Source organism: Eulemur rufifrons, chromosome 9, assembly GCF_041146395.1.
Source record: "Eulemur rufifrons isolate Redbay chromosome 9, OSU_ERuf_1, whole genome shotgun sequence".
In the NCBI taxonomy this organism is placed as follows: domain Eukaryota; kingdom Metazoa; phylum Chordata; class Mammalia; order Primates; family Lemuridae; genus Eulemur; species Eulemur rufifrons.
This window is the reverse complement of record NC_090991.1, coordinates 23,375,346-23,627,922: the sequence shown is the minus strand read 5'-3', so window position 1 is coordinate 23,627,922 and position 252,577 is coordinate 23,375,346. Positions and strand designations below refer to the sequence as shown.

Genomic DNA, 252,577 nt, shown 5'->3' with positions numbered 1-252,577 from the left:
TTCACCATAGCTATCCTAACAGGTGTGAGGTGATATTTCATCATGGTTTTAACTTGCATTTCCTTAATGATTAGTGATACTGGGCATTTTTTAAATGAATCTGTTGACTTTTTTTTTTTTTTTTGGACACAGAGTCTCGCTCTGTCTCCCTGGGCAGAGAGCAGTGGCGTCACCATAGCTCACTGCAACCTCAAACTCCTGGGCTCAAGCAATCCTCTTGCCTCAGCCTCCCGAGTAGCTGGGACTACAGGTGTGCACCACCATGGCCAGCTAATTTTTCTACTTTTAGTAGAGATGTCTTGCTCTTACTCAGGCTGGTCTTGAACTAACCTCAAGCAATCCTCCTGTCTCAGCCTCCCAGAGTGGTAGGATTACAGATGTGAGCCACCACGCATGGCCTGTATGTCTTCTTTTGAGAAATATCTTTTCAGGTCCTCTGCCCATTTTTTAAATGGGTTATTTGTTTTCTTGTTATTGAATTGTTTGAGTTTCTTACACGGATGAATGGATAAAAGAAAATGTGGTGGGTGGGTGTATTTATACAATAAAATATTACACAGCCTTGAAAAAGAAGGAAATTCTGTTTCTTGCAACTCTGTGGTTGAACCTGGTAGACATTACACTAACTGAAATAAGCCAGACATAGAAGGACAAATATCACATGATCCTAATTATATGTGGAATCTAAAAAAGACAAATGCATAGAAGTAAGGAGAGTAGAATGGTGGTTACCTGGGGGTGGCTGAAGGGCATGGGGAAATGTTGGTCAAAGGGTACAAAGTTTCAGTTAGGAGGAGTGGGTTTTGAGATCTGTTCTATAGCAAGGTGACTATAGTCAATGATAATGTATTTTTCAAAACAACTTAGTAAATTTCAAATCTTTCACCACAAAAAAATGATAAATGAGGTGATGGTTATGTTTGATTTAATCATTTCCACATTATATGTGTTTATCAAAACATAACATTGTACTGCATGAAATGTATACAATTATTATTTGTTGATTTAAAATAATATTAATTTTTTAAAACTTCACAGAAGGAATAATTACAGGGCAGGATGCTGCTTTCTGAGTGGATAATGTTTAGTGCTTTGTCATGCTCTGAGGAACAGGGCGTCCCCAAACCTGTGAGCTGTGCTGTGCCCAGGAGACTTTGTAACTTGGAGGTATTTGCCTAGTTGTCATTAAAAACAGACTATAAAGTTTCTTCCAGAGTCTCTTCCATTCTCACCCTTCCTAAATCACCTTATTGAGATTAGCTCTGGTGTAAATCTAGCAGGAGGAGATGATTCACTTGTTTTTCATCCAAAGGTCAAAAGCTGGAAATTAAATCCTCATAAGGGGGATTTACTGTCTTGCTGTGGTCAATATGCAATGAAGGTTATCTCGTGTAAGTAACGTGTGCGTGTGAGCCCACCAGCACGCAGGACTGACCGCCTCTTAGGTCCTTCGGCCAAATCTTTATGTGGAGCTGTGGAATTTGAAAGGAAATGTGGAATCCAGGCAACTGAGTACAGTTGTGAATAACTAGTCACTGTTTTTAAAGTCGTATTTTGTTATTAGTTTAAAATGCCCAAAGCGAATGATAGATTATTGTGCCCAGGAGTCTGCATATTCCTGCCTGGGGGTCTGGGGACCCCCAAAGGCTGGATTCCCGTAAGCGAGTCCTGACGTAATCATCGTGGTGTGGTTTTCACATAGACGCGTCTGCTGAACTCGGAGGAGGGTTTTTCCATCTCATATTAATTGGACCTCAGGATGTGGCGATTTGTTTTTCCTGTCTCAGCACTTACCTCTTGGGCTCGACTGTCAGGGAAATGTTTAATTTCAGTGTGTCCCCAGTTACCCAAAAGATCAATTCACCACATTCACCCCGTTCAAAATGATCACTTTTTAAAACACAGAACATCCAGTGCAGTCCACCTCGCCTGAGGGTTCTGGAAAATGCACAGTAGATCAGCAAGGAAGCGACCTCTTCATATGGCGCTTTCCGTGAGCCTGACGACGACACCAGCCCACGTCTCCTCAACAGATAGGACCTTTGTCATCGTCACGCTATGTGATGAAAAAGATTTAAACAGGTACTTCAAAATATCTGGAGTCCAGCAAGTTTAATTAAAATGAGTTAAAAACAAGAGAGAGGAGAAAGAAGGAACTGACAGAATTTTCACTAAAGGGAGGCTTGCGTTTTAACATTCAGAAGACCACCCTCCTTCCAGCCAAGAATAAATTGGAAACTATTTTAATTGACACGGATACTGCAATTCAACTGTTACTAGAAAGACAGATTAGTTGATTGATTTGCATTTTAATAAAACTAATACTTTACATTTTGGTAGCTAATGCTGATTTTTAAATGAGTTGAGAGCAGTTATCAAGAGTTGCAATCCAGAGCCCTTTTTCAGTGTTGACTGAAGCATTCCTCTCTTTTGTGTGGAGTTTGCTTATTTTATTTTTGCCCAGCTGACTGCTTCACACGTGACGCTCATGAACCGTGGACCTTGAAGGTCTCACCAGGACAGTGAGGCAGGAGCTGGCCACGAGGAAACGTGGCCAGAGATGGGCCTCTCCCTCCAGGGGAGAGAACGTGGTGAGGCTGGCCTTTTGTCTTATTTTTACTGTAAAAGTTATTCACAGAAAAGTAGAAGGAACAAGTAAAAACAAGACAGCCGTGTCCCATCACCGTGGATGGGTGCCGTCCTGCTGGACAGCCCCAGTGCTTCTCGACAGGACAGGGCCAGGGAACGGCGGGGAGACTCGCTTTCTACTTTTGCACTGCTGGAAATGTTTTACTTACCCTTCTAAAAACAATAAAAACAAAGTCCCCATGCAGCCTTGCCTACCACCCGAGCCACCCCCACCCACGACACACATACACTAGCAGTCAGGGACCACAGGACACAGCAGTCTGCATTTTCACACTAACAGTACAGAGACTATGTCCATGTTTTTACAGACATATTCTGGTTGCCAACTAATAATTCCAGGTCTCATCAATACTCAACCAGATCCCCTGTTGTTGGACGTTTACATTGTGTCCAGGTTTTTGCTCTTAGGAATAATGTTACAGGAAAATATTTGTGCAGTAAGCTTGTTTATTGTGTTTTTTGAAGCTTTTGGTTTTCTTGGCATATATTTTCAGGAGCAAAGTGAACCAAGTAGAAGAGTCTATGATCTAGGGTGATGGGAGCTGCCAAAAAAAAAAAAAAGTCTAAATATTTTAAGACCCTTGGTACATGTTACCGAGGCTTGTTTTAGAGCCTTCATCACCTCCCACTTGCCCAGGCGGGGCGTCTGTAACAAAGGGTGCGGAGCAGGGCGGAGATTGGCCCTGGAGTTTCATCCTGGGGTTTATTTCTTCCTCCCCGGGGACCCCTTCAAATCAGCATCCTCCTCTGGGAGGATTAAAGAGCTGCTGTGCTTCATGTGCTTTTGAGATGCTCCAAGGAAAGATGGTGGCTAAATAGAAAGTGACACCGCGTCTCCCTCCCTGGCCCTCGTTTCTTTCCTGGCTGCTGCTCACATGGAATTTGCTCCCCACCCTCCTCCCCTCTAGTTTTCATGCTCTTGCCACTTCCAGCGCCTTTGTCCTGGGCTCTCCCTGGCAGGTTTTCCTTGTGCGGGTTTGAGTTCCTCCCAGCTGCCCTGTACCTGGTTTCTCTCCAGGGCCACTACCCGAGACTCCTTACTGAGCGTCATTCGGAAACCCAGAGGGTCAGAAGACGACGCTGAGGCAAGCCAGCTCCGACCACTGCAGTAACAGCCTCTGCATCTCCAGCTTAGGAAAAGATTCCTTTTATTATTTTATTTTTATTTATCTTTTTTTTTTTTTTTCTAATCAGCTGGATTTAAGATGCAAGGAAAAGTTTCCTGCGAGAGGTTGGTATCCCTGGTCTCCACATGCGTTGCTAAAACCTGTCTGAGAGTACTGCCTCTCTACCTCTGATCCAAAGGGAGCCCAGTTTGAGGCTTAGAATTAATCCAAATGTGACATTCATTATAAACCTTGGTACCAGTCCCCAGGACGAAGCAGTCACTGTGTATATGGAATGTGTTAATGCCAAGATCCATGTCTCCCCTGGGCCACACTCAAATGAGGCAGCCACACGCCACAGCAGGACTGTGCGACCATCAGAGGTAAAGGACGTCGGGAGGGAGCCCCAGGCTGCAGGTGTTTCATGCCAGGGCGACTGCCTGCCCCTCTGGTGACACCGTGACAGCGCCACTCTGTGTACTTGCTGTTCTGCTGCTCTATGTCTAATAAAGACAAATAGAACAGTGAATCTTGTCTCAAACGAATAAACTGTTTTCTGTATCTTAGTTTGTGTTTTTACTTTTTAAATTTATGTACGTGTTTGTTTCTATGTGCTAGGAGTTCAATTGCACTTGTCTTCACGAACAGAACCTTTTTTTTTTTTTTTTTTGAGACAGAGTCTCACTCTGTTGCCTGGGCTAGAGTGCCGTGGTGTCAGCCTAGCTCACAGCAACCTCAAACTGCTGGGCTCAAGCGATCCTCCTGCCTCAGCCTCCCGAGTAGCTGGGACTACAGGCATGCACCACCATGCCCGGCTAATTTTTTCTATATATATATTTTTTAGCTGTCCATATAATTGCTTTCTATTTTTAATAGAGACAGGGTCTCACCCTTGCTCAGGCTGGTCTCGAACTCCTGAGCTCAAACGATCCGCCCACCTTGGCCTCCCAGAGTGCTAGGATTACAGGCGTGAGCCACCGTGCCCGGCCGAGAACCATTTTTTTTTTTTTTTTTTAATGAAGCTTATCTATCTCATTTTCTTTGTCTTTTCTTTCTCTTTCTTCGTAACATTTCAAAAATAATTGCCAGTAATTTGGTAAGTTCATTAACTAACTCTCTTCCAAGTCCAGGGGTCCATATCACTGCTGGTTTGCATATGTGTTAATGAGCTCCTCATTACTTGCTGCGTGTCTGTAGAGAGGACTGTTGTAAGTGCGGGGCGAGTGCGTATCCAACTTCTGTTTTTCTTGTGTGTCTGTAGATTTCCTTTTACGGGGCCTTTCCTGCCCATCGTGTGGCGTCTGCCAATAGGGTCGCTGCCTCCGCAGCATTTACATTCCCGAGAAGTTTGCTTGGTTTATTTCCCCTGGTTCAGGGCTCTCAGAGTTCATTTGTTGAGGTCAAGGATGCTGAATTCTCAGGAAAGAAAATTTAAAAGAATGTGTCGGGGCGGGGGAGACCACCAAACCAGTCCCACATCACAGATAGGGTAGAAAAAGAATATAGGGCCCCCAGTAGACACTCTGACAGTGGAGCTTCCTCCCCTCCCCCTCCCGCACCATCTTCCCAGGACTGGACGGAAGGAGCCCGTCTGCGCTGGGCGGCAGGCGCACTGTCACGTGGTGCCCTGCCCATGTCACCAGGTTCTAGTAGGGACTTGGGAACACAGTCCTGGAATGGGCTTATGGGATGTGCTGAGTAGAGGACAGATGGGAGTGAAAAGTGGAGTCGTGGAGAGAATCCTGGACTAGAAATCAAACTTGCTGGGGTGTGACCTTGAAGAAATCATTTAACCTCGGGGTCCTCATTAGTAGTACAAGCTGGTCGGGAAGGATGGGCCCGTCCTGAAGCAGCTGTTTCTAAGTAAAAGAAGCGTCAGAGACTTGGGCTAGCACAGGTGCAAGAATGTTGTTCGAGCTCATTCAGGTATTTTATTGCCCTGCTATGTGACCGGCACTGGTTGAGGTTTAGCAAAGAGCTCTTTCGGCAGGTGACTCGGTGTCTAGGTTGGTTTCTGTGGCCCTCCTCTTCTGCACAGTTCTGCATACTCTCACTTGGTTCTGCTCGAAGCCCGCTGTGCCCACTGGACTTGCCTCTATTAATCCCAGCTGGTACTCCCGGAAGCCCAGGCTCTGAACCGATTTTCCGGCTTGACATCGCTTCCCCAGGGTTCCCGTTCTCCGAGGGGAGAGCTCAGCCCGGCAGGAGGGCAGAAGCCCCAGTGCTCGCGAGCACGTGCCTCCCGGGGCTTTAAAGCCTGGCTCTGGGAGACCAGCCTCCAGCAATGCCAGGTGCATTAGTATGCAGGTGTCGCTGGTTCTGAGCACAAAGCAATTAGCCTGCTGCTCTGCAATTTCTGCCTTTCCACAGTGAGTGCAGCTCCAAGCTTTGGTTCCTTTGCCCGCATGGGCAGCCGCCTTCCTGGCCTACGGGGATCCCTGGGGAGCCCAGGAGATGTGTCTTCCAACCCCAGGAGTGGTCCTGAGCAACTAGACCAGAGCTGCCCGGTAGAGCTCTGTCCCGGGCTGAGGGGTCAGAGTCTTCACACACTTGTGCTCCTCCCGCCGGCGGGGCAGGAGCCTGGCACCGTGACTGCCTCCACCGATTTCTTGGCCCTAAGACGTGGGGTAAGTGGAGGGGACGGGGAAGCGAGTGGTTTCCTGCCCGGGCGCCCAGAGTGGCCCAGAGTGGCCCACAGCGAGGCCAGAGGCTGACTCAGCACCCGAGGGATTAGGCCGGGAACTGACTCCCTGATGCCATAAAAATCACTTTCCAGTTTGACTCTTGTGTCCTTTAAAGTTGTAGCACACTGTTCTTGGTTTGAAGAGCTAAATGTAAGGCTAATACGGAACACTTTAAACGTGATAACTCCGAGTTCATATTGTTGGAGGAGATAAGCAGAACGGAGCAGGCGCTTTTGAATTCACTTATCAGCGTTCTCGCAGGCTCCCGTTGCGCCCCTCCTAGGTGCTGTGATGTTCCAGGAGGATCTTGGACGGGGAGGCTCCCCAGACTGTGGGGCCACCGTTTCATCTGCTCACCTTGCCCGTGAGGTCGGGGCTTTGTGCCGGGAGCGCTGGGGCCCCAGGCGTGTGCAGGAGGCTCCTGCCGGCAGGGCAAGGAAAGGGGGCCGAAGCCCCCCATGCCCGGGCGCCTCAAGCCTCTGGAGCCCTGGGGAGAGTGTGCATTTTAAGGTCACATCCCCATCTTCCAGAAGGAGGATGAGAGGGGACAGATGTAAGCCCTAGTTCTCAGGTATATAATTAAACCGAGAATTTCCTTCCTGAAGTTACAAAAAGAGGCCAAGGACGGCCTAATTGGAACCTCTAGATGGCTTCTCCGAGAGTGGTCTGAGCAAGCGGGCCGAGGTGGGTCTCCGACTCTGGCTAGTGGGACGGCCCGGGCCAGCAGGGCCCTGGTGTGGCCGCTGGGCGCCATCCACGGCGGGAGGAGCTGACTGGCAGGGCAGGGTCTCGCTGCTCCGTCGCAGGGCGGGCCTGGGGTTCTGGCCCAAACGGAGAGGCCCACAGGGAGCTGGCGACAGCGACACGGCCTCGTCCCTGTCATTGACCCTCCCCAGAACAGCGGTCCACAACGACTGGTCTCAAGTGCCACTAAAAGTGTGCGCCTCTTTATGTGCGAGACCGTCAGCCAGGCTGGCTCTCCTGAAGTGGCTCATTACCAGAGAGGAGACGGTGAAACGGTGATGCTTTATTAATTGCGGATATGGCTGCTAATTAGAACCCAGGTGTGTGTGCTTCATACCTGTTTATACACTTGCGCCAGAGTGGAAGGACCTTCTCATCTCTCCTCGCCTCTCCCCCACCCCCAGAAGAGAATTTCAACTTTAAGACAAACAACTTCATTTACAAGTGTGTCTCTAATTAGCTGCAGAATTAGGAAAGCTGAGTTTTCCCCCATAGATCGGCTAAACCCTCGAGGGAGACTGGTGGAATAGAGAGAATCGCATTTCCAATTATTTTGTTGAATTGCTAATTTAGTTATTGTGCCTGGTGTAATTGTGATGGGTATTGGGTGTGCAATTCAATTTGTTTTAAATATTTGTGGGAAGGCTGATCAGTAATGGAGCTGACCTATTTTGTGGCCCAAATTGAGAAAAAAAAGACTAAAACACAACAGCCACAAAGATATAGTTTGTTTCCATGTTTATTTTGATCTCTCTCATCCCTCCTAAGACCATTGATGCAACAAAAGGATTAAATTAAAAGATGACAGCACTTTGATCTTCTCCCTTTGAAATCTTAACTGTCCTTGGTAGTTTAATATGCAGATATTTTAGGGTAGAGTTTAGATGCATTGCTAGAGTTGTAGTTTCTGCCTCCCCACATTGCATTTCTGTGTGTGTCTAGAAGTGGTTTGGGTTTTGTTTTTGTTTTTGAGACAAGATCTCACTAGGTCACCCAGGCTGGAGTGCAGAGGTGTCATCATAGCTCACTGCAGCCTCCAACTGCTGCAGTGGAACGATCCTTCCATTCCCTAGTAGCTGGGACTACAGGTGCACTCCACCACACCCGGGGTCTTGCTGTGTTGCCCAGGCGGGTCTTGAACTCCTGGCTTCAAACAATCCTCTTGCCTTGGCCTCCCAAAGTGCTGGGATTACAGGTGTAACCTTTGAATAGTGTAAAGTAGTGGGGGGTGTATCTGCAATACAAATGGTGCAAAGTCATTATAGCCACAAGTTCATGACTTCTACTGGGCAGAAGTCCATTGCAGAGTGCAGAGCCCGGGAACCTTCCCTCCAGGCAGTGCCAGGTGCTGGGGTTGGTGACTAGAAGCCCCACCCCAGGTGGCATTTGCATGATGCTCTGCCCATGGCAGGCCCTGCTCCTGGCTGAGCCTGTGCAGTTGTGAGGAGGGTTAGGTGGGTGGTTCCCTCACTGCTGGTGGTGACTCTACCTGGAGATCCCTGTGGGCCAAGCTCCAATTTCCCTCTTCAGCCACTGTCTGGACCTGAGGGAGGATCTGGGACGTAATGCTGCGAGCTGAGTAGTCCCGCCTGGGCCTGGGGCAGGGCTGTGGCCTCCAGCGAGGAGCAGTGCGAGTACCAGGCGTTCCTACAGTCAAGGTCGTCTGCAGGTGACAGGAGCCCCCCACCCTCAGCGGCGTCCGGCCAGTGGGGCTTTCTCAGACACAGGCCGGGGCTTGGCTGGGCTAGGTCAGAGGGCGGCAGACCAGGGCAGATTTGGAGGAAAAGCTAATAATAAAATGGGTCATAGAAGCAGCTGTTGTGAAGAATTTGATCCTAAAGGATTCGTTCTGTAACTCCCTTAGTTAGAAAGGCGTCAGTTTCCATGCTGTGGAGCAGAAGTTTAAACCTGGTGATTCCTGCGGAGCCCGGGGCCCAGGTCCTCCTCTGTTCCCAGGCCTTTCAGGAGGAACTGGGCGGGAACAGCGAACAGCCACGCTCCTGGCGCCGAGGAGGGGCTGGGCCCTCGGGAGGACAGGCAGGAGGACAGTTGTCATACGTGCAGTGCCATGAGCTAAAAAGCCACCAGCCCGCAGGGAGAGCAGCTGGGTTGGGAGGCTGGGGAGGGCCGGGGGTCAGTGCAGCTGACCCCTGCTGGCCGTTATTTTTCACAGCGTTGTTTTTGAGGTATCATTTCCATACCACACAGTCACCCACGGCAAATGCACAGTTCAGTGGTTGTTAGCAAATCTGGAGCCGTGCTACCGTCAACACATTCCGCTTTCAGAGCATTTTCATGGCCCCAATGCCTGTTTGCAGTAAATCCCCGCTCCCAGCCCCAGGAAATAACTTACCTGCTTTCTGTAGCTATAAACGTGCCTTTTCCCAACTTTTCATATCAAAGGAATCCTACAGTGTGTAGTCTTTGTGTCTGGCTTCTTTCACTTGGTATAAGGTTCGTCTGTATTACAGCGCATGTCAGCAGTTCACTCCTTTGCACTGTGTGGGTACACACGTTTTGTTTATCCATTCACCTGTTGATAAGTCTGAGTTGTTTCCAGACATTGGCTATAAAGCTGATAGGAAAAATCACAAGTCTTTGTGGAACACATTTGCATTTTCCTTGGATAGGTACATAGGCATGGAATTGCTGAGTATGTATGTTTCACTTATTAAGAAGTTGCTAAAGTGTTTCCCAAAGTATCACTTTATTCTCACCAGAAATGTGTGAGGGTTCCGGTTTCTCCACACCCCTGCTAATACTTGCGATCATCTGATTTCAGATGATAGACATTCTAGTAAGTAGTGGACTCTGATTGCAGTTTAATTTACATTTTCCTAATGAGTAATGATGTTGAACATCTTTTCTTGTGTTTATTAGTTGTTCATGTGTCTATCTTTGGTGAAACATCATTGAATGTTTTTTGCTAATTATTTCACATCTTTTGCTCATTTTTAATTGTTGTCTTACTGCATTGAGAGAATTCTTTATATATCCTGGACTTAAGTTATAAGACATATGGTTTGCAAATATTTTTTTGCCAGTCCGTGGCTTGTCTTAATTTTCTTAATGGTGTCTTTTGAAGCACAAAAGTTTTTAATTTGGATGAAATCTAATTTATTGATTTATTTTCATGTTTTGTGTCATATCTAAGAAATCTTTGCCCAATCCAAGCTCACAAAATTTTTCTGCTGTTGTCTTTCCAAAAAGTTTATAATTTTAGCTTACACTTAAGTCCGTAATACATTTTGAGTAAATTTTTGTGCATGATGTGAGAGTCATAAAATATGATTTTGTGTATAAATAGCCAAGTCTCAGCACCATTTGTTGAAAAGACTGTCCTTTCTGCCATTGAATTGTCTTGAGTCCTTTGTTGAAAATCAATTGACCGTAAATATAAGGATTTATTTCTAGACTCTCAGTTACGTTCCATTGAATCTGCTTGTTTTTATACCTCTGAACACTTTGAAATTAGGTCATTTAAGTCCTCCAACTTTTTACCAAAATTGTTTTGGCAATTCTGGGTCCCTTGCATAGCCATATAAATTTTAGGATAAATTTGTTAATTTATATAAACATGCTGGGATTTTAGTAGGGATTACATTGAATCTATAGATCAGTTGGGGAGAATTACAATCTTAACAACATTCTTCTGATCCACGAACATGGAATGTCTCTTGTTTATATTTAATTTCTCTCAGTGGTGTTTTATAATTTCAGTGTACAAGTCTTTATACTCCTTTTGTGAAATTATTCCTAATCATTTTATTGTTTTTGATGCTATTGTCAATAAAATTTTCTTAATTTCATTTTTTGATTTCTCTTTGCTAGTGTAGAGATACAATTGAGTTTATTTTGTGTGTGTCTATCTTGTAGACTATGACTTTCCTGAATACATTTATTCTAGTTTTTTATAATGGATTCTCACGGCCAGGTGTGGTGGCTCACACCTGTAATCCTAGCACTCTGGGAGGCCAAGGCAGGAGGATTGCTTGAGGGCAGGAGTTAGAGACCAGCCTGAGCAAGAGTGAAACCCCGTCTCTACTCAAAGTAGAAAAAATTAGCTGGCCAGGGTGGCAAGAGCCTGTAGTCCCAGCTACTGGGAAGGCTGAGGCAGTAGGATCGCTTGAGCCCAGGAGTTTGAGGTTGCTGTGAGCTAGGCTGACGCCACGGCACTCTAGCCTAGGCATCAGAGTGAGACTCTGTCTCAATAAATAAATAAATAAATAATAAAATAGATTCCTCATATAAGATCATGCTATTTGTGAATAAAGACAGTTTTAATCCTTTCTTTCAAATCTAGAAGCCTTTAGTTTTTACTTAGCCTATCGTACTGTTCAGAACCTCCGGTTCAATGCTGAAAAATAGCAAGAACAGGCATTTTTGCTTTGTTCCAGCTTAGGGGGAAAAGCATTCAGTCTTTTACCATTAAGCATGAGGTTATTTGAGGTTTTTCCATAGATGCCCTTTATCAAGTTGAAGAAATTTCTATTCCTAGTTTGTTGAAAGTTTTTATCTGGAATGGGTGTTGGATTTACAAATGTTTTCTATGCATCTACTGAGATGATCATGTGGTTTTTGTCCTTTATTAAGATGGTATATTACATTAACTGATTTTTGGATGTTTAACTTTGCACTCTTGGGACAAATCCCACCTGGTTATAGGGTATACTTTTTTAGTTGTTAATATATGTTGCTAGATTTAGTTTGCTAATTTTTTTTTTTTTTTTTTTTAAGAGACAAAGTACCACTATGTTGCCCAGGCGAGAGAGTGCATGCCGTGGCTGTTCACAGGCACGATGATAGTGCACTACATCCTTGAACTCCGGGGCTCAAACGATCCTCCTGCCTCAGCCTCCTAAGTAGCTGGGACTATAGGCATGTGCCACTGTGCCTAGCTCAGTTTGCTAATATTTGCTAAGGATTTTTGCTTCTATAGTCATAAGGGCTATTGGTTTGTAGTTTTCTTGTGATGCCTTTGTTTGGCTTTGGTATTAGGATAATACTGGTCTCATAGAATGAATTGGAAAGTGTTGTCCTGTATTCTGAAAGAGTTGGTGAAGGATTGGTATTACTACTACTTTAAATATTTGAGAGAACATTCACCATTGAAGCTTTCTGGGACTGGGCTTTTCTTTGTGGGAAGATTTTTTTAATGACTATTTTAATTTCTGTACTTGTTATAGGTCTATTTGGATTTTCTCTTTCTTCTCAAGTCAGTTTTGATAAATTTGTGTCTTCCTAGGAATTTGTTCATTTTACCTAAGGTATCTAATTTGTTGGCATAAAATTGCTCAAAACATTACTTTATAATTCTGTTGCTTTTGATAATGTCAGTAGCAATGTCCCCTCTTTCACTCTTGATTTTGGAAATTTGTGACTTCTCCTTTTCTTGTTTGTCAATTTTGTTGATCTTTTCAAACAGCTAACTTTTGGTTTTATTGACTTTTTTCTATTGTTTACTGTTTTCTCTTTCATTAGTTTTCACTGTAACCTTTATTTTTTCCTTTATTCTTTTTGTTTTGGGTTTAGTTCTCTTTTTTTTTTTTTTTTCCTCCTTCTTCTTTTTTAGGGTTTCTTAGGGCGGAAGTGTAAATTATTGGTCTAGATCCAGACCTGTTATTGTTGAATTGTCTGTTTCTCCTTTCTATTCTGTCAATTTTTGCTTTATGTATTTTGGGGCTCTGTTGTTATGTATACATTTATAATTATTATATCTTCCTGACAAATTCATGCTCTTATCATTATAAATGTTCCTCTTTGTCTCTAGTGGTATTTCTTATCTTAATGTATATTCTTTTTTTTTTTTTTTTTTTGAGACAGAGTCTCACTCTGTTGCCCGGGCTAGAGTGAGTGCCGTGGTGTCAGTCTAGCTCACAGCAACCCCAAACTCCTGGACTCAAGCAATCCACCTGCCTCAGCCTCCCGAGTAGCTGAGACTACAGGCATGCACCACCATGCCCGGCTAATTTTTCTATATATATTTTTTTAGTTGTCCATATATATATAGACAGACCCCGTAGAGACGGGGTCTGGCTCTTGCTCAGGCTGGTCTCGAACTCCTGAGCTCAAACAATCCACCCGCCTCGGCCTCTCAGAGTGCTAGGATTATAGGTGTGAGCCACCGCGCCCGGCCTTATTCTCTTTCAATCTTAATATAGCTGCTCCAATTCTTTTGTAGTTATGTTATATGGTGTTTTATACTTTTAAGCTATTTGTGTTTTTGACTGTAACATATTTTTCTTATAGACATGTAGTTGGATTTTGGTTTTTTACCTAGTCTCACAGTCTTCATCTTTTGATTGGAAGATTTGGTCCTTTCATATTTAACATAATTATTGATGAGCGTTTTGTTCATTTGTTTCTTCTTTACTCTCCTTTTTGTGTTAAATAGTATATCATTTTAATTGTTTTTTAGATAGATTGACTTTTTTAAAATTGTGGTTTAAGAAACCACATAAGAACCTGGTGCAGTGGTTTGCACTTGTAGTCCCAGCTACTTGGGAGGCTGAGGTGGGAGGACTGTTTGAGCCCAGGAGTTGGAGGCTAGCCTGAGCAATATAGCAAGACCCTATCTCTTAGGAAAAAAACACATAAACTTTACCATCTTAACCACTTTTTTCTTTCCAGGGTATACTGAAACTTAACCATCTTCAAATGTACAATTCAATAGCGTTAAGTATATTTATATAGTTGTGCAACACATCTCCAGAACCTTTGCGTCTCATAAAACCGAAACTCTATACCTATTAAACTACTCCCCACTTCCCCCTCTCTCTAGCCCCTGGAAACCGCTATTCTACTTTCTGTTTCTATGAATTTGACTACTCTGAATACCTCACATAAGCGAAATCATACAGTGTTTGTCTTTTTGTGACTGGCTTGTTTCACTTAGCATAATGCCTCAAGGTTCATTCATGTTGTAGCATATGTCAGCATTTCCACCCTTTTAAGGCTCTATAATATTCCATTGTATGTATATACCAAATTTTGTTTATCCATTTATCTGCTGATGGACATTGAGTTGCTATCACCTCTTGGCTATTGTGAATAATGCCGCTATGAACATGGGGATGCAAATGTCTCGTTGAGGTCCCGCTTTCAATTCTTTTAGATACGTACCCTGAAGTGGGATTGCTTGATCATACGTAGTGCTATTTGTAATTTTTTGAGGAACCGTTTTCCATAGCAGCTGCCCCATTTTACATTCCTGCTAACAGCGTACAAGGATTTCAATTTCTCTACATCCTCACTAAAATATATTTTCTGTTTTGTTTTGCATTTTTATGTATTTATTTATAGATAGGGTCTTGCTATGTTGCCCAGGCTGGACTGCAGAGGCTATTCACAGGCATGATCATAGTGCACTGCATCCTTGAACTCCTGGCCTCAAATAGTTCTCCTGCCTCGGCCTCCTAAGTAGCAGGGACTATAGGTATGTGCCCCTGTGTCCAGCTTTGTTTTGTCAATAGTAGCCATCCTAATGAGTGTGAGGTGACATCTCTTTGTAGTTTTGATTAGCATTTCCCTAATGATAGTGGTGTTGAACATCTTATGTGTTTGTTGGCCAGTTATATCATCTTTGGAGAAATGTCTAAGTTCTTTGCCCATTTTTTAATAGTTACTTGGTTTTGTTGTTGTTGAGTTGCAGGAGTTCTTTATTATTCTGGATATTAACCCTTATCAGACACAGGATTTGCATTTACTATATGTATTTAAGTCATTTTTATAGTGGCTGTTCTAAGGATTACATCACAATCTATTTGAAATTAATACTAACTTAATTCTGGCAATGTATAGAAACTTGGTTGTAATATAACTCTGTGTTTCTTCCCCCTTATTTGTGTGATTGTCTTATCCTGTAAACCCCAAAATACAGCAGTATAATTTTTTTATGCAATCTTATGTCTTAACGATGTTAAAGCTAAAAGAACACTGGCACGGTTTTTATATTTACCCACGTGTTTACCTTTTTCAAGCACCTTTTCATTTCTTTATGTAGACATGAATTACCACCTGGAGTAGTTTCTCCTGTGTGGACGTGTGGAGAACTGATCAAGACTCCCCTGTGGCTGTCTCAATTGCCATTTCTGTTAAATTTATGGCTAGGCCGCTGGACTATTGCTTGAACCAACCAGGAGCACAACCTCAGGCTACCTGAGCCATTGGTCTTCCTTGCATGTCTGTTACTGAGGTTGCTACTGTTGCTGACAATTCCGCTGGGCATGGAATGTTTTTATCCCACAATCCTAGATTAGAATCTTTCTGGAGCTGGCAGAGATCTTAAGGATCTTCTCATTCTCATTCTTTTCACATTTCAGGGAAAGCAAGACTCCAGGAAGCCCTGGAGCTACAAGGCCCCACCGTGAGGGCAGCCAGAGACCGGCCTGCTGACGGGCTGCACTGCTCCTTGTGGCCCTTGCGCTTACCGTGCATGCAGCTTGTGCCTAGGGACGGTCCTTAGACCCGCCCTCACCAGGGCGATGGTCCTTCAACAATGCCCTGTGAGGAAGGAGCCTCCCGAGTGATGACAGGTCCCTAATCTTGTGAGCGCAGGAAGGCACAGGGCGTGGAGAAACCGGACACGTATTGGGAATTTGCTACTAATGCTCAGCACTTGATTCATGTTAAATAACTTAATGTAATTTTTCAAAAAGCCCCATTGAGGTCCCTATTATTATCCACATCTCACAGATGAGGAGTCAGGAACTTGCCCACGGGCAGGAGGGAGGGACGGGACAGTAGAGATCAGCTCAGGCTTATTCCAAAGTCTGTGCTCTGTAAGCGGCTAGGAAAGGACCTGTTAGCTCGGGCAAGAATGATCTCTTAGTTTTTTCCTAATTCCAAGCTTGGACTTTCATAGTGTCCCTCCTCACCTCCATCCTTCCTGTTTACCCCAGAAGGCCAGTCATCAAATCGGGACGTTTGGGATCAGACCCATCAACCAGCCCCTCTTCTGTCCATCTCCTCATGGTTCCTTACGGGCTGAGCCCGCTGTGTGGCGCCAGGTCCTCTAAGGGACGAGGCTCCCTTATCCTGCCTCTCCACCAACCACAGGGAATCCTGTGTTTTGGCAGATTTTGCTTGCTAAAATACTGCATTTATGAAGATGTCCTATTGCCATCACTTACTACCAACTGCCCATTAGAGCTTCCACCAGCACAATGCAGGCAGTGCTGCAATCCCTGGGTTAGGAAAACTCCAGTCAACACAAAGACAACAGCACAGTGTCTCTACTCCCGTCTCTACTAAAAATAGAAAGAAATTATTTGGACAACTAAAAATACAGATAGAAAAAATTAGCCGGGCATGGTGGCGCATGCCTGTAGTCCCAGCTACTCGGGAGGCTGAGGCAGTAGGATCGTTTAAGCCCAGGAGTTTGAGGTTGCTGTGAGCTAGGCTGACGCCACGGCACTCTAGCCCGGGCAACAGAGCCAGACTCTGTCTCAAAAAAAAAAAAAAAAAAAAGAAAATCGCCTATAGTCACCCACTGTTATTTCTGTGCCTCCTACGGCTGTCCTGGGCCTCCTGTCCTGGGTGGCCCCTCCAGCTCGGAGATGCCACACACGATGGAGCTGAGCTTGGACCCAGATTTCTTGGCACCCAAGACCATGCTGTTTCCATTCAATCAGGCTAAACCTTATGCCCATAAACCATCAGATGTATCTACTCTTCAGGACAAAGCCTTGCTCCTTGGCCCAGCATGAAAGGATCTTGCTTTTTCAGATCTCATTGTCCATCACTCCCCCAGTGTCAGCTCTGCTCCCCCTCAACATTCCCAGCGTCCCTTGAATAACTGCAGATGTCAATGCCCTGGCCTAGAACACCCTCCATCTCCCTCTGCCCGCGTCTGTCTGTACCACCACTTTGGCCCTTGCCCTCTGCCCCACGGCGTGGGTCAGGGCAGGCCCAGGGGTTATCCTCCTTGTGCCCAGGCCCGCGGAGCCAGCCGTTTGGATGAAGGTTCAGCCCCAGCTCGGCGCCTGTCTAGCTTCTCCCCGCAGCCTGGCACTGAGCCTCGCGCGGCGGCAGCGCGGCAAAGAGCCTGCCTGCGTGGTCGTTAGGCATCTGCATTCAGCACTGTGTTCTTATTTTTCAGTTGGGGAAAGTGGGCCTAGGACTGGATCACAGAACCCTCACTCTTCAGTCTGTTCCTCATTACCCTAAAGTAACGTCAATGAGGGTTTAAAATTTCCTTTTACTAAAAAGACTGGTGAAGAAGGTTTCACTCCCCAGCAGAAGAAAACGCTGTATCAGCCGGGTTCCACGGCAGAAGCAGAATCTTTTCCTATCAACCTTGCCGACTTTTCCCGGAACCGCCGACAGGTGCTGGCTCAGAGCAGGGGAGCCGTTCTCACCTGCCTGCTTGGCGGAGGAAGGAAGAGTGCCAAGGCCTCTCTGCCCAGAGGGCTGCAGCTGGAGGCAGGGTAGCAGTTTTCCCACTGGATCCTGATCTCCCTCCTTGCTCCCCTTTCTAGAACATCTCGCTTAGAGTGATTCGAATTGCTATTTTCTTAATATTTTATTTCAAGTAGAAAAAGCCGCCCTTTGCTTTGCAACATATCCCAGAGAGGCAGACACAGAACTGAGTCCAGTATCGGCAAAGGCCAGTGGGTCCCCTCCCCGCTCTCCTGTGGCCTGTACCTTCCTTTACAGGTAGGTGCGCAGGCTGTGGTGCTGTTCCTGTCTCAATCACAGGGGTTCACAGATAGCTTCTGCAGACAGGGAAACCGAGGCAGAGGGTTGCGGGCACACAGTCATGCATTTCCTGCCCCTGGTGCCTTTTAGTGTCTAGAGTTAAAGATTAATTCATTTACTAAATCATTAAGAAAACCTAAAACCTCTCCCTAAAATCTTGAACAGTTATGTGGCCCCAGTGTTTACCCTGAGTGTGTCAGAACAGTCTCAACTTCCTGTGTGCTGGGAAGGGGACTCTGAGGACAGTGAACTCACGGCTTCAAAGGCTCTGGAGCTGTTATCCTCATGAATCAGTTCCTTCTTCCTTGTGGCCTTTCTTGTCCCTGCCCTAAACCCATTCTCTTGCTGGGGGGACACCCCCCACCAGCACCCCATTCGCTCTCAGCAGGTAGAATTTTCCCCCATTCTGAAAAACACAACCAGAAACTAAGGAACTAACTCTCAGCCGTGGGGCCCCAGAGTGTTGATGGCCTTGCAGAATTTGTCTCGATGCAGCCAGTAAGACAGCGCTGGCCAAGGCCAGCTTCTTCCTGCCGGCCGGGTCCATCCTGACGCTAGGCCGGGGGACAAGGGGTGCTGGGTGCTGCAGGGCCGGGAGGGGCTCACCCCCCTGCTCCCTTGCTGAAAATGGAACAAGAGATGAGGTGTCCAGGCAGGGATTGAAATGACAAACTGTGACTCTTCTACAAATGTGGAGGTTTATTTCAACAAAATGTGAAAAGAGTACATTTGAAGCTCCGTCCTCATCAGGGTGTGTGTCCATCAAATTCTCACTGGGACAAGCGAAGGCTGCTCTGTGAGCAAAGTGAACAGATAATACGGCCGTCCCGGCTCAAGCAGGTCTCGGTCAATACACCGTTTATACTCCTGCCTCAGTAACCTTGCGTGTGGAGTGGGCCGTGGGGGAATCGGATCGCTCACGTTCTGTGGCTCTTCCCGATTTCTCCATAGGAAAAATCCCTGTCCAGGGTGAGACCTACAGTGAGAGCTCTGGGGCTGGGGGAGTGGGCATGACAGGGTTGTAGAGAGGAAATGTACTCGCTTGTGTCATAATTTGGCGGGGAGAGGGGAGGTACACGAGTGTAACCCACCCGGCGTCTGAAGGAATGCCGGGCCGGGCCTCGCGGGGAGTGCAGGGCTTTGTACCACCTGTAGGTGTGTGGGATTTGGCTATTGCAGAGAAGTACAGAGGAATATCTGGTCAAAAACGAACCCAATTCTTTCTTACTAGGAAAGCAAATAACCAGCAACCGGGGATGTGTCTTCTTGGACTGAGAACTATCCCCACTTTTTATGCCCTTCTTTGAAGGTGCCAAACACCTGCCCCTCCTGCCAGGGCAGACCGGCTGCGGCCCTGGCTCCTGGGGCCGTCAGCTGTGTGTCCTGGCCACCTCTCTGCACAGATAGTGCCTGCAGAAGGTGGGGGGTGGGGGGCGCGGCGGCTTTCCTGTGTGTGAACTATAGGGTTAAGGCTCAAACTGTAGTGTGTACAAGCGTTTGTGCCACTGCTGCTCCAACGCCTTAGTGATTTCCTCCTTGGTCGTCAGCGACAAATGCAATTAGCTGCGCTGTAGGAACCGGATGCTCCACCAGCCCTGATCACCTGCCACTCTTGCTTTAGGAACACCAGTGGGGGACTCAGTATGCGCTTTTCTTGAATAAACTGGTTGTTGAAAATAAGCTCCCCCCTCCCTCCCCAGGCGGCCCTGCTGCTGGCCGGCAGGGACCAGGGAGCCTGGAAGACAGCAGCACCATGACTGAGTTGGAAAGAACCTTAAGGGCACGTGGATCCTGTGTTTCCTGGAAGCGTCCCCACACTGGGAAGACCAGTTCCTGGTGCTGAGGGCATAGCCATCACCAGTGTCCTTTCAGCAGCTGTGGGGAGACCCGCTGCATCTGTTGCCTGTGTACATTCTGGGGAAGAGACCAGACCCAAGGAGAGTAGGAATGTCAGTTGCAAGGAAGGTCGCCCTGGAAACAGGGCTGAGTGACTCTGTAGGCACTATTTACTTCTTGAAACTATCAAAGCTCCAGGCTTCATAGTGACAACATTCCAAGTCCTAAAAAGAGAGACTATCTGGCCCCCTCTCCATGTGGCAAGAGTGACCAGTTTCCCTCAGTGAAAGAAAGGGCAGCCCCCTCTGGCTCCTCCTCTGCCACGTCAGGCTACAGCACTGCCTGTGGGGCCCCTCACACACCGGCCAGACAGCCAGGCAGGCAGTGCCGAGGAGGCTACAGGTGGGCCAGCCATCTTTCCATTTGTTCTACGAGAATTTAACCCCAGGTTGAGAGACTCTCTAAATCAAGAATAACTTGGGTCTATTTTCTTTCTCTGCTTCTTGGATCTTGGTTTTAGCCCTCATCTTTGAGTTCCCATGGAGCTTGCAGTAGGTTTCATGCTCTAATTTTTCTTCATAAATAGGTACCTCGGTGTGGTTAAACTGGGACTCATTTCTTTCCAGTGCCTAGTGTGTGTCAGGGTAATAAACAACGGGCTTAAGGTTTCCTCTTCTCCCTAGCCCCTGCCCTCCTCTGCTGCCTGTGGCCGCGGCTCATGGGGCCGGGGCTGACAGGGGCTGCTGACAGCCTGTGGCTCCTCACACTGCCCCGCGCTGGGGCCGAGGGGCCGTCGGGACAGGAGCGGCAGCTCTGCTTTTGGGTAGTAAGACCTCATGGTACATGCTTGTACCTTTCATTGTCTTCTCAGTCTTGTGCAGGGAGAGAGGACCGGAGCCACAGCCAGGGTAATAAATACTGGATGGGACAGGTGTGACCGGCGGGCTGGAGGGGCCTTTGTGATCCTGGATCCCAGGATGTCATGCATGACCTGAAACACCTGAGGGGAAGCAATTTGCCACTTTGACTCCAGTGCTGGGTCTCCTGTGCCTTCTTATTACAGTGGTTTCAGTCGTAAAAGGCAGGTCTAGCCCTTGTGTCCAGAGCCAGGGCAGGGATGGGCAGGAAGCTCTTCCTACGTGGACGGGGAATCCATTGTGGAGAGGATCCGTATGACTTCTGCTCGCTGAGTGGGAGAGATGTGCTGGGTCATGTGGACGATGGAATCCATGGCAACCTCTGGATTGGCCTGGACCAAGCTGGGGAGGAAGATTGGGGATGGTGAAGAAAAGAGAGAGGCAAAAGTATCTAGATCAGGGCTGAAGAATTGCGCAATAAACATGCTAAATAGTCCACGGCAGACACTTTAGCCACTGCCTCGCCTGATTGGTTCTCCCACATTACAAGTAGCCCCAGCAGCCAAGGTGTAGTGCAAGATGAACCTGAAATATTTGCTCAGCTGGAAAGGAAGGAATTTTTAAAAGCCCTGAAAACAAAAACAATGGAGGCATGTCCCCAAGACAGCAGAGTCTGCATGAAAGGGGCTCCTGCTGGCTACATCTGGGATAATTTGGGCATCAAATAAGCACAGTAATGAGTTATAAACTACTGAAAAATAGAAATTCATCAGTCTATAGCAATAATGGATATATAAATGAATTGGGACGAGTGAGGACTTGGTGAGTGGTGACGGGTAACGGTGGAGGGTGTGCTGGAGTTGGAAGGTTGTCATTTTGCAACCTCATTGTAAAGGCTGCATCAGGCAGGAATCAATCACCCATGGGTGCTAAATCTTCGGGGAGATGTCGATGAGGAGCAAGATATTGCATGGACTTAAAATGTCTCCCCACAGGCCACTTATTATGTGCAGGAAGGGCTGGGGAGGTGGGAGGGGGTGGCAGATCGGTAATTATACAGTAGAGAAGTTGGGTGACATCTTGACCAGGTGATGGAAATTAACACTGGGAGGGCAGGTGAGCATCATGTGCCACCAAACATGGTCCCCTGTGCTGTCCACACTGTCAGGAATGCAACATGCTGGCCAGAACACAGAGCCTGAATCTCATCATAAGGAAACATCAGGCAAACTCAAAAATAGCATGTTCTACGAATGGCAGATTTCAGATAAAAGTTTTTAAGCAATGTTAAATTTACTGAAGTGGATCATTTTACTATGGGTCTCTAAGAGAATAGCCCTGTTCTTAGCAAATGCACATGGAAGCATTTGGGGGTAAAGGGCCATGATATATGTAATTTAGAAAGAGGAAAAACTGTGCGTACGTGGTGGGGAGAGCAAGCACTCTCACAAGTAGCAGAGCAAGTGGAGTAAAACATAAATGCTAGGGGAACCTGGGACAGATACATAGAGGTGTTCTTTGTACTGCTTTTAGTTTTATAACTTTTCTGTAAGTGAAATATTTCCAGATAAAGCTTTATAAAAACACCCCCGCAGGCTCCAGCACCCATCCTAGGGAGAAGACTGAGGCCTCCAGAAGGATACAGCTGCCCTCGGCTGGGGCAGGGAGGGGACGGCCCCGCAGTAAGCTCTCCTCCCAGAACCGCCCATCTGGTTGGAGTATCAGCACTCAGAGCTAATAGGTGGGCACAATGAACTAAGCCTTCATCTAGCTGAGATTACTAAGATCCCCTGGGGAGCAGTAGCTGAGAAAGAATTGTGCTTCAGGGCTACATTTGTATCTGTGGGTCAACTACAGCAGTCTCCAACAGCGAGAGACCGCAGCGACCGTAAGGCATCATCAGCTCATGATTTGTTCTGAAACTTTTAATTCCAAAGAAATTAGCCCCACTGCTCTAGAGGAGCCCCCACTGCCGGTCTCACCTGCGGATCTGCTTGAGGACGTAGTCTCTGCTGATGCATTTGATGTTCTCCTCTATTACTGAGCGGACACCATCTTCCTCTGTCAGCTGCTTCTCCAGCCATTCCACAAGATCCTTATTATTGTCCCAAACATAGGCCTGCAAACAGAGGACTCTTGGTCAAACACCAGGGGTCAAGCCAGGCCTGGACACCCTGACTGTTCAATCTCTGAAAACCTTTCTCCAAAAGTTCGCTCAACGTAAAAACGGTCACGATTCCCCTTTACTGCTGGCATCGTAGCAGTCGTAGGAAACAGGCCTCAAGACAGGGGCTTCCCTCCTTTTCCCTTCCTTCCATGGACACACACACACATCCAAAGCCTCCACCTGGGCTCTCCTGAGGGCGCCAGTGCTCACACTCGGACTCCAGGTATATCTACCTGTTCCACAAAGGCTAAGAGAATGCAATAACCTGACAGATTGGAGAGAACCAGTTAAAAGCCCACGTTACTCAGTAAAACATGATTGAGAGCAAAAGGTTGTTTCCTTGGTGCTTTGCTTTTGGAGGAACTGAGACAATTCCTCAAGTGGCACTTTCTAGTCCCAGCCAGGCCTGGCAGATAAGGTCCGGGGCTGTGCCTCAGCCCTCGGGTTGTGGAAGTCTCCCACCGTCTTTCAACAGGCGTGGAGGGGGACTGATGTGACAAAGTGCTGTCACTAGGGTAGAGCCACCAGGTCAGAAACCTAACCCCCATTTTGTTATCTATGAGAGTATTCAAAAGGGTCATGACGTCTGTAACCCTGAAAGTCTCAACAAATCACCTCTCCCCCTTTTTTTCAAGATCATTTAGCTGAGTATTTCCTAGGTAGTTGACTACATAATAATTCAGGAGTGTGTTAGAAGCCTAATAGCCTTCTCCTTGCTCTCTTCTCCTCTCATTTTCTTTACAAATCATTTAGGAATCGTTTTGTTAATGGTTTCCGGAAAACCAAGTACCACCATTAGGGCTCATTCATATTTATGTCATTTTGTTTGGGTAATTAAACACAAAGCTCCTCATTTAAAGGTGCGCTATCCTTCTCTGTTATCACTAACGAAGTCAAAGTCAGAATGACAATGAGTTTGGTGCTGTAATTTAATAGGTGGGTGCGTTAGGGACTCTCTGAGGCTTTGAGGCTCGAGATGTGGCTACAGGAAACCGGTACACAAGCACTGGCACAAAAGCCGCAGCTGTTAACGACAGGGCCTACAAAGGCACAGAGGAAATGTTTCCATCATGCCGAGAGACACCAAGCAGTAAGAAACTGAGCACAGGGCTGTTTTCTAACTTCTATTTGATGCCTTTAAAAACAATGTTTTCTTTTCAGACTCTCACTTCCCATCCCTCCCTTAGCTGGCCAGTTAGCTGTGACTGGTTAGTTATTATATGCCGGGTCACTCACTTCCACATTTCTAAACATTCTTAAGGAGTCCTTTACTTTCGAAGGATTAAGGATTCCCAGGATTAAGGATCAGCAATGTGCCTTTTCTAGCTCTCTGTCCATTTCTTTTAAATTCATATGCCATTTAGAGCCCCTCTGCCCAGCTGTTTGTAATCACTGATGAAAAGAGCAGCTCTTCCTTCGGTTAGGTGGTGTGGCCAAGACAGCGCAAACCTGAGCGAGCCTTTCCCACCTCTCTGCGCTGGGCAAGTGTTTTGCTCCTAAAGACAGGTGCTGCCACGTCAATCCCTGTGGAAAAGTGCGGCACTGTTTCCCCACGTGTTTGTCCCAGGTGGCTGCCCACCCACGTGTGGGCGCCCCTGGACTCCCGACCACTGCCACCTCCATTGCCACACTGCCACTTCCATCACTGGGAATTTGTATTTGCACTCCATGGTTTGAGGACTTCTACACATTCCCCTACTTACGAAGATTTGGGGGGGGGGGGGAGGAAAAAAATAAAACAATGACTGCTTCTTCGGTTTCAGAATGAAAAAAAAAAAAAACCACCTAAGATTTTTTGATTTACTCAAGAATCCCAAAGCCTTTAGTTTGGGAGAATATTTAATACTCTTATTAATCATTTTTAATCCGTTTGCTTTTAATTAAGAAACAGCATGATGCTTTCCTATCAACATATGCCAGGGAGCAGATTAATTGTGGCTTAAGATAACTCTCCTTGATTGGTGTAATGTATTAGCTAACGAGACGCCTGCCTCTAACGCTGCTCAGACGCTACGCTGGAAAGCCAGCTACCCTCCAGAGAAAACTCGTCTGCTTTCGCCTCCTGCAGCCACACAGTATCCTAGGTGTTTAAACATTTTGAAAAGTTCCCAGACAGGATTAGAGCAGTACATTCCAAGTTCTACACGTACTTGGGCCCTACGTGTAAATGGTCTGTTTACTCAAAGTACAACAGCTGGATGACGACCACCCTGCCGAAGCCCCAGTAAGGCGCAGCCTGCAGTCCGGAGTACGCAAAGGCAAAGCGTCACAAGTCCTAATCAACTGCCTTTTTAGCAAGACTAAACAAACTTACGTACCCATAGTGCCACTGGTTTTTCTCAGCAGACCTGGGAGGGTTAACATAATTTGCCCCACTGGGTTATAGAGTCCACAGTTTCCTATTTGCTCTTTTAAAACAGAGACCTAAGACTTAGCATTCCAGCCATCCAGAAAGATAGGCCAACCCTCTTCCCTGGGAAAAAAGCCATTATTATTTCCCTCCTTAAAACTATGAAAATGTTGGGCAAGGTAGCTTGCACCTGTAATCCCAGCTACGTGGGAGGCTGAGGCAGGAGGATCACTTGAGGCCAGGAGTTTAAGACCAGCCTGAGCAACACAGTGAGACCCTGTCTCTTTAAAAGAGAAAACAAAGGGGGTTGGGGTGGGGGAATGAAAATGTGGCTGATTATTCCCATTCACAGTATTCCAGTTTGAATTTTAAACAAGTATGACATGCTGGGCTGCTAACCTCATGACAGGCGTGGGACCATATGCCATCTGCTTGACACTCATCCATATCAGAACATTTTAATACCAATAAAATATCAATAATTAAACATCACAATAATGGCCTGCCCTACAATAAATATTCGACAGACACTTTCTCTCTGCATCAGCGGATAAGTATCTCTGGCACTACTCAGCCTTACTAATTGTATGTAGTAATTAGTCTATCTTACAAAATCTAAATGACCTTTTTGAAAGTTTCATTTCTAACATATGGGATGGCTGTTAAGCCCTCCTTAGACAATGGTTCAGCAGGGCCAGGGAGTGACTGGAGGGCATAGGCCGATGAAGGCCGAGCCCTGATTAACATGCCCTAAAATAACTCACCTTGGAAGCTGCTTGGAGACACCTCCAGCTGGGGAGGTTCCCACCAGTTCTGACCGTCTAAGACTTCTAGGAGCCCTGCAGCCTGGTGGGGTGGGACGGCACACACATCCGGAATATATGCAGAGTTGGGAACACATTTTCAATATACCTCTACTCACAAGGCTAACACCTACCTGACAGAAGCCCAGGAAGCAACGTGATTTCTCTCAGGCTTCAGAGTACAACAGCAAAAGGCCACTGGATTCTAGGGATGGCCCACTGGACCCCAATCTCTCGAGAGCCACCCCATCTCAGCTCCAGGCCCACAAAATGGCCTTCCAGGTTCTGCCTTAGCTCCTCCTCCCTAGTCCAAGGTGAGAAGTTGGCACGAGACCTACCCGTAGGCAGCTTGAGGCCAGACTTTGAAGACAGTGGCAATCAACAGTGCTTTTTCCTCCGTCATCCCCACAAGGGCCTCCACTAAGCACTCATTTCATTGGGAAATCCAGAATGAGAACGGTGGGTGGCTATCTGGACAATGAGGATGCATATGGCACCAGGCTGTGGGGGCATCAGAGCGAGCCAGATCAAAGAACATTTACTGAGCATCTACTGCGCTCCGGTGCCAACCCCCTTCCCGACAAGATCATTAAGTTACACATCTTTAACTCTTAGTCTTTGTTATATTTTACCTTTTAACATGCTGTGCTGAGGAGGAGGGGGAAACTAGCGTATTTTCAGTGTCTACTGGGTGCCAGACATTGTGCTCCACACTTACCATGTCATTTACAACTCAATGACCCCTGTGAATGGCACCATCCCCTCTTGACACTTGAAGAAATGGAGGCTTAAATAATATGGCCGAGCCAGTAAATGGCCAAGCTGGGACCCCAAAAGTTTCTGAGACTTTAAAACCTACATTCTCATTGCTCCATGCAGAATCCTAATCTCAATTTCTACTATTAGAGACTGGGGGCAGGGGGAGGGAATCAGCCTGTTGTTTGAAAAATCACACACTTCAAACTGTGGATCTAAGAATCAAGATAGAAAACATGCCCATGACACAAACGTGTGCCATGTTCTTATGACCCAATTTAAACCACAGTTCTTGTTGTGTTTTTTTTTTTTTTTTTTTAGGGAGCTGTAGTGATGCTTTGCTTCTGCCTGCAGTGAAACTATGAACCATAAACTCTACTATTTCCTACAGTATGACTGTCCCAGTGGATTCCAACAGAATCCCATAACTCATAGTAACAGATACCTCTAAGGGAAACAAAAGAATTATATTGCTCAGTTATATAACATTACGGTGTCTTCAATTTTCTGTCCCAGAATCTCTTTGTTCATGATTAAGAAAACAAATTCTCTGGGAAAAAAAGAACACACAGCATGGCTAATAGATGCTTATCAGGAAACGTCTCTTCCCCCCAGTAACCACAGTAAGGATTAGAGGGTCCCTTCTTGGTGCAACATCAGGGTGTAGGCTCAGCCAGTCTTTGCACTTGAGACACAACACAACCTATCACAGTTTGAAGACTCCCCCTGAAAAGGGTGGTTTTAAGCCATTTCCAAACACCAAGTAGATTCTCCGACGGCCCTTCAGAGGCACACAGACAGCTTTTGAACCCTGCAACACTTTCTTCCCTCAAGGGCGCTACAGATTTTACCACCCACCCCACATTAAACTGGGTCCTGCGGAGCCTGCAGAATATGGAAGGAGGTTTCAGAGCCACATGCCCTGACATCATAGGACCACCGTCCTTACTTTCTTTCCCCAGCTGTCCCCTTAGATGCAGAGCTCATGGCAATGCTGCTTTTTGTAGACGGGGGCAAGGGAAACGGCCTCAATTCTTGGGTAGGTTGGTTCCCAGTGGCGCAGGCAGCCTCCTCCTGCACTATGGGGCTGGGGTTGTCTTCTGCACTTGAGTTCCCTGTTCCCTCCATTGATAAGAGATGCCAATGACCTATTTCTTCAGACACACTGTCCCCCTGGGAGCAGGATGCTAAGGAGCAACTGAAGGGCCTATCTACTCACTTCATGCTTGGAGGGAAGCTATTGCTTCTCCTTATCCTTGTGCCTACTGAGGCTGTGCACGTCCATTAGTGACTAATGTGGTAGGGAGAGGCGGTGCAGGCCTCTCCTGGCCACACACACACACTCCATTTACCTAGCCGGCCACTCTTAACTGGAGAACAACCTCTTATTTTACACTTGCGTGACTTTCAATGCCAACTTCCACTAGAAGCTGCCAGTAGCCACTGACAAAATTGTCTCACTCAATTATGATGCCACAGACTGACCTTAACCTGAACCAAATGTCGGAGGAGACTGCTCCCCCACTGCACATCTGAAATATTTATCCAAAGCTGCGTTTCAGTTGAAAAGAAACAGGCAGACTTAACACAAAGGTGAATCTCAGAAGCATCCCAATTCACTGGCTTGAAAACTGACAGCAAATCTTGGCATTCCTCCCTGAGAACGATCCACCAACAATTTCTAGCAAGAGGCTGGGGAGCCCCTTTTTATGGGCCAGGTCCCTTCAAGCCATCAGCAGCCACCCAGCCCTCCATCAGTACTCTAACCCAGAAGTCACCTAATGACGTTTTTTGATCACATAGCTCAGAAAGATAGACAAATATATTTTGAGCACATATTACCAATGTTCCAATAAAATGTGTAAATGATGCATCTGATTTAATCTATATTCTACTAATAAAGGTTAATTTTTCTTAACAAAAATAAATAGAAATAAAAGTTCCAACTTTTTCTTGCCACCCTCCCATGGCTTGCCTTGTGCAGTCCACTATCCCAGGGGCAAATGCTGGTGCCCTGGTACGTCATCCTGGCCTCACACCTGCCCCAACCCTGAGGCAAGGGCACCGGCGACACCATCTTGGCGGGGTCACTGCTGCAAGTCATGTGCCCTCTCCCTAACACCTCCCTGAGAAGACGCTGGGTTCACAGTCCCCTTTCCCTGCATGCAAGGCAGACATTTCCTTCCAGCTCTATCTGAAATGAGACCTGTGGTTGTAGTTGTAGCACCTCCTGCCTACATCACTATCACGTCCTCCCAGGCTTCTGCTCCTGTCCCCTGCAGCTGCATCCTCCACACAGCCCTCAAGTGGTCTTTCTAAAATAGAAATCAGAACATGTCACCCTGCTGCTTAAAATACCTCAGTGGCTTCCCATAGACCTTGACACAGCTTACACGGCCTTGCACGGTCAGGCCCCTGCCCCGTCTTCTTACCTGGCTCCTAATCTCTGAGCCATCCTGAAACATCTGCAGGTGTTCCTTGGATGCACGCTACTCTTGCTATCATGGCGTGGAACGTGCTATTTTTTTTGCCTGGAACCTTCTTCCTACTCCCCAGCCCCCAATCCAACCTCTTCCTCTGGTTCATTCCTATTTAGTTTTTGAGTCTCTGCTGAGACCTCATTTACTCCAGAAGCTTCCCAGACTCTCTCTCCCCCTTCCCTAAGGGTAGGGCAAGCATCCTCTCTGTGCTCACTGACCAGTCTTTTTGCTGTGTTTGGCGTCGGCCTCCCTGTTGTGTAACAGAGTCTGTGGACTTTTAGACAACAAGCCTCACAACCCTTGGGTGTGGGTAAGGAGCACATCATGAAGGCCTCTCTGTGGGCGCCCCACCTACCTTCACTGTTCCTTCTACTTCCACAAACCAGCGCCTTAACATGGCCTGGATCTGGCCATCAGTCAGCTCGGGGTTGGCATTGTGGATTTTCTTCTTGACCAGGTCCTCCAACAGGAGACGCCTTAGCCGCCAGTAGAAGAAGGTACGGGATGTTTTCCAATCCAGGATGTCCTACATGCAGAGGAGAATAAGCTTAGTCACCCCAGTCCTAATCTCTGCTCAGCGTTCAGTTGGAGGGAACCCCACAGACATAAAAACCTACTCTCCAGGCAAGCCCTTCACAGACCCCAGCGCTAGCTGGCTGTGAGCTCCCAGCACCTCCACGTGTTCCCCAGGGCAGAACCACACACGTGCCCTGCCACCTGCAGTGCTGTGCACAGCCACGGCCTGGCCCATGCTGAGCCCACACATGGCTGAGACCTTCTGGGGAAGAGGCTGTGAGTTCCTGGATAACCAGAGAGGGAGGCATTGGTTTCGAGCAGATGGGTCATACAACAACTGCAGATCAAATATGAATTAGCTGCTGCTGAAACCTTGACCCTGTAGTTACCTATAGTCTGATGACCACTGGGCACATGTGACTCAGTTTCCCACCAGTAAAATGCAGCTTTTCCCATGGACCTGAGGAGTCCATGGAAACCTAAATACACATTGTTTTAGGATAAGTGATATAAGGGAAAAGTCTCAAAACAATTTGAAAATGGTTTGATCTGCATAAGCTGTTTTAATCTGGCCCTGACAGCCCCCTGCTTGTGAGCCTATGTGCATGACACACACACTTCTCACTCGCCCGCGAGTCTCTGACAAGTCGGAAGTGGCAGCCGTCATACTTACATTAATAGCACCCTTCTCCTGCATCCGGCCCGGTGTGTCGTGCAAGTCAGCAAACTGCACAGCTACCTGATGGTAAATGGGAATTAGGAATTCCTCCCGCTCCTTCAACTTGTTCTCCAGATCCTTCCGCTCAGCTAGGCTTAGCTCTGGGGTGCCTGCAATTAGATAAACCTGCCCGTCATGATGTGTGGTGACCAGGAGTCTCTCAGCACAGAAGCAGCTACAGTCCCGGGAAGCTCAACACCACCCACCCCCATGGCCTGGCGTCCTTCATCCTCCCGCTCTTTGCTACTCTTGCTGAGTAACAGGATTCTCCGAGACACTAGGCCTGTCCTTCCCTTGCTACAGGGAGCCCATATTCCTCTCTTCCCTATGGAGGTCACAATTGTCAGAGTGGCAGTGGCATCCCTTGTCCCCAGGCCTCTCCCTGAGGAGGTGCAAACAGCCGCCTAGAGGTATGTACCACCTTGCTGACTGCCAGCCTTGCTGACTGGCTCCTCCCTCCCCAGGAGAGGCCAGGGCTGGCAGGCTGACACCATGCCCATCCCTGCTGCCCAGCATGAGAGCAGCCGGACTGTTCCAAGCACGGGCTGTGGTGGGAGAGCCGTCCCTAAGCTCTGAGCACAAGCCAGCAGTTCTTGTTTCCCCAATTACCTGCCAAACTGGGTAAGAACCTGAATAACTCCTAGAGCTGCAAGCTGCGGTACTTCATAGCTGCTAATCTCAGGTTTGGATACTCTTAACCTCAAATTAGTAGAAGCTAATCTAATTAGAGCCAGATCTGTGTGTCTTGTGTCAGCTCAGTGGATTAGCCCCTAGTTTCCTGCCTGGACTGCTATTGCCAGAGCCAACACCTGACCAGAGTGACAAAGACATTCTAGTTCTTGGGATAAAAGAAAAGGAAGAGGAAAAAACAGAAAGTAATCGACAAACCTCATTTGTATCAGTGTACTTATAAGCACAAGGTACCCTCACTCAACAGATAGGAGACTTTGGGATTCCTTATAACAAGGAGGGACCTCCGCCCACCCCCACCCCCAATCGATAGTGTCCCAGTAGAGGTGCTGCTATGTTGTGCTGTTCTTCCTAATTACTCTCAGAATGGGATCTGCAATCAATACTGAAAATTTAGCTGTCTCCCTAGCAAGGAGGAGTAAGTCTAGCTGAAGGAGCAATAATAGGTGACAGCCCCTGGTGTTGGGGACAACCTGAAGTGCTTTGTCACCAAAGCTGACAAATAAATACATGAGCACAGGTGATGGGATTCAGAAGAGGAAGGTCTATTTCAAGCATGCCTGTCTGGGAACAGGCCTTGTTTTTTATACCACTATGAATCATATGCCATAAACAGCCTTGGGCTGTTGAGTGAGCCGTAAGTATTATACATAAACACATGTTAACAGAACAGGGATGTAACTAGTACCTAGTGTGGTTTTTTTTTAATGAGTTTCTTTGGATGCCCTCTTTTTTTTTTTTTTTTTAAGCCCATCACTATTTTAAGATTGTGATGAAGGGTGCCAAAGACTGTCTTTTTCGTGGGCTCTCACATGGAGGGCAATCGCTGATCTGCCACGTGAAGCCCTGGATGTCTCAGGAGCCTTCCTCCTAAAACGGGTAAACCGCACAAGTGCCCGGGGCCCCGTGCTGGGGGTGACGCAAAGGCCCATTCGTTCTAGGGGGGATCTGCCTGGAGAACTGGTGGGAGGAGGGCTGGCTGGTGTCTTTTGAGATGAGCCCTTCTCAGTTAGAGCACCCACGACAGGGAAGCAAATGTTCCTTCTCCACTGAAAGGCACCCAGACTCCCTGGAGAAATAGCCAATTCCAGGGCTGGGGCAGGGAAAATGTAAGATGAGCCTGGGATATATTGTGACAAAAAACTAAGGAAGTACTCCAAAAATGATTGGGACATGTCAGAAGAAAGCAGGAGGCGGTTTGAAGGTGTTCCCACTGGCCAAATCTGGGACAGGCGGCGTCAGAATAAATAATGATATTTGTTATTTTTGTTATCAGAATATTTAGGGAATAAGATAATCTATGAGTCCATCCTGATATAATTAAATAAGAGGAAAGGGAACGCACTCCCTTTCAGGACAGTAACAATTAGAAGGAATGATGGAATTAGAAAATTTCTGTTTTACAGCCGTCATAGTAACTGATTCTGCCAAGAATCATCAATGGGTGCCAAAACTAGTGGGTGAAAGTTTGATGAGGAATAGGATAGTCACATGGTCTCAAATTACTTCCTTACATTCACTTATCATATTACAAAGGGGAAAATGGTAACTTTATAGTGGATTAAGCTAGGGCTTCAGTCCCCAACCCCCAGGCCAGGACTGCACACCAGGAACCTGGTCACACAGCAGCAGGTGAGCGGCAGGCAGGCGAGTGAGCCCCACCCTGCTCCCATAGCCGCTCCCCATCACTCACATCAGCACCAAGCACCGTCCCCATCAGATCAGCAGCTGCATCAGACCATTGCAGGAGCGCAAACCCCACTGCAAACTGCGCATGCGAGGGATCCAGGCTGCGTGCTCCGCATGAGAATCCAACACCTGATCTGAGGTGGCGATGCACTCCCCCCAACCGCCGGTAGAAAAACTGTCTTCCACGAAACCGGTCCTTGGATTGGGGACCACTGACCTAGGGAACACAACCTTAAACAGGTAATCAAAAGTAACATCACCAATAATAGGACAGACTGACACTATATGTCTCCTGATATGATACCCTGAGAAGAACTGAACACTACTTCTGCAATCTTCCTGCCCAAAATGCAGCCTCTGAATCCAACCATGGGGAAATATACGATAAACCTGAGCCGCAGAAATATGCTCCCAAAGTGGCCTGCACTCTTCAAAAATGTGAAGATCGTGAAAGACAAAGAAAGGCTGAAGAATTACTCCAGATTAAAGGAGGCTAAAATACTTGACCATGAATTGCAATGTGTGGTCTGTGATTAGATCTCAGATCTAAAAACCAGGAAAAAAAGCTATAAAGGACATTACTTGGACAACTGGTAAAATTTTAATATGAATCATGGATTAGACAGTGGTATTGTGTCAATGTTTATAGTTCTTGATTTTAATAAATGTATTGTGGTTATGTAAGAAAAAGTCTGTGTTCTTAGAAACACTCAATAAATATTTATGTATAAGGGAGCATGATATCTATAGATTACCCTCAAATGGTTCAAAGAAAACGTGTATGTGTGTGGAACGAGAGAGAGTGAGCACACACATAGGCGTGCAAAAATGACATGGCAATGGCATGAGATATTAACAATAGGTAGATATGGGAAGAAGGTATCAGAAGTTCTTTGTATTATTCTTATAACTATTCTGTGAATTTATATCAAATAAAAAGTTAAAAAACTTGGGCAAGCTGGAAAAGAAGTTTTTCCTGGGTATCCAATGCACACAATCAATAATCAAAGCTAATATTTACAGGGCACTGGGCACCATTCATATAAAGTGCTTTATATCTGTTAACTCATTCAATTTTTACAACCACCTAAGATTAGTGTTTGTAGTATCCCTATATTACAGGTGAGGAAACTGAGGCACTGAGAAGGTCACAAAGCTAGAAAGTGACAGAGCCAGGACTCAAATGCAGCAGTTTGGCTCCCAAAGCTTTTGGACACTATGTTAAACTGTCTCTCATTTGCTTCCTTGGGGCAGAAGACAAGTGCTTCAGTAGTAGTATCCCTTTAAATTCAGAAAAGGCTAAGTGAGGATGACAGAATCCTGGCTGATAACACTGAAGTTCCATCTTAGTCCCATTCCATAACTAAGACCAGGGCAATGTCTCCAGTCATTCCCATTCTGTAGGTCAGATGTGATTTCCTAGGCAGAACTAAAATTTAGCTTCTCTTGTTACTGTGAGAGCAAGAACGAACACTACAGCAGATGAAATCACAGCCCTCCTGGGGCAAAGTCATGGCAGGATCATGGACAGGGCTGAGCAGGGAGTTCTAAACCCTTACAACATTCTCCCTCTGAGTAAGCCACCGACTTTGCACTTGAATGCACATATACATATACGTGGACCACATATAACACACCATTTGCTGAGCACTTACTGTGCGCCAGGCACTGTACTCAAATCTTTCAGGATCATGCAGCTCGGAAGTCACCACACACAGTTCACACCTGTGTCTGTTAACACTGCTGCCAAGTTGAGTGCCTCGATGTTACCGAGAGCTTTCCAAGTCGCTTCACATACGTTACTTCTAATCCTTACAACAACCCAACCTTACAGACAGGGTATGTATTTTACAAACAAGAAAACCAAGCTCTGAAATGTAAAGAGACTTCCCCAGTGGCATCTCGCTCTTAAGGAGCACAGTTAGGATTTACCGTTGTTCTGCCTCTCTGCAAAGCCTGTGTTCTTCCACACTAATGGTACTGAGGGCTGCCAAGCAGGTACCCTGGCAGTGGCCACCAAGGGGAAACTGGTGGGAGAGTTGGTTTGTTTTTGTTAGGGAGGAGTTAAGAGCAAGCTCGGCATTGGCTGCAGAGGAAGGAGGGGCTATGGGCTGAGGAGGAGAGGATTCTGGAAACAAAGCTTTGGCTTTACCAAGTTGGAAGAACAGAGGAGGCTGGCTTTTGGGCTAACAAAGGTCTTGCCCACTGAATCAAGCTATTCTAGAGCTGTGAAAGATTAACAAAATAAACACCTGTAATGCCCTGGCCCTCCTGAGACTACGAAGACCACGGGGCATTCCCACAAAGGCTGCTGTGTTCAATGCCTTCAGTAGTGCCTCTGATCACGGTTCAAGACCCACCTCAAAAAAGCATCAAAGCAAGGAAAAGACTTGAAATAGAGGATATGTGTGTTTTTAAATGTACATGAGAAGGCCAAAGATTTGTGTCCTGTGTTTTAGGGAGGAAAAAAGGTTTTTAAAAATTTATTTCTAAAAATAAAAGGCTGCTCTTAAGCTAGTTATACCGTTGTGTTGCACACCGAGGGCCCCTCTCTCCTTGTACAGCAAAGCAGCCAGCCCCGGTAATGATTTAGGGGAGATTAACAAATATGTCAATGTCTATTTTCTGCTTAATTTAAAAGCGGCGTCTATAAAGATTTTTGACTTCTGAACCCTGTTCTCCTGAAAGAAAGAAGGTAAGAATGAGGAGGGGGATAAAGAGTGATTATCCTATCATTGATCGTTTGTCAGGAGCATTTCTTATTCACTGGACTATTGTAAAAAGCTAAGCTCTCGATCAATCCTGTAAGCTCCCTGTACAATTAAATATCTTGAAATGGTTTTCTTTCTTTTCTAGCCAGATTGCAGGGCCTCAGGGTTTTTAGGAAAGCAAGGTGGTATGTACACGTGTGTGAGTGTGTTTAAGAATATGCTACAGAGAGGAAAGTCATTCTTTTCTGGAATCCTGTTTTAGGAAATCGCTGAAATGGGAGAAGAAAGGTGGGTTGCTCCCATCCCTCTCTACCCAAAATAAAGTCCCCAGGAAATCCTAAAAATGCAGCCTTATAAATAAAACGTTTTAATGTAAAGAGTTTAATATAGAAGAGGTGGCACTAGCCTGATCAAAGAAGAGCTAACATTGAGATGTTACTACGTGCTGGTACTGTTTAAGTGCTTTTCGTCTCATTTGTTTTTTTGTTTGTTTTGTTTTTTGGAGACAGGGTCTTGCTCTGTCACCTGGGCTAAAGTGCAGTGGTGTCATCATAGCTCACTGCAATCTCAAGCTCCTGGGCTCAAGTGATCCTCCTGCCTCAGCCTCTGGAGTAGCTGGGACTACAGGTGAGCACCACCACAGCCAGCTGATTTTTCTGCTTTTTGTAGAGATGGTCTCACTCTCGCTCAGGCTGGTCTCGAATTCCTGGCCTCAAGCGATCTCCCACCTGTGCCTCCCAAAGTGCTGGGATTATAGGTATATAAACCACTGCATCCAGACTTCATTTCATTTAATCCATGCAACAGCCCTAAAAGATCACTATCTTACAAATGAGGAAACTGAAGCACAAAAATGTTAAGTAACTTGCCCAAGGCCACAAGCTAGGAAATGTGGAGCTGCTATGTGGCTTTCTGGATCCTTGAGTGGGGCCTTTTGACGGAATCCAAATTTTACAGAACAAATCTGTGAAGTTTGGATTCAGTCGAGGGGCCGCACTTGGGGATCTGGAGGGCGACATGTGGCCTTGAGGCCGCAGGTTCCACACCCCTGGCTGGTTTAAGACCTCATGCTCCTTAAACAAAACAATTTAAATTGACCCACGGGTACCCACAGCACAGTGGCTTATCAGGTGTTCCCTGGAGCCAGGATACATTCAAAAGCTACATCTCTCCTCCATGGAGACAAAGCTGAAGAGAAACTCCTAGTGGCAACAGCTGGTTTCTGCAGCAGGTGTTTTTCTCCCAGCCCGGACGCTGAAGGAGGGCAGGAGGCGGCCAGCCCTAGGCTGTGTGTGAACAGACTAAATCCCAGAAACAGGATTTGGGGGAGGTGAGACCTTCAAAAGGTGAGCAGGTGGACTAAAAATCCTCTGCTCAGCCAAGAGCACCAGGTGACCTTACAAAAATCTCTTAACATTTTCTGAGCTCAGTTTCTTGTTTATGTAACAATAATCTTAATCTGGCAAATAGGAAAAATGTTTTATAAAAGAATATGACATTAGAGTGGTTTTAAAAACATTCTGAACTTTTTAAAAAGTTATACTAAGAAACCTATGTACATTTAAACCCACTTTTAACTTTTATGGGCCCATCTTCCTGTTCTTAAGAAAGCAATTTGCTTTGATTGGTTCGCTACTTATGATGCTAGAGATAAGAACTAGACCACCCTCCCCAGAAAGCTCCTGAAGATCTCAGATATTAAAACATACACCCCTACCTCAACCTTGAGACTGAAAAATCAGCATAAAAAAGACTGGAATCTTATTAAGATTCAGAAGTAGCTGTTTAAAAGATCTATGTAATCACATTTTCAATGTAGAAAGAAATTTCTCTACAAAGATAGTAAGATAGGGTGAAAAAAAATTCTGCAGAACTATTTCTATATCCATAACAGGTGTGCCTTTCTTTACACAAAAGCATTCTTGAAAAACTGTGTAAATCAGATCCTGTTTTAAATGCCTTAAGGGAGCTATTTTATATGGAACCCTGCAGTGAATCCTTTGGTAAAGCAAATAATCCTTTTGTAATGGGAATAATTTCTCCCAATGTATCTAGTTTTTTTTAAAATCCCATTTTCATATATCTGCTTTCCTTCAAAGGGGGCCATACCTATCTAAGTACAAGTGCATTTGCATATTGATTTTAACAGCAATCCTCTCAGGGGACGTTTAACCCTAGAGTTCCTTGCAATAGTGTTAGGGCTCTGCTATTCATATTTTTAAAAATCATTATTGTAAACCCAGAAATTTCCAAATAGGAATAAAAAAATATATTACTCCCCCTTCAGCCCTGTCCTGTGCTCCCACACAAACATATCCATATAAGAGGAGTCATGAAACAACATACAATTCTCTAACTTCTGATAGAAGGCTCTATAGTCTGTATTTTCCTTTCCTAGTTTACTCCCCCTAAGTCTGGCAGGTCAGGATACAGGGACCTGGGTTAGTTGGGACCAAGGGGGGAAGAGGGTGTCTCAGACATACTCTGATGACAGCTTTCTCTTGGGTTTACTCTAACAAAATGCCCGCCAGGTGCCTCTAGCCTAACAGAACTGTGAATCACTGCTTCCTCAGAGGAGACAAGTCCAGGTGCTTCTATAAATACAATCAGATTAATGGATAAGACTAAAATGACCCCATCTCCTTCCCAGAAAATGTTGTCACTATTGCATAAGTTGCATCAAGCCGAATGGCTTCTGAATCAACGTGAGGAGGTGGGTTTTCAGCTGCTGCTAACTTAAGGGAGAAGGCACAATCCCACATCTACCTTCACGATAGGAAACCTCATGTTGTTTCTCATCAGCCTCCTTACCACAGAGGACACAGTGGCCACAGTGCCAGCGAGGACACTCCATGTACAACAGGTGACAGGGTGAGAGGCCACTTCCTAGGCATGGGTATTGGAACTTCTTTCTTTCCCACTCTCAATTTTCCAGGCAAGGACACCACTTCTGCCTCAAACAGGCAACTCTGGCTCTTTTCAGCTTATATCATCTTGAAGATGGACACAGGAGATGGAAAAACACACACAGCTCAGATACTTTGATCACTTCTGCCAGAAAAGCAGCTTAACACCCTTGAATCCCTTAACCCAAGGAAGAGTCCTTTTCCTGTCACCCTGGCTGACAAGGAGGTGGCTTGGGAGGAAGGCATTCCTGAAGATTTTTACAAATGAATATATCCTCCCCCACCATAATACTCCATCTGCACCTGGGCCACCTGGGGGCAGAAGGCATGTCAGGTGCTGGGCGGGCCTAGAGGGGCCAGGCGAGGGCCAGCAGCGGTGCCCAGGCTGTCAGGGCACGCTGTGTGTGGGCACAGCTGAGGTGCTGCCCGGCTGTCTGGGAACTGAGAAAAGGTTCCCCTAAGTGGCTCCTTTGCCCAGGTCCCTGTTGTATTGAGAGAGGGACAGTGGGGGACTCACAATTGCTTCACACTTGGGCTGGACAGTTCTCTCTCCATCTAAATTGATTTGTTATTTCTCTGTGAACACAAGAGAAGGGTAAGGATCCAGGAGAGGACCTCAGGTCACAACACTCAAGAGGCCAGGCTAGAAAGGCCGTCCCGCTCCGTGGCCACTCTCCCTGCTGCTGGCTCTGGGAGGCAGTAGGAGGATGTCAGAGAGACATACAAAGGCCTGGGAGGGCTGTGGCTCTATTTCCAGAGAAGGAATTTAATTTCCTTACGGCAACCAAAGTTATAGGACGTAATTCTCCCCTCAATGACTCTACCAAGCCTGGGTTCTGAGAATCCAGGGTCAGAACCAGTTCATCAATGCAAAACTCTGGGATCTGGGCTTCATTCATTTTTCATTCTAATGTAATTCTTCCCTTTACCTCTGTCAAGAATCAATGTATACACCATTTTCATACTTTCTGTTATAATCACAGACCTGCAAACTAGTAATTCAGGATGACGGGAAAAGGTAATTCACCACCTTCCTACCCCAGCTAACCATATAGAATGACAAAAGGTCACTTTTTAAAAATAAAAATTCCAGAAGAGATGGAATTAGCTGTTCAGAAATTAAGTACTACTCATTATCCTGAGAGAATGAATAGTAATTTTGTTTTTGAACACAGTCAGTTGTGCACTGGTTTGTCTAGGAGATCTGTGCGTGCACTCCCCGGCTCAGACGCCGATTTGGGAAGAGACTGGGAACACAAGATAACATCCACTCCTACAGGCTTTCTCCTGAATCAGATCTTCTCAGTGGAATTGGCTTTACATTACAAAGGGAAAGAATCCTTGTTTAATTTAGACCAGGCTCACTATTCAGTTGAAGAAATCCTGAGAAAAGTAGAACATAGGGAATGAGAATTCCATTCTGGGCTCTGACGTACATTTATTTATTTATTTTGTATCTTGCATGATTCATTTAACCCTTCTTCTTTCCTTCAATTTCCTAATCTGGAAAATGGGGTCATTTTCACTGACTTCGTGAAAAAGGATTTTGGCAGTCTTTGATTCTAGGCATTGTGAAAGGAGCCAAAATCACTGCGAACCCCAAAGGCACGGGGTTCATAGTATGTCCCGTTATATCCAGGCTGATCTGTTGTGTCACACATATGTCTGGCTATGTATGACCTCCCTGAAAGACTGCAAATGCCTGATAGGTTTCTTCTGTTTTTTTTTTTCCATATTTCCAAATGTGGGCCTGAGCCACAGAGAATGCTTGATAGCAAACATGGCCACCCGCTTTTTCTAATGATTCAGACTGAAAAGAAAAGATGTAAACTTCTGTTTGAAAAATGCTTTGTAGATTCAAAGTAAATGCACATTGATCTGATCCTCACATTAGCTAAGTGGGAGCATTACCTCTACTTTATAGATGAACTGATGATTGGAGAAGTTAAACAATTTACCTGCAAGCAACATATCTAAGACTTGTACATAGTTATTTTTATTCCAAATCCACTGCTCATGTTCCCAAGCTGCCTTGGGCCAGAGCCTGCTTCACATTTAGCAGACTAAGGGTTCTTTCTTGAGTGCCATTTTGGTCAAGGTTAAATAAATATGGTTTTCTTCAATGCAGATAGGAAATTGATAATGAGATGATTTGTAACAAATGATTAAACGACCATCACTTGAGAATCTCCTCCCTCTCCCCTTCATGTGCTTCAAAACTTAAAAGGTGCTGGGTGAAGGTGGGAGCGATATCACTTTCCTTGAAGGAAGCTTCGGCCCCACACCCCTCATCGTCCAGTTGTTCTGCAAACAGACAGAGGATCCTTCTTCCTACCACCCAGTTACTCTGAAGGGATGATAACAGCCATTGGGGGGTTAAAAAGAGGCAGTGAACCCCCAGTTAATGAGTAGGAATTCAGCAGGCAGTGTAAGATAAATGGAGCTCTCTCTGCTTCTGCTAGAGTCAGCATGAACTGCGGCCCTGCGGCTTGTTTGTGGCAAATGGAGTGCGCGAAATATCAAAGGGCAGTGATCCAGAAGAAGACCGACTTTGACAAATTTTAAATTGGCCAGAAAGAAAACCAGCAAAAAAAAAAAGAAAAAGAAAAAAAAGAAAAAAGAAAAGAAAAAGAAAGAAAGGAAAAAAAGAAAGAAAGGAAAAAAAGGAAATTATGCAATTCGCTGTGTCCTGCAATTGCAGTGTTGCTGCCTCTGTGCAAAATTAGTGGTAAAAACAGCAGCAACGATCGCTGGATGCTGGGAGCAATTATGAGCCATCTAAGTGAGATGCTTATCAGTGGCTGAAGCTTTTAGAGCTCTCTCTACGTACAGTTGTAAGTAACTTGCTCTTGAGCTGCAGTTACTTTAATTAAAGTGTATGAGGTTGGTCAGAAGTAATTATCCTGTTTGGAAAAGAAAGAGAAAAAAACCACTTCAACAATACTGGGTGGCAATAGATTTTAGAAACAACTTTGCCAATTTCTTGTATGTGTGCATTTCCCATAAAAGGATCAGGCTGTGGTGGCTTAGTTATCGGTGGCTGCTGCCCAATGGCAAACAATGGGACACAAACAGGGTTTACTGTGACCCAAGTCACTGTGTTTGGCAAGCAACCTGGCTCAGGGCTCCAAATGCCTGGATGTACGGTCTCCACAGTGCAGGCAAACACACAGAAGTTTTTTTTGTCTCTAGATGGTGAGGATATTGAATCCACAAATGGCACTTTATTAATTAAACTACTATTTGGAACATAAAAAAGAGAGCATCTCTCTTTTTTACTCCTTCCGTTCATTGAGTATCACTACCTTTTAAAGACAGTCTCTTTGTTCCTTTAGAAAAACAAAAGCAAAACCAACCAACCAACAAAAGAACCTCAAGCAATTATCTTTACCAACATAGCAAGGGACTCAATGGGAGACCTGGGCAGAAAATCAGTGTTTTAAAAGACTCTGAAACTCATTCAGACTCTGCACTCAACACAGGACTCCCATGGTTTAGTCCTATGTTCAAATCATGAGTGCTTTCCAAAAGCTCTGAAAACAAATGAGCAACAGAGTAATGGCTGGAAGCATCAAGCGCGAATGCTCCCAGGCCTACTGCTGCCGCAGCCACTGTTTGGAAGCACACGGTGCGCAATCTTTACTTCCATTTCTCTGGCTCAGGATAACCCAGAACATTGCCTGGGTAGGGACTCCTGCTTTTCTATCCCAGGACACTGACTCTCACATCCCTTAGAAATGAGGCAGGCTGCCTAAAGACACAAGCAGAAACAGGATACATTTAAGTTCAGCATATTCTCTGCCTGATTAGCCTGCCCCCCAACAGCAACTCTAATCATTCCCTACGAGGACATCTAAAAAGATGGGCTATTTGTACAATAAGGAAATATCAGAAAAAAAAATCAGGTGGCTTTTAATTTTTTAGGGCCCACTGTCCCTCCTATTACACACACTATTTCATTCTACCAGGGTTCTTACCATATAGGGGACAGTAAATAAAGATTATCATGAATTTGATCAAATGCTTCAGTGCCTCCTCCCTTGGCCTATGAATGCACTCATTACAAATCAGCTGAATGGCTCATTGATTTGCCAGGAGGACAAGCAGACATACCCAATCGCTCAGCCAAGTGGATGTAGACTGGGTCCACCCGACGCATGGTTTTCACTAGATCCTTTCTGCGGAATTTGATTTCTACTGTCCCTTCTGGCTCCAGAACTGATCCCCTGGATCAGAAAGAAAGAAAACAAAATTAAAAAAAAACAAAAACAAAAACAGAAATAGAGGCTCCTTAAAGGAAGGAGACAACAGAATGAGGCCAGTTACAATTTGTAGACCAGGAAATAGCTTCATTATGCTTTTGCCCACCCATGGTTCATAGAAGTCACCCCAGGGAGAAAAGCAGGCACCAGAGAAGTGTCTAAGTGAGGTATGAGAAAGGCCTTGTAAAAAGCAATTAAAATAATTCTCATTACCACACCAGTCGACTTCCATCTCAAAGGGAGAAGAATACAGATTCCACCACCTATAGCTGATAAGGGTAACAGGAATCACATTATTTTCCAGGAAAAAAAAAAAAAATACTGTAGGCACAGTGTTAGGGGAACTCAGGCTGTATAATGAGGGGTCAATGCTGATCGTCTATACCACAGCTGTCAGCTTGTGGGTAGGACTCTGATCAGACATAGTAGCTCAGGCCAAGTAGGAGGTAAAACATTCTGCCCACTGCTATGGAAATGAGCAAAGTGAAAGGTCTCCAGGTTATTTCGAGTGTATACTAATGATGTTCTATCACCAGAAACTTTGCCCTAAACACGTTTGGTTTTTTTTTTTTTGTTTTTTCTTTGAGACAGAGTCTTGCTCTGTTGCTCTGGCTAGAGTGCCGTGGCGTCAGCCTAGCTCACAGCAACCTCAAACTCCTGGGCTTACGAAATCCTTCTACCTCAGCCTCCCAAGTAGCTGGGACTACAGGCATGTGCCACCATGCGCGGCTAATTTTTTTCTATATATATTTTTAGCTGTCCAAATCATTTCTTTCTATTTTTAGTAGAGACGGGGTCTCGCTCTTGCTCAGGCTGGTCTCGAACTCCTGACCTTGAGAGATCCTCCCGCCTCGGCCTCCCAGAGTGCTAGGATTACAGGCATGAGCCATCGTGCCTGGCCTAAACACGTTTAAAAAAAAAAAAAAATTTTTTTCTTTAAAAAAAAATTATAGCTAATATTTACTGTGTACATGGCACTGTTCTAAGTGCTTACGTATAAATTCTCACAACAACCTTATACCCAGTCTACATCTACTATGAGGTAAGGTACTATTATCCCCATTTTACAGATGAGAAAACTAAGGCACAGGAAGTTAAGAGACTTGTCTAAATGTAGCAAATAGCAGAGGTGGATTTGAAACCAGACAGTTTGATTCCAATGTCTGAAGTGGAATTGTCTCTGATCTGATATCAGATCCAGGGCCAGCTTAGGACTTAAAAATAATAAACCCCTTAGTATAGAATTCTAGCCTAGTGATTTGACAATTAAAGCTACCACATTCTCCTAAGCATCTTTTTTTATTGTTGTTGTTGAGATAGAGTCTCACTCTGTCACCCTGGGTAGAGTGCAGTGGCATCATCATACTGTAGCCTCCAACTCCTGGGCTCAAGTGATCCTCCTACCTCAGCCTCCTGAGTAGCTGGGACTACGGGTGTGCACCACAATGCCCGGCTGCTTTTTTTTTTTTTCTTTTTGGTAGAGACGGGGTCTCACTCTTGCTCAGGCTGGTTTTGAACTCCTGAGCTCAAGCAATCCTCCTGCCTCAGCCTCCCAGAGTGCTAGGATTATAGGTGTGAGCTACTGTCCCTGGCCTCCTAAGCAGCTTTTGAAGTAGAAGGCTGAATTCTAAGGGGAAAAAGAGAAGCAAATGTTCCAATAAAATGACTGGACCTGAGAACGTGCAATGCAGGTGCTGTGGTGCACCTCAGTGACCAGGCAGTTTATTCCATTGACAAGGAGAAGCAGCCCACAGCCCAGGGAGAGTAAGGACTACTCCAGGTTTCTTGCTAGCCAGTGGCAGAGCTGGGTTAAAACCTTGGACTTTCAGACTGACAATTCAGTCTTTCGACTCCAACTCACTTTAAGCTCCCTCTGCCACACACCTAAGAAAGAAATAGTGAATAGGCATATCTGAACAACAAATAGGAGGAGAGAGTCTCTCTCAGTTTAGGGGTGTCTGGAAGAGAGGACTTCATGGTAAAAGAATCCGGGATCGGGGTTTACACTGAGAAAGACTGACTCTAGCCTGGTTTCCTTCTCATGCAAGCAGACACTTGTTTAGCAAGCTTATTCTTCTGACCTTGGAGTCCTTTGGGAATGGACAGATTCAAATAAAGTTCTCTAGGTTATAATGTTCTCCAGGAGGAAGCCAACAGCTGGAAGGTCCCTAAAGGCAGGGAATGAATACACAGAAGGCACGCTACCTGCTTTCTCGGTCAGCGTACATCTCCATGTGCCGTGGGTTGATGGTGGAGTCAATCACAACCCAGGAGCCACCCCGCAGCTCGGCCTGGGGAGGGATGTAAACCATCACAGGCTGGGAGCACTCCCGCAAGCTGTCCACGATGTAAGCACCAAACTTCAGCACTTGGTCATACATATCTACGGAGAATGAGATAAATTAGAAAACGTAAAACTTATCCTCCCCAAAGCAGTGCTTCCAAACATTGTTCACATCATGGCACACGTAGATAACACCTGTATGGCACACTCTGCTTCCAGGAAGAGGCTGCTCATGGCCAGGGTCCTGTTTGGCCACCATGAAAACTAAAGGGATTAGAATCTCCACCTGTATCCCACTCAGGGTGCCAAAGGATCTTAAAAGCACAAGACAGCAACAGAGAAATGCACTTTCACAAGATACAGTGTATAAGCCTTCTGGATTGCACTTCCATTTTACATCCTTCCTGAACTTCTGTACTTGGGTTTCACCACATTAATTCACACTTGCTCTACAAACACTGAGTATTTTTCATGTCAATATGTGATCTCTCTCACTACATTAAGTTTCTTGAAGGAAGGACCTATTCTAGTTCTTTTCAATTCCTGTCATACTTAGCATAGGATGAGCTCTTAGAATGTGCAGCTAATGGAAATGGATCCTTCAAAAATTTTATCTTAAAAAACTATCTTTCATCTTTGTATCCCCATTGTCCTGCCCAGTGCCTGAACGTAGCTGATGCTCAATAAATGATTGCCAAATGAATAAATGAATGAACATATACACACGTTGAAAAGAATATGAGAAAGAAAAAAATTAATTCTTTATCAGTTGCATTTTTATAGGGTACAATGAGAGATAATTTTACAAAATAAAGGAAATATCATACAAATTCATTCATTGTAATCCCCCCAAGGCCAGGAGCAGCCTGAAGAAAAGGACGCTGGTGCATAAATAAGGAAAGCTGGATCAGTTATTTATTTCCCAAGTTTTTATGGACTTCTTCCTATTTCCCAGCTCACTGAAGTTTAAACATTGCTAAAGTTTTAGGTTTATGAGTCCAGATGTTTAATGAGTACTTCAGTGGAGCCACAATGGATCTTTTCTAAACACCAGATAACAGGTTCAACTGAGTTCAAACTTTCTTATCAAAGAGAGGATCTCAATTTGGAATAAATCAATTCTGGAAATCCATGGCAAAGAAGCATTTTTCAGGAAGTTAAGAGCAAACCAAATAGAAATTGCTTTCATTGTGGTTACTGGCAAATTAAACTGCCACCTTCTCTAAAGTAAAAATGGCTCTCTATACAAACCATCAGTGAGCACAGTTCACGGCAAAGCACAGGCTCCATTGCCCCAACCTAGCTTGTCTGTGAAGACTTCGACATTCCAAGTTGCCCCAGGAAACACTCCCTACTCTGTGTGGAATGTGTATGGTTATACGCTCTGTATATATGATCAGAGCAAAGACATTTATTCCTTTGGGAGGAAAGCAAAGACCAAAAAAATTTACTGCTAATTACACAACTGCTGTATGAAGAGCAGAGAATAAAGGACTTTAAGCGCTTTACGCTAATTCTGTGGTTATGAAAATAATTGCTCAGTTCAAATTATTTTAACTAAATTAATTCTTTAGTGGATATTTCAACCAGTGCTACATAATAAAATAATTGTGTAATTAGCAGTACATTTTTCAGTGCTGCCAAGAGTACAGTCTCAGAACAAGTAACAGAAAGGAGTGGCCCTCAATGGTATCATGCATCGAGAAGAAACGGAAGGCATAGATAAAAGGAGAAAATAAAACAATAAAAGACAGCACAAAAAGTCATTTTACCTGAAAAAGAAAAAAATAAGGTAGAGGTAAGTGCAGACAAAGTTTCCAGCCTTTTTACTCACTTCTTTTTGTTAAAGACATACCTACATCAAAATCTATCTTTGTGCTATTTATGATTAACAGATCCAGCTGCCAAAAAGAAGGGGAGAGACTGTATTTATAATGTATTTTCATCCATTTAATTTTAAAAAGCCCTTGATTTCATGGTATGTGCGAATAGCTTGGAATGAAGATGAGTGTGTGCATTTTTTATTTTTGTGAAATAGGCTTTGGTTCCTCCTTTTCATCATCACGGCTAGCTGTGTACCAGAGAATGTGATTACATATACACACACAGATAAATCATTTAATCATCAGGGCATCATCTTATTCATATATCCAAGTTACAGGTGAGTAAACTGAGGCTTAAATGAGAGTACATAGCAGAGATAAGACTCAAATCCAGATCTTTCTGGCTCTAAAGTCCAAGTTCTATGACCTCATTCTTAACTCATCATTCTTGTTGCTAGGAAAGAGAGCATAAGGCTGAGGTAATCTGCTTTCCACCATCTAATATAATAGCTGAGTAAAATAAAAACCAGAAAAGGGACTTGAATAAATGATTGCATATTACTAAATATTGCCTGGATTTCCTCTATGTTCAGAAATGTCAGAAATTGTACTGATGACACTACTAGCCTATGTGGTTGCCAAATATCTTTAGGCCCCAAGACTGTGAGAAGAAAGGGGGCCTCGGGCTTCATTAAAGGTGACATAATTTGGATCAAAATAATGCTTCCATTTAACCTGGAACACCAGCAGACCCACAACCCAAACAACAAAACACCCAAAAAGTGGGCTATTAAAATGTAAGTGAACACACAAATAAACTTTGCCCTCAACATGTTCATACTGAATTGCAGCTGCCCCAAACCACATATTTTGAAAGGCAGGTTGAGATACTTGGCAACAATCTGACACACAATTGTCTGAAATCCCTTCATATTTAAGAGATGGAGCAAAAGCACAGCCAAGAACAGCAGGGGAGGAGGGATCCCAGAGGGTTTAGGCTAGAGATCAGTCTAGGGAATTTTAAAGCTCTGCATATGCTGACTGTCAATTCTCAGGCCCTGAGAAATGCAACTGGGAATGGAAAATACTGATAGGTTCTTCACTGGAGAGGTGGGAGCTCGGAGTTTTCTAGCGTTCTGGGCAAAGCACATCTGCATGAATGGTGATCACACACAGCCTTTGCAGCATGTTCTCAGCACCCAGGCACCAGCCCTGCCTAAGGCCTTCGTTGTTACACAACATGGATAGACCGTGGCAGCCACGTGTACCAAACAAGGGAGAAGAGTGGCCAAGTGTTTCCACAGTGTCCCCCACGCTCAGAACTGAAATAGATCTTACTGGCTGGGGCAAGATTATCTGGTAGAAGCTGAAGGTAAACATTAGGCATACACAGACTGCATATACGTAATGTCTCTCATGAGTTCATTACGGCCAGCTGACACTGTATTTCAACATCCAAGTAATCACAGACTTTAAAATAGACTTTCATTCCAGTTAAAGTTTTCAATAAATGTTTTTTTTATTGTTATTTATAACCTGTCCCAGGAAAAAATAATAAGTATAACATGAAAAGCCAACTGAGAGTGACCCTGTAGCACCAGCAGTGAGGCAGCTTAATATCACTGGGATTTGCATCCTATCAAGCTATTCATGCTGAGGCTGGGACCCTGGTGCTAATTTCTAGTAAATTTCACGCTTGATGTCTCCCTGTTGTGGGTCATTGCCGGTTCGTCTAAATAAACTGCTTCCAAATGGCTCTTCCATCTAAATATTCAGCCAGTTTTTATAATTTAATTTTGCATTATGCTGAATAGCCTTCCGGCCAGATAGAGCTCATTGGAAAAAAAGCACCAATACCATCTTGACATGCTTTTATTTATTTATTTATATTTTTACTGCTCGAATTAGACCTCCTAGGCCGACTAGTAAAGAGTTTTTTTTTTCCCTCCACTAATGTCAATTTTCAGCATAGCAAGAGCTGTCTCTAATCTTTTCCTACTCATTACACACAATTTTGGAGTCATTTTACCCACAGTGCAGTCGGCTCCTGGCTGTGTGTTTGTGTGCACTGAGGGATGGCATAATTGTTTATTTTCCCTCCCTGCATAATCCCCAGCCAGTATTGAAACCAAAACTGCAAACATCTCCCCAAGGGATGTGGAGAATGACAAGAGGCTCTCGGTTTAGGTCCCTTTACATGAGATAATATGTAGGAAACATCCTGACCTGTATGTAAACGTGAAAGGTGCTGTTCCTCCCCCCTCCTACTTTCACAGGCATCTCTATCTTTCCCAAAGCTTACCTGTCTTATGTGATGTGTAAAAGAATACATCAGCTCCAAAATTTAGAAGACAGAACTGTCCCTCGTCTCTATCAGGCCAATAACTCATTTCTAACTGGGGGTGGCAGGAAGAAGGGAATCGGTAATTATTGTTTAATAGGTACAAAGTTGATGTTGGGGATGATGAAAAAGTTTTACGTATAGATAGTAGTGATAGTTACAGAACACTGTGTAACTAAATTGTACACTTATAATTGATTAAAATGATAAATGTTATGTGTATTTTACCAGAATTGAAAAAAAACTCACTTGAGAGCTCTTGAAATTTCTTTTCACAATAACCAAGGGCATCCCCAAAGTAGAGGGGAAATAGGTACATAATAACTTTTTCAGGAACCTTGACGTTCCATTCTTGGGATATTCTAGTAGATTTCTTTCTGGTTTTAGGCTCTAAAATCAGCCAACTCTGCTACAGGGAGTCAGATCTACCTTCCTCTCCCCAGTCTGTCATTTTTTAGTTGAATGATCACGGGAAATTTACTTAAGCCTTAATTTATGTAAAATGAGGATAACAATATAACCCACCCCTTAGAGGTACTTGTTGTGATGATTATGTAAGATAATACATGTAAAATGGTTAGCACAGTTTCTACTGAAAAGAACTCAACAAATCTTAATTGTTGTTGTTCTTACTGTTACAGGGCTAGCAGCCAATCTGGGCCTGAGCCAAGTTATGTAGCAGGATTGAAGATTTTCCTAGAAGTGGCACTTTGGAAACTTTTGAACACTGAGCTCCAGTTAGGATAAAATAGCCAGGCTGACTCACCCTTAAGTAGTATCAGAAAGAGGGCATTTTAAATCCGCCCCCCAACAGAGAGGTAACTAAGCAGTATAGCATTGCATTCTCTCCCAGGTCTTAATGTAAATATTATGGCAAAGAAGTTGGGATCAAATGAAATCTAATGCTGAATGATCCTCATATGTATAAATGCAGGAGTTTCAGGCCCTCCCACAACTTTGATATAGGTATTGTTCTGTTTTGAACACCCTGGTATTTTGTTTATACATTATGGCTTTTTCAGTCTGCTTAAGACATTTTTCTTCTCTCCTTGAGGCAACGTTTGTTTCTGCCTGTTTTTGTTTCTTCTGAAGTGCCTAGCACAGTTCCTTACACACAGAACTCAATAAAAATGTGTAGGATTGACTTGTTTAACCTATACTCTCAATTTCTCATGATATTTCCACTGATTTATTATCTTAGTAAAAAAAATTTCACCTTGATAGTCTAAAAAAGTATACAAACATTAATTTGGATGTATAGTCCAAGTCTCCCCTGAGAAAAGTGCAAAATATAGTAGTTCTCCAGCAAATATGGGCAAAGTAGAACTTTTCAACTAAGAAAAACACAATCAACCTACTTTACATACAGGGCTCTTCCTAGCCTGGTAAGGGAAAATTGCTCACAAATATTTCAAATACCTCTCCCTGATCATCTATAAAAGAGCAGCTTCCCCAGGCTTTTCCTCCGTCAGTGGTGAGGGATGCTCCTGCCCTAAGCTATTTCTAGGTGCCCTGTGAGAATTCATTGTCCATAGCATTCTCTAATCACTTTATTTACTCCAGCAGTACCAGCTCCTCCCTCCTTCCGTCCCCCTAACTCATTCTACTACTTCAGAATCCTGAGTTCTCCCCAAATGAATGAAGTTTATCCTCCTCAGCGTACATACCTTCCAGGCACGTAGTCTCTGGCCGTTGCAGAGAGCTTCACTACTGTAAGAGGCAGAGTGTGTTTCCCTTGGCTCTCCCTGTACTGTCCACAGTGGCTCTACACCCGAAGGATTCTCAGTAAATGGTGATACTAGCTGCCTAATCACTGAGCAATCCCCATAGCGTGGAACAGAGAATTTATAATAATGGTATCATATGGTAGAGCCACAGGCCCAAGGCTGTTGCTGGATAATAATAAGACATATCACAAACTGCCATAAAGAACAGCCTCTGGTACAGAATTTGCTTATTTTCTTCTAGTAAATGCTAATTTTAGTATCTATCTTGGTCACTGTAGAAAATTAGAGAGTAACATCAACAAAGAGTATGCCCAGAAAAGAGGGACAGAAACAAGCACAATCACATTTCCCCAGGACCACCATAGACGGATGGTCCGACATCCACCTATGAAAACTAAATCCACAAGAGTAGCTCACCTAGATAACACTGGTAGATTACTCTGAAATTCTGTATAGAATTATGAAACCTACTGTATTTTTCCACTCAAGTTGCAACTCAGAAGATATTTCAAAGGGAACGTAATCCCCCCAAAGCCTGGAGTGATGACACCCATGGGTCCTGCCAAATCTAAACCCTCCCTCACTCTGCCGCAAGGTGCCCAGTCATCAGTGATGCCCTCTAGCCCACAGCCACGCCAGTCACCTTTCATCCCACCAGAGAAGCCTCTCCAGTTGGCAAAGACCATCAGAGGCAGCCCTTCACGGTTGAAGTCCCTGATAGCCTGGTAGGTCTTAAACGCAGAGTCTGGGAACCAAACCTGGCCAGCCTGCTGGATTATCTATTGGGGAAAGTCAAAGAAGAAGACACAATTAACGACACAGTCCGAGGGGGAAATCTCTCCAAGGTGAACAAGATTTTTCTGATTAAAAACTAAAAACTCAAAATCAAACCAAACAAACAAAAAGCGGTGTTCATCAAGAAGATCATCTTTGGAGTAAAAAAGAAGGATCCTGGATCTTTGACCTTGTCACATACTCTTCTTTTTAAGTCCTGATTACACCACAACTCCTTAGTCAAAATAGGGAAACCTAACTGCTTCTAATGGAAGAATGCAGTCCTAAGAACCCTCGTTCTAGGCTTCTCAAAGGTGGCTTTAAATGGCTCCATGACACAGCTCTTCAAAGCTGGTCAAGTGTACATAGTCTCCAGGCCCTTTCACTGCTGTGCTTAGCACAGCTTTTTCTGTACTGTGGTTAATCAAAGGCACTTGATGTGACACTGCTGAAGAGCCTCCTCCCTGGCCTCTGGATGGTGTCAGGATGTGAAAATCTAATCCACCCTTTTAGAAAAAAGGGACTGTGGTGTTCATGCTTGGCGTTAGGGCAGACTTCATTATGAATTCTAGGTGTAGCTCTTCCACGTGCGTGCTCAGAGACTCTGGGACCAAGGAGCCCTCAGCATTACCTCGGCTGCCTTTCTATAAGACCACCTCCCCAACAAAAGTAGACTGTTTTCTAGCATCGACAAGACCACTGTAAAGGTCTATTTAATTTTTTGGCAGAATTTAGCTTGTGGTCCACCTAGAGTCATCTTAACATTGAGCACATGGTGGCCCGTAATCATTCAAAGCTGCTGATGCCCTTCCCTCTAAAATTGATGGTTTGCAATGCTCCTGATATAGCCACAGGCACTGAGAAAGGGAAACAAGCTCCAAGCACAGGTGCGCAGTGTACGCGAGGCGACCTACCTTGGCTTCAGAATCCAGGTTTGCAGGATCAGCTGGGATACTTAGCTCTACTGTTCGGGTTTCTACGGCAACGACTCCCACAGGTATTCCTCCTAGCCTGATAAAAAATGAGCCACATAAGAACTCAACGTATGTCAACATTATAGCTAGTCATTTATTTTCCAATACCACATCAGAACATTGGGGGAAAAAACTAGAAACAAACACAGAGAACAGGGAGGAATTTGACTCTTCTTAAAACGCGAGACTCTATGGATTTGGTATTTACTCTGTAAATACGGTGGGAAACCACCCTCAGCATCACTCCTATTATGAAATGCTCCAACACAGGATAAATTTAAACCAAGGGCTGTGCTGGGGGAGCCTGTGCATTTACACTCAACAGCGTAGTGCATACACATACCCATACTTCTGGGGCTGCCAAATGAAATTTCTTAGTCCATTCTATACCATCTCTTTGGTGAAGATAGTGGGAAATGGTCTGAAAGCTAGTAGGAACCTAAAGCTTTCAGTAACTTTTAATGAGTGCTGGCTTTGCTAGAATAGAGGCTGTAGTTTTCTATGAAATATTAATAACATAGTTCCAGATAAGATCTGAGGGTACAGTAGGTCTTACTGTTGGGCATGTGGATGGCGAGTATGTAGGTGTGTTATTAGGAAGATGAAAAATATGTGCCAAAAGTAGGGAAGTGGGTAAACAAGCCCTTAGCTTTCTCCTTCACTGGAGAAGAGCAACGCGAGGGGGATAATTTTCAGTAGTAATCTTGGTGAAATCCATATTGGAAGTATATATTTAATCTCAAAGCTATGTTAATCTAAAAAACTGTTCAGGAGAGCAAAGCCTCTGCATCTATACTCCATGTGGGAAAAATGAGAGAGAGAAAGAAAGAGAGAGATAAAGAAAGAAAGAAAGAAAGGTAGAAAGAAAGAAAGATGCAAGGTATAGAGTGAGTCCTTACTCAGGAAAATGTGATTCAATCTTCAGCCTCTCCAATGCATTCCTTGGGGTTGGGCTGGGATGGGTTATGGTCTCTCATTCCCCACAGCATCTCCATAACAAACTTTTCCATGAAGGATGGCCTTTGGTTGTTAAATTGGCTATGGGAAATGGATTCTTGTCATCACAAGACGCCTGACAGGGGCCTGAGTGGAGACCACCCACCCCCTTGTCACTTGCCTGCACTGAATCAGAATCAAAAGCCCTCTAGACAACCAGACAATGAGCAAGAGGTACACAGGAGGGTTTAGAAATATTTCTGTTCACAATGATTAACAATCCAACTGGAAACTTGTAATTGCAAAAGCCACCCTAAATCGGTAACTTATAACTTATATATTAGGGCCCATGTGACCTAATAAAGAACATCTTTATCCGAGTATTACAGTTATTTATTGAACTTGAAAACAGCTCAGAACAACTTCTGTTTTCTATTATACTTCATATAAATTTTATCAGGCTAGCACATGAAGATGCTACATCTTGTTTTATAGTGTGTCCCTGGACAAGGTGCCATGGAATAATAAAAGACAATTTACAGCCAATAGCACACATATTCCAAACATACATACCAAAGATGAGTTTTGGCAGCACTTACAGTAACAATCCCAGAAGAATACATTTATATTTATTTCTCAAAATGCCATTGCTTTTGAAAGAAGCTAGCTCCATTTGTGTTTTATATACTTGTGAGCATGTGTATGTGTTTGGAGTAAGAAGCCCAGAACTCATCAGATGGAAAGAAAGGAGGAAGTCGGAGAGTGAGTGTTGCAATAAACAATGGCGGAGCTAACCAAAGCCAAGCCTGACTGATCTTGGTCGCAGGGCAATCCCTATTCTTCTAATCATAAGTGTAAAGTATTATTCCCTCATTTCCCTTGGGAGGATCTCAAAAACCTTAACAAAGGTTTGGTTTTGTGAGGCTTAAAATCTGTCATGTTTTTTACAGACAGGAAAACTGAAGCAGAGACAAATTCTCAAAAAAGTTGGTCCTAGTGTGATGTGAGGACTCTATGTAACAAGCTGCTGGGGCCTGGGCAGGAGGGCTCTTGCTCGAGTGCATCCCCCACCTGCACCTCCCCAGTGGGAATTTTACCAGGCACAAAGAATAATTTTCACTGGGACCCAGGAGCCTGGGGTGAGGTAAAAGACCTGAGTCTCGAAAGAAAACAGGCAGCTGGTCTCTTAGAGTTTCAGTCTGAGCTGACTCCAGGCCCGACTCCTATTCAGAGTCACAGTGGAAGACCCTATCTGCGGGATTTGCCATCTGATGGCTCCTTGTCACTGGCAGCACGAGGCCTGCTGACCTGCTGTACAGAGAGAACCACAAAGCCTAGAATTATTTTCAAGGCTAGAATCTAAATCTCAACCCAATGTGGCATGTTTGAGAATCTTGAACAGGTGCCACTTTTCACCAAGATAAAGAAAACTGATTGCCCCCAGAGGAAGGTGAGCTCCACATGCGGGTCCCTCAGCAGCATGTCTCTGAGGTGCAGAACTAGATTAAGATCAGCCTTGGCAGGTGCTCGTTATAGCGAGCGCTACAGATTATTTCGCACAGAGCTTGCTGTTGAGTGAAGCACTTCTTAGAGTGGGTATTAAAATTTAATAGAAACTTCAATTTCCCACTTGAAAAATATAGGTATCCCGGCAACCTATTCCAGCTTATTTCACTCATTCCTGTTTTAGGTAGCCTTTTGGTTTTTTTTTTCCAATACATATCTGATTATAATCCGATATAGTGCATTTGTCACTTAAATAATCTTGGTGCCAGGAAGAACTTCTCTCAGGTTACACAGAGAGGCAGATGAGTCTCTTATTCACTTGTCACCTGCTTCTGAGAGAAAATGCTCTTTAGGGGATGAGAAGTCATTGGTGGGCTATGGCTATTGTAGTTGGGCTTTACAGCTTCTAAAGAGTTTTTCTTGCAGCATTATAAAGGGGAAATGTTGTCAAAATCAGCCTTCAGATTAAATGCATCATTAAGTGACACATGGAATGACCTCTGGGAACCAGCACTCCAGATATGCTGCCTTGGGCATGGCTATAATCCAACATTCTTAGAAAGTTTAGACAAAGAGAGCATTACTGGCAAAAATCTATATAGCCATGGCCCTTACCTTTGTTTTTTTTTTAGTTGAGAGGAAAAAGAGCTTCCAAAACAGAAGTGTTCTTACCTGGCCCTACCAACCACCACGGTCTGTGCCCAGGGCTGCATAATCTCCGAGAAAGAGCCATAGTCAAAAAATCCACTCAACCACTGACCTTTATGGGCTACAAAAGGAAGAGAAGGAAAACAAAGAGAATAAAGACAGTCAATCCATTGATGATGCGCTGGAACTGACGAATCTCAGGTGATCTGGGGGATTTTTTTGGAGAGTTTGTTGTTTTTAACCATATTATAATAGATGTAAGCATTAGGCAGCCGAGTGTTCATCTGCCTTCAGACATCATCTCCTGTTTCATTTGCTAGTCTGCATAAAAAGAATCATTTATCAGCAAAAGCATCATTTATTGTTAAACGATGGGGTTCAGCTAGCAGAGAGAGTTTGCATGCTTTTAAATAAATAACTTGGCTTTTTTCAAGACACCACCAACATTTGTCAAAAGGCAGCCAAGTCATTAAGGATTTTTTCAAAATGTCTCTTTCTATTTTAAAACTTGCCTTACAATTTTGTTTGATTTCACTGATTTTCTTTTAATGGAAAGCTGAAAACAGCCAAATGGTAAGTATTTTAACGATTAGGTGAGGACCCAAATTTGGGGTGGAAGGAGGAAAGTGACTCAGTTTCTCTGCTAGAAAAGCAACAAGATATATCTACTTTACTTACAGCTCACAAAGTATAATCTTTCTATGAGAAAGGCCATGATAGAAAGCAAAAATATAACGGTTGAGATGCACACACTTAATATCATTAACCTCCCTTGCACATGGAATTTCCTTCACTAGTGAGACACAACTTTTAACATATTAGTTTAAGAAAAAAAACTTTTGTTCCACAGGTATGAATGTTTGACCAAGGCCCCATAAAAGCTTCTGCAAATAACTGTTTCTTAGTTTGCCCTCTCAGCTCACGGTTTCTCAGTGATTCTTCTAATTTGAACATGGCCCTCCACCCCTTAAAAACCGAAGTCCAAAACCAATTAAAAGTAGAGATCCAAGCAAGCTAACCTCTGCTGACTTAAACAGGATGGAGAGTGTTTTATCAAGACTAAACTTGTAATTACTGTGTTCTACATTCCTTGCCTCTATGGCCCCAGTGTAAAATGTGATCATCCATTTCAAAATTATCTCTCTATCGTGAGCCCAAAGCCGATAGTTTAGATTCCAGTCTCGTGTTGGGCGTCAGTTTGAAGAATATCACAGCACTATCTCCTCTAATAAATGACTTTAACTTTTCACCTAGAAGATATCTGCTTTAACTTATCACAGGGAATCATCTGCTTTCTTTAACGCTTCCACTAAATTAAAATCTGAAGTCACTCGATTTGGGAGCGAGTGTTAGCTGCACATAGACAGCAGGATGAATTACTAGGGAGTCAATGAAAAAATATTATCCAAAAACCAGAAAACTTAGTTTATCACAAATTTCATTTTGTTCTGTGGATCTCATTAATAACAGCCAGGATGATGCCCACCCACACACACACATGCTTCTATTCACCTCATGTAAGAGGGGCTTCAATTTTGATGAAATTTCTAAGCCAAATTTCTAAGTCCATCAAAATATTTAAATTTTAACTTTATATGCTCAGATCATTTTATGATTCTTACTTAAAAAACAATGACTTGAAACTACAAAATTAATTTCATAATGGAAATGTTTTCTTCTTTAAAAACCTCCTGCCTTACGTATTGATCAGGGGAGTGGAAATCACTGGCTGTTGTCATTGGGCTTCACAGTCCTGAAAGAGCAGATTATATCCAGTTCAGACACAGAACTTAGAAGCCAGCTAAGATGGGTCCTCTTATCTTCCAGAACACTCAGAGTCTTGTTCTGAATCTAGAAGCAAAGAGGCCCACTGCATTCTCCGAAAAGTCCTGGATTTTAAGGCTGATAGGTATCTTAGGCTCATAGTTCTTACCATAATCACAGTATAAAAATAAGAGGTGGGGGGAAGATTATTATGGTGATTTTTCTGGCTATTTAAGAAAAACTACTTAGTTTTATTAAGATTAACAAGAAAAGGCATTAGAGACAACAGGTAAATTATAAATTATAATCAATATTTTTCTGGTGTTTTTTCTACAATATCTAAGCTTTGGCTTCAGATGATGGATGCCCCAGCTCCTAAGGAATAGCTGTGTGACCTTGCACAACTCACTCAACTTCTCTGAGCTTATAAAATGTTTCTCTCTCATTATCTATGAGAGGTAGTACGCTCAAATAAGTTAATGTATGTGGACGTGCTTTACAGTCCCACCTGGCTTACAGGTGGGTACTCATAAAGGTTTATTAAGGCTTCCTTATGAAGACCTCTGTCTCTTCCAGCAAAATCACAATCACTCTTAAATTGAATGAAATATTTTCTGCAATCCATTCTACTTTTATATGTATAGCTTTTCTTTGAAATAATTGCAATAAACATGCAAAAAAGAATGTATACGTCCTCACACAAACTGAAAAAATAGATTAAAAATGTAGCAGGAGGATTTGGGACTCCAAAACAGAACCTTCTGATAAGCAAGGTTTGCTGGAACAGCCAAATGGACTGACAAATGAGAAAAATGAGAACTTACATTTGCCTTACATGGAGTTACCGATTTTGTTTCTGTTATTTTTAAAGTGAGGTAAAATCAACCCAAAGACAAAGGGATACATTAGATAAGCCTGGAGGGAGGGCTTGTTCTCACTCTATATATCTGTATAATTAAAAGACCTGGACAATATCTTTATGAATAAATGATGTTATAAAGTAACCTCACATTAATAACTGAAGCAAGTACCAATACTATGACGTCTATCAAAAGAAAAGAAGGGCACATGCAGGGTGGGTGCTCAGCAATACTTGCTGAGAAGAGTAAACCCACACTCGACATTTGAGGGTCTCAAGGACATTTCCTAAAACTGACTTGATTAATCTCCATATGATTACAGGGACTAGATGACCCAAGATTCTAGTCCTATAGTTCCATGTTTTTCTGTTTTGTCTTTTTTTTTTTTTTTTTTGAGAAAGCATCTCCCTCTGTTGCCTGGGCTACAGTGTAGTGGCATCATCATAGCTCACTGCAGCCTCAAACTCCTGGGCTTAAGCAATCCTCCTGCCTCAGCCTCCCAGAGTGCTAGGATTACAGACGTGAGCCACTGTGCCTGGCTAATATAATTCCATGATTTTATGGCTTACATTGAACTGTCTTAAAGTCTTCAAACTCATTAATAAGTGCTTTAACAACAGAATAAACAAAAGAAATGTCATAGTGACTGCACTGCTTGACTCAATGGCTGATTTGTAAATCTCGTTTCACTTATTTTTCATTTGTTCATGAAGGGTTTTCCCCACCTTTTTCTTCAGAGAGCTGTTTTTCAGATATTTCTCATTTCTAGGTACTTAGCTCTGTTTTCTTAGTCACATACTATTGTGCAGGAATTGGATAGTGATTGAAAGGAAGACTAAAAGCTGAGAGCCAGGATACCACAGGGTCCTCAAACATATACGTACTTGGGTGAGGACGGCCTGCCAGCATCCATCGAGGATCATACGGGGCCTTTGTGGGAACAAACTCGATGATTCTATCTATAGGATCCTTGGAGCTCAGAAGAGGAACTGAGCTGTGCACGCTCTGAAAGGAGATGGGAAGAGAAAGAGCACAGCAGTCAGTGAACAACAGTCCTACACTCCAACTCAGCAACAATAGCTATGGACAGAGACAGCGGGGGTCACATACAGAATTACACCCACTAGTCCCAGTCATCAGCTAGAAGCATCCCAATTACCTGCCAAGCCCTAAGGAACATGTACACGTCTCAAGTCTCATTTAGGAGCCTGGCACAAAGTGGTGCATTTGACTCTTGTTTTCAGTGTGCCCATGCTTTCTGGGCAGGTCCCTAGAGGGATGGACGGCTAATACAAAGGACAAAACCCACAATAAGGAGGAAGCCTTCACATGCTGGTGTCTGAGCCTCGATGGGCCATGAAGACTTCTGTGGCTGGAAAACATTAGAAAGGAGCCTAACTGATGAAATCCAAAGGCATTTTAAAGGTAGAAGAGAAACCAACAGTTTTCAGAGAAATATTTCATAAAGAATTCCTCCACCATAAAGACAAGACCTCAAACACAGAGGCAAGGAGCTATGGTGGAAGTGACAGGTGCTGCAGTCTATGTCAGTGCTGGGTGGCAAGGGCTCACCTTAGGCATGTAGGACAGCCAGTGCAGGACAGTGAAAACCCCTTCAAAGTCATCACAAACGGTGCAGTGGGTCACCCCATTGTTGTGCATGATCTGGATGCCTCCAAGCTGGTTATTGGAGGTGTATACCTCCCGCCCGAGGACCTAGAGAAATGCGCGAGAGAAAAGACATTTGTCTCTACAGAAATAAAGGCATAGCCTGTTTCATAATTCTCAATAAAATGGGTTCTTTGCTCGACAAGACAGAAATCCCAGCCTCTGTGGGTTGTTCTGAAGGATTATCTGAACCTTCTTCCTAAGAAGAAAACTTTAGAAAACAAAAAAGGCTTTTAATAATCACATATACCATTGCAATTTAAAAACCAGCAAGCCTCTCTCTCTCTCTCTATTAGCTGCCACAGATATGCATAGCATACTTCGACTCAGCTGAAATTGCAGTGGTGAGTGAGGCTGGGACCCCGAGGCACAGACTACCTTATCATGTGCAGCTCTTTTTGTGCATCTACACAAAAAAGGTAACATGCCTGACTTGCAACGCTCTTTAGTGACAAGTCTCAGTTAAAGAAACTCTGTTGGGGCTTGGATTTCTCATTTTTAAAAAGGATTATTTTTTCCCCTTGCATTTGATTTTTAAAGCTGGTCCCCACACAAAAGCCCCAAGGCAGGCAAAATCCTGAAGCAACTCATGGTACATACACGAACCCCTGAGTCTCAAGTCTTCTTTGTGTACTGGGTGCAGGGCTGTGATTTATACCCAAGCCCGCTTCCCCTCCTCCTTCCCTTCCAAGCCTGGAGGGATTCAGGGATTCAGGGCCTCAGTCCCCAGCGTATCCCTGGAGTTTAACCCTTGTAAGGTTGAAGGGCACCTGCAATTGGAAACCACAAAGTTTCCTTTCAAGAAGAAAAAAAGAAGAAAAAAATATTCTTGGACTTGGAAATTGTAGGGTTTCTTTTTCCCTTGAAGATTGGTTAATAATTTCTTTCAGGGAGGGAGGTTTTCTGACCCAGCAGATGGAAGCTGGGCAGCCTGATCACTGACTATTGCAAACTGCTGAGTGTGTAGTAATTGCCAGTCATCTATGGTAGCCCTGGAGAGCTCTAAACAGTTGTAGAGCGCTTACTGTATTTTACCTTTTCTTCTTCCTCTCTCCTTTAAAAAATAACGACAACACAACATTTCTTCCTTACTAACTTTTATTAATTTTCACTCTCTGGGGAGAACCTAACAAATTAAGGGCCAGCAAATTCTACCTGTGTATTCCCATTTTGCCTCTTCTTGTTAGGAGCTTTGAGAGTTTCCCCTACATGCTAGGTCAGCCCCTACATCAAGACCTTCCAAAGGCTGGGGAAGTTGGTGACCAAAGCAATAACCTCAGTGTGACCCAGCTGGCCCTGGTTCCATTTAACTTCAGCTAGGAAGGGCGTAAGAGACTTCTCTGAAAGGAATATGGAAAGCAAAATTGCTCTCGGATTACTGTTTTCCTTGATAAGGAAGCACAGAGAACAAGCCTTTACCAGCAACCCCAAGCTGAGCAACATGCTGGCGACTCCTTTGAAGGAGCCCCGTGAACAGGGGAGACCATATCTGACCACTGGGCTCCCATCCTCCTCCCAGTCCGTCTTTAATCTCAGCCCAGGCGCTGCGGCTCTTTTCTCATTCTCCTGCTGTCTCTTTCCATTTGCCCTCTCTCTGACTGATACACTGATCTCTCGGTCACTCGGCTTTCTGCTCCACTGAGTCCATATTACTAATAACACCTCCGCCACGGCCAGTTTACCTCATGAAGGCAGGAGCACATCATTACAAAATAAACTCATAACTTTGACATTCTAGCAAATACACGCCGTTTGTTATTTTTATGGCTTTAGTCTTTCTAACAGGCAGAGGGCATTACATACCTGTTTCATTTATATCTTTAAATGTGTGCACACACGCACATTCACACACGCATCAGGAAACAAAACAGAACAAAAAAATCCAAACCAAAACAAATATCCAAAGCAGTCAGTTGACGGGGGCCCCTGGCGGAGGCAGAAACCCTGTCACTCAGGGAGGCCGTGCTCTGATCTCGCTCTGGTTTTATGGTCGTCATAAACCCGATGGCCCACAACTGGTCCTTCTGGGACAGACTGCCTCTCTGCTAGAAGTCATTCAGTGTGATCAGCAGTATTTTTAATTATTAAAATAAAATTGGAAAGGGGAAAAAGGAATAAAAAAGGAGACAGTGTGCTGACCCTGAATATCTGATATTCACAATCTACGTCAGGAGCCTAGTATTCCTTGGCCGAGAAGAGAGAACTGGGGCCATTTTCTACTCAGAAACACTATTTTCTTTCCTATCTCTAGTACTTGATAATGTCCAACCACTTAGAATCTCACACATCTCGAAAATTAGTAATGGACGGATGAAGGACCAAGCTTGGAAAAAGGGACTGAAGCAGACCAAGAGCTGCTTAGCTGTTTAAACACACCTTCGCCCTCTCATTTCAGAGAGAAGAGCATCCAGAAACAGGCTACTCTCAGAGATTCTCTGCACTTATCCATCCTACCCTACATTTTTACCAAATGATGGGAGACAAACTTGGTAGGAGCAAGAATTCGATAACTTAGCACATCTTCCTTTTACAAGCTAAGATTCAGGTTTTGATTCTTTGGCATTGTTCTAAAAAGGCACAGTATTTCTAAATTTCTTCTCCTCTGGGTTCACAAGAAACCCACCCAGGGCTTAATACAACCAAGAACATTAATTTCTGAGCTAAAGAAATGTTTGTCATGTGAGAAGATTCATTTAATTCAGAAACTAAAGAGAAAAATTACATAATAGGCTAACAGAGTATCCAAATACCCCTCTCTGACCAGCCTTATCTTGGGAGGTGGGGATTGGGGTGGGGATGGGCACAGAAACGAAATCTGCTCCACTAACCACAAACAAACGCTAACAATCATAGCTACCTACCAATCGGTGAAGAGAAAGCATACCCTCCAGTTCATCTTCAATGACCGCGTGTTTGGAGTGTGCACCAGCAGAATGAGGGCACACACAATAGCTCCTGATTTATAGGGGTCGTTGCTGACTCAAGTGGTTTTAATGATTTTAGAATACTTCAAAACAAAAGCTCCAACCAAGGAAGCAGAATCTGGGCTAGGACAAAATCCATTCTGCCTAGCTCTGAAACGATCATGCTGGAACTTACACAAACCCTAACCAGCATCTAGGAAGATGAAAAGAGCCCCCACACACAGAACCATTGTTTTATTCCTCAGTATGTTCCCTACCAACCTTCTGCGGAAAAACTTGGGGTAAGTAACCCTCCCATCAATATATTTTCAGGAAGTAAGTGAGCTTCATTCATCATTCTTTTAAACCTCAACATACGCTTTTCTGTATTAGTCAAGTTGATTGTCATGTTTCAGTTCCCAAATCATTTCTCTCACATTTTCTACTGTATGATACAAACTTTTAATTTATCTGTCCAACAAGCATCAATAACCTTTTAAACACAGGAGCCATTCAAACGGAGGAGACTCTCCTGAGGCCCCACGTTGTTGCCCTCCAGGTCTAAGTGGAGAAGCAATACCATGAAATATTAGGATCTGGCACCATCTTGGGGTCCTCTGCTGAAGAGTGCCACCCTGACAGAATTGAATAACGGCTGAATCTGAGAGGAAAGAGATCTTCACCCATTCTTAATATAAACTTAAGCTTCATCCAGCATTTATTGCAGCTGGAAGACATGAGAACTAAGGGCACCACATAAAAGCTGGTGATTAGCAGAGACACAATTGTTAAAGGCTCCACCAAAGATGCTACGTAGCCTTTAGAAATGTTGAGATACATAAGTACAAATGAATGCAGTCATACATACATGCTAAGGCCTCTGCTGCTGCTGCTGCTTATCTAGAGACACTGCAGACAGCTCAGGTTTACCGCAGCTGACAGGCAATGAAAACAGTCTAATATACCGCCTGCTCTCTCCCTTAAATCCCTTTTTGGAGATCAAGATAAACACGTTCTTCCTTTCCCCAGTGCTCCAGACGTTTGACTGAAGTGGCAGAGCATTGTGAGGTTTTGTGCAAATGAAATCACTATGTAATACTGAATGAGTATAGTATTTACTTGTCAGGATATTTGTCAGCACAGGCATTGAGATTTCCAAGTTTCATAGATGCAACTTAGCTCAATTTTTAAAAAATTGCTTTTGTCCTGATACACAGTGTTGCAGAACCTTAGACTTATAGGCAAATATTTGCAATCATGTGCTGAAGATGTGAAAAATAATGATGCATATTGATGATGGAATAAAAAATGAAATCTGCTGCTGCTTTCCCCCCTTCTTAAACAATCCTCGGTGGGTCAGGGCATCTTCTATTTAAAGAAGCAGGGAGTACAAGATTCCTCTTGCATCTAAAAATTAGGCTATACAAGCTGAGTCCTCACACGATCCTCCTTCTCATTAGGATATTTCCATTCTCAAGAGGATATGAGGAGGGGTTTTGTAAATTTACTGAGCAATTGTCATCACTGGTTTTCATCCATGATTCTAGATATTAAAGTCACTCCGGGATATGCCAGGTTATTGATAAAGGTTTTCCTAAAGCAGAAAGAGAGAACCGATATGAGAAAGAATAGTGAGAGTAGGGAAAAAGTGGTAAAATAGGGACAAAAGGAGGAAGGATGAGAGAGAGGAAAAGGGAAGGAGAAAAGAGGAAAGGGAAGAAAAAAATGCAATAGCTCATCTACTCAGTGCTGCTAACATCCTCCTCCCTGACCTGAGAGGACTACATTTTTAAAAGCTGACAAGTAATTCAATCTCCAATTAACAATTTTAAGTGGCGCAGCACATATTACTGTGTAAATGTTTCTCCAGGAATATATCCAAGGGTGAGTGGAATTAAATCTCTAGAGAGACAGAACCAGTGCCTATGTGACCAAGAATATTTGAGCGTTCCAAAATACAGTTTCTTAACACACAGCCACAGGATTATAACTTCTTTTCCCCACCTTTACTGCCATTGCTGTCACTGACAAACTGGAGTGCTAGTTGGCAGCTGGTAGACTAGGTTTGGGGTGGACAAGGGGCCAGTGACATACTGCTGGCAGAAGGGAAAAGCCTTTCATTCGAGCCACAGTCAGATTCAAGACTATCCACTAGTAAGACCAAAAACCTCTCTATATCCAACAAATTACAAAGTGATCAGGTTTGCTGAAGCAAAAATTGGGGCAAAGGGACAGTGCTACCAATGGTAGGAAAAGATATTTAGCCAAAAAGAGACTGAGATATGGCCAGAAGTAACACTGGAACACTCTTTGCTGAAGTATAGGGCTCAATGGAGAACAGAGGGATGAATTAGATGGCAGAAAGACAGTAAGAGTTTGAAGGTGGAATGGAGAAGGAGAAGAGCCACATGATAGTTTGTCTGTCAAATGGATGAGAAAAAGAGTAGGTTTCTGGAGAGAAAGCTCACTTCCAAAAGAAATCCACCATTATATATATAGAAAAAATTAGCCGGGCATGGTGGCACATGCCTGTAGTCCCAGCTACTCGGGAGGCTGAGACAGGAGGATCCTTTGAGCTCAGGAGTTTGAGGTTGCTGTGAGCTAGGCTGAAGCCACGGCACTCACCCTAGCCTGGGCAACAGAGTGAGACTCTGTCTCAAAAAAAAAAAAAATAAATAAAATAAAACAAACAAAAGAAATCTACCAACTGGTCATTTAGGTAGAGATTTGAGTATACGGACAATGAATTAACTCCAAATTTGAATATTTTTGAAATTTTAAATAAAGTCTAGTTTATTGAGGAATAATTTACATATATTAATAGGAAAACTGTCCATCGTAAGGTATGCAATTCTGTGAATTTTGACAAACACATATCGTCATATAACCACCATCACAATGAAGATACAGAGCATTTTCATCATGCCAAAGTTTCCTCATGCTCCTTTGTAATTAGTCCCCTCCTCCCACCCCTAACAACCACTGATCTGCTTTTTGTCCTGATAGTTTTGCCCTTTCTATTACAGAATGTTATATAAATGAAGTCATATGGTACGTAGCCTTCTGAGTCTAGCTTCTTTCATATTGCATCTGAGATTCACTCATGCTGATGTATCAGTAGTTCCTTTGTATTGCTGAGTAGTATTCCATCTTTTGGAAGTGCCACAACTCGATCATCTGTTTCCTATCAGTGGACATTTGTGTTGTTTACAGTTTTGGGGGATTATGAATAAAGCTGCTATAGACATTTGTATGCAGGTCTTTTTTTGTGTGGATAAGTATTTTCATTTCTATTGGGTAAATATCTAGGACTGGGATTGCTAGGTTGGATAGCTAACTTTACATGTACATATATATTTAAAAAACCCATCCTTTTTCAAAGTGACTATCATTTTGCATTCCCACCAACAGTGTATGAGAGTTTCGGTTGTCCTGTATCAATACTTGGTATTTGTCAGTTAAACATTTAAAAACAAATTTTAGTGGTGTCTAATTGTGGTTTTAGTTTGCATTTCCCTAATGACGGACAATAAGCATCTTTTCACATGCATATTTACCATCCTTATATCTTCTTTAGTGAAGTGTTTGTTCAAATTTCTTGGCCGTTTTTAATTACTGGGGTTGTTTTCTTGTTATTGAATTATTGAGTTCTGATATATATATATTTTTAAAAGACATGGTCTCATTCTGTTTTCCAGGCTGGAGTGCAGTGGCTCATTGTAACCTCAAATTCCTGGGCTCAAGCAATCCTCCTGTTTCAGCCTCCCAAGTAGCTGGGACTACAGAGATGTGCCATCATGCCCAGCTAATTTTTTTCTGTAGAGATGGGGTCTTGCTACTGCCCATGCTGGTCTTGAACTCCTGGGCTCAGGCGATCCTTCCACCTTGGCCTCCCAAAGTGCTGGGATTATAGGTATGAGCCACCATGCGCAGCCTGAATTCAAATTCTTTATACATTCTGCATACTAGTATTTTATCAGCTACATGTTTTCTAAAGATGGAATTTTTTTTTTTTTTTTAAATCCCTGTTTGTCAGTCACCTCCTACTGGTTTTTCTGAATTGGCTGGTGCCGGAGGCAGATGGCCGTATGGTGTGACTGACCACTGTGCCCACCAGTGGCCAGGCTCCAGAGTCCAAGGCTTGCTTGTGCCTGGCTTCTAGGGGATTAGCACTGACTCTCCATCCCTGTGGCCTTTTGGTTTGTGTTTATCATTGACAACTGGTGGGCAGCAATTTTATTTTTCCCTTAGAACACGTGAAAAGTCTATTATTGTCTTTTAGTCTAAACTTTAAGTTCCATGAAAGCAGGAATCATGTTTGTATCTCCACAGCATAAGAACATCTTTATAAATAGGCATGCAATAAATGCCTGTGAACTACCGGAATTCTTAGTGCTTTATTAAAACCCAACTTTGATTCATATCTATATAAATCACATGAAGTTGTGTAAATCACAAATTTACATCTATAAATGAAAGATGTCTTTCATATTAGTGTTACAACGTGTAGCAGCTTTCTTAAGCAAAACGAGTGTTTCAATTGTCCTACCATTTTAGTTTTACCTAGTGTAGACACTGTTTTTTTCCCCCCTTTCAAAATTCTTTACCTGGGCTAAAATTAAACTAGTAACTCTCTATACTACAAAGTCATATTATATTAGGGTTGCTCTACTGAGCTGCGTAAACCTGCTTTATCTGTTCAGAAAAGGCACATTTTACTAATGGGTCAGACAGAAAATGAAGATACTCAAAGTTGATTACATGTTCCAATGGTCTTGACTTCTCATATTTGCATCTTATGCTGTTGGTTAAATTTGGGTGGGTTCTTTTCCTCAATAACACTAATTTCTCAATTTCTCAGATATGCATACAATTTTAAAAGGCTTAAATCACAGACACTGAGACATTATTAAAATTAGGAACCAGTCAAGAATCAACCAGAAAAACTTGAAGCCTGGGCATAGTAATCTGCAGTTCAATCTAAAAAGCTCTTAAAGCTTCTCCTTTCATAATTCAACACTCCTGACTGTGTACATTAGCTGATTAGACTGTGTGATGATGGCCACTCTGAATGAAAGGGGACATAGCTAGATTTGGATCCATGCACAGGGGACATTCCATAGAATGACGAACAGCCAGGAGTCAGGTTTCTAAAGTCTCGTTTCCCACATCTTTATCATATTCACACAGCAGTCTGTGCACAGCTAGGGCTCAGGTCTGTCTTCCTCCTAGAAAAGACTGGAGTCCTTGCATTTCTAATCTACCAACATGTGCAGTTCTTGCACTTTTAATTTATGAGTGTTTTGGGGGGGACCTCTCTGACTTGGGAACATATTGGCTCGGTCTAATGCTTGGAGATTATTAAACTTGGAGCTATGCTCCACTATCAAGTCTACAGATCTTTTATTTAGAAGATATGGTGCTCTAAATGCACAAAGAGCTCCCTGTCACCTTCACATTAAAGCCCCTAGTGCCTGGTAAATGGAATTATATAGCTGTCATCTCCTTTCCCCAAAGTTTTAAGAGTACAATGGGCTCATTTTTTCACACTCCATCCCAGCTTCAGAACTAAGAGACCTACTTTGTATTGATTTAAGGTCTCAGAAATAAATAAACCTGCTTCACCGCTGTGATTCACAACAAATTCATGATACACTATTGCATGATATATTTCAAGCTCTTGCTCTGGCTCTCTTTTTCCTCTGGTGAGTGATGGGGGAGGTGGGAGGTGGTAGGGAGCTGCAGAGCTGACAGCCTGATGGTTATTGGAGATGGCTGCTGACTGCAAATCCAAGAACAGACACTGTTGGAGGAATATGGGATTTTTTTAAACTAGGGGCAGGGGTGAGAAGCTAATTTACTTGGGTTTCAGGCTAGGGTTGGGGGAGAAGAAAGGTTGAAGGGAGGAGAGGGACTGACACAGCAGCAAAGCTTCAGGTGAACACTGATTTGCAAAGACAGAGCTATGAACATGAGTAGAAAGAGAGAAAGGTGAAGAAAATCTAACATATGAAGGTGTAACATATGATCGACCGGAAAATGAAGAAGCGGAAGAAACTGCTCTAAGGAACCATGTGCAGACTACAGTGGACATAAGCTTGAGTTCAAGTGCAATGTTTTATTAGAGGCAGAAGTGCAGAGACCCTATGTGCCACAGAATGTGTGAAATAGAGGCATTTCTTTATTCTAATACTCAGGAAGCATCCGAATCCTGGAGTTTGAAATGGACTCTGGAGATAGGGTAGAGATATAATCAAGGTCCACGTGGATGAAGTGAGCCAGAGACTGCTTACTGTTTGTGTGCCCTTAGGGCTTTGAATATGTCAGTCTACATCATCTTTATTGATTACACCAAACCTTGGACCCAATGAGTTTTAGCTGGTATCTGCAAATACAGCACCCAAAAAGACCCATCCTCCAACCGTGTATCAGGATCCTCACTTCCAACAAGACAGGTGATATGAAAGCAAGCTATAATCGGGCTCCAAAAGTCTTGCATGACACTGTGCAGGAGTCCCCTAAGGTTCCATGGAGTACTTCAAAGTGGAATTAAGTTTTAAGTGTTTCTCTTGTAATTACTATTTATTACTTCATATTTTTAACTGGCAAGGTTATTTATGAATCTAATTTCTTTTCTATCTTGGAATAGCATTTTCATTTTCACTACATTTTTTCTTAAGACAAGACCAAATTCTGAACACAAAAGTACATGCGGAAGATTTTGGTTCCATTCAATTTCCCGTAGGTCATACCATAAAACTGAGAGTTTCTTTGTTAATTTTGAACACTATTTTTAAGAGCAATAAGTTTGTCTGTACAGGGAAACAGATTTTAGCCAAATAAAAGGAAGAACTTCACATAGATGATGGGATTGGCTTCAAAAGTACTGAGCTCCCCTTTAGTTGAATTTTTCAAGCATAACTAAATATTTGGCAATGGCGTCAGAGGAAATTCAAGTAATGGTTTGGAGGTTGAACTTTTGAAGATCTTTCCACTCCCAACATTTATAATGGCCACTTGTGATTGGGAACGACAACAACATATAGCACTTACTTTTCTGGAATCTGGATAAGAAACAAGATTAAAAATTTTTAAATCATCATGCTTTATAATTCATATTCTTAATATCACTGACATATAATTTTACATATCACTAATGTTATCTCACTAATATATAACACCCTAATATGTAATAGCTTTCTGATTCACCTTCCCCAGTCTATGCTCTCCCTGCTCCAGCCTAACACGGTTCTCTGGCTACAGATCAATACACATCTTGATAGCATCACAGAATACTAGAAATTAAAGAGAATTTAAGATTATGAGATCCTCTGGTCTTCTACTTTAAATGGGAAATATGCCTCTCATTTTACAAAGAAGAAATTGAAATCCAAATAGATAAGTCCAGAGTTGCTTACCTAGTAAATGGCAGGGAAGGGATTGATCAGAAGTTTTTTTATTTTTTAAACTAAAGGTCTGTAACTCCAAAGAGTTTGAACACATTTATAATAGGTTGTCAAATACGATAATTCTTGATTCTATATATTCAATGCCCTGAGCAGGGCCTCAGAGCTTTCACTTTATCTAGAAGCTGTGAACTGGTACTTGCTGTAGGTTCTCTGAAGTTCTTGGTCTCTAAGTCACCATAAACATGTGGACTCCCTTAGAGAGTCAGAGACAACTTCTGTAACGGAGCTCTGCATGGCAAATTGCACCCTGCAAGATCTCCAAACCAGAGCACTCAGGATAAGGCTGCTGGCAGGTGACAAAGACTTACTAAGAGTCAAACATAACTTGGTGCAGTTTTCTACCAAACCTGAGAAACATCAAATGAAAAACAAGCAAATAATCCCCCCAAATGGGGCCAGATTTACCCATATTTTGTGTGTGTACATGTGGGGAGGGAGGGCTTAGAAACCAAGGAGATCTGCCTATTGCAATCATTTCTGAGAACTCATTCACAATACTAAAGCAAGGCATATTTGAAAGGAAGCTAAAATGCCCTCTTTAGAAAGGAGAGCGATCCCATCTGGAGCTACCGGAGTATAGGGGACTGTCTATTGTGAAAATAGGTAGTTAGGGACTTTTAAAAATGCAAATTGCTGGACTGATCCTTAGAGTGATTATGGGCTATTGTATCAACAAGTCCTTGGGGACTCTTGCAGACAGATGACTGACATATATACTACCCTATCATGACCGAACATGGTGCCTCTCACGTTAATGGCTTTCCAAAGTGTGTTGATTGTCTTTAGATAACATCTATTGGGAAAGTCAATACATGAATGTACTGCCACAGCGAGGACTGCCACCTACCATTTTCTTGAAGGAATTTTTTCCTTCAGAGAGTCAGAAAGTATAGAGAATATTGTGTTTGTATATTTTTTCCAGAGCCTGAATAATGAATTGCAAGATGAGAGAGAACCCTAAATGCACCTTAGGAAGTGCCAGTGTTTCATCTGTATTAACCCATTCAGTCCTCATAATGACCCTGGTACACAGATACTATTATTATCCCATTTTACAGTTAATAAAGCTGTAACTCAGAGAGGTTAAGTAAATTGCCCGAAGTCACAGTACTAGTAGGTGATAGAGCCAGGAAATTGAACCCAGGCAGTCTGGCTCTAGAGCCCATGCTCTCAATCTCTTTAAATTATGGAAAGTTACAATGCTGCCCACCCCACAGTGACAACTAAATAAGCTCTCTTTTTCTTCTCCGGCCTCCACCACTCTGTTACATTGTATGTCACAGAGATACAGGTGAGCATGGGGACTGTACAGTGCGGCCCCCGGTATGATAGACAAGTCTCGCTCATGGGAGGAATTCTGGTACTGTGACCAATAGAGTCAGCTGTGACAACATCACATTTCATATTGCATAGCTCCATAAAAATACATATATGAAAACTGAGATCCAGAGAGAGATTTGACTTACTTGTATTAAGTCTCAAACGCAACATTAGCAGAATTAGCCCCTTAGAGGGCTAACAGCCCTAGCCACACCCATCATATAGTTTCTTTTTACCTGGCAGATTCAGTGGAAATAGGGGCCTGATCTCACTAAAGGGGATGACAGTGTGGGATTTTTTTTTTTTTTCCCTAAAAGAGAAGCAAAGCTTTAAAATACTTACCACAAGGAAGTCACATATCACCTCCTGAGTGAATCTATCACCTACATATCCCTGCCATTGGCACATGCCTTACCTCTACACAGGCAGTTACTTGTCCAGAGGACAACCATAAACTGTATATTCTAATTTCTCTGTATACAGAGTGGGCTCTCGCCAAGTCTGGGACAATAGACTGAGAGCTTGCAGGCTCTAGTCTGTATCAGTGTTCCCTTACAATGCTAGGTCCTTCCAGCCCATCTGCCACCTAACACTATGTTAAACATACTAAATAGAAACTGAGGGGTTTGTGGTGGGGGAGGGGAAGTAAATACGAACGTTATTGCAAATGTCCCAGGGGTACCCTGATTTGGGAGTTTATGACTCTGCAAATCATCTCAGCTCTTTAAGGGTCTACCTTTAGTTCCCAAGTATACAGGTTACTGCCTTTGCCAGGCCAGCATGACTCCCAGCAGGGTAATCTGCCACATTCATCAGGGCTCCCCTTACCACCCAGCGAGGCCTTGTGAGAAATTTGCCACCCACAGCCTACGGTTCCTACGGTTAGGGTCCTATGGTCTACTGCCGCGAGTGACACGAAACAGCAAGACCTTAGAAGCTTCTCTCATTCATGCCATCATTCTCACAGCATTTGGACAAAAAGGAAAATGACCAGGCCACCTTCTCTTCTTGGGCCTTATGAACGCTAAGCACAGAGACCTGAGGCTTCTTCAATGAAACTTAGGACATAGAAGTTCATGTTCTGACCCTGCTCTAGTCTCTGTCAATGGAACCAAGTCTCTTCTCCTCCTACAATTTCAGCTTTTCCATCTGCAAAATATGGCCCTGATACCACTAGCCCACTACAGAAGACAGCAAGGAACCAGACAGATGTTCTTGACTTTGAGTTTCAAATAGAGCCACTTGGGCTGCTGCTAATCACCAGTCCATTACCTTTAGTTCAAATGTCAAAGGTGTTTCCACAACACTCAAGATAATCCAGATACTGTCTCTCTCCTCAACTTGGTAATATTTTGAATATTTTACAAATGACGTCAGGTAACAAAGCAAGACAGACGTGGAAAGAGAATACACAAGTACTGAGGTCACAAGCGAAGAGGGTTAAAAATACAAATGTGGGAAGCACTTTCTGGTTCTGGAACAAAAGACACAGTAGCAAAGGATGGTGTCCAAGAATAAAACATGTAAGTGTACAGTAAAACCATTGAGAGGAAAAAACCAGAAAACTGCCAGAATATTTGTATTTTATATGCAGGTTACTGCTGTTGGCCACAAAAAGAAATCCTGTAAAAAGAGTCTTTCTCCTGGAGAACATTATGGGATAAAAAAGAAAAAGGAAAAAAAAAAAGAGTCTTTGGAAGCAAAAGGTAAGAAGGTGTAAACTAATTAAAAACAGGCTAACGACTGGCAATATCACCTGTATGCTGAGATGGAGTGTGGCCATAAAAGCCTGACGCACAACTGCAATGTATTAAGTTGGGAATATGTGTCTCTTCAGCTCCATATCTATTAAAGGAACAAACAATTTACATGTTGCTGCATTACGGGAGTATGATATGTGGACTGTCAACCCTTTCTCTTCCAATCGAACCATGTTAAGGCAAATCAATGATGGGGTTTGGGAAGATGGGGAGGGAAGGGGAAAAGCAGGGAGAAAGAAAGTTTGTAAAAAATCTCTGCCTCAGCAAAAGTTTTCATTAAAATTTTAGACAAATGATCCCTGTGTCCTTCTCCCTTGCTGCCTGGGACTCCATGCTATTTCTATGCAAATAACAACCTCGTGGTTTATATCTTATTATTTCCACCGGAGCTGCAGCGACATGACCTGAGACGTGTAAGAGGTGCGGGGGCGGGGGGGGGGGGGCGGTTAGCGGGGAGGAATCGGAGAGGAGAGAGAAACAGAGAAAGAGAGAGGGAGGAAGAGAAAAAGAGAGAGAGAGAGAGAGAGAGAGAGAGAGAGATGGAGTGGGTGTTCACTCAAGTGTGAAAAAATATTGTCAGGAGTGAGCGTCAAGAACAAAAAAAAAAATTGCAGGGATAACGTGTTTATTTCAGTCCCCCACCCCCAACCCCCCCTTGCAAACCAGCACCTTTTAAAATTCATTGGGCATCAGGCGATCATGCACAATCCATCTGCTTTCACTTTATCATTTGCATTTCATGCCTCCTGGCTTTTGATGTGCTGATACTTTGATGCAGTCAGGAGACGCACATTATCATTATTTCAATTTTCAAAGGGGTCAGCGGGATCGGCACTTGCACACACAAGATTTTTTTTTCCTTACAACCTCTGCTCACCCCCTCTTCTTATTCTTCACCCCAATGTTTAACATAAAGGATGAAGGCTCAAAAAGGCGGGGGTCAAATGTTTGCAGTCTAAGACTGTATATAAGCTTATATATACTGCCTGCATTTCCACTTTTACACAGGTACATACTAGGAGCAAGAAAGGAGGCTCTACGGTGTTTCAAACACACAAAGACTTTCTTTGGACATGGACACTCAGGGAGGCACACAGAGAAAGAGAGGGGTCTATAAGGCAGATACAGACACAAAGAGACTCAGAGAGATCAGCACTCACACAGAAAGAGACATGCACTCAGAATGACTTGCACACACCCAGAGTGTGGGAGACAGAGAAAGAGCTACAAAAAGAAAGGCAAACAGAGATGTAGAAAGCCACCAGCACACACAAAGACAACATGCACAAGGAGAGAGTCAGAAGAAGCTGTCTGAGCCTGGTAGCTCCCGGATACTTTCCTTTTTCATACTTGATAAGCAAAGGGGCTGATAGGACATTCTTAATGAATTTGCATGAAATTGGGTGTCGCTCAGCAACACGGCTCTATACTCAAGAGGTGCTGACATGAAGACAGTGAAGCAGGCAGAGCAGGATTAGGTAACTAATCACTCCTTTCAGCTAAAACTGATCATGTCCTTCTGGAAGTGAGCATTGTTTGGTAAGTTAAAGCTATAGCTTTATTTGTCTTCCCCCCTGTAACCAGGCTTTTCCTTTAACAAGTAGCCCTACAGGCTAGGAAGAAGGTGAATATAATGAATTTGATCAGAACAATTCAACCAGATTTTAAGAAAAAAAATCCCTACTATTTTCCCTATGGCACAAACGAAATTTAATGAGCAGGTTTTCAAGCAAAACAAACAAACAAAATACCCCACAATAACCCCAACAATAGTTGCTTTTTGTAATATTCTTTGTGTATAAGAGTTTCTGGGGGGGAAAAGAAACTTGATGTAACAACATACATTTCAGAAATCAGCTCTTTGTCCAGGTATGGTAACACCATGGAAATACAGGTATCTTATAAAAATTCTATCCTCACAGATAATGGTACCTAAAATTCTCTTCAACATTCATCAGTATCTCATCCTAAGAAGGTATTTAAAAAAATTTAAGACGCAGCAGTTTCTCCTGCTGCAATAATAATCTTCAATAGTGGTGTTCACAATCTTTATTTCTAGGCTACTCTCCAAACTAGGAAGAGGACAGCCAAGTTTGCCATTGTTAGCACTACTCTGCCTTTCCTTGGAGAGAAAAGCAAACAAATCCAGAGAAAGTTACAGAGTTCATATGAATGCAGAGAGCAAGCTGATCACATAGAATGATTCCCTAATTTCTGACATCTCCAAAAGTTAACTGGATCAATGGAAGTATCAACTTTTTCTAAATGAGAATGATAGGATAGGATACTTAGTTCTTATCCTTCTATTTGAAAGTCAAGGCTTGATAAAAACTTCCTGCAAGTCTAGTAAACACAATATCCAATACAACTTAGTATGTGTATTAACTCCATAAGCTCAATCACCAAACCATGAGAGAGCAAAGGGGAACTGAAATGTTCATGAAGGCCAACACTTTGTGCCAAGTACTAGGTACTTTTACTTATGCTTTCTCATTTGATTTCTACATTATAATAATAATTACTATTACTATTTTTTTGAGACAGAGTCTCACTCTGTCACCCTGGGTAGATGCAGTGGCATCATCATAGTTCACTGTAACCTCAAACTCCTAGGCTCCAGTGATCCTCCTACCTCAGCCTCCCCAGTAGCTGGGATTACAGGCGTGCACCATCATGCCTGGCTAATTTTTCTGTTTTTTTGTATAGACAGGGTCTTGCTCTTACTCAGGCTGGTCTTGAACTCCTGGCCTCAAGCAATCCTCCTGCCATGGCCTCCCAAAGTGCTAGGATTACAGGCGAAAGGTACTGCTCCAGGTCTTTTTTTTTTTTTTTTTTGTCCACAGAAGTTTGTCCTGTGGAATTTTTTTTTTTGATCTCCACGTTATTTAAAGGTGTACATTACTAACCCTTTTAACAGGTAAGAAAGCTGAGGAGCTGAGAGGTTAGTTATATAAACTGCACAAAGGCAATCAGCCCCAGACTATTCTATTACATATTTCTGGCTCTAGAGAGAAAATAATTTTCCTATGTTTTCAAAGAAGTCAGAAATGCATTGTCCTTTAAATGTTCAGGTATTCTTAGATAGTTTTCACTCTTACAAATAATGATCTCACCATCCATTTTTTTCCATTTAGAAAAGCCCCTGTGAGCTTGGATTAAAAAGGCATAAACCTTTCTTTGGAAGATAAATCTCTATACCATACTTTCCCAGTAATCCATCCACCCATCTTCCTACTCAATATTTACGAAGTACTTTCTCTGTGTACAAGAGTCCACCGTAAGTGCCCTTTTTAAGACATATATTCACAGATTTTGCAAAACATTAAAACTTAATATCCTCACCACCTAGGCCAGTGCCTAATTCATGATGTAGACATGACATGGGAAGCGTACTCTCAGAGACAGCAATCTCTTACTAATAGGAGAAAAAAACTAATTTTTTTGAGAAAAAGGGAAGGGGAGTAGGAGAGAATAGAAGCATTCAATTAATTTTCAGTCTTTCCAGAAAGGCACTAGACTGCAAGCTCTTTGGAGCAGGGTTTTAAATGGTTTGCTCACTAACATCTACACAGAGCTTGGAATAGTGCCTGGCAAATGCAGGTACTCAAAATATCTGTTAAATGAAATTAATGAAAAGGCAAGACAATGGGCAGAAAAGATGGAGGGAGTGGGGAGGAAGGCATGCATTGAATGGCTTCCCTCCAATTAGGATCCTGAATTAAGAATCCACAATAATCTTCAACCAGCTTCACACACTTCTCCCAAACCCTAGAAACTTACTTTGTTGAGAGCCCCGGCTCCTGTTAGAATTATGTGAGAATTCTCAACCTGGATGGTTCTCTGTCCCAGACGGACAAGGTAAGCCCCAATCCCAATGGCTCGGCATGTCACCTTAAAAAAAGAATAAATTTTACATGTCATGTGTTTATGTCCTCTCCCAAGCTATAAGAACTAAGGCATAGACATGTAAAATCCACATTAACAGAAATAAACACTACTTTCTATTAAGTCTGATTAATAACAATACAAAAAACCAATTTCCCGGTCAAAGAAACGAAAAGATAAAATTCATTCAATGATTCTAGTATTAGACACTTAAAGTCTGACAGAATATTTAGAGAAATAAGTTAAACTAAAGGCTAAAATGAGGTGCTAGATTTACTTGGGAAATGTAGTTATTTACATTATCCTATCTTCCCACTATTACGCATGATTAAAATAAAATTGTAGAGATATACTGTTCAAGAAATGCTCTCATTGGGACTGAGTAACAGTGATAGGGGAAAAATTAAACCTAGCCACACAGCCAGCTCTTCAAAAAATTTCACAATCTGGGAAGATTTACCAGGCTGATGGTGATGATCTCATCATAAGCCAATGAGGATTCTCCAGCAATCATTCCAGAACCTCGAAGGTTCTCTGCTCCAAGGCCCTCTTCTTTCCCAATAATATCTGTTATCTTGTACCTATTAGATATAACAATGCCAAATTAGAAAGGACACAGTAACAACAATTTGTTAAAGGAATAATCACCTCCTTTGAGTTGGAGCTGCAAAAAAAGAGAATTTAACAAAAAAACAGTAAAAAAAATAAAAAATAAATAAAAGAATTATCATCATTAAAAGGTTGCTAAAAGCATACTGAAAGCTTATATTTAACACCAGGGCTTTATACTCTTCTGTTTATACACTTCATTCATGTCTTTCCTTCTTAGCTTGGTGCCTATTTCACCTGGAAGCAATGTGATATAATAGAAAGAGCAAAATCTGGAATTAAACAGATAGATTTAAATCCTTGCTCTGATACATCAGCAGTGTGACTCTGGGGGTAATAGTAACTTTTATAAAATGAGGATAATGATATCTACCTCTAAGGATTGACATAAGAGTTAAATTAAAGCAACACATAGATGGCCCTCAGATTTTAGATGCCCTCTCTTATATTCTAGAACAATTTTCTTAAAAGCAGGGTCAATGTATATCTCTATAATAAGCAATAGGCATTAAATCAACAATTTCAGACAATTTTATATAGGAATAAAAAATCCGAACAGAGAGGTAGTGGGAATGCTCAGCGCTGTTTCTCAAGTCAAAAATCCTACAGTGAACTCCCATGCCGGTTCCATCATAAATATCAAGTGTGTTTATGAGGGTCCCTAGATACAGTCCTCTGGAGGGGCAGGCGGAATATATGTAGAAGTGAAATGCTGACCAAGTTGTCTAGAAAGCATCCTGTGGATCTAGTGGGAGTCACTCATCTGTCTTCCCGGCAAGGGATTAAGAGTGATAGCTGATAATGGGAAATGGGAGATGGGGAATGCAACTAATATAAGAAAGGAAAAATACAAAGTTGGAAGTAGAGATGGGCATATGTTATTTATTGTTCCACGTGTACCCAGAAGGCTTGGCACTGGGCACAGTTTTATAAATTGAAATAATAAATAAGTAACCCATAGAGGCTCTTAAACTACTTCCCCCACCCTCATATTTCTCTGTTCCCTTCTTTATTTTCAGCCCTCCATCAATTCCCTCTCTTTGCCCTTGCTGTTGGTCTGTGACTTTGCATCTCTGCTTCCCAGACTCTGCTGCCTTTCTATTTTTGGCCTCTCCCAATAATTCCCCCAATTTTTCCTTTTGTCGTGTATCCAGACTCTAAATTCTAGAGTTATGTTAGAAATGAAGCTAATCTCCCTTAAGGGGTTAATGAACCACATTAATTGTGGGGTAATGTGGTCTTTTTATAAGGTCCACATGCCAAATAGTCACAAATACTCAAGGGCCCACTCAGACTTGCTTTGTAACAAAAGCAATATATAAAATCAATAGCTTTCATAGATACCAGTAATAAAGAGTTAAAAACTATAATGGGGGAAAGAATCCCACTTAGAATAGCAAGAAAAAATGCAAAATATTTAGAAATAAACACAAAGAAGTTGGCACAATCCCACCATACCCACATTGTGTCCCAAGGCGTCCCAAGGAACCAACCACAGTGAACTCCCAGGGGCACTATAGGATATTTAAAATTTCTCAGAGAAGCACTGTGATATGGGATATCTATTAGACCCCATGTGAACTACAAGCTTTAGGTAGTCCACGGTTTAACATTAGAATAGTGCTACATTCCTTTTGATGATGTCCTATCTTTGCAAAGCCAAGTTTTTGCAGTTTCTGTGAAAAAAAGCAAGTTCTGTACAAAAATCAATGAAGAACAAGAAACAAAGGTGGCTCTATTCAAACTGATTCCAAGGTTTGAGATGTTGTGCAGACACAAATTAGTAACTATAATTATTGAAGAATAAAACTGTTTTCAATTTATGTGTCTTATTTTTTCAAATGATTAAATAGTTAGGTCACAAATTCTTATGAAGTTGTTTGGGTTTAACTACTTAACAAGAAGAAACATTAGGTATATCTTTCAGCCTAGGGGTGCTGTGAAAAAATTACTGAGACGCTAAGGGTGCCATAAGCCAAGAAAGTTTGAGAACCTCTAGCATAATCTATATGAAGAAAACAACAAAACTTTTTTAAAAAAATACACTTGAATAAATGGAAAAATACACCATGTTTCTTTTTGGGAAAAGTTAATATTCTGAAGATGTCAGATCTTACTAAATTAATGTATAAACCTAAGGTAATTTGAATCAAACTCATTGAAACTTTTTGGGAATTAAAAAAAAATGAGCCTATATATATATATATATATATATATATATATAGAGGCAAAAATAGCCAATAAGACTTGGAGAAAAGTTAAGAATGTGAGAAAATTTGTCCCACTAGAATAGTTAAAACAGTGTGGCATTAGGCCAAGAATATACAGAACAAAAACCATAAAAGTATGAATTATTCAATAAATAGTATTGGAACAATTAACACTCTGGAAAATACTTGCAGAAAGATTATAAAAATGCTCAACTTCACTGGTAATCAAAAATACAAGTTAAAATAACAATTGCTGTTTTTAGCCTGTTTTATTAATTGACAATAATCAACGTTGGCAAGGGTAAAGAAAAATCAAAGAGGGGAAACAATTCTTATCATACACTGCTGATGGAAATGCAGATCTTGGGAGGGCAATTTGAAATTACTTTTAAAAACCCTTAAAAATTAACTTTTTGGCCAGGCACAGTGGCTCACGTCTGTAATCCCAGAACTTTGGGAGGTTGAGGAGGGAGTATTGCTTAAGACCAGGAGTTTGAGACCAGCCTGGGCAACATAGTAAGACCCCTATCTCTACAGAAAATTAAAAAAAAAAAAAATTAGATGTGGTAGTAAGCACCTATAGTCCCGCTACTTAGAAGGCTGAGGCAGGAACATCACTTGAGCCCAGCAGTTCAAGGGTGTAGCGAGGTATGATTATGCCCCTGTACTCCAGCCTGGGCAACACAGTGAGACCCCCCCATCTCTAATAAAAATAAATAAATAAATAATTTTAAATATTGACTTTTTGACCAGCAATTCCACTTCCAGAAATTAAACCAAATAGAATAATCAGAACTTTTTAATTCCTAAAAGTTTATATAAAAGCATATTCAGCCTAGGGATACAATAGTGAAAAGTTAGAAACAGTCTAAATATTCAAAATGTATTTATTATGATGAAATACTACATAGCTATTAAACATTATATTCCCAAATAATATTTTAAGAATATAAGAAATTTCCCCAAAATAGTTTTTAGCGAAAAGAACAAACCATAAAAGAAACTCTTATCTATTCTTGATTATATAGAAAAAAGTATATGTATTTAGGAAAGACGGTGAAAATATAACCCAAGATTCATAATTCTGGTCTCAAGGTAAGACTATGGGCCGGGTGCGGTGGCTCACGTCTGTAATCCTAGCACTCTGGGAGGCCGAGGCGGGTGGATCGTTTGAGCCCAGGAGTTCCAGATCAGCCTGAGCAAGAGCGAGATCCCCGTCTGTACTAAAAATAGAAAGAAATTATATGGACAGCTAAAAATATATATAGAAAAATTTGCCAGGCATGGTGGTGAATGCCTGTAGTCCCAGCTACTCGGGAGGCTGAGGCAGAAGGATTGCTTGAGCCCAGGATTTTGAGGTTGCTGTGAGCTGGGCTGACGCCACGGCCCTCTAGCCAGGGCCAGGGTAACAGAGCAGGACTCTGCCTCAGAAAAAAAAAAAGGTAAGACTGTGGCTGATTTTTACTTTTTTCTTCCTAATTTTTACATGTTTCAATTTTTCTAAAATGAGTATTATAAATTTTAAAACCTCAATCAAAAACAAGGTCCTTCAGTTAATAAGTAGTAGAGCTATGATACGAACTTAAGGCATCTAGATTATGTAATCCTCAATGTTCTTCAAGGTTATTATCAGCAGTACAGTAAGGAAAAAAATTACCATATTTCCTTTTCTTTAGTCATGGCCAAATTATTCTGATACCCATACACCTACCTGGATTCTCCTTCATCCTCCACGTGTTCACAGTGGACAGAGTTGAGAGCACTGACTCTCTTATAATCTTGAGGGGTCAGATATAAATACTTGTATCCCTGTAAAGCACAAACAGTTTTTAACTCATTATTTGCCACTGTCACCTAACCAGGAAATACAGCAAAGCATGCATAATGAAGCTTGTTGCAAAGCTAGCTTTAAACTGCCACATCACTTCTTAGAGTTAACTATCTAATAGAATGCTAGTATAGACAGGTCTCCTTTGAAAGATGGCAGTGCCCATTTTTTGTCACCAACTATCCTTGCAAGAAGATACCTTGTAGCTGCAATTCCAAATATATTCCATTCATTTCATTTTCAATAGGGTTAAAGGGTCATTTTCTGATCTTTCGTGACACCTCTATTAAAGATAGCAACACGAAATTTAAGAATTGTGTGAGTTACCATTTTTCACTCTCTCAACTCCATAGTACAATGAAAATATATATGAGTAAGGGATAAATGAGAATCACAAATTTAGGGGATTCAATGTTAAAATCAAAAGTCTGTGCACCCAGGATTTGAGGTTGCTGTGAGCTAGGCTGATGCCACGGCACTCACTCTAGTCAGGGCAACAAAGCGACACTCTGTCTCAAAAAAAAAAAAAAAAAAAAAAAAAAAAAGTCTATGCAATGCTAATAGTGAACACTGAACTCGTACCTTTTGCTTTTTTCAATCCTAATTTCCATTTACATTTAAAAAATCATACTAACATTTCATAATTATTTGTATGTATACATACACACTCACAAAATAGTTACATAGTACATGTGTTTAATTTAAATGAATTAGTCACTCAGCCAAAAAAATAAGTAAACAGAGGAAAACATTTTAAATACTATGAGAAATTATGCCCACCAGTCAAGTTGATGAATTTATGTCCCACAGTGAGCACAACACAGAAGAGACATGAATTTGCAATTGGTCTTCCATGACTTGTGATGGCAACACCTTGTAGCACTGACTGTTGTTAGCATGTCAGTGAGCACACATTTATTGAGTGCCTATTATGTGTAGGGCACTGTTCTAGGCATTGGAAAAACAGGAATGAACAAACCAGACAAAAATTCCTGGTCTTATGGAACTTACCTTCTAGTGGAAGAGTCAGAAAATACACAAAATAAATAAGTAAAATGTATAACACTAATGGGAGTAATATTTAATGAAAAAAAACTAAATAGCTAGGGGTGGTGGCACATGCCTGTAGTAGTCCCAGCTACTCTGGAGGCTGAGGCAGGAGGATTGCTTGAGCCTAGGGATTCAAGGCCAGCCTCGATGACATATTAAGACCCCATCTCTTTAAAAAATTTTTTTTTTTTTTTTAAATAAAATAAAATAGAGAAGGAAGACAGGAGAATTGAACTTTTAGAAAGAATAGCCAGGGAAGGCCTCATTGAAAATTGTCATTTGAATAAATACCTGAGGTGCTAAGGAAATGAGACATAAGGATTATCAGGGGGAAAAGCATTCCAGGTAGAAGGAATAGCAACTGCAAGTACACTGAGGCATGGGTGTGTCTAGCAAAGAGGTTGGTAGAGCCAGTGTGTGAGATGGTGGTGGAGGGGGAACGCAGCAAGAAAGAGGGCAGAGTGGTATTGGAAAGCTAACCCATGTAAGACTCGTAGGTAACTATACCATCTTTGGCTTTTACTTGAATGAGTTGAGAAGCCATTAAAGGGTTCTAATCAGAGAAAGCTTTGAGTTGTGATCTGATTTATATTTTAACTGTGTCATTCCACTTTCTGTTGAGAACAGACTTTGGGTGGGGCTGGGGCAGGGCCAGATGCAGGAAGGCCATTGAGAATGCTACTGCAATATGCAGGTAAGAAGAGTTAGACTACCGTGTAGCAGTGGAAGTGGTCAAACGTGGTCAGATTCCGGAAATATTTTGAAGGTAAACATGTAAACACAATTTACTAACAGTGGATGTGGGTTGTGCAAGAAAAAGAAAAGTCAAGGATAACTCTTTTCGTAAACAAATGAAACAACAGAGGTACCATTTGTTGAGACAGAGAAGACTGGGAAGAACAAATTTAAAGAGGATTAGAAGTGACATTTAGGCAGATATAAGTAAAGATGTTGGGTTTGGATATATGAACTTGATGTTCAGGAATAAGATATAAATTTGAAAGCTTATCAGCTTATACATGGAATTTAAGGCTTTAAGACTGGATGTGATCACCAAGGGAAAGTTAACAGAAAAAGAGAAGAAGTCCAGGGACAGAGCTCTTGAAACACTTTTTTTCCTTCTACACCACTTTCTATATTGGCTGTCCTGCCAAACCATCAGGTGAGAGGGCATTGGGTCCTGGTGGGGTTGAGACTGGGCAGTCCAGAACTTCTTGGTACTGCTACAGCTCCCATGGTCCTGACATCTGTCTCCATTCACATTTTTTTGTAATTTAAAAAACTGAGACAAAATCTACGTAACATAAAAATCACTATTTTAAAAGGTATGACTCAGTAGATTTTAGTATATTTGGATGTTATACAACCATTACCACTAATTCCAGAACATTTCCATCACCTCAGAAAGAAACCCTGCACCTGTTAGTGGTCACTCTCAATTTCCAAACACTTTTTAAATGAATTTATTGAAGTATAATTTACATGCCACAAAACTCATCAATTTTAAGTATTATAATTCGATGAGTTCTGACTTGTGTAACCATCACCACAATGAAAATATAGATGGTTTCCATCATCCCCTGAAACACTCTTCCACTGAAAGGAGGAAAGGTTGGCCGGGTACAGTGTCTCACACCTGTAATCCTAGCACTCTGGGAGGCACAGGCGGGAGGATTGCTTGAGCTCAGGAGTTCAAGATCAGCCTGAGCAAGAGTGAGACCTGTCTCTACGAAAAATAGAAAAATTAGCTGGGCATTATGGTGTGCGCCTATAGTCCAAGTTACTCAGGAGGCTGAGACAAGAGGATGGCTTGAGCCCAGGAGTTTGAGGTTGTAGTGAGCTATGATGATGCCATGGTACTTTACCCAAGGTGACAGAGTGAGACTCTGTCTCAAAAAAAATAAATAAATAAAAATAAAAACACCAAAAAGAAAGGCAGTAAAGCAAACTGAGAAAGAGAAGCCAGGCATATAGAAAGATGAAAAGGAGACTCCGGGGTACTGAAGGTCAACAGAAGAAACGATTTCAAGGATGAAGGAGTGACCAACTGCCAAATACTACTGAATCATCAAATAACTAAGATGAGGACTGAGAAATCACCATAGAATTTATCAACATAAAATCATTGGTGACTTTGACAAAACCAGCTACAGTGGAATGGTAAGGGTACAAGCTTAAATAAAGTGGGTTCAAGAGAAAATGGAAGAAGATCATCTGCAGACAACAAGAATAAACAACTCTTTTAAGAAGTTATGCTGTAAAGGGAAGGAGAAAATGAGGTAGAGGTATGACAGGACAGGTGTTTGTCTGCTAAAAAAGCAGATCCAATAGAGAGGGAAAAGTGATGATGCAAGAAAGAGTGGGAAGGCCGGGAGTGGTGGCTCAGGCCTGTAATACTAGCACTTCACAAGGCCGAGGTGGGAGGACACTTGAGTCCAGGAGTTCAAGACCACCTTGAGTAAAAGTGAGACCCTGTTTCTCTAAAAATATAAAAATTAGCTGGGCATGGTGGCATGAGCCTGTAGTCTCAGTAACTCATGAGGCTGAGGCAGGAGGATCCCTTGAGCCTAGGAGTTTGAGGTTGCAGTGAGCTATGATGACGCCACGGCACTCTAGCCCAGGAAACAGAGTGAGACCCTGTCTCAGGGGAAAAAAAAAGGAAAGAAAGAGCAGGAAGAAGCTGGCAAGAAGGGAGAAGATTAAGTGCAGGGATAAGCCTTAGAGCAGGAACTGTTTATCCAAAGTACAGGAAAAAAGGTGGAAAGTAAGGGCACAGATGAAGGTATGTGGGAGTTGTGGAAACTCACTGTTTCTGTTTTCTTGGTGAAATGGGAAGCAAGGTCTGATATGAACTAAAAGTGAGGATTGGGGAATAGGGTCTTAGAGGTTTGAGGAGAGAGATGTAAAACCATCAAACAAAAGGTTGGTAAACTTGAATTTAAAGTAAAATCACTCAACGGAACTGTGCTTTTCTTTAACAATATTCAGCTGTGCAGGGGTAGGCATAGGCATAGAGTTGGATTTAAACAAGGTTTTTGTAAGGCAGAGTAAGCAGAATGAAGAAAAAAGCAAAAAAGTTGAAAGTGAAGGAAAGGTAATGATTACGATGTGATTATAATCACTCACCTATCATTGACCTTGGGATTTAAGCTAAATAGGAATAAAATGAGGGTATAAGGAAGGAGCGAAGAACAGAAGAGAGGTAGCAGGATCAACAGTTGTAGGTCCTGGTGAGTTCAAAGGATTGTTAGACTTGAGGCATTAGATAGAGTGAGCTGGAAAGACAGGATGGAGGGGGTGGCGAAAGAAGTGATGCTTGAAGTTGAGATTATGGGGAATGAGAGGCTGAGCTAGTGTGGAGGATAGGACCATTTGAAGAGGAAGGCCAGGATCCAAGAGGCCAGATCATGGGAAAGATCATCCGTGTGGATACAGCAACCAGCAAGGATTATCACATGACTAGCAGTATTGGAGAGAGTGGCAATGTGCCAGGAACTAAAAGATGCAAAGAATGAGAGGGAGTGACCAAAGGGTTGGGAAACACTACAATAAGGAGAAGTGATGGTATGGCACAGTCTGATGGCATGACATTCAAAGACGGGATTTTTTTCAGGGAGAAGGCAGGGGAAAGGGCCTGGAAGTAACAATGAAGACTAAGGAAGATTGTATTCCCCATCCAGGTTCAGTAGTACAAAAGAAAGACAGAAATCAGTTGGTACTTAAGAGGGCTGTAGGGGAAGCAATGTCTTTAGGGGAGACACAGGTTTCAAGCACAGCAAGTAGGTTGGAGCAGAAGCTGAGGATATGAGGGATTTTGTTGATGACTGACTGATAAGTCCTGGAAGCCACAGCGGAATCATTTAAACATACGTATTTTTGGTTTAGTATGTCTTATGCTAAATGCACACATACTATTTTATCTAGTGTTCAACCAAAGAAATAGTGATCTGTTTTAAAGCTGGAGGAAAAACCAGGTGAACATATTGAGAAACAATTTGCCTTTAATACAGTGTCTTAAGGAATTTTCATAAATAATTTTGTTTATATTTAATTTTTACTGTAAGTGGCAACTTTTGAACTTAAGCCTCTACCTCTCCCCCACTCTCTACACATGTATACACAGACACACATAACCATATGGCATCCTGAAATATTATCTTTTCTTAGTCTGTACCTTATAAGGATCCTCAGGATCTACCCAGGCCACATGAAACATATGACGAATTTCTTCTGCCAGTCCAATTCTTGCTCCACTGTTGGCTGCTACATAAATGCGTGGAATACCCTCTGCCCTGGCAAGTTCCGAAGCTCTGAGAAACAACAAATCCTCTTGAGGTCCAAAGGACCCAATTCGGTATGTGATGTCGTTGCCAATAACAATGATATCTCGGCCTTCTGGATATTCAGGACTTTTCAGGGTCATTTTCCAAGCTACCATGCCAACCTGCAGAGGCATAAACAAACAAATGAATACGGGTTTCTTCCATGCAGACTTTTTTTTCAGGTTCCTTGAGGGTATCAAAGCATACCTAGACAGCCTTGATGTAAAGATATGCATTGCTGAAGAGCCAGAGTCCCTATGGGAGACTAAAACAAACGTTCTAGTACACTGCTCTAGATTATGCTCAGGACAGCTGGTTTACATGTATCTCAAAGCTTTTTCAATTCCTTCTTTAGGCCTGCTCAAAGAAAATAGAAAAACCAAATTCTAAATGCACTCAAGATACCTGTGGAAGAATGCCATGGCAATGGTGATTAAATCCAGAATTTTCATTTTACTGCCCTATATACTAAGACACTATTTACATCTTCTGTTAAGATTTGTTCCAAGAAATCTTCAACACATAAAGGAACAGGGAGAGGATTACTTCTCATGGACTATACACTTTTTGTTATCCAGGGTCCTTTTACTGTCCTCTAGAATTTGACAGGAATAACAGAAACACTCTTTACTGGCTTGCTTTAGGTATCTTCCACTTCTGCAAGAATTTGCTATTGTTCAACATTGCATCCTTGTGACCATCTCTTGCTGCTTTCTTCCAGCACCAGAAAACCAAAGGATGCAAAGAACTAATCTCTCGCTGCACTATGATATATGTAAATCTCTGATCTCTGTTCAACAGCATCTGACCAGCCACACAAATAAATGATATTGACTTAAAAGGCAGAGATGACATGTCTCTTTCCAAACCCTCACAGCCCTGTCCTGTTTTAATTGCCTGCTATATGAAAACTAGTCAATCCTTCCACTTGTTTATTTGCAAGTTCTATTTCTTTTCTATTCTAGTTACAGCTGCAGTTTTTCATGTCTGCCTGTCTGTTTTCCCCATACCTGGAAAAGTAATGTTTTCCATTCTTTTTTCCCCCCCTTTTTTCTGTTTCTCGCCCCTTCCTCACCCCCACCACTTACCCCCAAACACAAAGCCTACTAGATGAGCATTCCTGGTCCTGCCTCATGGACCCCAGCCACATCTGCAGCCTTGGTCCCGCATCCCCAGGCTGCTGCGTATCACCTCATTGGGGAGCTGGCCATCAAGAAGGGCCATTAACAGATGTAAATAGCAGCATCCCTGGAAAGCCACATGCATCACCCAGACTCAATCGGGCCAGTGATCATAAGCTCTGAGTACACATTCCTCAATCCAATTGCACATCCACTGTAATCAGGCTGGTCGAAGTTTTCCACACAGCTATTTGTGATTCTCAGCATTAAGAAATATATATATGAAATACCCACAGATAAATATAAGCTATTTAATGTAGCACATCATTGGCCAAATACAAATAAAAATGAATAAAATACAATCACCTTCTGAGATAAGGTATTACTCTATTTGCTCATTAAAAACAGATAAAGGAAGGAAAAGTATATCATCCAAAAAAATAGCACAGAGAAACTCCCCACATCAGGATAATTTTGGTTGTGGTTTTTAAGAAGCTAGTTAATATCATGCCTATATGTGGAGAAATATTTTAACTGCCTTCTTCTGTTCCCCGCTAACTTCAAATCTCTTTTGTTTTTCAGGAAAGAAAAGCTAGTTTCTGTCTACTTTCCTTTAAATGCATTTGTTGTTAGGAAGATTGGGTTTTACACCAAATTTTACGATATATTAACCTTAGCCACCTAGGCCAGAAGAAGCTTAGATACAATCCCTGAAAAATCTACTTTAGCATTTGTGTACTAATGTAAACATTGTGACAATATGGCACTGGGCAGGCAAATAATACTCTTAACTTTCATTAGTACCTGGGGACTGTAACTGTGTCACTTGGGCAGTCAGTTCAGCAACTGGCCAGGTTATTATGCTTGCAATATTGACTTCTAATTAGGTGTCAACACAGTAGCACCAAGAACATACTACTCTTTATCAATGTCTTTCCAAAGTGTGTTCCTCATCGACTGCCCCGACTCCCGCCTTAAAAAGTACCAATATGGAATGGAGAGTGTTATACCAGTCTCAGTACAGCAAGATTCCTTAATTCAAAGATATTCTGTTCTGAGTTAGCACAATGGATAAACATCTAAGAAAGCATCTGTTGCTCAATTTACAGTAAAATTTAGATTTCATTGCTAGTCAAAGGATAGGGCATATAATGGTGAACATGGCCTGTGGAGTCCAATAAACTTAGATCTAAATCCAGATTTATTAACTTATTAACTGTGTGATCTTGGGAAATTATTTAACTTTATTGAGCTTCAATGTCCCCACATACAAAATTAAGAAAATAATGCCCGTGTGTTTGAGGAACAAACTGTTGGAAGCAGAAATCTATTATATTAACTTCAACATAAAAAGTTTGAACTTTTCTCTCCTCTCAACCTGTCCAAATCTTACCCATTGCAAAAAGTTCATTCAAATTCCATTTCTTCAGTAAAGCTTTCTCCAGACTAAAGTGTTTTCTCCAGACTAAAGTCACCCCTCTCTTTTCTGGTCACCTACTAAGACCTAGGGTAGAGGATTCATTTGAAAATTAATCATATATTGCCTGGGACTGCTTTTAGATTATCATCTTGAACCATTCATTATATCATCTCCTCCAGTGCCTTGCAGGATCCCTACACATAATACGGGAGTAAATCCTTGCTAGTTCATTTTTAAAAATAATAGTTGGAAAAAAGTCAACACCAAGGGCTTAGAACATTGTCCATAACTTATATTTAGGGATCATGGAATAAGACTCCTAAATATCATTAAACTATTTTATTTTTTAAAATAATAGCTACTATTAACTGAACATTTATTACACGCTATACTGTACTAAATAAAAGTTGACAACACTGATAGTGCTCAAGAGCTTAAGCTGTGGAGTCAAATTATCTCGGTTCAAATCTGTTTTATACTAGCTGTTAACTTTAGACACTTAACCTCTTATAGCCTCACTTTTTCCTTTTATAAAATGGGGAAAATAGCACCTTTCTGGAGTAACTATTTTAAGGAACACCATGTTAAACTAATACAGAGCTTGGCATATAAAAGCCCTCAAATAGCTACTATTACTATTAACTCAGAGGTAGCTATTATTATTGCCAGGAGGAAACTGAGGCACAAAAAAATTAAGGAACTTATACTTAACGTGAATTGTTTATTTTCTAAAATAAGGTTCACACAAAAAGAAATTGTATTTCCTTTACTAGAGAAATTGAGGAAGTATGTTCTAGATTAGTTTCACTGCCTTTAGCTGAATATAATATGGGAGATGAACAGACATAAATGTCATTGTAGTATCCTAAATGCTATGTAGTATCCTGGATTGGATCTTGGAACAGAAAAAGGACATTAGTAGAAAAACTGGTGAAATCTAAAAAAAGTCTATAATTGTACCAATGTTGATATCTTAAGTTTTCATAATTATGCCATGGTTATGTAAGATGTTAACATTAGGAAAAGCTGGGTGAAGGGTATACGGAAACTCTCTATATTATCTTTGTATCGTTTCTGAAATCTAAAATTATTTGAAAATAAAAAGTAAAAAAACATGATAGGATCATTTTGGAAGAAAATAAATTGGATAGCAAGGTCATTGTTAGTGTTCTGTGCAATCTTATAAAATAATGGCTATGAAGACTATGAATAGCATTTTAAAGTACCCATGATGTAATACTAAATTAGAACAAGTAGGATACAAAATTGCATGCATACCATAGTAATTGTGAGAAGCAAATCAGTGTAGCAGTTAAGGGCACAGACTCAAGAGTCAGATTCTGAGACTCTGAATCTGGAACTAGAATCTGACAGAACTGAGACTCAGTTTTCTAGCCACATAACCTTAGGTAAATTACCAATCTTTCTGTGCCTCAGTTTCTTCACTAGTAAAATGGGAGTAATAACAACCTACTGCATAAGTTTGTTGCGACGACTAAATACATGTTAAGCCCTAGAATGGTACTCGACACATATTAAGTGCATAATATGTATTATATTACAACTCCATCAATCTAAAAGCATGTTGGGGCTGGGTGCTCACGCCTGTAATCCTAGCACTCCGGGAGGCTAGGGCAGGAGGATTGCTTGAGGTCAGGAGTTTGAGACCAGCCTGAACAAGATAAGACCTTGTCTCTACAAAAAATAGAAAAATTAGCTGGGCATGGTAGCATGTCCCAGATACTTGGGAGGCTGAGGCAGGAGGATCATTTGAGCTCAGGAGTTTGAGGTTGCAGTGAGCTGTGATGATACCACTGCACTCTAGCCGGGGCAACAGAATGACACCTTACCTTTATATATCTCTGTCCCCAAAATATATTTTTTTAAAAAACCCCAAACAAAGAAGAAATGGAGCAAAATGAGATGACAATTACTAGGATGAGACTGTGTATTTTTTCATTTTCCAAATTTTCTTTAACATGTTTATATTGCACTGATAATTTTAAATAAAAGTTAACTGAGAGAAGACGACTACCAAATAAATACCTTTTCACTGGGTGACAGGTACATGGAAGTTTATATTATTTATCCCTACTTTTGTGTATGTTTGAATATTTCCATAATAAAAAAAACAAAAATTAAAGGGGGAAAAATCTCACCAGCCTAATGGATTTCTCATATTTTAGGGGAACTGATTCTAGATTTTAGTCATACAACAAGAGATCTTATTTATATAAAATTAGAGCGATATAAACATATGAAAATTAAAAACCAAGACTCACCTTAAAGGAAAAAGAATATCAAGAACTATCTTAGTTTGTTGGGACTATCATTTCATTTTTTTAAAAAAATGTTCTACAATGATGTGGTAGAATGTAAACATATGCATATATAGGTTTATACAATATTAATATCTCTACCTGAGAAGTAACTGCTTTAGTGTTTTTCTGGTCTGATGGTTAAATACATATTTATACTTTTAAAGTCAATATTTGTACAATAGACAAGAACAGTGCCTATCAGCTAAATACATATTTAGGACTGTACCACATGTATTACAAACATGTACTAAAATCGAAAGCTTATATTTATACAGAGCCTTTCATCTTGAAGGAGACTAAAGAGCTTTACAAACATATGTACATAAAAGGACGTTTGCACTGATAGGCAAGGTATCAATTCACCCACTCCCCTATTTCTTCCAGCAGGCCTGGGTAGGAACACCTGGTGTCAACAGATGCAGGTCTGTAACAGCTGCAAAGATATGTAACAATAATCCTGTTGTGATGCATGGTCACTAAAAGGAGGCTTGCAGCTTGGGCTTGCAACTTGAGAATAGCAACTGCTCTCCTCCAGCGTAGAAGCAACACAGCCATTTCCAGCTCTGTGTTTTTAAATTATTCTCTTCCAAACTCAACTAATCACTTGACAAAATTGAATTTGATACTGGAAATCGTTTCTGAATGCAAAATACTTTCTGTCTGATGATGAAAACTAGGTTGGAAAACGCTTCCCCCTGCCCTTGTTAGATTTAGAAGAGAGAAAAAAAAAAAGGGTCACAACATTCAGGAGAAATGGTTCAAAATATTCTATCTAATAATAGCTTTGTCTCAGAGGATTAGGTCATTACTTCAGAAGACAGTCATATCCCCCCCACACTTAATTAGGACACTGTAAGTTTTTCAGTCAAATTACTTTATATAGATGGGGCTATCTATATTATATACACAATCGAGATTTCTTGTTGAAAATTCTGTAGTCACTGTAACGGTATACGCTAGTGTGACAATGTGATTAGGAATGTGACATTCATTGATTTCGCCTAATATACAAGGCACCTAAGCCCAAGCTGCCTTGTATATTAACTAAGGAATAATAAACAAGGAAAATTCCATCACTGACTCCCCCTTTTTCGTCTTCTCTTTCCCCCTAATGTTTTTATCCAGGTGAAACCTGGTGAAAATGACACTCCAGGACTAAGGCTGAAGGAAGACTGACGGGCTAAGAAAGCAACAAAAGGGCAGCCTGTAGCCGGCCCGTGAGTGGGTGGGTTTATGGTCTATGGGTTTCAGATTCAGACTGGCAGTGCCAGCATCTTCTTCCTTGACCACTGCCTCTCTCAGGTACTGACTAACCAAATGGTCCTGGGTCCTTAGCAAATTATGTTTTCATTAAGTAAGTTTTAAAATATTTAATTTCTGATTATTTTTCAGGACAGAACATTCCAAATGAGCAAGTGTTCTTAGGTTGAGGGTTATCAACCTAAGCTAATTATCTTAAAGTGAAAAAGAAAGGATCAAAAGCGCTACAGTGAATGAGCTAAGGATAAGCAGAAATAAATATTTGCTTCCCTTATACAAGTTCTAAGGAAGAAAATATTTCTTTGGCCACATTCTGATGCTGGAATAAACATGCTCAAGTGAGGGAGGAGGGGATGAGGAGGAGAAAGCAAGCAGAAGAGAACAGTCTTATTTAACTGTTTTTATGTGGGTAAAATGATTTGTGCCACAGTATTTCCATAAGAAGTGGGACCATTATTTTCCTGTAGAAACACATTTGGTTTGAAAAGTATCACTGGACAGGACGTGAAAATCAAACCGAATGAATTATTCACAACCTCCGATCAGAGGTGATCATTATTTCTGATGCTCCAAACAGTGATTAGGATTCTGCCCTGAGATGTCATTTTCTCGCTGAGTAACACCAGCGATACAGAAAGGCATTATCTATCTATCCATATATGTATTTTTTTCTCCTGGGAGGACCTTAGTTTAATATTACTATAACAGATAGTAAAAACATGGTACTATTAACATTTATTCTGATGGTGCCCATAAATGCCATTAGTCTGACACAAAGTGTCAACACTAATCATGACCCAAAATTAACACCAAAATTGACATCAACATTAATTGTACTATCAGTGTGAATAGAATGTGCAAGCGCACATAGGCGCTTTCCAAGGCTGCTGTTACCACAAAATAAAACAACAATATTATGCTCAACAAAGAAATCTGAAGGAAAAGCTAAGGGGCAAAACACGTCAGGATTTGGGTTTTTAAGGGTGTAAGAAGCATCCATCAACTCTAGCTATGCTGTGAGAAAACAGAATGGGCCTATCTTTGTTATGGTTACCTTTCTTATATCTCCCCACTTTTGACTTCAGCTATAACAATATCCTCCTATACAGATTTAAATATAGGTTAGACTGTGGCTGAGATGTTCAAGCTTTATTTGTTATTTTCCATGCTAAAAGTCTAAAACTTAAGTTTTTTGACACAGCCTCCAGTAGCTATTGTTCTAATGCTAGGAAGATGACCACCCAGCAGCATTACACAGGATCCTAGAAATGTCAGAGCTGAAGCAGACCCGGGCATCATTTGCATCATGAAGATGAGAAAACTAAGACCCACAGAGACGGAATCCGAACTTGACTTCCTTTTTAGATACAGAACAAAATGTTAGCTTTTGCCCCCTTTTGTATCTTGCAAGGAATATCAAATCTGTAATTAGATATTATCAAAAAATAATTATTGTAAGTTTAACTCATGTTAGTCTCATAATAAAACATACTTGTTGAAATATCAGAAAATACTGTATAGGTCTTTAAAGATGTATTTTTAAGCCATAAGACAATGCAATATTTGACTTAATTTGTGCCAACTGGAAAAGCCATGCTGAAAAAAATGTCCATGCCTTTCTATATTGTATTATCTGCCAGATATCACGTTCCATTGTCTAGTGTTGTATGATCACATAAAACAGCTCAAAACAATTTTCTTAACAGCTGAAAAACTTTCATGCTTGGATAATTCAAAAATGGCCAAACGAACTTACCTTAACCCCTCTAAAAAGCAATAAAAGGGTAAGAAAAATATAACTTTAGAGCAAAAAATTTCATCCCAGAGGTAATTCTTTGAAAATGTTAGAAATAATATTTTAAGCAGAATTATTTCTCCCTGTAATATTTATATACACAAAACCACAGTAATTTTATATAAGCACACACCGTAATTTAATAAGCATTCAAATTTTTTTTTTTTAACATGCAATGGAGCACATAGCCAGTGGTATTTGAGAAATGGGGCACAGGATTAATTGGTTGATATGGAAATTAAACAAGTTGGCCTACTATAGTTTCAGAAGCCTTGCCCATTAATCATAGGAATGAATGTTGAACTCTGGTGCTCCACGCTACACCTCATCCTCTGGTGTCATCTGTTGCTGTCCTGATGTTCATTATTGCCTCTAGTTGGAGCTGTAAAGTTTCCTGACTTAGGGTATTATGTCACATCCTTTTTCAGTGAAATCTTAAAACTTAAGACATACACAAAAGTGCGTTATTTTGTTTAAAGGCTATCTCTAGACTTACTTTTGAAAGGAACTGAGGGACCCTGCACAACTGAGGAGCCCTCTACAGGTGGGCCAATGGAAGCACTAGGATTTTCAAAGTCAATCAAGCTTGTTTTCCCCCCACCACAGAGTCTCACTCTGTCACCCAGGCTAGAGTGCAGTGGCATCATCATAGCTCACTGCAACTTTAAACTCCTGGGCTCAAGCGATCCTCCTGCTTTAGCCTGCTCAGTTGCTGGGACTACAGGCACATGCCACCATGCCTGGCTAATTTTTTCAATTTTTTCTTTTTGGTGGACATGGAGTCTCACTCAGGCTGCTCTTGAACTCCTGGCCTCAAGCAATCCTCCCATCTCGGCCTCCCACAGTGCTAAGATTATAGGAGTGTGCCACCACTCTCAGTCTCAATCAAGTTTATTGAGCCTTGGTTTGTTACCAAAGGAATGAGTCAAAACTAATCAACCTGATGGGAAACCTCCAACACCAATAACAGTTATTCAGAAGGAATTCCATATGTATCCCCAAAGAGCAGTGTCAGAAATTCATTACCAGTAATTCCATGGTAGGGAGACTTATTTTTCAAAACGAACCTCAATATTTTTCTAATGAGGGATCCAACTTTGGTTTGGAAGATCACTTTAGGCAAAGATATGGAGCCAAATACACTCACTTAGAATGGGAGTAAAAGAAGAAAAGTATATAATTTTTTTAAAAACTATCTTACCACATATTCCATAATACATTTTTCTCTATCAGTCCTATCTTGCTTAAAGGATTCAGAATGGGGTTTCTGAAGCCCTTGAAAAAAAATAAGGCAAGCATAAATTCTGAATGTTTATATATAATTAGTGTTAGGTGACCCTTTTCTTCTGAGGATCTCAAAGCACTTACATTCATTTGCCCATCTTCAGGGATAAGATCAGTGGCAAAGACCTTTAGTCCCTTTTAATAAGTAGAACAATCAGCACATAGACCATGGTCTGTTTTTCAGACCTGCTTTTCTTAGATCTATTTCAGAGTTCACTTTCAGCGTACTATAATCCAAATATGCCTCTTTTCTAATGCATATTTAAAAAGCTGACACTGACTCAATTTCCACATCCAGCATGAAAAGTTAAACTAATTTCAAAAGAAAGAAACAAATGCACAGTAAAATACATCCAAATTAGCTTCACATTCATGGAGCTGTTTTTGAGGTTAAATTGAGCAAAACAATGTACAAAAATCTGATGTTAAACTAGAAAAATATTTGGGTATTGTGTTCATGAGAAATGGTCAACCCTTTCCTTACCACCTAATCCTACAAGCATATACACACTCTCTCCAAGCAGAGTTTTAGAGCATAATGATTTCCACTAGAATCTGAGTCCAGGATAACCCAAGAAATTCCTTTGAGAGTATGGGAAATGTCAACCAAGTGAATTAAGACAGAGAGTTATGGTGGTTTTTCTAAAATAAGAGGTCCTTTGGGTTAAGAGGTCCAGCCTAAGAACTGTCAAAATGGATCTACTAATTAATTTCTTCTAATCTTTTAGGCTTATATTAGCTTACCAACTTCCTATCCCTATCCAACTCCTAAATGTCTTTTTTTTTTTTTTGATACTGAAATTGGAGATTTCAAAGGATTATAGTAACATTTAAGTGAGGTGCATAGTCAAAATGGTAAGATTTGTTTAAGCTGGTCAGTAGATGCAGGGGTATTTGTCATATCACTCTTCATATTTCTCTGGATGTTTAAAATGTTTTATGGTAAAAAATAAAAACTATACAGATGCTGTGTTTTAGTGGTACTGGATGTCAGCCCATTGTCAACAATTAAACACCAATAAAATACGTGTATTGGTAGGGCTGAGCAGTTCCTACTCCCCACTGAACTCCTAATCCTCCCTGTCCTCCCTATTTCACCCCTGAGAACATAAAGTGGAACAGAAACCAAAATAGCAGTCATGAGGGCTGCTAGTCTTTAAACTTTAATTTATACTACTTTATTTCCTCTTCAATCATCCTCTTCCTAAAAAAAATGTATACAGCCATGATGTAAGGTTCGGTAGATCTCTAACCAAAGAGTTAAAATTGTAATTATACATTGTGGGAACACTAGGTAAAGCCTAACATACCTACTGATAAACGGGGAAGGACACCAGTGGACACCTCACCGAATAGGGCAGTTCAAGAGGTTTGTTTGAATGCTAAGATTTTGAGAAGGAAAAACCCTGACACCTAGTGCCCATCTGAAAAAATGAAGCCACCACAATTCTTAAGTGTGGTAGTGTATGTGGAGGTGATGATCAAATTGCATTCAATTTGGAATACACTTTTCTCCCCAAAAATTTTTAAGAAAAATTTTATGCCATGCAAGAATTCCAGTCTTTGATTACCAATCCTTTCTTGGGTATACATCCTGTACCTAATTATTATAACTGCTTCTAAATATGTCTTTTCATCTCAGCTTTTCATTATGACAGGAGTGATGGGAGAGAATGTTAAAAGACCCATGTTCTGAAATGGTAAGGAATACAGGATCCTAATTTCTGCCAGCATTAAAATTACTATAAAAGTTGTCTATCATATCTTTCATCATTGCCCAATTTAGAGATTCTTGATCTAGTTTGCAGAGCTGATAAAGAAATAAAATAATGTTTATAACTTATTTCAGAACAAATAAGAACATAGTCTCACCAGGCATGGTGGCGCACACCTGTAATCCCAGCACTTTGGGAAAGCTAAGGCAGGAGGCTCGCTTGAGGCCAGGAGTTCGAGACCAGCCTGGGTAATATAGCAAGACCTTGTCTTTACAAAAATAAAATAAAGTAAAATAAAATAAAATAAAATAGCCAGGCATGGTGGCATGTACCTGTAGTCCTGGCTACTCAGGAGGATGAGACAGAAGGCTCACTTGAGCCCAGGTGTTCGAGGTTGCAGTGAGCTACGATTGTGCCACTCACTGCACTCCAGGCTGGGCAACAGAGTGAGACCCTGTTGCAAAAACAAAACAAAACAAAACAAAACAAAAAAGAACATAGTCTCAAGAAGGCTAGTGTTTTCTTTGTCCTACCAGGCAAAGTTAAGTTGTTCTCTGTCAAGTCCGTTACAGCCCTTGGCTTGATCTTAGCTTGAGCTTTTTAATAACGGGAGTTAGTGCGAAAAGCAGCTGTACTGGATTGCGAACTGTTACTCAAAATGTTCCCACCTGCAATTACAGCGTCCACGAAATGATCAAAACAGGTTAGCAAACTGGCAGGAAAATGAAAACAATTCCTCCAAAATTGAGAAGTAGTAAAGTAGAACTGTTGGATAGCTGCATTTCTTCTGTATCTGGCTCAACAGCACACATTCATCTAGCTGTGTATTTACATACAGTGCCCATCACTGTAGCTTCATAGCAGCTAGAAATGAAATCAGTTTAGTCTATGTTGCAATCACATTTTCCTCAGTTTTCATCTTTACTTGAAACTATTAAGAAAAATCCTGGACAACTCATCTTTGGAGCTATTTACACGTAACACAGTTCACAGATTTGTCCTATATCTTTTTTATTCCTACTCTACATACATACTAAATGCAATGCCATTCCAATCTGACAATGAGAAAAATGTGTCCTCCTATACCTTTCATCATGCATTAGTTGGCATTCCTTTAGTAACATCTTTCTTTATGGGAAAGGGACAACTAGGAAAATAGAAAGGAGAAAGTAGCTAACATTGCATCAGAAAAGCTCTCTTTCTCTTGCTTTTAACACAGGCACAAATGTTCAAAATGCAGGTCACATCTCTGTTGAAACAGCCAATATTCTTCCTCAAATGGCAAACAAGTTACCTAAAACTAAATGGAACTGAATAGGTCCAAGTCCTGGTCCTATCGCCATTTTACCTATTTGCTATCCCGGAAGAGAAATAGGGAAGAGAGACTGGCTACCCATGTAGCCAATGGTCTGATAAGTGCAGGTTTTCTGCCTTTGATCAAGGAGAAAAGCATCTCAATTCATGGGAAAATTCTGCAGGAATCTCTTGTTTTACCCTTATTCCTTATACCCATGTGCTAAGCTTTCAAACCCAGAAACTCTAATCCTTCATGGTAATGCAATACTACCTACAATGATGACCTGGTAGAGCTGTCACTTTTGGAGAACACCACATTATGATGATTTAATGTCTATGTAGCATCAATGCATTTACATTGAGCCTTGGCTCTCAGAACATTAACAGGTCAATTTTTTATTCCTTTTTTAATAAAACTATTTCTCAAGGCTCTGTTCAGATGCCCATTCTCTTTGGGACAGGACAGATTTGCTCCAAATCTCATCAGCATGAACTCTTTTCATTCCTTTCACATCATTCTTGGGGTAATATGTAGAGTGCCAGGCTCATGACAAACTTGCTCTTTGGCCAAAGAAAATTAAACTGCAATAGCTGAAAGTCAACTTGCCCTGATAAAACTGGGCTCAGCGTGAGGACATATGTCGTACTGACACCTTGTCATCACTTAGGCACAGCTGTCCCTCAGAGTTCTGACTGCTGAAACTCCATCCTTAGATTGGTCAGTCTTTTAGTGGACATGCTCCATTGTATGTTCAAGCTATTGGTAGCAGAGTTTGATACTAATACTGCAACCTCATTCCTGTCGTGCAGTGCCCTATAATCTCGCTAAGGCCACTGACTGACTTTACCAGCCATCCTGAGCATTAGTCACTAACTGCTCACAAAAGAACATCACTCCCATTCCTCCTGAGCTCAAGGGCTCAGAAACAGCAAGCTAACACTCAGCTTCAATCCTAGTCAATCATCTGAAAAAAAAGAGAACAAAGAAAATAGGCAACTAAGGAGGGAAAAGTGTAGAACAAGAACAAAGTGAGAACTAGCAAAAAGTCAAAAATTCTTAAACAAATACTATTAGCTTTCTGTTTTTAAAACTATTAAAGTACTGGGCAAAGGAAAACATGTGTTCCCTATACTAGATCTACTACTCATAGCTATAGTCCTATGCTGCTGCTTAACACATCCCTTTCCACTAAGGTTTGTTAGGTCTTACAAGGGTTAAAAAAAAGCTTTAATTTTTTTAAATTCTTGCACGCGTGTGTGTGTGTGTGTGTGTGTGGTCTTTGGGTACAGAGTCCCCTATAATAAGACTATTTGTATTCATACTGGCAGAGTAAACACTACATGTTCATGCCCAGGCAGCTCTGTGCTTGTAATTTCAGCAAGAACAGAGCTCTGTCCCTCTGGGACTTCACTATTCCCCCAGTCTCCATTCGCTCAAACACAGAATGAGAGCAGAAAGAAAGCAGGAGAGAAAGATCATGGCAAGAGGTTTCACACAGCACTGCAGCTAGCTTTCACGTGGCCAAAAATCTCATTTTGTGTTTTAATTACATTAACTTAAAACCATTTTACTCTCAGCCCCATGTTCACAAGGGTGCCTTCCATTCCTGAAGACTACACTGTTCAATGAATCAGAATTTAAGTCTAGCACAATGAAGCTTTTCTTTGCTGTTGAGGGGCTCACTAAGCAGATGCTACACACAGCAGTAAAAATCTCTGCTTCAACTTTGTGGATTGACAAGTTTATATCTATTCTTCTCAAAATTCTATGCATCCTTCCTTCCTATCCTCTTGCCTTTGATATTTGTTGAGGTGCTAGATTAGAACTCCTACAAGTCTGATACTCTCCATCTGGTCCAATGCTTGCAACCATCTTAATAACAAATCATCTACTCTTGGCATCCATTGGTATATTACCGAAACAGCCATATTCACAACTTGTACGTACAGTAAAATTTTTTGAAAAAGATATTAAATAAAATGGGAATAAACTACATATTGTCTCCAAAGGTCTACCCAGCCTGTTTATGGTGAACAATCAGGTAAAGATCACTCCTGGCCTCGTGAGGTGGCTCACACCTGTAATCCTAGCATTCTGGGAGGCAAGGTGAGAAGATCGCTTGAGGCCAGGAGTTTGAAACCACCCTGAGAGCGAGACTCGGTCTCTACAAAAAATAGAAAAATTAGCCGGGCGTGGTAGTGCACAGCTGTAGTCCCAGCTACTCAGGAGGCTGAGACAGGAGAATCACGCGAGCCCTGGAGTTTGAGGTTGCTGTGAGCTATGATGACGCCAGTATACTCCAGCCTGGACTACAGAGTGAGACTCTGTCTCAAAAAAAAACAAAACAAAACAAGACAAAACAAAAATCACTCCTTCTATGGAATGAGATTTATCTAGGGATTATATCTAAGGTTGAAATAAAAACATCTTTTTTTAGGTTTGTTACTTTGCTATCACTTTTATAACTATATATTAGAAACAGTTAAAATCGGGAAGAATCTCAGTGTATGGAGGTGGGTATAAATAGGGCAGAGGCTCAGGTTGGTGGCTGAAACCTGTGATCCTAGCACTCTGGGAGGCTGAGGCAGGAGGATTGCTTGAGCTCAGGAGTTCCAGAGGAAGAGCGAGACCCCATCTCTATTAAAAATAGAAAAATTAGCTGGGCATGGTGGTGCATGTCTGTAGTCCCAGGTACTCCGAGGCTGAGGCAAGAGGATTGCTCAAACCCAGGAGTTTGAGGCTGCAGTGAACTATGATGACACCACTGCACTCTAGCCAGGGTGACAGGATGAGACTGTATCTTACAAAAAAAAGTATAGGGCAGAAAATGAGTTTATATCATTATTAATAGGTTACTATGTGAGAAGGGATACCAATTCTAGAAAATGCATTCTTGGATAATTACCAAAAAATGGGTTCTCTGTTACTTTCTTTTATGTTTAAACCCCTGGTTCTGATTGAACCCCTTCATGAAAAAACACATTTATCATGCTCACAACAGGAGCAAATCAAATGAGCTGAGCATGGAAAAGATGCTTTTAAAAAAAAATGCATAATTAGTATGCAAGTAAGTATCCAAATAAGGAAAATTGTTAGGTAAAACAATACTTTAAATGTTTTTATTATAGAAAATCTCAATATTTCAAACATATACAAAACTAGAGAAAGTAATCTATTTTCATGTAGCTATCACCTAGCTTCAATTATCAACTCATGACCAATCTTGTTTCATCTGTTAGGCAAACGTGATAATCACTACACCACGGAAACGTTCTTGTTTCATCTGTACTCCCACCTTTACCCCTTTTTATTTTGAAGCAAATCATTGCATCTGTAAATATTTTAGTATGTGTGTATAACAGAAAACAATACTCTTTTTTAAAAAGCAAAATCATAATACCATTATCACACCTTAAAAAATCAATTCCTTGATATCCAGTCAATGTTCTCTTTCTAAAGAACTCTACCAACAAGACTAGTATTCCGCCTATGCCACTTCAGTCTTAATCAGTACTTATTTAATGGCTACCACCATAAAACGCCGGTTACTAGTGGGCAGAGAAATAAGAAAGGGAGATGAGTCTTAATTACTTACCTCATTTCCTCCTGGAAGCCTGTTCATGTGTACCAGCTGACCTTGATCATCCAATACTAGCTCGGTATATGTCAGTATGTCAGATGGCAGAGGAGGTGATGGAAGGAATGCTTGAGTGGACATAGACTCCCAGAGTTTGATCAGGGACTAGTAGAAGAGAGAAGGTTGATTACTCAGTGACAATTAACATTTCAATACAGACAAAAATAATCATTACGGTTCAGTCAATCTGATTTTGCTTTCTTTTCCAAGTGTTCTGCAGAGAATCTAAGCAGTAGACCAAATTCTCCAGCTCCCATTCTCAGTTAAAATAAATTTGTAATTAATTTTTACATGCCAAAAGTCAGGCATTTTTCCAACAAAGTCAAACTATTGAGTGGACTCTGAATCAGCACTAGAGCATTAACACACATAAAAGACCTAACACTATCCCAGGAATATTAAAATTAAAACACTAAAATAGCATCAAATCCTTCTTACAAAAAGGAAAAAAAAAATCCTAAACAAATTTGGCAATAGAAGAATATTCAGGAAAGTGACATGACACTCAGTTAATAAAAAGAAAATCCCAGAAGGCAAGAATAAAGTTTTTACTAGAAGTTCAGGGGAAGAATCTTCTTTCTAATATTTTTCATAGCTACAGGCCCATACACAGGAATCAACTAACTAAATGTATATGACTGTTTGCAAATGTGCAAATCAATTCTGCTCAAATTTGAGAAAATAGACAGACAAACCTATTCATTGTAAAAACATTATGATTTCCATTTCCAACTTCCTATAAATAAAACAAGTCCTTCATGAAGCAGGAACTAGTTCAGTTCTTTCTTTGCTTGCCTCAAAGCAACATTTAAAGCCCAAATGACTCACACGTTCGTATACATCCTAATCACAGCGTCAGTGTCTACTATATAAGAAAAAGTATTTAGAATGTCATTTCCATTTATCGAGCAGGCATTGGGAAGCAGAACCAAACTCAGCTTTTAGGCTAACAATGCTATAAAAGGTAAATACTAAGTGAAGGTAGCTATGTTTCAGGCGATAGAATTTGTAAACAAATGGTTACATAAAGGTAATCTCTTATATTTGTGAGTAACACAGGAATTACAGACTACTTAACAAAGCCACATATATAACTTTATTAAAATTCAAATGTGGTAATACTGTTAGTATTGACTAGGAGACTTGGAAAAATTCTCTATTCATAGATTTTTTTTCAAGGAAAAATTTCATATTCTTTTGATACTTGATTCTTTATCAGTTGCATTTTCTGCTGGTGATATACTTTTCTTACCTTCTATTGATAGAAGAAAAATCTGCAGCATAGAGATGATTCACCATACAGATCGAAGGAATGTATTTTCATATAGAGGATAAGATTCATAATGTCATATTTTCTCACACTAGTTTTTATTCAGCTATAATAAATCTCACACAAAAGAATGTATACTTTAAACTGTGTGCCATGAACTCTAGATCCATTTGTCTATGCTATCTATATTGATTCTTATCATATTAACCTAGGCTATCAATGAGGGACCTGGGTTATCCTGGAAAATAGGAAAATGAGAACTAGCTTCATACCTCCTTTTTAATATCCACAATTTGAATACAGACTTAGAAATATGTATGTAATTCCTCACACAGGTCATTGTAAACGATTAATACCATCGTAGGCACATGGTCTTAGTTTACTTTCTTCTACTCAATAGAGACTTCTATTCTCACCATTCTTCCCGTTAATTCATAAAGAACCATACTATCTGACTTGGCAGTCAAAAATCCTCAAATGAAATAGAAATGCAAATATTATCAAGATATTTCCTGCCCTCTGCCTTCCAGTCAATTCTTCAACTGATGGAAATTCAGGAAACCTTGCCTCCTTGGAACATGTCAGAGCCCCCTAGTTAGCCACTTTACCTGCCGAAACATCTCTGGGATATCATATATGTATGTTGTCCCTAAGGACTGTGCCTGGAACCTCTTTGATTGAAGCAGATCTTTGGTCACATATGGAGTATTGATTAACATTCCATGCAGTGGTCCCTGTTTGTCTCCATATGCCTGAAACATGATCTACAAAAAGAAAAAAGAAAAAGAAAAAAAGAATGGCATAAAGAGTCAAGAGACAGAGAAAAAAAATCAGGCAGATGCCTAGAGGGGCTTTTTTTTTTTTTTTTTAAATAAACATTATCTCTTGAAAAACATTTTTGGTGGGTTGAGTAGCTAGCATAGACATGCCTCTTAACATTGGGTACTTTGTGCTCTCACCACTTTACAGATTAACCCCGAAAGATGGTATGTAACCAGCTGTACACCATAAGCTGCTCTCACTTTTGAATTAGTTGAAATCAACAAGAAAACACAATATAAATTTCACATCTCAGAAACAGTCTGACAATGCTTGCCTTCTAAAGTGAGTTGAATCCCATACACTTAAAAATGAAGTGTATCAACTAAGCAGTCTGGAGCAGTCCTAGTATTTAAGTCGAGGAACACCTATGCACTAAAGATACACTCTCAGCCAGGCATGGGGCCTGCACCTGTAGTTCCAGCTACTAAGGAAGGCTGAGGTAGGAGGATTGCTTGAGCCCAGGAGTTTGACATTGCGGGGAGCTATTATGATGCAACTGCACTCTAGCCCAGGCAACAAAGCGAGACCTTGTCTCAAAAAGCTAAATAAATAAAATTTAAAAAGATAATTCTTTTCTTTCTGCAGTGGTAGAAGACACATCAAGCCTTTACTGCCTTATCTGTGCTTTAGTCCACTTGATTAGAAGGTGCTTCATAAACATTATTAGCCACACAAAGGCTTCAAAGATTTCTGCCAGAAGTGGATTTCATCCATCCATCTAGATATTTTTCTTTTTTTCTTTTTTTTTTTTAGTTTTTCTTTTGACTGAAATTGAAGTGCAACCATCTAGATATTTAATTCTTGTTAGCTTATAGTAAAATAGCTACATTTTATTAAATTATATATATTAAAAATATATATGTATATATATTTATTTTCCCCCAGGACACTGTCTACAACGAGTGAATAGCTCCTGCAATACCTATAATGTCACATAATGAAATCACTACATCAGTTTTTAATCATTTTAACTCAAATATTTCTAGAAGAGTACTTCATACTCCATATATTTAGATAGTTTTATTTGCTTATGAATATTTATAAGGGATGCCATTATTTCAATTCAATTAATATTTATTGAGTGCCCAGAGGTTGTATAACACTAAACTAGGCACTTTATGCGTGAATACATAAAATATAGATTCCCAACACAGAGAATACAAATGGAGATTGGGATGTAAGGGGATGTGTATACCCAAATGTGTATTCGGACCTAAAAAATAAGTACAAGTCTACCATTCATGAATAGATTTGTGGACCTGAAATATAGGCACAAGAATAGAATCAAGCACTTTCCTAAACCCTGGGTACTGTTCAGCTAAGTAAATCCTTAGCCCTTTAGCTCAGAGGAATAAGAATGTTCTGCTGATTTGTCAATCAGATCCTGTTCAGGGCAAAACTTGTCTCAGGCTGCTTAAAGGCCCACAGACTGGAGATCCCAGTCCTCTTCCTCAAAGCCAATGAGAAAAGTCACCACATGGGAGGTAAATTAGTAATATCTTAAGAATGTGAGAATAGAAACAGAATGTTTTAAGAGATTCAAAGTGTTAAGTAAGGCAAGGGTACGGTATGAAAAAACTAACTCAGAAGAGGTAAGCCAAATCAAAATAAGAAAAATGGGTAAAAACAGTAGGTTCTTAGAACTACATTTCTTGTCTATTACCCAAGATAAGGCCTGTGGGTACAGAGTGTGAGACTCAGTTTTGCCAAGCTCTGGGATGAAGATAGGCTGGTCATAGGTGAGTAAGATAACTATGCACTGAGGAAGGGTCAGAGAAAGCCAGCTAGATTACATATGCTGCTGGTGGAAATTTAAAATGGTACAACCACTTTGGCAAACAGTTTGTCCGTTTCTTATAAAGTTACATATTCACGTATTATAACCCAGCAATTATACTCTTAGTATTTACCCAAGAGAAATGAAAACATAGCTACACAAAGATCTATAAATGAATGTTCATAGCAGCTTTATCCCTAATAGTCCAAACTGGGAAATAATCCGAAATGTCCATCAACAGATGCATGAATATAAAAATGTCAGTAAATCCATAAAACGGAATACTACTCAGCAATGAAAAGGAACATACCCATAATCTATGCAACATGGATGAACCTTAAAAGCATTATGCTGAGCAAAAAGGCCAGACATAAAATAGTACACATTGTCTGTTTCATTCATATGAAATTCTAGGACAGGAAAAACTAATCTATAGTGACAGAAAGCAGATCAGTGTGCAGACAACCAGTACAGGTAATAAAAAAAAAAAAAGCAAGCAAGCAAGCAAGCAAGAAAGCAGATCGGTGGTTGCCTACAGCTGGGGTTGGTGTCTCTACCTTTGACTGCAAAGGGGAATGAGAGAATTTGGGGGGTAATGAGATGTTCTCTACCATGATTGTGATGGTAGTTACATGGGTGTATACAATTGTCAGAATGAAATGAACTGTACATATAAAATGAGTCCATTTTAAGATATGTAAATTATACCTCAATAAAAGTGATTTTAAAATGCTATTTCTCTGTTATGCTACACACTGGAAATCAAGTCACTTATATGTTTTACAAGTTCATGAAAATATGTACACATTATATATGGTACACCTTTCACCAGAAGCCATCACAAAAGAGCTTCTCTTAGAAACCAATTTCTGACCCACATAATCTGCTCCCTTAGAACCCATACACTTATAACATTTACCACACCACAGAGAAACAAATCATTTATGTTTTCTTCCATTGACATGTAAATTCCTTGAGTAGACATCACTGTTGATCTTTGTATCCACAGTCTCTGACACACCATAAGTGTCAATAAATATTGAATTAAAGAAAAAATGAATGAATGACAGACATGGTTCTGTATTATCTTAAATTCACATAGTGAATTGCTGAAGAAAGGGAAAGACAGTTTGGCATCGGCACCGAGTAGGCATGAGGAGCAGCGTAACAGGGCTGGAGGCTGCTCCTTCCATCAGCTCCCACCGCCAGCCACGCTCACGAGTTATTTCCCACGTGGCACTGGCTCTTGAAGTCTCTCAACAAGGAACCTAAAGAGACTTCTTCCTTCAGAGTTCCTTAACCATGCAGGACCCTTTGCAAAAGGGGTTCCCCCCTTAGGCTGAAGGTGGCTCATTCATTCTTTCAGATACTTCAAGTGCTTATTCTGTACCAAGCACAGTAGCACCAAGCCCTGACTAAAGGCATCTGCACTTTTCATGCTCCTGTGTCACCACTAGCCAGCATGAGGGAAATTGCAGAGCTTTCTAATAAAAGAAAGGAAAAAAGGGAAAGTAGTTATAAAGAACAAACATATTTATCAAAAACATTAAAATCTCAAGTGGCCATCTTATTTTTCACAAGAATAGACCTGCCTTGAAGCCATTGTAGAAGTTAATTAAAAACATCCTTGCTCATAGAAAGCTTTGACTGAAAATGTCTTTAAGGTTGTCCTGAAAAACATCAAATGCAGCAAAAATTATTGAATACGCTTTCTCTTGCTCACCACTCGTACTCTTACTCACTCTCTTTGTTTTACTGCTCAGTTCTCACAGGATAGATTTCTCTAGCCATCTAACTGGGAATCAAAGCACAAAATGAAAGGTCATTCTGACAACTGTCCAAACCGAGATTTTTATTTTTATTTATTTATTTATTTATTTTTTGAGACAGAGCCTTGCTCTGTCACCCTGGGTAGAGTGCAGTGGTGTCATCATAGCTCACTACAACCTCAAACTCCTGGGCTCAAGTGATTCTCCTGCCTCAGTCTCCTGAGTAGCTGAGACTACAGGTGCATACCGACACGCCCAGCTAATTTTGTCCATTTTTGGTAGATACGGGGTCTTGCTCTTGCTCAGGCTGGTCTCAAACTCCTGAGCTCAAGTGATCCTCCCACCTTGGCCTTCCAGAGTGCTAGGATTACAGGTGTGAGCTACTGCGCCTGGCCCACACTGAGATTTTTAAAATTCATCTTCAAAAGACTAGCAAAAAAATGTCTTTTCCTACCTCTATTCCTGGATTTAAAAGGACAGAGATAATAACAAGAGACACATAATCTCTTCCTGGAGCCCAATGTACAGAATAGACCGAAACCCTTGTTTATGTATACTGGAGTATGTTCATCCTTTAATCAGAAGGAATGCACTTCTCGAGTCCAGGCCAAAGCCCTAAAATAATACCCTAGTTCTTAAAATATGTGAGCAATAGTGAACCAACCCAAATCCAGTATCATAGCAAATGGTCCAAATATTTGGAAACTAAGGTGGTAAAACAGATTAAAAGGGAATTCTCTGTTACCACAGAATCAGTCTACTGAGTCACTTTCTATTTTCACATTCTCGATTTTTCTACATGAAAATGGGTTAAAGTTTGCTACTTTGCTCTTAAATATATGACACCCTAAACTCTTTGAAGGAAAGAGAATGTGTATAAACAGAATAACATAATAGATAAATATGATAAAGTCACTGCTTGATAGTGCTCATGCTACTACACTATGTTGAAATTTTCCTTCTTTAACACAGAAATTGGTGACATATTCCGACAATTCTCCTTTTCTCGCTTGCCAATAAGGGGTTTCACTATGCTGAAACCAGGAAGGAGAAATCAGACCAGAGACTAGATTGCTGAAGTAGTCCAATAGTCCTCTAATAAAAGAGCCTTAAACTGCAGAATTAGCTCTGGAATCGGGTTCACTTGGCATCTGTTAGTGCTCACCAATATGGGACAAAATGTTGAATGTTTTATGACATCCATGACTGAGAACACAGAGACATCATAAAAGGCAAATGAAGTTTTTCAAATTCACATAACCATTCAAGCTCATAGAGGATAATCGTGGGGTGAACCAATGAGATTTGTGAGTTTGGGTCTTCTATAGCAAGGACAAGTGGCTTATCTGCAGGACCAAATCAAAACTCTGAGGAGCCTGCTTGACTACTGTACCTGTGCTGTCCTGGAGTCAGTCACTTCCTTGTACAGGCTGATGTCCAGGTAATAGCCAGACTCGTTTGTCAGGAAGAGGCGGATAGGAATTGCTTTTCCAGTTGGTGTCAGGCGAATGTTGATTTTCAGTTCTGCCTGGAGGACGCGTAATTTCCACAGCCGACTTCCATAGCGCATTACCATGCTCCGCACAGATTCCTCAATCTGACACAGACACATCACCAAGCATAAAACTTAAATACCTTGTAACTACAACCTGTTCAGGTCTGCCCATCTTTGGGAAGGAAGGATTAAAAAAATGATGGTTTGGAGAGATATATACTATATTCCTTACAAAAAGTGGTCACATAGTTTCTTCCAAACATATTCTTCCTTGGAATAAGTCAGGGACAATTTCATGTTGGCCTGGCATTTTGAGTGGTTTTCTCTGGCTCACAACATCCAAATCTGTGCAACTCCTTCCCAATTATACTCATACTCTATATCAAAGATCTGCAACATCTAAAATTACAAGCCATGGGATTTAAGAGAAAGCCCCCAATAAGAATAAAATCTCTAGTTAAATAGCTATTAAGTAGCATTTATATGCATAGTAACTATGTTTCATTGCACTTACAGGACCTTAAATCAAAATAGCAATTACCACCATGAGCTTTTTTCCATACAATTTTATTAAACTTTATAATGTATGTCTCTTGGTAAATTGCACAAATTAAAGAAAGGCAATTTGTAGGTGGTGCTAGAATGTTTTCTCTAAACAGAACCCTGAAGCTTGGTCACTGCTAAGTCCACCTGCGATTTAAAGAGATGGGACAGATGTTCCCTGGTTTCTCTAAGCTTTATACCAAGTCAGCTTAATGCTCTTAGTTTTCAGGGTTAGGAGAGTTATTTTAACTAAATGGCCTTAGATGTGATTTCTTATTATTGACATGCTAACACAAAACTTTTATGGCTACAGGCAGCTAGAACATACTATTAGAAATTACCACTTTCTTAAACGAAGTGTCTTTCTAAAATGCTTTCTCAACTTAGAAAATCTCAAAAATATCTCATATCACTCCTCTCTTTTGGTTCTTTAATAGTATGTGCCACCCTTGCAGTTTATTTCTGCACTACAGAATTTTAAGTTAGAATGGGTTTCAAGGAGTTAACTACTCTATTCTCACACTTGATTGTTAACCAAGAGATATTTATCCATTGTTTTCTTGGGGGAACAAAAGCAGCAATCTCTATGTACAGAAAATTGGTAGCCATCAACGACTAGAAAAGCAGAGCCAGGGCATACAGGTGTTTAGAGTGGAAGCAGAGAGACTAATCTCAAAAAATCATTGAAAAAAGGCAAGCCAAATCTAAGAAACTACACAGTTTTAGTGTCCAGGCCATGTTTTAAGTTTCTTGGCTTTATGAGTCCCAAAATGCTTAGGATAAATTTTTTTTTTTTTTTTTGAGACTGGGTCTCACTCTGTTGCCCTGGCTACAGTGCAGTAGCATTATCATAGCTCACTGCAACCTCAAACTCCTGGGCTTGAGTGATCCTCCTGCCTCAGCCTCCCAAGTAGCTGGAACTACAGGCACATGCTACCATGCCCAGCTAATTTTTCTATTTTTTGTAGAAACGGGGTCTTATTCTTGCTTAGGCTGGTCTCAAACTCCCCAGCTCAAGCAATCCTCCTGCCTTGGCCTCCCAAAGTGCTGAGATTAAAGGCATGAGCCACCGCGTCCGGCCTTTAAAAGTTTTGCTTAAACTAGATGATGAGATTTGAGACTTAATGAGTAGTACTCTCCTTGGCTTTCCTGAGAGACAAAAGCAACCGATTATTAACTTAGAATCTTGAAGAAAAAAGTAGAACGCTACTTTTCAGCTTAGATACTAAGTTCAAAAAGCAAAAGTCCATGGCTATGACTGATCTTGAGAAAGAGAGATACTGGTTCTCCTCCCCAAATTCCATAATATGACAGCAAGAGTTGGCAGGAACACAAAGAGCAGCCTGTCTTTATTACACCTGGGATAAAAGGTCAAGTACAAAATCACCCTGTTTTCCTTCCTTAAATTATATAGAATGTATTAGAATAGAGCCTCAGGGAAGAAAATATACATGATACATGTGAAATTCCTTATCAGCCAAATTCTCTCCCTGTGGAAAAATACTAAAGAAAAATAGGTTAGCTACTTTGAGAAGATTCATTATCTGGCTAAGGCCACCAGGTAGGTAACATTTAAAACAGTAATTTAGCCAAAATGCTCAATAACAGCAAAATGAATTATTCCAGATGAGAAATCTTAGGGAATAAAACAAGATCACTATCATGGCAAATATCATAAAACAGGTACTAATAAAGGAAAAGGTTTTTATGTTTTTGTACTGCTTATAAGTGACCAGCGAGCTAACACCATACCACCACCTTCAGTCTTGAGGTCTGTTTTTAATAGCTTTATCAAATTTTTGACATAGTCCCAGAAACTCAATCTTACAAGGATTCTGTAAACTTTAAAGATTAAGGGATCAACCAATTGGAAAAGAATACCTGTTTCTAAGTTCAAGTGAGGTAAGTGTGAATGAATCCCTTTGTTTGTGCTTACTACTGCTGGGAGAGAAGCTAAGGAGAAACGTACCTTTGATGGGTCCATGATGACTGTGGGCACAAAGTTGAGGAAGATGTGGTTACAGTCAGTGCGGACATTTGTATTGTTAAAAGCAACTTCCAACTCATCCATGGCTTCCAGAAGGAGTCGCTCCCCTTCATTTTGTAGATATTCAAAAGAAGCTTCCTATGCAGGAAGAAAATCAATGTTAGTGGTTTTTAAAAGAGGCAATAAAGAAATGGCTATTATAATTGCTTAAGCAGCAGTATGTCATGAATCATAGGGTACCTGGTGAAGAAACTGTTTACCCTTCTCCCTAGAGTCAGTCCAGCAACTACAGGCAGCAGGGGCAGACAAGGGTCAGGTAAAGAGCCCCCACCAGCCCTTTCTCCTGCCTCTTAGTATACCATTCTCTTCCAAGAGGTAGAAATGCTGGCTATCTCCAGAGCTATAACTTCAATAGGATTATATTTCACGTATGCCAAACAGAGATATTTAGAAAGGAAAAGCTGAAGAAAGGTTATAGCTGTGGGATGCAATAGTAACTAACACACCAGGAAGTGCCTTGCTATATACAGACACTACCCATACCCTGAGACAGGTTTACACAGGATCACCTCTTTTCTAACTTTTCTCCTTATCCTCTGTCATCACCCAACTCTCCCTGTGATTTTTCTGTTAGTGTGCTTTTCCTTTTCTCAGGTGAGTGCTATCATGCTTCCATTACCAAGGACAACCAAAAGGGGGAAAAAACCTTTATCACATGAAATATTTACTTTTGTGAGAGAAACGACTCTCAGACTTCTGCCGGTTATAGGAGAGTAAGATGCAAGAGAACAAGAGCCTTGATTCAAAAAATGAAAACCTGATTTTGAACCATGCCTACTTCTCTGTCGCTTCCATCAGGGATAACTTCCCATTAAAGTACAGCACCCACCTTGGTGACCAGATCAGAATGTCTGATGATTGCACGAACAAAGAACCTGTAGTCTGTCACTTCTGTGCCCACTTCTACTTTGGCTGCCCCGAGATACAGGTGCATCTTGTGATTAGCACATGGAATGGCAGTGAGGTCAAAATTTCTCATCCGGTTCAGCTCTAACTGGAAAGCCAGAGCAGGCTCCAGGTGACGATAGATACGATCCTCCTCAAACTGGGGACACGAATCAGAGAAAAAACAGCTCACAAGGGGCAGTTACAAAATTGTATTATGAATGTGTAGATAAAAGAGACGCTTGAAAACAAAAACATATGATGTGCTAATGAACAACAAAAATGAGCTACATACAAGGATAATGCTATAGCTTACATAATAAGATTAGGCACTAAAGTACCTATTTACTTCCCAAGCTTTCATCATTTATACTTTTATAAGTGGTGATGATCTGTATTAAAAACAAAGAAGCAAAAAACCTAAATTCCCTTAGAACTCCTACAGCATTTAATGTCTATATAATTCATTTTTACACAGACTGCTTCACATTGATATCTACCTCACATGCCAGTGTTTTGAGTTTACCCAATTAATCTAAAATGCTTAAGGGCAGGACCCATGTCTTACCACCTATGACACGGTACAAAGGACGTAATAAATATTCAACAAATAAACATTATATAATTTTTAAAAAGATATTTGGCTTTGGAACATACTATACATTCATAGATATATAATCATTTATTTATCTTTTTAAAAAGTTGTATTAGTACATTTACTATATGTTTTGCTGAAACTAAATTGTTTTTCCAGAGCACACGTCAACTGAGTGAATGGAGAAACAGTGCCCAAAATATAAGCTGGTAACAGGAAGAAACCAACATGGTCTGAAATTTTTTACTTTTAAAATTGAAAAACAAATGTACATAAACAAAAGTGGAGTATAAATGAACTGTGTGTAGGGACAAGAATAATCATACTTAGTAGTCTTTTAATAACATCACATCATTAGGATCATTCTAAAACGGATAGCGATGATTTTGAAGTTACTGCCTTCTTTGGGTAGCTCAATACATTTGATTGTTTCCTAAACCAAAATCTTTCAGAAGGGTGTCTGCTTTATTTTTAAGACACATGTAAGGCAAAAGGAAGCACAAGTTTAATCAGAGAAAGGAGAATGGCAAAGATAAACTACTCTTGGGCTTTTAAAAAATAAAAATTATATAAATGGATGGAAGGGAGGGAGGGATGGAGAGAGGAAAGAAAGAAGGGAAGAAAGGAAGGAAAGGAAGGAAGAAAGGAAGAAAAGAAAGAAGAAAGAAAAGAAAGAGAAGAAAGAAAGAAAGAAAGAAAGAAAGAAAGAAAGAAAAGAAAAGAAAAGAAAAGAAAAGAAAGATTGATTTAAAAAAATAAGGAAGAAATTAGTCCTTACCTTATCTCTTGCTCGGAATGTGAAAAATTTAGGGAATTCTCTCTGTATTAAAGGAGGGGGAAATATGTCAGTGCAAAGCATCTAGAATATAGTTTTCTAGAAAACATGCTCCTTACTAAGCTTAGTCTGAGAAATACGAATAATCCTCTGAGTAACCATCACTTTGACCCCATTTCCAAATTTGAGAATCACCACATTATTAACTTAACTTTAATATCTACCCTCTCCCTGGAAAAAATATTTGTATTTTTTTTTTCTTCCCCAAGTGAAAAAAAAATCTTCCTGGGTGTTGGTCTTAGCACAACCTGGCAAATAAAACCAATATACCTTTATGCTACAGCCATTGCAATAGTAGTTAAGGGACTGATTTCCCAAGTTTCTCCTTAAGAAACTCTTAAAATGTAAACTAGTCAGATAGCATAGAATCCTCAGTCCATGATTTTTTCACATGCATTCTCTAGTCAATCATTTCAAGGGTTAAATAACATTTCAAGACAAAGAAAAGTACAAGACGCTGCTTTGGTCACTACCACTATATATCTAGGAAAGAATGGAGTGGAACTAGTGAACTTGTAATCATTAGGTCTTACTGCTTTTCTGTAGGGCATTATACAAGAAAGCAACCAATTTACTAGAACCTTATTAATTAACAAAGATGAATTCAATTAGCAGAGTTCATTAGTTTCTGAAATTTAACTTATTAACACCAAATACCCCTGTTTCTCGGATGGGAAGCTCTACTGGCAGTGTTGGAATCAAGTCATTACTATTTGCCTCTATAGGAGGTTTCATTAGGCATCTTCTCCATTAAGAGTGCAATATAATCAAACACACGTACAAGGCAGAGACCAGGACTAGCTACCTACATATCCTTAATGAGCTTTAGGAACCATGAAAGAAACATGGACTGAAAATCTTCTAGGTGGCAGGCATTCTCGTGTGTTGTCCCACCCAATGGTCTCAACAACCTCTAGAAGTAGGTATCATGACCTTCACTTTTCAGATGAGGAAACCTTGGCCAGGGATCATAGAGCCAGAAAATAAGCTTGGGTCTCTCTAACTCCAGAGCCCATGCCCTTTCACCTCTCAAGGGCAGACCGTTACCTTTCTATTCGTTACAATCCAAATTCCTTATTTAGAGGATTTCTCTTTCTTAAGACAAAAAAACAGAAATTAAGACTTTAAAGAAAAAAAGCAGAAAACAAATGAACAAAGCAAAATTCATGCTGAAAACTTGTGGCTCTTGAATTTACTGAAATCTTCTTGAATACTTTTCCACAGGTATTCCACATCACCTTCACCTTAACTAAAGCTTGCACAGTTAAACCTTTTTACATCTTCCTTGGTATTTTAACTGTAAAACTACATTTAACAGGCTTCTAGGAGATCATTTACCAAGCCCAGAGAAATCCCTTGGCCAACCTTGGGTCTTTAAAAGCACTTAAAAGTGGATTTTAAACAGGACTGATCTTTTACTAATGAAGTTTTGTTCTAAATAATCCTCTTCCCCCACTCCCCACTCCCACCCAATGATAGAGAAGCACATGGGAATGGCTTCAAGATTAAGCAGAAAGCATTCAGCTGAATTGGCAGTGGATTTCACACTGGTGGCTTTATAGAATCTAATTTTGGTTTTATTCTAAAGAGGTATAGCTTTCAAAGCATTACCTAAAAAGTAACACATGTCAAAAAAGGAAGGATAACAAAATTTTTCCATGGAACTCTCTGAAAGAAAAGTCGAGGAACATGATAATACAATCTTTTAAGCACACAATTTTCTATTCTGCCTGAACTATTATTAGTGAGTTAATTAAAATATTTATTTAGTTATATCATTTATTCAATTATGTACATTTGTAGGATCAAAACTATTTCCCTTCAAAAATAAAATAGTAATAAAAAATGCTTTCTCTTCCATTAAGAAAATTTGTAGTAACTAAAAGGTATGTAAAGTAGTTTGAATAGAAATACCTTAAATACAAATAATGAAGAAACTGACTAATTCCTGGCAGGGCTGGGCAACAACTACCAATTAGAAAAGCCAATTTCATTAAGGTTAGCCAAGAAAAGGTATCATGAGATAATATAATCAAACTTTTTTCCAGCTGTGCTTGCAAAGATCAGCAAACTTTTTTGTTTTTAAACTTCTGTGTAAATTTTTAGCTCCACAGTAAAATCCTCAGTTTAAGTATTGAATATTCAGAACAGGAGATGGCAGGACCTTCTGTGCAACGGCAAAGCAGGACTATCAAGCAATTCTTCGGGAGACTTGGAAGTCTGAAGACTGTAGAGAAAGTCACCTCTTTTGGCACTCAAAAACCGCAGAATCACACATAATATAGAAAAGAAAAAAAATCCCCAAGTCTGATCCTCCGATTTAGTAAATTCTTTCATCCCAATATATCCTCATACTGCCAATTTTTCCACTAACAGTATTCACGCTTATTCCATCACTAATGTAATTGCTTTCCAGGCATTCTACTAGTGTTATGGGCAAATATCATAATTGAATATACACAAAGAAAAACCCTCTTAGTGTTCTGGTACCAAAAAACAAAAGAATGCAACATTTCTCAGGAAGAAATTATACCCCTGCTGTGTTCTAATCAGCCAACCATCATCAAGACAATCAAAAGAATTTGCCCAAATTAGCCAATCAAGACACCCTGCAAATCAGAGAATGCGAAAACCTGCAACAAAAAACATCATAGCTGATTATGATACTAATAATCGTGTTAAAAACCTAATGAGATGAAGAAATTGGGAGCTTGCTGGTGCAATTCTCTTTTACCTCAACATGCTGAGAACTAATTATATAGACTGTAATTAAAACAAAAACCCAAACCAAACCTTCTGAAAACTAATAGTTGGTCAACTAGCAAACAGAACTACCCTTATTTTTTTTTTTTTTTAAAAAAAAGAAAACAACTACTAATTATGGTAACTCTTCCTCATAGTGAGTCCTTCCATCAAGGCCCAAATAATCCAAAACATCTAATTTGAAAGTGGAGCCACTCACACGACAATCATAAAATTACAACAGTCTCTCGGGAGTTTTATAGCAATTTAAAAAACTCATGAAATTTTACAAGCAAGAAACAAAAGGAAACATTTTATTAACATGCAATACTGTTTGATTTAGAATATCATCATGGTTTTGGGACCTAACGCTTTTGTTAACGCTTTTGTTTAGGTGACAAAGGATAAGAAGAAATCCTGAAAATATGCATTTTGGTATCTTCGATAAAACTTTCCTGGAAAAAATATGGAAAGCTTCAAAAAAAAGCATAATACTGCATCTCAATCAGACAGCACTTTCTGCTGTACTTAGAATTACAGATCTGAAACGAGTGAAACTAACAGAGTGAGTTGATGAGTTTTAACTAACCTAAAACTGTAGAGCTGCAGTTTAGATAGCTGCAACAATTCAAGGGGCCTCTTTTACATTCATGGCTTTGATCTTTTTTTTTTTTTAATTTGAAGAATATATTTACAATGAGAGACTTGTTTTTCCTCAAACTTTCTGTTTAAATATCAATGTTAAGCAGTTATTCAAGGCCCATTATGGGCACTTGATTTAATCAGATGGTTATGGAAACAGGCTCAACACCAAGCCTCCTTAACACTCGTGAATATTGCTGTCAGCACAAGAGTCTCCATGTAGAGCCAGGAGACTAAGGCTGCAGCAGAACATACTTTCTGGGCAGCTTTCTGGGGACTATGGTGGTTAAACAATGAGGTATTGGAAATGTGTACAGCATCACTGCCATCTGAATAAACACACCTAATAATACACACACTTCCTAGGAACCTCTACTCTTGTCTGGCGCTCACTTGTCTTGTTCTGGTTCTGAGGCAGTCTGAAGGACAGACTACGTAACAACACAGCTTGCTTCATTCCACCAACCAATGTTCTTGAACCAAACTTGGTAACCTTCCTCGTCTCCTTGCCCCCTCATGTGCACATTCTCTCTTCTATTCAATAACATAGGGATTTCACAGTGTAGAACAGGGGAGGCTGCGTACATCACAGTGGATTACCAAGAAGCCAAAGAGATCAAGGGATTCATCTCTAACACTCCCAGAAATCTTCCTCTTTTTCACACTACACTAACTACGGGGCAAGCACACATCAGATGACATGAGAGGGGCTAAGCATCCTTCATGAATGGCAAGCTACCACCAGCAGGCGAATTCACAGTAGTACCATGACAATGACCCCTAATTTCTGCCAATGCTTCCCAGCTATTGTAGATCCTGAACAGAATTCAGTAAAAGTTGCCCTTGCCCTCTGAACACCACTAATCATGTTTAAGCTGACTAACATAAAAATACCCCAACTCCTCTGCCATTCAATTCTTTAGAGCAAATGCAGTCCACACCTAAACCTAATGTTCTCTAGGCTCTAAAGCAGCCTTTTCTACATTCATGATAAATCAAGTCACTTGATAATTTAACTAATTTCCCACTTTATGCCACTATAAATAGGAATCAGACAATGATTGCCAGGGAAGACCCCCCTGCTGGTCTCATCTCCTAGCAGATTTTGCCTATACATGTCCCTATTCAACCTAAATCCAGAAATATCAGGATAGCTGGGAGAACAAAATATTTTAAAGCTGTTAGATATACTCTAGGACACGACATAGATTCAGAGATAAGAAGGGGGATTTTTGTGTATGTTTTACATATGCAAATAAATTTAAAAAATAACGTTTGTGAGAACTAATCGCTTTGGCTTTTTAAAAATTTTAGTGGACAGTTTTCAACGATCGTGGAATGCTTACAGAAAACAGTTAGTATGCTACCGATGTGAAGACTCCTTCTGAACCATTAGCAAAAAGGAAAACAATTTTACAAATTCAGTGTAATTCCCCAGAATAATATGCTATTATTTGAAAGCCATTGATAAAAAGAAAAATCATGGTAACATTTAAGAACCTAGCAGAATACTCTTTTAAAATCCAGGAACTGGCTTTGGCATCTCTACCTTAGTTCTGATCAGCATCTACCGGCCACAGTGTTTATTTATGGGCTCTCATATTCTATTCCCAAGTATCAATTTTATTCTCTAAGCTCCTGATTTTTCTTCCTAAAGCCCCAGGGTTCTCTTTAAGCTCCTCATACTTCTCCACTGATTTCGTTTCCTATCTAAAGTTATTGATTGATATATATCTGCATTCTGCTTGATTTCCTGACATCAATAACACAGGGGAGTTGTGTAGTCCATAACATTTCCTAAAGCATTTCAGAAAATCCTAGCTCTTTAGCTTGCAGGGTAGGCTCTCTTGTTTCTCCATAGACTAGACCAACAAGGTGAACTGTTTGAAAGAAAACAAAATGTCAAGTGCTAGAGACCTAATAAAAACAAGGGCAATAAAATAAAGGCAATAACTCATAGGTCCTTCAGTGTAGAAAGTCCTTTCCAGATTCCCAAATGTTATCTTCATTACTGCAAACAAGCAGGGCTTAAAAACTAACTTAATTATCTTAATTGCTAAAATCAGATCAAACAAAATTTTTATCAGGAAAACTAAGACTTCCTAACATCCTCTGGAACCTTACTTAGTTACATTAGAATCAATTTTTAATGAAATATTTTGACTATAATCAGTCATTTTGAGAATGGCATAATAATTACAAACTGAATTTCTGGCCTTACTGCCGTCATCACACTGTGTATGATCATGTGAGCATGATCAGGTGCCAGGTTATTAACTTAATTCTTAATTCTCTTTTCAATAAAAATTTTAATTTCATAAATATTAACAGTTAATTCAGTTGAATTGGAGAACAAGCAACAGAATGCTTAATTTTTACTTATTTCCTGTTTCTAAAATGAACACAAGAAAAAAATAGCAATTTGGGCTCTGTTAATGCATTTTAAATAATAAATCATTGTTCTTCAGAATTGAGAATTCTCAGTAATAGAACTTGAATCTATCTTTGGTAGAAGCCAAGACCCCAAAGTGCAATTGGCAGTTCTTGATTATTGATTTGCTATGTGCACAGAGGAAATTACTAGGTATACTTCTCTACGAAGTTCACAGAAAAATAAAAAATAAAAAAAAAAAAAAAGAAATTACTAGTTGGCTCCTGTTTCTACCTTATTCATCTGGATAAATGCATATGATTATTCTTAACTATTTCTCAGAAATATATTGAGAATTCATTAGAGGGCAAAAAGAAAAAATTATTAGCTAGAACATTCAATACGAAAACTGAATACTCATAATTTCTACAAGAAAAGGAACCAAATATCAGTCCAGTGCTTCCAACTCACACATATTCTGTTTAGATAATCAATGGCAAACAGATAAAACAGTAAGTAATCTTTCATTTTTTTTTTAATCTTTCATTATTGGTCCTTTTACTTACATGGAATCTCTGATCCACCTCATAGTTGACCTGTTTTCTGAAATCCTTTCAAATAAAAAACAGAAAGGAAGGAAAACAACAGAAGCTGATAATTAGTAATAAAATGAAAAACAAACTGAATAAAAGGTGATCAATTAAACTAATGTTTTTAAAAAATCAAATTTATAGAAAAACAGTTATTTATGTGCATAAATTCTATAAGTAAATATATATTTTTAATCCCATTTTTATTAAGCTTTTAGCAACAGCATAAGAAATATCAGAGAGGTACAGTTCACACATATCAATACCTTTTGTGCAACCAGGAAAGTAAGGCGTCGGATCCCGTGCTCAACCAGGGTAGCTTTCTATGAGCAAACGTGTGAAACAGAAGACAGATTAGACTTCCATCCATGCTAAATTTTACCCCATCAGCCTTGGTAAGGCTCTGATTGGGCTAAGCACCTTGGCTCAGTACTTTCAAACTTGTAAATAAACTAATCTCAACGTGGCTCCTGGGACTAAGTCTTATGGAATAGGGTTTATATTGATCTGAACAAAATTGAAAGAGAACTTTATGGAGGAGCAAGGGTCATATGAAGTCATCTAAGTTCTCTCAGAACTGATTCACATCAAGGTAGACCTTAACGTAATTTCTGCTTAAAGAAACCACACTGTTGGGCATGTATTCAAATATGAAGATTAATATTGATATAGAAGATAAACGAAATCAGGTAGAAGGAAAAGAAGAACTTTCTATAAAACAGAAAACACAAGTCCTAAACTGTTGTTTAAATTATAGATATTATCTACCATCATTACAGCCTTCCTAGAACTCAACCTAATAAATCCTAACTTTTCAGTTCTTCTAAAACAGTTCCCCTACTTTACATGAAGATATTTTTTTTAAAAAGGTTCTCTTTAAAAATTATTTAAAGTAATGTTTAATGGGCTTTTAAATTTGGGGATTATTCATATCTCTATATGGCGTAGGCAAGCGGCATATTAGAAGTCAACAGAGACCAGTAGTTTCAAGAATGCTTCATATGAGTGTTGGGTCTCTGGACCTATGCTTTCCTCTCTCCTATACTACTCATTTAACCTCAAAAGGTAGAGACAAAGAAACAGATTAAGGAATTAAGTAAAACACATGCTTTTAAAGGTCCCTAACAAAGAGGGAGTACATGGCAACAAGTAGGAAAGCAATCCTACCAGCTGAATATGTGAATAGTTACAAAAAGGAAACAATATGTGGATTTTTGCAATGTACGTTCATACTTTAGCGTGATCACATTTCTTGCTATAACTCTAACCAAGGGATATATTCATAAGCCAATTCTTTTTTTTTTTTTTTTCTTTTAGAGACGGGGTCTCCTGGGCTCAAGTGATCCTCCTGCCTCAGCCTCCTGAGTAGCTGGGACTACAGGTGCATGCCACCATGCTCAGCTAGCATAAGTCATTTCTTAACATTCCCAATACCATATGCATTTTTAAAAATCCAAATTGGCTTTCCCTCATAAAGAAGCACATTCCTGGGTCATTTCCTCCTATTTATCCATGTTTGCTACGATATTGCTGAGTAATAAAGCTAATTTTATTAAAAGCATAAGCAAAAGGTAACTGGAGAAATTAATATTCTATAAACAAATTCTAATAATAAATGTCCAGGTCAAATATAAATAAGTTTTGGTTTAGCTACACTTAAAAATTATCTGTACTGTCATTATATCCCTTGCAGTTAATTAACCAAGTATTGACACTACAGTAAGAAAAAACTGCATTGAAAGAAAGGCAGTGTGGTGGCTTGTGGCTTTCGGCTTTCAGTGTGCCCAGGAACAGAAACATTTCTTCTGATACCAACAAAGAATTCTACTACAGTCAAGTCCTTCAAAGACAAGCATCAATAGCTATGTTCTGGCAAGGGAAGAAAATAACTTTAATAATGCCATGATTTAAAATCAAAATTGTTATTGCTTTTAAAATTCCACAAGTGGCTGACAATAACAGCAGAGCAACAGGATTCTGATTACATTGTAATAATGTGGGTCTCACAGCAAGTCCACAGCTATTACCCAGCGATTAGGCGTCAGCACCTGGAGAAACTCCATTTACACTGACTGCTTCAATCTCCTCCACAAGTCATTTACAAATATATGATCCTAATTTCTATGAGAGAAAAAAAGACATGCTGGGACTAGAAGATTATTTGGACAATTTGGATCAACCTATTTGATAGTTTAATGTGTGCTTTAAAAAAAAACTTTTTCTAAACTGCTAGGAGCATGATCATGAAGTGAAAAACAAAACTAGTTATCACTTCAGCTTTTTTTTTAAAATTGCTTTTCCTTCCATATATATATGTGTGTGTGTGTGTGTGTGTGTATATATATATATATTTAAATAAGGAGATGAAAATGCCAAATATTCCTGTATAAGCACAGTACCTAATGTGGTTAATAGCTTGTCCATGGCAAGGAGTGCCAGCACAGTCTACTCTTACCTTTCTGAATAGCCTTAGGCAAAGACATTGGATTTCTCTGTGCCTCAGTTTACAAGTCCAGTAAAGGAAAAAGGCAATTTCTTATTGGTCATTAATGTTACAATGTAGTGAAAATGAAGAAACTACCTCTTTAAATCAATGTGTGATGATATACAACACTTAGATCTGAGGGTAAAAAAAAGCCAAAAGTTGTGGTCAAATTATGGAAAAGCAATCAGTGCCTCCAAACCTGGGAAGAAACTTTTATAGATTATTTCATGAAGCAGCAGCCACACACATACTGGGACTCTTCTAGCAAAGGTTACCTTGTTCTCTGGCTTTAGGTTAATTTTATGTAGTCACTATCCAAGGGCAAGAAGGAAGGTAAATTTCTCTTCTAAAGAAAATCCCTAAGCATGTCTGCTACTTTCTCTTCTGTGGAAGTATCTTTTCCTCATGTTGGCCACTGCAATCCCACAGTTTATGTGCTGTGAGAGCACCACAGAGTAAGTACTAAGACTCACCTTAGTCACAAATTTAGCATTTTTGGGGGGGAGGGTATTTACAATTAGCATTACATGATGTGAGTGCTGATGGCACTATTGTTTATATTTTGAATTAAATTTTTAAAATATCTATTGAGTTTTTTCTTTATAACAAGCACCATGGGCTAAGTGTTGTCCACTCAAAGAGAACACATGGGTCTTGCCATTAAGGACAGTTTAAGAGGGCACATAGGCATCTATCCCACACCACAGTGAAATGTAACTGTAGATTATTGGGTTTTGTTTGTTTGTTTGTTTGTTTTGAGAAAGAGTCTCACTCTGTTGACTGGGCTAGGTGCCATGGTGTCAGCCTAGCTCACAGCAACCTCAAACTCCTGGGCTCAAGCCATCCTCCTACCTCAGCCTCCCAACTAGCTGGGACTATAGGCATGCACCACCATGCCCGGCTAATTTTTTCTATATATTTTTAGTTGCCTGGCTAACTTCTTTCTATTTTTAGTAGAGATGGGGTCTTGCTCTTGCTCAGGCTGGTCTCAAACTCCTGAGCTCAAACGATCCTCCTGCCTCAGCCTCCCAGCGTGCTAGGATTATAGGCATAGATTATTGTTTTAAGCATGCCTATCCAGTCCCTCCAATTGGACCATAAGCATCTTCAGGGCGAAGAATGTGTCATTTATTAAAGCACCTAGATCTGTGCCCCCAAGAGCTGACACTGAAGACTTAAATTCTAGTCTTTGCTCTATCATCTTCCAGTTGGTGGCCAAGGGGCTTTAATTTCTCTGAACTTGAGCCTTTCCCATGTGTTCAGTTGGAATAATTCCTGATTAATCAATGCCATGGGATTGTAGTAAGGTACAAAGAAAAAAATTTAGTTAGAGGTCCTTTGTAAATACAAAGTATTGCTAGTAAGTATATGTGGACCAATTAGAAATTCAAGGGAGAAAAATACATTTATTTTGGTTAGGGCTACTCAGAAGTCCTCATTAACGAGGTGAAATTTGAGACAGTTCTCAAGACAAATAGGATTTAGGGAAAAAAGAAAAGAAAGAGGAAAACATTCCAGGTGAGAGGCAATAGAACAGATGAAGTAAACAAGGCAGATGAGACAATAAAGATTTAGGTCTTTTCACAAAATGCCAAAGGTTAGAATGTTGGCCTCTCTTAAAAGGCTTAAGTTAAATATCAAGTTAAGGTGGTATTCTGAAGGCAAGAAAGAATCATGGTTGAGTGGGAAAATAACACAGTAAGAGGACATTTTAGACATTTAATTTTGTGGTGGTGAGCAGAATGGAAACTGGAAGGAGAGAGTGAAGGAAGATAGGTAGATCATAAGTAAACCCCTTGCATCGTCTCAGGTGTGAGACAGTAAGGGTTTAAATTAAAAAGATGGCAGTGCGAATTTTAAAACTGAAAAGATAAAAAGGAGAAAGGGTAGGAAACACTTCAAAGAAAAACTAATAGACCTTAGTGACTAAACAGATATAAATAAACATGTACAGATTTTGGGAGGAGGGGTAGAATAATAGAATGACAAAGAAAAGGAAGAAGTCAATCATTTCTGAATGATTGGAAATAAGGGTTTGGTTAGTTGTGGGGTTTTTTGTTTGCTTTTGTTTTATGGGGAGGGGGTTTGAGGTGGGTGAGAAGAGGTGAAGAAAAATTATGGAAATTTAAATTTAGACTACAGATTTTGATGTCAACAGGAGATATCCAAATGACATAAAATTGAGAGGAGGATGCAAATATAGCTGATGTTTATTTTCAAGGGAAGGGAGGGAGGGACATAGAAGGGACCTGAGCTAGGCTTGGACATGTGGAGTTAAGTCACCAAAGGAAAATATTCAACAGGTGATTGGAAATTCAAGACTGGAGCTCTGGGAGAGATTTAGGAACACAAGTTCCCTTAAAAACATTTTAAATATTTGAGTTCTACATTTCTTAATGTAAAAAAGATATTCATTATGTATTATTATTACTTAGGAATTTTATCCCTACAGGCAGACCTAGCCATAGTTCTGACAGTACTGATAACAGACATAGCCATTATCAGTGATAGGCCTTACAAGTAGCAAGTGATAAAGGATAGCTACGACACACAGCCAGAAGGAAGGAGGCTGTCACCAGCTTCCACCCAATCAAGGGCTTACATTTTGCTGGGTAAACTCTCTGAACATAGCTGCCAGTCCGTCATCCTCAATATCACAGTCAGTCTTGATAGCCACATTCAGAATGTGAATTGGTTCATCCCTGGGGACCTGTAATCCAAGAACACAAGCCAAAGAAATTATGAAGCTCTGCAATACAGAAGCAGGGAGAAGTTATAGTATTTGGTAGAATACTTGAAAAAGAGCTACACCCCACAAGATGTTTTGGTTTGCCCATCAGTAGCATAAGTAAATTGAAACCACTGCCCAACACCCACAACAGAGATTAAATAAAGTAAAGCACACAATTTTTAAAAGATAAGGCAGTAAAGGCATTAGTTACAGATGGCCCCAAATCTTGACTTGACATGAACTTGAAGATCACTATGTTTCAATTTTTCACCAATAAAATGGAGGTGAAACCATTTGCCACACTCTTCACAGAATGTGAGGGAAAGTGAGTTAAAGAAGCCATCTGAACATATTCCCATATATTTCCTTATAGTGTACCAAACAATAGAAATATCAAACCATTAAAAAAACATCGTAGTGAAAGAACAGAACAATTTGTTTACTGAGAAATGAAAAGAAGGGATTTAATAAAAGGACAAAGTCTTAAACAAAATGCCTATTTTTTTTTTCAGCAATCTAAAACCCACTATTCCCTAAGGACTATGAGAGCACCACTATGCAAAGATACAAGCTATCACTGAGTAAGAATGCCGGTAACCACAGCTCAAATCCTTAAAACAACATTCAGAGACCCAGAGGCAGCTACAATGGATACAGCTAAGCCCGTGTTACACTATGGATTCTAAAATTAATATAGATTTTAAAACTTAGAAATTATATTCTACCCATTTCCAAAAAATACTTTGATAAGGCACACAAAATTAAATAATATAAAGTAGGATAAAAAGATGAATCCTTCCCTATTATGTTCCAAAGTCAGAAAGATAGCACATGTATGTACAAGTCTCATGTCTGAAGAAATAAAGCAGTCTCCACTATACCTTATCTTCATCATATAGAGATGTGTGACCTGCCTCAGGGAATGTGGGGCTCTGGGGTGGGGAATCACAGAAGCAGCCCATCACTTCATCGAAGATCCTAAAAAATACCAGAGAAACACCCACCATGAAAACCTAAGTGGCAGGAAAGTAATGCTGCCATTGCCGGCTCAGTCTAAAAGAATAATCTATCTTACCCTGTGCTTGATAGTTAACTGAATAGAATCACCAGTGGCTAGAGGTGACATGCAAAATTTCACCAAGTGGCAGAAATTAGGAGGATGGATTGTTTAAACTTTAATAAACCATATATATTTTTTCTTTTTAAAAAAGAATGATCTAAAGCTTTTTTGTTTTGTTTTTTTCATATGTGAGATACGAGCACTGCTGTCATCATCGGTCTTAAAGTAACAGAAAGAGCCTGGAACTGTAGCAGTGACAGACCAATGTAATTACCCCTCCCCCTAGGGTAATGCATCAGTATACATCAAGAGATAGATGCTGAATGCATTTAATCAAAAGATGTATCGTCTCTGGTGGGGCTCACTCTAGTGTTATGTTTAATTTCTCCTGACATTTCACTCATCACAGAGCAGACAGCTTCTTCTGTTAGCTCCTAAGGAAAGATGGTTTTTGTTTGTTTCTTTTTTTCTGACCAGGCTCATACTACGGGTAGAGGCTTGTGGAGTCTGAAAGAGAGGCGGAAATGGAAGGATATATACCTCTCTGAGGGCATATACAGCAAAGGCTACATCTCCTTAGCTGGTTCATGGCTATTCTGGGGACCTTTATTCATTTTGCAGAAAGCTGAGATCCCAAAACAGAGATGCCCATGGCTCCCCTTGTACAGACACAATTCCACAGTGTCTTACCTGACAAAATCCTCGAAAGTCCGAAAAGAGACCATTCCGCCCATCCGCTGACACGGTGGAGTGAATGAGCTGTCCAACAGCACATCGCTGACACTAGCTACATGAGTCATGCCATAGTGGTTGAGGTTGGAGGAGAAGGACATTCTAAATGGTAATTCAATCAAGTTCATTAGACAAGGAGGGTAGGAGTGAGGACTGGGAGAGTAACAGTAGGGAAAAGGAGCTAGGAGAAAACTGAAGTAGGGTCAGGTTACAGAGCAGGTTTGGTTTTTTTACCCACTATGGATATGGTTGTCTTGTTAGACTCATGTTAACCCTTTCTTTGGAATTTCCCCATATAAAGTGTATTTTCATCACTCCAAAATTTCTTCAAATAGAAACCTAAGGACTGTCAGGAATTTCATGGCAGTCTTTTAATACAATGACATTATGACATGTCTAATGAATGAATAACACATAGGGGTTAAAAACCATCCTGCATCTTCCCCCTTCCTAAAACATTCCCTCCTTTAAAAGGCAATAAGCAAGCCAAGTGAGTTGTAACTATGCAACACTTAATCTATTATAATTCATAGAGAAAAATGCCTAAAGTATTCACAGATACAGAGATAGGGAGATATATGCACATAAAACAACAATTTTAATTAAATCATTTAGAGTGGTTTAATAAATAATTATAAAAACATCATTTAGAGTACAGAAACAAGTCACAGTCTATAAAAGAAACTTTACTGAGGTATTTACTTTTTCTTTAGTGGGTCAGTAGGGATAGTTATTAGTATTATAGTTCTCCCTTTTTGAAAGAGAGACCTTTTTCAACCCTGAATTGCAAAATTTTCTTTTTATAAGTAAACACTCCTATATCAAAGCAAAAATATCTCCATAGAAAGCCCTTAATAATTTCCAGCAAGATACAAAAGGGCAGAGCATGGGTCTCAAAGTATGTGTAAGCATGACAAACAGTTGCTAAATGGAGACGTTGAAGAGAACTGAACTGATTTGTTCAATCTAAAAATATAATGGATCTGTATATTTCTTGATGTACCTCAGCAATATGTACTGATAAATAATACTGTAAAGTATTTCTGAATGCCCAATCAGGACAGCCTGTTAGGAAGGACCAAGCTAAAGGATGCCTCCAGGACTTGCCTGACAGGTTACTGGCATACTGATCTGAAGCAAATTCAGAGCAAGGCAATGGCACTTGAACTTTGGGAAACTGCCCCAAAAATCTCCTTGAAGTGCACCACCTGCAATGTTGCAGTGGGAAGAGACACAGCAATGTGGACTTGAGACCTAGGTACATAATTGTATTCTATTGCAAATCATAATTATAAAAGGCAATGGAATTCTTTATGGGATGGGAGTGCTGCTCACACAGACTATAGAGACTGACACTCCAGGTTTTTATTCCTTTGGTGAATGATGACTATTGAAAAAGTACTTCATCTTTTGACAGTACTGGGGAATAGGAAGGCAGAGTGGGAGAGGAAACCATTGATATCATGAATGAAACAAACAAATGGAACACACATCAAGCAAGTCTTACACATGGTGCTCACTAGAAACTGGGATTCAGAGTTGTATTAACTCAGAAATGCCATCATTCCCCTCTTTTCTAGGATCACCAAATATATTTACTAAAGGAGCAAGTTTGTGAGGCATTGTGTTTTTTCTACGTGCTTGGCATTACACAAGAAACATAAAAGGGTTCCAGAAAACATTTAAAGGAACTCCCTCAGAGTAAGTTAACAAGCTGGGTTTGTGGCAAACATGGGATTAAGTATCTTTTTCACTCAACTGGACCCCATGAGAAGTATTCAATATTCAGTTCCCCCCAACTACTATGCTCACGGGCCAGGGCAGCTAAAGGCAGGCAGGAATGAACCAAACCCACTCTCCAAGGAAAGATTAGGGAACCAAATAAAAGCACTCCCTTTCCTCTCCACGTCCAAATTGGACTATAAAAGCTACGATTAGTTTTGATTATTTAATATTTTAAAGGGAGAGGGGCAAAATAAATGTAAGCCTATAAATAGTTCCATGTGTAGCTGATTATTCACAAAGAGGATGCCCCCAACTTATAATTGCTTTAGCATTTTGTGGATTCAATTCCAATCAGAATTGCTATCCTCTCAAACTTGCATTGTGTTGCCTTGCTTGGCTCAGGAGGCAGGAGAACTCAAATTATTAAAATATCACTTGTGTTATATTGGCCTGGAAACCTCTTCACAGGGCTAAACACATCAAAACTTAAAATATACTTTTCCAATGTTAATCTTATTATAGGTTTGAAATAAAAATTGACTTTCTTATTATAACACTTTAGAAAATTAACAAACTGATAAAACATGAGATCAGCTATTTCTGGATTTGTACTCCTCTGAAAGCAGCAGCAAATTAGAGAAACTAAAAATGGAAAAAATTATCAACAATTTGCCAGAATAGGAGTAACCTTAAGGGTTTCTCCTCTGAAAGCCCCAAACTAGACAGAGAACATAGCAAAGGAAGATGTTTCTAGCAAAGCTGAACATCAGACAGACAAACCCCCTATCATATACATCTAGATGGGAGCTTTTCCATTCTGAGGCTTTTCAAGTATTGCTTTTTGAACAGCTGAAGAAAAGCTGAAGACATGTTTTCCAAACAGAAAGAATAATTTAGTATGTCCAAAGGGGAGCTTAGGACTCCCTAGTAGAAGATAACACATTAGTTTGTCAATTGTTGTGTTATTTTTTCCTGTTTTCACTATTCTAAGATACAAAGAAGGTGCTTTTAATTGGAAAAGAAACTAAATATACGGTACCTGTTTAGCGTGGGGATGTTCCCTCTGTAATTAAACAACCACAGTTAGTTATTGATTGGTTAGTGAAAATCATAAAAAAAGAATTGTCAGAGCAGATACAGACCAGTCATGAGGAGCTCCAGTTTGGCAGCTCTGGCATTCAGGAGACATTAATTAAGTGCTCATTACCCCTCCGCCCCCAGGGTGCCTCCAAAAACGCATGCCTCCTGACCTACCTCACCACAGCAGCTGTTGATGGAAAGGGTCAAAATGTATTTGCCATGGATTTTTTTTTATAGCTCTATTACAAAAAATAATGCAGAGTAGTGATAAAACACAGGCTGAAGAAAATTAATTTAAGCTATATGATATGGTATATTAACTTAAGCTTAAACAAGAAATATAATTCTTGACAAGATTCTTAAGACTCTTCTTTTTGGTTCCCATTACTAACGGTGTAATAAGGAGGTCCAGCGAAGTTGATTCCACAGCTCCTTCTACCTTAATTGCTTTTCTAGGATATGTGATTGGCCTAAGAATTCACTTGCAAAGCAAAGAATCCAGTAATCTGGGTTCCCTAGCTACCTGTTCTAAGTCTTTTTAAATATAGTCTTCCTCCCACGGTGGTAGGTGGGAAGGAGCATACTCTGTATTATAGGAGCTTAAAGGAACTGAAAATCATGCAGGAATGCAGTGATAAATGATTTTGTCAGTAGAGTGGTATAATTTGTTAAAATTAATTAATACTTCTTAATTAAATGAGTTTAGGGTAATAATGTTTTTTTTTTTTTAAATTGCTGTTAGCTTAAAAACTCTAGGCTTCTCATAAATAAAACCTTATGTAAATTTGACTAGCCCTAGAAATTCCTTACAAAGAAATGTGCCAAAATAATGAAAGAAAGACTAGGACAAGAATGGGAAACTATGAAGCAAGTCTCCTGCATTTTCTTCGGTCTTTGCCACTAACTCTTTTTTGAATATTTGATGTCAGTCATTTCCCCAACTAAAAAAGAATCAAGCAAATAAAAATCCTTATTTTCAATGTTAAAAGGGCAAAGTTATACTTACCACCCACAATTTAGGGGCATTGTAAGGGGGTTGATTGGTTGATATTTTAACCTGCTAACATTCCCTTATCAGCATTTAATCACTGTTGGGATTTTCTGGCATACAGAGAACTTAATAGGCAGAACATAGTGGGTGGTGCTGATGATATGTGGGAAGGAGGATAGAGGGAGGAAAATGATGCACTTTCCATGGCAGTGAAAGCAGCAGAATAGACTGAGCTGGCCATATAAATAAAAAGCTGTGACATATCACTGCACACAAACTGTATACCTCATGTGATTTGTGAGTAGAAATGCTCTTTGCATCAAACCTGTATCACAGAGCGAATTCATAAGGCAGCAAGAGCAACCTCCGAGTGCAAAAATCTGAACCTTTGCTGTTTGGATTCCTTAAGCCTCTCACTCAGGACAATGAGTTTCATTTTATAAGAGATCCTTAGTTATTATATAATGCATTTGGCCCTCATCAATACATAAGAAGTATGCACAGGTTCTAGAGCAGAGGGAGGGATAGGTAAACGGAAAACTAACTGCAAATGCTAATGAGAATATAAAAAGGGGCCATCTGAACCGTCTCTCAGTTCAGAGAAGAAACCTACAACCAAACAGGTCTCAAGCTCCATTCATCCAGATTTCTGGAGTTTAGAAACCAGTATAATCTCTCTCAACTGTTAACAAATTTCTTAAACTAATAAAATGGTCTCACTGCTTCTATCACTACACTCTAATTCCTTTGGGAGTCTTCATAGGACAAGAGCCGAGTTTTCAGTAGAAAAAGGCCTGAATTGAAAAGAACACCACCACCAATAAAAAGCCAGCCTTTCTCCATCAGCAATTCTCAAGCTCTTATAGGGAGCACCCTGCTGCTTTGTTGTAAGAATTATGTGCCATCTACACAGTATGGGGTAAAAAGCAAAACTCCCAACATCTCCAGTTTTTAAAGGAATCATCCCAAATCAATCATGGAAGAGGTAAGTTTAGAGCCAGCTTATCCCCTTTGGTAGAATTAGACTCTGTAGGGTCGTAGGGGAGATGAGCAGGGAAGGAAGGATAAACAATTAAAAGGTAAATATGTAGCCATGTCCATAATGATCATTTACATATTTTATAATCCTACACAAGGGCTATTTGATCAATTTAAGAATATGACACATGTGGCATACTGCACACTACTGTGATATATCAGAAAGGTAGATCCTGTATAAAAACAAACTAAGGAAGTGCAGGAGTCAGATATTCCATTTATGTAGCTAAAAATAAAATAAAACTTACCCTATTCCACTGCATACTCATCATGCAAAATTAATTGCTCAATCTCTGATAAGGCAATCAACTATATTTTCAAATACATAAATGGAACATAAATTCATTTCTATAATCTGCTGTTTGGGCTATTCAAAATACTTATGATGATGAATTTGGATTGACAATATTTTGATCAATATTGGAACCACTTTCCTTCTAGTAGATTAGCTCCGTTTTACAGATGTGAAAACTGAGAAACCAAAGGGGATGCTTTCCAAGGACACTGTTCAATATGGTGGTGTAAACCATAGTCTAGACCTGGCATTTTCTTAGTTCCCGAAGCTAGCATTCCGTTTCAATATAGATTTTAAAGAAGGACAAGAGAAATCCTTTGAATTCTGAGGTTCTTGGCATTAAGTCACCTCTGATTTTATTGATCTGCCTGCTCAGAATGGCTGGAGCTTGCTTCAATATGAATGCAAAGTCAGAGTTGCCGCCTGCTAGCTGAACCCTCTTTAATTTCAGGAACATTGACTTCTCCGGCAGTCACAAGTTCTCTTAGCCTTTTTACCATCCCCTCCAGCTGAATTTCATTTTGCTTGGTTCTAGCTGGCCCTACATAAATCTTTTATCATATAAAAATGCTCCTGATTCTGTTGCCTTCTAATTTGAAGAAGAAAAAAAAAGACCCTATATGAAAATGATGTGGATGCATGCAAACAAGCAGTGGTTACATCAAGCTGTGACTGAAAGCCAGTATAGGGCAAATCTTTTGAAATCAGGCAGCAAAGCAGAATCCGAAGAGGTCGGCTGAATAACCTACTAGCAGTCACTAACAGCAGTGCCATAGGAGAAATAGCTATTTGACTGACTGTGACCAGTGGTGGTCTCCTTGCCTGACTATATTTCTGTAGGAGAATCCAAATCACGAGCTGTAAAACACATCTGAACCATGTATTTCTATTGGCATCTCCCCCACCTCCTCCTTGCAGTTCAGAGGCCCTTATTCCTCTGCAGAGCTTTAGTTTACCATAAAATGATCATTGCTTCATTCATTTACAGCACCTCCAAAGCCCCTTCTTTGCTCTGCTGGAAGATTTTGCTCTTTTGGAAACAAGTACACCAACAGGGGTACAGCATATTACTGTTGCCTGCTGTATAATTAGCTACAAACCCACAGCACAAGACTACAGGGATTTACAGGTGCCCTGGATTCTGCTTTTCCTTCCCCCTGGAATCAGCTAGTCTTCCTTGACAAGAAGGGACCTTGGGCTACCTCAACGATATATTGAGAGTTTTAAACTCAACTCTCCAATCTTACGAGTCTTGAGTGCCAAAATAACAGAGGAGACTAGAAGCTGAGCCATGGATACAGGAAAGCACTTTGGTAAGCACTTAAACCTGCTGAGAATCTTCTCTTCTGCCAGATGCTTGCATCTTATCAGCACACTACCCTGAATGAAGGAAGTGAGCACTGTAGGATTTTATTTATTTATAGCTCATTCTGGTCTGCTAACTACAACCAAAGTGCTCCCATTGCTAAAAAATGCTGCGTTGGATGACTTTTGAGTGTTTCAGTACCGACCAAAGAAGGGTCTAATCTCTGGGTGTCAAAGATTATCAGAATTCTCAAGAATGGCAGCAGGCCATTATATTTATATGATAAAAGATTAGTCACATGGAAGGCTTCTGATTTCTAACCTTTACAAATAAAAAGAAGGTCCAGAAGCTACCCACTGACAGCTGAACACTGAAAGTGCCAAGCAGCCTAAACTCAGCCATGACCAAAACGTGTGCTATCAAGGGAGAAAACAGCCGACCTCTTCTGGATATAAGCCATGAGGAAAGGAAAGTACTTGAATTAAAACATAACATAGAAGGCCAAATTCACAAGGAGCAAACAGCGGAGAAGGCGCAATGCAACCCGACTTAAGCATGGATTTCCATCTAGGAAACAGGTGGAGATAAACACCAATAGGTCCTCACCCATTATATATGTACAGAAATGTACAACAAAGTATACTTCCATCTCCTGCATCAACTTTGATGCTTTTCATATGAATCACAGATTAAAAGTTAAAAAAATTACCCATGTTCACCAGTGTATACTTATAAAAATCATTTGGGGTTTTAAATTTTGTACTCCCAGACTGTCATAATATACAGAGTCATATGCCTAGCCTCAGAGTTATGGGAGACTATACTTTACATATGTTTGTATAAATATAGATACATTTTAGAAGATCAAATATAGGCTGACTGAAGAACTTAACTGTTCCCAGATTATTTGGAGGCACTTAATATGTCCAAAACTAAGTGAAATCCTTAATGTCAAATGATTCAATGAATTGTCAAAAATAAAGACAATCAGGATGATGCTTCAGTGTAACAAGCTTTTGTATCTCCAGCACCAATGGGTGATACTTGGGTTTCAGAATAGGAAAAAGGGCAAACACACAACTTGGGCTCTAACCCCTGAGCCTCACTGGAGGAAGAAAGAGAAAAAGGAATGTTGAATGATATAGTCTGAGCTCCAGGATTAATCAATGTAAAACATTAGTTGAACTCACAAAAGAGCTGGGCTCACAGAATCTTAGACAAGAGAATCGGGTTCTAAAAGTCTGGATGATAATAATAAAATGTTCTCTCAGTACATATAGCCCAGTTGTCCTATTCCTGCACTGAAAAATAACTGAAGAAATTCACTTCTCCTTCAAGAACAAGTCACTTTAAAAAAATTGTCACCTTAAAGAAAACTCCTCCCTTCAAAAAAATTCACATACAATAGCACACAGCCTTTAAATGTTAAGAAAGTAAAAAAAAAAAAAAAAGGATACACATACACCATACACACACACACACACACACACACAAACATACACTTGTCACATGTATATAAACAGGTCTCTATCTATGCTTAAGTCCGACAAATCTCTATGGCTATTGTTCAAGGGAATGGAATTTAAGAAGGGTAAATCCAGACCAGAGTTTCCCTGAGTGAAGCTTTAATAACTGGATCCTCTGGTGAATAAGACCTGGGGATGCCAAATAAGTTGGAACTTCAGTTCCCAGAAAAAATTTGGAAGTCTTGGGTAGAAGATCAAGAAGAAAACACACCTTGACTAAAGCACAGCTAGCAAGGATGAAACAGGAAGTCATAGAGATTAGGAATAGACTAATTAGTAGTCTACTTTTTAAAAAAATATTGAGGAGTACTAGAAAAAAATACAGTCTAATTATACTTACAAATAAGATTAACTAAATATCAAGCAACACAAAGCCCTACCATGAATTAAAACAAAAATAAAAAGGTACCAAACATGTTACCACACAGTAACCACTCAAGTGTGCTTAAAAGTGGTATCTTTTCCCTTCTTATTTTTTTTTTTTTTTTTGAGACAGAGTCTCACTCTGTTGCCCAGGCTAGAGTGAGTGCCGTGGCGTCAGCCTAGCTCACAGCAACCTCAAACTCCTGGGCTCAAGCAATCCTCCTGTCTCAGCCTCCCGAGTAGCTGGGACTACAGGCATGCACCACCATGCCCGGCTAATTTTTTCTATATATATTTTTAGCTGTCCATATAATTTCTTTCTATTTTTAGTAGAGATGGGGTCTCGCTCTTGCTCAGGCTGGTCTCGAACTCCTGAGCTCAAACGATCCGCCCACCTCGGCCTCCCAGAGTGCTAGGATTACAGGCGTGAGCCACCGCGCCCGGCCTCTTTTCCCTTCTTAAAGGCTGCCCCACTTATTTGCAATGTATTTTGCCTATTTCTCTAAAAATCAAAACAGGTTCTAATGAGACATGGGTCTTCAATCCAAATGGCAACTAAGGCATTTTCCTGAAAAAAATACTTTGCTGCTGTTAGTTTGCAGACAGAGAGCTATGTTTCATCCTAATCCATGGGGGCTAAATCACCTATCAAAAACAAACTACAGAAATGGAATTCTACCAGGTGACTCTATACACAATAAGAGATTGTATTCTTGCTTTGATATTGCAGTTAACAAAGATACTTCTAACAATACATTGGACAAATTCAGTCTACTTCAAATGAACACCTGGCTAAGAATGTAAAGACCAAGTATAAGGAAAGAAAATGCAAAAAAATTGGTTAAACAAAAGTCTGTTTTCTACCCAGGAATTTTTTTTTTTTTTTTTTTTTTTTTTTTTTGAGACAGAGTCTCACTCTGTTGCCCAGGCTAGAGTGAGTGCCGTGGCGTCCTAGCTCACAGCAACCTCAAACTCCTGGGCTCAAGCAATCCTCCTGTCTCAGCCTCCCAAGTAGCTGGGACTACAGGCATGCACCACCATGCCCGGCTAATTTTTTCTATATATATTTTTAGCTGTCCATATAATTTCTTTCTATTTTTTAGTAGAGATGGGGTCTCGCTCTTGCTCAGGCTGGTCTCGAACTCCTGAGCTCAAACGATCCGCCCACCTCGGCCTCCCAGAGAGCTAGGATTACAGGCGTGAGCCACCGCGCCCGGCCTACCCAGGAATTTTTGATCTATGCTGGGTGTAGTGGTATATACTGGTAGTCCCAGCTACTCAGGAAGCTGAAGCTTGAGTTCAGGGATTCAAGACAAGACCAGCCTGGGCAATATAGCAAGACTCCATCTCTTTGGGGAAAAAAAAAAAAGAATTTTTCATTTGTTAACCCCAATTGCGAAAAAATATTATAAAATTCTGTCCTGCATTGATAAGTAAAATATGTATCATTCATATGCCTATTCTCTATTCTCATTGAATAATTTTTAAAGCATGCATAAAATATTATAGAATAACATCTATTGTATCAGGTATGGATAATTCCTATAATTACTAACAATAAGCAACATAAGAATCTCTCCTAGGTGTACGACCATTAACATAAAACAAAGAGTGTGACTGTCCTAATTAATTTTTGGTCTAGAGTTGAGCTGTCCAATATGGCAGCCACTAGCCACATATGGCTAGGGAGTGCTTGAAATGTGGCTAGTCTCTATTGAGATATGCTGTAAATATAAAACACACACTGAATTTCAAAAACTTATTATGAACAAAAGAATAGAAAATATCCATTAATAATTTTTAACACACACTGAAATGGTATTTTGGGTGTAATGGGTTAAATGTTGTTCAAATTAATTTAATATGTTTCTTTTTACTCTTTTAAGTGTGGCCAATAGAAAATTTAAAATTATACATGTGGCTTGCATTATATTTCTATTTGACAGTGTTGGTCTAGAAGTAGTGATTCTAAATTATAGGTGTTCATCAGAATTATCAGGGGAGCTTTTCAGAAAGTGGTCACCTGGATTCTAATCCAAAATGAATCAGATCTTGGAAGTCAGGACCCCAATATGTGTATTTTCAAAATACTCCCCAGATAATTCTGAGAATTGTTAATCTAGAGGTTAGTTAACATAACTGTATCCTTGAGCCTTACAAGCCTGGGAGTGGAATGGACACTGGTAGTCTTCTGCATCTTATTTCTGTAAAATGAGAAACAACATGTTTTTTGCCTTCTTGTTCAAAACAATAAGAATAGAAAGAAATAAAAGTACTGGAGTTGGGGGGGAAAGTGAGAAAAGTACTTGGCTCAAAACTAGATAAAACTAAGAGAACTTAAATTTCTTTTTCTTCAAGGTGAGCCAGCCTATTGTATAAATAAAGAATTTGGCCATAGTCTCTGATTCTGGGAAGGGACTCTAAATCCTTGGAAATTTCCAAGTAACAGAAGTGTGTTTGTTATTCGTGAGCCCCTTTGGTCACACCTGAGTTTATGTTAAGAGATGAGATGACTCAGGATGGGAGCTGGTCACTAGAAATATAAACTTATGTGATCAGAGGGTTGGGGCTTCAGAGCCAGCCTGATCTCTGGGAGGGGAGATTGCGTTTAATCACACAGCCTATGATTTAGTCAATCATGCTTATGTAATGAAACCCTGATAAAAACTCTGGACACTGAAGCTCAATGGAGCTTCTGGGTTGGTTAACACATCGATGTGCTAAGAGGGTGATGTGATATTCTCTCCATAAGGGAAGAACAGGTGTTTGAGACCTTTCCGGACTTCGCTGTGTCTCTTCATTTGGCTGATGCTGATACCCCAAATTTGTAGCCAGTTGGTCAGAAATGTAAGCAGCCCAAGGAGCCTGCTAGTGGCCCCATAGGTAATAGGGGCAGTTTTGTGGAGGACTGAGCCCTTGACTCGCAGTGTCTGATTTAACTCCAGATGGTTAGTGTCAGAATTGCATTGCAACACACCAGTTCGTGTTAGAATAAAGCTATAACTCCAAATTGTAACAAACATATTTATAAGAAAATATAAAATCTTATAAAACTAAATTCAAGTAGCAAATCTGTAATAACTATCTGAATCAGCTATACTCTGAAATTGAATATATGATTTTGTAATCAAATCTGATCATTTGAACCTAAACTAACAAAAGGACTTTAGATCTAAAAGAGCATTAAAGCAATTTCTGGTTTACACAAAAATGATTTTATCTTTCCTTTTTATTTTGCAAGTATCTTCATCTTCACACCTATACCAACAATAATAATGACAATGATAATGATAATAATCCAGCAGCTTTAAAATTAAACAATCAAGGAAGACTTTAGGGAGACTACAGGATTACAGTTCTGTTCAAGTCTGGTCTTTATCCATAGGGGTGTGTACACCTCGGATGTTGGGAGGGATAAGCATATAAGCTTTGAAACCATATCAGCACTAACCAAGATTCACACCCTTGATGTGGAAAGGTAAATAAGATTTCTTAACAAAGCAGTTAGAAGAATTTATCTCGTTTTTCAGTCAACTTTCCCTCACCAAACAGGACATATCCTCAAATAAGAAAAGTAGGACAGGGAGAGCAATTCAAAAAGACAAGGAGAGTGATGAGGAGGGAAGGAAATCAGAAGCAGCCCTGCAGCCTGACTACAAATCACTGCCCAAAGGGAAGAGGGAGTAGAAAGCAGGAAGAAAAGGAGACTGCCCTGAGAATTACAAAGAGCATTAAGTATAGCGTGTAGTTCTCTACAATTATTCAAGGAATGCAGGAAAAGAAAGAAGACCGAGTGCTGTGCCCATGTGTGCCGTGAGTACTTCCTCGCTCGCTGAAGGACAACCATTCGTTTCTAGAAAATGAGATTCTGAAATCCATGGAGGCAAAAATGTACCGAGAGATGCTTGCTAAATCAAGGATATATGCTTTTCTCTGCCAGCCGTAAGGTATTTTTGAGGTAGAGAAGTGAAAGGATCTTCTGAGACAAAGAAGAGAGGTACTTTTTCTGAAGATGCTTCTGCTCATCTGCCTACCTCTGCTGGATCAACAGTGGCATCCAGTGGCCAAAAGTCTCAGCACAGACTTCTTTGTCTCCAGAAAGGGTTTCTATTGCTTTGGGTGAAGTGGCAATTTAGAACAAAACCATTTCTGGTGTCTGTAACTAAGGTTCCCCAAAGACATAGTACTTTGTAATACCAAGTGAAGAAGCAAAGGCCATAAAGAAGAAATGGAGAGGGGCAGGTTAAGATTGGCTGTGGTATTTATATTTCCTGTGGTATTACTAAAAAGAATGAAAATACAGGAGGGGATGAACATATGTGTGGGTGGAATTCCTAGATTTTCATTGCCTTAGAATACTTTTTTAAAAATGAGTATATAAAATATTTTCATTTTAGTATTTTTTAAATTTTATATATATACATATACTTTTTCATTTCTGCCTCAATATGATCTGCAGGAAGCATTTTCATTTTAAAACAAAAGCAATACTGAAACAAATTTCCATATGTACATTTTATTTTTGAAAGGACTTAGGAAGCGAAGAATAATGGAATTAGCGTGGCTTAATTAAGTAACATATTTGAATTTAAGAAGTTTGGTTCTAAAGTGTGGTATGTATGTATGTATGTATTGTATGTATTATTTTTTGAGACAGTCTTGCTCCGTCACCTGGGCTAGAGTGCCGTGGCACCAGCCTAGCTCACAGGAACCTCAAATTCCTGAGCTCAAGTGATCCTCCTGCCTCACCCTCTCCAGTAGGTGGGACTACAGGCGCGCATCACCATGTTCAGCTAATTTTTTCTATTTTTAGTAGAGACTGGGTCTCCCTCTTGCTCAGGCTGGTCTTGAATTTCTGATCTCAGGCGATCCTCCGGTCTTGGCGTGAGCCACTACGCTAGGCCTGAAGTGTCATTTTAAAAAAACTGAATTTCAACTGCTAAATTCAGGTGTCTGTTTTTAGGGAAATAATGAAACTGGTTTAGGTATAACCTCATCCCATAGCAAACACAGAAGAGAAAAGCATTCCACCCACAATATATTTTTGTTCCAACTGCTGACTTAAATTGTTAAAAGTGTTTTTCTGGCAACGTTCCAGCAAGTAAAATATTAGTAAATTCTTTCTAACTTAAAAAAAGAAAGGAAGGAAAGGAAGAAAGAAAGAAACTATGTTTCCCCAGTAACATAGTACAAGCAAAAATGAAGGGAGTAATCCTAAACTCCTATCATAGTTAAACTATACATTCTCTCTCTAGATCAAAGAAGTGGGCACCAAGAGGCTCTTCTCTTATGACTCAAACTTGTTTATAGTTTGTTCTACATTTCTACCTAAAGAAACAAGGAATTCTCATATACATCACTCCCCTTGACTCTCATGATATACTTCTGGCTGGCTCAAGTGCACATACCAGCTCAAACTCACCTGTTTGGATGAGATGTGGGCAGCATGAACTGGAATTCCACCACACAGGTGTTGTCCTTAAGCTGGCGGTGTTGCACACTGTTAAGTTCATAGGCAATATAAGCCCTTCGAACATACACCTGGTTAAAAAGTAACCCTTAGTAAATAAACCTCAAAAACAGAAATTAAGAGAATGACTAGCTCAGGAAAAAGATAGTCGTGAAACGAGGTTATCTGGTGCAAAAGAAAGGTAGTCTGCGGTGAAAGAAGTCCCAAAGCCCTATGCATACATACATACATACCTTGCTTTAATTAATAAAGCTGGCCTCTTAATACTATACCCATGACTATAAATGGAAACAAAACTAGGCTGCCTCGGTGCACTTTTTTCACACTAACCTAAACCCTGGAGAAGGTGTGACCTTTAGCAGAAGAAAGCATATAGAACCACCACTATTAACTCATTAAGCATAATCATTTCAACAGAAGATAAAAGCAAGCAGTGAGAAAAATGAGAGGTGCGGATTCTGGGCCACTAAGGAGTGAAGATAGAAGACAGTAGCAATTGTGGTAGAGTTCAACTCTTTTACTATCTTGTATCTTTCTTTTGTGTCCTTTCCCACCTCCTCCATTGCTCAAAATCAGTTTTGGATTATTTAGATCCCCAAACCCTGGCAAAAGCAGTAAGGCATAATTTGGCATATAATATCTCAAGAGTTGACTCAAGAGTTAAAGAAACAGCAACAGGCTACATTCTCAGTAAAAACCATCAGTCCAGCCTCACGCACTGTACAGCCAATCTGCCATGCACATAAAATGCTACAGGGGATTCTATGGCATGTGAGGTATACGAGGAGGTTTGTCATTAAATAATACGAAACAAGAAAATGTGGTATAGACATACAATGGATCAGTGTGCAGTCTTAAAAAAGGAGAGTCTACCATTTGTAACAACATGGATGAACCTGGAGGACATTATGTTAAGTGAAATAAGCCAGGTACAGAAAGATAAATATCACATGATCTAACTTATCCGTGGAATCTAAAAAAGTCAAACTCCTAGAAGGGGAAAACAGAATGGTGGTTACCCAGGGGCTGGGGGCAGGGGTGGGGTGGTCCTGGGGAAATGTTAGTCAAAGGGTCCAAAGGTTCAGCTATGCATAATGAATGCCTTCTGGAGACATAATGCACAGCATGGTGACAACAGTTAATAATACTGTATTATATACTTAAAATTTCTAAGACAGTAGATCTTAAATGTTCTCACCACAAAACAGTAAAGTAAGTATGTGAGGTGATGGATACATTAAACATAAATACATAAATAAAAAATAAAAGACATGAAAGCCCTGTAAAACACTTAGATATTTTAAGCTTTGGTATTTACTGAGTAGGATATTTTACACTCTACGCACGGAATAAGAATAAAAGGTAACCCAAAAGATCAGGCAACAGGCTATGGTGATGTTATATTACATAAAATCATCTAAAGCACTCCTTTTCCCCACCTTCAAAAAACATCCACTTGGCAATTTTACAGCAGTATTCAGGGTCTGCAATTTTTTTTGCTTAATGAGGTAGTGTGCTGTAGTGGAAACAGAAAAGTCTTTGGAGTCAGATTAACCTGAGTTTAAATGCAAACTCCTCTACTTATTATCTATGTGATTTTGGACAAGTCACTTAATCTCCCAGAGTCTCACTTTTTTCTTACTTCATGAAGTAATTGTAGGGTTAAATGAGAAAAGTAAAGGACCTAAAACACAGTTCATTAAATGCTATTACTTTCCTTCCTATGAGGAAGTATTTCATAAGAACTGCTTGATAATTCAAAATATACCTAAAATTCATTTCAATTTGGCCAAAATCACAAAATAGTAATTTTACATATGTTCTGATCAGGCATATATTCCTTTCACAGGGAATCCTAATTCATTATGGAATGGAAGAATTCAAATACCTGGAAAATAGAAACTATTGAAGAATGCTGGCAGCTGTTTTCCTGTGATTGGAACCCAGAAGCTGGTGATTAGTTCAAATGAAACACCTGAGTAAAGTACCTGAGTAAGCTACTTATTGTTTCAGAGGAAAAGATGACTACCCTTAAGAACCAACCACAAGGCCAAAGAAAAAGAATGGACATGATAGCCACACAGAAAAAATCAGCTAGAAAGAAAGGAAAAGGTCATGTCATGTTACTATGAAAACTTACCTCCAGAGCTGCCATCCTCACTACCTGGTTGCTGTGATAGAAGAAGTTTGGTAGGACATCAAAAATAGATGTTTCAGATAGGATGAGTTTCTGGAAGGTACAAAGACAGGCTTAAAACATTACCTTAAAAAAAGAACAATTTCAATGGACACTGTTTGGCATTTGAAGCATTTAGTAAAAGCTAAGAATTCTGTCTGTGAATGCCATGTATGAACTTAACCTTTCCTGTGCCTCAGCTTCCTCAGCTACAAAATGGGGAAAATAATACCTATCCTCATAGGGCTGTTGCACTACATGGCCTAGTACATGTGAAATTCTTAGAATGATGCATTAACAACGCATTAATTACATGTTAATCTGTGTTTATGATTATTACTATTATCCTTTTTAACATGTATCTGTACTCTACTTTCTAAATATTATCTCATTGCTCCACTATGGTAAACCCTAGATTTCAACTATGAACCAAATAAGAAAATACATCCTTCTTCTCCCTTTAGCTGTCCAGGAGAAAACCTGACAGAAAGTCTTAAGGTTTCCATTGGCCAGATATAACAATAGCATCCTTGTTTCCAGGTAGAAAAACAGAAAGTCACTGCTAAGAAAATTATGTTTTTTAAAAAACGATAGTTGCAGTCCTTCTAATTAGTAGTAAAATTAGCCAATAATCTCTTATAAAATTGGCTGTTTTTAAAGCTTAATAGTAAGCATAAAATAAAATTAAGATTAAATGATACTTAAATAGCTTTGTCTCCTCATAACATCTATATATACATTTGATTCAAATATCAGAAATCATTAGAGAAAAGTTAGTGAGCGAAAAAAATACATATATATTATAAAATATATATCACAAATCAACCAGTGCTGCCATTTAATTCTGGCCTAGAATACTTTGTAGGTAAAAGCACAAGAGGTAAAGACATCAATGGGATATTTCTATCAAGGCAGGCCTATTAGATTTTTAAGCTAAACCACAACTCTAACAGCATTTCTATGCAACAATATTCATAAGAATAAATCACTTTAGAAAGTCAAAGAATGAAACTTCATTACATGGAAAATCAAAATTAATTGATTAATTGCTTAATTAAACTATGCTTGGGAATAAAGGGGACAAGAGTGCAGAGTGGCAGAAAAGCGCCATATATATACCTGTAGGTTCTCAATGCAAAACTGATGTCCGTACATGTCAATAGCCGATAGGAAGATAGACTCGACTTGGTTATGGCGAAGCTCATATGATGGCAAATGGGAGGCAATAAGAACCTAGAGTGAGAGCAAAATAAGAGGCCTAAGTTCCTGAGGGAGTGATTATTCTAGGCTCCTATTAGGCAGCTCTGATACAAATGCAATAAATAAAAATCTGTAAGTGCAGGCATCAAAGATAAAACAGAGACCAAGTAAAACAACTTCTAGGTTCTATAACATAAAGCCAACGCCACCAAATACTGAATCTCAGTTGACTCTCACCATGATTTGCGTTGTGGGCAATTTCCCATGGGGGGTTGGGGGAAGGGAGAGAAAACAGCTTCAATCAAGTTCCATCAGTGCATGTGATTTACCATTGCAAAGCTGCTAGTCCTGGGGACTGCATGAGTAGCTGTTAATTGGGAATCAGGTCTGGCAGGGAGCAGCTGTGGGGAAGGTGGATGCAGCATAGCTAGCCTTTTGCAACTCTGAAGTGGAAAAAAAGACTAGGAAAAGCTGCTTTGACAGCCCTAGGTAGTCAGCACCAAGGAGAAGGCGTCAGGAAGTAACACCACTGCATGTGAGAGGCAGAGGGAGTGAAAGCAGTGTCACAAACAAACAAACAGGGACACGATAGGATCTGAATACCCTCAGCAGGTCACTGAGAGGTTCAATAACTTTGAGCAGTTCACTGACATGGATACAATTGTAGAGAAAGCAGAAGGTCACTGAACAGCTTCAAATGCTGCTTCCTTGTCAATGCCCATGCACTGAAACACAAAGGGAGCACCATCGCTGGGCTTCCCTGCTGAAACCCTTTGGAATGGAAATGAAGATTGCAGGGTGAAACTAACCGGACTTCTCTGGGGTTGTTCTGACCGCTAGTGCCTAAGATTCATTTCATTATCTTTCTGCTTTCCACACTTGATTATTTCCTATACACTTAAAAGTTTTCATCTGCTTCTAAGCTCCCTTTGGGAAGTAAGAAATATTGAGTCTATTTCCTTCCCTCAGTGTCCTTTCCTCCACCTGACCCTGGTTTACTATCACACAGATACTTGGGAGGGTAGGGAATGATAACAGGATATTTTTTAACGGGAAAGGGCTCCTATTTTAAAGAGACCCAACATTAATATTTTCCTTTCTCTTCAAAAAACATATACCACATGAAAATATTTGTTCAGAGGAAAACATGGCATACATAGAAAATTGCATGATCTTTGTAAAGTGATTAAGTAAAAGCTCATTGAGTCTAGGGCTGCCCAATCCATGAAAACCACCCCCCCTTCAAGATAACCAATGTTCTTTTGTTACCTTACCTGGCGTGCTCGAAGCGCCACTTTAGCATTGGTGGTCTTACTGAGTTGAGTTAGCTCAGTGAGGATATTCAGTAGCTCATCAGTGAGAGTAGGGTCCCGGCCACACAACTGATCCTAAAAAAGAACATACAGATCCACATTAAAAATATAAGGTGGACAGGATTTTGAAATGGAGAAAACAAATGAAAACTAAGTAAACACAGCTAAATTAATAGTAAAATGTAACCTCCCTATTATTTTTACCTTAAACAATGTGGTAAAGAAGATCCCAGAGGAAGTTCTGCTAAAGAGAAGCAGCCCAAATACCTCAGTCATTCAGATTCAAAATTCCTAATGTATTTCTTTATAAATCAACACTATATTTTTAACATGCAGTAGAAATCATCAGAGACTACTAAAAGGGGTCAAGGGGATTACGAGTAGGAAATAACAGATGATGTCTCAAAGTTTTAAGAAGTCTCAAATAATACAGGGACTAAAGACCTTCCTGTTTCCTCTTCCATTTTTGGAAAGAAGGTAGAAACAAGGCAAAAGGAACCACCCTGGTGGTTTTCATTCCACAAACCAAATGTTCAGCATCCCAGGAGGATGCAAAACAGAAACATAAGAACAAAGTTTTCATTTATAAATACATACTAATTAAAAACACCATCCCATATTCTGGCAATTCTGTACCCAAAATCATTTATCCTCTTCCTGTACCAAGAATCATTCCATGATATTTAAACATGATGAATCCTGGCTAGGAGTGATGCCTCATGCCTGTAATCCCCAGCACTTTGGGAGGCCGAGGAGGGAGGATCACTTGAGGCCAGGAATTTGAGAACAGCCTGGGCAAAACAGGGAGACTCCGCCTCTACAAAAAAAATAAGACAAACTAGCCAGGTGTGGCTAATAGTGCACACCTGTAGTCCCAGCAACTTGGGAGGTGGAGGCAAGAGGATCACTTGAGCCCAGGAGTTTGAGGCTGCGTGAGCTATGATAGTGCCACTGCACTCCCGCCTGGGCAAAAGAGTGAGACCTAGTCTCCAAAAAATAATAATAAAAATAAATAAATGAACATGGTGAATCCTTAGCTGGTTTAGAGGAAAAAAACATGCTCCTACTATAAAATCCACCGTTTATTCAGTATTGGGTCCTGCCTCTTCTAAACATTAAAAAATGTTACTCCTTATTGTATTGAAAGAGAAATATTTCTACTGGAGTCCAATGGAATATTAGTTTATTCCCTAAATTCATCCATTATCCATGTAAGCTGAAAAACTGTAAATGCAGTTTTTATAAATGTCTGTCCTTTTTTAATTTTACAGAGCTATTGGTGGTAGTTCTTAATATCACACCATATAAAATATATATATTTAGATATCATTTCTTCTAATTGGAGTTTGAAATCTCGGCCTTTATAGTTTAGTAAATCTTTATTCTCTCCCTCAATGGGACTTGAAAGACAACCAGATCACAAAGGGTCTACCTGTTGCTGCTTTTTAATCTTCTCCCCATCTTGATATCAGCCCTTTCCTTGAAGAATCTCTACTTCATACCTAACCTTTGCCATCTCAGGGTTACTTTTTAGAGCCCCTTATCACAGCAGTATAAACAAAACCATGGGACTTTCGGCCCTTGGGGAAAACATACATGCCCCACAACACTTTTTCCAAAAACCCCTACAGCCTTCCACAGGTAAATACTTTGGGAGTACTCAAAACCATTATGCTGGGAAGAAGGCTTCTCAATTTTTTTTCCCCCAGAAAATGAGATTCTGGTTCCCCAATCCACCAACCAGAGGTCTGCTCCAACCATCCTGAGTCAAAACATATGATGGGATTTATAGTTAAGCAACTGCAAGTATTATTTTCATCCATTTAACACAGAGAATTCACTCATCTGAGTGAGAAAAATAAAAGCTGCTATTAAAGTGAAGAGAAATCCAGGGTTCTGTTCATTAGAGGACCTGTTCCACCTATTCTAGGCATAAAAGCAAAGAGGAGAAAGAAAATGCAACTAAGTCTCATCTTTTTCTGAGAACTAATGAGCAAAATAGAGTTTCAAGGGAATACATAAAATCACCAGAGATAAGACCATAGAAAGACAGAAGGAAATAAAAGACAGACACCAGTGGGCAGAGAAACCAAGATAAGTTTTTCCTACTAAATCCCTCTTTTCCTAATGGAGCAAACATATTGGAGGTACCTACTGCAATCATCAGAATGACCCACCAGAAGGTCTAAAAACAAGCCGTGTTATGGGTAATGCCACAGCTCAGTTACTATGCAAATAGCCAGACATGACAAAAGCCAACAAGACAAAATAAGAACAATAGTCGCCTCCCCAACCTATATCAGATTTGATATGGAATGTTTTCCATTTAAAGCAGTGGTCCCCAATCCCCAGGCCACAGATCAGTACCGGTCTGTGGTCTGTTAGGAACCAGGCCACACAGCAGGAGATGAGCGGACGAGCCAGGGAAGCTTCATCTGTGTTTACAGCAGCTCCCCATTGCTGGCATAACCACATAAGCTCCACCTCCTGTCAGATTAGCAGTGGCATTAGATTCTCATAGGACCACAAACCCTACTGTAAACTGCATATACAAGGGATCTAGGTTGCGTGCTCCTTATGAGAATCTAATGCCTGATGATCTAAGGCGGAGCTGAGGTGGTGATGCTAGCACTGGGGAGCAGCTGCAAATACAGATTATCATTAGCAGAGAGGTTAGCACAATAAATGTAATGCACTTGAATCATCCCAAAACCATCCCCCGCACCCCTCCCACCCTTGGTCTGTGGGAAAACTGTCTTCCATGAAACCAATCCCTAGTGCCAAAAAGGTTGGGGACTGCTGCTTTAAAGGAAATCTAAGTTTACCTTTAGAGATTAAAATAAAGAAAAATGTTGTCATCTTCTTGCTTAGCTACAAATCATGTTCTAACTTGAAAAACAAAACAAAGCAAAACATACAAAACCACTTTTTTATTTCATCTTTCCACTATGAAAGAAAGGAAGTGAAAAGGGGCTTAGGGAAAAAGAACCTTGTGAGTAAGAAAAGTGAACCATGGAGATTAGAAAAAATAAAAGTGAACTAGGCCGGGCGCGGTGGCTCACGCCTGTAATCCTAGCACTCTGGGAGGCCGAGGCGGGTGGATCGCTCAAGGTCAGGAGTTGGAGACCAGCCTGAGCAAGAGCGAGACCCCGTCTCTACTAAAAATAGAAAAAAATTATATGGACAACTAAAAATATATATATAGAAAAATTAGCCGGGCATAGTGGCTCATGCCTGTAGTCCCAGCTACTCGGGAGGCTGAGGCAGGAGGATCGCTTGAGCCCAGGAGTTTGAGGTTGCTGTGAGCTAGGCTGACGCCACGGCACTCACTCTAGCCTGGGCAACAAAGTGAGACTCTGTCTCAAAAAAAAAAAAAAAAAAAAAAAAAAAAGTGAACTAATTATTTGTTCATGACCACAAATTGACAATCTTCCTGGGCTCCTTGTGATAAAGTATAGAAATCAGACTTTTCTGGGATGTGATATATCAAACAGTATGAATAAACCACTACTTCCATTAGTTTATCCTGAAGTATCAAAACCATAGCCAAAGTTATGCAGCTGACTCACAGAAGAGCCCAATATATAGCCCAATTTGATTTTAGTATCCCAGGCATTAAATGCCTCTAAGGCAGGCAATTCAAAATGAAAAGAATGTGATCTTATGTGTAATGCTCTCAAGACACTGTTCAGTTGGGTGAGGCACTAATCCCACTGTCAAAGGACTTCTTTCAGCTTCTTCCAGCCTCACATGGATTTTTTGACATTCCAAAGATGTCATGGGACAGGTTTAACAAGAAATTGTTAATATCACCCTTATTCAATAAACTTGGAATTACTAAGAAAGACTGTTATTTATTTACACGTTGGACAAGATTACTAATAGTTGTAGTCATGTTAGGAAGAGTAAGGAAAGGTGCTGATCAACATTTTAAATGTTCCCTGTTGAAACCAAGTCAGAGGCTCATATGCATGACATTATTCGTACGGAAGCACAGTTTATAACAAGTTCTTGTGGCCCCTACCAGAGTTAAAATATAAGCAGTGAAGGGAAGACTACTCAGCATCAAGGTGGTTATAAAATATGTACATTGCCATCTAGATAACTATGAGGGTACCAATACTTTTTATTTGTACCAAATAGCTTAATTTGGCAAAAGAGTCCCTTAAATATCTCTAAGCAAACATAAACAATGTTCTAAGCTCTAAGATTTTTCATATAAAATTAAATTTATGAAATAAGAAGAGCTTTCAAAAAATAAATTTATCATTGGCCTTCCAGACTTCATTTTCAATTGTGCCACAATGTTCCTCCAAATGGAGGCAACTTGATGAGACTTTAGCCTTTTACTTGATATTCTGCTTTCCAGACACAGTGAAAGATTAGAAGAAATTTCTTAAGAGTCCTTGAGACAAGTTGCCACTAGTTATGCTAACACCCAGAGAGGATCAACGTACCTCTTTACTGGAGCAGCCCATATCTCGTGACATTGATTCACAGAAGCTTGATTTTCTTGATTTCTCTCTCTAGGTTCAAAAGCCCCAGAAATCATCAACTAGCTCAGCAAAGCACACTATCAACGTTCCTGCTTCTAGAAAGCAGAGATTGGAATGCTGGGCACATAACCATCAATAAGGAAGCCAACGTAAGCAAAGAAAGGGTAACCAGCAGAGAACACAAGCTGAGGGAATCAAAGTGCTACCATGTCGAGGTGACACCTGTAAAAGACAGTAAGACCTGCAGAAAGAGTAATCCAGACAACTAAAATGGCTCTCACCAGCTACTGCCATTAACGCAGATGTGGGGCAGGAGAAGGGCGAGGAAGGGGGAAGGGGGAGTGGCTGACCATTGCCAAAGAAGGAAAGAGGGAGACATGTCTGGCATTCAGTAATATTAGATCTGAAAGGTGCACCATCTGAGCTTTATCCATGTTCCGTAAGTCATTGCTAGCCGGCCCTGAGCTTAACCATATCAATTAACTTCTTGATTTCCAAATCTCTAAGATGAAGTGAAAACTAATATTTCAAAAGAAATTAATGATAGGAAAGCTTACAGATCCTATTAAGCTTACTGAGTCTTGTTTTGTTTTGTTGAAAAAAACATGATGATGCCAAAATAAAGAAAAGGACAAATCCAGCTTTTTCATTTGCATCTTCAACTGTCCTCCTCCTCCGCCTCCTTCTCCTCCTCCTCTTTCCTATTCACACAAACCCAAACTCTGAAACAGCTCTTTTCTCCAAAGAGCTCAGCCTGTCGGAAAGAAAGTTTGGGTACTATCCGTGCAGGTAAGAAGTAATCAGGATACAAGGTGGGGGGGTTGGAATGGGGGGGGAAAGCAGCAAGTCAGAGTCCCATTGGCTTCTGCCTGTCCTGACTGGCAAAAGCAGAAAGCAAAGCCTCAAACCAGTTCTCTGACAGGGCCCAACGCCTCTGCAGCACCCCCCGTGTAATTACACACTTGAGTGACTGGACTCTGAAGAAAATTGAAGGCCTGAGCTCCGAACAGCTGCCATTTTCTCTCTCCATCACACCAGTGTGATTACTTGAGAAATGAACAGCCCCGGCTCAAAGCTACTCCAGAATTCTCAGAGGAAATATGGCTCCGTGTTCCAATAATGAGATTCTTAAGGCAAGCGTTACTTACAATCACTCCGCAAAAGGAGTGAGCCGAGCCCCTATATCTTACAAATTAGAATTTAAGAAACCCAGCGACAGTCTTGGACGATCATTACTCTTCTGCTGCTCCAAGGATTCTGGGCTTTGGTCTATTTTTAGCGCAGAAAACTGTTAAGTTCTTAAAAAGGTAATCATAATAAGATGAAAAACTCACCGTAATTAGCTTCCTATACAGGCAAATTCCACCCCATTTTAGGTCCAAACTGACAGATTCTTCTATCCCCCTCATCATTACCCTTTTCTGTCACAAAGTCGTGGCTTTATCCAAATGAGAATTAACAATTCTTTCATTAAAATAAAAAAAAATCTAAATAGTCTGAGGTTTCGTCCCTCTCCGAACTGAGAAAAAAAAATTAGCAAGTTGCCATAGATCGTATCATTTCTTTGCTGAAACCTGTCACTTGGGGAAGTTGAAATATTACATAGTGCTGACATATTTTTTTTCCCCTCTCAAATGCATCTTCTGGTTTCCCCACAACCCAGCCATTCTAGGGTAGCAAAGGTAATGAACCCTTCCTGTAATTACCTATTTTAAAAAGGTTATTCTTTTTATTTAAAAAGGCTATTCTTAAAAATGTTACATTCTTTAGAGTAAACCAGCTGGTAGATAACTGAATGAGTGGCACTGTTGTTAACCAGAGATATGAGGATGATAGTTTCCCTTCATTCTAATTGAAATAAAAAATGGCCATGAAGATTTTGGGTTTTTTTCCTCCAAGAAGAAATGATAGAATTAAGGTACCAAGAACGCTGATTCCACAAAGGGACAAGGAAGAAAACTCTAGGAGTGAAAAGGTACTACAGTCCCCCAAAAAGATGAGCATGAAGCAGCAAGGCAATTGCTCAGGACCAGGGGGGTGAGGGATACTAAGAATAGTCCTATTGTTCTGATTCCTAGAATTAACTCAACCAGAAAGATCTAGAAGTGAAGGACTTGCAAATCATCTTTAAAAACCCTTAAGTCCACAAAAATTCTACACATTGGTCAAATGTACATTAGTCCTATTCACATTGACCAGTCTTACCTCTCATTCCTACTTTCTGCTAATTCTTATATTACTAGGTTATGGGGACAAAATCGTATACTTTTTATCAATACAATAATTTGAGCTTAGATTTTCATGTATTAATACATAAAACTAACAGGGATTAAAGTTGCTTTGGTGGTGGAGGGGTAGTGCTGGATTTCTAATAGTTTTGTTTTGTTCTTTGACATGAGAGCTATTGCTTATAACTATGGCACCAACAAGAGTTAAAATGATAGTGTACATTAGCTAGATAAGATTAAACTTTAAAGCTGCTGTCATGATGACAACAGGAATGTGAAGCATGGGGAATTTCTAAACAGGATCAAAGGATTTGCGTTCCTGTGCATGACTATACGTGTAACAGCCAGTACAGTCCTTTCCTAACTAGAGCAGTTCCTTCAGATCAAGGACAAAGGTAGATGTAAGAAATTGTTAATCCACAAGCCAAGCCCCACTCATCCCATAATTACAAAAGACAGTAGCTTTTTCTCTGACCACAGACATCAGAAGGAAAAAATACTTTTTGCATAGTATCAACCATCCTTAGAGGTTCTGAAAAATGATACTCACAATAAGCATTGTGACCAGAAGATTCTTCTTGGTGACTTGAGCATGAGAGAAGATGTAGTTCAGTACAGTGTTCATGTCACTTTTGTTCTCTTCCCGAAGGGCGAACACACATTTGTCATAGTGACCTGCAAGCAGCAAAAGGAACTAGTCTTCACCCCATATGTATGTTCACATTTACATGCTATTTGTTTTTTTAATGCCTATAAATCACCTGATGAGCAGTGAGAAGAAATATCTTAATATTCTTGGATGAATTTGTACAGCACTGGCAGTGTGATTTAATAAAAGGAATACTGGACTAGAATCAGGCAATTTAGATGTAAGACCTGGGGGCTCAAGGCCTAGTTCTGTTACCAATTTACTAGGTGCTCCTGGGCAAATCATTTTACCTCTCCAGGCCTTGATTTCACCACATTTAAAAAATTGGGGGCGGGGGGGATGCCTTAAATGCTGAGAGGTTGGGAATAACTCCAACCCTACTCTTACTCTGAATTCTCTCATTTAGCTTCTTAGAATGATTTCCTTAGAAAAGAGGGTTCTGCTGCTTAAAAAAAAAAGTCAATACCATTAAACTTAATGATCTTTAAGGTCTAACCCAGAGCTTAAAATGCTGGCTCCATGTTTGATTCACTGAAAATGTTTCACCTTAACTGGTAGGTAGAGCGTAGCTCAAAAAGACAAAACCACACCAAACTTATCAATATCCGTAAGAAGTGTGGCTTCTACCTCTAGAATCAACATTTCTCCCCAAGTCCTTGAAACAGCTAAGCAATGCCTAGAAATTCCAAATCCAAACCAAGGTATAGATCAAGGAGAATCCTGCATTAAGTCAAAAAGTCTGTAGGGAGACTAAAGTTATGCATATTTTCATTGGCCTTCCATACGGCCACCAGGGGCACATTAGTTCCAAGTAGGAAACCTATGTTTTACAAAAGAAGTATAAGCCTCATGTATACTGTAGTGCTATCTACCATGGGATATAAGTAATATTCAGTTCTTTAGAAAATAGCTTATCTCAGAATTAAATTTTCAAGTAAAGAGGAATTAGTGTTTGAATATTCTCAAGGGTCAGAATTTTATGAAATCATGAAAATAGTAAAGGATTATCACCTCATTCAGATTCCATGTTAAGCTACAAACCAGAACAGTGACATTCAAACTGCATTATGATGGTCTCCTAGAATACAGAGTATATTCAACCAGGGCCAATTCTGCTTTTATCTGTTTTAAATATTAGAGATCAACATAAGCATTTTTTTTTCTTTCAAAATGAAACTAAAATACATTTGAAAGACAGTGGACTACAATCTAGAGAGCTGCCAATTTCATAAAAGACCATTTAGACCAAAATAGAAGCTGTTTAAAAATTGTTTATCCTATATAAATTCATAATTTTCCCTACCAAGACATACTTTTGAAATAACAACAGAAATACACTTTGGCAGTAGGAATTATTGGGACCAGGGAAAATAAAAAGAATACATTTACCTGGGGTGAGAGGAGACACTAACAGAAAGAAAGCAATGATACCAAGTGTTCCCTTTTTTAAGACTTTTAATTGTGAAATACATATACAGAAGAATATATAAAATATATACTAACAGTTGAAATAAATAAACAGCCATGAGCTATTTTAAAGCTACTAAAGTTTTAGAGCATCTTTAGTATCTTTGAAGACCCTTATGTGCTCCTCCTCAGAAACAGCTACTAAGCTTAATCTTATTTTAATCATTCTTTGGCTTTTCTCTACATTTACCACCAATGTATGTATACTTTAATTTTCCAGTTCTTGAACCTGATAAAAATGGAATCACTGCAGGATTTCTTTCCTTCAACATTATGTTCTTGAGATTCATCCTTTTGTTTATGTGTGTACTTTGGTTCATCCATTTTCCCTGCTGTATAGTAATCCATTGTAGGAATATACTAAAATTCAATGATCTATTCTACTTGTGTACATTTAATTGTTTCTTGTCTTTTTGGCAATTATGAACAGTCCTATATATGTTTCCTAATAAACATGTAAGAGTTTATCTACAGTATATTATCTAGGAATGAAATTACTAGGTTGAAGAATACAAATAAGTTCCAACTTTATGAGGTACTGACAAACTGTTCTCCAAAGTAGTATGTCAATTTGCAATTCCACTTACAGAAGCAGTAAAGATGATGTGACTTTTAAATGTCTGCAAATCTCACTATAGTTTTGGTTCACATTTCTGTAATTACTAATGGCATTGAGCTTTTTTTTAAGTTTATAGATTATCTTTGTTCCTCTTCTGTGAAATATCTTTTGCCCATTTTTCTAATAGGATGTTTTTTTACTGGTTGACTGATAGCTGTTCTCTAGACACTAATCCCTTTGTTTGGGGTATAGTTTGTAACTATCTTCTCCCACTTTGTGGCTTATATTTTCAGTCTGTCATGGTGTATTTTGATGAACAGAAGTTCTTAAGTGGGGTTGAATTAATCAACCTTTTGCTTTCTAGTCTGCACTTGCTGTGTCTTGTACAAAACGTTTTGTGCAAAAAATCTTCCCTACCCTGAGGTCATAAGGATATTCTCCTAAAAATTTAAGAGTTTTGCCTCTTTAGTACATATGCTAGTCTTTAAGGTATAAAATAGGGATCCAATTTCTTGTTTTTCTTCTTTTCTTTTCTTTCTCTTCTCTCTCTCTCCTTCTTTTGACATGATATTGCTCTGTCACCAAGGCTGGAGTTCAGTGGCACAACCATAGTTCGCTGCAACCTTGAACTTCAGGGTTCGAGCAATAATAGCCCTTCCTCAACCTCCCAAGTAGCTGGAACTACAGATGAGCACCACACTGTCTGGCTAATTTTTTAATTTTTGTAGAGATGAAGACTTGCTATGTTGCCCAGGCTGGTCTTGAAGTCCTGGCCTTAAATGATCCTCCCACCTTGGTACCCTAAAGCACTGGGATTACAGACATGAGCCACCATACCCAGCCTTCTTTCCTTTTTTTTTTTTTTTTTGGTTTTACAAATGAATAATCCATTGTGCTAATATGATTTATTGAAAAAAAAATCTATCCTTTCCTCATGATCTACAATGCCTGCTCTATCGTAAGATAAGTTTTCATATGGGTAGATCTGTTTCTCGGCTATTAAGTTCCATTGATCTACAAATCTGTCCCTACCCCAATATCACAATTTCTTAACTAATATGGCTTTCTATTGAATCTTGATATCTGACTGGGCAAATATTTTCACCTTCTATTTCTTTAGGAGTATCTTGGTTATTGTCAGGCTTTTCTTTTATGTAAATTTTAGAATTAGCTTGACAAATTCCACAAAAATACTCCAATAGAATTTTTATTAGAATGTCAATGAATCTACAGATGAATTTAGGGAGAATCAACAGCCTTGTAATAGTGAACAAGGTCTGTCCGGAAAGTATGCAGCCACATAATATGAAAAATAGAGACATTTATTGAAGTAGATACAGGAAACATCGTACATAGGACAATGATGTCTCATTCCCCTTCAAAGTGGAAACTTTAGGATCTCACACAGTTCTCGCAGCATCTCTTAACCTAACCCATACGCATTCAACATTTTCAGGTGTTTTGCTTGTTGCAGGCCTTCCAGGATGTGGATCACTTTCAACAGATTCTCAACCATCTTTGAAGAGTTTGTGCCACACTTTTATTTGCCCTGCACTCATTGCATCATCCCTGAAAGCCTTCTGAATCATCTGCATAGTTTTCATGGAGGAATATTCAAGCTTAATACAAAAACTGATGGACAATCGTTGCTCTACTTGCTCAGTCATTTTGAATGCGATAGCCACACAGTACACACACTCACTCAACAGCATCTAGTGCCCCACTGATTAGCACAGAGAAGTCATCATTGTTCACGCATGCACATTCCAGTCCACTCTCCTTGGCTACCAGGTTACACTGAAGTCACGCAAACCATTCCTGTTATATTAATAATGGCTGGATACTTTCTAGATACCTTGTGTATATTCCAATTTAAGACCTTGATATTTACTTAGATTTTCTTCACTGATTATAATTTTCTCCAAAAGAAGCTTGTACATTTTTTGTTAGATTTACTCCTCAGTATTTCATCTTTTTGGTTACTATTTTAAATGGTAGATTTTTCTAAATTGTTTTTCTAAACAATTGCTCTACTGAAGAGAAATAGAATTGAATTCTGTATGTTGACTTTTCTATCCAGCAACCATGTTAGACTAAATAATTTAATAATAAATCTGTGGATTCTTTGAGGCTTTCTAAGTAGACATCATAGTAAGCCTAACAGTGGCAGATTTATTTCCTTACTCCTATTGAGCTCTTGCACCTTTTAATTCTTTTTCTTGTCTTACTGCACTGGCTAGGACATCCAGTATGATGCTGAATAGAAGTAATGATAGCAGTTGTCCTTGTCTTATTCCTAATTGTAAAGAGAATGCTTTAAACATTTTATCATTATGTACAATATATCCTGCAGATTTTTTGTGGGTCCTTTTTACAAGATTTAAAAAGTTCCATTTCACTCCTAGTGTCCAAGAGTTTTTCATGAATGAATATTTAATTTTGTAAAACGCACTCCTCCCTCATTATCTTGAGATGATGACCACATTTTCTCCTCCTCTAATCTACAGGATAAATTACATTAATTGACCTTCCCAATGTTAATAAACCTTGCATTAGTGGGATAAAGCCAACTTGGTGGTAATACATTACTTTATGCATTGCTGGATTCAGTCTGCTAATATCCACTTGAGGATTTTTGTGGGTCACAAGTGGCAGAGACATCTTTTAAAGGATACAAAAGGGAGAACAGATAATTTAGGTAATGTTTCAAATTCTGTGGTATTTCACTGCCATCTTGTGGCAGGAAGCAATACAGGCAGTACATAACTTAGAATCATAGCCACGGTATTTCACACTTAGAGACTATATACATCATTTAGTGAAGCTCTTCAGGGAAAGCCAGGGATAAATTCCACCTAAATGATACACCAAAAAGTACTGGAAAATCTGAGCCCTTCCCAGATGGGTTCCATCCATGGATTAGCTGCTGAGAGGCAAGCTCTTCCGATACGGGTTTCTCATTTTCAGCTAGGTCATGACTCAACCAACTCTCACTGTACAAGGTCAAGAAGATGTCAATAGGAATGCTGATCTCTACCAGAAAAATTATCTCCGCCCTTTCCCAGAAACACACTGGATTCACCGTTTCATCACGCTATGTTTTGTTGCTGTTTTATCTTTGGCACTAGTGGATACGGAAGTTCAGTTTTTCAGGGAGTGGTGAAAGGCGGTAGAGTTTGTTAATGGGAAATGTTGGTGACAGGATAAACTGGCTTAGCTCTCACACAGTCCTAAAGGGATAGTTTGGGTTGCTCAAGAATCAGAAACTTCCTTAGATAGAGAGTCCTGAGGAAGGGGCTTACCATTCTGGAATTGTGTCTCCACTCGCAGGTACTGCCGGAGCAGATCCATCACCACGGCCTTCATGTGGCCTCGGATGCCACTTCGGTACCTAGGCAAATAGAAAAAGTCTCCACTAGGCCGGGCGCGGTGGCTCACGCCTGTAATCCTAGCACTCTGGGAGGCCGAGGCGGGTGGATTGCTCAAGGTCAGGAGTTCGAGACCAGCCTGAGCAAGAGTGAGACCCCGTCTCTACTAAATATAGAACGAAATTATCTGGCCAACTAAAACTATATATAGAAAAAATTAGCCAGGCATGGTGGCACATGCCTGTAGTCCCAGCTACTCGAGAGGCTGAGGCGGTAGGATCGCTTAAGCCCAGGAGTTTGAGGTTGCTGTGAGCTAGGCTGATGCCACGGCACTCACTCTAGCCTGAGCAACAAAGCGAGACGCTGTCTCAAAAAAAAAAAAGAAAAAGTCTCCACTAAAAAACCTGACGGGCCGACACTATTAAATAATAAACTATTAAATAATAAACCCGAGGGCCAAATTTACTTTCTAGCCTTTCCATTGGATTGCTTTTCCTCTGAATAAAGGGCATCCTAGAATCAACTAACCAGATAAATTTAAATTCCAAGTCTAGGCCAGGCACAGTGGCTCAAGCCTATAATCCTAACACTCTGGGAGGCTGAGGTGGGAGGATCACTTGAGCTCAGGAGTTTGAGACCAGCCTGAGCAAGAGTGAGACCCCTGTCTCTACAAAAAAAAAATAGAAAAATTAGCTGGGCATGGGAGCATGCACTTCTAGTCCCACGTACTCAGGAGGCCAAGCCAGGAAAATTGCTTGAGCCCAGGTGTTTGAGGTTGCAGTGAGCCATAAGATGCCACTGCACTCTAGGTGGGGTGACAGAATGAGACTCTATCTCAAAAAAAAAAAAAATCCAAGTCTAAATGAAATCTCACTATAGACAAACTTTTTAAATAAAAGAAAAAAGACAAAAACAAAAATCCATATATTAAAAGATACAAAATTACAGTTAGATAGGAGGGAAAAATTCTAGTGTTCTATACCATTCTAGGATAACTATAATTAACAATAACATATTACATAGATTCAAATAACTAGGATATTGAACGTTCCCAACACAAAGAAATGATAAATGTTTGAAATGGACATGCTAATTACCCTGATCTGATCACTATACATTATATGTATCAAACTATCACTATGTACCTCATGGATATGTACAACTATTATTTGTCAAATAAAAAAAAAAAAAAAAGGCCCGGCGCAGTAGCTCACACCTATAATCCCTGCACTTTAAGAGGTCATGGCAGGAAGATTGCTTGAGGCCAGGAGTTAAAGACCAGCCTGGGTAACACAGCAAGACCACATCTCTACAAAAAATTTACGAATTAGCCAGATATGGCGGCGTGAGCCTGTAGTCCTAGATATCTGGGGGGCTGAGGCAGGATCACTTGAGCCCAGGAGTTTGAGCTTGCAATGAGCTGTGATCACGCCACTGCATTTGCCTGGTGACAGAACGAGACTCTGTCTCAAAAAGAAAAAATAAAAACAAAAACAAAAAACAATAAAAAAAACTCCAAACCAAAAAACTGTGTAGCCCTACCTAACAACACCCTGATTCAGTTCATACTGCTGAGTAGAAGTTATTACCACACTCTTGAATGGCTAAGGGATATCTGAAAAATTTATAAGTATCTTAAAAGTTAAAAATGCTCTGTGAATATCCCTTTAGTCTACCACTTGGTTCCATAAGCTAAGAAGAACAAATGTCATAATGGATCCTGTGCCAGAAGAAAAATTAGGAGCTTCATCAAAACGGCAAGGAAAAACAAAACACCAAAATTTCTGTGCCTGAATAATTGAAAGAAAGATGTAGGACATTAAGAAGTCATCAGAAATATTGAGTATGGGTGTTAGCTCATAATTCTAAGATATTTAGAAGATACAAGGTACTTTCTAAGATACAAGGTGTTCCCAATTTCTCGAAGTCAAACCTCAAGTAAATCTCTTCACCACTGAAAAGAAAGGAAGGTATGAGGATGGAATCTGGAGTTACATGTAACTACCTCTGTACCAGTTGTACAATGCTCTGAGTGTTCATGAAGAAGACTTCCCGTTCAGATTTGCGGTTCAGTGTAGCTGCATGGCTATCTAGGATGTTGGCAATCTATGGCATAAGAAAGGAGAAAAAAATGAAGCCTCCCAACAAAGAGACCCAAAGCATTAGCCTTTACAGCATCACTGCTAGGAATCTTCTTAGTTATAACATGACAATTTCTATCTTTCACATGTTGGCAGCAGCTGGAAGTTACTGAGCATAGTTTATTTAGGGTCTTAGGCTAAATAAGCAAGTAACTTTTACTTCTTTTTACCCTTTCCCAGATAGATTAATGACAACATCACAAAAACTGTCATCTTACCAGAGGCTCTGACAGGCGAGGTATGTTTAAGGTCAAGATCCAAACTTTACTCCCCACTTGCTTAGCTATACTTCCTACACGAAAATCTGCTTTACAGGCAAGGTGTAATGATACTGCTGAGACAGTAGTAAGGAAGTCTCTGATAATAAAGCTACCTACATCCCTCTACTTTAAATTCATGCAAATACCTCTAATTAGGGAATAGCCCCAAGAATAAAGCTACATGGAGTACATGGCCAAAGCATGCTTTTCTCATAACCATAGATATTTTAAATTTCACATACAGTACTGTCACTATTGGGCTTATATCCTGAGGCAGTTTTGTGAAGAGTACAGTGCTTAAAATTGTAAAGAGTGTCAACATTGGAGGATCCAAAGAGGAAGGATTTCTACAACATGAACTCCAGCATTGGTAGCCAGTGGAAAATAATGATACCATCATCATATAAATACCTGTTGACTGGGAAACTGACAGAGGACTGATGTGATGTTGCTAGCGTACTGAGCCATTTCCTTCTTGATAGACTTCTCCACATTGGGAGGGATACGGCCAGAGACACTGGTCATGATATCTTGCAATTCTAGGAGAGGAAGGGAGGGATCTCTGAGGGTCTTCATCAACCGCTCCACCCAGTCTTTTACCTAAGAAAGAAATGATAAAATACGACCCAAAGTTAACACAATTCCCAAAATAAAATTATATATAGTCATTCCTTGGTATACACAGGGGATTGGGTCCAGGACCCCTGCATATACCAAAATTTGTGCATACTCAACCCCCACAACCAGACCGATGAAACCTGTGCATATGAAAAGTCATCCCTCCATATACGTGGGTTTCATATCCCACAAATTCTGTATTTTCAATCTGAGTTTGGTTGAAAAACATCCACATATAAATGGACCCATGCAGTTCAAATCTGTGTTATTCATGGGTCAGCTCTATCAGGATTCACTATCATATAGTACTTACTTTAAAATTGCAATGTAGAAAAAAAGAAAAAAAGGTAAAATTGCAATGTAAGCATCTAACATTGCCCCTATTCTCTGGTTTAAAAAGGAATAATCCCAATTAAATGTGAAGTCCATGACAAAGATAAGAAGCAAGGATTTAAAGACTTCAAATGCCACACCTAAAGGTGATGGAGTTCCAGGCCAAACAGCTTTCTTTCCCACCCTCTATAAAATCATTATGAAATTTTCAACTATTTTGGAGAATAGGTACCACATTTGTATATCCCTTCCCCAAGATAAGTCACTCATACCCTGCTGCTAAAGAAAGGATCTGGAAGGCAGTATCCATTCATTATGTTGACCAGATTATCCAGGACATAGTGGAACACTCGATGGAGCTTCTCGCCTCTGAGTGCCGTGCTCTGGATCCGTGGCAGACTACCCGTGTGAAGCTCAGCCTGTCGACCCCAACAAGAGATCAAGTCATCCACTACCTTCTATTCTGGGTACAAACTCACCACTACAACTTAAGAGTCATCGTCCAAAATTAAGACATCCTTTCACTATGCCCAGCTACCAGAAGAGAAGTCAATGGGGGAAACATCATGAGGAAATTACAGAATCTTAGCACTGTAGTAACTCTTGCAAACTCTAGTTCCTCGATATTATCGGCACAAATAAAAAGCATAAGAAAAGGGGAGAAAGCAGCTTAAGAAAAAACCAGCAAACCAAGCACTTGAAATCACTTGCCCCTCTAAACTACCATGTTCTTCAGCTCTTGGAGAAAAATATTCAGAGTACCTTCCCACTCACCTGCTGAACCTTGCTGGGGTTGTCCAGCTGCATTTTGGCTATTACACAGCCAGGGTCAAGAGCTGCTCCAGGCCGCTTGACGTAATGGATACAGCCAGACTCTGCAGCTGTTAAGGTCATTACCATCTTCATCACCTTTAGTGAAAAATATAATAAATTAAGAATCTGACCTCTCTTTATACAGGTAAATGTGTATTTTTATTTATTTATTTATTTATTTATTTATTTATTTTTTTGAGACAGAGTCTCACTTTGTTGCCTGGGCTAGAGTGAGTGCCCTGGCGTGAGCCTAACTCACAGCAACCTCAAACTCCTGGGCTCAAGCGATCCTACTGCCTCAGCCTCCCGAGTAGCTGGGACTACAGGCACGCGCCACCATGCCCGGCTAATCTTTTCTATATATATTTTAGTTGTCCATATAATTTCTTTCTATTTTTAGTAGAGACGGGGTCTCGCTCTTGCTCAAGCTGGTCTCGAACTCCTGACCTTGAGTGATCCACCCGCCTCGGCCTCCCAGAGTGCTAGGATTACAGGCGTGAGCCACCGTGCCCGGCCCAGGTAAATGTTTAAAAGAGGTTGGTTTTTCCCTTAGCATCTAAGCTGGACTATACCTAAGAAAAAAATATGAATTTATCAAACTCTCCTAGGGACTACTACCAAGGCAAGCATTTTTTAGAAAATCTCTCAGAACCTTGCTTTAGGAAATAATAACAGTTACTGACATTTCCCATTTTTAACTTTTAAAACCATTCTGTCATAGTTTATAATTTTACTTGGTTTGTACTTAGAAGTGAGGAAGAATTTAGTCTTCTCATACCAGTGGATCCAGGCTGTCACTCTCAGTCTGTCTACCTAAGATACCCAGGCAAAACCCTAAGGGTTATTCTGCACTCCTCTCTCTCCCGTATCTACCAATTATCAACCCCAGACAGGTTCTAAACTCTCTCAAAAATCTTCCTCTCTTGCTATCTGTTTGGTTTAGGCCCTTATCATTTCTGGCCTAGAGTACTTTAAAAGCCTCCTAAGAGATGTCCCCACCTAGTGACACCTCCAGCAAGGTCACTAGAAGCAATCATTCTAGAGCTCAGATTTCATCATACCACTTTTGCACTTAAAATCCTTCAATGATTCCCACTGCCTTCAGGATGGTCTAACCTTATACTAGTATAACTTATAAGATCCTTCATGACCTCAGGTTCAAGACCTCACATTACTTCTTTAGCATCTTTGCTTGCCACTCCCCATAAACTTGAGTCTATTCTTAAGCAATACCAATATAGACGTGCAGTTCCCTAAATACATCCACTCTTTTATTTCTGAGATTTTATACATGCTAGTCCTTCAAATTTAAACACTCTTTCCTGTCCTTTCTCACCTGCTCTATTACTATCTATCAAAACTATGATCAAATGTCCTTGCTTTCAGAATATTTTCCCTTACTACATACCCTACCTTGATTTGGGTTAGGCAGCCCTCTGTACTCTGTGGTTGGCTTTCTTAGAATTCATCATATTCCACTACTTTTCTGTTTTGGAGCCCGACTCCACCTATCATATGTTCTCTATATAGCCAGCAGTTAGTGTATCTAACATTCAAGTATCTATTATGAGAGCTAGAGATTCCTCATCTGTCAAAGAAAAACTGCAAGCTTTGTATTGTTTTTAAAATCTTAAGGTTCACAATTCCAATGAAACCAACTGACTTTCTTTCTTTTCTATTTCTATTTCCTTTCTGCTATTTTTCAGCCTAGTCCACCCCAGCCGATCCTTTTTCTACCTCCCCTCCCATGACCCTATAGTCCATTCACCACACTGACCTCAATCTCAGCATAGCACTGGCCAGCAAACACATGACCTCCATCCTCCACAATGTACTGGATTAACTTCCCAGCAGAAGGTGTGCGCATCACCGACGGGTCATTTTCCTTCTCAAACACACAGGTTTTATTGCCAATCGTGATGCGATATCTAAGAGACAAGTGGGAATACATAAACCAATAAAGCACTTCAGGATGTAAAGGGGAATGAATGGTAGAAATGTTAATCTTAAAAGAAAGAAACACTGAAACCTTTATTCTAAACACACACACAGATAGAGAGGACATTCACTGCATCTTTGTTTATAATATCAAATAAAAATTTCCTTCAATAAGGGTCACATTAAATAAATTAGGGTACAGTCACACAATGGAATACTACATGGCTATTAAAAAGAATAGGTACCTCTATTAAAAAAAACACACACAAAGATGATGATGATGTAGTAGCCAACATTTCTTGAACCCTAATTGTGTTGTGGGCAATGTTATAAACAATTTAAATGTGTTAATTCATTTAATTCTCATAATACTATAACTGGTATTGAACAGCCTGCAAAATGTTAAAAGAGAATATAAAGTGCAATGTTTAAAGGATATTTTTATTTGCAAATATATTTAAAGGAAGAGCAGTATGTATATATATGTAACTTGTATATGCATACAAAAATACAAGAAACGGTTAACAGCTAACCTTATAAAAAGGGTAACTTATTCTTCATTGTCCACTCATATTGGAGCAGACATGTAGACATGTTTTTAATTGTAAACATTGTAGCGCTCTTGAAGTTTTTGTTAAGTGCACGTACTATTTTTTTTTAACTAAAAATGAGTACCAAAAAAGGCCTGGAAAAATTCCAAGAGCTAGTGACTAAGAAGAGAAAAGGTGAATACAGTGACCAGCAAATGCACCTCAGCCACTTACCTATCTACTTCCTCCTTCATGTACGTAGTGTAACTGCTGCCATCATAGGACAAAAGCAGTCCTCCATCACTCAGCCGATGTACATCTACTTCTACACATGAGCCATTCATGATCACCACATAGGAGTTGGGGGACTGTCGAGTGACCTGTAAGGGAAAGAGAACGAGAAGAGGTGAGTCAGTATATCCCTTCCAGGTAGAGCCCGGGACAAAATTCTATGCTGTAAAAACAGAGATAAGAAAGATCTGTCAGAAGGAAGCTAATTCATGGCACTGGAGCTATTTGCATCAGAGTTAGGAATGGCTCGGTCGTGACGTAAGCAAATTGGGTTACCCTAGTTGCTTCTCTCTGCTCTAGTTGTTCCCTATCTCTCCTTTACCTTTTGGCAGTATATGTGAAGTTGAGGAACTAAAAAGATTTTCATAGAATCATGAAATACTGCTTCAGGCTACTGACATAAATAATGACTATAATTTCACTAACACCTCCAGCCCTGCACTAAATCAGACATCTCCCCCTGCCTCTTGACATAAAGAAAGAGAGCTTACTAACAAAGGGAGACAAAAAGTAAGGTGCAGGCTTCAGTGGAGTTCAGCATACCTTAAGTACGTATTTCACTCCCCCATAGATAAGTTCAACATCTACTGTATTCAGAAGTGTATGAGCTGGAAGGACTTGACCCCTGAAAGAACAACAATGTAAAAGACACTTACTTCTAGAAAGTTCTAATAGTTTATAAAGCAATCTAAAAGATTACTGATTGTATTATTTTCTGGAATATCAAAAGATTAGAAACAACCTATAGGACTATCCATCTATAAGGGGCTGATCACATAAACGATGAAAGAACCATATCATGGAATTTTTTATTTTTAATTATAGTAAAATATACATAATATAAAATTTATCATCTTAACCTTTATTAAATCTACAGTTCTACAGTGGTAAGTATATTAACACTATTGTGCAACCAATCTCTAGAACTTTTTTCATCTGGCAAAACTGAAACTCTATATCCTTTAAACAACAACTTCCATTTTCCCCTTGATACCTCATAAGTGAAATCATGTAGTATTTGTTGTTTTATGACTAGATTGTTTCACCAAGTCTAATGTCCTTAAGATTCATCCATGTCTTAGCCTGTGTCAGAACTTCCTTCCTTTTTAAGGCTGAATAATAGTCCACTGTATGTATACACCACATTTTGTTTATCCATTCATCCATCAATGAACATTTGCGTTGTTTCCACCTTTTATCTACTATGAATAATGCTGCTATGAACAAGGGTGTACAACTATCTCTTTGAGACTCTACTTTCAGTTTGTTCAGAATACCCAGAAGTGGTACTGCCATATCATATTTTTAATTTTTTGAGGAATTACAATACCGTTTTTCCATAGTGGCTGTACCATTTTACATTCCCACCAATAGTGCACAAGCGTTGCAATTTCTCTACATCCTTGCCAACACTTGTTATTTTCTGTTTTTTGACAGCAGGCATCCTAATGGGTGGGAGGTGATAGCTCATTGTGGTTTTGATTTGCATTTCCCCAATGATTAGTGCTGTTGAGCATCTTTTCATATATACAATAAAATACAGTCATTAAAAAGATGAAGCCTTTTACCAACTAATATGAAACACTCTAAAATATACTGTTGAGTAAAAAAAGCAAGATAAAGAACAGCCTCAGAGTGTGCTACCATTTGTGTTTTAAAAAACCAGGAGGTGGAAAGAAACAAATATTACATGTATATGTTTATATAAGTTTAGGATACCTCTGGAAGGTTAGAGAAGAAACTGGTAACATGGATTGACTACAGGGAAGAAAACGGTGTGGTCAAAGAACAGAGGTAAGAAAGAACAGCCTCAGACTTTTCATGACATATTCTTTTTGTGTCTTTTGAATTTTGAACCATGTGAATATATTACTTGTTCTTAAAATAAATAAAGATAAAACTTTAAAAAATAACAAAAACTTCAGTGTAATCAACTCTCATCTATTCCTAGTAACTGGGACTTTATTTGGGGGTCTTTAAAAAAAGGCAGCGGTAGAGGAGAAAAGGAGGATATTACTAAAGAGAGAAACATCAAGAAAGACTTTTGATAATAAGAGAGAAAGGGAGTGATAAAGCAAGTATGACAAGTTGTTAGTAACTGGTGAACCTGGGCAAAGAATATATAGAAATTACGCATACTATTCACTCAACTCTTAAAAGTCTGCAATTATTTCAAGATACAATTTTAAACATAAATTAAAAACAAGAACATTAAAAAAGGAGGGCAAGGGGCTTGTAGAGGAGATTGCATGTCACCTATCTGTAGACCAACAGAGAAAGCATTTCACTAGGTTAGAGATTGTATGTTGAGGAATAAAAATAAGTAAGACTGGATTGGTAATAAGAGGCCAATGTCTATAAGGAGTTGAAAGGCACACTGAGGGATTTAGCTTTGGTTTTAGTGCATGAGAGTAACAGAGTGAAAGATATTTATCATAGGCCTCGAGTAACTGTGAAATCTCAGTTCAATTTTTAAAATTTTGTTTCTTTTCTTCCTTTCAGACATTTCAAAAGGGAGCTGACATAAGTCTAACAACACAGAAGGAAATAAAGTGCCTGTGATTAAAGTGCTTTAAAGTGATTAGCCCCTTGGACCATTCCTCTGGGGACTCAAAGGAACAGCTCAGTCTCCAGAATCAGTGTTAGAAATTAGTTTAGCCCCATACATGTCTGACCCTTTATTTGAAAGACTCATGAGGTCATCTTGAATATCAGCCTCAATTATTAATTCCTAAAAGGTGATACATAAAATATTTAGGGTTCAATGCTAGGGATAAATACCAGATTTTTATCAACAGGGTTTGGGGAGATTTGTTGCTTATATAGGACACAATATTTATTGTAGCTGGATTCCAGTTTTTTAGAAAGCAATCTGTTCTTACTGTGGTACAAGCTAATTTGTAGAATCTGCGATGAGAGTCACAAAATAACTTGTCATAAACTTCTACATCCCCTCTCTCCCTTGCCACCACAGTCTATGAATAACAAGTACCACTCATAAGGTGACAGGAATGGACAGAAGAACAAATGTGTCTTTTGAGCTTCAGTCGTGTATTCAGGACCACATTGGTTTTCTTGTGTAGTCTACAAGAAACAAAGCCTACCTTTCTAAGGAGTGAAGAAAGTTAGAGATGCTATTCCGCAGACTAACATCTGCCACATGGAGAGCCCCACATACAACTCCCAACATGGTGTCGGGTCGCTCTGCCTGAAAAAAAGAAAAAGAGAACAGATCAAAAGCATGGTCACTTGGTACCACAGCCCATCAGATGAAATCAGGCTCAAATTTGCTGTGAATAAACAGATAGCAATGAAAATCTCTATTTTCACTGCCTAATTTTTGAGAGAAAAATGAACACATTTACTTTTAGAAGTTGAATAGAGACACCATTTGAATAGAGATGGAAAAACAACTTTCCTTCCACTCTCTGTAAGATTTCCACTGAGCTGATCAAAGACCAACTTAAAGACTGGCTTTTATCAGAAATAAATTCAAAAAGATACAAAGATTTGGCTACTGTATATAGCCAAAATTTGGACTTTCAGAAAATTTAGATGAATCTAATGGTTTTATACAAAATCTTGGATAATTTAGATTAGCCCACCAATTTGGGAACAAATGATAACTCTGTTGATTTAACTGAGGCCCCTCTCATTAGCGTCTGGAGATGTAGAAGTTGGCAACTATGAACCAGATTAAACTTCAAATGAAGAAAGAAAAAGTATTTCAAACTCTGCATGCCTCTCTTCAAATATACCTCAGGAAGTAATACTAGAACATATAAAATGACTATATAATACAGACATAAGAATTCTTACAGTGCTAAAATTACACTGACTCTTAGATTTTCCAGGTAGATCAAGAACCATTTACATTAGAATCAAATAAATTTCATTTAGTGACAGGATTAATCACACCACAAGTCCATAAGAACCCAATCCTAGAAGCTGTTTATGCAAGTGGAGAAATACACACCTGTACTTTTTCTGCTATCAGTCTGTCCAGCCAGCCAGTGTCAATTCTATTCAACTGAAAGCTTTCAGTCTCTAATAGCTTGATCAGGTATTCGACTGTAGTTCGAAAGTCACCCCGAATAGATAGCTCCTTCAAAGCCACCACCATATTTCTGGGAGAAGAACAGAAGCCGGTCTGTTTCAGCAATAAACGTTATAATGTTTTTCAATCATTTTAAAGAATTGTTTCATTCCTTTGGAGTCTTAGGAGGGAAGGGAGAGAGACAGACAGTTCCAAAAACAAGTAAGAGTGCATATATAAGTGTGTTCATTCATTTACATTTCAGATAGGAGACATTACAAGAAGTCAGTAAATTTATGAATTTTGATATTACCATAAGTGCATCAGCAATCAGATATGCTTCATTATATAGAGTACAGAACAAATTATACGCACCCTACACTCAGCTTTCACTTACTAGGTTTTCTGCAATCCATTCATTTATTGCTGGCTAATTGGAATTAGGGTATTAATTCTCCCCATCCCTACACCTCACTTATGTTATTAGGGTGCATTTTAATCCTTACACCTTATTTATTTTATGTATAATTTATATACAATAAAATATACTTATTTTAGGTATACAGTTCAATGAATTTTGACAAATGCTAACACCTTTATTTATTTATTTATTAGTTAGAGACAGGGTCTCACTCTCTTGCCCAGGCTGGAGTACAATGGCACAGTCACAGCTCACTGTAACCTCGAACTCCTGGGCTCAAGCAATCCTCCTGCCTCAGCCTCCCCAGTAGCTGGGACTACAGGCATGTGCCACTATACTTGGCTAAGTAAAAAAAAAAAAAAAAAAAAAAAAAAAAATTTTTATAGAGATGAGTTCTTGCTATGTTGCCCAGGATGGTCTTGAACTCCTGGCGTCAATTGATCCTCCCACCTCAGCCTCCCAAAGCACTGGGATTACAGATGTGAGACGCCTCACCCAGTCTAACACCTTAAAGGTTTCCATACAATGAGGCAACTAGCTGGGTACACTCAGATATCAGCCTGACACTGCATGTGAGAGTGTTTTTAAGCTGCATTTTAGATATCTGTGCAATTATTTATTCATTACTTTTATGACTTGCCAATTAACACACTGATTGCCATGTGACTTGTATTTAACACAGACTAGTTTTGAGCCCAGGGCCTTTTGAAGTGAAACCCTGCAATTGGTTTGTGAAAATCTTACTTGCTGATGTTCTTATTATTACAGTTAATATTGACAATTTAATTAAAAAATGTGGATTGTGTTGCATATAATTCATGCACAGAAAATAACAAATTAGAAAGGATTGTTTTGTTTTAATAAAACACCATGGCCCCAGGAAATTTTTTTTTCTAGTGTGGTAGTCAATGTGTTAAATGTAAAATTACCTAATTTTACCAAAATTTCAAATACTATAAGGTTTTCTGCACTGTACAGTTACTTATTTCAATATTTATTATGCATTTCACATGCTCAAGACACATACTAGGCTCATAAGGAGAAAATATAGATACAATGATAGCTTTCAACGTACATGGCAGAATACCATAAATGCCAGTAAAGAGACTTGGCTAAAAAAGATGTGGGCTAAAACTATAGCTGATATTATGACTGTCAGAAGAATAATATTCCAGATGGTCCTGGTACTCCCTCAGCCTAGAATATTATCCTGTTCCTCACTCCATTCTCCTCTCTATGCCCTTCTTTGGCCTGACTTATTTCTACACACTCTTCAAGCATCATTTCTAGACGTCACTTCCTTCTGGGAAGCCTTCCCTGACCCCCTCTAGACTGAGTTAGCTGACTCACCTATATACTCCTATATACTCTTAAATAATCTCACTATCACCACACTTACTACATTGTGTTTTAATTACTTATTTGTCTTTCTTCCCCTGGATTGTAAGGTTTTATGAGGACAGAGATCCTATTTTGGTCCTCGCTGTATTGCCAGAACCAGTACATAGTAGATACTCAGTAAATATTTGTTGAATAGAGTGAATGAATGGACAGAGGGAAAAGAATAAGGGAGAAGAGGGAAGAAAATATGGGTGGAGTTCAGAGAACAATGTGATTGAAGTAAAGGGTATGAGGACTGGAACTAGTGGCAAATCCATTCATTCAACCAACATTTACTAAATGTTTAATACGCTCAGAGGATACAGCAGTAACAAAGTTAGACACAATCTTATTCTTATGGTAGTTAGAGTATGATCTATGGGAACTAATTCTGGAAATATGGGTTGGTTGGGGTATTGTGGAGAACAAGAGTCCAAACACCAAGCTAAAGAATACAGTCCTAATGTAATGAAGAAAGAAGAAACAAAGAAAGCTCTGATCTGACAAATGAACTTTTGGCATAGTATCAAGCAGACTTATTGTAGAGACCACATTTTTAATATGGTAAAAGTTAACTTAGTTAGCTTTATACTGTAGAGAAATGTATGGAGCAGGTCAGAAGTAAAGAGCAAGGCTTGTGAACCAGCCTTTGGGACATATCCCAAAGAAAATGCACAGTGGTATGCATAATCAGTACTAAAATCTAAATGACAATAGACGCTAATCCAAGAATGTAAATGAGTGAGGCAGACTGAATGGGGGCTGTGTGAACTACAGAATTCATGTCCCATCTAAAAGAAGTAGACCAAAAAAAAATTCAGGTAATTTTTACGAACTGGAATATAAAATCAACGGTGTCATTATCTTCACACTTTTTAAGAGATAGCAGAAATCCATATTTTGATTTCAATCTTCCAATTTTTAATATTGACAAGTTTAAAAAAATTAACAGTCTGTGAGCCAATCAAAACACATCTGTAAATTGCGACTAGCTAGAAAGCCACCAATTTGCAAGCTCTAATGTAAAGCTTTTTTACTTTGGCAGAGCATGATATGACAATGAAAACAAAAAAGACAAGGCAACTTTATATCAAGATTTTTTCTGGTAGCACTGCTTTTGTGTGTGTGTGTGTGTGTGTGTGTGTGTGTGACAGAGTCTCACTCTACTGCCCAGGCTAGAGTGCAGTGGCATCATCATAACTCACTGCAACCTCAAATTCCTGGGCTCAAGTGATCCTCCCGCCTCAGCCTCCTGAGTAGCTGGGACTACAGGTACATGCCACCATGCCAACCTAATTTTTTAATTTTTTGTAGAGACAGGGTCTCATTATGTTGCCCAGACTGGTCCTGAACTTCTGGCCACAAGCCATCCTCCCACCTCAGCCTCCCAAAGTGCTTAGATTATAAGTATGAGCCACTGCACTCGGCCCAGTAGCACTGATTTAACTTTGTAAAATTCCACTTACAGTTGTAAACAAATGAGAAGAAATGTAAAGGATAAAATAGAGAAATATGGAGACTTCCTTACTTCTGAAAACATTAAAAACCAATACTAATAAACACTTTTTGATTACTTACTCTGTGTACAGTTCAAAGGTCAAAGAAATGGTATTAATAAACAATTAAAAAATAGAACTAGTTCATTTTTCACTTTTGGATAGCTACTCTAAAATATCTAAGCTGTCAAAACTAACTACTATGGCCCTACTTTTTAGGCAAACAAAAATGCTATTAATTTAATATTTAATGTTTATGATTAATAGAATAGTAACTGACACTTATGCCTTGCTAGTTATATTTGTATAAACTGTTGTATACTTTTATAGAACATTGAGGTCTCTCATTTTATTTTTTATTTTTTTAGAGACAGGGTCTCACTCTGTCACCCAGGTGCAGAGGCCCTATCATAGCTCACTGTAACCTCAAACTCCTGGGTTCAACCAATCCTCCTGCCTCAGCCTCTTGAATAGCTAGAACTCCAGGCGTGTACCATCATGCCTGGCTAATTTCTTCTTCTTCTTCCTCTTTTTTTTTTTTTTTTGGTAAAGACATGGTTTTGCTATGTTGCCCAGGCTGGTCTCTAACTCCTGGTCGCAAATGATACTCCCACCTTGGCCTCTCAAAGTGCTGGGATTATAGGCGTGAGGCCAACCACTGACATCTCCTATATAAGCAATGTAGACAATGTATATGCCCTTTTCATAAAATGAACAGTATAATTTTATTATTTTAAATGACCATAAGAGTATATCATGGTGACCATATAACAATATATTGTGTACTTGAAAATTGCTAAGAGAGTAGATTTTAAGTCTTCTAACCACACAAAAAATCATAAGTACCTGAGGTAATACATGTTAAATAGCTTGATTTAGCCATTCTACAATGTATACATATGTCAAACACCAAAAATATATATAAATTTTACCTGTCAAATAAAAAAACTATTTTAAATTGACTATCAGAAGGCTGGGCATGGTGGCTCACACCTGTAATCCCAGCACTTTGGGAAGTCAAGGTGGGAGGACTGCTTGAGGCCAGCAGTTTGAGACAAGCGTGGGCAACATAGCAAGACTCTGTCTCTACAAAAAAATTTTAAAAATATTTAATAGCTGGGCATGATGCATACCTATAATCCTAGCTACTTAGGAGGCTGAGGCAGGGGGATTGTTTCAGAGCCCAGGAGTTTAAGCCTCCTGGGTGACAGAATAAGATACTATCTCAAAAAAAAAAAAAAAAAAAAAAAAAAAAAAAGGCCGGGCGCGGTGGCTCACGCCTGTAATCCTAGCACTCTGGGAGGCCGAGGTGGGCGGATCGTTTGAGCTCAGGAGTTCGAGACCAGCCTGAGCAAGAGCGAGACCCCATCTCTACTAAAAATAGAAAGAAATTATATAGACAACTAAAAATATATATAGAAAAAATTAGCCAGGCATGGTGGCACATGCCTGTAGTCCCAGCTACTCGGGAGGCTGAGACAGGAGGATCCCTTGAGCCCAGGAGTTTGAGGTTGCTGTGAGCTAGGCTGACGCCACGGCACTCACTCTATCCTGGGCAACAGAGTGAGACTCTGTCTCCAAAAAAATAAATAAATAAATAAATAAATAAAAAGACTATGAGAGATTTAAAGCTATGCCTTTATTTTGATGACAAATGACAGATCTTATCCATTCTTTATTTGATACGAAGCTCTTGGTCAAGAATCTACCTCACCCCAATAGCAATACTATTCCTATGGGAAAATATGATACCTCTAAAGCAACCAATTTTGTAAGTTTATGAAAAATATTTGAAACCAAAAATACTCAAAAAGGCTCACAATAACAGACAGAAAAACATCTGCCAGATACTGCATAATTTAACACAACATGAATGGAAGTACAACTAAAGACATATTTCTTCAAAAAGGTTGTTCACATTAGTACTTTTATAGCAGATAAATGATTCCCAATCCCATACTCATAGCTTCACCGAAGATTAGCACAAATTTATTTTGTAAAATGCAATCAAATGCAATTATACTCACGAAATTGCTTCCTCTCTGTTTTCTCCCCAGGAAAAGCAGTGACCGAACTGAGAATCAGCAAATTCATGAAGTCCCCCTGCAGCAGCAACACTGAAATAACCCCAAACGTTCTTATTGCTGCGGAAATTTAGTTCCTGAACTGTTCCTGAGCTGGGCTTAAACCCCTGTTAGAGAATGATGAATATGAGAGACCATGTTATTGTTTCCAAGGAAGAGAACATGTATACATTCATTGTTTAGGCTCTGTGTTAGTCACACACAGAAGCAGAAAAGATGCACACAAATAATAAAGGCCAAGGCCCAGTGCTACAGACCCACTGAGGACTCTATACTGACTAAAGTGAGATTAAATGACCAATGAAGCAATGATCATTTACTTATCTATGCTGAGAAATCTTTATAAATTTCCCTCTCCAGAAGAAGTCCCAAGATATTTCAGAAGTATACCCTCAGATACTATCTTAATATTAAAGTTCACAAGGAAAGAAGGTATAAGCTTTTTAAGTGATGGGTTACCTCATCTGGATTTTCACTAGTGATCCGAGCAGCAATAACATGGCCCCTTGGGCAAGGAACATGAGCAGAATTTTCAAAATCAATGGGAGTGTCGCCCCAGGGGGATACCCCATACATCATACGGATATCTTTGATTCTATATAGAGGGATCCCCATGGCAATCTGAAAGGTAATAAAACACACATCACTCATTTTCCACAGTTACTTTCCTTATAGTGTGAAGGCTATCAGATTACCCAAAAGATTTTTCATTTTTGGAGCCACTACCTAAAACATTACATCTTTATACTCTGTATTACATAATCATCAACTCTAAGTTGCTTGAAATAGAATGTATCACTACAGATAAGTTGCTAGAATATTCCCCACTCCTAAAAAGGTCCTTAAATTCAGGTGAGCCCAGTGGCTATCGCTGTAATTCTGGCTACTCAGAGGGAATTCTTAAGGCCAGGAGTTTGAGGCCACCCTGGGTTATAGCAAGACTCCATCTCTAAAAAAAAAAAAAATTTTTTTAGAAGTCCCCAAACTCATAGTGTAACAGACTTGAGTTTCCCTCTATTGTCATTTCTTCATCAAGGAATGGCAATGAAAATATTCAAGGGAAGACTAAATGTTAGTAGCTATCCAGGACAGACAGCTAAAAAGTCTTAATTATGTCATAATTATCATCTCCATCCCTGCAAACCACTGAAGGACGTAAATAAACCTTTAGTCTTTAATGGAAATGTAGAGGTGCTCCCAATGTGGGCAAAGAATATGCTAGATAAATACCAAACCTTATCTTTAGTCACTACTGCTTCCCATAATATTTGTTTCCTGAGCTGAGAGAAGACAATAATATTGACAGCAATCACTTTACAAATTATAAAACTAAATGTGTGCTTCACAATCTTGGCAGGAAAAACTTGAACCACCACTCTGATGCAGAATTACTTCAATAAAGAACACTAGTAAAAATGAGTAGGGGATAATTACAAAGTTGTGAAGTTTACTATTAATATAATTAAATAAATGAATAAAGCATACTATTTTAAAAGTTTCTTTCTAAAATATGACAGTTTATATCAGATATGTCTGGCTAGAAAAATAATATTCTTACGTTTGTACTACATCAGGAAAACCAACCTACACATACCGCCCAAGCAAAATGAACATTAGGTGAGACTCAGATAGGAGGCACTTTTCTCTTATCAGATACTGGTTAAACGAGTTTTTCAGGCATCCCTGCTCCTTGAGCCTAGATCAGGGTGACTCACCTGGAGTTGTGCTGCAGGGAGATTGACATCAGCCACCATCTCTGTACAAGGGTGCTCCACCTGCAGCCGAGGATTCAATTCTAGAAAGTAGAAGCTGCCATCCTGGCTGTACAGGTATTCCACGGTCCCAGCACTCACATAACCAACCATTTTGGCAAGTTTCACCGCACACTCAAAGAAGAAAGACAAGCAAAGATAAGTTTCTCACATTGTCCAACTATTGGACTACTACAGCCTCTCCCTGACTTAATTATTCAGTATTTATAAGGGCCAACAAAGGCTTTTTAGCCACACTGGAGCAAATGTCACACTTTCAGATTATTACACAATATCCCTGGACATGATGAAAAACTCAAGGAAAAGCTGGAAGAAAACAGAGTGTTTTTCACTTTGCATCACAAGCAACTCCACCTCATCAGACAAAAGTGCATGCAGGCAAAAAAAAAAAAAAAAAAAAAAAAACAAACAGTGGTAGACTCTTCACTGTCCCTTAGTTTCCAATATTCCCAGTATACTCTTCTTCCTGGAAACATAGCTATCTAGCTGCAGACTAGATTTTCCAACTTCTCTTATAGCTAGTGAGTAAGTTTTGACGAACAGGATACCAGCATTGGTGTGTGATATGCATAATCCCTATGTCATATTTTGAAAAGGAAATTGTTTACCCTTTATTGCTGGCTTTTCCCCTTCTTATGCACTGGAACATCATAATGATGGTATAAGCCAGTTTTACCAGGCAGATGAGAACATACTAAGAACGGCAAAACAAAACAGAAACAAATGAATCCCAAGAGGGCCTCATGGAATAGAAATGTCCCATTGGCTCTGAAAAGCTCACCTCAGACTATGATGGGAAAGAAGAATAAACTTCTATTAATATTTTATTTGAGTCACCATGTTTTTTAGATCTTTTTATTATAGCAGCTTAACCTGCATCCTAATCAATATAGAAATTATAAACTGCAGGTAGAACGCTGCTGTTTAAAAAAATTAATATGTGTGATGCCAATTTAGCAAAAGGGTAGCGGGTATCAAGGAAACAGATACTGCAGGCTGGAAAGCTGATGACCTTCTTGCTATGGCATAACACAGCGGTAAACTGTTTCCTACAGTAACTTGGAACACGATCACCCACCAACTAAGCTTTAAGAAAAATGGTTGGAAAGGATCAGAATGTTGAAAAAACCAACTGCTTTTGTACCCCCAAAACCAGAAAATTAGATTCTCACCCTGAAGCAAGCCAGTGTCAAAGATCAGATTAAGGGTGCTGCTTTACTTTCAGCTGGCCTGAAGGTAGCTAACACTAAATCGAGGAGAAAGAGATGGGCTAAGCATAGACGCCAGTAAATAAAAGAAGAAAAGTTTCTATACCTAGAAGAAATCTTTGGGTATGGTTAATCTAACCTCAAGCTGATTGGAAGCAAATAGCCCAGAAGCTTAGTAAGTTTTCAAAGGAATTGTATTTATAAACAAACCACAAGTCTAGCCTTCAAATGCCTGTGACTGATGATTAGAGTAGTATTTGTACCCGCCCCCAATCCCGCATCAGCAGGAAATGGGCTGTGAAAGTTCTGCCAAAGAAGGCATATTCTACAAAGCCCAATTCACAGAGAAAACTGAATAAGGAAGAACTTCCCAGAGAACAAAGTTAGGTGTCTTGAAGAATAATGGACAAGGGATTTACTCCCAAGTAGCAGAACAAGGGGCAGCCAGAAGGTCTAATAGAGGTATTACTCCACCATACAGCAGGGAGTCATTATAATTCCTGCCCAGAAGGATTTGATAACTGCTATGGACCAATGGCTGCTATATATTTTTCCTTGTTCCAAATGGTAGTTATCCTGTTCCTATTCCACCACTGTATATTGGGTGTAGGGCAGTAGAGTAAGGGGGAAGGAATGACAAAGGGGAAATAACTTGTATTTTAGGCTACTGGATGGTGAAAAGTCACGTACACATCTGGTGGAGAGGAATGTACATCACCTAGAGATCTTAAATCACCTAGAAATCCAAGATTTCTCAGTAGCTGTAGTAACTAGCAGTAACTGGATAGGACTTCAGACTGTCTTCCTTGGGGAAAGGATAAGTACGTCCTCGGAGCAGGAAAAAGGATGTGAAAGGATACTGGGTAGCCAAAGGAACAGACAGAGGCACAGGTTGTTAAGAGCCCTCCAGCAACTTTACTTCATCCTTTTAGGAATAAAATCTCCTAAATTCTAGATGAGCACATGGTCACCCAGTTAGTGATTACAATTCCTAACATTCTTGGCACTAGGTATGACTGTGTAACTGAATTTTGCCCAGTGGAATGTGAGAAGTGACATGTGTCACTTCTAAATCATGTTTCTATATGCTTGCCCTTCACGTCCTCTCTCTCCCCCTCCCACAGGCTACAATGTGAACATAATCTTGTGAGTTAGCTTAAGGAGATGATGACACTGTCCAAGGGCAAAGGTTGACATTTTTGCTAAAGAGCCAGATAGTAATTATTTAACTTTGTGGGCTATAAAGTCTCTGTCACAACTATTCAACTCTGCCATTGTAGCAATAAAGCAGCCATAGGTAATATATAAATAAATAAATGTGATTGTGTCCCAATACAATTTTATTTAACAAAAACAGGCAGCATGTGAGCAATAAACCTGGATCTCTAGCACTAACTCATCTCTGAACTATGATGAAGGGAAACAGACTTATACCTCATTTAACCACTATTGGAGGCATCTTTTTTTTTTTTTTTTTTTTGAGACAGAGTCTCACTCTGTTGCCCGGGCTAGAGTGAGTGCCGTGGCGTCAGCCTAGCTCACAGCAACCTGAAACTCCTGAGCTCAAGCGATCCTCCTGTCTCAGCCTCCCGAGTAGCTGGGACTACAGGCATGCACCACCATGCCCGGCTAATTTTTTCTATATATATTTTTAGCTGTCCATATAATTTCTTTCTATTTTTAGTAGAGATGGGGTCTCGCTCTTGCTCAGGCTGGTCTCGAACTCCTGAGCTCAAACGATCTGCCCACCTCGGCCTCCCAGAGTGCTAGGATTACAGGCGTGAGCCACCGCGCCCGGCCGGAGGCATCTTTATTATAGCAGTTCAAGAGTGCATCCTAATACACACACACCCCCCACAGGAAATAAACTTCCAATACAGACCACCATATAATTAGCTTGTTTGGAATTCAAAAGAAAGAAGAGGTAGAAACTATATCTCCAATAAGATGAAGATGGGTTACGATTAAGAAAACTATGTTCAGACCCTTAAACTATTTTCAAGGCACCCTTCTTGACCCTGAGAAATTCTTTTCTATACGAACATACAGACTATGTGAACTTTAAAGATACTTAAAAGACTTTTGTAAAAGATAATGGACATGATTAAAAATTGCAAATGTTTCTCTCCCTTATTCTTAACTCAAAATAGTATACTGATTTTTAAAAAGTATTAACTATTTTTAGAGCTTGAAATATTCCTAGACAATTTTCCTAAAGAAAAAACTAAATATTTTTTCTTCTAGAAAAGGGATATAATCTTTATCAATTATTCAGAATCATTGCTTCAAATTCCACTATTCTCAGATTGGTACATGAACTGAATGAAAAGTGCTCTGTATAAGAAAATAGAAATTAAGACTTTTAATATACATACCTGTTCCATATGTTCAAATACTGCTGGAGTAGCAATAGCAGCAGGTGCCTCTTCAATAATCTTCTGATGCCTGCGCTGCACGGAGCAGTCACGACCAAACAGAGAGATGGCATTGCCATACTGATCTGCTAGGATCTGCACCTCCAGATGACGAGATTGTTTGGCTAGTCTCATCACAAATATAGGAGATCCAGGGACTTCAGCTTGAACCTGTATTAGAAAAAGAAATAAGACAAATTCTTGAGTGGTATGTATTTTTTCTATCACGATAATAAGCTGCTTTAGATTTCAATAAGCAGATGTCTAGAAGTGTCACGGACCAAGTTAAACAGTAGGAATATAAAAATGAATAAAACATAGCCCACAGCCTCATCTTTAATATCTTTAAGATGTTGCATTCTTAGTTATGTAACCAATATTAATTAATGAATATGAAAACATATAAACAACCAGTGTGTTACAGGGTAAACAACAAAATATTTGGAAACACAACGTACATACACACAAATCCCACAACAGAGCAAAATATTGCCATCCGCTCTGTACAGCCAAATGTACAACTTGCTCCAGACTAGATACGTTCCTGGTCCACATTACATCATGTATAACATTGTTGCAGTCAAAGAACTTTCATCTTCAGTTTTAAAGAATATTGTCACTGGATACAGAATCCCACACTCATAATTTATTTTTTTCAGCACTTCAAATTTCTGGCTTTCACTGTTTCTACTGAGATGTCAACTGTTATTCTTACTGTTACTCCCTTGAAAGTAATCTTTTTTCTCCAGCTGCTTTAAGATTTTCCTCTCTTTTATTTTAGTGAGGTGGCGTGGCAGATTTACTCTGATAAGCTTAAGTGTCGTTTTCTTTGTATTTGTCCTGCATAAGGCTCATAGCGATTTTTGAATCTGTGCTTGGTATCTTTTATGAGTTTAAGGAAATTCTTAGCCATTATCTCTTCAAATATGGCTTCTGCTCCATCATTTCTGCAAATATTGCTTCTGCATTTCTTCAAATATAGCTTCTGCTCCGTTCTTTCTCTTCTCCTCTAAGACTTAAAGTACATGATGATGGATCATTTCACTGTACCCCATGTGTCTTTTATGCTGTGTCTTTTTTGCTCTGTTTTTGTTCTGTTTTGCTATGTAACAAGTCACCTCAAAATTCAGTGGCTTGCTTAGAACATCAACCTTTTATTTGGTCATGATGCTGTGCTCATCTGGGTAGTTCTTCTCCAGGTCTTACATGTACATGCATATCATCATCTGGTGGCTTCAGAGGGGCTGATTGGTTTTACTCACATGTCTGGTGATTTGTGCTGACTGTTGGCTGGTAAGTCTAGGGAGCCTCAACTGGAATAGCTCATCTCTACTGCATGTAGTCTCTCATCCTCCAGTAGGCTAGGCCAGGCTTCTTTAGTGCAGTTTTCCAACCAAGTGAGGGCAGAATCTGTAAGGTCTAGGCTCTTGAGGTCTAGGCTCTAGAACTTACACATTACTTTGGCCACATTGTAATGGTCTAAGCAAGCCACAAGGCCAGCTAAGATTCGAGGGTTGGGGAAATAGATGCCACCTCTGAATGGGAGGGACAGCGAAGTCACATTACATACAGGAATGGGAGGAGTTATTGTGGCCATCTCTGCAAACAACCTACTATGGTCTACCCTCTGGCCACAATAATTCACGTACCTCCCACATGCAAAATAGACTCACCCCCTCCCAAGACCCCCAAAGTTTCATCCAATCATGGCATCAGGCTTGACGTCCATCTTCTCATGAGTCATGTCCAGACGAAAATGTGCTTCCTTGGGTGCAGCATCTCAGTGACAGTTTCTCTTGATCCAAAGACCTGGGAACTAAAAAAACAAGTTATCTGCCCCAACACTCCCAGCATTTTATGATGAGATTGGGAAAGGATAACCACAAAAGAGACTCCTGTTCAAAGAGGGGAAGATGGGAAGGAAGATGGGAGGTACATAGCAGTCACTGCTCCATGGCAATTCTGTTTGTTTGGGTTTTTGTTTGTTTGTTTGTTTGTTTTGAGACAGGGTCTCGCTTTGTTGCCCGGGCTAGAGTGAGTGCCGTGGCGTCAGCCTAGCTCACAGCAACCTCAAACTTCTGGGCTTAAACGATCCTACTGCCTCAGCCTCCCGAGTAGCTGGGACTACAGGCATGCGCCACCATGCCCAGCTAATTTTTTCTATATATATATTTTAGTTGGCCAGATAATTTCTTTCTATTTTTAATAGAGACGGGGTCTCGCTCTTGCTCAGGCTCGTCTCGAACTCCTGAGCTCAAACAATCCGCCTGCCTCAGCCTCCCAGAGTGCTAGGATTACAGACGTGAGCCACCGCGCCCGGCCCATCCATGGCAATTCTGAAATCCAAATGAGTACATGTTGTCAGGTTCCCTTACTCCAGGGGCAGAGAATTTTTTTTTATTAGGGTGTAGTTCTGCTCCCTAGGGTCTAGTTGGTCCCTAATCCATGGTTCCCCTCTGCTCTGCTCTCTGCCCTCTTGGTTCCTGACTCCACTCTCCGAGAAATCTTTTTATTAAAAATAACTGATGTTTTACAGCTGAATAGCTTTCTTAGCCTACTTCCTGCCCATAAATTAGAAGGTCCAGAGGTCTCTCTTCATTCTGAACAGTTTCTGGCCCTTTTGGTCCTTTTGGTACATTCATCAACACAAATCTCTTGACAATTCTGTGGGTTTCCTATGAATCATACTGAGGTTCAGTGCTTACCCCAAAAGCCACATCCATAAATCTCTCTATACTTTGGGCATATCAGGCTACTGCGGAACAAAGCCCTTAAGATTCTTAGAAGCACATTTTCCTAGCTTAGGGAGTAATCTATCAGATATTGCCTTAAATATTTCTGAGGCTTTAAAGTCACAGGTGCTTTGGACTTGGTCTGTACTCTGAGACATTTTTACTTTGCAAATGTTTTGCCAGCTGGAGAGACTGGGAACAAGAAATAGTTCTATTTTCAAAACTAACAAGTTCTGGGTCCTTTACATTTCCACTAAATTCTGCTTGCAAACAAAACATCTTCTGCAGCTCATGTTTCTTTTATGGTTTCTTAGCATAAGCAACTAGAAACACTCAACAGATACCTTATAATACCTTGAAAGTACTAGAGATCTGCTTAACCAGATCCATGACTTCATTAGATACATTCTCTCTTCCAAGTTACCTCAGGGAACATTTTGCTAATTGTTTCATCATTAAAGAACATGGGCTATCTTTTTTCCAGACTCCAATAACAATTGCATCACTACTTTTCCAGCCTCCACTAACAATTTGTTCTTCATTCCTCTAGACTTCATTAACATACTCCTCACTATTTTTCCAGTCTCCAACTATTAGCCAGTTTCAAAGCCAATGCCACATGTTTTACTTTTTTTGTTATGGCAGTATCATACCTTTAGGTATCAATTTCTGTGTCAGTTATCCAATGTATATAACAAACTACCAAAAACTTAGTGACTTGGGCAGCAATCATTTTATTTTATTTGCTCATGATTCTGCACATCAGCATTTGAACTGGGCTCAGTAGGTCTTGCCTGGAATCATTCATGCAGCTGTAGTCATCCAGCTGCTTGACTGGGGTTGGATGGTCTAATATGGTCTCGCTTACATGTCTCAACTGTGGTGCTGTCAGCTAGCAGGAGTAGGAGGCCTTACCTGGGACAACTCATTCTGCTTCATGTGACCTCTCTTTCTCCAGCAGGCTAGAACAGGCCCTTCACATGGGAGCTTGAGGTCTCATTCCAAGAGAGCAAGGGCAGAAACTACAAAACCACTTGTGGTTTAGGCTTTAGAAGTTGCACACCATTTCTGCCACATTGCAATGCCCAAAACAAGTCACAAGGCCAGCTAAAATTCAAGGGGTGGGAAAAAGGTCTCTACCTCTTGCTAGGAGGAGCTATAAAATCATATTGTACAGGTACATTGTGATGGGAGGGGCTATCGTGGCCATCTTTGCAAATAATCTCTTACATTTCTCTTTTCTACACTTTTTATCTTTTTGTCTCTCTTCATGCTTCAGTCTGAATTTTCTTCTGATCTATCTTCCAGTTACTACTTCTCTCTTCAACTGTATCTAAAATGCTATTAAACTCCTATATTGACTTCTTAATTTTGGTTATTGCATTTTCAGTTTTAGAATTGCCTGTTTCTTCTTTATGATTTCTAGTTCTCTGCCAAAATTCTCAAACTTGTCTTTAATTTCCTTGAATATGTTAAGCATAGTTACTTTAAAGTCCTTATCTGATAGTTCCATTATCTAAATCCTTTGTGGGTTTGTTTCTACTGACTTTTAGTTTACTTGTTTTTCACTCATCTAATTTTATGCGCCTGCTTATTTTCAACTGGATGCTTGACAGGCCGCATGAAAAATTAGTAGAAATAATTTGAAGTTCTGGATGTTATCCTTCTCTGGAGAGGATTTACATTTGCTTTCTGCAGGTGGCTAGGGGCACTAGCAATCCTATGACATCTTGCTTCAATCAGAGGTTGAGTATTTTGAAGCTGAGATTTAGTTCCTGTAAGGGCTGGTCTATTTTCCATTCACCCTCTCTCCTGCAGAATAATCCTTCAGGATCCCAACCCAAAATGTGGGAGATTTCCCAGGGTACTCCTCCGCAGCAAGCCCTTAAAAGTTTAAATTTTGTCCTTTTAGTCTTTTTAAGGCTGTTGAAAACTAATCAGCTTTTCAGCTACTGCTTCTTGAACTAGAAGATAGCTCTAGGGGAAAAGTGACCTCAAATGCCAGGACCACATCTCTGGGTTTCCTTTTTCTCCTATATGTTAGCCCCACAATTCTTCACATTACTGAAAAGTCTCTAATGACTTTTTTAAAATCTGGTCCAGTTTTTCTAGCTTGTTCCTAATGGGAGGATTCATTAGAGTTATTTAGCTGACCAGTATTAGAACTTACAGACTTTCCCATAAAACTTTCTCTTAGTGTTCTAGACTCTTCCACTATTTGATTCCATAGTAACAAGTAGTTTTCAAATTTCTACAGGAGTTAACATTAATTAACATGCTTTTTGTTTTTTATTTTTGCTTCTAAGAGCAAAAGCCTTTTCTCTAGATTCCATAAGGCATTGATCTAAACTATGAAATTAGAATTTACAGAAGAAATATTAAAATAAAAAAAAAGACTGAGGTAATATTCAACTTCTGGCATTCAAAATAGGATAATACACTCCACTCCCACTGCTCCACTTGACCAGCCTTAAAAAATAAAAATAAAAAATAGGATAATACAGCAAGACAATACCTTTATCAGTTCCTTTATCTAATTTAGCTCCTTGACTTAAGATGGAGTTATGTTTCCATAAGCCTATTGTAAATTGAACATTAAAACTCAAAAATGCATTTAATACACCTAACCTACCAAACATCATAGATTAGCCTCACTTATTTTAAACACGCTTAGAACACTTGCATTAGCTTACAGTTGGGCAAAATTATCTAACTCAAAGCCTATATTATAATAAAGTGTTGAATATCACATGTAATTTACTGAATACTGTACTCAAAGTGAAAAACAGAATAGCTGCATAGGTACTTAAAGTATGGTTTCTACTGAATATGTATTGCTTTTGCATCATTGTATATTCCAAAAATTTTAAGTTGAACCATTTTAAGTTTGGGACCATCTGTATATCAAATCATGGAAGACTCAGCTCATAGTTTTTCTCTTTAGTTTTTGACAGTGAAGCAAGAAGTTTGCTCCTCGATGGTTTGGGGGAAAAAAAAGCAAAAAGCAAATAAAAGGTAACATGGGACACTAGTAAGAGACGGTGCAAAGTAGAAGATGGTGAGAAAACCAAGAAAAAGACGGAAGCCAGGAGAATAAAAAGGCCACACCGGTGTCCCAATTTTTCCTTGTTCTGACACATCTTTTACCAAGTATTGGTAGGATAAAAAAAGAAGTGAGGCAAGTATGTGAAGGTAACTCTGAAGGCAGAACAAAAGAGACCCCTGTCTCCTTTTTCTCCCTCTGCTTAAAGTTCTGAAAAGACATCACTTTTTGACTGCCTCTATAACCAATGCATAGTATGGCCACATCAACTTGGCTGCAAAGCAGAAAAAGATCCTAGGTGGGGCTTTCCTGAGCCACTCTCAGTTCTTGTGTAATGTGGGTCTGCTATAGGGTTCCTGTGCCAAGGTGTGGTGGCCATGTTGCACAGGCTAGGGTGCAGACTGCTGGGCCAGCAGGTAGATGGGACCACTTGGTGGAAACTCAGGGGCCAATCTAAACTGAAGTAATTCCTTCAGTTGTTGCAGAGAAAAAAAAAGGAAAAAATAAAAAATAAAAAATAAACTGAAGTAAGATAAAGCCAATCAGAGAGCCTGGGCCTGACCAAGCCAAGAGCAACCAGATCAGTATCATACCACCACACCACACACTTTATCTACAATGTCAGCAGAACAGGGGTACAAAAATGTAGAAAGGGATGGATTTTTCCTTGCCATTATGAGATCCTATAAGCCACATGCACCATGAAGGAATGATCTATCTGAGAAACTGAGCATGTTTATATAAAAGAGAAAAATTCTACTGTTTGAATTACTTAATTAAATAAAACTTAAATTGAATTAGACATTGCTTTAACTTTTTTCCCCACTAATAAGGAGGTGGAGACTAGAAAGACTAGATTATAGACAAAATTAAAAATTAAATATTTTCTGGATATCCAAATTATAGTATGAGTTAAATCGTGTATCTCTGATAACACACATTGGTTCAAACAAACAAAAACAGCTTGTACTCTACCTGTCTGAAAAGGTTAGGGAAGTCATCTGCATTATTGACTTTTCTGATTCCCTTCCCTCCTCCTCCTTCTGAGGCCTTGATCATTACTGGATATCCAACTTCCTCTGCTGCCTTCAAGAAGAAAGAAAAAAATAGGAGAAAGAGTATTATTAGTTAGAGAAGGAGAAAACTGGCATTTTCTCCCTTTAAGAATGCAGTCACTTAGTAAATCTACAAGCAGTGAAATAGAAAGATCTTCAAGATATACTATTAAGTGAAACAGTATTTGCAGTATTAGGTTGAACCAAAAGAAATTGCCTTTTTTGTAGATTAAAAAAATAGTTGAATATTGGCAATTTCATATGATTCAATCTAAGATAATCCCACACGGGTCAAAAACAAAAATAAATCTATGTTTATATATGATTATATATGCATTCATATATTCACATATGTAAATACAAAGAAATGAAGTACAGAATAAACATCAGTGGTGATTTATAAAAGAAAGATGAATAGATATAAACTTTCACTTTTTACTGCATATATTTCTGTATTGTTGGAACTTCTTCCTTATGGTATGTAGTTATCCATGTATTAACCAAAATTTTTTTTAAGAAGATGTAAGTAGTTCACTTAATATAAGTTGATAGTATATCAGTATAGCTCCCAACCACATATAAGACTCATTAAATCAGAACTCTCAAGTATCTGCAAATTTTTTCTCCCTTAAGATTTTATAAAAGATAAAAACAAGAACTCAAAATATTAATGAAATTCATCAGAAAGCTAATTGTCAGCACATGCTCCAAATGTGCTTTTCACATTTATAGTATCACATAATGATCAGGTGATGATTCCAAAATTTTTTGAAAAATTAATCATATAACCATCAAGTAGGCAGCTGGTTAAATCAAGATATACTCATATATTATATAGAATACTATGCGATTATTAGAAGGAATTAGGTAGCCTCTATAGATAATAGAAAATATCATTAATTTAATATAATTTAACATATTCCATAATTTAATATAATCTAAATTATATTGTTAAGGCAGAAAGTAAACTGAGGAAAAGTTAACTAAAAATTTAAAATAACCAAGTCATTTCTTTGTCAAAATATTCCAGTTTTGCTACATTATAAGAATTTCTTTAAAATGTGTCACCAGAAAAAGGCCATTTCAAATTTTAATTTGCATTAGTAGATTAGGGATGAAAATCTTACACTCATAGTCTGATCTTTTCTAGAGTTCCCTTAATTCTGTTCTTTTCTATGCTCATATCAACAGAATTAGTATGATGAACTCAATCACTGGGTGATAGGTGATCAAAGAAATAGCACAAATATGGAAAAGGACTTACAAAAATACGGTAGCCCACAGGAAGAGAGTATATGAATACTCCTAGCCAAAGGTCGCCCATTAAAAGTATTTTAGAAGAATTTTAATGCCATAGGGAAAATGCTTATATATATAATATTAAGTAGAAAAAAGTACTAGGATTACCAAACAATATTTATAGTAAAACCCTAATTTTATAATTATTATAATTATAGAAATCTATTATTAAAGATTATTATATGAATCTATGAATCAAAAAAAAAGCTGGAAAAAATACATGAATATGTTAATGGACATTATCTCTGGATGGTGGGTTTATGGGTGGTTTTATCATCATCTCTGGCTTTCTACCAGAAAATTCTTTTTATAAATGTAACCAGGAAAAAAAAAGACTTTTAGTTAATAAGCAAAATAGCTAGTTCCTTACAAACGGCTTCTACTCTTTTGTGAATTATAGCAAATAGAAAAAAGCATTTTCAATTCAATTAGAAATATTAATTCTTCTTATTAAGGAGATTACATGATGCTTAACTTGAAATGCAAACAATATGGCAAAATTAGTTGAAGATTCAACATTCCTCTTGAATTTATAACATACTAATCAAACTCAAGCAGTATATTTTTCTTAAACAGCCTATTTTATCACCTACCTGGAGACATAACTGACACTACCAACTAGTTAAAAAGCGAAAGGGGAACAAACTAGAGAGAACTTTAAGGAAAGAAAAGTTAAAATGCTGAGGAAAGGATCTCCTTTTGCCTAGGTGCACATTTCTACATGGATGGACAATAATTAATGTAACACTTTCAGCCTATTTCAGCTCACTCCCCCACTCCTTCCCAAGGGAAAAAATAAACTATACAATTAGTCACTTTGGAAGGAGGAACAGAGCACACAAAGCTCAGCCTCTTTCCCCCTTTGGGATCAGCCCACTGCACAGAACATAAGCTCTTCATCAGCGCTTAGCCATACAATAAGCTGAATGGCAAAAGTTCTCTCTCTGCAGAAGGAAGTCTGTGGTGATTGTTTTAACTCGGGTGTTCAGTTTACAAATCGGATTGTTGCTACACACTTAAGCCATTTTCACCAACATCTCTGTAATAAAGCTACCTGCCTGGGCTTCTTGGTTCTGAACTCAAGCAGGGGAAAAGTGTGTTGTTTGCTGGCCCCTTCTCATATACCAACAGTGGGTAGAGAAAGGGAGCATCAGCACCTCTTCAAAACTCTGATTATCACCTAAGAAACGTTCTGTCTGGATAAACAGCCCGTTTCAAAATGAATTTAAATTGTTTAAATTTAAAGTCACTTCCTAGCAGGGCACAGCGGCTCACGCCTATAATCCCATCACTTTGAAAGGCTGAGGCGGGAGGATCGCTTAAGGCCAGGATGGGCAACACAGTGACAACCTGACTCTACAAAAAAATAAAAAATAAATGTAAATATATTAAAAAAATAAAGTCACTTCCTTACTCCATACTTTTTAAACTATACCTTCTGATCTTACAACCCTAATGGCATCATGGATATACATCACGAACCAGGATCCAAATTCCCTATGTTTGTGACTATAATTGGTTGCTTGAAAGGCATCTCACTCCCTGGAGTTAATAACCTACCTTCAGCCCATCATCCACATCTTTCACATAACCTTTTTCATATAGTTCCTGAGGAACATTTAAGATACGTTTTGAAAAATCATTTTCCTGCCAGTCCACACGAAGACCTGCAATAGACAACAGTGACTTAGAGCAGTTACAAGAGCTTCTGCTCTTGTCAATTTTCCACTATACCTTCTTTAAAAGGCTATCATATTTACCCAAAATTGAGGGTAGATGGAAGAAAGAAGGATGCTAAAACCCTGCTTAGTCTCTCAGGTTAATAGCATTTAGCCGTAGCATGACCTGGCAACTTGGGTTCTTATGCTGGAAAAAGCAAGGAGAGATAACAGGGAGCAACTTATAAAAGTACAAGGACATATAAGACCAAAAAAAAAAAAAAAGCATGGCAGACTTCTCACAGCAACTCAGCAGGCAAAATGCCTTCGATTTGTGTCTTCAAGCCTGCTCTAGGGCCAGAGGTCTGGGAAATAATTCAATCTTTATGAGCCCTTGGAAATGGAAATGGCGGTTTTACTGGCCTCAGCAGAGTCATGATTCCATGCTCCCCGAATGTCCCTGTACTCAGCCACAAGGGGAACACTACAGGCTCTCCATTCAAACAAGAACAAATTCAACCTTTTATTTTAAACTATTTGACCCAACAGGTCTGGAGAGGATATTGCAATCCCCCAGAGAGCAAGAGTAACAAGGGTTTAAATTTGGTCAGCCTCAAGACAATGGTCATTCCCATTTAAGAGATTTCAGTATATGTCTGCTCCCAGTGTTTGAGTATTAAAAAAAAAAAAAGGAAGTTCATATTGTTATGAGCTATAATAATTCACATAGCATTCTTTAAAGGATTTGTCAAGAATAAATCATTTTTTGAAAATTTTCATCCTTCTGTGTGCCTGGAAGAAAGGCTGATTACTGACCTCATTCTCTGCATCAAGGGCAACTGAGGTTGAATGGTATTAAACAGGCAAAGCAAATCGTCAATAGATTGTGGGCTGACATCAAGAAAACACTGGCAGGTGAATATTTAAGTAAGTGGGTTTTTCCTTCTTCTTAGTGACCCAGACTACCTCTAAGGCAGGTCCAAAAGCCTAATTCCATCAAGAAAGATCACATCTGAGAAATATTCTGGCCTACCCAGAATAGATCTGAACCCACATAACCATATGTATTTTCCCACAGTTTCTCCAGATTAAGTCCTAAGATCACTCCAGATCACAGTTCAGCGTCTGTACATCTGACACTAATTTATAATCTCCAAACATAGTAAAAATCACAGGTGTATTAATTATGCCAAGAGATACAAGGTACCATTAATCAACCAGGATTCCATTCTTGTCAAATATCCCAATACATTTAAAACAAAATTAAACCCTAAGCCATAGTCCTGAATATCCTACCGGGCTTTTCTATACTTCAAGATACAAACAAGAAATAACTTCTTACCACTACCGCTCCAGGGAAGAGTTGGGATACCAGCAGTTTGAGCCACTATAGAAGATGCAATCTTATCCCCCAAAGCCCACATGGCCTGGCTTGGAGGACCTAAAAACAAAATAGGAGAAGAACCCTGGCTGTAACATTTCTAGCATATTTATTCTGTCGTGTATTATAATTATTAATGTATTTGTTTTCCCCCCCCATCGTGTATCATGGCGATTATAAACTTGATTATGAGGACTGCTATGCTTTGACACATCTTTGTACCATCTGTAAAACCCAATGTAGCAAGCTTCTTGTGCACAGCGAGAGCTCAATATATGTAAACATATGTTGAATTAAATTCCTATGAGTCTAACTAAAATTTTATCATCCTTCATGATACAACTTTACCACATTAACAAAGTTGTCTTTTTTTAAACCAATATCCTGAAATAAGAACTGTGAAGTTTTCGGATTTAAGTCTGAAATATTATACCCTCCCTGGTCTTAGGGGGAACCCAAAGAGGAGATTTATCTTTAATGAGGTTTACAAAGCATATTCTTCATTGTGGAAGGTCTCTAGAGACAGAGAGAGACACTTTGAGCCATATAATCTCTGTTTTTCTCTCTGCCATAACGACAGCGGAAAAGTCAAAGAATATCTCTCTTCCATAGGAATAAAACGTATATGCTTAAATGCTAAGGTGCTGATTCATATTTAAGGGCACACTGCCAGGGTATCCTAAGCATTCAATTATCTTTGCTATCTAAAAGCAGGTCCTTCCTCCACATGCTTTCCTAAGGTTAGTGGCAAAGATGATGTGAGATAAGCAGGCTGTAAGAAATAAAAAAGGGTGGAGAAAAAGAAATGAAGGTTACTCTGAGAGTTGCTAATTGATTTTATTAAAAAATAAAAAAAAGAGCTCAGTACATGTTAAGCAGAAGAAAATCAGACTACAGAGTGGAAGGAATACAGGCAAAATTGACAAAAAGAAACAAAGACAGAAAGAGTATGTCAAAAAGGCTTACCCATAAAAGCAATGCCATTTTTCAAGAGAAGTTCCGGGAGCTTGGGATTTTCAGAAGCATGACCCCAGCCAGCCCACACTGCCTACAAGGGAACACAATGATTCATTCTTAAAATTAATACAAAAACCCCACAAACTGCATTACTTTCCATCAAGCCTGGCCCTACTTCTTAATGCTTAATTTACTGTTGGTAAACTTTACAGAACAAAAAGAAGTCCACTGTGGTAAAACCTCTGAAGAGATCAAAACCGAGTTAAAGTTGATAGTAAGATCCAGTTAGTCTTGTTGCTTGCTCTTTAGGAAACTCAGTTTGTAGCAGCTAGGCTCTATAGAGTCTTTCCTAAAAATATTGGCTATCTTTCACATACTCAATTACTTTGGTCACCCAATTCCATCATTGCATCTAGTGGTTATATTACCATACCAGTTTAGAATTTTGTCCTCTTTGCACTTTAAGGTACTTACCCTAAACTTCCTGACACAATGAGATAGGGAAAAAACAACCTACTTCTCTAATACACTACCATATCCTAGTTAACTTTTACTTACTTGAGATGGTTCAAAGATGAAATGCATAGAATATATAATCTCTGAAAGACCCTTCTAAACCCTCTGTTTGTATTATGTTTATTTTTATTCGTTCCATTCTATCTTTCTTTTCCTTGTCTGGTTTAGTTATTCCATATAAAGGCATTTAAGAATTTTCAAAAAAGATGCTTTATATAAATGTTCTTCTTTGGGTATCCCCTTATGTCTAACTGTAAAATGGGTGAATTTGGTATTAAAGGACAACACTGGGGCTGGGCATGGTGACTCATGCCTGTAATCCTAACACTCTGGCAGGCCGAGGCAGGGGGATTGCTTTAGACCAGGAGTTCGAGACCAGCCTGGGCAACATAGTGAGATCCCATCTCTAAAAAATTATTTTAAAATTTGGCCAGGCATGCTGCTGCACACCTGTAGTCTCAACTACTCAGGAGGCTGAGGCAGGAAGATCAGTTAAGCCCAGGAGTTTGAGGATGCAGTGAACTACGATGATACCACTAAACTCTAACTCAGGCAACAGAGTAAGACAGTGTCAAATAAATAAATAGGCCAGGCATGGTGGCTCACACCTGTAATCCTAGCACTCTGGGAGGCCGAGGCAGGTGGATCGTTTGAGCTCAGGAGTTCGAGACCAGCCTGAGAAAGAGCGAGACCCCGTCTCTACTAAAAATGGAAAGAAACTATATGGACAACTAAAAATATATACAGAAAAAAAAAAAATTAGCCGGGCATGGTGGCGCATGCCTGTAGTCCCAGCTACTCGAGAGGCTGAGGTAGGAGGATTGCTTGAGCCCAGGAGTTTGAGGTTGCTATGAGCTAGGCTGACGCCACAGCACTCTAACCTGGGCAACAGAGTGAGACTCTGTCTCAAAAAAATAAATAAATAAAATAAACAAATAAACAAACAAACACACTGGCACATCTTACTTGTACCGGGATCCTTTTAGCAATATCAAGAATTAATTCCACATTTGCATAGTTGTTGTTGTTTGGTCCTCCAGGAACTGGCACATAGTGATCTGCCATCTTAATGTATTCTGAAAACACAAGCAAATTAATAGAGAACACATGATTTTTTTTCCAGGAATTTAACTGCACAGAGAAACTAGTTAAAGGACAGGGACTATCTAAAGTAATCACAGGACAAACAGTATTAATGGGGTAATTTCCAAGACCATTTAATTGGAGGCTCTGAGTTTGTTAAGCAAAAGGCACTAACACGAGTTAATCCCATGTTTAAGGAAGCTCTCATACTAAAATAGCTATTCTCAAAGACTTCACTATTTAACTTCTCTGAAGAATCTTTATGACCTCTATATCAAGGCTTATGTGTGTCTGTCACTTAGTGACCCAAGCACAATTCTATTCTGAGAAGTTCTGTTCGGACATCCTTTAACTTGCACCATACCCAGAGACAGTCCTTTTCCTGATATAGAGCTGGACAGAATGGGGAGAGAGGAAAGCCTGGAGTGTTTACAGACTGGCTGAACAGGAAAGGTTAGTTACAGAAGTTTAATTTGTGCCCGAAAAGCGTTTACCTGGAATGGTGGAGGCAACAGACATTTGAACGAAACTTTAGAAAGATAACCACTTTCCCTTCTTATATTTATTTTTTTGCTCAGTATTCCCTTTCAAATTTGTCACCTGATGTCTCTCTCTTACTACTCTGGCAAGAACTATAGCAGAGAAGCTATCCTGTGCAGGAACTATACTAAGCACTTTATATATATATTATTTCATTTAATTCTCTCAGCGATCCTATATATATGGTTGGTATTATCAAGCACCCCAGTTTACAGGAAATTATGGGTTGGAGCAGTTTAGTAACTTACTCAAAGTTCATACTACCATTATTTCTTATATTTATTAAAGTTTCTTTTATCTTGTTCTTTACTTTAAAAAATTTTAAGTCCTTTCTAAAAAAAAAATCCACTAAAAAAAGGATATTTCACTAAACATAAGATACAGTGCCATACAGTTTGTTTAAAATTAAAATAGGTTTATTATTCCCTTTGATTATAGGAGGGAAAGTATACTAATTATTAAAACTTTTAGATAACATAACAGGATATAATAACACTATTTTTAAAAAGTCAAAATCATCCGTTGTCCCACCTCAGAGATAACTAGTTCATGCTTTGCTAGACTTGTTAGGCAATTTAACAATATATTGTTGATATCTTTTCACATTGTGACACAGAGATATATTTAATATTATTATATATTTGACATTTTAATGGATGCCTAATATTTCAATAGTCCATAACTCAATTAACTACTAACTTATTGATAGGAATATAGGTTATTTATAACTTGGAAAATATTAAAAAATGTGGATCCTTGCACTGCTGTCCAATTTTACAATCAGGATATGTTCCTAGAAGTAAAACTATTGGGCCAAAAGGTATTTAAGATTTTCAGACTTACACTAGTAAAATGGGTATCAAATAGCCTATATTCTCACCTATGCTAGGTGTTACCAGTCTTTTTAATTTTGCCAGTCTTGTAAGTTTAAAAAAAAAATCTACCATTGCTTTGGTTTACATTTCTTTGATTATCATTGATACTGAATCTCTTTTCATATGTTTATTGTTCCTTTTTATTTCTTCTTTTATGGACTACCTATTGATGTTCTTTGTTCATTTCCTATTGAGAGATGCCTTTTTCTTATATTACAGGTAGAAACTCTTTGCTGCCAATACGTTTTTCCAGGTGATTTAACTTTTTCTTTCTCTTCTCTTTTTTTATTTGCAAAATAGAAATTTTTATATAGTTGAATCTCTCCAACTTTTCCATTGTGGTTTAGTCTTTTCTGTAGTTAAGCAGCCCTAGACAGGAAAAGTTACCTTAATTGCTGACCTACATCCTTTACAGACACACACACACACACACACACACACACGCACGCACACACAGTCTGCAAAAATATTGCTACTGCCAACCAACAAGAACTCAGAGTTCTATACCAATCCAATTTTCTATTGTCATTATTGTAGACAGTAAAGAAAAGAGAAGCCCTGGGAAGCAGAAAAAGAAAGCTCACTGTCTGATTATATAATCTGTACTCTCCCTTATTTCTTAGCTCTCAAAGTTTCCATAACTACTACCAGAGACACTACAGAGTACATTCACAAATAAATAAGAAAACTCTCCTCAAAAGAGAGTACTCAATTCTTTACTATGGATTCAACTAATCATCCACCTTTCTTACTTTTCCAATAACTATCATGAAATAAATAATGCAACGGGTTAATTATTACCATTCTCACCCTTATCCTGTCAATTTTGCCCACTTCCCTTTAGTCTCAGAGGATAAAGTTCTCTCCTCATGTTAATAACCAACTCTCCTAAAACTCCTTTATCATAATTTTTTTAAATCATAAAAATAATTGTTTTAAACTGGATCACAGTGATCATTGCACAATGGTAAAAATTTACTAAAACTCATAGAATTATACACTTCTAAAAAGGTGTCGTTTTATGGTATATAAATTATACTCAATAAAGCTGTTAAAATAGTTAACATAATAGAAAGGTTAGAGAAAAAAGGAAAAATCACCCATAATACTTATCCCTTAATTCATTACCACTAATATGGTAATCCTTTCTACTTTGTTTTTACAGAAATGGGGTCTCGCTATGTTGCTCAGACTGGTCTCAAACTCCTGGCCTCAAGTGCTCCTCCTACTTTAGCTTCTGAGTAACTACGATTACAGTTCTGAACCACAGCATCTGACTCCATTCTAACTTTTTAAGTAACGTTTTTAAAAATGTATATATATTCCATGTAAAAAGTTGAAAAAAGTAGAAACACAAATAGAAATTAAAACACCCCAATATTCTACTCCCCAAGAAAATGACTACTGCTTTTTGGTTATTTTGGTTTTTTTTTTTTTTTTGAGACAGAGTCTCACTCTGTTGCCCAGGCTAGAGTGCAGTGGCATCATCATAGCTCACTGCAACCTCAAACTCCTGGGCTCAAGTGATCCTCCTACCTTAGCCTCCTGAGTAACTGGGACTACAGGCACGTGCCACCACGCCCAGCTAATTTTTCTTTTTTTTTCTTTCTTTTTTTTTTTTTTTGTAGAGATGGGGTTCATTCTTGCTCAGCTGGTCTCAAATTCCTGACCTCAAGGGATCCTCTCACCTTGGCCTCCTGGAGTGCTGGAATTACAGGCATGAGCCACCACGCCTGGCCTACTATTTGCTATTTTGATATATGTTGTTACAGCCTGTTTTCCTATCTATACTATACACAATGTATTTTTTTCTAATATCATATTATGCTATCAATTTCCTTTTATAGCTGACTTTTTCCTTAGCAATTGTGGTGGACAGACACTAAGGTATCCCCAAGATTCCAAATTCCAGGTATTCATCCTTTCTGTAAGCTCCTCCCCTTGGGTATGAGCAGGATCTATTACTTGCTGCCTCTAGGCAAGAGAATATGGCCATGGTGATGAGATGTTAATTCCATGATAACATTACATAAGAATAAACCCATCTTACCAGGAGACTCTCTTCCTTGCTGGCTTTGAGGTAGCGTCACTTTGGGATGGCATACGTGACAAGGAGCTGACAGTGGCCTCTGGCTAAGAACCAGCCAATGCCTGAGACTCAACCAGTCCCTGAGACTAAGGGACTCAGTTCCTTAGTCTGACAGCCCACAAAAAACTAAATGATGCTAATAACCATGTGAGCTTGAAAGCAGATCCATTCCAACTCGAGCCTCAGACAAAACCTCACCTTCAGCTGACAACTTATTGCAGCTTTTTAAAACCCTGAAACAGAAGACCCAGCTAAGCCATGATCTGACCTATAGAAACTATGAGAGAATAAATATTGTTTAAAGCTGATAAATTTGTGGTAATTCTGTTATACAGTAATAAATAATACAGAAATTTATCAAAACAGATTCTCATACTAATGTCATTCCACAAAATATTTTTAATGGCTGCATGGTATTTCATGGAATTAGTATAGCTCATTTTACTTAACTAATCCACTGATGTTGGACACTTGAGTTACTCCCAGTTTCTCACTATTTTTAAATATGATAATATGCAATGAATATCTTTGTACGAATATATTGCCCCATTACTGATTTTTTTCCCTCAGTATAAATACCAAGAAATATAATTTCTTGGCCAAAAGACATGCATATTTTTGTCCACTGTACTCTTGACTCTATTCCTTTCCATCCCCTTAAGTCTCTCATGTATTTCAACTCCTACCCACACTTTGGCTCTTTCCTCTCAGACTATAAACATTCCCAAGTCTCTTTCATTCTAAAAAATAAAAATCTTCCCTTGACCCTGAATTTCTCTTTATTTACTGCCTTTTCTTCTTCTCTTCTCAACTAACATTTTTTAAAAAACTAGTCCACATTGGCTATCTCCATATCTCTTCCCATTCATTCCTTAACATCCTATATCAGTCTGCATGTTCTTATATAGTTCTAGTGATACTATTCTCGCAAAAGTTACCAATGATTGCTTAATTCCTCGACAAGTTCTTAGTCCGTTGTTTTTGGACTGTTGACACATTTGACCCTTTCTTATTGAAATTATCTTTTCTCTTTGCTTCTCTTTTCTCTCCTATTTCTTGGATGATTTCTTCCCAATATTGTTTATGGGCCTGTCTTCCTCAGTCTACCCCTAACTTTTAATTTTCCATAAAATTCCATCCTTAGCCCTCTTCTCTTCATTTTCTATCTGTTCGTCTGGGATGTAGTACTGAATTTACCACGTAATGGCCAATAATGCACACATCTTAATCTCCAGCTCTAAGTTCTAGAAGGATATATTCAACTTTTTACAGGAGTTATAGGACTTACATTTACCACAAGTATTCTAAACTAAATTCATATTCCCACAAAAAAACCCCACCTTGTTCTTTTTGTTATATTATCTATTTTGGTTGGTGGTACTAGTATCTGCTTAGTCAACCAAATTTGAAACCCAACAGTCAACATTAACTCTTCCCTTAATCACCAAATCTTGCTATTTTTACCCCATCTCTCTAAACCCTTCCTTTCTTCTCTATCCTCAGTCCCATCATCACATGTCCTGCATTATTTTCTTCTTCAAATGGATCTTCCACGAGGCTAACAGAATCATCCATCTAATTGTTTTTTTTAAAGAAACTATCTTTTAGAGATTAATACAGAAATATTTATAGATAGAATAATATAATATCAAATATTTGTTTCAAAATAATTGTGGGGGGATGAGAGTATAGCTAAAACTAGGTTGGCCATGAGTTGATAATTATTGATATTGAATGACAACTAGATGGGAAGGGATTCATTATACTCTTCTACTTTTATATAGTTAAAAAAAAATCAGGCTGGGCATGGTGGTTCATGCCTGTAATCTTAATACTTTGGGAGGCCAAGGCGGAGGATCACTTGTGGCTGGGAGATCAAGACCAGCCTGAGCAACACAGTGAGACCCTATCTCTACAAAAAACAAAAAAATTAGGTAGGTGTGGTGATGTGTGCCTGTGGTCCCAGCCACTCAGGAGGGTGAGGCAGAAGGATAGCTGGAGCCCAGGAATTGGAGGTTGCTGTGAGCTATGATGACGCCACTGTACTCTAGCCTAGGTGACAGAACAAGACCCTGTCTCAAAAAAAAAAAATAATAATAATTAAAAGACTCATCCATTTAAATACAAATCCTTTAATGTCAACACACATACACCCACACACACCCCTAAAATGATAAAGTCTGCTTTCGAGGATGGAAAACAAGGCCTCCTCTTGACAAATGCTAGATCATATCTTATACTTTAACAAGCCACTTGCAATTTCCAGAAAACCACTCATGTCAGACCTTCACACATTTGCACAGGCTGTTCTTTCTGCACGATATACCCTCTGTCCAACAATTGCTTCACTAACTCTTACTCATTCTTGGCAAGGTATAACCTCTTTTAGATAGCTTTCTCTTAACCCTGTCCCCAAGAGTTAGATGTCTCACTTCTATGTTCTCATAGTACCCTGTGCATGTTTCTATTATAGCATGTACATCATTGTATTGAAATTGTTTCCTAGAAAAAGATCACATCTTATTCAGTTGTGAGTCTCCATGTTCACTGAATGAATGAATAAATGAATTAATTGGAGTATCAGGCAGATATGAATGGATGGATGGAGAAAAAGAAACCATATAAGCTACTTTATATTTATTATAGATGACCTCATCTTTACAACTATCCAGTGAAACAGACTTTATAATCTTTCTTCTACAGGTATAAAAATTGCAACTCAGAGATATGAAGTGTGCATCTAAATGAGTTCACATAATAATATCTGTTTTCCAATAAATCAGTGACTTCTCTGTTTCTAAATAAGATGACATAATAACCTTTACTCCTTAGGAAAAATTTTAATATGATTGTCTCAATATAAAGAGAACATATCCAGACCAAAATAGGTTTAAAAGAATAGCTCTTTAAAGAGCTAATGTTATCTGGTGGGTATTTCACCTTAAGAGATTAACCTTGGTGATAAGAAGTATGGAGAAGACAGACTAGCCACATCTTTCACACCAATAATCTTCATCTACAACTCTCAGATAGAGGTCTGAGTAGGGAATATGCAGAAGAGCTACGTGAAACCCATTTGGGTCCCACTTGGGTCCCTCTCCTTCAGGAGGAGGAGCAGAAAAAAAAAATCTTAACCTAAGTTTCTTCATAATTCAATATTACCTATAAGGGAAACAGCATTTCCTTCCAAACCTTTCTACTTACACATGCCAAAGTATGTGGCAGGGCAAATACTTAACAATGAAAAAGGCACACACTTGAAAGTTCAAATCAACACTTTTGTGAAATTTTTACGTACTCACCCTTAGAACACAGGATTTTATATCGAGGTGAACTATAGTATAAGCACTTTTATATGCCTATTATTCACACTTTTTAAAGAGAAATTCTTTTTAAAGGTTTTCATTTGAAAATCCTGCATTTGGGAATCCCCCTAAGTTAACATTCTCCTACTTAAAGGCTGTGGTATTCAATGCTTTATGCTTGATCATGATCCTTTCATACTACTATCAACTCACCTGCATTGGCTTTAAGGTCTTCAGGTGTGACCATAACAACGAATCGGATTGCACGCTCATTTCGAAACATTTCATAAGACCACCTACGAATAGACCGCATGCATTTCACTGCTGCAATGCCATTGTTAGCAATAAGAACCTGGGAGGGGGATGGGAAGTGAAGGAAAAGGCAGAAAAGAAAGACAATGATGAAGGAAAAGAGATCAGAGAATTTTTATAGCTCCATCTTTCTCTGAAAAAGTCAGATTTTCAACCAAGAATTCTTATTGCTAGTCTAAGATGTTAGGAAACAGCTCCCCCATGATTAAACCATATTTTAAACTGTTTGCTAAGCAAATATTTTATTATGTGCCAGGTAAAACTTACTGCTTTCTAACTTTATTTCTTGAAGGAAAAAAATTCACAACTACTCAAATCCTGTAAGTTGGTGGATTATTCTACCATACCACCATATCTACTACTAGGGAACAAAAGACAACAAACTTCAGAGGGATGATGTATTATCAAATAATGAATGGGAGAAGCCTAAACAGTGCAGTGTCATGCACCATTCTCTGTTGGAATAAAGCAAGATGCAGAGACCCAAACATGTTTAAAAACCCTGGCATCAATCACTTCTCTCCAAAATCAGGAACCCAATGCCTTAGAATTATAAAGACTGCCCCAGAAAGAATGGTCACAAGAAAAACAATAGAAGAATCACTTAATCCTGAGACTTCTCTATAAATAAAACTTTCATCTCCTTGCCTATCTTGCAATCATGCCTCTGAGGATAACATAAGCTAATAGACACATACTCTATCTTTATTGGAAGACTAATAGAAGGACAGTGCTGAAGCAATACCTTTAAGAGTAGAAATATAGGTCCCTATCTCTTAATCTTTTAATCACTGCAAGCTATTTCAACCAAGTCATCCTCTCAGCTCTGACATGGTTTAGATAAAAGTGACACAGAATTACATTTCAAAATATCTGAAATCTCTTTAAGTATTTCATGTGGTATATTTCCCCCTAAGTATCTCAAATACCTAGTGGAAGCCAGTTAAGTCACAGTGTATCAAAATGTTTAAATCGTCTCTTCTGAAAATCTCTCTACTCCCTTAGCTCTCAAACCAATGCTGTGGCATAATTACCAGCACCCCACAAACTAATCAATTCTTTATACCCTATCAGATCAGTGCAACCCCACTCTGTAAAACCATAAGATCTTTCAAAAAGAACTTTATGAGCACTGTTCTATCTTCTTAATTAGCTATGACTAAATTATCAGTGGTAAATACATATTACAGAAAATAGTGAAATTATATTAACAGGATACCAGGGAGGCAGACAGGACAATTCTGCATAAAGAGGTTAAGTCTCTGCATTTAAATCTAAATATCAATTTTCAGCAATTCTACATAATAAATCTAGGCATTAAATCTCAAGTACTTTTGACAAAATAACTTAGCAAGTTACAACTTACCTTCTCAATCACTTTATTTCCCCCAAAGCGCGTAACAAATTCTGCTGGAGAAGCCACAGTGAAATCTCTCTGAGAGTCGATTTTTTTTCGGTCTCGACCTTGCTTTACTAGGTGCAAACCAGACATGCTGGACCTATAAAAATAGAGAAACCATTACAGTCTCTACATAAGATTTCTTTGCACCATTTATATGCCCTGGAGACCAGCTTTTCACTACCATGCCCACAACAGTACATTTTTTTTTTTTTTAATTAAAAAAAATTTTTTTTGTTTGTTTTAGAGACAGGGCCTCACTCTGTTGCCCAGGCTGGAGTGCAGTGGCATGATCGCAGCTCACTGCAGCCTCAAGCAATTCTCCCACCTTAACCTCCCAAGATGCTGGGACTACAGGCACATGCCACCACACCTTTCTATTTTTTTGTAGAGACAGGGTCTCCCTGTGTTTCCCAAGCTGGTCCTAAATTCCTGGCCTTGAGCCATCCTCCTGCCTCAGCCTCCCAAAGTGCTGAGATTACAGGTGTGAGCACTGGCACCTGGCCATGATGCTTTACTTAATTGGCAGTACTGTATTTTTTTTTTCTTAGTGGTACATAAAATAATAGTGTTTCTAACAATCAATAGTGCCTTAGATGAGATGAAATATAGTAGTAGAAACAGCGTGGGTCTGGGTTTAAATTCCAGATCTATTCATTGAATAGCTCCAATGACCTTTGGCAAATAATTTAATCTTGCTCAGCTCCAGTGTTTTCTTTGTAAAATATGCATAATATTCACTGTTCCAGTTATTTACCTATTGTTTCTCAGCTCCACACTTATCCTTTTATGCTCTGCTCTGTGACAATGGGGCTAAGAGTCTGCAAACTTCATTTCCAAAACTCCTGTGCTAGCTTTTTCCTATTCAGTTCTGTCAATGGGAAGGTAGAAAGGTAAGAAAAGGAACTTTCTTCCTGTTTTCCAGCTCTTATCAGAACTGTTCCAGCAGTAACAGAGAGTTAATTTCAGCCTCTAGCTTCTTTTAGCACTCCCAGGAAAAGCCTTAGAGGTACCAGCAGCAGTGGACTGTAGCTCTGAGGCAGAGTACCAGCCTTGCCATGCTCACTCATCCTCTGGACCATGCTGCTTGGGCCTATCAATCACCTGTCAGGTCAAGCCTTCTCCTCTGGGACGTGAGCACCAACCACTCACAGCTTACTCCCAAAGGTCCAAGTACCAGCCCCCTACCCTACGGCCCTCCACCAAGCTCTGAGACTCTAGTAACACTATCTCTACGCTTTTGTTCTCCCAGCCCTAGGGGTGATAGTTGCTTCCTGTAGTTATTAACTCTGGGTCACCTCAGCATCCCTTTTTGGTTCTGTATTCTTTTAACAGCCAAGTAAGCACTGTTGAATGCCCTCTGTTTTCTTGTAGTCTGTGCAGTTTCTCTTCCTGTGATTGGACCTTGACTGATAAGAACCTCTGAAAGAGTGCTTTGAGGATTAAGTAAGATAATGGATATAAGCTCCTTTATACACTATTTGATAGATAGCTGTTTTCTTTTCCTGTTCCCATCTGTTCTTCCTTTCCCCTACAATTTAACCTTGACAATGCAGTAAGTTATCTTTTCAAAATAAAAAAATGTGATTAAAATCTTCCCACAAAGAAAATAGCAGGTCCAGATGCTTTAAAAGACATGTTCTAGGGCAGTCATCTACCGGACAATAACTTCCAGACAATAGAAAAAGAAATATAACTCCCCAGAGCTAGAGTAAGATTGATAACAAAACTAGACAAAGATGTTACATGAAATGAATATTCCAGATCCATTTTACTCATGATTATAGATGCAAACTTCCTAAATAAAATATCCTAGAACACTAAGGTACTGGTGCAAAAATGGGCAAAATATTAGTTAAAAATATGTTACTTCCTAACAAAGTTGAGTTTGTCCCAGGTATGCAAGGATGGTTTAATTTTAGAAAATCTATAAATGTAAAAGTCTATGTAAGGGGTTCTAGGAAGTGAAATAAAATGGAAAAAAAAATTAAACTTATTAAGATTACAAAGGAGGAGGTTAAACTATGATATTTGCAGATGATGTGATCATTTACATAGAAAACACAAAAAGATTCCACAAATTATTAAAAATAACAAGAGACCTCGGTCAAATATTGAAGGAAAACAACAAACTTTTTCTTCTACTATACTCTTACAACATAGAACACTTTTGTGACTCCATGTATGGGGGTTTTTCTCCACACACCAAGCAGTTCTGCAGCATATACCAGCTGGGTATTCTATGATTCAATTCAATTCTGACACTATTTGTGTGGAGATAGTGTCATATCTCCCAGGTTAAGTCCCACAAGACTTCTACCCCCACCAAACTAAAGATGTCAATTCAAGTCCCAGGTTGTGAGACCTATACTTCTGGCCAAATAACTATAAATTGGGGTTCCCATGACAACGTCCTAGGGTTTGATTAATTTGCTAGAGTAGCTCACCAAACTCAGGGAAATACTTTACTTATATTTACCCATTTATTACAAAGGATATTACAAAGGATACTGATGAACAGCCAGATGGAAGAGATGCACAGGGCAAGGCATGGGGGAAGGGTGTGGAGGCTCTGTACCCTCTACAGGTGCACCACCTTCCAGGCACCTCCATGTGTTCAGCAATCAGAAAGCTATCCAAACCCCATAGTTCAAGGATCTTCATGGAGGTCTCATCACATGGGCATAATTGATTACATCAATGGCCACTGGTGCAACTGAAAGTTCCAACCATCTAATCACAGGGTTGGCTCCCTGGCAACTAGCCCCTATCCACAGGCTATCCAAGAATTCCCCATTCACCAGTCATCTCAGTATACAAAAAGGCACTTATTACTTAAGAGATTCCTAAGGTTTTAGAAACTGTGTGTCAGGAAACTGGACAAAGGCTATATATTTCACAATATAAGTGTATAGATACACGATTAACATACAAAAAGTCCAAAAATATTATATACAGATTATATACGGATTATAAAATTAAAAGATTATAAAGTAGGCCGGGCGAGGTGGCTCACGCCTGTAATCCTAGCACTCTGGGAGGCCGAGGCAGGTGGATCGTTTGAGCTCAGGAGTTCGAGACCAGCCTGAGCAAGAGCGAGACCCCATCTCTACTAAAAATAGAAAGAAATTATATGGACAACTAAAAATATATACAGAAAAAAAAAAATTAGCCAGGGATGGTGGCGCATGCTTGTAGTCCCAGCTACTCAGGAGGCTGAGGCAGGAGGATTACTTGAGCCCAGGCGTTTGAGGTTGCTGTGAGCTAGGCTGACGCCACAGCACTCTAGCCTGGGCAACAGAGTGAGACTCTGTCTCAAAAAAAAAAAAAAAAAAAGAGAGAGAGAGATAGATACAATAAAATTATATAAAAAGGAAAACAAGAGAACATGTGATTAAGGAAAAGGGTTATCTAGGTTGAGGGATATACAGAGAAGGGTAGAGGAAAACAGACCATATGGCTACGTGCAGGTTATTGCCAAGACCTGTTTTTGTTTTAGGTGGTGGGTTTTCAAATTCTTTTTTTTTTTGGTGGGGGGAGATAGGGTCTCTTTCTGTTGTCTAGGCTGGAATACAATGGCATGATCACAGCTCACTGCAACCTTGAACTTCTGGGCTCAAGTGATCCTCCCACCTCCAGCCTCCTGAGTAGCTAGGATAACAACCTCCAGCTGATTTGAAAAAAAATTTTCTTGTAGAAATGGGGGGGGGCGGTGTCTCATTATGTAGCTCAGGCTGGTCTTGAACCCCTGGCTTCCAGCAATCCTCCCACCTTAGCCTCCCCAAGTGCTGAGATTACAGGCATGAGCCACTGTTTAACATCATTCTTTAAAATAGCTAAATAATAAAACAAATAAATAATACTGGGCCGCACGTGAACCAACGATAAGTGTGTGATGAACCAAGAATTATGATTATATAATTCTATACACCTGGAGTTACATACACACACAGCTAATAAGAAGCAAGTTGATTCCCCTAGCACACCACAGAAAGGCTCAGGGTTATAGCCACCACAGAAGACTACAGGGCAGATGAAGCTGACAGCAGAACTGACTGGAGCTCTATCTAAGAAGCAGCTGGAGTAGAAACACTCCAAGTGTCGGGACCCCCTCCATCTTTTCATGCAGCTACACAATTACTCTTTCTCCACCTCTAGCCAGAAAGTAAATTTACTAAAGTTAACCTGTGAAGGGGCAGAACCACAGAGGCCTTGGATACAGTGGGACATGGGAATAGCACGAGGGAAGTGGTTGTGCACCAGGGCACAGCTGAGGGAAGAAGTGAGGCACCATGATGAAAACAAGGGTCCCAAGTATAAAGATAGATCTCAAAATCTTCACCTTGCACCTACCTTTTCTCGGGAAGCTATTAGATGATGTCTTCCAAGAGGATGGAGTGAATCAAGAAAAAGGAAGATAAAGGATGGATGGAGGCAAAAGAGGATCCAACATGGAAGAAAACAGAAGGGAATTCCCTAGATGACTGTTCAAATTGAAGGAGGAAAAACTGCCCAGGAGAGTTACCTCCTTGGAAAAATATGGACAGCTGGCAGTTGTGGCTCATGCTTATAATCCCAGAACTTAGGGAGGCCGAGTGGGGAGGATTGCTTGAGAACAGGAGTTTTTGCTTGAGAACAGGAGTTCGAGACCCCGTCTCTACAAAAAGTAAAAAAAAAAAAAAAAAAAAATAGCATGATGGTGTGCACCTGTAGTCCCAACTACTCAAGAGGCTGAGGCAGGATGATCGCTTGAGCCCAGGAGTTTGAGGCTGTAGTGAGCTATGATTGCACCACTGCACTCCAGCCTGCGTGACAGAGCGAGACCCTGTCAAGAAAAGAGAGAGAGAGAGAAAGAGAGGGAAACAAAAGAAAAAATATGGACAGATTACTTGTTGTATTTAATCATAAAAAAAACCAAACTTTATATATATACGCCATAAACTGGGTGGCTTATAAACAACAGAAAGTTAGTTCTTACAGTTCTGGAGACTGGGAAGATCAAGGCACTGGCAAATTAGGGGTCTGTTCTCGCTGTGTCCTCACATGGGGGAAGGTGCAAAGCAGATCTCTGGAGCCTCTTTTATAAGGGCACTAATCCCAGCAATGACTTACAACTTCCTAAGGGCCCTACCTCCTGATACATTAGTGATTAAGTTTCAACATATGAATTTCAATGAAAATACAAGCATTCAGATACTACATACATACGTACATATACACACACATGCACACATGTGTTTCTTACATATAAAATATTTTTATTTTTTGATATTATATTTATACATGTATATACAGAAAAAACTGCACATGCCACCACATCTGCCTATTTCTCAGTTACAATTATTTTTTCTTTTGAGATGCGGTCTCACTCTGTTACCCAGGCTAGAGTGCCGTGTTTTCATCATAGCTCACTAAAACCTCAAACTCTTGGGCTCAAGCAATCCTCCCAGCTCAGCCTCTCAAGTAGCTGGGACTCCAGGTGCATGCCACCACCCCTGGCTAATTTTTTTGTTTTTCGTAAAGACAGGGTCATGCTATGTTGCCCAGGCTAGTCTTGAACTCCTGGCCTCAAGTGATCCTCCTTCCTCGGCCATCCAAAGTACTGGGATTATACTTTTGAGCTCCGGTATCTTTTGTTCAAAGTCTGAACGTAAAATAAAAGTTTAGAAATTCAGGAGCAAATATACCAGTTTTTATTCATTTCCTTTTAAAAAAAGCCTTCATTTTTTTAATAGAGACAAAAAAATTATCAGATCAAATAAATTCCAGGGCTTCGCTATCAGTGCTTTACTGTTTTTTAAAGGTATAGGTGGGGCACAGTGGCTCATACCAGTAATCCTAACATTTTGGGAGGCTGAGGCAGGGAGATTGCTTGAGGACAAGAGTTCAAGACTAACCTGGGCAACATAGCAAGACCCCCATCTCTACAAAAAAGTTTTCAAAAATTAGCTGAGCATGATGGCATGCACCTGTAATCCTGGCTACCTACTCAGGCTGAGATGGGAAGAATGCTCGAACCCAAGAATTCGAGGTTACAGTGACCTATGATCACACCACTGCACTCCAGCCTGTGTGACAGAGTGAGACTCTATCTCTTAAAAAAAAAAAAAAAGAAAAAGAAAAAGAAAAGAAGGCATATATTGCCCTAAATGTCACCCTAAAACTTACCTTTGAAGCATGTAATATCTTACCTCCTTATTTTCCTCTAGAGAACCCTCCATATCAAGATGGCCAAGGAATTGAAGCTTTTTCTTCAGATTTCAGTGTTGTAAACACAAGCCACAGTTCCTCTGCCTATTGCAGCTGCTTAAAACCCAGGGGGACAAGAGATACTATGCCTACTTCTTGGCCCTGCTTCAGTCAGACTAGAGTATTCCTGATGGCCCCAAACCACAGTCTTTTTTTTTTGCGTTTACTTTGTCCCTGGTTTCCACATTTTCCCACCTTCTCCCTTTTTGCATCTTTCCCCTACACTTGGTTTAAACACAGAGTTAGGTGGTTTCCCAGAAGGACTGAGAAGAGAAGGAGAAGTGTCAAAGCATGCATAGCTAGAAAATAGGTCTTAGTAGCTCTGCTTTAGCTGTAGCAAACATGCTTCAACAACAGTCACTTTCTTCTGACAGTCACCAGAGAAAAGCTCCACTGCCTCTCCTGGCTGCCAGGAGCACATGACAGGGAAGGCCCAGGGCAAAAAGAAGACAAAGTTTATCAGGACAACTAAGCCAGAAAATAATGGGGTCATGAAATCCAGAGGGAGGAGGATAGCACAGCCTAAATAGGTAATTTCTGAGACCCAATCAAAACAAATAATACTGATTATCAGACTGCAAGACGGCAGAAAGCAGGTCAAGGGGGAAAGAAAGCAAGTAGAAAGGGAACATGTCTCTATTAAGTAACTCTGAATAAAGTGGGAGCCATAAATTTTCAGGCCAAATACACCTAAACTAAATTTTATTCACCAAAGCTTGAGAATGAGAATGGAAGTGGTATAAAAGGGATATCGAAAAGACGTGGATAAAATTCTTAAAAGGAAAAGAGACCCAGGCAAATATTTTGGAGGTCTAACCTAGTTTAAGCAGGAAAAAAAAATCCTGCCTAGAAAGACTACTAGGATATATATGTTACTATGAAAGTAAATTTGCCACAGACAGATCCTTAAGAAATAAAAAATGGCTGAATATTATACAGTAACATCTCCTTGTTTTAGCTTTTAATTACATAGATGCCATGATATTTCTCCCTTCTATTGAGAGAAAACAAAATGGCAAAAGACTCTAAAGGTTTAGAATCTATAGAATGACAACTTCCTGGCACAAGTCCTCAGGACTGGAATAACTTATCTGAATCATATCTAACCTGAATCATGCGCCATAAGAAAAAGTTTCCCATCAAAATGCTGGATAGAGAAGCCAGGAACAGTGGCATGTGCCAGTACTCCAGCTTCTTGGGAGGCTGAGGCAGGAAGATCCTTTGAGCCCAGGAGTTTGAGTCTAGCCTGGGCAACACAAGGAAACCCCATCTCTAAAAAAAAAAAAAAAAAAATGCTGGCTAGAAATAGTTAATAATCAGATGCCAACCATGCTGAGAACCTACTAACCTTCTAGAAAACCCTTCCAAAGTAGAAGTATACAAATGACCTGGAGCATAAATATTTAGAAGACAAATGATCAGATAGCAGATAAATGATTAAGACAAACAAATCCTTCACATGGCATTCTCTGTATTTTTTTTTTTTAATCTTGATCTTAGGACATTCAGGTAACCGAAGTTGAAAAAACTCAATCAAGCCATTCAACATGACAACCAGCATAATAAAAAATGGAATTCCTGGGTTGTTCTCTGGTCTGTACTTTTCATCCCTTCCATATTGTGCCAATGTCTGTTAAGTTAGTCAAGTTTACTTTTTCCTTTAAAGAACCAAGCTGACACAGAGGAGCCTTCTCTCTTTACATCTCTTCAGAGTAACATGTCTCAAAAACAGAGCACTGGAATCTTTGTTCAGGACAATTACAGCAGCCACAGATGTAGAAGCTGCTCGATTTTACACACACCTAGGTGTCTACAGATGTAGGCTGTTTCCAAAAGAAACTTGTTATACAAAGTTCACCATTCAAAATGTAAATAAAGCACTGAGTGTAGAATAAGGCAGGCCACTTTGCACTCAAGTATATCAGAAAAAAATACTAAAGAGACACACTCAGTAATAAACTTTATGCTGTCTTTCACCAAAGGGATCTTTCTACTACAACCAAATAGTAACACCACATACCCAGATCCAAAACCAAAGATAGAGTTCCTACTCCTTTATGGATGCTGCTCCAATTTTTCTGTAATACTAGAACACAAGAAATAAAAAGCTCCATCTATTTCTCCAAAATCAGAGCATCCCCATTTTAATCTAACATGAATAGAGAGTGTCCAAGGTAGACACATACCTGGCACAAAATCCAACCAGAAGCCCACATTGATCCCAGCACTGTAACATGCCAAACACCAAGGATGACGTAGCAGTTTATCCAGCAGACAGTGATGCATTTGCTGGCTTTACTGCAATCAGTCTGAGTTATACTGCAGCACACACTGTGAGAGACTGTTTTACATTACGGCTTTTACGAGCAGAGAAATCCTGGATCAAGGATGATCACATATTTAAACGTTTCTTTGTGGACTCTAAATTTTGTTCCATTGATCTATAAGCCTAGCCTTGAAGCAATATCACACAGTCTTGATACCTGTGGCTTTTGAAATCAGGTGGTATATGTCTTCTAACTTTGCTCTCCTTTTTCAAAATTGTTTGGCTATTCTAGGTCCTCTGGGTTTCCATTTAAATTTCAATATCAGCTTGTCTAATTCCAGAAAGCAAAAAAAAAAAAAAAAAAAAGGCTGCCAGGATTTTAATATGTACTGTGAATTTACAGATTTAGGGAGAATTGCCATCTTGACAATATTGAGTCTTTCAATCAATGAACATGAACTGCCTCTCCATTTATTTATATCCTACTTCTGTCAGTAATGTTCTATAATTTTTAGTGTATAAGTCTTGCACCTTTTTTGTTATTATACGTTTATTACTATTTTATTCTTTTTGATACATTGTGAATAAAATTATTTTCTTACTTTCATTTTTGGGTTGCTTGTTTCTAGCTGGCATATAGAAATATGATTAACCTTTGTATATAGATATTATAGCCAGTGATCTTGCTAAACTCATTTGAAAATTTTTGTTAACAACTTTGTTGAGATACAACTCACATACTATACATCTCACCCATTTAAAGGGTACAATTCAATGGTTTTTAGTATATTCACAGAGTTGTGAGCCATCATCACAATCATTTTTAGAACATTTTTCTTGTCCCCCAAAGAAATCCTGTACCCAGTATCAGTCACTCCTCAATTCCCCAGCACCTTCCCCAGTCCTAGTCAACCACTAATCTACTGTCTTTATAGATTTATTTATTACAGACATTGCATAAATGGAAATACGTGGTCTTTTGTGCCTGGCTTCTTTGCTTTAACATAATTTTTTCAAAATTGTATCATGTGTCAGTATTTTAATCCCTTTTATGGTTGAATAATATTTCATTGTATGGATATACAACATTTTATTTTTACATCATTAGTTGATGGACACTGGGTTGTTTCCACGTTGTGGCTATTACGAATAATGTCACAAACATTCATGAACAAGTTTTTATGTGAACATATTCTTTCCTTTCTCTTCAGCATATAAGTAGGAATGAAATTACTAGATCATATGGTGAGTGTTTAGTTTTATAAGAGTGCCAAATTATTTTCAGAGTAGCTATATCATTTTATATTCTCACCAGCAATGTAAAAATGATCTAATTTCTCTGCATGCTCACAAACACTTGCTATTGTCATTATTTTTTATTTTTTAGACATTCTGATAGGTGTGTAGTGATATCTCATTGTTATTTTAATTTGCAACTTCCTAATAGCTATTTGAATTTTCCTAATAGTTAACAACTATTAGCTATTAAACATTTTTTTCATGTGCTTACTTGCCATCTGTTATCCTGTTTGGTTTCATTTGCTATTTTTTTTTTAATCATTTCTCTCTTCTTGAGAATTTCTATTTATCGATTCATTGTGGACATGGTTTTAAAAAATTCTTTAAACGTGTTTTCCTTTACTTCTTTGAATACATTTACAATAGCTGTTTTGAAGACTTTGCTAAGGAACACTTGTAGATAGCTTCTACTGACTTTTTTTTTCCCATAAATATGGGTCACACTTTCCTCTATCTTTGCCTGGCCTATGATTTTTATTGAAAATTGAACATATTAAACAATTTATTGTAGCAACTCAGGATTCTGATTTCTTTTACTTATGAAGGTTGTTGTTGTTACTACAGTTTGCTTGTTTCTTGGCTTAATCGTTTGCCTGGGCTAAATCTATGAAGTCTGTCTCCCCCACAGTATAGCCACTGATGTCTCAGCTCCTTTTCTTCTTATTTCTTGTTTTTATGTTTAAACCTGGCCTCTCAGGAGTCACCCTTATGTCTGCAGAGCTTAGATGTCAACCAATGATTAGATAGGAATTATGCTAAAACACCTGAAGCCAATAAGGTCTTTGCACTCTGTTCATAGGTCTGGGGGAGCGGAGTGTATGGTAACACATTCAAACTTCAGGACATTTTCAAGTCTGCCCTAGCTTTTACTTTCTTCTGGGGCTTAGCATGTCTATTCTGCGCGTGTATGCTGCCTCAGCCTGCAAAATGCTTCCCCCAACCACAAACAGGCCTCAGTCTAACAAAGTCATTGGCCTACTCCACTTGCCGACTGCCAAGATAATCACTTCCACCAACAATGCCATTAAGCATGGACATCATCCACCACCCAAATCGGGTAAGCTCCCTTCAATTGTAGCATCAAAGCTGCCAGTGACCTACCCACATTGGCAAAACTTCCATGACAAATGAGCTGGGAAAGAAGGGATGGGAACAGTCCCACGTAAGAACATCACAGATTCCTACTGTTTTTACAGAATTTCAGCAGTTTTCCAAGTAAAAATTTTCTCAGGGTGGGGGGAGGGGATGGGTGTATACCTACATGATGAGTGTGATGTGCACTGTCTGGGGAATGGACATGCTTGAAGCTCAGACTCAGGGGGTTGGGGGGGCATGGGCAATATATATTACCTGAACTTTTATACCCCCATAATAAGCTGAAATAAAAAAATTTTTTTTTTCTCCGATTACTGTATGCTTTTTGGTTGATTTCAAGAGTGCTAAAATGGTTGTTTTGTCCATTTTGTCAAACTTTATAGTTGTTTTTTAGGTTGAGGATTTGCCAATCTCCTCACTCAGTGAAGTCCCATCTGTTTTGTTTACTTTTGAGACACAACTTCATATAATAGAGTGCAAATATCTTAAGTACATAACTCAATTAATCTCACATATATATACCCACAGGACCAATCATCCCATTAGGAGACAGAATATTTTCATAGTCCCAGAAGGCTTTCTTATGCTCCCTTCCCAGTCAACACATTCCCCAAAGGTAAGCACTATTCTGACCTTTACAACCATAAATCATTCTTATCTGTTCTTGAACTTCATATATATAGTGTTATACTATATATACTTTTATTTCTGGCTTCTTCTGATCAATATTATGTGTATAAAATTCATCCATGTTGTGACATAGCAACAGTTTATTCATTTTCATTGCTGTGTAGAATTCCATTCTCTGAATGTCCCATGATTTATTTATCTATCCTACCATTGATGGATATTTGGGTTGTGTATAAATTTTGAATATACTTGTCCTTGTACTTGATAATGGATAAATGTACCAATTTCTTTTGAGTATATACACAGGAACAGAATTGCTTATTTATGAGTTGTGTGTATGTTTAGCTTTAAAAGATACTGCCAAATAATTTTCTTTTTCTTTTCTTTTTGTTGAAACAGTGTCTCACTCACCCAGATTGGAGAGCAACACTGTGATCACAGCTCACTGCAGCCTCAAACTCCTGGGCTCAAGTGATCCTCCTGCCTCAGACTCCCCAGGAGCTGGGAGTACAGGTGTGTGCCACCACACCTGGCTAATTTTTTTATTTTATTTATTTATTTTTTTTGAGACAGGATCTCGCTCTGTTGCCTTGGGTAGAGTGCACTGGCATCATCACAGCTCACTGCAGTCTTGAACTCCTGGGCTCAAGTAATCCTCTTGCCTCAGCCTCCCAAGTAGCTAAGACTATAGGTGTGTGGCACCACCCCCGGCTAATTTTTCTATTTTTTGTAGAGATTATTTCCTCAGCCTCCCAAGTGCTAGGATTACAGGTATGAGCCACTGCGCGTCACCTCCAAATAGTTTTCTAAAGTGGTTGTACCAATTCACATTCCTATCAGTGATGACTGAGAGTTCAATGTGCCCCATATCCTTGCAACCACTTGATAATGTCAGTCTTTTAATTTTTTAGCTTTTTTGGTTAGGATAAGTGTTTAACTCATTGTAATTTTAATTTACAAATTCCTGATGACTAATGATATTGAGCACCTTTTCATATACTTATTTGCCATTTGGATATCTTGTTTTGAAGTGCCTATTCAAATCTTTTCCCCATATTTCTATTGTGTTGAATGTCTTTTCTCTTATTGATTTATAAGATTCTTATAGTGGGATATTTTAATATTCCTTTTTCAGCAACTGATAAAATAATAGGTAGAAAAGAAAACTCAAGGATACAGAAAAATACCATAATTGAAAACTTAACTGACATATATAGCACACTGTAAGCAACAACTGCAAAATACACATTCATTGCAAGTATTTATGAAACTTTATCAAAATAGGCAATACACTGAGTCATAAAGTATCAAAAAATTTCAAAGGTCTGAAATCACATGGATCCTCTGAACACAATGGATTAAACTAAAAATCAATAACAAAGATAAAATCCCCAAGTGTCCTGAAATTAACCAATACATTTTTAAATAATTTATGGGTCAAAAAAGTCACAATGAAAATTGGAAAATATTTTAAATGAATGATAATGAAAATATACCACATCAAAACTTGGGAGATGTTAACATAATAAGATGAACTGATGAGTAGATACAGAAATAGAGAGGATTATCAACAAAGCCAAAAGTCAGTTCTTTGAAAAGTCTAATTAAATTGATAATATTTTACTAAGACTGATCAAGAACAAATGAGAAAATGCTAATTGCCAGTATCAGGAATGAGGAAGAAGTGATTACTATAAATCCCACAGACATGAAAAAGAAATGAGTATATTATTATAAACTTTATGCCAATAAATTTGAAAATTTTATATAAAATTGGTAAGTCCCTTGAAAAACAACTTTCCATTCCACTCAGGAAAAAATAGAAAATCTGAATAATCCTATTCTATTGAAGAAATTATAATATGTATAATTTAAAAGCTACTGCTATTGCCTTTTGTGACTGTCCCTGGTCAACCTTTATCTCTCTCCCAGTTAGTCAACAAATATTTACTGAATGACTATTATACGTTGTAGAAAGTGCTGCATATACAATTATAAACAAAAGATATATTGTCTCTACCCTCATGTTACAGTTTAATGGAGATAAGCAAATAAATATACCAGTAAAAATATTACAATTTATGATAAATATTATCATGATGTGGGGGGGGGGGAAGCAGAAATAATAGCAAGTCTCTCTGAGGAAATGACATTTCATCTAAAGCTTAAAGGATAAAGACCTCAAGTGACCACTAAGAGAGTGAAAGAGAATTCCAGGTAGAAGGACCAGTACATGTAGCCTTGAAATAGGAAAAAGATTAGCCTACTATCTTTTCAGAGGAACTAGAAAGCCAATATGATTGAAGCACTGTCAGCAAATGGAAGTTGACAGAAGTCACACCGTTCAGGGTCTCATGAGCAAAGTTAAGAACTTTGTATCTTATGCTAAATGCAGCAGGAAATCAGGAGGCAAGAGTATAATATAGGCAGGGAATTCAGTTAGATGACCATTCTAGTAGTCCAAGTAAGAGCTGAAGGACTAAGGCTTGAACTAAGGTGATGGCAATGAATGTATTATTGGAGATAAATATTGGAGATAAAATTAACAGAGCTGAAATATGATTCCCCAGGTTTTTGGCTTGAGCAGAGTGACTAGAGGTGCTATTTAGTGAGATGGGGAAGATTAGAGGAGGATCAAATTTATGAAGAGGATAAGGGAAATCAAGAGTTCAATGCCTACAGCATATTCAAGTGAAAATGTCACATAAATAGATGAACATAAAAAGTGATGTCAGATGATAGGTATGGAAAAGATACTATAAATTTGGGAGTCATTGGCATATAACCAGTGGCAAAGGAATGAAATATATATATATATATATATCTCTCAAGTAAAAAGAGAAGAAAGTCTAGGACCAAGGAGTGAAAGAATCCAACATTTAGAAGTTATATGAAAGAGAAAAGGCTTTCGAAGGAGATTGGAAAAAGTACAAAGGAGGTAGGAAGAAAGCCAAGAAAGTGTGGTTTTTAGCAGAAAAGAAAAGCCTACGTTTTAAGGAAAATGTAGTCACCTGAATAGAACTGTTGAGAAACCCAGAAGGATGATAACTGAAAAGTATCCACTGGATTTAGCAATACAGTAGTCATTACTGATTTTATAAGAGCAGTTTCAGTAGCATAGTTGGCCAAAATGGAATAGCTTGAAGAATGAATGGGAGATGAGGAAGTAGAGATGGCAATTCTGAAAATCTTGGCCAGGAAGTGGAGCAGAGAGATAGGGCAATAAGTCCTAAGGCAATATGGCCATCAGAGAAGTGTTTTATAAAGATGGGAGAGATCAGAGCATGTCTGAGTGCCAATAGGAATGATCTAGCAGAAAAAGGAGTATTTCAAATATAAAGGATGGTAAAAAGGAATTTGAGGAGAAAAAAATAAGTAAATAAAATGTAAAGGAGAAGAGGATGACCAAAGGAGAGAGGATCCTGAGAAGTGCTTGTAACAAGAAGGAAAAATGAGAATATGAGTACGGATACAAGTAAGTTTAAGATGAGGTATCAGAAGAATTTCAGGGCTGACAGTTTCTATTTTCTCAACAAAATACGTGGCAAGGTTATAAATTAAAAATATTTGTAAGCCAGGTACAGTGGCTCACACCTGTAATCCCAGCTCTTTGGAAGGCTGGAATGGGAAGATTGCTTGAGGTCAGGAGTTTGAGACCAGCCTGGGTAACATAGTGAGACCCCGTTATCTATAAAAAATCAAAAAAAAAAAAAAAAAAAAAAAAAGCCGGGCATGGTGGCACACACTTATAGTCCTAGCTACTTAGGAGGCTGAGGCAGGAAGAGCGCTTGAACCCAGGAGTTCAAGGCTGCAGTGAGTTATAATCCCACCACTGCACTCCAGCCTGGGAACAGAGTGAGATTCTGTGTCAAAAAAAAGAAAAAAAGATATGTGTCTAGAAGGGGCAGGGAATGGCACAAAGGAAGCTGCTGGTTTAAGGACAATGGAGAAGGAATCAAAGTATTGTTGTGGAAAATGGAAGGCCAAATTACCAGAACAGAAAACAAAATAGGAGAAAGAACAAGAAAAATTTCACAGCACAGGCAACATTTGAGAAGGTCCTTAAAGAGTAATGACCTCAAAGAATAAATGGAATTTCAACGGTCAGGGGAAATGGCATTTCAGTAAGAACACATGGCAAAGAGAGACACAGAAAAAGAAACTGAGACATAAACAGAATGAGCAAAAGTCACAAAGATGGAAAGTATAGGGTGTTGGAAGATAGAGCTAAGAGACATGAAAGGTTTCAGGAGTTTTGCAGGGCTTTGCCTTGAAGGAATCCGTGAGCGTGTTAGTTCACAGACCAGAAGCTGCCTAGCAACAGGCGGCATCTCACCTGTCAGAGGCAAATGCAAGGTGACGCCTGTCTCGAGACCTGGAAGCCAGCGCCTGATGCTTGTTTAGACAGAGCTTGGCATAGGGTCACAGGTTAAAGACTGATCAAAGAATGCCAGCCCAACAGACACCTGCAGCTGAAACCAATTAGCCTCAAGGACAGTTCTTGCTTCACTCCCGACCACATGTCTCAGTTAATGAGAAACTAGATAAAGAAATATATGATCTCTATATTTCTATTTCGCTTTTCTGCTAATTGACAATTTTATCTTTAACTTGTATACACAGCTAGATCTATTCTTAACTTAGGGCTTAGAAATTTATCTTAGAAAAATTTTGTAATTATTTGCTCATGTAGATAGAATTAAAGGATCTCTAGAAATTTTGGGGGAGCCTTGAAACCTAAACAAATAACCTATACACATAAATCTGTAACTACTACAACTAATTGCTGTACCAATAAATACTGATGTGGGATTTCACTCAGGGCCTCACAGCTCACAGGAATGCTGGAGGACCCCTGACTCCCCCATCACTTTAAACTACACTTTGTCTCTGTCTCTATTGTTTCTTTGTCTCTATTATTTTCAAATCTCTTGCAATGATCCTGCCTGGGACCTGTTTTGCTGGGAGCGTAGCTAACTCCAGGCATAGGGCATGTTGGGGAAGAGGCAATTGTCTAGTGTGAATGCAATAAGAAAAGGGGGAAAAAACACTGAGTACATGGATAGAGAAACAAGACTAGAAAAATTAGTCTTATTGGCCAGACTGTGGAAGAACTTAAGTACCATGACCAAATGCCTCCATCACTTATTAGGTAGGTAAATTACATAATTTCTCTGAGCCTATATCCTCATCTGTAAAATGAAGATAATTAATACCTACTCAACAGAACTGACTGTTGTTTGGTTCCTGAGATAAATATTGAAAGTACTTAGTGCCTAAGTCACAGAAAATGCTCAATAAATGGCAGTAAATGTTGGGGTTGTTACTATTTTAGGCTTTACTCTGAAAGCAGAGGAAATTTATTACATGTTTTTGAACAGATGTGAAACTGTTAAAGACTAAAGTCAGAGAAAATAGTTAGAAACCCACTGCAATAGACCAGGCTGGAGATAATGAACACTTACACAAGGTCAGTGATGGTGGGAGCCGAAATGAAAAATATAAGGGGAATAAAATGTAGAAGTGACATGATGCAATTATTTGCATTTAGTGGGTTAGGGTGTCCTGGAACTCAAATCCAAATTCCGTATTCTGAACACTCTTAAGAATCTTTCATTGATGATCTCCTATACGTCTTCCAGACTAATGGAGTCCCAGTTTTGTGACTGCCATTAGATTTTACTGGAGAGGAGGTTAGTATTTTTACTTGTGAAGAATTATTAAATTGCCATTTTGAGATAAGAACTATAAATCTTGGGAGAAAGAGTACTCAGAAAAATATCAGGTATTAAGCTATGGTTATTACAACAATTTCATTTTCATTTCAACAAACGGTGTCACCCACATGCTAGAAACCTGAGAGAGTTAAAAAGAGACTTACCAGGCATGGTGGTATGCACCTGTAGTCCCAGCTACTCAGAAGGCTGAGGCAGGAGGATTGCTTGAGCCCAGGGGTTCAAGGCCAGCCTGAGCAACATAGCGAGACTCTATCTCTTAATTAATTACTAATTAATTTTTTTAAAAGAGAGAGACTATGATTCTAAAGTATATCTGGCATGAGATGGTCCCAACTTGACACTAACAGCTCAAGGTCAAACCCTCCAATATCTTTAATTCTTTCTCTATTATTCTTTGCTAAAAATCTACTCTTAAAACAAATAAAATCAACTAAAAACTTTTTTTGATACTGCTATCCCCTCAAATAACTATTCCATTTTCTTCTTTGCCATCAACTTAAGAGAAAATATCATTGAAATTCCTACTCTGCCACTTACTTACTATTAATACTTAATCTCCTGCCATCTACTAAAGCTGTTTGCCCCAAAACCCTCCTACTATTCATTAACCCCAGTGCTTTTTCTCAGTCTTTTATCTTTTTTGCTTTGTAGAGATGGGGTCTCACTTTGTTGCTCAGGCTGGTCTTGAACTGTTGGGTTCAAGCGATCTTCCCACCTCAGCCTCCTGAGTAGCTGAAACTATAGGTGCATATTACCATGCCTGGCTTTCTCAGTCTTTTATCTTTTACTTCTTTATCCAACACTGTATGCCACATCCACCACCTTGAAATTATCTTTTCCTTGGCTTTCTCGGTTATCCTTCTACCTTACTGATAACTTCCTGTGTCCTTTGTCTTTTTCTTTTCCATCCTTCCACTTAAAGATAGATATTTCCCTAAGATACGTTTCCCTTATATGTACTCTTGTGCAACTGGATCTAAACCCACTTGCACAATTTTAATTTCTATGCAACAAACATTTACTAAGCTTTTGCTATATGCTAGGCAATATTGTAAACTCTGAAAAAGTGCTTCTTGGCTCAGGATTCATACCTGACTCACTTGGAGAACATTAAAAATTCCTGGGATCCATGACCAGAGACTGTAATTTAATAAGTCTAGGACAGGCCTCAGGAATCCATATTTTTTGTAAAGCTTCATATATGATTCTGTTGCACAGCAAGGGAAAACCTAAATATTGTTTTCCATTTTGCAGATGTCTTAGGATGTTTGAGCTGTATTTACTCCAACACTTCTGACACTAAACGTGTGGGTTTTTTTCCACATCAACAACCAGTTCTCCAACTCTGTGGACACCAACTGGGAGTCTCACAATTCAATTCTGACACTACCCAGAGTTCGCACAGACCCCACAGTTTAAGTGCTTGGTCCCACAGACTAACCCCCAGTACAGACTAACCCCCAGTTCAGATAACAGTTCTAAATCCCAGCCACCTGCACTTCTGACCAACTACCTATAAATCGGGAGTTCCCACAACCCCTTCCTGAGGTTTGATAATTTGCTAGAATGGTCCTTTACTCCTCCTCCCTAGGGGTAGAGGAGCTGAGAGTTTGAACCCTCTAACTATGCCATGGTCTTTCTGGTGACCAGCCCCCATTCTGAAGATATCTAGGGGCCCCTAGCCCCCAGTTATCTCATTAGCATAAAAGATACTTATCACTCAAGAGATTCCAAAGGTTTTAGGAGCTGTGTGCCAGGAACCAGGGACAGAGACGTATTTATTATCACAGTGTGACATAGAAACTTTTAATGACCTGACCTCTATCTTAACGGCCTCTTCTTCTATTGTACTGACCATGGTGTGCCCCTTACATTCCAGTAATACTCAATTACTTGCAATTGCCTGAACATGCTAGATGTTGCACTAATACCTCTGCACATGTTGTCTACCCCACAATCTCTACCCTTCCTACTGCATATACTCATATCTCTGTTAGCCCGTCCTTTTTCTGTTCATCCTTCAAATCCAAGTTCGAACATCTCTGAGACCTTATTGGACCCCTAACAGATCACTTCAAGCCCATCATAATAATGATTACAGCTGTTGTGAGTATTAGAAATAATGTTAAGTACCTGGCACAATGTTTGTCTAGACACTAATATATTCAATGAATAACAGAAACCCACTGAGGTAGTGTCATAAGATGATCGCTTTATTTTTTACAAAGATCCCAGTAATGGCCAGGTGGGGCTTATACTGAAGGGGGAAAAAGACTGGAGAATAGCTAAAATGCTGTTGCCATAATCAAAACAAAAAATAAGAGCGAGAGCAATGGCAAGGACAATGAGGAAAAAAAGAGATGAATTCAGGAGTCACTGGGGGATAACATCAATAAAAATACATAGTTAGATGTGAGGGGTGAAGGAAAAAGCAATTCAGCATAACACCCATATTTCTGGCTTGGAAGACTAGAGAAAGGGGAGTGCCGTTAATTAAGATGGGACAAGGAACAGGATACTGAGAAGAGAAGGCTGAAGCCAGAAAGACTCGCAGAAGACCAACAATTAAGGTATATGTGAAAAAGTCAAAGCTATTCAAGAACCTGAGATAGAAGGCTCAGAAAGTCAGGAGATTGGGAGAGAAGTGTCATAAAACATAGGGAACAGTTTCAAGAATGAGCAAAAAGTATGCCTATAGTCCCAGCTACTGGGGAGACTATGCCAAGAGGATCATCTGAGCCCAGGAGTTTGAGGTTACAGTTAGCTATGATGACGCCACTGCATTCTAGCCCAGGCGATAGAGCAAGACCCTGTCTCAAAAAAAAAAAAAAAAGAAAGAAAGAAAAGAAAAGAAAGAAAAAGAAAAAGAAAAAGAATGAACAAAAGTGAACAGTCTCACACACTGCCATTAGGAGGTCACGAATGAGTATTCTAAGTGCAGTTTCAGTGAAGTGGTAGACACAGAAGCCTAACTGCAACAGATTAAATGAATGAAACTATCAGTTCAAAGTGGCATATTGAGCATTTGTTTATTTCTGCTCCCTAACAAAATTGCACAAAAATGACAATAAAATGATAAAAGAATCATAAAGCCATAAGAACAAAGAAAATTGAAGAGGAGACCCCAACAGATAAAAGATGTCAAAAAATTTTTTGGAAAATGGAAACTGGATAGTCAAGTAAGCTACCTCAGAAACTAAAGAGTATAAAGTAGGGAAAGCCACTTAGAAACAAGTATAACTTTACTTCAGCACTCCGGAAAACCTCAGGAATTAGAAGTATCTGTTTTACCTCTACTAGCAAGGGTAGAGATGAAGCTGAAAAGCAAAGAAAGTCTGTAGTTTACTTGAAAGCACTGACCCAATGTTAACTACTTAATTTTAATAAATTCAGAGTTGTCAGATAAAATACAACACACCCATTTAAATTGGAATTTCAGAAATTGAAGAGTACACAAAAAAATGGAAAGATATTCCATCTTCATGGATTGAAAGAATGAATATTGTTAAAATGAGAATACTAACCCAAAGCAATTTACAGATTCGGTGCAACCTCTATCAAAATACCAATGACATTCTTCAAAGAAATAGAAAAAACAATTGTAAAATTTATATGGAACCGGCCAGGCGCGGTGGCTCACGCCCGTAATCCTAGCACTCTGGGAGGCCAAGGCAGGCGGATCGATTGAGCTCAGGAGTTCGAGACCAGCCTGAGCAAGAGCGAGACCCCCGTCTCTACTAAAAAATAGAAAGAAATTATATGGACAACTAAAAAAATATATATATGTATGTGTGTATACATATATATATATATATATATATATAGTTAGCCGGGCATGGTGGCGCATGCCTGTAGTCCCAGCTACAGTCCCCTCGAGAGGCTGAGGCAGGAGGATTGCTTGAGCCCAGGCGTTTGAGGTTGCTGTGAGCTAGGCTGATGCCATGGCACTCTAGCCCGGGCAACAGAGTAAGACTCTGTTTCAAAAAAACAAACAAAAAAATATTTATATGGAACCACAAAGGACCCCAAATAGCCAAAGCAATCTTGAACAAAAAGAATAAAGCTGGAGGCATCATACTACCTGACTTCAAAATATACTACAAAGCTATAGTAACCAAATCAGCATGGTACTGACATGAAAACAGACACATAGACCAATGAAATAGAATAGAGGACCCAAATATAAATCCATGCATTTACAGCCAACTCATTTTGACAAAGGTGCCAAGAACATACAATGGGGAAAGGGCAATCTCTTCGATAAATGGTGCTGGGAAAACTGGAAAAACCTTACACAAAAGAATAAAACTAGATCCCTATCCCTCACCATATAAAAAAAATCATATCAAAATGGATTAAAGACTTAAATCTAAGACCTGAAACTATTACACTACAGAGGAAAACATTGGGAACTACTCCAGGATGTTGGTCTGGGCAAAGAATTTTTTGTGTAAGACCTTAAAAGTACAGGCAACAAAAGCAAAAATAGACAAAGAGAACCACATCAAGCTAAAAAGCTTTTGCACAACAAAGGAAACAATCAACAAAGTGAAAAGACAACCCATAGAATGGGGATTTGCAGTCTATCCACCATCTGACAAGGGATTAATAACTAGAATATATAAGGGCTCAAACAATGCAATAGCAAAATATATATGATTTTAAAAGGTTAAAAACAAGACCCTGTCTCCAAAATAATAATTAAAAAATTAGCTGGGCTCAGTGGTATGTGCCTATAGTCTCAGATAATCAGGAGACTGAGGTGAGAGGATCGCTTGAAACCAAGAGTTCAAGACCAGCCTGGGCAACATAGTGAGACCCCATCTCTACAAAAAAAATTTTTTTAATTAGCCAAGCATGGTGGCACACACCTGTAGTCCTAGCTACTTGGAGGAGGAGGTGGGAGTACTGTTCTAGCTCAGGTATTCGAAGCTGCAGTAAGCTATGATCATGCCACTGTACTCAATCAAGCCTGGGTGACAAAGTGAGACCCTGTCTCTAAAAATACTTAAAATAAATAAATAAATAAATAAGTCTAAAATAACAGAAGGAAAACAAAAAGAAAAATATTAGCTGGGCCCAGTGGTGTGTACCTGTAGTCCCAGCTACTTGAGAGGCTGAGGCAGGAAAATCGTGACAAGCCTAGGCAACATAGTGAGACCCTGGCTCAAAAACACAAAAAAATTATCACATGTATCCCCAAAATATGTATATCTATTTTGTATCAATAAAAAAAATTTTTGAAATAAGTCTGAATTTCAGGCAAACAACAAATAATTTTTATGTAAGTATGTCTCATACAATACATGGAACAACTTACACTAAAAAATTATTTGTTGTACATCTGAAATTCAAAATTAACTGGATGCGCTGTATTTTTATTTGCTAAATCTGGCAACTCTAGATAAATTAACTATGCTTATAGAAGATGTTAATGTTAGGGGAAACTGAGTAAAAGATACATAGGAACTCCCTGTGTTACCTCTGCAACTCTTCTGTAAGTCTAAAATTATTTCAAAATAAAAAGCTAAAAAAACTAAGTTTAAAAAGGATTTTTAATGATATGAGAAAGTATTTTACATGAAAAAAGCAGGAAACAGCTGTGTACTCATTTATTATAGTATCATTGGTATATACATTTTTAATAAAATTTATCCTTAAAGGGTAAAAAAAACACTGAAGAGAAATATATAAAATATTAATAGTGGTTAGCACTGAATGATAGTATTCTAGATTGTTTTCATTTCCCTTTTTATAGTTTTTGGATTTCTAACTTTTCTGTAATAAGCATACATGACTTCTTATAATTTAAAAATATAAGGCAACAAATGCAAACTTCACTTATAAATTTATGCTAACAGAAAGAGAGGAGGGGGAAAATGTATGCATTACACTCGAAATAATAAAAGTAATAAATACTGTCAACCAGCTGTCCTAAGCTCTACTTAAAACACTCATAATTTCATTTCCACAATTAGCTAAGTTTATAGAATAAACTCCAGAGACTAAAATACATACATGGGCACAGACAGCTCCTGTTTTCTGAATGGAAAGAAGGGAAGGGTGAGAGAGGGAGAGATAAAACTATTGCCCGCGGCAAAACAGTACCAAGTTGCAGATCCCATAATGACCTTCTCTGTCTACTCACTACTTAGGCACCATGGCAACTAGGAACCACAGAATATCAAGGAACTAGCATTGAAAGTAGAAAGTTTGGAGAGCTACTGGGGGAAGGGGAAAAGCTCAGGAAAGCTAATTGAGAAATGTTAAGAAAGCCAAAACATAAGAACACTCTCTTAGGCCTATCTATAAGCAAATCCCTTATATAAACTCAAAACTAGAACCAGTTTCCTTATTTGCCATGGTAAAGTGTGGAAGAGATGAGCCAAAAGATAGGAAGGGGGAATGAAATTTCCTGTGCTTTCAACAGTGGCTATTCTCAACATGCAAATTATAACAGTAACAGTATACATTTGTTGTAATCAAAAGCCTTTCAAACCAAACTTCCCAAGTGTTAAGCACTAATATGCAAAAGACTTAAAGAGGGTTTTCCACAAAAAACCCTCTTTATTTCACAAAAGGACTCCTTGATAATAAATAATCCATATTATTTCACAAAAGGACTCCTTGATAATAAATAATACCATATTACACCAGCATGGCACATTTTACTTTTGCAAAAGCTTTGCAACTATTATTTAATTTTATTCCCATTGCTAGATTTAAATGGAGTCATTTCAAACTCAAGGAGTTTAAAGTGAGAGACTAAAAGGAAAAGAGAATCCTTATTTCTTTCCAGGTCAAACACAAACATATAGCTAAAATTAAAAAGCTCTGTCCTTTATAGTTTTTGATAAAATCATATTTATAATGTTCACTATCATTATGAATATAAAATTCATTTAAAAAACATTAATGCAACACCAAATTGTTGTGCTACAACTGCAATAACTATAAAATGTATAGAATGGCAAACCTCCTCTATTTTTCCTATTTCTCTCTATGCTGCCAAATTATCACTGGCAACCATATATTTCATTATTTGCTAACTTCTTAAGTCACTGGTCACTGTCACAAAAAGGGGTTGGGAGAATGCGATAGATTAAGAAATTTATTTATTTTTTTTTTTGAGACAGAGTCTCACTCTGTTGCCCAGGCTAGATTGAGTGCCGTGGCGTCAGCCTAGCTCACAGCAACCTCAAACTCCTGAGCTCAAGGGATCCTCCTGCCTCAGCCTCCCGAGTAGCTGGGACTACAGGCATGCACCACCATGTCCGGCTAATTTTTTCTATATATATTTTTAGCTGTCCATATAATTTCTTTCTATTTTTAGTAGAGATGGGGTCTCGCTCTTGCTCAGGCTGGTCTCGAACTCCTGAGCTCAAACGATCCGCCCACCTCGGCCTCCCAGAGTGCTAGGATTACAGGCGTGAGCCACCGTGCCCGGCCAGATTAAGAAATTTAAGAAACATAATACACAACGTGTAGTCTTGGATTGGATACTTGTTTGAATGAACCAGAATTTTGGGGTTGGAGAAGTTTTAATATGATATGTATATTAAATAAGATGAAAATTTACTGAAATAGAAAAATGAAAATTTTTGACCAAAAAAAGTAAATTATAAAACAGTATAGGCCAGGCGCAGTGGCTCACACCTATAATCCCAGCATTTAGGGAGGCGAGGCAGGATTGCTTGGGCCCAGGACTTGGAGACCAGCCTGGGCAACATAGCAAGGTCTTGTTTCTACAAAATATAAAAAAAAACTAGCCAGGCACGGTGGTGCACACCTGTAGTCCCACCTGCTCAGAAGGCTGAGGTAGGAGGATCACTTGAGCCCAGAAGTTGAAGGCTGCAGTGAGCTTTGATCACGCCACTGCACTCCAGTCTGGGTGATAGAGCAAGATCTATCTCTAAAAAAAAAATAAATAAAAAATTTTAACAAATAATAAACCAGTATGTACAATATGACCTCATTTTAGTAAAAAGAAATGTATATACATGTATATGCACAGAAAAGGATCCAGAAGACTACATAGTAGGATATTAGCAATAGTAATCTCTGGGTGGTGAGTATTCAAGTCTTTATTTTTCCTTGCTTGTATTTTGTTTCTAATTTTCTGTACTACTTTTTTTTTTTTTTTTCTGAGACAGAGTCTCGCTTTGTTGCCCTGGCTAGAGTGAGTGCCGTGGCGTCAACCTAGCTCACAGCAACCTCAAACTCCTGGGCTTAAGCGATCCTACCGCCTCAGCCTCCCGAGTAGCTGGGACTACAGGCATGTGCCACCATGCCCGGCTAATTTTTTCTATATATATTTTAGTTGGCCAGATAATTTCTTTCTATTTTTATTAGAGACGGGGTCTCACTCTTGCTCAGGCTGGTCTCGAACTCCTGACCTTGAGCGATCCACTCGCCTCAGCCTCCCAGAGTACTAGGATTACAGGCGTGAGCCACCGCGCCTGGCCTATACTATTTTTTTAATAAAGAATTATTTTTAAATATATTTTCTTCTATCCTTTTTAAATAATGCTGACATTTAATTAGAGAAGAATTGCTCAAGGAGAATACAAGCATATCTATTACACCAAGGGTTCCAGTTTAGTGTAGTGGTTGACACTATGAGCTCTGACTGGATTCAATATCCAACTTGGCAAATGACTAGCTGTGTGACCTTGGGCTTGTTACTTAACCTGTGTCTCAGTTCCCTATCCATTAATTGTGGGTAACAGAAATACAATACCTATCTCATGGGATTGTTGTAAAGATTAAGCATGGTACTCTACATAAAGCACAGCAAAGTATCTGGCATATAGTAAGCACTCAGTAAATGTTACCTATTACTTTTCTAATTAGTCACTGAGAAAACATGACTACTAGTTCTTAAGGTTAACGTGAAAAATAGGATAGGATGTAGCAGCAATAGATAGATCTTCTCTCTCACTGTTGTCCCCCAAATTTCCCTTATAACCCAACAGAGAGAACTGAAAGCCACTCCCAGATTCTCTCAGAATCTCACCTCAACATTATTATTTCCTATGAATAAAAGTCTGCACAACTCTATATGAATGTTTTTAAGTCTACAACAATGAAATGTGGTATCTAGGAACTGATTCCAAACTTACTAGTATGTTGTCTATTTGCATTCCATGGCTGGTATCATGTGAGAAACTTCATTATTTAAATAATTTTTTTTTTTTTTTTTTTTGAGACAGGGTCTCACTCTGTCACCTGGGCTAGAGTGCAGTGGTGTCTTCATAGCTCACTGCAACCTCAAACTCCTTAGCTCAAGGCATAGTACTCATAGCCTTCTGAGTAGCTGGAACTACAGGCATGTGCCACTACGTCTAGCTAATTTTGTTTTATTTTTTGTAGAGATAGGGTCTCACTATGTTGCCCAGGCTGGTCTGAACTCCTGGCTTCAAGTGATCCTCCTGCCTAGGTCTCCAAAAGTGCTGGGATACAGGTATGAGACACCGTACCTGGCCTGTTTAGATAAATTAAAGATTATTTCTAATTACAAAAGAGCTTCAAAATTCTCTAGTTAAATTCTTCTTAAGAGTCAAACACCTTATAGGCAATCTCATATTTGAATTCTCAATTTTCAAAGATGTTGATAAAGTGTTTTTCTTTCTAGACCAGACAAGAGATAAAAATATAACTCATCTTCAAAAAGCCCTTCCTGAGTGAACTTACTCTCTCTTTCAAAAGCAGCAACTACTGTCCTGAACCCAGGTTATAGAACATCTCATGCTGGATTTATGTATATACAGATAACAGCAATTACAGATTGCTTTCAGATAAAGTAGTTAAAAGCCAAAGGTTCTTACCCAACATATGCTACAGACACGCTCTTATGAGTGAGGGGGGAAGGAAAAAAAAGCCCCATCTAAACGAAAGAAAATTCAGATAAAGTAGCTAATCAAACACGCTTGCTAAGCATAAAATGTTGGACATTCACTATTTTGAGCATATATTTTAAGAAGTTTAAGAGGAAACTGAGATGGAGTTTCAAATACTGTAAGGTGAAGTATAGGATAAAAAAGGTTTAAATAAATCATAGAACCCTAAGAGGTAAAAAACCCAAATGTCGGAATAACCTGTTTCTAACTGGACTTCAACCAGGAATTCAGCATACTAGTTGACAAAACTGTTTATAATCCTGTTTGGCTGACAGCATGGGTTGATAGCATCGGGTGAATTTTAAGTAAGCAGAACAACCCAACCTCAAGTGGCATCCAGCAGGAGCAGACACTGCTAATATTCATACAACTCGATTATATGACACCAAATCACACAAATCATACACCAGTTATCAAAATTAAGATGTCCACATTCAGTCTTTAACAGTGTTTTTTCTTAAATGTTCAATTAAAAAGTAATGCGTTTTTATAATCTTGCATTGTTAAAAGGGGAATTAAAAAAACTAGTAAGTTTCAGAAATATATGAACCTAGCTGATATATTAACCCCATTGATCTAATCTAAAACTAAACAAACTAAAACAATTGTCTACAATGGGGACTGTATATTCCCACCAAGCTATAACTACTTAGGGCCTTATTTTCAAATGTTTGGGTCATAAAGCTTACAAAGTGATTCACCCAGTCTTTCACTGGACTCGAGAAAATACATGATGAAAATCATCCCCATTCCGGGAACAGTCTATTTTCTTTTTTTTGTTTTAAGAGACCTGGATCTCACTCTGCTGCCCAGGCTTGAGTGCAATGGTGTGATCACAGATCACTGCAGATTCAAACTCCTGGGCTTAGGCAATCCTCCTACCTCAGCCTCCCATGCAGCTAGGACTATAGGCACATGCCACCATGCCCAGCTATGTTTTTTTTATTTTTGTAGAGACGGGTCTCACTATGTTGCCCAGGCTGGTCTCAAACTCTTGACCTCAAGCAATCTTCCCACCTCGGCCTCCCAAAGTGCTGGAATTACAAGTGTGACTCACCACACCTGGCTGAAAAGTCTGTTTTCTATTCCCGTTTAATCCATCATACCACTAGACTTCTCAGTTAGTATCTAAAATCAAGCCCTAAACTTGAGAGAAAGAGACCCACTCTCATCTTACATTATGACAATTATTTCACTTGGGTTCAGATGACCTCTAGTAACATCTCTTAGGAATGTACCTTCCCCCTTAATCTATATCACCTGTTAAGGATTAGGCTATTCATTCTATGAGCTGATCCTAAACTCAACTAGTCTCTATTTAACTTTGAGTTCAAAGAGTAAAAAGGGGTATCTGAATCAATATCTTCATTTTTATAAAGGAGGGAAATGAGTCCAAGGAGATAACATGAATTGCCCATGGTCACACACCTAATTAGTGGGAAATGTCATAGCAGAGGTCTTTCTATTATCAAATGAATTTGACTCAATTTAAATTACCCCCAAGGTTACCACATCCACAAGTGACTTAAGGAACAGATCAATGGAAAACTTTTGTTCTGTTTTCGACCATTAGCTAGCTGAGAAGGTAGCTGGCACTGTCTCCTTCCCAGACTGCTGATCACACTTCAATCCATGGCTCTCCACAAGCTACAGACATGAGTTTTGCAACAGCACGGCATGCAAAGAAATTCTCAGGCATTTGTGCCACTGGCCACACAGACTTTGCAATAAGGGCCATCAACTTTCAGAATGATGTGGCAACTACAAACTGCCTTGTGATATATCATTAGCTGAGTTTCCTAATAGTAGCATTTATCTTATCATTGCCAAACTCACAGTTTCCTAATCCAACAAATGGATTAGGAATCACATAATCTTAAATTGGACAAATTTCTCAAAGTGCTGTGTGGTTTTATGGATTTAGAGTTAACCCAGTCTTTCTCAACAGGGGTACTATGACATTTTGAGGACAATTCTTGGTCGTGTGGGATCATCCACTACACTGTAAAAGGTTTAGTATCATTGGTCCTCTGTCTTCTAAATGCAAGTAGTCCCACCAATCGCAACCCCCACACACTTCCAAATGTCCCCAAGGGACGATACCACCCCCACTATTAACCTTAGTGTCACCCATTAACTGAACTATAAAGTAATAAAAAATATTTACAGAAAGATAAAGACCTAATCCCCTTTCCTGCCACGAAACACTGCCCTCTATTCCTTTTTTTTAACCCAGAGAAAATGCTTTGTTCATTAACTCTATAAAACAAATTTTATCTGAATTAGTTATAATTAAGACACTTGCATGGTTAGGGGAGTAGAAAAGTTACTGAAATAGAATTAGGATATCTGAGCTTAAATTCAAGTTTTCTGGCTCTCCAACATTAGGCAAATTATTTCTTCTCATCAAGCCTTAGTTTTCTCATCTATTAAAAGCATTAGGCTAAATGATCACTCTAGTTTATTTTAATTCTAGGAATTTGTGAAGTAAAACATAATTAACTTGCTTTACTCTTCCACTGACCTCTACATAGCTAAATGGGGTTGACCACTAACAAGTACTACCTCATATATCAGAAGCCAGGACCCCAAGCCCCAGAGATAACAATAAGGCAAAACAGTCGCATCCCATCAGATCCAGTAGGGGATTTTACTACAGAGTAAGTATCCTGAGTGTATAAAAAGGAGCTGAATTATTTTATGATTCATTAACAGTAGAAGCACTAAGATAATAACAGCAGCAATGGCCACCCTAACTTATGTTTATCTAGGCTAGACCTATAATCTCAACTCTGCCTGTACATTAGAATTACCTGGATAGCTTTTAAAAAATGCCCCAGTTCCAAGCCAAGCTAATACCAAATGAATCGGAATCTCTGGGGATGGAGTTATTTTTTAAGGCTCCCCCAAGTGATTTTGATGAACAGTGAGAACCAAGAACCACTAATCCAGACCCTTTACTCCAAGATTTTTGCAAAGCAAATAACCAAAAGTTAGTTTCTCACACACTGGTTGTATAATCCAAACATCAATATATAAAAATAATCTAGTGTTTCTATTTACTGACATTCTCAATTACAGACAATTGTTTCTAGAGAAAAAGAGCTCTACTAACAACCTCTCATTCATATCACAACGCTTTCTTGAGGACTGGCCCTGCTAGAAATGGAATATAACTTTCTGACATGATGAAACAGTTCAATAAAGATTACTACAAATTTGCCCACACCTGCGGAATTCCTATCAATCATCAAGATAGTTATAACAATGTTAGTCAAAATAGTACAGAGACAAATTCTTCAACCTAACTCTCACTCACGAGGTCTCACTAAAAGGCCTAGAATGTAGGAAGGACAAGAGAAAAAAAGTTGAGGAGAACATTTAAGAAAACACAATTCTAAAACCTGAAAAATACATCATTTCTCACTAAATAAAGCTTTGGGTGAGTCCAGTGACATAGGTAAAGCAATCTTGGCTAAAATTATTCTTGCTCTTTTTGGAACATAATCAGTGAAACTAATAAGACAGGTTAAATAAATAAACCACTAAGCTTCTCTCTCTTACCTTATGTGTAAGGCCAAGCCATCCTGCAGGCTAGAGATTCCCAAATCAGAGAGTGTATCTGAGCTGACAGAAGCGGGTGACAGAGAACCCTCCTTCTCCTCTAGTAGGTCCAGCTTCACCAGGTTGCTGATCTCATCCTCTGAGTTATCTTCAGACACAGAACCAATTATGAATCGGGAGTGCTGGTTCAGCTCCAGAGGTTTGGCCAACGGAGATGGTTCATCCATTATTCCTTTGAAATGAGCTCTCAGAGCTATGGAGAAAATTAAAAGTGAGAAAAGCAGGTATAATAGTAACAACCTACATCTGAGGACAGCCAGAGGTGATACCTAATAAATCACAGCTGGGACTTGGAATCAAGGCAGAGTTTGAGAACTAGCTTCCTTGGCTATTCTATGAAATATTTCAGGACCTTTGTTTTCTATAAGACAGGTAAATTGAGATCATGGTAACTAAGTCTAAAAACTAAAACCAGTTCCCTTTTCCCAAAGAAATCTTTCTCAAAAAACCATAAGCTATTCCCAATCTCCTTATCAATTTGGTAATGTCCAAGAAATAATAGTGATCAATGGAGAAACCTTTATAGTAGGTAAAAGCTGCTTGTTGTGATGTTGCAATCTCAGTTGTTAGTATTGGAAGGAATGAATGGTAAGAGGTTGGGGGAAAGTGGTGGTCATTTAAAGCCAGGTGTTTAGAGTAAACTACATAAGGATCATCTGGTTTCAAACCCTATACATTGAGAGGCTATGAATTTCACAAATGTGCATATTTTCAAAACAAACTCCAGATGAGTAGTTTTTAATTTAAAAAAAATCTTTACTTGTCCTCATGAGTTTTTTCTTAAATTATACCTTTTAAAAATTCACCCTAAAATGTCTACTTTTCGCTCTAATGTGCTGACATTGATGTAAGGAGAAAGTAAATCTCCCACCAAATTTAAAATCGGTAATCATAATAATGGAGGTGTCTATCTCAACTAAGTACAACTTTTCTAGATACAGGGCCTTACTAGTCAGGATTAGATATTGCTAATAGCTAAATAACAAACTAATTAATAAAGACCAAAACATAGTTCAAAACCTACAACAATAATAAAAACCCAAACTAAATGAAATAATATTAAAATATAAATATTAAAAAACTTCAAAACTTTCACAGGTTCTAAAGATTAGGGAAAAAACTAGAGATCAACTCAGTTTTAAATAGCTTGTAGCCTGACAAAATCATTTTAATTCAGAAAATAACAATTCTCAATCCTGATGTTTAGGTGCTCTTAGATATGGAATATTAATAGATACTAAATTTACTATTAATAAATTTTACATGAGCCAGGCATGGTGGCATGCACCTGTAGTCCCAGCTACTCAGGAGGCTGAGGCAGGAGGATCAAGAGTCCAGCAGTTCGAAGCTACAGTGAGCTATGATGGCACCACTGCACTCCAGCCTGAACGACTGAGCAAGACTGTCTTTAAAAAAATTAAATTAATAAAAAAAGTTTTAAATAAATGTTATATGCTATGAAGTAGCATACTGTGAAGTACGAAAGTAGGGGAATGGCAGTGCTCTTTGATATCAGACAAGAAAACATCAATACTTTAAAATGTTTGGAAATCGCCACTGAACATGTTAAAATTACACATGCACCATTGGTCTGGTGTAATTTGTGATTTAGAGATTATTTATTTACAAGGACAAAACAGTATTTATAAATGCCAGAGCAGTGTGGTTCCTGGACCACCACCAGGAGCAGCAGCACTGGCATCATCTGGTAACTTGTTATAAGTGCAAATTCTTGGGCTGTACCCCAGACCAACTAACTGTATCAGAACCTGGAGGCTGGGGTCCATTAATCTATGTTTTAACAAGCCCTAAAGTTTGAAAACCTCTGTACTACAAGAATAAAACAGTAATAACAAATTGCCAGGAATGCTAAAACAAAACCAAACCTATAGATACTTCCTGAAAGTGAGCTGGAGATTACTTTAGCTAATTTTTTTTTTTTTTTTTTTTTTTTTTGAGATGGAGTCCTGTCCAGGCTGGTCTCGAACTCCTGGCCTCAAGTGATCCTCCCACCTCAGCCTCCCAAGTAGCTAGGACTACAGGCACACACCACTGCACCCAGCTAAACTTTTATTTTTAAAACTAGAATCAAATATAAAAGTATCATGCAACAGGAAAAATCTGATGACTAAATTTACTATACATGTCTCCCTTGAAATACTAGGTTTCTTTAGATAAAAGTCTCCAAACTTTATGAAGAGGTTCATTCTAGAAGCCTGAAAGAAAACTAGCCCAGATGGCTCATGCCCCTAATCCCAGCACTTTGGGAGACCAAGGCAGGAGGATAGCTTGAGGCCAGGAGCTCAAGACCAGCCTGAACAACATAGCAAGATCTCATCTCTACAAAAAATTTAAAATTAGCTGGGCATGGTGGTGTGTACCTGTGGTCCTAGCTAAGTTGGGAGGCCAAAGGTACAGCAGCAAAAAGTCTATTTCTTTCACATTTTAGAGCAGTGAATAGTCAAGTTTAAAAATAATGATAGATCCAAAAAATAAAACTCCATCCCAACTAACACAGAAAATAATGGCTGCCTTTCTTCACTAGAGAAATAAGTAAGAAATAATCAGGGGCCGATTCTATCTTATAGTCTGACCAAAGTTAGAGGACTACACAAAAAAATAAAAAAAATAAAATTCACAAGAAAGGCACAATTCTTTGATTCCAAGGGAAAAGAAAGTGTTAACAAAACATGGTCTCCAGGCTAATAAATGAAAGGCTCCATAAGGCCAACTTCAAGTTTCTCTTTCTAGCTGAGAACACAAAGGAAACCTTCTCTAAAGGGTTACATAGATTGGAGGCAGCTCAGTGTTAACAGCTAAAGAGCCTGTCCAGCAACCAGCAACTGTACTGAATAGTATTCCCAGGCACAAGCCTACAAACCACCAGAAAAGAGAGGTCATGTATGGAAAATCACTGAGCAGCTGTCCAGACACTCTAGAAGCTACTCCACAGCCTGTCCCATTTCTACTGATTCTAGTACTGAATTAAAGAGAGAAGGTAGTAGAACACAACCATTGTCAGACTCCTTGTTCACTTCACATTATCCACCCCTAAATCTGCCTATATTCTTTTGTAGAAGGCAACTTTTAACATAAAAGCCTATAGTTCAATATTTTATAACATGAACAAAATTTTTCTCACATTGTAAACAAAAAGGAGCATTATTTGTAACTGACCTCTTATAATTCTTACTGTCTGGGCAGATATCCACCTCCAAAAAGAACTAAAGAGAGAGAGAGAAAGAGAGAGAGAGATTTGAAGGTTTTCTTTAAAAAAAAAATAAATAAACTCAAGTTTTTGTCAGTTCCTATTTTGCTCAGCATAGTACAAAATTAATAATATTCAAAGTATCCTTTTTTCCTGGTCAAATCTATTATTTAAGTTAAACCATAAAGTTCAGCAGTTTATTATTTGTTCAATTCTGTAAATCAAAAGCAATTCCATATTCAAAGCCTTTATTGTTTATTAAAGTATTTAACAATAGTCCAGGCTTACCATTTCACAAGGTGGCTTTTCCAATTGTACAGCTGGTGAATACATTCCAACTTTTTCATTTCCAATATTTCATCAAAAATGAAGCAGTGAGAAGACAAGAACCACTAGATTCTCTACAACTCAGTGAGGCTCTGATTATGTTTCCAAGAGGTTATACCTACCCACAAAGGTTGGGAGCCAGGGAGAGAACAGAACTCCCATTATATTAAATCTCTAAACTCTAAAGAATCAAAGGGTCTCTAGCTACTCCCTAAATCCGGAGTTTCCTTTTAAGCCCAACAATTTAAATGTATCTAGGGTAGAAATTCTCAATTTTGACTATGTTTAAGAATCATCTGTGGAGCTTTTTCAAAATATACATGTCTAACTTCACCCCAAATCTACTGAATCAGAATTGCAGCTGGAGGCCCAGGGTACTAAATTTTAAGTTCTACAGTTAATTGACATTGATGCAAATCCAGGCTTGAGAACCACTGCTCTAGCTAGGACAGAGAAGAAAATAAAAGGAAAGAACCTATTACACTGATAGAGAAATCTAGAACTTCTAAGGGAAGACCCCCAAATGATAAGGGACAAGATTTGGGACAGCATAGGTATGTTAATTGAAGTTTCAGGATTTACCCAATTGTAGAGTCTGGGCTAGTATTAGTCGCTACAGTTGTGGTAGGCAAGGGGGTGAAAAGAGGAAGCAGTTTGGATCATGTAACCAAAGGGGCTGGAGTCAAAACCTAGGACTCAGGCTCAACTTCTGGCCCTGCCAATTATTGGCAGTACAAACTTAAACATGTCACTTAAAGTCTCTGAGCCTCCGTATCTGTAAAAATAAAAAGAAAGTCACATGTACCTCATGGGCCTGGTGTGAAGACCGAGAGTACATGAAAGGGTTTTGTAAACTATAACGGACTAGGACCAGTGTTTTTCAAACTATGCATTACCACTCAGCAGAATGTTAAGAAATCAATTTAACAAGTTGCAGCCAACATTTTTTAAATGAAATAGGATAGAAAATGTTAAGAATGCACCATACTTTGTTAGAGTATCTATAATTTTGTAAAATGTTGTTTCAGTTATGTGTCGGTCATGATATAAATGACATTTTATGGGAGTTGTGTCAAAAAAGTCTTAAGGCTACAACTAATCCTTATCTCCCATCTCCTCCACTTTAAGCCCTCCTTAGACAGCAAACACAGTCAATTAAGTGCGTAAACTAAAGATTCTTAAACTTTCTCAACTATTAGAAATCTGATAGTTGGACTCTTCCCTGAAAAAAATTCACCCTTCATACAAAATTTTCCTTGCATTCAAGTTTAGGATTCCTAAATCCTTGCCACGAATTAGGTTAAGACCTCTTTCTCCAAAAAGAGAACAAAGGATGAAGTTGACCTTTGAGGAAGGCTCACATAGTTGCCTTTGTCCAGGTCTGGTTGTAGGACAGTCTGCCTATCCAAATAAAAATTATTTTCTTCATTATGTCAAACTGCTGACAATGTCAAGTTCTCTTTTATTTAAAAAATATATAATGTAGGCCAAGCATGGTGGCTCACACCTGAAATCCCAGCACTTTTGGAGGTCAAGGCCAAAGAGTTTGAGAACAGCTTGGGCAACATAGTAAGACGTCATCTCTATAAAAAATTTAAAAATTAGCCGGACTTAGTGGCATGCACCTGTAATCCCAGGTACTCCAGAGGCCAAGGCAGGAGGATCACTTGAAGCCTAGGAGTTCAAGGCTGCAGTGAGCTATGATTGCACCACTGTACTCCAGCCTGGGCAACAGAGTGAGACCCTGTCTCTTAAAAAAAAAAAAAGTATATGTGTGTGTATATATATAGACATATATATAATGTTATAATATATTCTTGAAGTTTTATTGGGGACTCTAGAAAATATTCAGAGAAGGCCCCCAAACTGTGCCTTATGTTCCCCCAAATGGGTAAAGCTAATTACAGCTAATGGACCTATTTAAAGGTCAGCCTACATTTCATTCAGAGATATTTCTCTAAATAAATACAACAGTTTTTACTAAACTTAGTTAGCATGTTCTCCTTGAACTCAAATGACACTATATTTTCCAAGCAATTCTAATAAAGTAGCAATTAGTTTTCATAGCCACTGATAAAAGTATCCAAGCTTATCCAACATGTCCTTGCCTTACAAGCCATAGTAAGTTCACTTAATTTTTTTTTCAAAAAGAATAACTGAATTTGCCTTTTTTGTATTTGTTATTTTATTGATAAATTATTTAATGGATTTTGGTATTAATTCAGTGCCCCATTAGACAGTTATAGAGAATTTGGTTTTTTTTTCTTTTGAGACAGAGTCTCGCTCTATCACGTGGGCTAGAGTGCCGTGGGGTCAGTCTAGCTCACAGCAACCTCAAAGTCCTGGGCTCAAGTGATTCTCCTGCCTCAGCTTCCTGAACAGCTGGGATTACAGGTGCATGCCACCATGCCCGACTAATTTTTCTATTTTTGGTAGACATGGGGTCTCACTCTTGTTCAGGCTGGTCTCGAACTCCTGACCTCAAGCCATCCTCCTGCCTCAGCTTCCCAGAGTGCTAGGATTACAGGTGTGAGCCATCACGCCCGGCCTGAGAATTTTTTTAATCATTTTATTTTTCTGCAAATTTAAAATTTTAAAATAGCAAGCACTTGTGTTCCAAATAGAGAAATAGATGCTGAGTATTCAAAGATAGGATAAGATCTGGTCCCTAGCTAAGTAGCTATAGACATCTAAATACACAATTACAGTAGTATAATAATTGCTAGGTGTGGAAACACACAAAAAAGGGTACTTTATCCAAACTTGGAGGTCATAATAGTGAGGAAAGGGGTCAAGGAAGACTTCCTAGAGTGGGAAGACATTACAGATGAAGAACCGGGGAGATAAGCAAGGAGGGAGAGGAAGGAACATTCCATGCAGAAGGAGCATCTGAATAAACGCCCAGATGGTAGAATATGACGATTTAGTAGAAATACTAGATCGAACGGTTGGAAAAGAGCTCAGGAGCCAACTGGAGACTTTTGTTTTTTATAAACTAGTAGAGTATTTCTTTAGGGTATGGTAGTCAGAGAAAATAACATAATGTAATTGTCTATCCTAGACCTCATTTCTTAGTCCAGAGATATAGAATATTTTTCAAGGCTGAAGCTGGTATAAGCTTCTGCATCTTTCAAGCAATCTTTAAAGAGTAAGCATTCTTTATAATGGTTTCTTTTTTAAATTCTTGCCAAACTTTTGGATGAAGGTGGTGGGCTAAACACATAACTACTTTCACTCCCACCTAAAATCCCAAAAAAGCCAAAAGTAAAGAGTTATTTAAGACACAATCCACAAAAAGACTAAAAAGAAAAGAAAAGAAATAAGTCAGCGGAGACAACAGCAAGATAATTTTTGGGGGAGGGGTGCTTAGATCAGGAAGAAAAGCAAGATAATTTTCTTGGAAAGCAGATAGAAGAACAACAAATGAGTAGGCAAACCCAAGAAAACTGAATCATAACTTATCTGTAGTAAACTGACAATCAATACAATTTATATCACAGAATCTCCAAAATGCTCAGGAAGTAGAGGTAGAAGAGAGAGCTAAATAAAATGAGGACTGGTTGAAATTCTGCTTCAGAAGCTTCAGATCATCAGATTTTCTTCCCAACTATTGAAATCAAGCACCTGCTGCTCTACCATCCAGATACAAGACTAAAGGTTTGTTCTCTGGAGAGGGTTAAACAGAGGGTTTCTAGACTGGTGGATACAAGCAACAGTAAAGGGCGGGGTACTATATTGAAAATGGATCAGTTAAGTAAACATATCCCAGTCCTCTTTCCCTAATCTTTGTCCTCCAAGAGGGAGAATTCAATTCTTTATTGAATCTGAACACCCCACGAAGAAAAAAACCTAAAGTTAGTAATATTGACATTCCCTAATTAAGTTGCCCAACCAGATCACCCTACAATGAACTTAACAGTCAACAAACCCCACTCACATTTTATAATCTCTAATCAGCTTTTTAATCCCCTCTCTTAAATATAAGCAGACAATTAAGGAGTATCAGATATCTGAGAAAAATCTCTAATATGAAAGAATCAAAAACAAGTAACTACCAGTAGAAAAAAAATGCAACTTGAAGAAAAGGTTTATGCTGAACAACAAATATTAAAAACTAGAGAGAGAGGGGTAGAGGAGGCAGGGGGAACAACTTCACTTCTATGGCATTTTCCCCAAAAAACAATAACCCTAATCTAATCATGAGAAAAAATCAGACAAATCTGAATTGAGGGACATTCTATAAAATACTTGACCAGTATTCTTCAAAACTGTCAAGGTGATTAGAAAAAAGGAAAAGACTGAGAAACTATCACGAATGAGGGGAGACTAAGGAGATAATGACCATTAAATATAATGGTATTCTGGATTAGGTACTGTAATAAAAAAATACGTAAGCAAAAAAACTGGGGAAATCTGAATAAAGTCCATAGTTTAGCTAATAGCACTATACCAATGTTAATTTCTTAGTTTTGATAAAGGTACTATGGCTATGTAAGATATTAACATTTAGTAAGGGTATGTGCAAACTCTATGCATTATCTTTGAAACTTTTCTGTGAGTCTAAAATAACTACCTTAAAAAAGCCTAAAGTCTAAAGGACTATCATTATTGTCCTGAAAGAGCTAAGAGAAGATACTACACACATGAAACACAAATGGGATATTTTTAAAGGAATATTTAAAAGACAAGAAAGAATTATTAAAAGTTAAAAATATGATCACAGCAATGAAAAAACTCAAAGATAAACTTGAGAAAAAGCTTTAATAAGTCAGAATATAAAAATCAAAGAGATGAACAGCAGGAGAGAAAAGATAAGAAAATTAGAGAACCTGTTCAGAAGGTCCAATATATGAACAATAGGAGCTCCCAAAAGTTAACAACAGAACAAAATAGAGGGCAAAATACAACTAATGTAATAATTCAATAAAACTTTCCAGGATTAAAGGGCATGGGTGCCACATTGAATAGGCCCACTAAGTGCCTACCACAATGAATAAAAACAGACAGACACCAAGGCACATCACTGAAATTTCAGAAAGTAAACATAAGACATGATCCTACAAGCTTCCAGAGAGGAAAAAATAATTCACAAAAATGATCAAGAATAAAGGCCAGCGCCATGGCTCACACCTGTTATCCCAGCACTTTGGGAGGCCAAGAAGGGAGGATCACTTGAGGCTAAAAGTTCAAGATCAGCCTGGGCAACACAGGATGACCCTGTCTCTATAAAAAGAAAAAAAATTAGCCAGGCTTGGTGGCAAGTGCTTGTAGTCTTGCCTCAGCCAGCTACTCAGGAGGCTGAGGCAAGAATCACTTGAGGCCAGAAGTTCAAGGCAGACATAAGCTATGATCATGCCACTGCACTCCAGCCTGGGCAACAGAGCAAGACCCCGTCTCTTAAAAAAAAAAAAAAATCAAAATGCCTTTCAGACTTATCAGCAATAACATTGGAAGCTTGAAGGTAACTAAACAAAACTTTCAAAATTCTGAAGGAAAATTATTTACAATCTAGAATTCTAGACCAAATCAATTATTGATCAATTGTGAAGATAGAATAAAGATATTTTCAGGCAGAAAAATCTCAAAATAATTACCTACTAGAATAACGCAATTAGCAAATATATTTCATTTTACAAATAACAATACAATAATTGATATTGGCAAGGATCATAAATGTATGTTAAAACCATCAGATAAAATGTTATTGGAGGCCAGGCATGGTGGCTCATGCCTATAATCCTAGCACTCCGGGAGGCCCAGGCAAGATTGTTTGAGGTCAGGAGTTCAAGACCAGAGCAAGAGTGAGACCCTGTCTCTACTGAAAATAGAAAAAACTTAGCCAGGTATGCTGGTACATGCCTGTAATCCCAGCCACTCAAGAGGCTGAGACAGGAGGATCACTAGAGTGCAGGAGTTTGAGGTTGCTGTGAGCTAGGCTGACGCCACGGCACTCCAGCCTGGGCAACAGAGTGAGACTCTGCCTCAAAAAAAAAAAAAAAAGTTATTAGAAAACAACATATTCTCATGGTCTTAAAAAGAAACGCCTCACAGATCGCATATTTATTATAAGGGGAAAAAGGTATTTTTACAATGGAGAAACCTGGTGGACGCTGTCTTAACTAAGTGTTCAAACTAAACATTACCAATATTAGTATAAAATTACATCATATGCCTCTTGATGTGATACAATTAGAAGTATACAATACCATATACGAAGTATTTTTGACAAAAAAAAAAAAAGGTTAATTTGAATCTAATCATGATGAAACAATCAGATGAATCCAGAATGTAGGAAATTTTACAAGACAACTGGCCTGGACTCTTCAAAAATGTCAGTGAAAGACAAATGCCATGAAAGACATAAAAGAGTAAGGCCGCTGTTCTAGATTAAGAAGACCAAAGCTACTTGAGAACTGAATGTAAAGTATGGTTCTTAACTGGATCATGAATTAAAACATATGCAGTTATGACTAATATTACTGGGACAAGTAAGAAAACTTAAAATGGACTGCATATTAGATATACCTGTATAAATCCTCAATTGTGGGGTCATAGCAATAAATGATTGAATAGGAGAATGTCCTAGTTCTTAGGAAATATTTAGAAATATTTAGGAATGACATTTCATAAGGTCTTTCGATTTACTTTTGAAATGATTCAGAAAAAATATATATGCATACACACACAAGAGAGAGGGATAGGCTGGGCGTGGTGGCTCACGCCTGTAATCCTAGCACTCTGGGAGGCCGAGGTGGGCAGATCGTTTGAGCTCTGGAGTTCAAGACCAGCCTAAGCAAGAGTGAGACCCCATCTCTACTAAAAATAGAAAGAAATTAGCTGGACAACTAAAAATATAGAAAAAAAAATTAGCCAGGCATGGTGACGCATGCCTATAGTCCCAGCTACTCAGGAGGCTAAAGCAGAAGGATCGCTTGAGCCCAGAAATTTGAGGTTACTGTGAGCTAAGCTGACGCCACGGCACTCTAGCCCAGGCAACAGAGCAAGATTCTGTCTCAGAAAAAAAAAAAAAAAAAAGAAAAAAAAGAAAAAAAAGAGAGAGAGAGAGAGTGATAAAGCAAATACAGCAAAATGTTAAAAACTCGTGAATCTAGGGCAAGGGTCAGTGTAAATACCACTTTTACTGCACTATTCTTTGCAGGCTTAAAGTGTTTCAAAATAAAAAGTTGAAAAAAATATTTACCTCCCAAATACTCTTTATCAGGATGCTATTAGAGGATACCTTTCACCAAAATGAGAGAATAAACTAAGAATGCTGACGATAAGTTCACAGCAGAAAAGAAGAGACTCCCCAGGATGATGGTGAAGAGTAAGTCCAGGATGACAGCTATTTATCAGATGCAGAGGGCAAGCAATTTAGGTTGGAGCCAATCAGAAGAGTCTGAGAGATATTTTACAAACAATAAAAATTAATGGAATATCTGGACCATCTCAGTGTCCTGAGAGGTTTAGAAAACTGGTAAACAGCTAATAAATGGTAAGTACATGGAACATTACCAAACAAAACTGAACACCATCATTAACTCCAGAGAAGAGTTGTACAGGAAAGAAAAGTAATGATGGTGTATTATACAACCAAATCCTGTATAGCATTTACACATTCATAATAACATAAAGGTATTGATATAACCAAGGTTATAACATAACTCAACTGGGTAGTCAGTTGGCAGGGATGGGAAAGGTAAAGGTGAATAGTGAGGTTAAGGGAGGAAAGAGAGCCAAATCCTCATTTTCCATAGGAGGACATAAATAGGTAATGCCTAATAGTGAAAAATGAAGATGTAGCAAGACAGGTATGTTATTTACAGACAAAAGGGTATATAACAAATATATCACCTAAAAGAAATCAAAGTGGAAAGCCAGGCATGCTGGCTCATACCTGTAACCCCAGCATTTTGGGAGGCTGAGGCAGGAGGATCACTTGAGGCCATGAGTTCAAGACTAGCCTGGGCAACATAGCAAGACCCCATCTCTACAAAAATTTTTTTTTTAAAAAATTAACGATGAGGGGCCGGGCGTGGTGGCTCACGCCTGTAATCCTAGCACTCTGGGAGGCCGAGGTGGACGGATCGTTTGAGCTCAGGAGTTCGAGACCAGCCTGAGCAAGAGCGAGACCCCATCTCTACTAAAAATAGAAAGAAATTATATGGACAGCTAAAAATATATATGGAAAAAATTAGCCGGGCATGGTGGTGCATGCCTGTAGTCCCAGCTACTCGGGAGGCTGAGACAGGAGGATGGCTTGAGCCCAGGAGTTTGAGGTTGCTGTGAGCTAGGCTGACGCCACAGCACTCACTCTAGCCTGGGCAACAGAGTGAGACTCTGTCTCAAAAAAAAAAAAAAAAAAAAAAAAAAAAAATTAACGATGAGTGAAGCTGGGCACAGTGGTTCACACCTGTAATCCTAGCACTGTGGGAGGCCAAAGTGGGAGGATCGCTTGAGCTCGGAATTCAAGACCAGCCTGAGCAAGAGCAAGACCCCCATCTCTACTAAAAATAGAAAAATTAGCTGGGCATGGTGATGCGCACCTATAGTCCCACCTACTCAGGAGGCTGAGGCAGGAGGATTGCTTGAGCCCAGGAGTTTGAGATTGCTGTGAGCTAGGCTAATGCTATGGCACTCTAGCCCAGGCAACACAGATAGATTCTGTTTCAAAAAAAAATAAAAAACAATGAAAAAAAATTAACCAGGCATGGCAGCATGCACCTGTAGTCCTAGCTACTTGGGAGGCTGAGCCGGGAAGATTGCACTAAGCTTTGATGACATCATTGCATTCCAGCCTGGGAGAGAGACTGAGAGTCTATCTCAAAAATAAATAAATAAGTAAAAATAAAACAAATGAAAGTGGGAAGGGGCTTAGGACTGTTTTTTTTTTTTTTTGGTAAATAATTTTATGGAACTATATGACTTTTTAAACTATGTGCATATATAACTTTGATGAAAATAAAAAGGTAAAAGGTCTTCCCAGAAAGTTAAGTAAAAATACCAAAGATGAAGAATGATACGTAAAAAAGGCATCATTTGTATAATATTAAAGGGGCAGGAATGGTTGGGGGATATATATGAGTATTTGCTTGAAAATGCATAAAATCTCTGGAAGTTTTTAAGAAATTAATAGCATTAAATTTAAATTTAAATATCTGATAATTATTATTAAGAAATTACCGGTCGGGCACGGTGGCTCACATCTGTAATCCTAGCACTCTGGGAGGCTGAGGTGGGGGGATCACTTGAAGTCAGGAGTTTGAGACCAGCCTGAGCAAAAGTGAGGCCCCATCTCTACTAAAAATAGAAAAAATTAGCTGGACATGGTGGTGTGTGCCTGTAGTCCCAGCTACTTGGGAAGGCTGAGGCAAGAGGACCCCTTGAGCCCATAAGTTTGAGGTTGCAGTGAGCTACGATGACACCACTGCACTTCAGCTAGGGTGACAGAGCGAGACTGTTTCAGGAAAAAAAAGAAAGAAATTACAATAACAAATTAATAACACTGGTTGCTTCTTGTATGGAGAACTGGGTGGATACAAGAGAAAGTTAGAAGGGAGAATGTCACTTTTGAACTTTTAAAATTTTGAATGTGAATGTACTGCTTATGTATTACCAACTGAAGATTTTAAATAAGTTCAATAAAAAGCTTTCCCCAATTAATTCCATGCTACTCTGATCCCTTATCTCATATCTGCCTGAGCATTTAGCTAGACAACTGGAATGTTATTCACTTATTAGTATATGTTACTGTGTAATTGACTCTAAGTTATTTCCTGAATGAGGTTGGGAAAAGTTATTCTCTCTTCCGATTGTTTTAGATCCACTCCTGCCCCAGTACCTCACAATGCTGTGTAAACACTACACTTTCATGGGCTGTTTCATTAGAATTCTAATGAACATATGAGTTATAAAACTAAGAGACATGAACCAAGCATTTATTTCAAATATTATGCTTTGGAAATATTTAGAGGCTTCCAGGTAAAAAGCCATTTTGTGAATTCAAAAAGTTCTGGGATAAATCAATTTATGTTCATAACCTTATTTCATAGAGCATTTAGAGAAAGCCAGAGTCATGAGTCAAGGGTGTCAGCAACCTTCCAAAGAGTCTCCAGGATAGGAATTTCTTCCTTGAAGAAATACTGCTTGATTTTTTTTTTTTTGCCCCCAAGTCCTATGGATATGTTAAGGCATTATACTTTACATTAGCTGGCAGAGATCTAGAACTGGAGAAATTTACAGGTTGAAGCAGGAATTAATTCCTAACCCTTTTGTGGTTAGGAATCTTATGCAGCTTTAGGAAGACAGTTTTAAATTGAAATAATTAAGAATTCCCCAAAATCAGTTGCCCATGATACATTAGGTCAGTTGGTGAACTGCCTACAATTAGAAATTTTCAACAGGAATATGAGATAAAATATTCTCATGTTAAGTGGAAAACTGGACAAGAAAATTCCTTAGGTACTTTCCAATACTAAATATTTTGTTAAGTTCTTGGATTTTGAGATTGAATCAGAGAGAAATTAAATTGCTTGCCTCAACAGGGCCAGGAATACCTCTAAATTTCGAAGCACAAAACACAACCTATTTATCCATCTTTTTGCTGCTAATCTACTTATACTACACCTGATAAATTTAAAAACTAAATCAAGCTCCTATCAACCTATTATCCCCTAACTTGGCAAATGTATAAATATACATATATGTATGGGCTGGGTCTGGTGGCTCACACCTGAAATCCTAGCACTTTGGGAGGCTGGAATAGGAGGATCACTTGAGGCCAGGAGTTTAAGACTAGCCTGGGCAATTGCAAGAACCCTGTTTATACAAAAAAAAAAAAAAGAGGGAAATTTTTAGGAACTTCACTAATGAACATATGCTCTATTTCTATCATAAGGATTGGCAAAATATTCAAAAATGAGGCCTTATACTTCTTGAAAAAGATTTCCCAAAACTGAGTCTGAATGAGTTCATTCAGAATTTTCAAACTTTGTGTTATTTCAAAGAAGATTATTTATATAAGCTTTTTCTATCTGGGATGACCACTTCATAACTAGTATTGCCATGCAATTTCCATTTCTAATGTCATGGGATGGTAAACAGTATTGTGGTTCCTTATATTAATATAAAGAACAGTAAGTATGGCATGCTGAAAGGATGAAATGAGCCTAAGTCTCAAATAACATCATTGGAAGACAGGATCATTTGGGGCCGCCAAACTTTGGGTAGGCACTGACCATCCCTGGTTGTTGAAGCCACTTTTCACTTGTCTCCTTAAACATCCCGAGACTAGACAGCTCACTGGTAGCTTGAATAGGCAACAAACTGGTAAGAGAACTGTGTCATTACAGCAAACTTAACTAATATTGACCAGCTGAACTCATAAGAACTTATGCCCTATCAATCAGATTCATAATTTGTATCAATGCTACATCTTTATGACACTATTTGTCATAGTTTCCTATTTAATATCATCTTCAAATAGTCCGTTAGATTCGGGCAAAGTAGTGAATACAGTACATATTAAAGTTTTGTAAAATTAAAGAAACAACTAAAAAAGTACTTCAGCAATAATCCGTTAAAGTAGATCAATGAAGACTTCCTTTGAAGATGATAGCCACTTCAATACTCAAAAATTTTTTTGGCCAATGAATGCTTGATGTTTATCCACTTCTTTGTAATATTGTTGTTTTAAGGGTTTCGAAAGATGCTTGATGGATAGTTCCTATAATTATTAATCTTTAAGAACATGTTAGATAATGGTATAATAGTTTTTTTATTACAAAAAGATTCTCGCCTCCCCCATTGGAAATACTAAATTCCAGTGCATTATTCCAGTTTTTAATTTGCTTCTTTCCTCAACCATATTAGCCATCCAAAAAAAAGAGAAAAAAATTTAAAGAAAGAAAAACACTACCCCTAGACCTGTTAAACTAGTCTATGTGACAGGTAAAAAAATTTTCCTAATTATGAACCGAAATGGAAATAGTGTCATATAGTGATCTACACTTGAACCTGTTCACAGGTGGCTTTCACAATGCCAGTTCTTTGATATTACCTGGTCATTGTCTGAACCATAAATTCATTAAGCAAAATGCCACCATTTCCCAACATTTTAAAAACAATTTTTTTAAGAGACAGAGTCTGGCTATGTTGCCCAGGTTGGCCTCAAACTCCTGGGCTCAAGCAATCCTCCCACCTCAGCCTCCTAAATAGCTGAGCCTACAATTTGCACTACCATGCCTGACTCAAAAACAATTTAATCTTATACTTCATTTATTTCTATTCTGTGCTAGTAAATCAAAACAAAACAAAATTTCTACAACACTAGTAAACACAGGTGGCTTCAAAAATTAATACTTTACCTTTGACATCTTTCATATATGCCCACTTTATGATGTTTGTTAATTATTCTTGGGTTCACATCAGTCCTCCTGTTATGTGTTCAGTAATACTGAGAAATGATGAAACTGAGGCAAAAGAAATGGGAAGAGACTTGCTACTTTGTAGCAAGCAGGCACCTATCTGGACACCAAACCTCAGTCCCACTCTATTAGGCAACAATGCTTTCCTGAAACGTGCCTGTCAAATAGGCAGCACAGAAATCCTCCTCATCACTGAGATCCAAGGCACCTCCACCAAGAAGAGACAAATAAGCTTATTCCTCCCACCTGACGGAGATGAAACAATGTAACCAAAGAAAGCACTTCTCAATCAGTACTATGGGGTTGGGTGGGGTGGGGAATGAATGAAACTAGAGAGAGAGAAATCAAAGGAGATCAACTTCCAAGACCAAAGGCCACATTACTGGGTTTATTTTGCACACTGGTAAATTACTGAAACACCACTTAAGTAGAAACAGAATCAGGAAGTCCTAGGACCTTTTGATTTCAGTCTTAAACCCCTAAATAAAAATATCTGAAATTAAAGCATTTGTCCTATCTGAGCAGTTATATTCTTATATGCTTCTCTAAAACTTACAAGGCCTAGATGGAGTCTCTGATTTTTAGAGCTGATTTCAAGTGTCCATTTGCCCATTTCCAAATCCAAAAATAATGTTGGCCGTGACCAGGGCAGGACCTTTACACACATTTTCCTCTAAAATTATGAGCCTCACAACACCTTCCTATATCCTAGCGCCAATAGCTTCCCTTAATAAATCAGTATGGCAAATGGGAAGGAGAGAGTAACAACAGGCACGTATATTTACTACGTCCCTCACAGAAAACATAATAAAATCTTAGGAGCAGGAACTGGCTAGGGACAACCCGCCTGGCCCTGGCTTTCACCGTGATACAAAGAGCGAGAGCAGCAGAAGCCCAAGTCTCTGCACCCCACATCTCACTCTGCAAGAGAGAGAAGACTTTCAATGCAACCAGACCCAAGTCTCAACACCCCCCTCCCACGTGGTCTTCTCCCTCTCCCGAGCCCAGGGTCGGAATGGAGAGGAATCTGGAAGGAATCAGAGCACGCCGGGGCTGGACAGGAGAGGTGGGGGGCGAGCTACAGGCAGACACCCCAGTCCTTTCCTAGGGGCCCTGGGCTGTACGCCTGCCAGTTCCGGGATCTGAGCTCCCACCTCCCGAGACCCTAGACCTTTCCATGTCTCTCCAGAAGGGACTTAAACGCCCCAGCGTTGCGGGGAGCGCTGGGCTGCCTGGCACTGGGTCTGGACTGTATGGACCTCGGGCCGCGTGCGGGCGGAGGCTGGGAGGCGGCCCCCTGCCTGCCGCCACCCCTCTCCGGGCCCTATCTTCTCCAGGTCCCCTGGCAGAGGTTCTGGGGCGGTCCTCATCTCACCTCAGGGTGGCGGCGTCCGCGGTCGGGCGGTCCCAGAGCTCCTGCGCGGAGGCAGAACTGGGCAGGAGGAGACGCCGGCAAGTCGGGCTATGGCTGACAGGCGCGCAGCACCCGGCCGGCCCGGCACACGGGGAACAGGCGGGGCTTCAGGGATCCGGTCCCGCCCCCGCCCCGCCCCTGCCTCCCACCTCAGCCGGCGAGCCCCATGAGGTGACTACGTCCGGGGTTACTGCAGGCTGTTCACCTCCGACCCCGCTCCGGGCTGCGGCGCGGCAAGCGCGGCGTGGGGGGGCGAGGCGCGGGTTCTAAGCGCCTGGCGGCAGCCAATGACAAACCGACGCGGGGCGGGGCGACGTGAGGCGATACCGATGGTCCGAGCGCGGCTCTGCCATTCGGGGCCCAGCGGCCAGAGGGCGGGCCGCGAGCGGGCCCTGGGCAGTCATTGCTCCCCTGGCCCGGCCTCGTGGCCTTTTCTGCCGGGGAAGGGACGGGACCAGCCCACCGGCTCTCTCTCCCGGCGGAGAGGGGAGTGGTGGCAATGGTCCCTTAGTGCCTCCCATTAGGGACTGAAGCGCCCCAGCCGCAGAAGGTGAGGGGCCGGGTCCAGCTGGCTTGTAGCGTGGGGGAAGGGAACCCAGTACCGAGGCGGGCTGAGTGGGGTAGGCGGTGTGCGGGCCCCGTATGGACCT

The 252,577-nt window shown here is 39.6% G+C and overlaps 1 protein-coding gene across 2 annotated transcripts; it reads right to left on the bottom strand.

Moving 5' to 3' along the window:
• Nucleotides 1-18,584: 18,584 nt before the first annotated feature.
• ACACA (acetyl-CoA carboxylase alpha) lies at nt 18,585-251,966 on the bottom strand. Of its 2 annotated transcripts, XM_069482312.1 has the most exons (56): nt 251,889-251,966; nt 237,731-237,777; nt 234,494-234,746; nt 203,721-203,853; nt 202,256-202,394; nt 195,117-195,226; nt 193,644-193,725; nt 192,639-192,737; nt 191,199-191,305; nt 188,260-188,370; nt 181,471-181,680; nt 177,831-178,001; nt 176,575-176,736; nt 176,059-176,222; nt 170,675-170,825; nt 169,803-169,906; nt 167,242-167,323; nt 166,642-166,787; nt 165,717-165,867; nt 163,901-164,035; nt 163,399-163,545; nt 162,587-162,775; nt 161,780-161,880; nt 159,709-159,797; nt 154,282-154,406; nt 146,969-147,082; nt 145,614-145,727; nt 144,459-144,548; nt 142,271-142,389; nt 131,289-131,312; nt 128,483-128,626; nt 127,614-127,710; nt 126,604-126,711; nt 121,783-121,839; nt 121,493-121,537; nt 115,115-115,156; nt 113,686-113,901; nt 112,779-112,934; nt 110,165-110,368; nt 105,012-105,167; nt 103,092-103,238; nt 87,136-87,405; nt 81,795-81,892; nt 77,725-77,845; nt 77,160-77,270; nt 59,832-59,975; nt 59,144-59,264; nt 55,660-55,756; nt 52,486-52,582; nt 51,441-51,576; nt 44,828-45,005; nt 42,474-42,586; nt 30,320-30,474; nt 29,486-29,656; nt 22,557-22,693; nt 18,585-20,976 (listed from the first exon to the last, which is right to left on the bottom strand). In XM_069482312.1, the coding sequence occupies exons 3-56, from the start codon at nt 234,718-234,720 to the stop codon at nt 20,853-20,855; spliced, it is 7,041 nt and encodes a 2,346-aa protein (XP_069338413.1). In that variant the 5' UTR covers nt 234,721-234,746; nt 237,731-237,777; nt 251,889-251,966; the 3' UTR covers nt 18,585-20,852. The 2 variants fall into 2 exon arrangements, with proteins under 2 accessions (XP_069338413.1, XP_069338412.1); XM_069482311.1 differs by lacking the exons at nt 234,494-234,746; nt 237,731-237,777; nt 251,889-251,966 and adding an exon at nt 209,922-209,974.
• Between the last annotated feature and the right edge of the window lie 611 nt (nt 251,967-252,577).

Bases quoted from the DNA above. Each gene is read 5' to 3' on its own strand.
- ACACA (XM_069482312.1), bottom strand. From the start codon at position 234,720: ATGGATGAACCATCTCCGTTGGCCAAACCTCTGGAGCTGAACCAGCAC. The intron at 110,369-112,778 runs GTACGTTTCTCC...TGTCTGTGTCAG, and splicing joins TCATCATGGACCCATCAAAG to ATTGAGGAATCTGTGCGGAG. The intron at 105,168-110,164 runs GTACAGTAGTCA...TTCTTTTTGTAG, and splicing joins CTGACTCCAGGACAGCACAG to ATCATGTTTCAGGCATATGG.